The following is a 278,947-nucleotide window of genomic DNA, read 5'->3' on the forward strand; positions in this document are numbered from 1 at the left end:
TATAATATTAGTACATATCATCAATAAGGTGTGTAAAACCAAGATGTTCAAGATGTCGGCTAAATACAAGAATAGATTTGTGTAAGACAGCTTTATGTCCATACTTTTTATAGGTATCCACTTATCACTAATCAAGCCTTTCCTTTGCGTATTGCTTTATCATGATACAGTCAACATAAGAGGTTAATGAAAATGCAGTAATCATTTCTTTAATATTTTATTAAGGCGTCAATAAAACACTTCATAAACATACAGTGCTAAAATAAAATCTAACTAAAATAACATACTCATAAAATACATAAATGATAGACAAAAAAAAATTAAAATAAAAGGTCTTTATACATGAGCGAACGCCCTTGCGAAAACATTTTTAGGCCATAAACAACCACCGAGAAAAAAACTTAAAGCTTACCATTCAAGGTCATATTACCCTGCTGTACGCAATTTCGTTCGGTCCCTCACGCAGTCGTGTCGCCGTGCCGTTGCAAATTTAAAATTTCGTTTACCAAATTTACACTTTTCCTAACATATAAAGCTTTAGCATAGACGAATGGCGTTGTATCGAAAGTGTAAACGTGGCGCAAAAGGTTGACCATAGACACGCGTCACTCCCGTCATCTGTCAGATTTTCCCGCGTTGTGCAAATGGTTCGGAGCATCCGCGAACGCGAACTTTAGCCTGTAAGCTTCGGCGACGAGCATGCTGATGTTGGAGTCGGTCCAGTTTTGAGTGGGCACGTTCTGTAGAAGGATCATGAGACCTTGAAAGTCCCTTTCTTGCATGAGTCTTTCGCGCCAATGTAGGAGGAATGCCGCGCAAACGTATAGTTGGAAAGTTGCAAAGCCGTCAGATTCGGCAAGATACGTGTCCCATAGCCTTATAGTGCAAGGGAGGGGTATTTCTCTAGTGAGGAGGTTGTTCATCCAGCGAAATGAGAATTGCAGGTAGTCGACGCCGTGGGTCTGGAGGTGCTCGTGGAGGGGCAGATCGATGCGACGGATTAGTTCTTTTAGTTGATTCACCTGCAAAAAATTAGAACATGTTAAGTTTGAACAGATTACTGCAACAGTACATATTTTATGAATAAGATTTTAAAAACTTTTCAGTTGATAGTCTATAAATCTATATATAAGACATTTAGATGATTTAGATGCAAATTCTTAGGTATCTGGAGACAGGTTATAATGAATATGTTCTCAACAGCAAAAATAATATATTTGCTAAAAATAAAATATATTTGAACTTGCAGATTTCCCTCAATTTGAAATTTACATATTCTGATAATCTTATATATAAAAATGAATCGCAAAATGTGTTGGTAAGCGCATAACTCGAGAACGGCTGAACCGATTTCGATAATTCTTTTTTTATTATATTCCTTGAAGTACGAGGATGGTTCTTATGTAGAGAAAACGTAAACATGTACCACGGGCGAAGCCGGGGCGGACCGCTAGTTAAATTATATAAATCAGAGTTTATTTAAAAAAAAAGCATGTGTGTGACGAGCACACGTATCAGAAGTGAAACTTAATTGGCAAGATTCAAAGATACCAAAATTGTTTGCCTTACTAAATAGCGTGACGGTATTGCCATTTTACTCTCAACGCGTCTAAAAAAGTTTCACTTTAAAAATAAAAATTGATAATCACAATAATAACTGACAAGTTACCCTATTTTCGATCTCTTACATAATAATTATATTCTTAAACATTAAAGCGAATTTCCTTATCATTTATCAATAAGACTACTTCACAGAAGTAGTGACAATAAACCTTATCAAATCACAACATAATGTTCATTATAATGTGATATAATACTGTAAGCTACTTAAGTGCTTGATAAGAAAATTAGAATTAAATATTGTATGAAGAATCTATCTTTTGTAAGTAATATGATAAATATGTAAGTTTGTGAAGATCGATGTATGTTTGTTCCTCTTTCACGCGAAAACCACTGAAACGATTTTCATGGTAGTTGGCAGTGATGTAGCACAGTATTACCATCCTACAGTATGGCGACGAATGTACTTGTGCAGAGAAACGGAGGGGAATTGGCGGGGGGTCGGGCGACGCGGGCCGCTTAATGCAATCACGCTGAGTTTGCATTAACTATCGCGAAAGGACGACGCAGTCGTATTTTTTGTGTAATAATTTTATTATACATAGGTACTTACATATTCTAATATGACGCGCAAAAACTGTTCCGTTTACGGATGTAAATCTACATTGAAATCCCAGAAGGAAACAATATTTCAGAAAGATTGTATTAATTGTATCTGTTGAATTAAAATCAAAGCTATGTATATGTTGTCCTCATTATTTTCTAATCAGATTGTACATCCCAATGCGAATACATTACTTAGTTAAATGGTATAATATACAATTAAGAACATCCAAAAATAAAGTGTCCACGTAAATAATATTTAGCAGTGCAATATCTGTAATTATATATTTATGAACAAATAATTACATCAGATTTAATAATCGCAATTATTTTGAATGTACATATGAATAAATGATTTCATCATAATATTAATAATCAAAATTGTTTTATTTCCCATTTGTTGCAACCCTAGCGTATTTTCGTGTGGCAGCGTAAGTACCTACGCTGGCGGCGGCATCGCGCGACATCAAAGGCGATTCCTTACTGTAGGAAATAATATTGTAATACTGTGGATGTAGTTTTTAGATCAGAATAAAACATAAGCTAATATTCGCTTATGCTGCGGATTCGTCCCCGGGTGAAACTGCACTGCTCAGCTAGTGTTTTATAATTTATATAAAAAGTATACCATTGCAGTGTTTTAATTAGCACAAAATTATAATTGAATTTATTATTTTATTTGGCTTTATGGCATTCAAATGCTTTATAAATGACTACATATTATTATATTTTCATAATTGAAATTGGTTGATGAGAAATAAACATCTATTTACATGTAAAATGAAAATATTATTTAACCCATTGAGCCCGGAACGGCCCGATCGGTCCACGACACAATAGATTTTCTATTGTGTCTGTGATTCCGGGGCCTGAGTTATTAAAATGTGTACATGTATAAAGTCCTTTTTCCACATGTCATCTTTAATTTAAGTCTCACCTTATACTGTATACCAAGCTGCGCAAAGATATAATTATCCTGGATACTATCCAGGAACTTCGAAAGGCACCAAAACGAATCTGCTTCTATGATATCCCGCTGCTCTTCCGTAAGCGAGTCTAAAGGGAAATTATCTAGCTCCTTATTCGGTGCTGCCTCTTGGAGGAACACCATGAAGAAGGGAGTCACGAGGTCGTTTATGCCTTGCACGTAACCCGATGCCGGGTGCCGGATTGCCCAGATGTATAGGATTCGCTCGAACATCACCTGAAATTGTTTTTTGTCGTAAATTGTTAGAATGTGTAGCAAAAAGCATTTGTCTTGCTGAAGATTATGGTTATATCAATTAACGGTACTTGTAAAGTCGGAAGAACTAATGTTTATAACGACAGTGTTTCATACTCGAATTTCGGCTCCGTAACAAACTATTGATGGTAACTAATAATTATTATGAAAAATAATTGATGATCCAAAAGATCTTTGGGAGACGATTTATGTTTGAATCAATAAAATATTACTTAGGGCTGATTTTTCAATCCTTGGTTAACTTATTCATCAAATAACGTATTGAACTACCATTACAAAAATGTATTCTAATTGTCCGTGTTTGGCAGTTTACAGGTGACATTTTAAAATGTTCATGTAATATGTACTTTATTGGACGGATAAATTTTAACCAAGGATTGAAAAATTGACCCTAAGGAAATAAATCAGACAAATTAACTTTTGACATATTGATATTTGATATGTATTTTATGTTATTTCTCTTTATCAGGACAAGATAAAACTGAAGCATTCATCCCAAGGCCATATAATCCTGTCTAATATAAGAATCTCAGGTCAGGTCTAAACAACAAGAGAAATGTGATACTATTCTTAACCCTTAATTACTCGCGTGGGGTATATTTAACCCCACGGCGTATTTGAAGCGTCGTATCTCCGCCATTTTTAAAGCTACCTGCGTGCCTTTCTTAGTAGCTGCCTAAATACCTTCCCCTGCCGTGAATCACTTGCGAACGCCGCTCCATGTAGTGTGGTTGTGCCAGGAGATCGCGTCTGGGGTATATATTGCCCCACGCGAGTATTCGTGCAACTTTTTTGGACGAGTGAGTATGGGAATTTTATTTTATAATGTGCAGTACACATACTAAATGGTTTGTTTTTTTACTTATCTTTGTTTTAGGTTAGAACGCCTAAAATGGCAAGTAAGCGTCTTTCTAACTACCAGATTGTTGAGCGTTTGGAAGACGACGAAGAAAGCATCATAGATAGTTCCGATGAAGTTCCGATGAAGATGAGGTAGACGAGGACGTGATCCAGAGTGACCACAACTCAACCAAATGTGTGCTAACTATAACGTCGGCAGACGAACAAAAAGATGGCCTATGGTTATATTTACCACACTGCCAAGGGCCATACAAAAACGGCTAAAAAAATGCTCAAGTTCAGGATCCTAGCCCCACTTCCAGAGGTGGTCCATCGACAACTTATAAAAGGTGTCATATCTGTCCAAGGTCAAAGGATAAAAAAATAAGATTTATGTGTGCCAAATTCCACCAGCAACGACCAGCACGACCATTCTACTATGATATGTGATAAATGTATTGAATAAAAAGGTCCTAAATTTAAAGCTTCATCTTTAAAAGTTTATTATATTTATATTGATTAAAGATAGTATTATAATTTAGAACAATGTTGTCTCTTTCTAATTTTTATAATAAAAATAAAAGTATGTCATTAAAAACATGTTTTATTGTACCTGTAACATTGGGGTTAAATATACCCCACGCGAGCGTAAGTGTAACTAAATTGACGCGAGTAATTAAGGGTTAAGATAAACATCGTAAAGGAATACGATACAAGGTCATTATTGCATTCTCAAACTGGTTTACATTCAATCATAGACTTTGTGACATTGATATGTTTATCGCAAACTAACGTGACTATAAAATAATGTATTATCAACAATGTTTGTCTCTTTGTTTTCTACAGGATATATTAGTAGTCATACTTATTCTAATTAAGAGAGAAAGATTATGGATTTCAGCTTCTTCTTATTATTATACTTATACAAATAATAAGTAATCATGTAGTATGTGTATATATTTACATCTCTAGATTTCATGTATTTTTACTTTATATAAAACTAGCTTTCCGCCCCCGGCTTCGCCTGCGCAGTCAAAGAAAAACCCGCATAGTTCCTTCGGGATTTCCGGGATAAAACCTATCCTATGTCCCAGGGTAAAAAGTAGCCTATGTCCTTTCTCGGGTATCAAAATACATATCTCCATACCAAATTTCAAGCAAATTGGTTGAGTAGTTTAGGCGTGATTGAGTAACAGACAGACAGACAGTTACTTTCGCATTTATAATATTAGTATAGATTGTTATTTGTGTCATAACAAAACTGCTGAACTGATTTGAAATACTCTGTTCAGATAACTTATATACACAGACATAAGATGCAGATACTATGCATACAACGTAAGATAGAAGCAGTATTAGCATGCTGCTAGTTTTTCATATAAATAAACCTTTTCTGTCTATATGTAACAGTCTTATAATGTTAAAATGCTACACACAAGCTACACACATGACAAAACTCCATCTATACTTAATAGTATAAAGCTGAAGAATTTGTTTGTTTGAACGCGCTAATCTCAGGAACTACTGGTCCGATTTGAAAAATTCTTTCGGTGTTAGATAGCCCATTTATCGAGGAAGGCTCATCGCGCTAATACCAACAGGAGCGGAGCAACGCGGGTAAAACCGCGGAGCGCAGCTAGTATTTCATACATGAAAGAACATACCAAATACTAACTACCACAAAACATCTTATTCCCATGACTATACTAGCAAAAAGCTAGTAAAATAATACACAACTCACTTGTACTGTAATCTGCTGAAACAGCGCAACCAGCGGGCTCATCCTCGGTATATCAATATGTATTTGCCGATACGTATCCTCCTCCCTCTCAGAGTCATAGTATTGCCGCACCAAGTGTTTGTAGTCCGCGCGTTTACGGTCCAGTGTTTCTGTACGCCGTTCCGTGTTCGCTGGTAAATAGCCAGCTAGCAGCCGCCATGCTACCGCTCTCGCCTGAAAGGGTTAGGTTTGGGTTAAATAAATTTTGTACTGCTGATCACACTTGCCTGGTAGGAATAGGTTTAAGATAAATAAATAAATTTTTTGTGATAAGAGGTGTCATGCTATCACTCTAGCGTGGATCAATAATCAATTGCATTTCTTGTTTTTTTTTTACTTAAGATAGGCAAGCGCTTGACCATAATCTCGCCTGATGGAAAGCTAAGATGCGGTCTAAGATGGTACGCTCTTCCCTAGTAGGTACCGGTTCACTCTTCGCTTGAAGACCCCCATTTCTATAAAGATTTTAACTATACAGTATGGAAATTTTGATGGATACATCTGATGAATCAAAAATCATTATTTTCCATTCAGCAGCTCTTGCATTATTAATAGTGTAACACGATTTTCTAATATACAGTGTGGAAATTTTCGATGGGCCCTGGAGGGAAAGTATGTACCATGAGTTTGAAGAAGTATTTTTGGTTCTTATGTACACAATTTGGTTGGTATTCAGAGAAATTGGAATTATAGTTTGATCTTATTTACAAGCCTAAATAGGATAGATTCCTATTACATGTTTCTCAACACCATACAGCTCTTGAGTTTCAAATGAAATCATGTTTGATGTTTCTCTTATTCCTGTTTTTGTCTGTATGGGTAGATGCTTATTTTTTCTTTCATACTTTAATTAGATAATACTTTAATATATTATTCCATTTCATTATTGAACTCTTTTATTCAATAATAACACAGAATAATGTAATCTCTCTGTAATCAGCACTAAGTACATACTATATGAGGCTTAAAACCTTAATTAAATATAAAAACTTCATGAGTCATTGGCATAATAATCAATGAATAAATTAACCATAAATAACTGACCTTAATTGGTATTCCAGACCAGCTTAGTTGTTTCAACTCATCTAGATCTAAAACTGAACTATCTAGGAGCTGTTGGAATCGTTCTAATTTAGATTCGCTACTTTCTTCGCGAGGTATCAAGGCGGATGGCCGCACGGGCCGCGGCCGCCCAGGGTAGTGACGTAGAGGCCCAGAACTACCACCAGTTCCCACGCTTGGTCTTTTTATCTCATTTTTCTTCACCGCAACCGCTTCTTCCTGCGGTTTAACACTCTCACTGACAATTTTGACGTCATTCTTGTTTACGTTTTTAGTACTATTACGGTGAGAATTAATTACATTTAAAGCTACAGTCTGCGATATGGCTTTTGATATCTTAGTCTCCGCGATGCCGGAGATAATGTCGTCATCGCCCAGATCCCAGGCATCGTTCACTGACGCCTGGAACTGTTGATATGATGACCCCGACATAACCTCGTTATTTTCAATCTTTTGGAAGGGCCTGCCTGGCACTGCTCGCTGTGGAGTCTTCCAAAACGTATCAGGCAACAATCCGTTCTTGTCATATTCGGCTTGGTAACTTTCCATAATAAAATACAGCAAGAGACATTCTAATTAACTTTCCAGGACAACAAAATAACACGAAAACTTTTGTATGACAATAATGACAAATGACAATATGACATATCACTTGAACGGTGCACTATCGTTTGCAGGCAACACAGAGACAGGAAACCGCATACATGGTTCATAAAAAGTTCATAAATAATCTTACAAACACTATTAATTTTAATTAATTTAAGTAGGACATTCCAATATAAAATATTTATTTTAAATTGAAGTGCTAATGCATGCACTGCACAATGCACTGTATTTACAACATTTTTATGAAAAAGTTTTTTGACATAATACCGGTTTTCAACAGGCTTTCAATATTATTGTTTACATGTTATTTTATTTTGTTAATATTGCGGAATTGTTAAAACTAAAATAAATTACATATTTTACCTGAACTAATATGTTCCTGAAATAAAAATCAATTGGTTATAACATTTACAAAGTAATTCAGTTTCCATGAAACTCGTTTGATCGATAAATCAGATATTTTAGATGGTTTAGAAAACCGAGAAGGGATTTATAAATGTGAAATGGCAAGTCCTAATCCAGATAATGATCCATCATCAATGTTTATGGATAAAGGAGATGGAAAAAGACGAAGTCCTACTAGATCAGAAACGTCTTCAAGACGAAATTCAGTAGTAAAAGCAATTAATGCTGAAGTTATAACTGTAAAGGATTTTTTCGATTTTATGAAAACAGCATATCAAGTTTATGAACATTTGGAAGGTGATGAGGATGAAGGATCGAAAATAAATTGGGAAGAACTTTCGAAATTGACTGTGCTGAATCATGTTATTGAACAGCAAGAGAGGGATCTTTTGTATCAGACTGCATTTAGCATGCAAAAACCGATTGTTAGCAAAAGCGACACACAAATTGAGAGAAAGATTAATGTGATTGATAGAGTTGAAAAACGGTATAGTTGCAGTGAAATTGAAGGTAGGTAGATTTTAAAAACGACCATAGACAACGATCGTTTGATTTGAATAAAATTTCAACAGGATTTTATAACTTTAGATTATTGCTTTTAGGTAAGAACCGAAGACGCTGTCCTGAACCAAGAGTTGAAATGTTAGGTGTTTGGACGGAAGTGAACTTGAATTGTAAATTAAACGACGTGAGTTTTATTTTAATTAGTTACATTAATTTTGCATGCAGTTTATAGATGGCGCTAATACAAATCAAATTTCAGGTCATAAACGAAGGAATTTTAGATTCCATTCTACCATATTTAGTGGGGTACAAGAAACCATTCAAAACAACGAGCGTTTATGCTCCAATCATAAAGAAGACATCTTCAAATATATCGACGACGGAAGTAAAAAAACCGGCAAGCTTTGAAGGTGCGTCACTATTGTGAAAATTAAAAAAAAAATAGCACAAAAACATTTTTTTATTCTATGGTAATTAGTGAATAATATTCTTATAAACTGAAATATATAATAATATTTCCAGGATTTGTAAGTGAAAAAGAATCCCGCGATCGTTTAGGGCGAAGGAAATCTTCTGTTATCGCAGCGCATGAACGAGCAAATCAGAAACAAGAGTAAGTTGAATAGATGGCGCTACAATCAATTTCCTAGAGTCGATTCCATCTTCGACGTTTTTGTAAAAATGCGTTTTACTTTTAAACTTTCTTCGGAAAGTCTATTTCTTTATATAAACTGAAATACAGTGCGACACAAAAGAGATGAAAATAAATGAGGGCGCCACCGTCGCTCATATAGCAACACTGATACTGCGACGCAAGCGATCTTGATACTATAGAATAAAAATCCAAAAATCTATATAATATAATCTAAAATAAATACCGCGATTTAAACCGTTATAATTGTTTCATTGTAGCAATAGTGTAATTTAAGACAAAAATACATTCGTATTTTAATTGACCTACCTAGGTCAAATTTTACTTAAATGTATTTAGGAATTAGTTATTTTATAAAAATCGGTCAAGTGTTTAGACTGCAGAGGCGCACATAGAATCAAACATACAAACAAACAAGCATACATGCAGCTCAAACACATTACCCTCTTTCTGGGTCCGTCGGGTAGAAAAAAACAAGGCGATTTGAAAACCACATATTTTTATTTTTTTTGTAGATAAATACATTAATATAATTCATCAAAATCTAAATATTCTCCTCCTTCAAAGGACTGATCATCACTCTGTTTCGAAGTACTGGCAAGAGGGTACGGGGCATCTTCAGTATCTGTAAATATGATACAGTAAATATGATTTTTTTTCTTATGGTTTGATTGATTAATAGATAGATAGCTGTATGAAAACAGTTATCACTATACTATGTAGTAAAATCTAAACTAGGTACTTTATTTGAGGCTGGTTGGATTGGATATAACTTCTTGACTCAAATTGTGCTGGTCGCACTATAAAAACTAGTTTTTGTTTACATACAAATAACCTCAAATTAAATTGCGAAAACGTAATAATCGCCATACATACATACATTAAACACTCGTTACTAATGGAATATTCTATTTTACGTAGTACTGAGCAAAAATAAATGGAATCTCACCGGTATATTCTGCTGTACGTTTGTAAACGTTTTCCAAATCAGTCAATAAATTTCCAGCTTGAAATTCGGACAAACACCGAATAAAAACTTTATACACCACATCACGGACACCGCTACGTTTAACCTTTTTCATGATGTCTCCTTTTTTATTTAAATTTCTTGTTCTAAATAACAATTTTATCTCAATAATTCTCCACTTCACGAAAAAAACAACAAATTTTTATTCAACTTGACAGCTACATTGCCAATTCAGGGTTGCCAGGTAATGAAAAACGAATTAGTTCCAAAATAATTAATTTCATCTCTTTTATGTCGTACTATAGTCGTTTAAATATAATGTGCAATGGTGAATGTTGACATATTTTTTTGTATTTAAAGTCGGATAATCTGAGCCATATTTTATCACAGTTATTATCGAAATTTGGTAGCATAAAATTTTTTTTTGCCATGTTTGTAATCTTTATTTTTTCTTATTATTCATTTCAATGCTACAATGAATGTTTTACAAATATTATTATTATTTCAAACAACTTGTAACATCCGATATGGTCTAGTGGCTAGGATACCTGGCTCTCACCCAGGAGGCTCGGGTTCGATTCCCGGTATCGGAAATCCCATTTTGTTAATTTTTTTTTTCAGTGGCGATGTTGAAATTCACGTTTGTGACGAAGTGAAAGGATTGAAAAAGGACTTTAGGTGTCCGCAGAAACTTTTAGTTTCTAAAATGGGTTACTTTGCTGACGTCACCGCGGGTCAGCGCTTGGAAGATATGGATATATCTGTGCATTGTGATATACAGGTTTATTTTATTTTATTAAATACGATAAAAAATATTATTAGGGAACCTAGCTAGTTGCTACATGCGGCTTCGTTCATTTCTACCTCATGACCATAACTAATTAAAAAAAAACAAGTATTGAAATCGATCTAGCTACTCACGCATAATGCCATAACTGAAGTCTGAAGGAAATAGGGATTCTTTTTTATGTATCTAGATTATTTATTTTACAAACATACCAAGAATATTATCCAATTAATATTAAAAAAAGAAAAACAAATACAGATATTCGATTGGCTGATGCGCTGGGTAAAGCGGGATTCCATCCTCGTCGCTGATTGGCCGCTGCTCGACCCGCACAACGTTGTTCCCATACTGGTGTCCGCGTCTTTTTTGCAGGTGCGTTTTATTTGTACTTGGTGTACTGTAATGTTAGCTACTCTGTGGCGTTTATGTTGATATTATAATACGTGGAGGATGTATGTTTTTAATTTGTTTTACTCAAAGAGGATATGAATGAAAAATTAACTACAATTTATTATTTAACAATTAAACGAACATGTTGAAATGAACATTATTAAATAAATAAATAAATAAGATCGCTTGCTTTATTTAAATTTTCAAGTTATTTGGCCGAATAAAACTTATTATCTATATTCTTTATCGTTTACCTTTACAGAAAAAAAAAAATGAAAAAGTCAAATCTATTATTATTATTTTAACAGCTATTTATTTTGGCTCTGTATGAAGTTATGAACGGGCCATTATAACAAAATAATACAAAAATGTAATATTTTCAGATGGAACCACTGCTACACGACTGTCTCATCTACTGTCACGCACACATGAACGATATCGTGAAAACAACAACTAACTTAGCATGCCTCAGTGACGCTTTGCTTACCAGGTAGGTATTTATTGATATTAAAATATTTTCAAATACATATAAGTATTAATTATTAAATAGGCAGGAATAAATTGCATATTACAATACGATGCAATTCGTTGCAGTTTTAAGTTTATCGAGAACAGACAGACAGACACATTCTGATGGAGTTTGTTATAATACAATATTCTATGATTAAATTTCTAAATTACCGGCTTACTTATCAACAGCAATAGTGATGTGCTACGTTCGGAATTCGGATATCTGTTATCGATGATTTTAAAATTACATCAAGAATTAATTAAAAGTAAGGTTTTTAATCAAAAGGAGGGGTATTATGTTATTTTTGACCTGTTATATATACACCATAGTACGTACCACTAACTGGGGAGTCGATTCGAGTGTAATTTTTTTTAAACAAACTTCTTTGTAATTATTCTTAGCTATATTTAGTCAGTATTTTAACCAATATCATAGCTAAGTTTTCGGGTCATTCGTCTAGACTCTAGTAAATATAAATGATCCTACTCAAAATTTATTTATTCTACTACAATGCATTCGTATTTTGCACAGTGTTTTGCATTCAAAAGCACTTGTATTCACATGCTTTGATGCTTTTGAATCGTCAAAATACATAAATAATTTATCATCGGTCTTTACTATAGATGGTCTTCTAAATTTGTTTTAAAATCATATAGATTAGCAGCAATGTACACAAACGCGGAACTAGAGAGCATCCGCGACCGCAAGGACAAGGTTCAATCCCGGTTGTACTGCAAGATGATACTGTCCCTCGCTGAACCGGTGCCGGAGACGCTTCGCGGGCACTACGCTTCGCTAGCGACGCTTTTTAAGTGTAGCAAGTATGAATTGTGCTTGATATTTCATTTGTGCAAAAAAACATTACGAACTCCAGAAAGGTGTAGGATATACGCAAACGATGACCTTATTGTTAAAAAGCCATCTCTTCCAGGCAACATAAATTATACATAATATTATGTTTATTTTATGTCTTAATTTATCTCGAAATGCCACCAACGTAAAAATAATTTGTGCACATAACTTGGCTTATATATCAGTTTATCAAATATGAAGCTACTAATTTAATATAAATTAACTCCTAAAGTGAAATTTTTATTTCTCGCAAGGTGTAACAAGCTCCTAGGAAGGCACATAGCAGAGCAAGTGCCGTGCCAGCCTGCCTCCATGAGGATTGACCGACGAGGAAATGTTGTTTCGTCACATTCTAAGTATATTTCTTGGTTTTTAATCAAAAATTGCTCTCAATTTTACCTATAGGAATAGACACAGATAAAAAATGGAAGGGGTTTATTAATCTAAATGCACCGGGATATTATTGCATTTAGTTGTTAGTTTAGTCGATGAAATTTCAAATACCCGATTCAATAACAAACACTGTGACAAACATTGTGACACGAGATTTATATATATTAATATTACCATAAAATACCAGAAAATATGACTAGAAATGTTACAGAGATCCATCATGGAGTCTAAACGAGTATATAACCTGGTTGTTCGGCGAGCTTCGTTCTTGGCGCCGCGTGTACTGGCGGCTCTGGGCTGATTGTCACTTCTTGAGATGTCAACTGTGCGATAGCTACTTTCCAGCTTATCAGGTAAACGTTTATTTAAAGCTGTAAGTTAGATATTTTACATTTTTATAAAATTATCTATTTTTATGAACGTTGAAGTCATTTTTTATAACTAGCTGTTCCACGCGGTTTCACCCGCATTGCTCCGGTCCTGTTGGTCTTAGCCTGATGTTATATAGCTTATAGCCATCCTCGATAAATAGGCTATCTAACACCGAAAGAATTTTCAAATCGAACCTGTGATTAGCGCGTTCAAACAAACAAACTCTTCGGTGTTAGATAGTCCATTCATTGAATGTTTTATGAACAGATTGCATTTACACATACATAAAAAAAAGATAGGCCATTTATGGAGGATGGCTATAGGCTAGGTAAGTATATATCATCACACTAAGACCAACAGGAGCAAAGTAACGGGGGGCACAGCTAATAAATAAATAAACAATGGTGGTACAGATGGAGTGGTGTTCCCACCACTCGCAGAGCGCACACGCGCTGGGCGCGCTGGCGGCCGGCAGATACCCGTGCTGCGGGGAACGGGCGTATCGATTCGAGACTGTTACACGGAATACGGTATTTATTGTTTACGTGTTGAAGCTTAAGTACTGAAGTATTCTGAAATACTTGTCACATACCCGACCTACTTTTAGATTAAATACTGAAGTTCCATGCATGTCCTCTAGTGACAGGACCCCTCGGTTCTACGCTCACGCGTCAACCACTGTACCAAGGAGGCGGTCATGGTGGTCACTTTAAGTTTAGGTACATACAAATAGCTGACGGGCTGAAAAATGTCACTTTTATTTGAGACTAGCTTACCGCCCGCGGCTTCGCCCGCTTTGTCTAAAACCTAATAAATGATATACTAAAACCTTACTCTTGAATCACACTATCTATTAAATAAAATATGTTTTCTTGATATATTATACTTAACTGAAGAGAAACCTAACTTTATGGCTACCTGATATGTTTTTTATCTATTTGCCTATCAAATGCCTAATTTTAAACATACAAAATGATAAAAAGCTTTTAAATAAACAAAATAGGGTTGTCAATTCCGTGAGCACGTGCCCGACGAGAGTTTAGCAACAGACGCGGCAGTGATGGAGATATACAACAAATTCAGAGACATTATCGCGATGCGTCCGCCGCAGCTGATGTTCCCTGAGCGACTGACCAGATTGGTGACGAGGGGTGAGTTTTGAAATGCAAATGAAGGGTAGAAATTAGAAACTGTTTATTATTAAATGGGTCATCCACTTGTATCTACATGTTTTTAAGAGCGAGCGCCCACGAGCAACTTTGTCTCCGCAACAATTTTGTCTCCGCAACTATTTTGTCTCTCCAGCCATGGGCTAGTATGAAAGTGCGCGTACGTAGCGACGCAACTCCCGGGAGACTTTTTTGTCCGCGGGTTCGGAGACAAGCCCGCGACGCAACTGTCGCCCTATCTATTGGTTTCAATGCAAGTGCGCGCACGGCGACAAAAATGTTGCCAGGCGACGGCCGCCGGCCAGTTGCCGCGTAACCGGCGTAGCGATAATACCTATTTATGTCAACGTATTTATTCTCGTACACAGTAGTTTTAACCGACTTAAAAAAAGGAGGAGGTTATCAATTCGGCCGGTATATTTTTTTATGTATGGACACCGATTACTCCGAGGTTTCTGAACCGGTTTACGTGATTCTTTTTTTTTTTGATGCGGAATGGTGTGGAATTGGTCCCATAAATTTTATTCGGATAAGCCCAGTAGTTTTTATTTTATGAGCATTTTTGTCTGGTCTCGATGACTTAATTGAAATGTAGCAAGTAACTTTGATTTATTTCCAGGTAACCGATTGAGCTGAAATTTTGTATACGCATGTAAATTGGATAGCGATGAAACATTATTATGAGATAGAGCTGATTTGATGATGGAATCGGAAGGTGGCCATATGAACTTAGTAATATATTGACTCAACTTTATAGAGTTTGAGCTCGTTTGATTCGTGTTGAAAAATACACTAAAAAGTATCTATTAAATAAAAACTACTTTACTTTTTACAATTACGATTACATATCTATACTAATATTATAAAGAGGAAAGGTTTGTAGGTACCTACATATGTATGGTTTTCAGTTTTCACGCATAAACTACTGAACCGATTACAATGAAATTTAGCACACATATAGAGGGTAACTTGGATTAACACATAGGATAGGTTTTATCCCGGAAATCCCACGGGAATGGGAACTATGCGGGACAAGAGCACAGACCACAACCGTCTCTTCGAAAACCATGTTGATAAATGAAGAAAATTTTAAAGAAAAAGTTGCGTTGCTGTCGCTTTCGTGAGCGCATCGTTCAAAACTTTGCGAGGAGACAGCGACAGAGACAAAATAGTTGCCGGGCAACTAAGTTGCTCGTGGGCGCTCGCTCTGAGAGTATTGCTTCTGAGTCATGGAAATACATACAGAAGCTGTTGCAGATTACAATATATATTAGAGATGAACAATTTAGCTCTTCCATGACCCATATAAAATTTTCTTAAATATTTTGATTATACTACAGTTAATACGTCATATAATCCACATACCAAAAACGTGTTTAAAATAACATCATTACCAACTATCAATATCGAACAACAACCTTGTTATGTTGTAGTCGATTAAAAATATCGACATATATTTTATCGATATTTACCAGAACCGGGCGAAGAAGCAGCCGGTCGTCTCCAATGCAAGGAAGTGTTCTGGTGGGAGGGGATACAGTTGGTCCCGCCGCGGCAACCGCTCGGACTCCTGGGGAAACTGTACACGAGCAATAATAAGTTTATCCGTGAGAATGTTTTACTATTATGTTAAGTTTGAAATATAATGACGTACGATGTTTCAGTCATTTATACTTATACTTTCTTATGCCATCCTGTTTAAATTTTATTTATTTTCGTGAAGAAACTCACACGAATACAGCCAATACTTATTTAGGTCAGTGAAATAGCGTAACTAAGTGTAGGTACTTACAGATAATATGAAAAAAAAAACATGCATTATATCGATAAGATAAGGTACAACACTATACTTACTTTGATATTCAGGTTAAACTTTGGCGCTTTTTTTTAAAGTGTTACCTGGTGTTCCCTATTATTATTAAGTTGTACGTCATTATATTTTATTGTAAAAAATATATATAAAATAATAGCCAATATAAAAATGCTGTAAATACGCTCTCCACATTGGCAAAAGTAGATAAAATTGCGCTTAAATTGAATTGATGTATATATTTTAATTCGAATTTGTGATGTCATCAAAATTATCCCCTAATTGGCTTTCAAAAATTTACGACTATGGAGAGACTATTGTAAGTATTTTAGTGAAGTACGTGCAAGTTATCGATAAAAATATTTTTTATGCTTGTGTATTTCTTATAGTGTAGGTAATTTCACCAGTGTTTAAATGGCAGTTAAGACGTAAATTTTCTTAAAAGGAATGTTTAACGTTAGCTATGTTATTAGTCAATAGTCTATCAAGGAATCGTATCTATGACTTTTGGAACATCACAGCGAATGTACGCCCCGGTTCACCAGTATTGGCCACAATACAACCGCCAGCGCCCTCTATATCGGGCACTTGTTCCAACGCTTCGCCAGAACGGACGGAAATTAAATCGAAACTTTTAAGTCCGAGGAATAAGGTAAGCTAGATATACTACACGGTAAGTCGTTGTTTGTGTGTATATTTGTTGATTTCAAGCAGTTTAAGTTTGGGTTTTGGATTATTGAAAAATATTTTCGTACGTATGATATTGAAGTATTGAGAGGAGTTCGAAGTTATTTTTTAATAATTATAAATAGCTAGATTTTGTTGTAGAAATGTGTTGTTGTGTAACAGCTTTTTGTATATTGTTTTTATTTTCTGCTAATAAATGTTAGTATATTGCTTGTAACTTGTGTATTTTGCCTTATAAAATTTGTAATAAAACTGTATTACGATATTGAGAAATGTGTTGTTCTTTTGATTTATAAAGGCCTTTATGACGAGCCTCCTTTTTATCCTGTGTACGTCTTGCGTAGTTGTGAGTGTCTGTTATATTGATTTTTGTATGTTTAACATAACTTTTAAACGATGTGTATAAATTTATTTAATCTTTTCGTTGCGATAGAAATCCCAATTATAATACCTAACAGTCATGCGATTTCCCTATTTCCGTCACCTCAATAAAAATGTCTTTCCATTAATGAGAACTAGTTTCGATTCAGAGATAAAACTGTATATAAAAAAATATCACTTATTAAAATACCGCCTCCTTATAGTCTAGATAAAAATGTTTAAATACTTCCTCCATTTAGGGCCGATTTTTCAATGCTTGGATAAAACTTATCAGTCCAATAAAGTATTACACGATAATATTAAAATGTTACGTAAACTGTCAAATACGGGCAGTTAGAATACGTTTTTAAATTGGTAGTTTTATACATTATTCGACGAATAAGTTTTATCCAAGCGTTGAAAAATCGGCCCTTAATAAATTAGAACAGTTTTTAATAAACATATATTTCCGAAGCAAGGCACCAGTGGTACTGGAGACGCGCTAGAAGTGGCTGATGAAGCGACAGACTCTGATGAGAGTGAACAGAGTTCTGACAGTGGAAGGAGCGATGAAGATACTCCTCCACGAAGACCACGCGCTCGTACACGCATGCCTCCACCACCGTGTAATAGGAATAAGTGAGTTTATTTTTGATATAAGGATATTAAAATTAAATATTTTGTGTAAAACTTATAAAATTGCTTTAAAACCTACATTTTTTTTTTTAAAGTTGATCAAGATTTCTTATAAGCACCGAATAATACATAATTCCTTATAATACGACATGTTACATAACCCGTATGTAAATTAAGCTTTATCAACTTTTATGTAACATAATAATTATGAGGACCTTTATTTTACACACATACTTATGGTCCGGGAGCCAGCAGCAGATTTTATGACCAAGTTCCTCTCAAGCGGTAATTAGTAAAATGCATCAAAGTATAGTATTATGAAGCCTCGTGAACGTCAGCTGGAGCTCGGTTGGGGGGAAGAGCGGTTGTAGCCTCCCGTATCAGCTGACGGTTTTTCCACCAAGATACAGCCAGCTGACATATATATTTATCCACAGTTACATATAAGCTATCATCAGGTAAATTTTTGTTTGAGAGGAAATAACGGAAAATAAATTTTTCTTTAAATTTAACTTTCATGTTCGAGACACCAGCTGACGTATAATACACCATGTTGTAACCAGCTGACTATTTTTTTTCGTTGAGATATTGGGTTAGCTACAATTTGACAAATTTTTAGCTGAGAGGAAATGAATGAATGAATGTATTTTTTTTCCTATGTGCGTGGGAGGCACCCCCCCAACCGAGCGCCAGCTGACGTTCACGAGGCTTTATAATACTATACTCTCATGCGTCTGACGAATTATCTCTTGAGAGGAAATAGTTAACCAAATTTGCACCTGGCTCCCTAACCATTACAATTTCTAAATATGCAATGCGAAAGGGTGTACATTCAAACGCACATTCATAGTCATACTGTATTCTTATAAATGAAAATGAAAAGTATATTTATTTCACACATACTTTTTCAATACGCTCTTCCGTAACGAAAATTTACAAATATGTATAATACGTGTGTAATGTGTATGTAAAATCTTATAAACTTTTACTTTTATAATATTTTAGTAGGATCCAGGATATTTAATAAGTAATATTTAAAATTCGTCAAGATCTCGCCGCTGGGGTACAACAGGCGGCGGTCGTATATGGGCCCCCACACTCTCCGCCCGCAGTAACCAAGACGGCCAGCGGCGGTATGAAGAACGAGCGGCCGCTCACATGCGCGCTACACTCGCTAAGAGACACCACTATCCGGTCAAACCGAAGCCGCATGCGGGTATCGATGTCGATAAATTTTGTTACAGCACTATTTTGTTGAATATATTTTTTTTCGTTTTAGTTACATAATATGTGATAATATGAGGAACATTTTGAAATTTTGTTATAATTAAAAGCTTCAGTCCACAAAATACGATTTGTATACGTAGTATATTATTATTAGTCTGTGATACGATGTTGATAGTTACTTGATAATCGATATTTTTGTCACATAACTTTTGTTGAATATATCTAAGACAGTGCGCGCACGAGCAAATTTGTCTCCGCAACTATTATGTCTCCGCAACTATTTTGTCTCTCCACCCATGGGCTAGTATAGTATGAAAGTGCGCGCACGTAGCGACGCAACTCCCCATACAATTGATGGGAGAGACAAAATAGTTGCGGAGACAAAGTTGCTCGTGCGCGCTAGCTCTAATGCTATTTCCTTCATTGAGAAATGAAATTGAAGTTGCATTTATTGTTAATTAAGTTCTATGGGGCTGTACAGTGTACACGCTGTTATTCAACTACGTAAATTTACAAAAATTTATGAATCAAAGACGTTATAGTTAGTTTTAAGTTTAAAATCTTGTTAAAAAGTCATAAAAATGATTGTACACGATCATGTATTTAGCCTATTGAATATAATATTATAATTTATAATTTAATATAAAGTCCAACCTCTAAACCTAAATGAAGAGTATTGAAGATTAAAAAATATAAATAACTAGCGGTCCGCCCCGGCTTCGCCCGTGGTACATATTTACGTTTTCTCTACATAAAAACCATCCTCGTACTTCAAGGAATATAATAAAAAAAGAAATATCGAAATCGGTTCAGCCGTTCTCGAGTTATGCGCTTACCAACACATTTTGCGATTCATTTTTATATATAAGAAGATGTTATAGGTGGCGTGTATGCAAAATTGGAAGCGGATTGGCGCGAAAAACATGGACAGAAACCGCGCAGTTTGCCGTCTGCGAGAAATCGCTCACAGCCTACAAAATATAAATAAATGCTTTATTAGAAATTTGTGTTTTATTTTACCTTTATGTTCCATGATCTCTAGACATATAATAAAATCATAGGAAAGTCCTGTACATACATTAAATATTTATTTGAAAGACTACTTGGGGCTAGTAGGTATCTAATCTGTGCTTGGGGCATGATCTGCAATAGATACCGAAGCCAATAATATAGTTTTTAGAATTTTTGTCTGTATGCATGTCCAGGCTAAACTCAAAGCACTGCACGGATTTATTCCATATTTGGTAGAGAGATAGAGACTTGAGGAAAGCAAAGGATAGGTTTTATCCCGGAAATCCGACGGGAACGGGAACTATGCGGGTTTTTCCTTGATTACGCAGACGAAGCTGCTGGCGGAAAGCTAGTAATTGATAAAACAATAATTTCCGATTGAGCTGTGTTAATTAGAGCATCGTATAAGCAAGACGTATTTTCTTTATAAGCAATTTAAATTGAACCTTATGCGTCCGTACAAATATCTAAGAATATCTTATAGCGGCAGTACACATGGGGCCAAGGCGTTGGGCCAACGTGTTGGGAAAAAATGAAGGATATCAAGATTCCTGTTCACACATTGGCGTACTGATCATTCTGCATTGGCGCTTCAAAGATGGACGTAGTCCGTAGAAGTTCTTGCAGCCGCGGCAATTTATTTATATACAGTGCGTTTAATTATTACGTACATGTGCATCAATAACAATGAGTGTACTCTGCCGTCTGCGATGATACCATTTTCCAATCTCTATTGTCCTTTTTTTATATCTGTATAAATAAAACATTATTATGTTTAGATTTTTTCAAATGTTTAAAATGTGTACATTTTAGGTACATTTAATTTAATTTTAACTACCTATAAAACGAAACTTTAAAGATTAGATTTTAGATATTATTATATTAAATGATAATATTATTTATGTAGGTAATAAAGCACAATTTGATCAAAATCATGCTCATTGTATATTGTTATTTAATTTTTAAGAACAAGTAACTTTTTAATACTATTTTACTCATTTTATAAATATGTATATTCATTTTTTTATCGCATTGTATGAAAGTGAGATAAGAAAAACATCTAGAATAATATAATAAATAGAAAATAGAACATCTAATTTTTTGAGTCATATGGTTTTATTTTTGTGTAGTTCATGCCGTGGATTCCAAATTATTCCTTCATGTCGATACAATTCTACGAATTGTAAAACCTCATTGCTTGTCCACATCGGCGCCTCGGGCCTCCATCGCTATCGGAACATGGTTAAACGTAAATTTCATTGACGCGCAACGATACTGTCTCCGCTGACGCGTAACAACAAACTGAACAAGACACCAACGTGTGAACGCTGTTTGCGGAGCGCACCAAGATCCTTTGATGTGTGCACAAAAAACCGACAACATTCGGTTGGCCTGCCAATATTGGCGCCAACTAGGCTAATGAAGCCAACATACCGCCAAGTAGCTCTCTACACGTTGGCCCAACCCGTTGGCCCAACACGTTGGGCCCATGTGTACTGCCACCATTAGATATTGTGTGGTTTGCATACCTATCGATTTTGTTTCACGGGACTGTGCAGATGAGAAACACATGTGAAATTAGCGTATTTCTTTGTGTAAAATTATAAATCAATGTTGTTTTCAATTCAAAAAGGCTAACAAATGCAAAAGCTTCTTTTTACACACGAATAATTATCACGTACCTATTCATAATTATTACTAAAAACTTGTTTCTATCAGCTGTTTCGTGCACATGTAAATTGTCAGTAGCGCCATCTAGCGGGTTATGTAAGCTTCGTTTCTTGAACATCCACAAGTAGAACTATGTTAGATAGGAAATAGGTAGGTTAGATAGGTGTAGGTAGATCACGATTTGTATAATATATAATATTTAACATATCATTTTTTCCCCAATTTACTTGTGACTATTGCAACGAACGCTTGGGCGTGAATTACAATGTCCTAGTGCTCGCTATTACAAGATGATGCCTATACATTGCAAGTTATGAACAATTTGTAACATTTTTGCCATTCGGTCGTTTTTGGCAACATACAATTTTACAAATTACCAGTACATATGAAATTATTTCATTATGAACGTTTTCAAACTTGAGCTGCATGTCTACCTTTCTAACCTTTTTTAACTTGTACATGCCATATCTAGCTGGTCAATATACACCAAAAAAATTCAACCTAGTTCCTATGCTTATGATCCGCATTTTCAAGAGTACATATATTATGTAAGACATGTTTTGTCATTGTGCATTTAGTCGTTATTTCAGGCGGGTCATGTATTAAATCAATATTATTTCCAGCGTGGAAGTATCCAAGAGTCTATGCTACCTTAATTACCTACCTACATTGCTACGTAGCGCCATCACTTTCCCATACTAGAAATAATACTTATAATCACAGCTTATAATTAATTAAAAAAAAAAGACGTGTGGCACTCGGGGACTGCCGAGGTAAAGCTATTGCATGCTATGCCTACAAGCCACACCTCCGCGCCCGTCGGAGTGGGGAGCGTGAGGTTTTTTCGTTACGGAATTTCTGGATTCGCTCAAGCCCCGCGATAGAAGCTATACAATAGCTTAATTACTTAAAATTATAGTTCCCTGATCGAAGCAGGTAATAGTTATGAATAAAACAAATTCTAGTCATAAACATTTATTCCCAACTAAAACCGCAGTCTGTGCGGGAACTGGCTGGACCGGAGCCCGAAGGCCGCCTTGAGGTAGCCCCGGAGCGCCTTCTTGTCTTCGCGTTTGCCGATCGCCTTGATCACAGCTTCGTCCACCGTCTTCTGGTCCGTCTTGCGTTGTTCCGATGGAACGTATTTCTGTGGGTGGAATTAATAGTTTATTAAAATATGTTAATTCTTTTAGTTTAGTTTTGTTAACACTTTTAAACATATCATAAATAAAGTGAAATAATCCCATCTATGTACAATTTTATGAATTCTTACAATTATTGATTGTTGAATGAGGAAAGTATTTAGAGGATTTGTTCAACAACCCTTCTGCATGAATTTTAGCTTTAGAGCAGTTTTAATGAAAAAGAAGACAACCCTGAAAGTTTCATCAAAAATTGGTTGTTTGTAAAGTAGGTTTACGATCGAGATGTTTACGTGATAACGTCTTTTAACGATTTTAAAAACGTTATCACGTCAAAACTATATGATATCTCACCTCTTTCTTAGTAGCGAAGATGTCTTCCCCGTCCTTTCGCTTGACACTACGCTTGGCGCTCTTCTTGTTCTTCTTGAAGTAGGCATCGTTGAGGTGTGCCGGCAGCTTGAAGTCGCTGAGGTCCACTCTAGTGCTCGTGCCGATCACGTAGCGTTGCGGGATTCGACGCAGCGGGCACGAGTTGAACTAGAGTACAATTTGTGTGTAAAGTTATGTCGATGAAATAGTAGAGGGGTATAACTGTTTGCGCTCATCTCAGAAGCTATGGGATCCATTAGAAAAATAATTTTGGTATTCATTTGAGTGTTCATTTATCCTATATATAGGCTTTATCTAATAAAAAATGTGTGCGTGTAGTAGTGACACACGTAAGAAGTGAAACTTCTTTATGACCTTATTTTAAAAAAAATAATTTACTATATGCAACTTTACAGAAATACGTCGAATCACGCGTGGTAGGGATAAGAAAAAGATGGCGCGTAACGGAAAAATGTCACGCGTAACGAAAAAATGTTAGATATAGATAATATAGAAGCAGAGCAATGCAGACTGTGGAGCACAGGGGCTAGTTTATATTTTATAATAGTGGTACACATTCATGTCTAGGGATCAGAGTAGATTGTTAATTAACTCTATAAAAAAAATTATATGTGAAAGTTAACTGTGAAAATTTTTTGAATTTTTTTAAAGTGAAACTTCGTCTCAAACTTTTTGGTCTGTGTAGCGCATGTCGCGTGACGGTCGGCTGCAGAGTAGGTATAAAGCAGTGTTCGGAAAGTTTCACTTTTACCGTGGTTTCATAAAACCACACAACTTTTTATATTAATATAACAATACTTAAATTAACTGAATAATAATAACATTTTAATAACTCAGGCCCCGGAATCACAGACACAATAGAAAATCTATTGTGTCGTGGACCGTTCGGGGCTCAATGGGTTAATGAGGATAACAATCTTTTGGCAAGATTATTAGCTAGGTAAAATAACTTCAAATATTAATTTGAAAGTAGCAATTTCAAATTTCAACATCCAAATCATGGAATGAAAACAAAAAATAACTACAATCCTCTCGTCTTTGAAATAAAACATCAACTCACAGCAAAAGGTCCAGTAACCAAGAGCAGGCCGCTCGGCAGCACCCCAACGAGCACCACTCGCTTGCCCGCATGTCGGCCAGCGAGGAGTATGCACACGGTACCCACTGTGAGGTTCGGCCTGATGTTGCGCTCGTGCTTCCTGAAGCACTTGTGGTGGCGGTGCGTTTTGATCCTGCAATTAGTGGTTTAATGTTTTATTTATATTCAATCCTCAATTTAACAATAGAACAATTCCATTTATACTTTAAAATACAGTAGGCCCGCGTTAACCAGGCCCCTGGCTTAACCATCATGTCTATAATTATTGAATGCCTATTTTTTTACAATTTTCGCGTTGATCGTGCATGATTGAATAGACCAAAAATTTACCAGCGCTATTTTGCCCTACTCAAAGATATTTAATAATTTGATTTACTATAATTTGACATACATAATGAAGCATGGTTTGTACTGACTTCTAAAACAGATCTTCCTATAACATACTATCTTATCATAGGTCTGCAATTTGAGAAATTATAGGGTACTCTTTCATAAAAACATCCAGACTAGGGATGTAACGATACATGATTTTGCCGATACGATACCGATACCGATATTTGTAGTAATGTATCGGCGATACCGATACCGATACCGATATCGATGGCTTGGTAGAAAAATAAATAGTGAATTATGCATAAAAAGTTACCAACATTTAACAGAGACAACTGTTAATCGTATTCTTTTAAATAGAAATGCCAAATCAAAAAACAACAAAACCATTTATTTTAGTATTATTATTTTACGAAGTCAGTTAAACTTTAAGTAATACACATACAATCAGTACCTAATAAAAGTTTACTATAATTGGTAGAGTTTTTTCAGAAAACAAAGTGCGCACGCGTGGGCGACCTCCCGCATCGTTCATTGGGCGCGGATTTTCGAATTATTTGATATCAAAAAAATTGGTTGTTTGTAAAGTAGGTTTACGATCGAGATGTTTACGTGATAACATAATGCAGTGGCAGCGCTCGAGATGAAACGGGAGATCGGTCCGTCTCTCTCTCGTTATACCTGCGATCGCGCTCGTGAGGTTTTGGTGTGACACAAGTTTATGAACATGTCACCCGACTAAAACGATTTTAAAAACGTTATCACGTTAAAAATTAAATAAATTCAAAATTATTTATTTCTTTCCTTTACATAAACAAATTTGTGATTGGAACACTCCTAGTAAGCAAATAAAATGCTTGTGTCAGGAGGTTCCGCTCTTCCTTAACACTATTACAGAAACAGAAATAAAACAATATGAATGAATACAATGCAAAAACATAAAAGAAAAGAAAGAATTTAATAAAAAAATATCGGTATCGGTTGATTTATTATCGGCGATACCGATATATCGGCTTGCCGATATATCGGCCGATATATCGGTATCGGTATCGGTATCGTTACATCCCTAATCCAGACTATACAGGGCGTCCCACTGTTGGTATACTAAGATCAAAGGAGGTTATAGTTTTGCATACGCTAAGTACGTAAAAAATACTTATAAAATTTCAGACGCATTTTTTTTTTCAAATAGATGAATTTGTAAAACTCTATGTGTACACCCATAACAAGCAACCCACCTAGCTTTGCTACCAGCTCGTGACCTATCGTTTAAGATTATGTTTTCATAGAAAAAATGCTCACATTAGCAAAGCAGTATATGCCGGAAGTTAGAGAAGAAAACAAGGATTTTCAGGAAAAATTTAGCAACAATTTTTTGATGTAATTTTGTTGTTTAAGTATTTTTTACGTGATCAGTGTATGCAAAACTACAAGTCCCTTCGCGCTTAGTATACCAATAGTGGGACACCCTGTATACATATAATCCAGACTATCTCTAAGCTGCACCATATAATCCGACAAATTTGATTCTTAGACAATGCCCTATAAAACAATTGTCAGAATACCGGGGGTCTACTGTAGTAGTTTACAACTATAAATACAGCAGGACAAATAAACTAGAACTGGAAAAACAAATAGAAATTGATAAATATCATTATATTACAGTGCACATGGTTATTGTTTATTAATAGGTGCTTTGCTTTTTTGGTATGTAATGTTAAGAGACAATATTATATTGAAATTTACATCTGTTTCATTTATCTACCTTTTTTTATGTTTATGAGTTTTCTGGTGTATGAACTGGGCTAGACTCATATTTTATTTATTACTAAAAAGCATTAAAAATCAGTTTTCTTGGTTGTATCACTCACATAACTTTCTTGACATACCAATTAAGAACTACTTTACATTTTGGAATCATGTCTTCAAACTAATAACAGCTACAATTCTAGCGTTATACATACTTGTCCTGAGTGGGGTAGAAAGCCTTCCTGCGGCGAAGCAACACTGTACGGGTTCCTCCGTTCTTCTCACCACCGATGGGCTTTACAGCAATTGTCGCCTTCTTGGTCTTGGGCGCTTTGGGGTTCTTCTTGCCGACAAACTTGTATTTGGCCTGAAATTTAATGTTAAAAGTTTAGTTTACTTAGTTTAACTTTTTAACAAAATGTAAACATTTGATATAGTTTGAATGGTTGTAGCATGTATGTACCACAAAGAAGTATTTTTCCGTTTATGTATTTGTAAATTGAAATTGGTCGGCTAGGAGTCACACTATCAATGCAACATTGACAATTTTTAATTTTATTATAAATTTAATCTCAATATAGTTTTATTTATGGATAAGAATACAAATACAACTTCATTACTGTTTATCAGACGAAAAAAATATATCATTTTATCTTCATAGATAGTTACAACAACTTCCACAACTTTTAGGAAATATAGAAATTAGTAACTTTTAAAAACTAGGTACTGTGAACCATTGAACACATATTCTATAGTAATTAAATAGTAATATATATACTCACAGTTTTGTGAAACATTTTCGACTTCGAGAAACGAACGATTCCATTGCCCAAATCATAGTTCCTTGCTTTGCCAAGTTTGGCCTTCTTGACTCGGCTCTTAGGGGCTGCGGGGGCCTTAGCCGCCGCTTTGGGCTGTGGTGGAGCCATTTATGATCTATAAACAGAAATTACAACCTCAAAACAAACATGCCACCTGAACAAAACTTTCTAACAAAGTTCACTTCTCTGTTAACTTTACACCATTTCCGGCAAGCAATCTCGCGATATACCCATGTTTTAATTCAGATATTATCCGCCACATTTCATTATATCAATAAGAATCACTTCACAATCACAATCATATTGTAAACCTAAGTTTTCGAATGGATATTTTCTGTTACCACGGAATCCTCACTGAAATATCTCACAAGATCACTTGCCTGAAGAATTTAAACGAATACTTTTAAATAAAATATAATGAAAATGATGGTATTACACGTATTTTCTCGGATTTTATTTGAAAGAAAACAACATCGACTCACATTAGAACCGGGATCAAGGAAAAGAATTTGACATTGATTGTCACAGATAACATTAATTTTGACGCACTAGTGACGCACTCAAATATCGGTTAAATTAAAAATCGGTTTTAAAAAAATATTGAGTAATTATTTAGAGTTCTAAAATACTTCTTTCTATATATAAAACTATATATACTTAGTTCTATCTATATATAAAATTAAATAAATCAATAAAATGTGTATTTCGCAACCCTGTGTCGGAACCACGCACTTATTTTGAATTTAAAAATATAACGGGTAAATTTTCGGACTTAAAAAATATAATCATGAAATAAATTATAAATAACAAAAGCAATTCTAATAAAATCATTTTATAAAAAAAAATAATATAAAGTCCTGAATATATCTACTCAATCGTTAAGTTCATTAATTTCATTTTTTATTTTTAACTTTTAAAACGATTGTGTCAATGTCAAACTCAGCCGGTGACATTGACTTGTCACACTCAATCTGCAAATTTTATTTTTCAATCAGTTTTTGAAATGGCTTCTTTGAGGAGCCCGTCTTCGCCGACCGACGGATATAAAAGGTTTAGTGATGATTTCGCAAACAGCAGCATCAACAATTACGGCTCAAACGTCACAAGTAAACAAGAAGCTATGATTATTCAATGCACAGTAGCCGCATCTTAAGTGTACGCTTTTGTTGTTAACAATACATTTTAATTCATTTAATATTTTGTTTTAATTTCCACCTATGCATTGTCTAAGCCTATCAAATCATTTTGCAGTGAGATCAATAGACGATGGCAAAAAAGGATTATGACGTAGTGTGTGAGTCATATGCAAGTTTATACTAACATAAAACACATCTTAATAAAATGTACAGTTAGGCTATCGACCTAATTCAGCGGCTTGACGCATAGAATCCGCAAAAATCTGCATGTTACTGCTTGTACTGCTGCTTAGCTAGAAGCACAATTTAGTAGTGTGATAGTAATATAGGAATCAATTGATACACTGTCCCCCACAGTTAACAACTTCCAGTGAGATGCAGTTTATTCTTGTACAGTTCACCCTCTTGCTCTATCTAATGCACACAAACCTATTTTATTTCAATAACTTGATAAGATTTTATGTAATGTAGTTTATTTCATAGAAATGTTTTTACATGTTTAAAATATAGGTATATAATGATTATTAATTTTCTTACATGAAATCCAGCTCTATTTTTAATCAATAAATATAATTTGTATTAATTTTTTATATTTTATACATTGTAGGATTTATATTTTTTACTTTTGAATATATAAAAAATACATAAAAATTCATCTAAAATATTCTCAAAAGCAAAACCAAGTTTCTTCAAAGCTTTTTTGTAAAATAAGCTGATAAATCTAATAGATTTTATTCCAATTCCCACCCACATATTATACTTTTTTTAATATATTCATTACCCTATAGAGAATGTTCAAACACAAACTGAATTTTGAGATCAAAATGTTTTAGATGCACAGATAAAAAATAAATCTTCAATCTTTCTATTGTCTTTGGAAAGTGAGTCAAAGCAAATATATATTGAACAATAGATATTATCTCAACTGTTTGAATGAACCCAATATAAATCTTATCTAGCTGATAAACAGATCTTCAGACTCGCACAATTCACAGGTGTGTGGAAATGTCTAAATTACCTGTAAAAGTGCTTGATGCATTTAAAGATCATTGGTATAAGTTGAAATCATGTAAGTGAATTTATTTCTCATTTATAAATATACTAGCTTACCGCCCGCGGCTCCGCCCGCGGCTCCGCCCGCTTTGTCTAAAACCTAATAAATTATATACTAAAACCTTCCTCTTGAATCACTCGTTCTATTAAAAAAACCGCATCAAAATCCGTTGCGTAGTTTTAAAGATTTAAGCATACAAAGGGACATAGGGACAGAAAAAGCGACTTTGTTTTATACTATGTAGTGATAAATTCTATAAATATACTAGCGGTCCGCCCCGGCTTCGCCCGTGGTACATATGAAAAATAGATGTTGGCCGATTCTCAGACTTACCCGATATGCACAGAAAATTTCATGAGAATCGGTCCACCCGTTTCGGAGGAGTATGCAGAGTAACATGCAGACTAACACACGAGAATTTTATATATAAGAGATAAGTCTCAGTGTTTGTAAAGAGTAGTAAAAATATTTTTTCCTGTGAGTATGGCTGAGATTACATTGTTAATAATTTTTTACAAGTTCTCTGGATCAATTTGTTTTTGTTTTTCAATTTAATGTCTATGTTATCCTAATCTTACAAAGCCAGAATTATTAAAATCCGTTCAGCCATTCTCAAGTTGTAAATAAATAAACTTAGACTACTTTCTTTGATTTTTCTTAAATGCCTTAGTGATAAAGGTGTCTTTGAATAATGTGTCAGGTCAGCTTGTAATTATGTTTTAACATTGATATGTTTGTTACTTAATAATTTTATCATGCAAGCAATTAATTATCAGTGCGTGCAAGATGTTTATAAATGCAAATTATAAATCAACTAACTACATTCAATGTGACTCTACATAGCATTGCATTGGATAGGTCTTCCTAGTGATGAAAGCAATTTTTTAAATTAAAATGTGTTACAGAGATGCGTCCCTGCAAATAAATACTTCCGCACTAGTCACTTTCAATATTTTTATTTTAAACAAGCTGTGCTTCACCCGCATTGCTCCGCTCCTGTTGGTCTTAGCGTGATGATATACAGCCTATAGCCTTCCTTGATGAATGGGCTATCTAACACTGAAAGAATTTTTCAAATCGGACCAGTAGTTCCTGAGATTAGCACGTTCAAACAAACAAACAAACTCTTCAGCTTTATATTATTAGTATAGATTTCTTATTGGAAATAGTCTATCAATTTTGTAGCTAAATATCTCAATTTCGATTTAATTTTTTTTGATAGCCTGTGTTTTTTCTATACAACTCAATGTTTCCCTACAATGGCAATACTAAGGGTGTTCGGGATTAACCTTCTATAGACAAATTACCCCCAAATACAGACGTGATTTTTATGACCAAATGAGATTGAATGCCATTACTAGGTCATAAAGCGACTGATTGTGTAATGCTGTTACTCATTTCACTGAATAATGCAACCCGCATTTTGAGAAACTCGTGAAGGTCATTGTTATAATTGTAATGCTTGATAGATAAATGCTTAGAGTGATGTTTTAAGGTCGTAAAGGTAAAAGAAAGGATCGTGATCGTTTTATTTAGCACTAGATGTGCCCGCGGCTGTACCCGCATTGTTCCGCTCCTATCGGTCTTAGCGTGATGATATTTAAAGCCAATATTTTTCCTCGATAAATGGACAATCTAACAGTGTATAATTTTTTCATCGGACCCATGATTCCTCTGAGATTTGACCGACTTTCAACCGATTTCAAAATATAATGAGAAGTTAGGTCTATGAGTTATTTACCTAAATGTGAATTCGTAATTATTTTTCCGCTTTACTAAATTAAGTAGGTACAAATGTTGTCTTTTAAAAGTAATAGCTGTGCCAAAACTTACATCCACTATTTCAACAAAATAGGGGTGACTTGAAAACATTTGACCCTGAAATTTAACCATTTTCATTCCACATTTTCGTCTACAGAGTGTGTAGTTGAGATTTAATCATCATCATCATCATCATCATCAGCCCATGTATACGTTCCCACTGCTGGGACACGGGCCTCCTATGAGGATACAGGCTGTAACCATGCTGGCTGGCCAAGTGCGGGTTGGCGGAGGTCACATGTTGTCGAATTTTTGATTCTAAGACAAGTCGATTTCCTCACGAATTCACGATGTTTTCCTTCACCGATTTAATCTGTCTAAATCAATGCTGTGGTGTCGTGAAATCGCAACAGACAGAAATTCACATGTAAAATATTAGTATTGATTATTGTAATATATATATGTATAGATTGTCTAATCTAAAAATGAACGCCCCTCCACTAAACTTAATTGTTTCAATGTGTGAGGACAAATAATTATTGAACCACTTTATATGTGTGCGCGCGTCGATTCTACTGCAAACTTTGACACTCGCGCACTGATTTGTCAACTAATCGGGCGATCAGTTCAGGTGCCTAGCATTGTATGGCGGGGAGAGCGCGCTATGTACGGAATGACACGTCCGTTCTGTCGTGCATCGCGTCATTTATGCACTAGTTGGCCAACTGGTCCTGTCGTTCGGGCATGGACGGGACTGGAGGACTGAACGACCAATGAGGCAGACCAATTTGTGTGTATTGCGTCTATACACGTACTTTGAATGTGAGCGTAAACACAGTGGAGGGGCGTTCATTTTTAGATTAGACAATCTATACAAGTATATGTATGTAAGTACCTAAGTACTTTATTGTATTGTTTATATCTGTTATTGTAAACATGAAAACAATATAGTCGTGAAACTAAACTGTATGAAGCAAATGCGCAGTGACATGGATACATTAATGAGATGGCTAGTTATGTAATGATTTAATAATTTTAAATGGATTTTAATATTATAGTCCGGGATCCATTATAGCCCATTTTTGCAAGTGATTACTATCAAGCTAATTTTTCGTGAGTAGCTTTATTTTGATGAGATGCCCAATAATTTCATGTACGAAACTCTCGATTGTGGTAGCTACCAGAGGAAACAAGGATAAAATATTTTGATTTGATGGTTCTCAAATATTAATTACTAACTGAATGTTTTTTTTTGTTCAATCTCAAGATAATTATCTAAATTATTCGAAAAAAATATTTGTCCTACAAAATCTATGGTTTGATCAAAGAGTCCCCCTTTCCAATGTGTATCGATAACGAAGTCATCATAAATGATTACTAACCAGCTGATTTTTTTATTTTCACTTATTTAATACTTATATAATTCAACAGACATATTGTCCTACAAATTGCGTAATAAATATTTGAGAACCGTCAAATCAAAAATTTTTATCCTTGTTACCTCTGTAAGCTACCACAATCGAGAGTTTCGTACATGAAATTATTGGGCATCTCATCAAAATAAAGCTACTCACGAAAAATTAGCTTGATAGTAATCACTTGCAAAAATGGGCGATGGATCCCGGACTATTAATGATACTGACCATTGTAAGTACTTGTCAAGGCAAAAATAAAATATAATTTGAAATTTTCTCATTAAAAATCGTACTTCATTGTCTTTCCATCGTTCTTCGTGATTACTTTTGTGTGATCTTTGAATAAATTTATTTTTTACTTATTGGTAAAAATTCATTTATAAACTAAAGTAAATAAAATAAGAAGATACACCCTAAATAATATAAGCAGTGGGAATGTATATGGGCTGATGATGATGATGATGGTGATGATTAAATCTTAACTACACACTCTGTAGACGAAAATGTATGCTTTTATTTTCAGTCATCCCTATTGCTATCATTAAACATTTTTGTAAGCTAGCAGCAAATAAATTTTAAACTAAACAGTCAGAATACACAAATAATGTTTTAAATATTCCGGAGTATTAGGTAAGATATATTGGTATAATACATTTAAGCTACAAATTATTATTTTAAGGCTGATAATTTGTTAATTATTTTTCTTTAAAATATGAGTATAAAATCACAATAGTGCGCGTGCCTTAGTTCAATGACCCACTGAAATAATTGACACAGATAATGAGTTCACAATGCGTGGGAAACTCAGATACAAACATAATTAGGTACCCAATTATTTAGTTTCCAGCATTATTGTTGGCTAGCTTTTCGCGCGCGGTTTCGCCCGCTTTGTAGAAAAAATTAAGACCTTTCTCAAGAACCACCAACGGATTTTGATGGGGTTTTTTATAATAGATAGAGTGATTCAAGGAAGGTTTGTTAGGCGAAACCGCGGGCGGAAAGCTAGTTAATCATTTAAGTATGTAATAATAGGACCACAAAGACTGGTAGGTAGTTAGTTACCGTTAATCTTATTAAAACAAAGGGATGTGAAGTCTAGACTCAGTAAATACCAATAAATGGAATTGAATGTGGTCAATACATTCACTACCTACCTATACAATATTGAAGAGAAATGGAATTACAGGCAAATACTTCCACTGTAGATAATGAGCTTTTGCTTATTATAATATAGTTTAAAGCACAGATAATATAATACTATTAGTAGTTAAAACTAAAAAAAAACACGCTTATAAAATGATTGTCTTTTCACCGATCCTTTACCTGTTTGTTATGTGGGTCGAAATCTAGTCGAAATCGAAAGAAGGCGGTACAGAGCAAGTAATATGAAGGCGGTTACATATACAAACCATTACAAACGTATGTTTACTACCTGTATACTGTATAGTGAAGCTAAAATAGTGTGTTAAATAATAAAAATAGTTTAAAAAAAGCTAAAAAACACGCTTTTTATAGAAAACCGAACTAAAAAATAGAAATTTTTTATCAAATTAGTGTATTGTCATCGGTCCTCAATAAATCCACAAAGTTTGAACGAAATCTGGCCGTTTAAAGTGGGTCAAAATCGCGCCCAAAGAAGTCGGTTACAAACATACAGGTGAAGCTAATATAAAGCGTGTAAAAACAAACTATACAAACGTAACTTTCCATTTCATCATTTCTGTTTGGACATCTTCATTTAGTTACTTTGAAAAAAAAAAGTTGTTCGTATGACAATTTATCAAAAACCTTGACTCGATTTATTCGGAAGTAAGTACAGTAAATTACTCTCGGCTACTGTTTGTACGAGATAACAGTAACAGTAAGTACCGTCAGCAAAACCTTTAATTATTGTTTAGTTAGGTATTTTTATAATAATAGTATTAACTATGTATATGGTAAATAGTTAATACTATTATTATGTACCTCGAATATACGATGATTTATATTCAAATATACCAACTATAAAATAGTCTACTTGCCCATGTCATTGAAAAGGATTAATTTCTTACGATGAAGTTAATTTTCGTTAATTTAATGAAACTGTTCATTTTGAAAACTGCTTTATTTCTCACATTCAACGCAACACACTAACTATTATTTACATCGTTGCACTAGGTACATAATATTATTAATAACTATCACATGATGTTACGTTAAAAATAGAATAATAGTACTGTTTTGCCAACCATACTCATTACTTATCACTGATAAACGATAGTGTTTAAAATCAGTTTTGCGATGATTTGGCGGGTAACGCCTGTGTTTTTATAATTAAAATGAGGTTAGATAAGTTTTTATATGTTATCAAGGATCAAGTGACTGCTAGAGTTTATTCAGCATTCCCTAATAATTTTGGTATGTTAACCTTGTTAACTAATTCTTATTGTACTTAATAAACTTCAATTATTTATTAAATAAATATTATTATACCTTATTAGTTAGACGCTCATCCGTTCTATGCGTAGGAATGGGATTAGTGTTAATTCATGTTTATTTTTACTGCACTCAGTTGTTTTGTTCGTATATAACATGTTTAAAAGGTGAAGTAAGTTTTAATTATAATAATTAATATCTACTAACAAAGATAACATACATAGATAATGTATAAATTGCAACTATGTCAAAATAACCGTAAATTTTATCTTAATAAATCATGAGCTTGCTACATAAACAATTTTCAAAAAACAAACTGATTTCATTTGTTATTTGATATTATTTGAAATGCTTTGATTAAGTAGTAGATAGATAATAAATTAAATGAAATAAAATAATTAGGTAGGTAAAGAAACTTATTTTTAATTCTAAACACCCGCTATTCTGAATTCTTTCATTAATTAAAAGATTCCATTCATTTGAGAGATCATCATGAGAAAGTTATATTTACTGCATGTTGTTGTAGTTACTTACTTTTAAAATATTTCAATTATCTGAGATAATAGAATATTAAATTGTTTGTGCGGGTTTCAAACCCGCGATTTTCCCTCGACTGCTAAGAACCTTATTTTCTATAAGGATTTTTTTAATTATACGACAAAAACATCGACAAAATTATTCATCTATCGTTCGATAAATTTGTCAATAGGTACCTACTTATTTATATGAGGTAGCAGTAGCTGCTGCTTCACTCGTTGATTCTTTTGTATGGTCAACGATAGGAATATGTTCTACACTAGTCAAAAGTGGCCTATATAATAACATTTTCTAGGCTCCCAACTTTCCCCAGATACAAAATACATCAAATCGATTTGTTGCGACGTAACAGAGAGACAAATACTCGCACTAGCAATGTTCATGTACCAGCAGGAAGAAAAGATGATATTTAAGACATATATAATACTAATTACATATATAATGTTTCCAGACTCTCGCACGGGCTCAGATGGCGGCGGAGACACGAACACCCTGGACATGGGCAGCCGGTCCTCCCTCCACACCGGTCTGCAGATGTCGGAGGACGAGCATTGGGAGATGAACTACCATGAAGCTGCTATTTATTTAGAGGTAAGTAGGGTTTAGTACAAGTATTACTGTAGTAACAAGTTATATTTATTTATTTCTATTTATTTATTCATTTATTTCAGGCAACAAATGATCTACAGTTTACACTAATAGCATAAAGAGGAATGATTTTATTGTTTGTTTGTTTGAATTGAATAGGCTCCAAAACAACTGGGCAGATTTTTTTTAACAATTAGAATAATACATTATCCCTAACGAATAAAGGCTATATTTTTTTATCACATTTGTGTGATTTAGAGAAAATATAAATATCTTAAGCTGAATTTTACACTGATTTTTGTTATGGGAGCTGTCAAAGTGACATTTCACGCATATAACACCGTTATGTACTATGATTGTTCGTGAAAGTATAGCTGTGTGTAACTAGCTTCATTGAAAAGATTAGCACATCTTTATAATCTATTTAAGTCAATTTGAGTATGTTATGCTACTAAGAATAGTGACGTAATATTTAAGTAATTAGTTCAAACTAATAATATCAGTTAGGTAACTAAGGTTCTGTATATAAGAGTCGGGCAAAATAAAATTGTTGATGGAAATAGGTTTTAGTAAGTCATATTTTTCAAAGTGGTTTCGCTCGTGTAGTTAATTAAATTCACATAGGGATAACTACATATATTAAATTGTCATATAAAAATATGTACTAACTGAATAGAATAGAATAGAATTAGAATTTTTCGCAGTAAAAATCAAACACATAACTACATAATATACTCTCTCTCTCTCTCTCTCACTACTCTCTAGCTTCCAAAGTCCTAACCTACTCTATTGTCACGTGAAAGACTAATAAACAAACATACTATCCCATTTATATCAATAGCAAGGATAGCAGAACCATATCAAATACTAATAAACGTAAAGATATGATCCTATCAATCAAAACCGTTTCCAGGAAGGCCTAAACAATGAGAAGTTCGATTCACACCCCTCCAGTCCTGAAGAACTGCCAGCGTACCTCCGAGTCCACAACCCATGGTACCATGGCTTGGATCTCTTGGCATCTTTGGTGTTGATCCTACTGGCGTTCACTGAAGACCCCGCTGTTCCGGCTTTTGAAGTGAGGTTTACAGAATTTGAAGATAAAATATGTTGTACTTAGACTAACATTATAATGTATAAAAAATAAATCATGTTAGTATTGATTTGGAAATACATATATGTATAGATGGCTTTCTACAAGTATGGTTGTAGTAAAGTTGTTATGAGCAAGAAAAAGTTTTCAGCGATTCACAGAAAATGTAGATTTTCTGTCACTCTATGACTTATGTTATCGGACCTGTCAAAGTGACATTTCACGCATATAACACCGTTACGTAATTACTATTACGTAGTGTATTATTGTTTCAGTTTATACCTAGTATTAGAGAAAACTCTATAAACTACCTACTTGTATTTATCTTATAAAATATTTGAATTAAGTATTTCATTTTATACAAAACTATAAACTTGTTGTCTATGGCCAACATTAAATTCAATAACATATCCATATCTTTCTAATTATATAAATAAAATGTATAATTTTCAGTTACCAGTATGGGCCCATGGTACGATAGAATTATTGGCGCTGTCGGTAATAGGAATCGAATTGCATCTCAAGTTGAAGTGGATCGGATGGGGGACCATATTTAAACATAAGCGCACTATGATTAAGGTAGATTTATATTATTCATAGATATAATATTATTTGTCTTTTTAAAACAGTTTGTTTTAACTGTAATATAAATTTTATTGAACGATAGTCAAAAAATGTCCGAGCGGCATTGCTTAAAATATTCATTGAAATTTTAACCTTATTACGGGGCAGTAATGTTCAGTCTATATTTTATCGCTATAAGCTATAGAAATATGTATATTCTTTTGCCACTGCTACTTGTTGAAGTGAAACTTCTTTATCGGGGTTGGAAAAAAATTTAGTGTAACATTTTTTCGTTACGCGTGACATTTTTCCGTTACGCGCCATCTTTTTCTTATCCCTACCACGCGTGATTCGACGTATTTCTGTAAAGTTGCATATAGTAAATTTTTTTTTGAAAAATAAGGTCATAAAGAAGTTTCACTTCTTACGTGTGTACACTAGTACACGCACACATTTTTTTATATAAAACTGAATGTCAAAGTCCACGTTTTACATATAGATAAAAATTTGCAGGGTATTACACTTTTAATAATGGTGCTTGAAGCGGTAGTGGTACTCTGCAGACAGTCCTCTCACTTCCGAGTGACGCGGGCGCTTCGCCCCATATTTTTAGTGGACACAAGGCACTGTGGGGGCGTGAGACGGTTTATAAGACAGATATTACAGAGTCTACCGCCCATTTTGGATATGTTGGGTGAGTTTTGGTTTTGAGGGTAGTTGTAAATTTAAAATCATCTTCTATTATAAATGCGAAAGTTGGTTGTTTATGTGTTACTCCTTTACGCAACAAAGTTTTTTTATGTGTATGGGCGTGTTCTCAGTCAGGGGTGTATACCAATAGAGTTTTGAGAATTTAACAAATAAAAAATATTTCGCGATCTTATGATCCGTGTATGAACAACTTGATTTTCCTTTGCTATTATTACACTTAAATAGTGACAGCTTGTATAAAACACATATATGAACCTTTCTTTTTACTTTTTTTCAGGATTACTGATGTTCTTCGTAGCGACGTATTCCCTATTGGGATATTATCTATTCTCTGAACATATAGACAATGGACATTTTAAAACATTAAGTGACTCGTTTGTCAGTATGTTCGTACTTTTGACTACAGCCAAGTAAGTATTTACTTTTTTTTATTTGACCAATGATTCTGAGGTATTTTGGCAGCAAAAAATTAGTTACAGATAAAAAATTAAGTTGAAGTGTTGATTTTTATTGGCTAAATGTTTTTAAAAATCACTTTGATTACTTTTTGACGAGGCTTGCAGTGTTTCCTAATTCCTAGGTATATGATAAAAATATATTTTTCCGTCTCGAAAGTTAAGCATAAAAAAATATTTTTCAGTTTTCCAGATGTAATGATGCCGTCATACGCTAAGTCCAAGTGGTACGCCGTGTTCTTCATTTTATATATTATTACAGTACTTTATGTACTCATGAATTTGGTAAGTAATATTTTACTAGCTTACCACCCGCGGCTTCACCCGCTTTGTCTAAATCCTAATAAATTATATACTAAAACCTTCCTCTTGGATCACTCCTTGTTTTATACTATGTATTGATTAATTAATAAAAAAAATTTTTTCAAATGTACCGCAAAATAATATCAGATTCTAACTTAAAACTTTTTGACAATTAATGGTTTAATTTAGATATTTTTGGTTTTATGGCATTCAAATACTTTACAAATTTATAATTAATGGTTTTATTATTTGGCTTATTCAATTTTTGATCAACATGATAATTTTGTTTGTGACTAGGAACACAAAACTTCAATAGTAATAAGCCGTGTGTGAATATTGTCCTGAAATATTTATTTATTTTCTGTTTTTGAAGTGAAAACTTCTTTAGCGGCGTTGGGTATAAAATCTTAAACTCGCGTTAGGACACGTGGCCTGATCGAAAAAGCGTAAGACGGTTTTTTTTAGCCCTTATATTCCATGCGTAAGACGGATACCATTCCAAAATATCAAACATGCTGAACGTTAATAATCAAGTTTTCACTTCTGCCGGCACTCCCGGAGTGCAACCCGTCTTTTTTTTAAATAATTTATTCATAACCATGTATACATTTATTTTCTTTCTAACAGATGCTTGCCGTAGTATACGAGACATTCACACGCATAGAGCGTGAAAAATGTCGAGCATTATTGTTACATCGGCGTGGGGCAGCGAGACGAGCGTTTCGCTTGTTAGTGTCGCGTCGCGCACCGCATGCGGTCAAACTGAGACACTTTGCGGGGCTGTTGAGACACTACGCACCAAACTATAGTATGTACATTGCTTCATTGTTTGATATAACTTATAGGTCATTTATTTAGTTCCCTAGATTAAAAATAACAATAATTATTCAGCTAACATTCGGAGAGGCAAATGCTGAGTAGTCCACCTTATCACAAATACTGACCAAATACTAGAATATATCCGATGTAATATTTATTTTTATTTTTTATTGTTCTTAAAATGTATTAGTTGTAAGCTAAAATGTTGTATTTGTGATTTAATGTATTTTCTGTCTTTCTTTCTTTCAACATACCTGCACTTGAAGCCAAGCTACAAAAATCACCAAAAAATCCCAAAAAAAACTTTTTTTTAAGCTTTCTCTCATTTTTTTCGTCCCCCCAGGTGGTCTAGACGTCTACCTCATGTTCAAACAACTAAACACCTCGAACACGGGTGGTTTATCACGTAGCGAATTCGCGAACGTGTACGAAGTGTTCGCGCTCCGCTGGGCGGCACAAGCGGCAAGAGCGCCGTGGTATTCACGGTCTGTGTTCGAGCCGGTGGGACGATTGGCACATGTTGTTGTAAGATGGCCGTACTTTGAGTACTTGATTTGTGAGTATTTTACTTAAAGTGGGAGTGTTTTTGTGGGACATGTTGTTTTTGAAGTGAAAACTTCTTTAGCGGCGTTGAGAACTTTTTATGTAATGGGTATAAAATCTTAAACTCGCGTCAGGACACGTGACCTGATCGAAAAAGCGTAAGACGGATACGATTCCAAAATATCAAACATGCTCAACGTTAGTAATCAAGTTTTCACTTCTGCCGGCACTCCCCCAGTGCAACCCGTCTTTTTTTTACTTTGTAGCACTTCCGGTATGTGTGAGTTGTCACTTAGCAAGTTTGCGAACGTGTGGGGAGAGTGACGCGTGTGGTGGTGCTGAATGATTATAACTTTGTATCCCTTTTAATGAGTTTTGCACAAAGTATAAAGTCTGGCTTAGTTTATATTTATTAAAGAAGGGAAACCATTATGCTTTTATTAAAAAAAAACCTAAAAAAAAAACTAAACACATTAAACATTACCATGCATTTAGCACACATATACTTGTTTGACACTTGGCGACCACTAGTGATATTAAATATCGAATTAATTTCCTTCCACAGACGCACTAATCGTAGGAAATGGAGTGTCAATGGTACTACGCGTGTTAGAAGCGGCGGGCGATCTGCAGGACAGCGCGAGATTACTCTGCGCTTCGTGGGATACTTGGCTCTTCCTTACTCGTAAGTGTGGGAGGTTTTAAGCATGGGGATGTTTAAGGATTTTCTATTTCTATTTTTTCTTTATTGCACTTATAAAATATACAAAAAGATTACTTATTGATAGATCTTTATAATATAGGTATAACTAGCATTCATTGGGATATAGATTTTCATGATGTCTGACGAATGGTGATTCAAGTTGCTCGTGTGTCGTTCGTTGTCTTGTTCACACTCGAGTAACTCACACTCGAGTAATTCAAAGGTTTCATTCGCATCGTAAAATTTTCCCCTCTATATTTTATGTGGACTTTTAATTATCATGTTGTTGTTTAAAAAGAATCGTTGAACCTGCTCTCACCTTGTTAATTGAACTGCCTTACTTCAGCTTGTATTTTATTAGTACCTCTACCATTCTAAAATTGTTTCCCAGAAATGCTTGTCCTATTGTTTTTATTACCATCCATTCTATAATAGCTTGCCAGAATCCCCATATCTCAGAAACAGCTTATCAATTATTAATTTTATATTTTCCAGTGTTTTTACTAGAAGCGGGTCTACGCATTATGGCCAGTGGTCTCTCTGTATACTTGGAGAGTGGTTGGAATGTGTTCGACTTGAGTGTGACATTACTAGCTTTGATGGGAGCCGTTTTACTTACGATTGCGCCGAAGTTGTTTATTGTTGTTATGTTCCGGCCGTTGAGGTATGTTGATTTTGATTATATGTTAAGTTTGAACTAATTTTTGAAGTAAAACTTCTTTATCGGGGAAGGAAAAAAATTGAGTGTAACATTTTTTCGTTACGCGTGACATTTTTCCGTTACGCGTCATCATTTTCTTATCCCTACCACGCGTGATTCGACGTATTTCTGTAAAGTTGCATAAAGTAAATTATTTTTTGAAAAATGAGGTCATAAAGAAGTTTCACTTCTTACGTGTGTACACTAGTACCTAAGTACGCGCACACATTTATTTTTTTATTTTTTGAGATACGGAGTTTTAAAGTCATTTGGAATATTATTTTGCTAATAAATGGTAATAAATATTAAAACTTGATTTAACAGGTTTGACACAATAATGACGATACATTATTGTTATTGGTAATTTAATGTGACACAATATGAATGAAGCTAAACACAAAAACAATAATTTAATATGTCTTAAATCTTGTGTATTTGTACTGCTCCATATAACTTTGTGTGAATTAATAATTAATGTTTGATGTTTGAAGTGAAACTTCTTTAGTCGCGTTAAGAGTAAAATTTAAAGGTCGCGTCATGGCAATACCGTCACGTCATGGAGTAAGGCGATGATTTTGGTATCTTTGAAACTTGCTAAAGAAGTTTCACTTCTGACAAGTGTGTTCGGCACACACGCTCTTTTTATGTTTGATTTTTTTATAATGTGTGTGCAATAAATTGCTTATTATTATAGACATGACACTTATTTATTTATTTTTTAATTTTTACAGGTTAATGCGTCTCTACAAGTTAAAAAAACGTTACCGTGACGTATTTGGTACATTAGTACTACTTTCTCCACTAATGTCGTCCGCGGGCTGTGTTATGTTGGTCATGTATTATTTCTTCGCGATTGTCGGTATGGAACTGTTCGCGGGATATAACTTGAGGAACTGCTGTGTGTGAGTTTTTTGTTTTAGTATGAAGTTCCGTATTTTTTACTAATGTAAAGTTAAAAATATTTTTTTCAAAAATCAAGCTTACAATCTCGTCGATTATGGCAAATATATGATGACAAAAAGTATAGGGATTTTTTTTAGCATTTTTAAATATTAATATCAAAATAATTATGGCAATTTTATCTTAATAAAGATGTAATTGCTTTTCAATTAATATTTCAAATTAATATTATTTAAATTAATTAAGTAGACACATTGCTTGTACGCGTTTATCATGGACAGTGCAAGAACTATTCTAAGAGTCAAAGTTATCTTTTCTTTATACATACTTACCTACTAACTTATTTACTGTTTTCCTGGGACTTTTAAAACAAAACCAGCTCAATTTTAAAATGTATCCTATCCTAAATTTTATTAATTTCTACCTATTTAAGATTGAATCTATATTAAAATAATAAAAACAATATTTTTTATTATATTTTAACTAAAATTCCAGAAACACAACCGTCGAAGACTTCTACAAGTATTCAGAAAACAGTTCGACCCCCCTCGGCTATTACTACCTAAATAACTTCGAGAACATTCTAACGAGTGGAGTGACGTTGTTTGAATTAACTGTTGTCAATAATTGGTTTATTTTGATGAACGCTTTCGCTACTGTTGCTGGACAGTTTAGCAGGATCTATTTTATGGTAATATTTTAAATTATTATTGATTTTTGAATAAATGTAGAAATGTTAGTGAAGGGTAGGATTTTACTGGAAATCTAATTATTGTGTAATGGTAAATTATTGGGCAGCGATAATTGCATCCAATCTAGAAATTACTACATAATATAAAAAAATCCTCTGAGACGTCTGTATGTATGTCTGTTCGCTCAAATATGAATCGCAAAATGTGTTGGTAAGCGCATAACTCGAGAATCGGCTGAACCGATTTCGATAATTCTTTTTTTATTATATTCCTTGAGGTACGAGGATGGTTCTTATGTAGGGAAAACGTAAACATGTACCACGGGCGAAGTCGGGGCGGACCGCTAGTATGTTATAAATAATAATAAAAAATAATATTATTATATGCGGACTTTAAATGTCGTTTTATAAGATATATTATTGAGGATTTTCAATGAAAACCAATTTGTTTCTCTGAAAATACAAAGTTTTTATTTTAATAGTTTCACAATTTTAAAATACAAGCAGTTTGTTACTACAACAACTATTCTCACCTGAAAATACAAAGAAACGACATTTAAAGTCCACATATAATAATAAATCCCCAATTATATCCCTTGCACATTGTTGCACACCAACACACAATACTTTAATCCTTTCTCGCCATTTTTTCTTACCGCTACGTCAATCCGTGTCAAGCGCGGCAAATTTGAATATTGATGAAATGTTATTTCATTACATCTCCCCCCCCAAAAGTGAAAATTCTAAATAATATATCTATATCCTAAACGTAATCTTCATATTATTCTGCTGTTACTGGTTGTAATTTAGTTATGTGAAATAGTGTTGATTCTGTTTTTCTATTTCCGGTGTCAATCCTATAGATGGAGTTTGATATTTTCTCCAAAATCTTGAAAGGGCCTAATAATAGTTCGTCTAATTTTTTTCTATTTAATCTGTTTCCATTCTCCACATATACATCGCTCCCTATTTGTAATTCTAGCGGTTTTCTATTTCTGTCAAATATTTTCTTGTTGTAATTGTGGGATTTTATTGTATTCTCTAATGCTAATCTTCTATCTGCAATCCACTTGTCTTCCTTTATCTATAATATGTTTATAATAATATGTAATATAGTATGCATTATTGGGACTAATCATTCTGAACTATGGAACTATTAAAAATGAACCTTTAACAAAATATTATTTTAATCGCAGGTATTCTATCTATTCACAATGGTGGTGTTAACGATAGTGGTGGCCAGCGTGTTAGAGGCGTTCAGATTCAGGATACAGTACAAGAGGAGCACTACTAAGAGAGATGGTAATTTTTTCCGATATTTATAAAAAAAATAATATGTTATTTATTTTTTTTATAATGAGATTTTTTATGTTTATTTATTTTATTTATATTTATAAACATTTGAATGCTTTAAGACTAAATAAAATTCAACAAAAAGGCCGAGTTCCATCGTTACAATTTTGTAATCATTAAAATAATTCAATTATTAACTTGAAGCGCGGGTTCTCTTTAATCTGGTTTTGTCGTATTTCACATAGACAACTATTAAAGTGACAGATCCCTGGTTTAAAGTTAGACTGGGTTTAAATTGTTTTGTGGTAATACCATAATAATTTAACGTTGCCATGGTAACCATTTCAGAGGAAAAACTCCTCCACGAGGAAGTACACACGAGTTGGGAAGAAGCCCAAAGACTTGGAGCGAGTGGAGATCTTGCAGACCAGCTGAGAACACACTTGACTCCTGGGGTAAGTTTATGGTAGGATAAGTTTGTTTGTTTGGTCGTGGGTATCTTGGGAAAATGGTTTGAATGGAAAATATTTTATTCTTGAATAGCGCATGTTTAAAAACCTATTTTAAATAGTACTTTCGTTTATGAAATAAAACATATTAAGCAAGGCTATAAGTTGTAGAACATAATACTATATGTTGTGTGACTGTCAATAAAAATCAGTGAAATATGTTGCCAATTTTGAATGAAAAATTTAGTCTGGTTGACTCCGAAGTCCGACCTCGAGGAAGTCGAGAGCACAGCTAGGTTTCTGTGTATTTAAATGGGCATGGTTTTTTTAATAATTTCGTAAATAAAATAAAAATTAAAGTTAAAAAGAAAGTAAATAAAACAACATAAAATTTATTATTTTCAAACTAGCTGTGGTCCGCGGTTTTACCCGCAGTGCTTCGCTCCTGTTGGTCTTAGTGTGATGATATATAGCCTATAGCCTTCCTCGATAAATGGGATATCTAACACCGAAAGAATTTCTCAAATCGGACCAGAAGTTCCCGAGATTCAAATAAACATACAATCTCTTCAGCTTTATAATATTAGTATAGATATAAATATACCACAGATAATATAATAAACTAGTAGCTATACCACAGAATACATAATAGTAGCTAAACGCTACAGAACGGACACTCTCCGCCTCCCGCCAAAATTAAAAACTTACCTCACCCCGCACGATCAGGCTAAAAATGGTCCATATTTGTCTACAGGGACGATACGCAACGAAGATTGACAACATTAATCAAATTGACTTAAAGTAATTTTATTATTTTGGATTTGTGATTATCGTTTTTCGTAGAAAATGGTTAGATATTGTGCTGTTTACGGATGTATTTCATCAGAAATTTTTTTACGCTAGTCAAAAATGTGCCAACCATAAAGCGTTAACACACACATTTGCAGTCTCTACAGTGTGACTGTCAAAACGATAATTTTGTATGGAGTGTCCGGGGTGTGGCTATACTATACAGTAAATACTTATTCGAATTAATTTTCCAGATGCAAGTAACATTTATAGGCACACGGCCGCGAACAAAAGAAGTTTTACAGAGGAGAATGTACCAGTCCGACATTCAGAAATGGCTCAGCGAGGAAGATGAAAATGAAGGTAAAGTAATATAATTATTCTTTGACAATATTCTGATTTTAAATAAACGAAGAAAGTTATAATGTACAGTAATAAAGAGTAATAAATATGAACATTTTGTAGAAAAGGTTGCAATCTTTTTCTACTGCCATAGAATTAAAATATGAACACTAACATAGGTGAAATGCCTGATCACTTAAAACTATCAGAAGGCTTAGAACATTTCATTTTGTAGTCCAATATGTACCAACAACGCAGTATATAATAAAGGAAAATACTTTAGAACTTTACAATTACAAACTTTTCCATATCCAACATCATACAAAAAAAAGAGCGTGTGTGCCGAGCACACGTGTCAGAAGTGAAACTTCTTTGACAAGATTCAAATATACCAAAATCGTCGCTTTACTCCATGACGTGACGGTATGGCCATGACGTGATTTAGAAATTTTACTTTCAACGAGCCTAACAAAGTTTCACTTCTAAAATAGCTTGCAAAAAAGTAATTTTCAATTCAAATAAATTTTTTCGACTTACTTACAATTAATAAATTGTGATTGCTGACGTTATTTATTAATTAAAAACATTTTTCCAGACTTACAACCATCAACAACAGTGACATCTTCCGAGGACCCCCTCTCCCCGCCCCTCATACAACAACCCGACGGCGACAACCACATAAGAGGCGGATACCAATTGTAGAATTTAATTCTAACAGCACTCCACGATCGCGTATCTGTGATTTGGAGCGCTGTCAAAAACTTAACAGACTCTGTGGTGTGATATTGGCGCGAAAAAATTGTTTATCTGTGGAATGCCGCTAAATTCATATACGATATGATGGACTCTGTGGTATGATTTTGGCGCCGAAAAAAGATTATGTGGATAGGCGCCAAATACATCTGTAATCATACATGTGTAATCAAACTTGGTGGTATAATAGCGCTAAAAAAAATGTTTATCTGTGGAAAGGCGCCAAACCGAATCGGACTTTATTCGTAATTTATGATGTGGTAATACTAAATGTCAAAATTTGACAAGCTGTCACTGATGGCGCCAAAATTATGACGTTTAATTCTATGTCAGAAAAAAGTTGTAAAAAAATGCGAAAGGAAATGGTAAAATAAAAATGTGAAACAATAATATTTAACAGTGGCTTGTTGACGTTTAAAAAATATGTAGTTATAATGTTTAGATTTACGATTCAAATCTATATCAAACCTCGTCAAATTATTTTCTCTTCCGTTTTTTCCTTCATACAATTATGACCAGTCCACACACCACTGCCTTATCCTCTAGCCAAAGAGAGAAATGTAATGTTAAATTAAAAAGTAAATCGATCAAAATAACTTATTTGTAAGTATACTAAGTGCTGTAACGGACATGTAGGAATAAATTGGCAAACGCAATAAATTTTTAATCAAATATTATTAAATTTGATGAAAATATTGGCTTTTTAAAATGTATAAAATTGCAAGTGACCTTAGATATTGCTTAAGTGCTCTTGCGATCTTGTTAGATTATTCAAAAATACCAATATCATTAAATTAGAACTATTAATAATATTAATTATTATTAGTACTGATGTACGCTTTGGCATTATTTTAAAAGGATAAAGCTACCCTTATTTAGTTGATTTAACAAGAATTATTCTGACCCGAATTAAAAATTAATACATACTTAAAAAGAAAAAAAAAGTTGTTTTCAGAATTTTAGGTCTATAAGAGCATTGTATTTCTATCAATGTTTTAGTCAGATTTTAGTCAGCTTTTTGTTTTTTCACTTATTTTATACACCTACGGATCTCGTTTACTCGTTTACAGGCAATTTTTTTTAATTAGGTGGTTTACACTAGTCCACCCTAGATTATCATAGTAACAATACTAAGTATACTAAATAACATTTTCCTGGTAAACTTAGATATTCAATCAATTCGTAATGAAAATTCTTATTTAAAAAGATAATTTGTTGTTAAATTTACGATACGCAAATTACATTTAGATGTATTTGTAGCGACACTTGTATTAAAAAAAGCTATAAGTTCGCTTATGAATAAAAAGATGCAAATAGTATTGTAGATTATAATAATTGAATAAAGTGATTGTGATATAAAATTGTAGGCAAAACACATAAGGCATATTGAATTTAGACCACAATATACAGATACAACCAGTAGGGTAACTTCATACAACACGTTCGATATGGATCACGCACATAAGCAAGTTCTCGAGTGGCTCGAGCAGTTAACGGCTGAGCGACGTACACGGACTCGAGCGGTCGGTCGTTAACTGATCGAGCTGTCGCTACAAACCACGCAGTTGACGGCTTGAAGCGGTCGCGACGGCTCGAGCAGTTCGTGTACAGCAGGGAATGAATGTCTCTAGTTCACCGCTCGGTCGCGGCTTCAGCGTCGGTATAGACTGCTTGAAGCGGTCCGTGTACGGCCGCCCTAAGGGTATTATGACAATTAACAGATATAAGAATACCCTTATGATTCTCATAAACACGCTTGTTTGTGTGCGTGAGCGGTGAGCCATTTCGAACGTGCTGTATGAAGTTTCCCTACTGGTTGTATCTATATACTGTGTTTAGACGGTAGATTATGGAATTTGCCTTTACTAGAAGTAAGTAAAAGTATCATTGGCAACTTATTTAAATTTAGAAATAGCTAGTTGCTTTATTTAACAATTTTATTTGGTATGGATCTTGTGTGTTCTGATTAATATTCTATGTAAACAAAATAAAATAAGTAGCTTTGGTAAATAACCGGCAGTTAAGAAGCGATTTAAAAAGATTAATTTTACGTCCATAAAGTCCAAATTAGCATATATTGGAAAATACGATTAAAAACAGTCTATATTTTGTTTCATCTCTTAAACATACCTTTTTTAACACATATATTACTGTACAACAATTAATGTATTTTGAAGTGTGTATGCAAGTGTTATATTTAAGGCATAGGTAGTTGTTGTTAACTTTCGAAATTATTTACGTTATTTTAAAAGATAATTTGATTATTTTATTGAGATTTTTAATTACGAATAATTTCGTATGGTATTATTTTATGGTTTCCATGATGTGATTTATAGAACAAATACGTTTTCATTAATAGTACAAAGTTGATTTGTAGTCATTGATTTTATGTTTTAGATCACATATAGGGTTGCCAATAGAAACATATTATAGGTACTTTCGAATTTACTACACAAAAAATAGTTTTAAGTTGGCAACACATACACACAGTATATGTGACACATTGTATTTTGATTATCCTATTTTTCCATATTATTCACCCATGTTTTAATTATGTATCTTCCTAGTACATGGCAACCCTACTTGAAGCACCTTGTATTGAGTTTATAATCGCAGCTTAATTATGTAGTATGCTTTTAGTTACATAGATCTAGTATTTAAGTGATATTGTTGAACCAAGAGGCAGGAATTAGCTAGTAAATAAAATTAGTAATTTTATCATTGATATTCACGTTAATTTTCCTAATGAGTATTAGAAAGAACGATCTTAAAATATATTTAAATTCAAATTAGAGATTTTTTGTTTTAACATGAGGGTATTTTTAGCGATTACTCAGTTTTTAACTCATTCGTATAATATTTTTAGTAACTCATTATTTCATTCCAATTAAATTCCATTTTAACGCCAAATAATTTTATTTTTACTTAAAACATTCTTCTCGTTTTTTTAAAACAAAAGCTTAATTAACATACTTTCTAAATATTATAAAATATTCTTTATAAAACTGAATGAAATTACATACTTCTTTCACATTCTCAAAGTAAATATGTATCATGTATGTAAGTAAATTATTAATCGGTTGTATTTTCTAGCAAAATGAAATATTTATTTATGAACATAAAAAATATTATTTTTGTGTCCGTAACCAGTTTGTATTCAATTTTATATTATCTGGGAAAGATTCATATATTGAGTTTCGCGCTAAAAACGTTCAATGTTTTGAATGAATAAAAGTAAAATTGCAAGATTTTGGCGCGAATTAAAATATTTTGTATTTTTTTATTTATTTTGCGTTGTGATCATTTCGACATCCAGTATTAATTTTGTGTAAGAAGTTTTATTTACAATAATTTATTTTTATTTTAAGAATAATAAACTAATTGAAATTGAAATGTGTTTGATTTTACTTAACTACCTATCACTAGAGAGTATAAAACAGAATGGAAACAGATCGCTTTCTCTGTCCCTATATGTATATATACCTATGCATAAATCTTTAAAATTACGCAACGGATTTTGATGCGTTTTTTTAAATAGATAGAGTGATTGAAGAGGAAGGCTTATATGTATGATAGCATCCATAAAATAGTGGAGAAATACTGTTTACTTTTGAGGTTTCTCATGTCGTAATGTGACGTAAACATTTTTTCAGCTTACATTGCAAACGCACCCTACGAGATTTATCAAAATAATATACTAAGTATTGTAAGTGTACAGAATACTCCATGTCTATCCCACAATATCGTTTTTTGTCATTTACTTTTTACGACAAAAAATAACAGACATTTTATAAAATTTGAAAAAAAAAATGCCGGATGTTGTTTCAGAATTGAATGTTTAGTATGGAACTGTCCCTTCAGTAATCTTTCCGAAAGTATAGGATGTACCCAAAATTCTTTATTTCTTCTTTTTCTGTACTTCATGTACAAAATAATACTTCGCGATCTCTGGACGATTTCCATAGCGTCTACATCCCTACAGATCTGCCGACAAAATGATTGAAGATGTGCGTCGTGTGCGTTGAGTCTGTGAAAAATCCGCGACCGACTTTTTGCGCGCCATGCAGATTTTTTGTACGCCGCAGACTCGATCGCACAAAAAGTGTGTCGTCTGCGCAGGGCCTTTAGATTCGTTTCTTTATTGATGCGGCTTATATCAGCATTCCACCCGTGCGAAAACAGGGCGGATCGCTAGTAGTAGTAGGGTATAATATTAAATGGAAAACATTTTAAATAAATGAAACAAAACATTCCAATCCAATAATTTATTACATATTGATTACAAGTTGATTACATTATTGTTTTATAGCGGGAATGTGCGTAGTTATGTAATACTAAGTAAAACATAATAAAATTATCCAATGTTTTATTTATTTTACATAAAATTAAATAACTACAGAGATATAATACTCGTTGGAACCCGTTCACTACTTATTTTAACTAATTTTCAATAATTTAATTGAAGCCACTCCTGTCATGATATGCCCTGAAACAAAAAAATTACATTAGTCCATTTAATAAGAAATAACATAACAGGCTAAAAAATATTCTCGATTATATTTATATAGATATTAGACCGTTCTCAAAACAGTTAAGTAGTTCCTAGACGGCAAGAATGTTTTGAATTGCCATGTTGCATAAGTGTCAAGATATGAAATCATGCATTTTTATACAGTTCACGTCGACAAGGGGCGACTTTAGGTATTAAAAAGCACCCATAAATTCAACCTTTTTTCGTAATGATAATATTTCTTTTTATAAGAACTTTCTATGCAATGCTGTCTATGCAAAATAAAACGTTAAAATTTGATGATTATTTTTTTTAAAGAATTTAAATTAATATAAAAAAGTTAAAATGAAAAAGGGGACGGCAAATTTGTACCGTCTCAAGCAAAATAGATCCTTTCATTTTTATTATTATAAATTCAAAATATAACTATGAGAACTATACCTATGAGGTTCCACTAATCAGGAGTCCAAAGTGACTCCAGGCCCTCCAAGCTTAGTGTCTGTGACCACAAATCCTTTGGAAGACAATTCTTGGCTTAATTCCTCCACTACACTCTGCTTTGTCGATGGCGGTATTAAAACTATTACATATCTGTAACAAAATATACATATAATAAAATGGTTACTTGGGGCGTGATATTCAATCGATATCAAAGCAAAGAATATAGTTTTTAAAATTTTATCTGTATGTCTGGGCTACAGTTTTTTACTTTTTGTAAACTAATTAATTATTGTATTTCTTATTAGAGTATTTTTAAAGTGAAACTTTTATTACATCGTCTCAAACTTTTTGGTCTGTGTAGCGCATGTCGCGTGACGGTCGAACCGTACGATAATTATCGTACAAATACGATAATTTTGTGCCTAAGTTTCACTTTTACCGTGGTTTCATAAAACCACACAACATTTTTTTTGTGTTTAATTCTTTTGTACTGTGGTACTGACTAAACTTTAATTCTTTCTAATAAATAAACGCTATTATAGCTAGTAACATATCAGAAAGCTAGTAATAACTAAACACATACCCCCCACCACCCGCGCCAGTCAGCTTGCAGGCCAGTCCGCGCGCCAGTGCACTCGCGCGAATACTCTCCAGTGCGGGGTGCGACACGCCGAGCGAAGCGAGCAGACAGTGGTTCATGTTCCATAGCTCCTGGAAATTAGTTAGTATATTTTTTCATGTACATATTACATAATATTAAGCTATTGCATAGCTTCTATCGCGGGCCTTGAGCGCGGGGACCGAATCGAGAAATTCCGTAACGAAAAAACCTCACGCTCCCCACGGGGACGGGCGCGGAGGTGTGGCTTGAAGGCATAGCATGCAATCGCTTTACCGCGGCAGTCCCCGAGTCCCACACGTCTTTTTACATACAACATATAAATGAATCGCCAACAACCGTTAGACAAATTCAATTTTTAATTCATATGTTAAAGACGTGTGTATTAACTCATAGCAAGTGCCAAACCTTCCTTCTATGCAGTGGTAACAATATTAGTATGATGGTGATGGAATATTATTATATTTTATTAAACAAAAGTTATAAAAAAATAGTAATTTCCATTTGGTTGAATAACATTTGGGAATTAATAAAGACAAATATCAAAATACCCGCATACAGTATAACATAAATATTATGGTGTTAAACTTACCGCCAAATGTTGGTATTGTTCATCAATGTCACCATTGTGATCACTAGACGAGAGGTTTTGTAGAATCTGTAAAAAAAAACCATTTTAAGTAAATTTAACAAATAATGACTAAGGTGAATTTCCTCCACCTTTGTTCATTGCATTTATGACAACATTGAATTTTGTTTTGTCAAAAATTATACTCTCGTTTCATATTAAATTTTAAATGCAATTGATTTACAATTATGCACGAAATATTTCTGCTTCCATACAAAAATTATTTAAATTTTCCTATCAAAAATAATAGGCGAAATTAGATTGGTGGGATCCTCCGTCTACACTCTATGGCATCGCTTTATTGAGCTGGCGCCTTAACGTTATTTTAATTTTAAAAATAAAAAAATCAAATACATATGTGAATGCTTTACCTCCAAAGCACGTTTCGCGATATGATCAATAGCGTCCATAACACAATCCACCGCTTGCTGGTTCCTCTGCATCAGCGACCTTACATTGGCCGCTAATGCCTTGGTTTCTCTACTGACGCATGAATAGACAAGTAATATGCGTAAATCTAATTTTATATCTAGAAGATCCGGCTCGTGGCCTTTGCGGAACGACACTAGGGAGCCGAAGGTAGCTGTCGTGTTGTCTATGCCTGGAAAATTTGATTAGAATAAGAATAAAAGAAGAAAATTTAACTTGTGAAATGTCATTATCATCTCTTATAGGTCCCCACTGCTCGGGAACCTCCTATGAGGTATTGGCCTATACGGCTATAATCCACCACGCTGGCCAAGTGCGGGTTGGTGGATGTCACATATCGTCGAACTTTTGATTTTTCGACATGTCGGTTTCCTCACGATTCCTTCACCATTTGGTATTGGTTTGGTATTTTGTTGTGAAATGCGGGTATAATTAAATTACAGATACAGAAACAAGTGAACAGCGTAAATGAGGATTTTTTAAATAAAGTTTAAGTATTTTTCCAGAATTTTGACTATGTGCAAAAGGTCAATCAGATGTGGTAAGTAGACAGTTACTTGTTCAATTCTGTTCATATAATAAATTCTATTTTCTATATCGCAGGTTTGTAAGATGACTAATGAATTAGTTTAAATACCTTCAAAAACCTACCTGAAGGAGTTCCATGCGTAATCCTTTCACAATTAAACGCCCATTTAGATATCAGTTTCCTATCATCCAAACTCAATTGGTCAACCTTTATCCCCTTCTTCAGTTTAGCCAATTGCAATAAAGCGCCAGACAAGCATACTGCATAAGACGCCGAACTACCGGTCCCAGCGCCTATCGTTAAATCAGAGACAATATTTATCTCCATTCCATTTTCAAACTCGTTCCCGCCAAAAATACCAAAGACAACATAGAACAAGCCGCGTAACGCGTTCTGTTTGACGTTTGTCAACTGTTCGAAATTTGAAATGTGTGCGACGAATTTTTCAGTTTTGGCTAGATGCTCTTCGTGTGCGAGCGTCTCTGGGGCTTCGATGTGGAATGTTGTTTGTTTTAATAATTCTTTGTTAATCAGGTCTAGTGGAATGGTACTGTTTAATCCAACGGCTGGTAGATTAACTTTAAGTACTGGTTCTGATATTTCCTGAAATATTTTTTTTACTTATATTGAAAAATATTATTTATAAATGTTGAAGCATGTCGTAAAATGTAATCGTAAATCTATTGATATTATTACTGTTCAAACATGTTTTACATTTGTAAGGAATTTTTTACATATTATACATCTTGTACAGCTCAACATATTAATTTAACTTATGTTTTTAGAAATTAATTACGCTTCAACTCTGACCTAACAAGTACTTCAATTGATGACGCTTAGATAAAAAAATGTGTGCGTGTATTAGTGTACACACGTAAGAAGATAAACTTCTTTACGACCTTAATTTTCAAAAAAATAATTTACTATAATATGCAACTTTACAGAAATACGTCGAAACACGCGTGGTAGGGATAAGAAAAAGATGGCGCGTAACGGGAAAATGTCACGCGTAACGAAAAAATGTTACACTAAATTTTTTTCCAACCCCGATAAATTATTATAGAACATAGTATTGTGGGTGTGTTCTACTCTCGATAGACCGCGTTGTGTCAAGTACACAGCATAAAATTGTTGAAATTCTCGAAATAAGAGCAATTAGTTTCGGTAATACACTGAAACGTGATAAGATAAACTAAAAAAAGATAATATTTAATTGATATATCAACTTCATAGCTACAAATTATAAAAAAGATACGCACACTGCAATTTTCTACATGTTTTGTGAAGTGAAACTTCTTTCTTTCGTTGAGAATAAAATTACAAAGTCATGGCAATACCGTCACGTCATGGAATAAGGCGACGACCAAAGAAGTTCTACTTCTAACACGTGTGCTCGGCACATACGGTCTTTTTTTGATTCTTTTGATTTAACAAATAAAACAATAACAAATAAATAATGTTAATGTTTTATGTTATTCTTAATTATGCATTTAAATTCTGCAATAATTTGCTATTTATAAAATGCAATGATTTTGAATCGTTTAGGTACAGTTTTTTTCTTGGGTTTAACCTTCACCATTTACCTCCCATTAAATTAAAACATTACCTGCACACGAATCGACGTACGCAGCCCCAAACTTACAGCGATAGCCGTTTTCCCAAACACCACAGAATGTTCCCCGTGCAATATAACCTTTCCGGGCGCAGATAATCTAACACAATACCGATCCATATCTAACTACGGGACAATAAAACAGCAGATCGTTACAATTTACATATATTAAATCACTTCTTCCATTGTTCCACTGTGAGCGTTTTCTGACTGAACGCGTGTATTGTCTTCAACTCCTCTTCTAAAACTGAATTGACGAGCCTGAAATTTGAATTTTAAATTTTTATACTACATTCCATTTTTAAATTCTGCAATGTTGTTCTATTTATAGAATGAAATGATTTTGTAAAAGCGGCTACTCACATACCTGCAGCAGGGGCAATATTGGAATTGGACTTAATTGGTTCCTTAATTGTTATGTGTATAGGCAAGCAATTTAGAGAACAGCTGAAATTGCTCCGACCGCCGTGCAACCGAGATTTTCAAATATTGCCCCTGCGGCGGGTACGTGAGTAGCCGGTTTAACAATAACAGTTTTTGCACGACTATGCTAACGGGTTTGAACAAAAACATTAAAAAATTTGCGTTTTGCATGATTTTATAGCTCTATAACGTTTTTTATATTGTATTTACGTTGTCACGCAATTTTATTCTTGTGACTAGGTACTACAGCACCATTGTATGTGTTAATTTATACGACTTATTCGATTTATACTAGCTGTGCCCTGTATTTTTACATACAAAAGGAGTGAGTTACATAAAAACATACAGATAAAGCTAATAAAAGTGTGTTAGAAATATAGCAAGGTTGCCTGGAAGAAATCGCTTTGAAGCGATAAGGCCGCCAAAATGTACATTTAAGTTACCTATCTGTAAATGTTATTTTTTTGTTCATTGTACAATAAAGTGATTTCTATTCTAAATTTAAGCGTGATAAAAATAGATAAGACTAGATTTTCGCTCGTGGCTTCGCCCACGTTTTAAAAAAAAGTAGCCTATGTCTTATTTTGGGTCTTCAGCTTCCTACACACCAAATTCCATTGTAATCAGTTCTGTAGTTCTTGCGTGAAAGAGTAACAAACATCCATCCTCACAAACTTTCGCATTTATAATATTAGTAGGAAGTAGGATTCACCTATGCCGCGCCAACAGCGGTTTACCCTGGAACTTATCAGACACGATCACGACGGAGAACTTTGCCCCGCAGCCGTCACTTTCATCGACGACTTCCTGCAAGCAAACAGATATCATATTATTAATTAGTAGTTTTCATTCATTCATATTTAATAAACATAAAACACTTTCTTTCCCCACAGTTTATAATAAAAATAGCTAAGATATACATACCTCAATATGTTAAAGAGCAACAAACTAAAGTATGTTATTAATTTAAAGGTATAATGAGAATAAAATAACCATGTCTACTCCACAAACGTTTATTTCGGAATGTTTGACACTACGCTAAATAACTAATTATTTTTCTTTGGCTTCAATTTGATTGGCAGATCAGTTGGCAACGAGATTTGCTGATGCATGAAGTATACAAAGAAAAATATAAAGTGGAAACACGAAAACATCGATATTAGCAACGGAAATAAATCTGGATATCGTTCCGGTGGTTTAACGAATAATGCACCCAATAACAGCCAAAACATGCCTTGTAACGATAAGAATAAAAAAGTCGTAAATAATTTTAGTAAAACGGAGTTATACTTGGTGTTCGGATTGGCAATTTTATACACACAACTCGCATTTACAAATGATAGGAACCATGAGTTTGGTTTGGCCAACTTCAATGCTATACTGTAAAACGAAATGTATATTAGGGCTGTTGCAATGAACGGTATTAATAGTTGATCCTTCAGTAACAAAGGCAGCATACTAAAAGTTGACACTAATAGGAACCAAAAGCACATAAACGGATCATTTGGTAGGTGCAAAGCAACAGGGATCGCCGCAAGCAGAATTGTCTTTTCATGTACTTGAAAGGAAAATAGAAAGAAAGCTAACGACACATTGATAAGTGATAAAACAAACTTCTTACGGTTTATCCTAAAAAATAGATCCAAACATGATGGCATTGATGCCATTAAAGTAGTTAAGAAACACATTTTAACCATTTCATCGTTGGTATAAACATTCTTTAGTTTTATGAACACATTAACTGTACACCAGAAATTAGATACTTTGTCCTCAAATACTCCCCTTTTGAATGGAAACAGTCTTTGGATGACCGGAAGCATGTTATCCCAGGATGTTATGAACGGACACCATATAATTATGAAGCATGATATAACAGCTATAGCCAGTTTATTAAATCTACTTAGAATATGCAGCTTCCAACTCCTGTTTGGCACGCCCATAAAACATTTTCTTAATAAATAAAAGAAAAACGGAAAAGCATGGTACAATTCCATTTGCTTGTAGTTGAGAGCTAACACAAAGAATATTGTTGCTAAAGTATCATTTTCTATAGCTATAATGAAGAATGTTGCCCACAAAAATAAACCTAAAGAAATACAATTGTATTGAAAATGTCCGTGATCAATAAGTATTATGCCGGGGTACAATAGAAATAGTATAGTAGATATATCAGCTCTTTTAAACACATTCTTGTCTTCCTTTGGCTTGATTCTCTCCGCATCTATGCAGAGACATAACACTGCTGTGACATAAAAATATAAATCACTCAAGAATACAGTCCATCTCATGAAGGTTTTATGGCCGTCGCTTTCGTAGCCTCTCGATGCGAATAGTCGTACAGACTCTGGATCAATCCAGTCAGCAATCAATCCCATTATAAAACTGTGATACGCCGTCAACGGGGGATAGTCTAACCCCCAATACTGAAGATCATTGTGCGTCGTATTTCTATACCAATTTATCACGGCTGTTTGCACTGTTATTTCTTGCCAGTGACGCTGCGCCTCGTAATCACCGTACATCGGAGGCTTTTTGTTACCGGAATACGGATATGCCGCAACGCACCATCGTATCAAAAGTGCGAAAAATAAACCGGGAAGCAACGCGTCTTTCGTTACTGTAAACTTATCCGGATCTGCGCGTTTACTCATGGCGATTTCTCTATTGTTCTAACTTAATATTCAATGGTTTTAACATTATTTAAAGCGACAAAACAACCTAAATGCAGACGTGTATATGATATTTTGACAGTTCGTACTTACAACATGAACCGCGTCCAGCTCCTTTGTTAACTTTTCTTTAATATATTCTACCGTGTACACCATATTCAAACGAGAAACTGGTAGGTTGAGAATAATTCATAAATTATAACGGTATATCTAACCTAGTTTTACTTGAAAACAAGATGTGGCCAAGATTTAGGTTATGTAATTTTTTTTTTGTTTTGCATTTTGCAACTGTCACTGTCAATGGCAAGCGTCAAACGCGATTATTTCCGTCGCTTAGGGGTGCGATCGCGATATGGTAAAGCTGCAAATATGTATTAAATAATTTTTATTTTGATAATTACATACTAAGTATATTATTGTTTTTATATAAATAAATGGTTAATTAAGCATAATATTTTGTTTCAGCGTAATTTATTTTCTATATACATATAAAAACTATGATGTACATACTTATGTAAATTATTAAACAATGCAATTCATTCATCTCTGAACATCTCATCAACACATCATCATCATAAGTCATTATTTTTAGATAGAATACGTCATTAGTTTTAATTTATTATAATAATTTTAATTTTTAATACCACAAATCCATCGTGGATCTAAATAATCACAATGAAAATGGAGGGTGAATCTACGAAACTTTTAAAAAATTTAACCGACTGGAGGTTTAGTCAGTACCCAAAATACATTTTATTGCCTATCGATGAGAACCATGATCAAGTTGTAGCTAATATCAAAAACGTAGTTTATTCCGAGGTAGTTATAAATAATTATTACCTACTACACAAACGTGCAATAAAACTTGTTTAATAAACTTCCTATACAATAACTTGTAATAAGCTTGTACCTAACATAATATTATAGCAAGCCAGAAATAGACCGTAAAATTTCTGTAAAACATTTATCTGTATTTAAAAGCTCTCCATAATAAATTACAGGTGACCCCACGCCCATTGGAACGAAACGTGCGCCTCGTTTGTGTATCTGAGGATGCATTGAACAATATTCTAGATATGGACATTGAAATAACGACTCGTGAGGAATTCGTTGAATTTGTCGCCGGCAAGAAATTGCCTTATGGTGCTTTACCAGTCGCTCATAGGTAACCTATGGCTGTATTTTCAAAAGTTTACGAATATTCTATTTGTCTTTTTTTCCTTCCTGGTTTAAGTATATATTTTTAAGAGATTATTATTACTTCTCGCACGAACCTTTTTGATCCTGTACCCATAACTTCTGACATCATCAGCATCATCAAAATTCATCTAAAAACCTTTAGATATACAAAATGTTGAATATTGTTTGACATAAAAAAACCTATATAAATAACATAATTTTAGATACGGTGGCCATCAGTATGGATTGTGGGTTGGCCAGTTAGGTGACGGAAGAGCTAATATCTTGGGTGAATATGTCAATAGGTAATATGAAACTTTCACATCTGTCCATAATTAATCTATTTTATCCCACTCGTAAATCGCCATACTTTAGTTTAAAATTGCGTGCCACCTTACTTGACTTATTTTATAAAGTCTTACCAAAAAATTACGTTTTAAAAATACCCTATCCCTTCATTTTATGATTTACGTTAATACAAAATCTATGGATAATATTTTATTCAATTTTTCTCACTGTACAGAGCGGGACAACGTTGGCAGGTACAATTAAAGGGATCTGGTCCAACTCCATATTCCCGTGTTTATGACGGTCGAGCTGTGTTACGGTCGTGTATACGAGAAATGATCGCATCAGAAGCGTGTCACCATCTTGGTATACCCACTGTACGATCAGCTGCTTTAGTTGGTAATACATCCTTTTAACTAGGTCTTATTGTTTCTAATTCTATACTACTAGTGTAGCTTGAGTGGTGGTTACCATATTTTATCACATGTGATGATGATTGATTTGTTATAAATAAGGATCACACACTGGTCAAAATTTAGCTAGCCTTCTGTGACCTGCCAGACAGAGACATTTTTTTCTTCGTCTCCACACGTTAACCACTGTACCAAAGAGGCGGTCAAAAGTCGAAAGATAAATGATAAAAAAATAATTATTTTTAGTGAGTGACGAGACAATTATTCGAGACGTGTTCTACACGAATACGCCTCGCCGCGAAAAAGCGGCGGTGTTGTTACGTTTGTCACCCAGTTGGTTCCGTTTTGGTTCTTTCGAAATTCTGTCTAGGAATGGAGAATTGCCCACCTTGAAACAGCTGGCTGATTTTGTGATCAAGGTAAGAGTCATAACGTAAGTAAGTAAGTAAGTACTATTGTCGTACGTATAGTCAACTATTGACTGGGCGCAATATACTGTTCTTTTTAATTTTAATCTATTTAATTTAACATTAAAAAATCTATCTTAGGCTATAGGCTTAGGCTACGAGCTAGAGTTCCTCCTTGTTATTACAAGAAGGAACTCTAGCTCGTAGCGTATTGTTTGCTCGATTTAAATGGTATCTATTTTGTAATGTTTCTTTCAGGAATATTACCCCGACATACAGCTAACGGATGAAAATAGATTCATAAGATTGTTCTCTGAAATTGCACACAAGACACTTGATTTGGTTGCGAAATGGCAAGGTAAGATGAGAAGTACTTTTTTATTGGTCGGAGAAGGTGACGTACATGGCTGTCTATGAATACTCTTGTGTAGCATTTTGCTATATTTGAATCTTGCCAGAGAAGTTTCGCTTCTGACACGTGTGTGTGGTACACACGGTCTTTTTTACACGTTTTATTTTATTTCAACTATGTTTGAATTGTATGGTTGATTTTGAACTTCCACTAGTGGTTTTTAGGGGCTTTTGGAATCATATCGAACCCTACATTTACTTTAGATTACGATTACAATTAATTAAATTGTAATTTCTTCATATACCTTTCATTTGAATACATTATAGGTTTAGGATTCACACACGGACTGCTGAACACAGATAACATGAGTCTCCTAGGGTTGACGATGGACTACGGACCGTTTGGCTTCGTGGACTCGTACGACGGTGGTTTTGTTGCCAATTCCTCTGATGGGGAAGCAAGATACTCGCTGTCCAAGCAACCGGATGTATGTTTTATTTTTAATTCATAACCCTGTGCATAACCCAAGAGGTGTGTCTATTGTCTTTGAATTTGTCTGTGGTATTTTTAGCTCCGAAATAATTCGAAATATAAACCGACCGTGTTGGTATTAAAACTGTTTTGCTGGTTTAATGGTAAAATTGGTAAAATTTAAGACCTTACCTATTTTTTCTGAATAACGTTACGAGATGCAAACCTACGTTTGAAAAAAAAAACGGATAATTATTATAATTTATAATAGTGACTTTACGTCATAAATGAATAATATTTTGTTTAGGTAGGTAGTTGTTTTATGGTTGTTTGAAACTACATACTAGGTACAGCTATACAAGACTTTAACGATTAACATTAATAATTATCCTCTTGACGATTGTTTTATGTTAGTTGAAAAACTAAACAAATGATATCGCGTGCTAAACAACTATCCTTAGATCAGTATAATTTTATCATTATCGGAATCGTAAAAAAACAATCTACAGTTCAAGAAAAATATGCACAATTAAATATTTAATTATGTATTCAACACATAAAATTGTCTTTTACGTAGTAATGTCACGTTCCTTGACGTAAAACAATAATTTTATGTTCGATAGAAAATACAAACGATCAAACCTACGAAACGGCTTGGGCGATTCTCACGAAATTTTTTGTGCATATCGAGTAGATCACAGAGCAATTATTAGCAATATGGAGTAGATCTGAGAATCGGACAAAATATAATATTTTTCATCCCCTCCAAGTGATAAGAGTAAGGTAGATCAACGTTTTCCGGTAATAGAAGATTAAAATTATATACCTATAGAAGGTATTATATTATTATCTGTGATTATAATTATTATTATGAGACTTTAGTCATAGTACACTGTCCATGAAAAATGCCTGTTGATCGGAGAAAGTAGCACAAATAAATTTAAAACTTTCACTTGTATTTGAATAATAGTGATTCAAAATTCAATTCAATTTTTCAAAATTCAATATCTGTATAATATTATTATAAGATTTACTCACACTAGGTAGATAGTAAAATCCGTTGTTTCGTGAAGATATTTCCGTTGACAGTCTAACGTGCTATCACGTTCGTAAGCGAAACTTGACTGCAGAGAACATAATATTATTTCTTATGATTTGAAGTAACTTTGAAATGTTATATTGCGTTACCTATGTAACGAATGTTTCTTCCTCTTTTAAAGGAAGCTTTCTTTATATGACTAAACATTGCAAGGATTACTAAATCGAAACAAGACCGAGTTGTCAAACGTTAAAATTGGCGGGAAAATAATACTTGCAAGTTGCAGGTTGTGGTGTGGAATGTCGGTCAACTCGCAAACGCCATCAAACCTCTCTTGTCTCCATCCCAGCAAGTTCACATGACGCATATATTGAAGACTTTGGATACGTATTGCAAGAACAAAATACTGTGGGTATTCTTTAAAGTCTTAGTAGAGGTTATTTTAAATCTGTATAGAAAATAAACTGGGCTTAACCGCGGATTATAGCCGGAAGCGGCTGCACTGACCGTTTTTTCCCCCGACTCTTTATAAAACTGGGAAAAGTTTTATTTTTTATGAAAGAATTGGACATAATGAAAGAACAGTCAGTTACCTACATAATCATATTTTCTTTCTAGCTGCTTCTTGCACATACTATTAGCACATATAGTTTATTACAGATTATATACAGATTATATTATAGTTTATTACAGTTATTACAGTATCACGTAATATTTTTTGACTGTAGTGTGTGCGTCTCGGGCGGTTTTGCAATTCAGTACCTAATATACCTCTTACGGGAAAAAATCGTAATACAGTCTAATTCTGTAATTATTTATAGAGAAACGTTTCTCATGAAAGTTGGTCTGCGCGAAGAGAGGTGGGGAGACGAGCAACTGATTGAGAAACTGTTGGATATGATGCAGCAGACTGGAGCTGACTTCACAGCAACCTTCCGACAATTGGCTGAAGTTAGTTGAATACTTTACAGTAGTTTTCGGATAGGGTCATAAAATTGAAGAGTGTTTGACTGCAGAATTAGCTTTTATGATAGCAGATAGATGTTGTTTGAATGATGCACCTGTAATCCATACTAATATTATAAATGCGAAAGTTATTCTGTCCGTCTGTGTGTCTGTTAGTCAATCACGCCTTAACTACTGAACCAATTTGCATGAAATTTGGTATACCTAGAGATGTTTTGATACCCGAGAAAGGACATAGGCTACTTTTTACCCCGGGACATAGGCTAGGTTTTATCCCAGAAATCCCACGGGAACGGGAACTATGCGGGTTTTTCTTTGAGTGCGCGGGCGATGCCGCGGGTGGAAAGCTAGTAATCAATAAAATTAAAATCTTATTTATAATAACATTACGTCGTTACGTTCGTCGACATGTGACATCTACCAGACCGCACTTGGCTAGCGTGGTGGATTGTGGCCAGTACCCTCATAGAAGGCCCGTGTCTCAGTGGGAACGTATGTGGACTGATGATGATGATATATGAACCAGCAATACCTTTGGTTTGACATAGATAGATAATTTCCATGTAAATGTTTAGCTGGAGCCCAATGAGATGGTAAACGAAGTAAAATTGGAAGAGAAATGGTCGCTCAAGCGCTTGTCTATGCACTCTTATTGGGGATGCTGGCTGGATCAGTATCGAGAACGATTGGAGAAAGAAGCAGGTTATTAGAATGTGCTAAATAATATCTTCAGATTTAACTGTACTACATAGTATAAAGCAAAGTCGCTTTCTGCGTCTGTCCTAATGTCTGTAACATGTATACAGTATGCTTATTGCTTAGGTCTTTAAAATACACAACGGATTTACATGCGGGTTTTTTTTTAATTAAATAGAGTTATTCAAGAAGAAGGTTTAAGTACATAATTTATAAGGTTTTATACATTGTGGGCGAAAAGCTAGTTAATTACAAAATAAAACAGTCCTAGTCTCAATAATTATTCATGATTAGTTACTCTCACATATTTTTACAGTGGACGCAAGTTCAGTAGGTATGTTCGAAGATGAGCGCCGTCGACGCATGCTTAGCGTGAACCCTGTGTACGTACCAAGAAATTGGATGTTGCACGAAGCTATTTTTGACGCAGAGAGGGATGATTTTGGGAAGGTATAACATAATTATTTTTTTAATAGGTAATGTTCTCGTAATATTATTTTAAACAATATTCGAAGAAACGTCCTGTATGTAGGGAATTGTTCATTTTTTAAATCGTTAGATAGAAATTTTATTGAAGTGAAACTTCTTTATCGGGGTTGAACAAAAATTTAGTGTAACATTTTTGCGTTACGTTACGCCGTACGCGTGACATATTTGCGTTACGCCATACTCGTGACATTTTTAAGGTCATAAAGAAGTTTCACTTCTTACGTGTGTACTCTAGTACACGCATACATTTTTTTTTTAAAGGTCCGATTTCTCATGGAAGTTTTGAAAAACCCTTACGAAGTTCAGTCAGAGGCAGAGGCGCACGGGTTTTCAGCGCAACCACCACAATGGGCTTATGCTTTGAAAATAAGTTGCTCCAGTTAATTTTATAATTAAAAACCTTTAAATTATTCTTATTGGTTTTATTATCCAATTTTTTATTTAATTTTTTGAACGCAACCTTTATTAACTTATTTCTTTAATGGCAATTTCAAATAGTCAATGTCAGTTGTCACTTGTCACTGTCATACTAAACTGTGCAGAATTCAGAAAATTTCTACCTGCAGGCTGCTATTATTAATTTAAAATTATTCAGTGTTCAGGACATTTAAAAAAGTTTTATCATATCAAGTTTATTCAAATATATGAAGCGCGGCTTTAGTACTTTCCATGCCTTACTACATAACCCAAGGGAAATGATGTTAGGCACTAAATTAATAAACGATTTTAAGGACTTTAAATTTAAAAGTCCTCCAAGCTACGCTGAACTTCCAATTAATGAGAATCCTGAGTATAATGTACCAGTGGCCGTAAATCATGCCATTTTCTCAAAGGTAAGATTTTCTTGTGTTTTATACGATTAAAATTAAAAACCAATATTGTGGCGCAATTCAAATTCATGCGATAATATGCTATGCAAATATTTTGTTTTGAAATTTCGTGCACGGTGACTAATGATTATTTGAACGATAACGATGATATAAATTGTCTTGTGTAATTCATCTTTCTTATAACGTAAATAAGTGACAAAAAAAAATGCAACTAAGAAAGCGTCTGAGTTCTATATAGTATTATAAAGTTCTATTTACTTTATTTTGCTCTCTGATAAACAGAAAGTATAGCTGTATTTGGTAGTTTTTAAATTCCCATTTATTACTATTATTAATATCTTGTACCAAAGCAGGCATATACATCCTTATATAGACAGTAATTTTATTAACATCTGATTCCTTTTTTCATCATTGTTATTATTATCTACTCTAGGTACCTACAGAACCATTAACAGGCAAGCTACATTTAGTGTGTGTGTCTGAAGACGCACTTACAGATGTCCTAGATTTAGACCCTAAAGTGTCTGAAAGTGAGGAGTTTGTACATTTTGTGAGCGGCAAATATCTGCCTGAATGTGGACTGAGCGTGTCTCATAGGTGAGTACGTATACTTAAGGATAGTTTACTCTATACCGTGTTGCGACCAGGCCGTGCCTCGTCGGTGGAGCAATCAAACGTTATTGTATACTTTTTGTATGAAGTGATTCCTGCCCGTCTATAGCTCTGACAGGGCATGGCGTTGAAAATTATATATATTAAATTCTACACTTTATTATGTAATTCATTGATATATCTAAAATATATATAAGTATATAAGTAATAGTTCATAAAAAAATACTGTTGTGAGGATACAATTTTCTTCTCGATTATAATTATTGTGATTTTCATCATTGACTTCATTTATTTTGTAAATACGTATATTAATTATATTGATTCATTTCTGAATTTAAGGTATGGGGGTTATCAATTTGGATATTGGGCAGATCAACTTGGTGATGGAAGAGCACATATTTTGGGAGAATATGTGAACAGGTTTGTATAATTGATAAATACTAAATAAATAGCTAACAGTTTATATGCATCAATTATTAAACACAATTTTGATGATAATATGTTATTTACTGTCAGTAACAGATCAATTGAATTTCATTTTTAAATAAACAGATTTAAATGTTGTAAGTATCATCATCATTATCATTACATAATATAAAACAAAGTCGCATTTCTGTCCCTATGTCCCTTTGTATGCTTAAATCTTTAACTACGCAATGGATTTTGATGCGGTTTTTTTTAGTAGATAAAGCGATTCAAGAGGAAGGTTTTAGTATATATTTTATTAGGTTTTAGACAAAGCGGGCGAAGCCGCGGGCAGTAAGCTAGTATAATATTATATATTATCTATGTGAATTATTTAATTTTTTTTTAATTCTGTTAAAATGAAAAATATTCGATTTTCACTGTTTATATTACCTTTCACTTCATAAAAACCACACGCATTTTAATTTCCACTTTTCTACATGGCAACCTTTTTAACAGCAAGGGTGAAACCTGGCAACCCCAGCTCAAAGGTTCCGGCGAGACGCCATACTCCCGCTTCGGCGATGGACGAGCGGTATTACGCTCGTCGATTCGCGAAATGATCGCGAGCGAAGCGTGTTACTACTTGGGGATACCGACCACGAGGGCTGGTGCGCTGGTAGGTAAGGTTTTTGGAATTTGAACTTTTTGCTGTCGTAATAATGTGTAATTTAGCGTGATTTGTAAATGTTATTAATTGAGTTACGTTTTGTAATTTGAATGTTGAATACTACCGCTAATATTAATGTTTATATGATTCAGATAAGAATATTGTGTAATTGTAATAAGGTCTAGTTTAGTATTTTCTTATTTTGTTTTGGGTTTTAGTTGTATATAGACCATTAAGTCATTACAATAAGGCTTAATTTAGAAAAATGTTTAACGTTCCTTAAGTTATACTTTAATATTGACAACTAGCGGTCCGCCCCGGCTTCGCCCGTGGTACATATTTACGTTTTCTCTACATAAAAACCATCCTCGTACTTCAAGGAATATAATAAAAAAAGAATTATCGAAATCGGTTCAGCCGTTCTCGAGTTATGCGCTTACCAACACATTTTGCGATTCATTTTTATATTATAGAAGATATACCGTTAGAGAAGAATGTTTGTAAAATGAATTTAATTATTTTCAGTGAGCGACGACCACAAAGTGTGGCGCGACAAAACGTACAGTGGTATGGCTAGACAAGAAAGAGCTGCGATAGTCGTGCGACTGTCGCCCGCGTGGTACAGGATCGGCTCCTTCGAGATACTGTATAAGAGACGCGAGCCTGAATTGGCGGCAAAATTGGCTGATTTTATTATTAAAGTAAGTATTGCGTAGGAAGGATGTAAAGGTAGGCTGTGTTGTCTATGGTAGGATGTGCTGTCTATGGTAGGATGTGCTGTCTATGGAAGGGTGTGCTGTAGGTATATGGTAGGGTATGTTGTCTATGGTGTAAGGTGTTAGCGTGTATTCTATAGTGATAGGTTGTGTTTACTGTTTTGCACATAAATTCTACTTGGTATTTCTTTAATACTTTGTGATTATGATATTAATATGTTGTAACCTAATTTTTTATGTATTAAAGTTTTACTAGAACCTTTCTAATATTTTTTTTTATTTCAGCATCATTTCCCAGAAATAAGCCTTGATGATGAGGATAGATACGTCAAATTATATTCAGAAGTTGCTCATCGGAATTTGGACATGGTAGCGACATGGCAAGGTATGAATTACTTGTTTATAATTAATTTTAAATATTGCAAATAATACATAATGAATGTTATATGCTGATTGGTAAATACGAACACTGTAATAAATGATTTATTAGTAGCAAAGAATGACTTTTTGCATTTTATTAAAAGAGAGTTCAGCTCTGTTATCTATCCACTAAGAAAGCACTTTGATAAATTCAACCGCCAAGGGGATAAAAATATAGAGGATGACAGTTTGTACAAAGAAAATTTATTTTGAAAACGCGGTTGAATAAAATAAATAATCTGTTCTTAACTTTTATACTAAAAATATCTACTCTTGAAACTATTAAAAATGGTTTAATAATTTAATTATTTTTAATTACAGGTATAGGATTTACGCACGGTGTATTGAATACAGATAACATAAGCCTTCTTGGCTTGACCATAGACTACGGACCGTATGGTTTCATAGACCACTATTATGATCATTATGTGCCAAATTCATCTGATGATATGGGACGATATGCTTATAAGATGCAGCCTGAGGTAAGGAATAACTTTTTAACACACATATTAGCTTCAATTGTATGTTTGTAGGCAATAAATTCATGTACAGTCGATTTACCCACTTTAAACGGACAGATTTATTAAAAAACTAGCTGTTGCCCGCAGCTTCGCCTGCGTGGAAAAGATAAATTTACATGATACAAATTTTCATCCCTTATTTTACCCCTTTAGGGGATGAATTTTCTAAAATCCTTTCTTAGGGGACGCCTGCGTTATGACATCTACCTGCTTGCCAAATTTCAGCCCGATACCACAGATTAGAGAATAGTTACTTCGTAACAGATACATCACTCCCATACAAAAGCTAAAATACCTACGCTATATTTACCTACAAATTGCGCCGCAACTCGGCTGCAGTAAGAAATGTACTCTACGAACACGCACCGAGAAGCGAGTTTCCCGCGCACGCCGCGTGATTGCGTCATCAAACGAAAACTTTAGGGTTGTACCGAGCGCGTAAATTAAACACAGAGTTGCTGAAACACTTAATTTTTTATTGTTAATTATATTTGTTACATTATACAATAAAAAAAATGAAATCTTATTGATAGTAGTTGTTTCCTTCGGTTTCACCCGCGTGGACCCGCTATATGTGTCTCCTGGATAAAAAGTAGCCTGGTAGGTGAAAAAAAGACGATTCCTTGTTATTCACTCTTGAACTCCGACACCCGTCCACATCGCAATAACCGGGCATCTTGGTAGCGAGCGCGGGAAACGTGACGCGGGTGCGCAGTCTCGCGTGTGCCAACCAACTGCCGCTTGGGTCGGTACCGACCTACTGTGCGGTAGGCACTTATAGCGCGACCTTGAGCGAGTGACGGAGGCCTGCCGATACGTCCAGTGGTTTGGGCTGTGCGTTGATAGATCACTATATCAGTCACCTTTGAGTTTTATATATATAGATTTATACACTTATCAAGGATTGGTGATAATACATTTAATTTCATTTGTTTGTCTCATTTAAGCGTGTTTTTTTTTTAACTTTTTTTATTTATCAATTCGTTTTTTGTCTGTTTGCATGTTTGAAATGCATATTTCTTAACCATAATAGATAAGTTGATATTTTTTAAGTCAAATAATACTAAGCTGTTCAATAGATGGATATTCATATTTTATTTATCTGTTTATGTATTTATATTTTATTGTATTTTTTTGGAAATTACTGATTTTGTTGTTCTTTTACAGATTTTGCTATGGAATTTAGATAAGTTCGCCGAAGCGTTGGTGCTTATACTAAAAGTGGAGCAGATAGCAAAAATACGGGCAATACAGGCGACGTTGGATGAATATGTAGAAGATAAAATTAGGTAAATAATAATATGTACACTTACTTATAAATTATATTTTAACAAATTTCTTACAAAATTTTGTGTGACTTACATGTCAGTGAATTTGTCTGAAGTATTTTTTTTGGAAACTAAATCTCATAAAATGCCTTAGTTGCTCTATTTATTTTTAACTAAATATTAAAAAAAAAATTGATTTTACCCTAAAACATTTCTTATCATTAAAATAGGACTAAGAATAGTTTTAATAATACAGTCATTGTGTCAAAACTATTATTTAATCCATTGAGTTACGATGTACTACGTACTAGAGAGGGCATCTCTACTAAACTATTTGTAACACGAGTTAGAGTCAATAGTCTCAAACCATTTTTTTTGTTACATTGATTGGTTTTAATTGAAAATTTTATTCATATTTTTTTATAAGATAAACAATATTTATTTGTTACATTGATTGGTTTTAATTTATAAGTAATAAGAGAATATCTACAAAGTGTATGACTCACTAGCCGGCCCGATTCGCTGCGCTTGTTGCACAGATTTTGTTCGTGGTGTTCTCTCTATAATAATACCTCAATGATTTAATCATCAATAATTATTGTGTATAATTATCAATTTAATAATTCCAGAAATACATTCAACCTAAAACTTGGTCTTGAAACTTTCAAAGATGGCGACGAAAAACTAGTAAAAGATTTATTAAGTATGATGCAAAGCACTATGGCGGATTTTACAGCTACCTTCCGACAATTGGCTGAAGTAAGTAATTTAGAACTGGTTTTTGACCGTGGGTCTGTCTGCGTGGAATAATTTAATTAATAATGTTGAAGTCTGTACTGTCTGCTTCTTACAAAGATTTGTATTGCTAAGGGCTGATTTTTCAATCCTTGGTTAAAATTTATCCGTCCAATAAAGTATTATAGATCTAGAGCCCACGATGGCCAGACATTCCTTTCTTTAATAAAGTTGAAAGTTTCTCTGTATATGTCTCCGATACAGATAAGAACGACTAGCGATTATCAAGTCTGGGTTGTGGTTACTTTGGCAGGAAACAGGTAGTAAGGGTGTATAAAATTGTACCTAACTTTCATTATAGTTTAAAAGCTAAATTTTATATATATGTTACTTGGGGACCTATAAAAAGATGTTACCTTAAGAGCCAGACAGTTTTCATGGTTCTTACATCTATAGAGCAGGCTCCAAGGAGATGTTCGTTTGCAAAAATCGCGGACCTAAATCTGACTTCTGATATATATTGTATAGATCCCAGACATCCTATAGACAGATGTTGCCAACCAGTTTTGTGGTCCCCTTCCCCGCACACCGGTAATTAAATATGGCATACAAAGAAAATAATAAAAATTTCCAAAACATGCCGTGTGGGGTATCAAATGAAAGAACTTATTGAGTAGATCACGATTATATAGCATACTATATACATTTCTTACACTTTCTCTAAGATTTTTTAGAAAATTTACGAAAATGGTCCATTTTTGAGTTAACTTTAAACCACTATAGATTGAAAACTCATGAATATATTTTTTAAATTATTATTTTAAATAATTAACAATAGTCCATTGTTTATGATTCAATAGTTCGTAATATAATATAAGTGAGCTATGTGGTGGATTTGATGAAAATAACTATATACTATATGAACTTGAAAATATACTCGCCATCTTTGAATGCTCCCCCCACTCCCCCATGCAACTATTTCACTGTACGAAATATTGAATCGTAAACAATGGACTATTGTTAATTATTTAAAATAATAATTTAAAAAATATATTCATGAGTTTTCAATCTATAGTGGTTTAAAGTTAACTCAAAAATGGACCATTTTCGTAAATTTTCTAAAAAATCTTAGAAAAAGTGTAAGAAATGTATATAGTATGCTATATATTCGTGATCTACTCAATAAGCTCTTTCATTTGATACCCCACACGGCATGTTTTGGAAATTTTTATTATTTTCTTTGTATGCCATATTTAATTACCGGGGTGCGGGCAGGGGGACCACAAAACTGGTTGGCAACATCTGTCTATAGGATGTCTGGGATCTATACAATATATATCAGAAGTCAGATTTAGGTCCGCGATTTTTGCAAACGAAACTCCACTGAGAGTCCGGTCTACCTAAAAGCGTAACAAATATGAAATAACCCACTAAAGCATTAGTTAACTATAATTATTAAAAAAATAATAGTATAATATATAAGTAATAAAGTTAAGTATATCTTTTACGGGGACTTATGTTGATGGAATTTCACGTATCTCGATGACACAATAAAAAAGTCATCGGGATACGTGAAATTCCATCAACATAAGTCCTCGTAAAAGATATACTTAACTTTATTACTTATATATTATACTCCCCAAGTAACATATATAAAATTTAGCTTTTAAACTATAATGAAAGTTAGGTACAATTTTATACACCCTTACTACCTGTTTCCTGCCAAAGTAACCACAACCCAGACTTGATAATCGCTAGTCGTTCTTATCTGTATCGGAGACATATACAGAGAAACTTTCAACTTTATTAAAGAAAGGAATGTCTGGCCATCGTGGGCTCTTGATCTATTACATGAACATTTTAAAATGTCACCTGTAAACTGTCAAATACGGACAATTAGAATACATTTTTGAAATGGAAGTTTAATACGTTATTCGATGAATAAGTTTTAATTTAACCAAGGAATGAAAAATATTATATTTTCTCCAGATAAATTTAGATCGGCTGTGTGATGAAGAAATATTAAAAAATCACTGGTCGTTGATTAAATTGTGCAAAGGGAAGGGATGGGACGAATGGGTGAAAAGGTATAAAGAACGGATTGACGCTGAAAATGGTAATTATACTGTAAAACGTTTTTTCAAAGAATAAATACATAATCATTCCAGAACATTACTTAAAACCATATTATATTCCCAAAGAGCGTAGATGAGATTGATTTCCAAAGAAAAAAGCAGACGAAAAGTAATTTTTTTGTGTTAAACAAAAAATTATTTGAGGACATATTATTATGTATGTGCTACGTAAATAAATGAATTATGAAATAAAGATAAAAATAAGGTCGCACTAATTTTCTAGTTTTCCAAAAAACACACTTGAAAATCTAATTAAAATTGCTAAAAATTTAAAATTAATATTAATTCCTTATACTTTTAGTAAGTGACGAGATACGTAAAGAGCGAATGCTTAAAGTGAACCCCCTGTATGTGCCGAGGAATTGGATACTACAAGACGCCATTGCTGACGCTGAGAAAAATGATTTTAAAAAGGTATAAATACATATACAAAATAATATTTACATTTTACATATTTAACAAAAAAAAAATGCCTGTAGAAAGTTATTAGTTGGGTTTAAGATATTTCCTATTTCCTTCTTGTAAATATATTTTTCCCTTTTTATTGCCATACCAGCTGTTTCTTTCGTGGCCAAAACCGAGGGCAAAAGAAAGTATTTCTTTAGGTTGTGTTCATTGATTTTACGTTAAAGAGATACTAGCATACAAACTCACAAATTTTTACGTTTAAAACATTAGTATAGATTGCTTATCCCTAGTCCCTACTAATATTATAAATGCGAAAGTAACTCTGTCTGTCTGTTACGCTTTCCCGCTTAAACCTCTCAACCGATTTTGATGAAATTTGGCACAGACAATCTTTAGACCCTGAGAAAGAACATAGGCTATCTTTTATCAAAACACCACGCGGACGAAGCCGCGGGCGGAAGCTAGTATTTGATATTGCTTATGGCAGATATTTTAATAAATTTTCTCATCGCAGGTGCGCCATCTATTGGAAGTGTTCAAAAAACCCTTTGAAGCGAACGAAGAAGCAGAAAAACTTGGCTATTCCTCTCAACCGCCGAGCTGGTCTTATGGATTGAAATTAAGTTGTTCTAGTTAAACTTATTATATTTATTGTTTATGTAACTACGAACAAATATATTCATAATAATTATTAATTACTTAAGTACTTTGTTCCTCTCATGTCTTAAAAGAACTTAGCTTTTTATGTTCTCAAGGATATTGTTTCGTTTCATAATAAATAAGTCAATAGTTTTTTTGTATAGTCTGTATTACGATAGAAGAATAAAAAAAAGTAAGAGAAGTCTAATATTTTTGAATCTTCAATCTATATTGAAGATTCCAAATTACCATAATATTGGTAATGTTTTTTAATAGTCTTTTGTTAACTTTTTGGTGCATTATTTTTGTGTTTGTTGTATATAAGATAATATATAAGATTGACATAAAAAGTGTATTCTCTATTTTAGGTTTTATCAATTAAAAAGATTTATTTTTAAGCAATTGCATAGCTTTTATCTCAGACTGAGCGCGGCGACCGAATGTAAAAATTCCGTAACGAAAAAACCCCCCACTCCACCCCGCACAGCGATGCTATGCAATAGCTTTACCGCGGCAGTCCTCGAGTGCCACACGTATATTTTTAATATAGGTATTATGACGGAAATAAACAAGAATCTGGTTAATATTATAGTCCACTATTATAGTTTTAAGTACATGAAATTTATCTTTTTAAACAGATATGTAATAAAGGAATTTACAAGAAGCCAGTGTTATAACTTCTGGATATGATCTGATTAGTTTATCTATCAGTTAGAATGACAAGAAAACAATAATGCATTAAAATAGAACAAGTGTCAAATAGGTCAGTTACTTTACCAGCAAGTCGTAAAAAAAGATATGTAAAGAGTTTGAAACATTCCTACACTTTGCTCTTTAGTTTCAACACGTAAATTAATATATTATTGACTAAATTATAACATATGAATAAAAACTAGGTAGCCACTAAATATGACTTTATTTAGAATTAGTTATTAATTAGTTTCTTATGTTATTTAGATTTATGTATATAATTAAAATTAAATTTACGTTGTGTTAAAGTTATTATTTTGAGTTGAACATGAGTGAACTGACATTTTTGTTACTTCTATTTTGTTTTTGTAAATTTTTTCGGAAATATATGCTTGTTATGAATATTCAATTGTTGTTTTATTTTAACACTTTTTTGACATTAAGTGCAGGTCCACACTGCGAGCCTAGCGCGGTTGCGACGGCGGGCGCGAAATATCAAACGTATGAAACGCGCCTTTGCGTCCACATTGAAATGACTATGGCGGAAGCCTAGTGCGACGGTAATGAGCGAGCCAGCGCGCGTAGTTTTCAAACTCTCCTATCCGCGCGTTCTGGCCACACTACGGGCCTAGTCAGCAAGCGACCCAATGCGCGGACGGCGGGGGTAACAAACCAGTTCGGTCTTGTCGCTCGACTTCTTATATTATATCCTTTATTGTTTTTCGTAAAATAGCGGTAAATACTTAATTGTTGTAGTGAAACTTCTTTATTTATAAGTGTGATTCAATCTAAAACACTTATATACACCACAGTAATTTTGCAGGGTATAATCTCAATTCTTCATATAAGATTCACCCGTTATTCCTCTGTTTTATTTATTTCGTGTACAACTTCTATAATGATCTCATCTCAAAATCGGACTGTCCAGTAAAAATAGCAAATCGTCCAAAGTTTGCAACACCCGAAAAACGTCGAACCGCTACTTGAGCTCGCGCGTCGGTGTGGCCACCGCGAGCGCCCGCTCGTCGCGCCCGCCTAGGCCGCCGCCACCGCGCATTCAGTGTGGACGCACACATAGATTACTAATACTTTATTTAATACCTATAGATACATTATATCTAACCCCTGACTTGCCTCTGACCAACACTGAAAACGTAACTACTTTTTTGATAAAATTTATACGATAGAATAATACCATAGTATAAAGAGATTATGTAGGCCGTCTCCCGGCGTTTACCCCGGCATGTTACCTAAACTAGCGAGGCGCAGGGTTATCACTTGTCACGTTGATATTTTTAATAATTGTATAAACAAACACCGACCGCTCACAGCAACGGCGCGCCCTTAACGACAACGGTCCATGAGAAGGAACCGAGCGGCGTTGTGTGCGTGCGTCAAGTTTGCGTAAATTACCTACAGGGGGCGTGGCCAAGTGCTCCGCATACATACAGACGGTGCGATGTACCATTGTTCGAAGATAACTTACTTGCTCTCTTTTTATAATACGGTACTTTGAACTTTCTAGTTTCATTTTAAGAAATGAACTACAGCTAGTAGTCTACTATACAAATTGATACGCTGGGAGCTGGTAGCTTCGTGCACCGGCTAGAATCTTTTTCGTTAATTTATTTACACTTATTCTAATCCAAGCTGAGACAAAAACCAACAAAGCAAAAATAAACAACCATTCTGTCGTTCTTGAGTTAGGTATCTATACTAATATTATAATTCTGAAGAGTGTTCGTTACTTTGTTTGGTTGAATACGCTAATCTCAGGAACAACGTATCCGATTTTAAGAATAATTTATTGTGTTGGAATCTCATTCAACGAGGAAAGTTATAGGCTATATGTATAATATCATCACGCTAAAACACGTAGTATATTATTATTAGTCTGTGCTAAAACTACTATATTACTTGCTCTGTGGCTAAAACCGCTAGGAGCGGAGCATCCCGGTATATTAAGATGCTCTGTGAGCGGAGCAATGCGGGTGAGCCCGCAGGTACACCAAGTTACCTAAGTAGTTGTTGTAAGATTGTAAAAAACCGTCAGGATAGGTACTCCAGGTAAACTGGCGAGATTGCAAACTTACTATAAATTGTGATCCGTAACATAAGCTTGCATTTTAATGCATTATTTTTCGCTAAATTGTAGGTAATGCGAGTATATTGCAATTATAAGAATTTATTTTTCCCAAACATCCGTGGGATGCGAGTACCTATAGCTGTTAAGGATGTATTGTGGTTGAAATGAAACAAGTAAAATAAATAGAACATTATTATAATTCGTAACATAAATCTCCACTTAATTTAACAAACACTGTAAAATAAATCTATTCATAATCTTCATCAGCACTGTCATCAGGCTCGGAATAATCTTCATCGATTTCAATTTTTCTTTTCTTCTTGGCTTGAACATTTTCTTTGTCTTCTTCCATGTTTTTCTGTGCTTCTGTTTGAGCTGATCGGTGGTGAAAGACGAACGAAATGCTCTTTGCAAGATCCCAACACTGTTTTAATACTAAATCCGCGAGGTTCTTTTTATCCGCGCAATGGTACCAATTCGATAAATCAGACGTACAGTCAGAATTTTCTGGGGGCAATGTTACTTGTATGTTATTGACACAACGCTTGCATTTGAACTTGCTGTGCGTATCCGATAGCGTGTTTTCTTCGAGACGGAACAAGTCTTTCAGATCGTCGGACGTAAAGTGTCGTAAAGAGTCCTCATTCTGGGTTACGACTGTGTCGCTCAACGCTTTTTTGTGAGCTTGGCGCTGGAAGATTTTCTCCTCGATTGTCCCCGTGGCAAGAAGGCGGTAGATATAGCAGACTTTCTTTTGCCCATCACGCCAAACCCTGGCCATGGCTTGGTCGTCATTTGCAGGATTCCAATCAGGATCAAACATGATGAGTCGATTAGCTCCAATAAGATTGAGACCACAACCTCCAGCTTTAGAACTTAACATAAATATCCATTCTTTGGAATTCTTATCATTAAAACTTTCGACTACTTTGGCTCTTTTCTTTATTGTCATAGAGCCATCTAGCCTCACATACAAATACTGTCTTTTACGACACAGTTTCTCAAATAAATCGAGTGTTTGCGTATAATTTGATACAAGAACGATTTTATCGTCTGTATTCATTTTCAAATTGGCTAAAATACAGTCAAGAATCATTAATTTTCCTGAGTATTCGGGTCTCACGTCTTTTATATCGTAATTACTTGGTAAAAGATCTCTGGCTTTCTCAAAGCCTTCTGATCGTTCCATAATTTTGTCGTACACTAAATCTGGATGATTACATAATTTTTTCAACATAGTAATACTGGACAAAGCACTGAGAGTGTTCTTATCCCCTGTGCCTGCAAATTTGTTCCTAATCGTATCGGAATTGATGAAGTTTTTGTAAATTTGAGTTTGTAGTGGTGTCATTTTAACACAGATTACTTGTTCAAACTTGACCGGCAAGTATTTTGTGAGTAAGCTGCTGGTTCGACGAATCATACATTTATTAACAATAGATGTAAGAGTCTGTAAGCACTCTTGTGCTCTCTCCCTCTCCTGTGTACTTGCTAATGCATCTTGTCCTTTTAGTATTGGATTTTCATATCTCTTTTTAAACTCTTGAGCTGTGCCAAGTATACCTTCGTTAACAAAGTGCACTAAACTGAAATATTCTGTCAAATCGTTCTGTATTGGTGTGCCAGATATGAGAATGCGCCTCTTTGCTTTTAACCCCATTAATGCTTGATATGTTTGATTTTCACTGTTCTTTAGCCTGTGTCCTTCATCGCACAATACTAACCCTACTTCAGATGAATGTAAAATGTTTGAATAAATCCTAAACGTCTCATATGATATAATTAACACAGGTGTTGCAACTCTCATAGAGTTGTATGTGTTCATGAATTGTTGCAATTTTAATGTTATATCAGCTTTTGAACCTCCGTCCATTGGAAGGGAATTGATTCTTTGTCCGAGCCACTTTGTTATCTCGTTATACCAATTCTTTACTAAACTACTTGGACATACTATGATTGCTTTGCTTATTGTGGGCTTGCATTCAGGGCCTTGCCGTAGTAGCGTCCAGAGTAATGTAATGCATTGCAGGGTTTTACCCAGACCCATCTCATCAGCCATGATACAGCCATAGGCATTTTCTATCTGATGTCCTGTGACACAATCATACATGAATTTAACACCTTCCCTTTGATGCGGTCTAAGTATATTTCCAAGAACTGGATCCACAACCACAGCCACTCTAATATCATTTGGGTTCATTTTCATCCTCTCATGTTCTGGGATATACGGCGGTCGGTATAATACAAGTGCATTGGGTTCATCAGGATCATGCAAAGCTCGTCTTACTTGCGTGCGTTTTAATCCCAAACTCTTGCCACAAAAAGACGATACATAGTTCGGAATCGGCACTTTGAAGGGCTTGCTCAATATCTGCTTGATTAAGTTCTCATGATCGGAAGAAGACATTGATTGTGAAAGAGATTTTTGAGCGAGAGGAATCTTTGTACATTCCCGCTTCTTACGTTTCGTAGCATTTAGTAGGGGACTTTTAAAAACATTGTCGCCGGAGCCAATTTGGCTCGGCGCTAAGCTGCGCCTCATTTCTATTTCTTCTTTTCACTAAAATAAATAATAATTAATAACTCATGATTAAAAAAATACTTTCAACCTTTACACTATTTTTGAATTCAAACTTGTCAAAACAAGTGTGAGATAGGGATGGCGATCTGAGATCGATTAATCGAAGAATCGATTTTTCGAGCAGAAAATATCGATTTGCATTTAGTTGAATGTGCCTGAATTATAAGAGTGCTGCCGGTTAAAGAGTTAACTACTCATAAACTCGCGAGATGGCTGTATGTTTAGTATCCTTTACTCGCCTCTCTTTAATAAAAAAGTTACGTTAGTAGTCTTTGACTTTATGTATCTATAATCTGTGACGATTGATATTGCAATTTGCAATAGTCATTTGTTGTTGTCGTTTATTGAATACTGTTATTAGCATAATATAAGTATTTTCATGATTGATAATTGATTTTCATCAGATTTTCATGTAGTGTTTGTTGCGAAATAATAACTAATTGAGAGTAGGTAAGGTAAGTAAATAAGTAAAGCGCTTCTTATTTTTCACTTTGACGCTATTATTTTCAGTTTGTTCTGTTATTGTTTGATATCCTTATAGTTTGATACGGTAATAAAAATAATTGTTATTTTTGAATTCCCTGATTTTATTGATAAGATTTCGTTAATTGCAATATTAATCTTGTTTTTAGTAAAATTGATACAAATTTACATTGTAAATGCAAACTTGAAAAAAAGATCGATTTTTTAAGAATCGATTTTGTAGGCCTCGATTTTTTCGTGAATCGATTCATTAGACTACGATTCGAATCGATTTAAAAATCGATCTTTTTCGTAAAGAATCGCCATCCCTAGTGTGAGAACTGAGAAGTTTTGTTTTGGATCTGTCATATATCTGTCACTTAACAAATGTCATTGCTGTTTATGAAACCACAGATTAAATTTTAATGTTTTCATTTTTGTCTACGATTTTTGTAGTTAAAATATTTTGGTGTTGATCTACTTACACACTAGCCGTAGACAGAGAATACACAAGCAAATGGCAAATACAAAATCTAATGAATGACGGCGATTACCAAAGAGGATATAATCACTACGTGGCGATTACGCTAAAAGCTCTTGATTTCGATGTTTGTGTATTTTGGCGATGAAGGAATTTCTATACAATTAATTAATGTATTTGTGTATTCCTTAATATGCTATGGAAGGGAATAAGGGATAGGTATTCCTTTAACATTAAATAAAAATACATTTATTTGTAAAGAAACTTTATTTGCCAAAAACAAATACATTTCGTGTCGAGATGAACACTGAACATTAAATCACAGATTATACAACAGAAACTTAAGCAACGAAACTTAACCTTAGTGTGTAAATACATATAGAAAATTATTAATAAATCGCCAACATGAACTACGTATAATTTGCGCATATTTGTGTCTTATTAATCTCGTAAACAATAAAAACGCGCTATTTAAATGATTTGTTAGATATGCGAAGATTCCGTGGTGTGGAAGTTTAAACTTAATTTAAAAATCGGAAAATTTAATGACTACATATCAGCTGCGAATCGAGTTGCCAATTTTGAAGAAAAATATCGAGTCGGTAATTTTTTTTATAACATAATATGGACAATTGTATTGGCATTTTTTGTTCATTACCAGACCACAGAATTACATTTTCTAAAGCAAGATTAGTAAGCTTTTGTGTTACATTCATTATTAATTAATTATTGGTACATTTCTCCATAGTTGTAATAATTATTCTATGTTTTTTAATCTTACCTAGATATGACGGAAACACAACTAACAGCTTTTTTATAACAGTGATGAAGGAATAAATAGTTTTCATTATCTTTTTCAAGTTTTTAGTCTAAATAGCACAAGTCTAACATCGATATAAGATAATTTTATAGACATATTAATATTAAAAAAAAATTGGTTGTCTGACGATAGTTGAACGTGACAACGTCCGATTGTGCTTCTTTGTCACTCGTTCCGCGCTCTCGCTTGCACTTCAAGCCTTACATGGAACGCCTCAGAGCGAGGTAACGCCGCATGAGTCATGTTTTTTCGTGCGTGCAGCCGGCTCTATCGAATTATAAGACGTTGTCACGTCAAAATCACACCGATTTTTTTTAACACTTTTAAAAAAGTTGGGCATATCTTCCACTGTCCGTAGCAAGACATAGTTATAAACCTACCATTTAGAAAAATACCCTTTTTTCACACTCCTTGTTCTTATAAAAATACTTTTTATACCAGCATCATTTTACTATCATATATTACATTGGTCACTGTCACATGCATTGTAGAACGTATAACGAAAGAGACAAAAAAATAACTGAAAAAATGTATTTTTTATCATATATCCGAATAAAGTTTAAAATAAATGGGTTTCTGAACTGATTTTTTCTGCAATTTGCTCTTTAGATTATTTGTACGAAACCCTGTCGGGATTCCGACTCACGCTTGACCAATTTTTTACCGATTCTAGAATTAAAAAAACACAATTAAACGTCAAAAAAGATAACTACGTACAGCCAAGATGAAATATATTTTTTTTAATAAATAAACATTTTTTTTTCGTCTTTTTCGTTGATACAATACAATATAAGTGTAGAATTATATAACTACAACAATAAAAAAGATATTTGTTTTATTTTTAAAAACAACAACCACTCAAACTTGAACAAACTTAAGAAAGCAATCTCATTATATAATAAAAAAAGAAAAGCAAAAACACAGTGAAAGTCGGGTCAACCGACTAGTGCACAAACACGAAATTATTTTCCTTAAAAATATAATTTAATCATTTTAATCGTATTTTATACGAAAGATTATTCACTTAAAAACAAGTTAAATTGTAACGCTAATAAAAAAGACAATTTTTCTTTCTTAGATTATTTTAGGCAGATATTTATGAACTAAATTATATAGCACATGTTTTGATTAAAAATACAAGCAGTGAATTTTTTTCATACAATTTCAAATGCAATAGTACTCTCTATCCTTTACATTTTAATAGTTAGAGTGAGATGAACTCGTAAGGGTGATTACACATTAGTTTCTATGACTATATCTTTTTTTTCACATTTTTTTGGTATTTTTCAAGTGTCAGTTAATCTAATTAAGATTTTAAGTATCTATTTCAATGTTTTAACGTAGATTATGTGGAATAACATTTAATATAACTTTTAATTGAATAAAAGTTTTTTTTTTTTCATTTTTAATATTATGCAATTAGTATAAATAGGTACTGATAGCCACGTAAAACTACATAATGTGTAAATAGCCTTAATTTTATTAAAAAGATGTTGGAACAAAATTCGTTAATGACATAAGAGACACAAAAAAATGTTATACCGTTTAAATTTAAAACCGGTTAACACGTATTTAATAATTATGAACCAAAAGAAAATACATCAAAAAATATTTTATAATTTTATATGTTAAACTTGAAACCGTTCCCAATATTCAAACTACGGTTATAGATAGACAGCTATCTCCGATAGCTAGTAAGGTTCTATCTATCGTAAGATAATAATGGGATCGGCCATTAGTGGCTGACAGCTGTCATAACGTTATTGGGATGCGCAAATAGACAAATTCAAAGAGAAAAATATACCTCTAGAAAGCAGTTGGTCCTCCGGACGATAGATAGCGATCAGAGATAGGTTAGCTTATCGCCAGACGCCAAAACAAAAGATAGATAGCATTTTCTATCTATAGTAGGGTCAAACAAATAAATGAGGTAATAATATATAATTACAAAAAAAGTTAATTTTATAAGGAATTTTGTTCCACACATTTTGTATATTATGAACATTGAATGTATTTTTATCTATGAATATGATATTTTTCATTTTTTATCTGTGAATTTTTTACTTTTTATTTCTTTGGCAATCTGTACACTTTGACCGGAGCTCCTTCGAACACGCAGTCGGTTCTTGATGGATACACGCTCTTTAAGTTACCCTCCATGTCAACTACTTTAACCTGAAAAAAAAAAAGGAATCCTATTCTTTAAAAAAATTCAAGTATATATAAATTTCACTTGCTAAACAGATAAAATATCAAATAAAGAAAAAAAATATTGTTTAAAATTTTCAAGTAAATGTTACATGCTAAATAGATTAAATATTAAATAAAGATGATATTTCAATGTAGGGTTTTGGGCACATAAATCTCTGAAATTGATTAGGATTCACTTATCTGGAAATATGTGTGTTATTTACAAAATAGTGTCCATTAGGGCTGATTTTTCAATCCTTGGTTAAAACGTATTCATCGAATAACGTATTAAACTACCATTTCAAAAATTTATTCTAATTGTCCGTATTTGACAGTTCACAGGGGACATTTTAAAGTGTTCGTGTAATACTTTATTGAACGGATAAATTTTAACCAAGGATTGAAAAATCAGCCCTTAGTGAAATTATTTTCACATTGACAATACATGTCTAGAACAGTAAATTTATAGGTCTACCAGAATCTGATGGCATATTTATATTTACGAAATAAAAGATTTTCATATGGCCATTTTATTTGACAACTATCAAATTGGTTGTCAAATTATTTGTCTTCTTTGCAATTGATGAATAATTTTTAGGATTTTGTCTAAAAAATCTTCGAAAATGTCGAAAAAGCCGCTGCGATCACAAGCAAGAGGTGTTGTTTATAATGTGTATAGAAAAACATTCGATGAAGAAGGGTCAAACACATCACAATTTTCAATTTTGAATATTTTATTGGTAAGTTGGACTTACCCGTTTTGATACTTAAAATAAAAAATATTATAAGAAGGTAACTATAATATTGTTTGTTGATTACTTACAATATAATTTTATGAAAACTTATTACAGGAGTTTCCAATACGGCTATTCGTCAAGTCCAAGCTGTCCAAGTCAATTTTATAATGTGTGTATCTTTAATACTTACGAAAATAAACATAGTTTTATTTTATTTTATAAAAAATTATTAGCAATCTAGTTTTGATCTACATTATCATTATCATATCCATATTTTTACATGGCATAATGATAATGAATACATAGATAAAAGTAATATGTATATTATACATGTAAGTATGTACCTACATAATATTAAGTGGATATCTCATTATTAAGTACAGTATTGTTCACTTATGTAATATGACTAATGATGTTGAGGACAAAATAAAAAATAAGCAGTATCAAGATCGTTCAGTCCATTTTCCCTAGGGTTGCACACTCAAAATTTTGATTTCCCAATTTGCCATCAGATTCTGGTTTACCTATAAAAAACATCGTCCAACCATGTAGTAAACCAAACACTCTGTATATCACTTATATATATATACTAGAGGTCCGCCCCGGCTTCGCCCGTGGTACATATTTCGCAATAAAAGGTAGCCTATGTCCTTTCTCGGGTATCAAAATATCTCCATACCAAATTTTATGCAAATTGGTTCAGTAGTTTAGGCGTGATTGAGTAACAGACAGACAGACAGTTACTTTCGCATTTATAATATTAGTATGGATATATTATGTTGGACAAAAAACCCTGTATATTTCCTACTAACTATATCTCACCTGTTGAACAGTAAGCGTATGATATGGACCCTCCTCCTCATCAGCCACACCGAGCAGCAGGCACTCGTGCAGCAGCTTGTCCATCACAGTCTTGCAGGAACCGAGCGAGGAGTGGGACGTCACTTCCACGAGCATTGTTTTGCTCTCGTGGGACATCTGCAATTGGAAGAAGATGTTTATATGACTAATTGGTTTCAGAGATGTTTGTCAGAAATAATTTTTTATTATAACTTCTTAAGATTAAGTAATTCTTCAAGATATTTTTATATAAATTGTTACTATCAATCGTAAATTTTCTATACATAGACTATATTATATTCAAATTGACTTTCGAAGTACAAAAACACATGTTTTATTGCCACTGGTCATTTATTTTTCTAGGAAACTACGATGACTTTAAATTTAAATTCCCTAGTGAGGCTGTGATTTTATTAATTACCAGCTATGCTCCGCTCCTGTTGGTCTTAACATGATAATATAGCCTATAGCCTTCCTCGATAAATGGGCTATCTAACACCGAAAAAATTATTCTTATTGGACCAGTAGTTCCTGAGATTAGCGCATTCAAACAAAGAAAAATTATTATTTGGTCAGACAAAATGAAAAGAAATTAAACACATACCTTTGTATCATCAGAATTGGTGATTGGTGGAAAGCTGATGACCCTTCCTTGGGAGTCTTGTAGACATGGGTATTTTGGTTTGCCTTCCAGTAAATATAGATATCTGAAATAGAAAGACAAAAAGATATGATAAAAAATACATTCAGTCGCCGCGCTCAAAGTCTGAGATAAAAGCTATGCAATAGCTTAATAAATAATAGATATGATAGATAAAAAAAAAATTGAGAAATTATTGAATAGATATTTCAAGATTTGAGAATTAAAACAATTTATACTATACATATACTAGCTGCCCAAACAGACATTAAATGCCCTACTGCCCCTTTTGCACGCCTCATAAGCGAAGCGTTGAGGTGGGTACTACTGTCACTTCGCGCAAAACATCTGATTTTTCAAACTTAAAATGTCTTTATGTATCATACATTGCACTTGTAAGATAATACATACACACACATATTAAGAAAAAACACTATTTTTAACGTTCATGATATTTTTGATGTCATTTTTGTTATTTAAACTAGTTAAAAAACAGTTTAAAAAAGTTCTGTCTTGGACGTCCGTGTGTCTGTATGTGCGGATCCTTTTTCTTGTTAACACGATAGCGACCGAAATACTTTACTAATCGAGTCTTTTTTTTTCTCTTACGCTTTAGTATGCTCAGGAATAGAACCCTTTCATTTTTCAGGGTCTGATTCGATGTGGTTTAATTGTTATTAAATAAACAAAAATAATAATTAATAAATAATTTTTAAAAAAAATTATGAGGCGTGCACTTTTGGATTTTCCAAACTATTTCATTCTCTCTCCAGAAGAACTACCTTTGTGCCTTAATAAAAAAGAAATTGTCAAATTGGTTGACCTGTTCTCAAGTTCTAGGCTTAGCAAAATATTTGACGATTCATTTTTATGATAATAATTCAGTTAAAAAGGTAAATAATCTGTTACATTTTCTTCTCAAGATAATTTTACATCATAGAAATACTTACTTATGTATCCCCGAGTACACATTCCGTTTCTTTTCCTTCCGCAATGATTCTGCCTCAGCCTGCAGCTGCTGGAAGAGCTGTTCACCGGTGAAGGCCTTTGTCCTTGACAGCGGAATTAGTTTCAATTGCTTTGGAGGCTTTGCTGTGTATACTATGTCACCTGGAGAATGGAGATATTTAGTGTAAAGTTTTATTTTATCCATACTAATATTATAAATGCGAAAGTAACTCTGTCTGTCTGTCTGTTACCCAATCACGCCTTAACTACAGAACCAATTTGCATGAAATTTTGTATAGAGATATTTTGATACCCGAGAAAGGACATAGGCTACTTTTTACCCCGGGACATAGGATAGGTTTTATCCCGGAAAACCCACGGGAACGGGAACTATGCGAGTTTTTCTTTGACTGCGCGTACGAAACCGAGGGCGGAAAGCTAGTAAATATGTAAATTTTTTATACATATAAGGGCGTTTGTCCACTACAAGGAATTTTACGGTCCGGCATTCCGATTTTTTACGGTCCGGTATGGCAAGCAATTAATCTAAATACTAGCTTGTGCACTATACGTAATTTTACTGTCCGACATTTTACTTTTCCCTATTCCGGATGGTTTTTTGAGTTTACGAGTCGCTGTAGGTATAATTGTTTTCGAGTGCCCACTTGCTTGGATTTTACTCTTTTTATTGCATATGCCAATTGAAATCAAGCTCTTGTTTTACTTTCTTTTAGCTGGCAATGAGATTTGAGAAGTCGGTATTGTTATTTAATATACATTGACCAAGCATTGACCTATAATTATTATCTAAGTAAGTGTTGGTAAGTTAAAGTTCAAGTGGGAATAGATTTAGCTCCTCGTCACCGATTAAAATAAATAAGTGAAACACGCATTTTAAATCTCTTACGGAACTTTACTTTTTATTATAACGAAGTAATATAATATTTCACCTTCTATATTTTTACTCGTTTCTTGTAAAATGCGAAAACAATCATTTATGATAGCATTATACCGCCATACTTCCTTGAACTGTACCGCACTGATCCGAGTAAAGACGGACAGGTGCACAAGCAATTCACCGGTTTTTTCATGCCACACCGGACCGTAAAAAATCGGAATGCCGGACAGTAAAATTCCTTGTAGTGCACAAGCGCCCTAAGACTGTCAATTTATCTGTGGTCATTGTATAAGAACTAAATAAAATAATGCATAATAAGTTATTAAATATATGTCTATAAATTGTGAAAAAAATTAGATGAGTTTTTTGAAATTAGTCCCGCCGTTTCATAAAATATTGAATACTAGCGGTCCGCCCCGGCTTCGCCCGTGGTACATATTTACGTATTCTCTACATAAGAACCATCCTCGTACTTCAAAGAATATAATAAAAAAAGAAATATTGAAATCGGTTCAGCCGTTCACACGTGATGCCGTGACAACGCGAAATGGGTTTCATTTTTATCTATACAAATATTATAAAGAGGAAAGGTTTGATTTTTTGTTTGTTTGTTTGTTTGTATGAATTGAATAGGCTCCGAAACTACTTATTTGTTATACAAACCTGGTGGTATCTTCGCCATATCATGAGTAGCAATAGTAGCAATGTTGCGCTTATCACAGACCGTGTCATGCAACTTAGTTTGCATCTGAATAAACTTCTTGAATTTCACCTCGTCAAACTTCAAATCACTAATAACGCAGCATAATATAAACGGCCGAATGTTCCACACTTCATTTTCTTCAATTTTCACTTTAATCGTGTCATCTTCGACATGTAAGATTTTCAAGGAGTGACATAGTTCGTTGATATTTTCATCTGGCACTTGTTCTTCTTGTTTCTTGCCTTTTTTGCCCTTTGCCTTGCCCGTGGGTGGTGCGCTGTCTGATTTGGGGCAGTGCTCTCTGATGTAATCGATAACTTGTTTGGTGCGGCATTGGTCAACTAACTTCATTAGACGTTTGTCTGATAGCTTGTTGCCTTTGAGGTTTAGTTCTGCAATGGGGAATGTTTTGAATGTTCAAGTTTAATACAAAAATAACAAACGCATGATATCTACTACTACTAATATATTAATCCGTCAGTCCTCGGATCACAGACACAATAGAAAATCTATTGTGTCTCGGCCCGATCGGGCCGCTCGGTGGTCAATGGGTTAAAAGATATCTGACTACACAAGATTCAAATAGGATTATAAAAGGTATAAATGAATAAAAATCCAATTATGTTGTTAAAATGTACTGCGTGTATATAGTTTATCTTACCTTTTAATTTAGCCATAGATGCTAGCTCTCCTGGAACTGTCTTCAACTGATTGTCGCCAATATCAAAGTTTTTGAGAGACTGCAAGCTTTTTGCAACATATCCTGGTAATGTTTCAATTAAGTTACACTTAATCTTGATATCTGTTAAATGCGGGAAATTTGCTTCTTCCATATCCGGGAAACTTGTCAGTTTATTATTCGAAAGATCCAATGTTATAAGATTCAACATATCACCGATTTTTGGCATTTCGGCGATTTGATTTGAACTCAAATTGATGTTTGTTAGTTCTTTCATCTTATTCAAGCTTTCAGGTATACGAGTCAGCTGATTTCGGGACAAATCCAACACTTTCAACTTCGGCAGAGAGGTTATGTGTTCGTTGAATTCAGATATTTTATTTCCGAATAAAAGAAGGGATTGTAAATTAACCAAATGCTTGATATCATCAGGAATAATAGTGAGACACGTATCGCTTATATTTAACAGGTTTATATTAGTTAATTGGAACAAACTTTTGTCTAAACCATCTTCAGAAATACGTTTGGAGATAGCGGCGCCCGACAACTTGATTTCGTGCCTATTCTCAGATTTAGCAGTGGTTACTTCTGGCCAAGAAGCCATTATGTATTTTTAAAAGGAAAATTAAACCTTACTGCGAATAAATATAATTTTACTCCGTATTTTCTTTACACCACGTCTTTTTTCACCGTTGACATTTATTTGCAAAACGGAAAACAAATAAACTACAGATCAATCATGTCTGTCAAAAATGACTGAACTTTACAGATAACAAATTGTTCTTTTAGTAAGTTAAAGAAAAAAAGAAAAAAGTATAAATTTCCCTGTTAAGAGCTAGCGCGCACGAGCAACTTTGTCCCCGCAACTATTTTGTCTCTCCCATCAATTTGTATGGGGAGTTGCGTCGCTACGTGCGCGCACTTTCATACTAGCCCATGTGTGGAGAGACAAAATAGTTGCGGAGACAAAATAGTTGCGGAGACAAAGTTGCTCGTGCGCGCTGGCTCTAATTGGAACCTTTATTGGAACATTTAACTACACTTATTTTATTTACAACATCTACCTCTACCATTGACCTCTACACAGAATATAGCTCTATCGCTGTATGTTTGTATTACACTAATTCAAAACTACTCAATTGATTTTGATAACTGCTATAATATGATTTTTAGCGGAGCTGGGCATTGTATTTATGAAATATTTTATACATATGGAGGTAATATTATATTATCGAAAATTTATCTATTTAGCAGTAGCGTATTTTTTTATACAATAATATTACACTTGTCTAATTTCAAGAAAATAACTTAAGATTAGCTCGGGATTACATTTACTTGCGTATATTGTCCAAGCATAATATAGGCATTATTACTAATTATTCTAAATTAATATAACTCTCAATATGTAGGCAACAAACATTACAAATTAACAATTCATGTACTTAAAAGCTAGGTAGGTACTTAACTAAGAACCTACGTGCTAAAATTATTGCTGCTCAGCACAGTAAAATTAGTACTGGTTTTTATTTCAGAGCAGATTTACAGCGACAAAAAAAAAACATATTTATAGTAACTAGGTAATCACTACATAGTATAAAACAAAGTCGCTTTCTCTGTCCCTATGTCCCTTTGTATGCTTAAATCTTTAAAACTACGCAACGGATTTTGATGCGGTTTATTTTAATAGATAGAGTGATTCAAGAGGAAGGTTTTAGTATATAGGTAATTTATTAGGTTTTAGACAAAGCGGGCGAAGCCGCGGGCGGTAAGCTAGTAATTAATAATTCACAAAATCGGAAATAGCAACTCATGCCATAAAATGAAATAAAAGGGAAAAATAATTAATGAATACATTGGGTACGGATTAAATTGATTAACATAATTATCAATTAATCCTTTATTTTTATCATTTAATTCTTGATAGATTTAAACAGAAAAAAACAGTTTTTACGTAGATTGGTGTAGTAGGTCCAAGGATGTACAAGACCGTTGTTATTTTTTTGGTTTTGTGTGGGGTTTCGGTAAGGTGTTTCATGATTTTTTTTTAATTCTAGAATCATAACTAAATATTTTAATTTTTATTTATTATTTATCTTCAAAATCATGGTTGTCTGTTAGTATTTATCTTGCTATAAAAATCATGGTTGTCCGTTTCTCCTGGCCAAGCTCTGAATTGGACTGATTTTGATGGAATTTTTACTGTCAGATAGAGAAACAATGACGATTAAATAATGGATCAAACGTATTTTTATGAATCACGGGATTTATTTAATTAGGCGATTAATTAAACTATTACAAGTTTTCTCTTAAAAATTTACATTGCGATATTTTTTTCAGGCTTTTGCCGACTCCCGACTGGCTTATCCTGAAGATGTTCGTGGTAAGCAATTATTGATGACAGTTTATTTAGACTATTATAGTTAACTATTACAAAAACAAAAAAATCTTATAATAATATGTCATATCTTAAAGTCTATATAATTATCATGTTTTGTTTTTTGGATTAAATTTGAAACTTATTAACTGAATCACGCAATTGAAGTGAACAGTATTGAAAATGGTCTAAAATAACGAACCATTATAACACCAATTTCTCAATAAAAGGTGGTCGTTTAGTAGAAATTAGGACCTATATTAATTAGGATAGATAGAAATAAGTTTGTCATTAAAATAAAAGACACAATGAAGTAAGTAGAAGATCTCTATCCGGTAGTGCTCAAAGATTGCACATTTAATTGCCCGTAAGGAAAATTGATGTGATTGAGAACTGATTGTGAGTATGTAAAATTAATCGTAATGTAGTATTTATGGATTCAACTACTTTCTACAAATACTACCTGCTAGTGATACAACTTCTACTTCTACTAATACAAGATCAATCACATTTTACGTGATCGATATTTTGTAGAAGTAAAAATGAGCAACATCCAATTTCTTCGTCTCATTCAAGAACGACTGTTTACCTCATTCAGAATAAATTACATACATATTTAAATAAACGGTTCCTATAGTTTATTATGAATTGGTTTGCTCTAGTGATGTAACGATACATGATTTTGCCGATGCGATACCGATACCGATATTTGTAGTAAAAAATCGGCGATACCGATACCGATATCGATGGCTTGGTAGAAAAATAAATAGTGAATTATTTATAAAAGTTACCAACATTTAACAGAGACTCAACTGTAAATCGTATTCTTTTAAATAAAAATGCCAAATCAAAAAAACAAGAAAAACATTTATTTTAGTATTATTATTTTACAAAGTCAGTTAAACTTTAAGTAATACACATATACAATCAGTAATCAAAGTTTACTATTGGTAGAGTTTTTTCAGAAAACAAAATACCCTCGCGCGTGGGCGTCCTCCCGCGTCGTTCATTGGGCGCGGTTTTTTGAATTGTTTGATTTCGATATTGGTTGTTTTATAATCGGCGATACCGCGATATATCGGCTTGCCTGTCGGCCGATATATCGGTATCGGTATCGTTACATCCCTAGTTTGCTCAAGGATAGAGATTTTAGTAAAATATATTGATAGCCTTGAAATTAACGAGAAGCTAATCATAATCTAATTCATTAATTCGATGAAAAGATTTGTACTAACGCATTATCTTATTATCGATAAATTATCAATATGTTATAATAACTAATTAATTTTGATTACAATTTAATTTATCTAGGAAACCCGCATTTTTGTTTGATAATACATATTATCTTATCGTGGACATGGAAATGGGTTTTGTGGTTTTGCCCCGCGATAACGAATATTTACCCCTAGGCCCTAGATAATATGTATATTGTATAGGGTGAATTATTATTGTTATAATGATGAAATAAAATAGCTAAAAAGGTTTTTTTTTCCTAAGGCCTCTTATCAAAAATAGTATTGTATCTTCAAAATAGAAGTGTTCTGAGATTGTAGGCTTTTTGGCGCCAAGTAATTGCTAATTTCTACATTATTTTTTTACAAATATTTGAAATAATTCTGCATTCGAAGTATATTTTTTGTAACTTGCCTACTTTTATTAAATAAATTCCCATGAACACTATCTATCTTATAGTCTTGGCATATTGCTAACCAAAAAATCTCGGGACACCAGCGAATATAGGCAGGATCGTCTCTATAACTCGACGATATTATGCCAGTTAAATGGGCTATTTTAATTTTTAATACTATTTAACATTATTTATTAATTTTACAATAATCTAACCTAAAAATCTCATCACCAGCGAACACAGGCAGGATCGTCTCCGGCTGGGAGGCGGAAGAAGGCCAGTTCCCCTACCAGCTCTCTCTCCGTATGGTGAACAACGAGGCTGCAGTGTTCGCGTGTGGAGCTACCCTTATTCATAATGAGTGGGCACTCACTGCTGCTCATTGTACTGCTATGTGAGTTGCTTCTTATTAGCTATAGGATCTTCCTTCTCAGTTGTTTTGAAGTGAAACTTCTTTAGGTGCGTTGAGAGTAAGATTTCAAGATCACGAATACCGTCACTTCATGGAGTAAGGCGATGATTTTGGTATCTTTGCATCTTGCCAAAGTGGTTTCACTTCTGTAACGTGTGCTCGGCACACACGCGCTTCTTTATGATAATGGCAAACCACGGCTTGCGGTGTTTGTTTGAAAGAAGTAGGTATAAATACAGTTGAAATTTTTTTTGCTATGTCTCTTTAAAATAAATTAAATTATAGTAGAAGAGCCCGTGGGAGATCGTCCTTCACCGATCTGATAACTCTGGTTACGTACGGTTACGGACGTATTTTTTATTAAATATTTTTTATAAACAAGTATGCCTATAATTGCTTGCCTATCGAAAAGTGGTCGTGGCTATTTTTAATTAAATTAACTTTTATCGATTTTTTTTCATCACCTTCATAAGTACTTTTGATAACCAAATGAAATTTATTTGACTGATAGTTTTTGATACACAGAATATGCCTAGGTAGTCTCTTAGACCATTAGGTATATTTTATTGTTAACACTTACTTATATGCTAGAGGAATTTGCATTCCTTTTTGTTATGGTTATTAATGGATGCTTTTAAAGAAAGCGTCATTCAGAAGCTTTTTTGAACCGATTTATATAGAAAGGAACTACAAATATATCTACAGCACCATCTATTTTTTAGTAATGCTATTATTGCCTATATTAACATATCCATAATAGATTTGAGGATAATATATCGTAATGCAGTTTTGGTGTACCCATAGAATAATATTAACATTATTGAGCGGGGTTTATAATATCCCTACATATAACTGGAGAAAAAACAGGGGTAGCTTTACATTGAGCCTTTAAAAAATAAATAACCACTAGATACCCTAATTGATGACTTATAATTTAAAAAAGTAAGATGGTACGTCGTCTTCTCTGAATAGTTTGTTTGTTTGTTTGTTTGAACACACTAATCTCAGGAACTACTGGTCGGATTAGAAAAATTATTTCAATGTTAGATAGCCCATTTATTGAGGAAAGCTATATACATATGTATGTATTATGTACCACGAGCGAAGCCGGGGCGGACCGCTGGTAACTAATAAAAGATAGTGAAAAACATAAATTCAACTACATCCTTAGCTGTATTAATCAGAGTCATTTACAAACTATTATTTGTTCAATTTATTCTCCTCACAAACCAAACCCTATCAGAGAATCCATACAATAATGGCTAAATTACTCCACCAGGCGCATTACCATCGTAGTCCGCGTCGGTGTGACCCACACCACAAGGCCAGCTCTGATCTTCGAAACCACGGAGTACTATAACCATCCCTTGTACATCGAGGAGTTGCCGTTTGTGCAGCAAAATGATATTGGTGTAATTAAGTTCCCAAGACCTGTTGAATACAGTGGTATGTACTATTATCGATAACAGGAATGGCCTTTTTGCGTTTTACATTCAATCGATATTTGCAAGTTTTTAAAAATCGCGGTAGTCGCTAATCGATGCACGACCTTATCATTGAATTTCTTCTGCTATTTCATCATAATCTATACTAATATTATAAAGCTGAAGTTTGTTTGTTTGAACGCGCTAATCTCAAGAACTACTTGTCCAATTTGAAAAATTCTTTCGGTGTTAGAAAGCCCATTTATCGAGGAAGGCTATAGGATTTTGGTATCACCTACATTATCACGCTAAGACCAACAAGAGCGGAGCAATGCGGGTGAAACCGCGGAGCACAGCAAGTAGAAAATAATTAAGTGGTAGACCAAAAAGATTAAAAATTAAAGAATGCGAAGATTCTGAGTTACATGGTTACTAATTAAGTATCATTTCAGATGTGATCAAACCAATTAGGTTGCAATCTTCTGCCGACAAGGACAAGAACTACGATGGTCTAACCTTACTCGCCACCGGTTGGGGCAGAAACTGGACTAATGGTAAACTATAACATTATTAATATTACTTTAACACGTGTTTCCGCCTATTTTATAGTTAATCAATCTTGCAAGAAAAATTTCTATAAATTGCTAGCTGCAGCAAACATTGTTCTGCCCTATTGCCCCTTTTATTATTTCTCTCTAAATATGTATTAACTATTAAGGGAGGTCCCCTAAATATGTGCCTTAAAAAATTGGTCGAATTGGTCGAGATTTTCGCTCAGCAACTCATTTGGCAATTCATCTTTATTTATAAAGATTATTATTACCAGGTGTATCCCCCGAGAACATGAACTGGGTGTACCTTACCGGAGTATCGAACCAGGACTGCCGCGCCGCGTTTGGAGGCTCTTCCACCATCGTTGCGTCTACTATCTGCGCTGGGTTCTACAATGTGACCAGTCAGTCTACTTGCCAGGTGAATATAAGATAATAGAGAAAATATAAAAAATATCCAATGCTTGGAAAAATGAAAAAAAAAATCATAGAGAAAACATGAAAAAAATGTGAACAGAAATGAATTTTTCATTTCTAAAGGCCGATTTAATATATTATATTATAAATGAAACCTAAAAAAACAAACGACATTAATGCAGTATAATGTACATATAATACATAATTATATATTTTTTCGGCTTACGACATTTATTAATTATATTCATGAATAAATCGCGTTTAAAATCCGTTAAAATCTTTAATTTCTAAATGTTTTTATATTATCCAGGGTGACAGCGGCGGCGGTCTCACCGTGGTGGACGAAGATGGCATCGTCTCTCAAGTTGGTGTATCCTCTTTCGTGTCTTCTTCCGGTTGCCACACACCCATTCCTGCTGGTGAGGGTTTATTTAGTTTATTTATTAATATTCTGAAATAAATTTGTTTAATTATAATTATAAATGGATATTGTACACGATAGAGGTAGAGAGCAGTGGTGGCTCAGTGGTGAGACCTCGGACTTCGAATCGATAGGTCCGGGGTTCGAGACCAGGCGAGCGCGCAGGAAATAAATTGATTTTTCAATTTATCTGCGCATGTTGTAACATCACCACTGCTCGAACGGTGAAGGAAAACATCGTGAGGAAGAATCAAAAGTTCGACGACATGTGTCATCCGCCAACCCGCACTTGGCCAGCGTGGTGGATTATGGCCTGTACCCTCATAGGAGGCCCGTGTCCCAGCAGTGGGAACATATATGGGCTGATGATGATGATGATGATGATGATTGTACACGAGCAATTGATTGTTTGTAAGGAATAAAAAGATGAGGCGGATGTTCAACAAAAAAAAAGAAAGAGTTACTAACTTAAACTTAATGGGTCTTAACGAAATATGTGTACATCATGGTTTTAATATCGTTTAACTAGTTTTAATTTTTAAATCGACTACATTATTTCATTAATAATAATTTTGGTATCACCTACATATCTTTATTTTTACAGTATTTCTCTGTGTTTAAATACTATTCTTGTTTATAGGTTTTATTCGTCCCGGACACTACCACGACTGGTTCTACGAAGTGACTGGAATCAACTTCGACTGGGTCCCGGGACAAGAAGAAGACAGTGAATCCAGTGAAAGCGAGTCCAGTGAAAGTGAATCAAGTGAAAGTGAGTCCGATGAGGATGAGGATGAGTCAAATGAGGATGAGGATGACGAAGATGGTGATAATGAGGATGGAGATAATGAAGATGGAGACAATGAAGATGGGGATAATGAGGATGGAGACAATGAGGATGGAGACAATGAAGATGGGGATAATGAGGATGGAGATAATGAAGATGGGGATAATGGAAACGGAGAAGAAGAAGAAGCTGTTGGTTTGAGAATGTAAATGAATAGAATTAATCACAAGATTAATTATTTGCATATGTTTTTAAAATAAATGAATAATAAATAGCACCTTGTTTTATTTGTACCTGATACCTAAACCAACGTTGGTTAATAAACGAATGATTTGACGTACTATACCGACTGCTTACACCAATAAAATTATGTATTTCATGAGATTTACTCATTCGCACAAACAATTTCTTCAGATTTATAATATTAATTGGTTTATTCGAAAGAGGAGGCTGTTTAGTGTTTATGAATGTCATGTCGGTTCAAAACATATCTACTGGCCTAGTTCTATTTTTCCATTAGGATTCACTTTTATCGATTACTAGCGGTCCGCCCCGGCTTCGCCCGTGGTACATATTTACATTTTCTCTACATAAAAACCATCCACGTACTTCAAGGAATATAATAAAAAAAGAATTACCGAAATCGGTTCGGCCGTTCTCGAGTTATGCGCTTACCAACACATTTTGCGATTCATTTTTATATATAAGAAGAAGATATTCGGGCTTACTAAGTAATACATAATTGGATTAAATTATTTATAAACATTATATTATATTTAGTTATTAAAAAAGATACGAATTTATTAAATTTTGGGTTTAAATTTCCCAGAAAATTCGTATTTTGTTGATGATCATAACAAGTATTGTACAACACAATGGTACAACATTCGTTAAATCATCTTCATGCCTTATTTCTTATTGGAATTATTTTCGCATTTTAATTAAAATTTTCTTCAATTCATGTCGATTTTCTTCAAACAACTGAATTGATAGAAATTACGTTTCTAAGCAAAACTTTGTTCTAAGTCTGGAAATTCCTGGAAATCGGATAAGTGAGGGGGGAAGTGGGAAGGGGGAAGGGAAACTCGATTGATAAATAGTTTTTCTTTCTAAAAAAGTAAAGTAACAATTTTCCTATTAGTATGCTCATTTATATATTCCTTAACGTGTGATAAATATATTAAATCTTATGATTTGTCTGAGTTATTCAGTATTTTAAAGCTATGTATGACAAAGGAAACCTAAAAACAGATCCAAATTGGACTAAAACTATCGTCTGACGTCGTATTGCAGTGGTTGTAGTGCGCATGCGTGAAAATGCTGCCATAGTATAAATGTAAATTTTAACATTAAAAGAATTAGAATATAATTTATTAAGAGATAATAATTACTTCATATTATAATACCGTTTGATATTAAATTCTATTGTGGGGAAAATCAATGAACGTGTACGCACGACAGTTTTATTTATAATTTCTACTTTCAATAGCATTTTTTCGTTCTTTGTCACTTATAAAACAGCGTTGTATAACTACAATAATATCCCTCTATAATTTAAAATGCATTCTACTTGCATAAGTCAAGGTAACAAATCCTTAATTCCCGAGAAAATGGTAAAAAAATGTATCTAGCAACACCGCGCTACGTTTGGCGCGCGCGCGAAATGCCCCCACAAATCATCATGGCGGTCGTCCGGAGTGCGCTGCTCGCGTACGTTTAACGCAATTATACACGCACCGTTCACATACCCGTCGTATTAAATGTGTTTTTCGCGTAAAGAAAATGTTACAGTTGCAGTGTTAAGGGTTGTTTGATATTTATACAGTCGGTGTCTTATATAGTGTTGCATGAGTGACCATAATGGGGTGCTGGGTACGCGGGACGGACGCCATTCACCGGCCAGTACTGAACAGCTAACGTTAGTAATTTTATTAAATTAAGTACACACAATTCCCTATATTTTATCTGTATTTTTTGCGTTGTAGCAATGTTCAATTCTCTTTGTAGTGTTCGATTAAAAAAAATTGCAAGAAAAGGTCTTACGTTCTTTTTTCAAATTTATTAAAAACATTTGAATTTCTAAACAATTAAACGACTTATTAAAAAGCATCCCTATGGATTTTTTACTAAAAGAAGTGCATATTTTTATAAGAAAAATATTATAGCGTCTTCTTGCAATGGATTTTCCTCATATGAGACTATAGCATGGAAAACTGGGCTTGGTTAAGGTTTTGCGGAGTTTCCGCACCCCTAAGAAAAACTACATACATTGGATATGACATTTTAACAAAGGCTCTTGTAGACCTTGCAACTGACTTATCCATTGTCTTCGTCGCTCTATGTAGTATCTATTGAGCTAAAGAATAAATATTTATAAAAATAAATTATTAAAACTTCCTATAGTTGTTAGACTGAAAGTCTATTTGAGTAATTAAATAAGTAAATTGAAAGTTTCTTTAGACTATAAAATGCCGGTTTCATGCGGAAATTTTTCAAAATGGAGGAAAAATATAGAAGCCGTGCCAAACGATACGACTAAAACAATAGAGATTTAAATCTACAATTTTCATAAGCGTTTAGGTACGTATAAGAAAGACGTCTAGAAAAAATTTGTCTTTCAAAATTACGCAAAGGACGTGTTACAAAAAATAATATTATTTGTACAAATAAATAACAATAGATGACGCTTGTTATTTTTTGTTGATAATTTAAATTATTAGAAGAAATAAAAGCTCAATTTTACGTAGGTACCTTTTAGATAGTAAGTGATTCCCTGGCGAATATATTTAACCAAGATTTTTCCTACAATTGCATCGTTGCACATTACGTCTTTTATTTATATTTAAACGATTAGATGCCAAGTGTTTAGAGTACAGCAAAACGTTATGACATAGTACTAATTATCGAATTTTGCCGGCTGGATACTGGCCAAGTACCGACGCGACGCGCTACGTCACAGTGTTATGTAGAGATTTGTTAAACTTTATACGTAATACATATACATATATCTATCTATATGTAAATGTATCATCACTACATAGTATAAAACAAAGTCCCTTTCTATGTCCCTATTTCCCTATGTCCCTTTGTATGCTTAAATCTTTTAAACTACGCAACGGATTTTGATGCGGTTTTTATAAATAGAGTGATTAAAGAGGAAGGTTTTAGTATCTATAATTTATTATGTTTTAGACAAAGCGAACGAAGCCGCGGGCGGAAAGCTAGTATCTCTAAAAAATTCTCTTATCACAATGTTAGTTACTGCTTTACCGATTCTCTTTAAATTTTGCGCTGTTGCCTGTTCTCCATACCTACTAAAAGGTCAAAAATCCTTGCTCATAATCTACTGCTTTTGTGGTACATTTTACCGAGAAACTATCTACTACATATTTTCAATTCATGTCCAGATGTGTTATCAATAGTTTTTAACCACACTAAAAAATATAATAGGCATGACGAAAGATTTTCAAAACCTCTTCCATAATGTGTGTATACGTTTATTAAACAAGAAAAACCCTATATTTCGCTTATATACTTAAATTTAACGAAGATAAAAGCTATTTTTCAAAAAATATTTATTAACTGTGCCAAAACAGCTCACAGGTGTCATGGCGTAGGCGTGACGTCACTATTACGTAAATACGTAATTATCTGTATGCATAGCGAAGCAAAATTAAACAAATATTTAATTATTAAGTATTATAGAATCTAATTTCAAAGTTCATAAGTGGTGTGCAGTATTGCAATGTGAATCTACATAAAAATAATACCCAAAAAAAGTGTTAAAGAGAAAATAATATGAAATGATTGTATAAATTGGACGGAGAGAAACCCGAACCACATATTCGTGAATTCGCAATTATATTTCTGTTCTGAGTCGATAAAGCATACGTTAAAAAATAGAAAATAAATAAAAATGCGTATTCTCAACATATTCATAACAACAAAATATACCTGACGCGAAGCTGTTTACATAGACGTGACGTCACGCGTGTTTCAGTCAAGATGGCCGACTGCAGAATTTCAATGTTTTATTTTATTGATAATCTCATTAATCTTAATGTTTTTACTGTTTCTAAGTGAATATTTTTAATTTATTTATTATAAATTTTCCCTTAAAAACACTAATTCGATCATTTATGGATACTGTCGTCATGCCTAATAGAAAAACCGGCCAAGTGCGAGTAAGACTTCTGTTTTTTATACGTCACGTTGTAACTATAATTTTATACTTTTCACAATTTTTCTCTTATCTGTGCTAAAAGACGTTGCCTTTTACCAAATTTCAAGTTTCTCTATTCACGGGAAGAACCCCAAAGGTTTTGAATTTTGATTCCCTTGCGAATGTCGAAATATGCGAGCAGCATAAATGGTCCTAAGGTTCCGTTTTTCCTTTTGAGGTTTGGAGCCATAATAAGTACAAAAAACTAGAAAAAAAAATGTTGTGTGGTTTTATGAAACCACGGTAAAAGTGAAACTTAGGCACAAAATTATCGTATTTTTACGATAATTATTATCGTACGGTTCGACCGTCACGCGACATGCGCTACACAGACCAAAAAGTTTGAGACGATGTAATAAAAGTTTCACTTTAATAATAGCAAGCCCTCCTAAAGCACAGCTTTTTGATAATTTTATATTTAATGCGAAAGTATTGGTTCATTCTTTATATCATAACAAGAAACTTGGATACATTTTTACTTTATTATTCTCAATGTAGACGAAGATTGGATGCTAATAACAGACTATCAAGTATTTAATCACTTTTATAACGCCAATTTTGTGAAAACGGATACATTTTTAAAGGTCAAGGGTTTGCAATATAATTTATAACGATGTTTTAGTATTAAAAAGATATTCGGCGTTGTTTTTACTATACATACTTATGAAATTGGTCCTCACAAATCTTTTCCACAAATTAGTTAAACTGATGGTAATGAAGTCGGTTAAAAACCTGAATCAATAAATAAAGTTTCAACTTCAGGATTACAAGCATTTATACGATTAGTTCTTCAAGCTATACAGCTTTTGTACAAGATAATACTGATTTAGACATTACTACGCAATCTCTGGACATAATAGATAGTGCAATTCTGTGTCTCTAAATAGCATTTAAAGAATGTGTCCCAAATTTAGATTAGATCTCGAAAGCGCTACAATTCTAATCCTTTAAAATTACAATAGTCTTTATTTGTTGTCTACTTTTACTCCCATTGTTTATCAGCCATCTGGCTTCCATGACACAAGCGAAAGCGTATGGGATCAGATCGTGCCGTGTGTGAAAATTGTCTTGAAATATTTATTTATTTATTATTTACTGTGAAAAAGTGCGGTAAGGAAACATCGTATTACTACTACTATAGTATTATATTATCTGTGGCATTACTGTTAGTAGTATTACATCATTGAACATTATTACTAGTGCAAGTACATGCGGAGGATTGAGATCTGCGAATTACGATACAAAAGACTATAAGACTCGCATTTCGAGAATTTAATCCGATCGCCATCACTTTGTGGGAACTTACAATATCACCACAGTATTACCATCCTACAGTATGGCGACGAATGTACTTGTGCAGAGAAACGGAGGGGAACTGGCGGGGGGTCGGGCGACGCGGGCCGCTTAATGCAATCACGCTGAGTTTGCATTAACAATCGCGAAAGGACGACGCAGTCGTATTTTTTGTGTAATAATTTTATTATACATAGCTGTACTTACATATTCTATTATGGCGCGCAAAAACTGTTCCGTTTACGGATGTAAATCTACATTGAAATCCCAGAAGGAAACAATATTTCAGAAAGATTGTATTAATTGTATCTGTTGAATTAAAATCAAAGCTATGTATATGTTGTCCTCATTATTTTCTAATCAGATTGTACATCCCAATGCGAATGCATTACTTAGTTAAATGTTATTTTATTATAATATACAATTAAGAACATCCAAAAATAAAGTGTCCACGTAAATAATATTTAGCAGTGCAATATCTGTAATTATATATTTATGAACAAATAATTACATCAGATTTAATAATCGCAATTATTTTGAATGTACATATGAATAAATGATTTCATCATAATATTAATAATCACAATTGTTTTATTTCCCATTTGTTGCAACCCTAGCGTATTTTCGTGTGGCAGCGTAAGTACCTACGCTGGCGGCGGCATCGCGCGACATCAAAGGCGATTCCTTACTCTAGGAAATAATATTGTAATACTGTGATATCACCATTGAGATAGAGGTTTGTTGCGATACAAATTGAAGAATGTTTAAGGATTTATGTGAGTTGTTGGAAATGTTAGATAAAAAAATAATGAAGAAAATAACTAATCCTGCCGAGTAAAATTGAACAGGCGAAGTATATACATGTCCAATAAAACAACTTTTAAGCAGTTCATATTTTATATAGCTCTTCTACGAAAAATGGTTTGCCCAGTTTAGGCAAATTTACGGAATGTTTTTCCGATTTCTGCTACATTTTCCGTTGATGCTCCATCTGTATTTGTCTTAAAATGACTATTGACCTTCTAAGGAGTTCAGGGGCATAAAACAGAAGTTTCTTTCTGATTTAGATATTATGCATTAAAATGTTAAAATAAACTGGTCAAGGGAATACGTACTTACAGCATTTGTGAAGGAAATCAGAAAAATTGAAATACAGGAAATCGGAAATACCCTTCCTTCAGTACAATCAAATCATCTATACTTATAATATTTCATGAATTATATCAAACTCAGTCATACGTATGGGTATAGGTGTATTTGGTAGACACCACTGTACAGTACCTATACATCAATGATATTATAATATATACAAACAAGGTACATACATGTAACATTTTATAAAGTAGAAACTTTGAAGGTTTCCGCATTATGATTAACGTTATTATTATAGGATTTAAATCAATGTCTATTTTTGTTCTGAAACAAATATCTGGCAACATAATAATCACAGGCATTTGACATAATATCATAGCCTTAGGCGCGGGTCAAACACAAGCGGCGCGGGTGCGGGCGTGCCATAAGCGCACCTCTTGAATCTGTTTTGCACCACGTCCTTCTTATACATTTTTGTATGAAAGAATTTTGGACAGGCGTCGAGACGGCAAGCCACGGTTGTGCCACGGTTGCGCCGCCTTTCCAAAATTATTTCATACAAAATGCCAATAGCGCACCCGATGCACGCCGGCATGCAGCGCGGCCGATGCGCGCCTGCAGTGCGCCCGATGCGCGCCGCGCCGGTTGTATATGTCCCGCGCCTTATGTTCCTATAATAAAACGGCATTTTATTTGATTCAGCCCTAAATCATCTGCATACCATATAATTTCAACTGAATAAATTCAACGATATAGGTATGCATAATGTATTAGAAATAAACACACGCATAAAAACGATCTGAATTCAATATTAATTATGATCTGCTAACGTTGTGTCATTAAGAAACAATTTCATATGCGACATATCTTAGATTGTTGACCATATTTATTACTAGATTTCCGCCTGCGACTTCGCCTGCGTTTTGAAAGAAAAACCTGCATAGTGATGGGATTTCCGGGATAAAAAGTAGCCTATGTCTTATTCTGTGTCTCCAGCTACCTCCTAACCAAATTGCATTGTAATCGGTTTAGCAGAAACCCGCATAGTTCCTGATGGGATTTCCGGGATAAAAAGTAGCCTATGTCTTATTCTGTATCTCCAGCTACCTCTTAACCAAATTGCATTGTAATCGGTTTAGTAGAAACCCGCATAGTTCCTGATAGGATTTCCGGGATAAAAAGTAGCCTTTGTCTTATTCTGTGTCTCCAGCTACTTCCTTACCAAATTGCATTGTAATCGGTTTAGTAGTATTTGCGTGAAAGAGTAACAAACATCGATACTCACAAACTTTTGCATTTATAATATTAGTAGGATGAATTTGATATTTTTGGTTTTATGGCATTCAAATGCTTTATAAATATAAATTTTATAAAGCATCCGCCCCGGATTGGCGTGAAAGGATGCGGGTTCGAGTCCCGCCTCGTGATCGAATTTTTTCTATCCATACTAATATTATAAATGCGAAAGTAACTCTGTCTGTCTGTCTGTTACTCAATCACGTCTAAACTACTGAACCAATTTTCATGAAATTTGGTATGGAGATATTTTGATACCCGACAAAGGACATAGGCTACTTTTTATCCCGGGAAAATGACGCAATCCCAGAAATCCCACGGGAACGGGAACTGTGCGGGTTTTTCTTTGACTGCGCGGGCGAAGCTGCGGGCGGAAACCTAGTTCTTTATAAAATTTATATATTAGTAGAATAACAAACGTGTGTAGACTGCCTAGTTTTGATACTTGAGTCTTTATACTAGTTACAGCTTGTGGGTTGTGACTTCGTATAGAGTTACGCTCGTTATCGATTCCCTTTGTCACACTTTTCTCTGAATCGCGTAAGTGATATGTTTTACCTACAAAGAATAATGTGTATCATGATATACTTTAACGGATAGTCCTATAGAGCGTAGGTGTGGTAAAGATTCCTTCAGGCTTCATGTTTTAATAGTTACGTATAGTGGCTTTTGGTAGATCGGGTGCGAACTTAAGGTACTACGCAAAATTTAGATACTATGGTTGATAATTTTTCATATTATAATGGTCCTACTCTTGACAAGACTGATTGAACAATATTTTTATTTTCCAAAATATTACAACACAGATATTAAGAACTGTTGTTCATCAGGTGAACAATTTAATCAAACTTCTATACTTCATTTATCTGGAATTCTTTCAAAAGCCCTTGAATCCTGAAACCACAATTACGAGTCGTAGTTTTTTTCACAAATGGAAAACCAATCACTTAGCGGACGTAAGCGGGCAAGCGGTGAGTTTGAGTAAGGTTTTATATAACTGAATCTTTTAAAATATATTTCTTGGTATCGTTTATAAAATAACTTGTGAAATAAAAATAACAAAAAATAATATTTAGTCATCGCTAGTCGTCAAATTATAGATGTTTTTTTCAAGAACCGAAAAAAATATATTTCTTTAAGGCCAAGCGCGCACCACGATTTTAATTTTTGCGACACGATTTCAATATCGCGCTGTAGAAAATCGCAAAGAGTACGGTGCGCGCACAGCGATAATTTAATAGTGATCATTACTCACTTTCATCATGGATTTCGTACAAGTTGCTTGTCTTTATTTACTACTTCGGAGGATAAGAAGAAAAAAAAAAGAAAATTCGTCAATATTAGACTCATCCTTTTACAGCAGATAAAATTGTCAAAGGTTTCTTTTATCAGAAATACAATGAACTTCCATGTATGGTATATATTTCTGATATGGATGTATCCCAAAAAATTCTTTGGCTATTATAGAATGAAAATTCCGCCAAAAGGCCACCCTTTGAGCTTTTTTATTTTTTTTTATTATTGTAACCTTTATGTATATTTTGTTTCTTGCACAATAAAGTGTTAAATAAATAAATAAATAAATTCAAACTTTTGACAGATTACTGAGTTTATGTTTACCAATCAATACCTATAACACTATGATGTTTACTGTTGGACAGACGAAACACAAGTGAAGTGCCGGCCGGGCCCGAGTGTGCGATTTTATGATCGCAGTGCGCGCGGTACCATACAATTTCATATTCTGCATTTCATTTTCGCGACAATCGCGTCGCGAGCAGTCGCAGCAAAATGTGACAAATCACAATTTTAAAATCGCTGCGATTATTTATTCGCATGTGCGCGCATTGTCATAGTAACTCATACGCTGTATTTCTGCGATAAAATAATCACGCTGCATAAAGTCGTGGTGCGCGCTAGCTCTTAGACAGCAACAGCTTAAAAAATTTTTTTTACGCTAAAATTTTTAAACGAAATTCGAATCTTCTGAACAGATTCAAGATGGCGGTCAGTAATAGCATTTTAAACAAGCCGGAAGGGTTTTAATAATTAATGAACTGTAATGGAAAAACCGCAAACTATATGCACGTGTTTGCCCTCCGTCTTATAAATAGGGTGATATATTTTTAGCCAAGCACTTTGTACCGCTAATAATAATTGTCCAGAAATACGTTGCTCCAATGTTGATAATGTTTTCTTAGTGTTAATGTGTTATGTTGATGATATTTACGGAAAGTGAAAAGAAGGGACTGCACTTATGTGTATTTTAGCACTATTATTATATCTCTTGTGTCGTTGGCTATTTACAATCGAATAGTCAATGTGACTGAAATTCAGCCAGGACACGTGGTGTAAGGTGTTGTTATTAATGATCGAATAATTGAAAGTAATCTTTGAACTGTCATTTACTCTTTATGTAGGTACGTTTCGATCTAAGCATGTGGATACTACAGCTTTTTAAAAATCATTTTCATCAATGTGCAAAAAATAACTTTTAAAAACTTAAATGATAAGTATCTTTTTTCCATTTTTCTACGGATAAGTAAAATGTTTATTAAGGATGGTCGAAATTCTTGCTACTACCTGCGTTCCACTCTATATAATTCGATAAAACACTCGAGAACTCTAAAATACGTAAACGTAGTTATATATTTATATTATCTGTGACGTAAACACACTCTGATATAGAAAAAAAAAGACGGGTTGCACTCCGGGAGTGCCGGCAGAAGTGAAAACTTGATTATTAACGTTGAGCATGTTTGATATCCACGCTTTTTCGATCAGGTCACGTGTCCTGACGCGAGTTTAAGATTTTATACCCATTACAGAAAAAGTGCTCAACGCCGCTAAAGAAGTTTTCACTTCCAAAACATAAACATTAAAAAGTTGTATGGAGATTTTTTGATTTATCGTATTTATTTTTCATATCCGAATTTTTGTATGTAAAGAAAATGATAAAGACATAATCCATTATAAAGATCTCATTGTGCATTTCATTGAACAAGGTCTATAAGGTACAATCAATAACGTAACCTGAACCCTATTGCCATGGCTTAGAGTTCAAAGTTACATGTAATCAATCATTACATTAAATTAAGCTCTATTACCATGGTGTAGAGTTGAAAATCGAATGTCATGTAACGATTGCAAGCCTCAAGAGATGCAGTCAGTGGGTCAGAGAATCGGGACAGATGCCAAGTGATGGAAGTCTGGAAGCTTCTTCCGACGCCACCGTGTCTGTATGGGAAGGTCGGAGCCTTATACTATAGTCAATAATAGTTTGGTTTTAACCGAGTTAGAAAGTTATGAATACGCAACGGTTGTTTAGAGAGTGCTAAATGGTCAGTTATGGTAATATTGTAATACTGTGGTTATGGTTAACTAATAAGACCTAAAAGTAAAAGATACCTATAGCTATAATAATTGCAAAAATATGTAAGTAGCCGAATGTATATAAATGATAAATAAACAGAACGACGTACATATAAATAAAGAATAGAAAAAATTCGATCACGAGGCTGGACTCGAACCCGCATCCTTTCGCGTCATTCCATTCATTTTATAAAGCATTTGAATGCCATAAAACGACGTACCTCAAAAATGCAGCCAAATTATGAAATTCCCTTTTTGTCCTTTAAAAAGCCACGTAAAGTTATTATATGAAAGAATCCTTACTGCCATTCAAGTATAGTATCTAATTGGGTCAGCTGTCATTTACCTTGCTGGCATTAACGCCTGAAGGATAATATCATTATTGAATAAAGAAAGGAATTAAAATGACGCGTAATTACTCGAATGTAAAGAACAGTTGAAATGCTAGATCATTCTGGATGTTTCGAGAAATATTTTTGAAGTGAAACTTCTTTATCGGGGTTGGAAAAAAATTTAGTATAACATTTTTTCGTTACGCGCCATCTTTTTCTTATCCCTACCACGCGTGATTCGACGTATTTCTGTAAAGTCGCTTTAAGTAAATTATTTTTTTTTAAATAAGGTCACAAAGAAGTTTCACTTCGTACGTGTGTACACTAGTACACGCACACATTTTTTTTTGTTTACACATGATACAATGTTGAAGTTCCATAACATTGCCTTTCATAAGGTTTCCATAGAATTCATACAACTGGTGATTGTGTTGGTTTGCATATAATATATTTTTATTGTATTTCTTTGCTGATATATTTCCATACTAGCTTTCCACCCGCGGCATCGCCCGCGCATTCAAAGAAAATCCTGCATAGTTCCCGTTCCCGTGGGATTTCCGGAATAAAACCTATCCTATGTCCCGGGGTAAAAAGTAGCCTATGTCCTTTCTCGGGTATCAAAATATCTCTATACCAAATTTCATGCAATTTGGTTCAGTAGTTAAGGCGTGATTGAGTAACAGACAGACAGACAGAGTTACTTTCGCATTTATAATATTAGTATGGATATCGACTGTAGGTGCATGAAATGTCGAATTTTTAAATTTCAATATGCATCTAAAGGAATAAATAGGAAAGGAAAAATCCCTAATTTATTATTGCACTTTTGTTTCTTTTTCCGAAGAATACTTTTATTTCCAAAATAGTTCTACTTAATAACTTCTCTGGTATATTATATGGTAATTCAATATCTTCATTATACATTGCCCAAGAGCGCTCCTTCCACAACGGTCAGGTTTCCTCGTTTTATTAAGGTCAGTTCTTCCCACAGAACTAAGCCCAGATTGACATCTAAACACCTTTACTAAATTATACGCAGTCTTCCACGAATCGTGTTAATCAAACAGAATGCAAACTCCTTTGAGTAATGAAAGCAAGCCACAAATCATTCGGGCCACACCTAAAAGCTCTCTGTAATCAGTATCTAATTTTATCGGTCATTACGTCACCTGTCTTTCATTGCGTTGGGGTAACGACCCTATAGACTTGGGGTAACTGCATATACTTTGAAGGGATATAAACACATAAATGTTGAAATTGTGTTAGGCGCGGGTCAAACACAAGCGGCGCGGGCGCGGGCGTGCCATAAGCGCACCTCTTGAATCTGTTTTGCACCACGTCCTTCTTATACATTTTGTATGAAAGAATTTTGGACAGGCGTCGAGACGGCACGCCACGGTTGTGCCAAGGTTGCGCCAAGGTTGCGCCTTTCCAAAATTATTTCATACAAAATGCCAATAGCGCACCCGATGCACGCCGGCAGCGCGCCCGCGGCGCGCTCCCGGCGCGCCCGCGGCGCGCCGCGCCCCTTGTATATGTCCCGCGCCTTAGGGACGAGGTGGTATTGATTGGTTTTGCACTTTTAGCTGTTATCCTGTTTGCTGTATAGCATAATATGTGATGGTACATCGAAGGAGTATTATGTTGGTGTACTAGGTTAGCGAGAATTTAGAAGCATAAATGAATTACGCTATAGTAATCTGATTTTAAAGCTCCCAGAAAATACTACATTTCAGAATGATTATTAACGATTTCGATGAAAAATGTATCAGGATAACTCCTTGCAAAAATATTTTATTGACTGATCTGAGTAGTGGGTCTTCTTTTTGTAGTCGTCCCGAGTATTACTTCCACGTATCGCATCGCAGTGATTCTCAGAAAATAAGCAATTTACCACGGCTTATCAATGAAATCCTCAAAAAGCTACAAACCATCTTGCAAAACATGCACCTTTGACGATTGTACCAGAACTGTAATTCTTGCTGTTAACAGTTACAATTTGCCATACTGCATTTCATGGCAAGCTAATGGTCAGTTGTGACGTCAGCAGCATTTGTCAATGCCACTGCAAGGTTGGTCTATCACCCGTATTGCAAATTAGAAGTTCGCATTATAAACTCATTTATGTAATGGTGAAAGTTTATGGAAAGCATTGAATTAATAAAACCCTGGGGGTATAAGACGTAACGGTAAGCTAGGACATTCAAACAAATTAAAATAAGGTTAGATAATCCTGAAATAAGGTTACTTTATTGTAAACTAAGATAGGTGATAAAAATACATACTGTGGCACTAAAAACACAACAAAACAATCACATTTTGTTGAAGGAATTCTCAAAAATGAAATGGTTAGGAACATCAACCTCTTAGTGTCAAGTTATAATAACACAAAAGGACTTATAATACAAGGAAAAACTGATTTAGGTTGCTGAAAAGTGATGCATTATGTTGTAGTTAGTAGTAGGTTTTCAGAAACATTGGAATTATTATCAAATCGCATGAATAACTTAAAATGATGATTTTTCGCATCATGATTTATGACTTCTCAATTTAATAGATAATTAGAATCGGCATATTTACCCTGTTTTCCCAAAGTCGGGCTAAGTCAAAAGGTAAATAGAAATGCGTTCTGTTATTTATGTGAATTACTATCATTGTTCGGGAAAACAACTGTCAGAATAAAAAAATATCATCCCATATTTACAATCATACAATATATTAAACAAAAAGGTCAAATTGATAAAAAGTTTAAACTAGATCTTCCATAGTCCGGTCAACCGGACTATGGAAAAAAATATTTATTCCGTTATAGTCCGGCCAACTGTACTACGGAAAATATTTTTTTCCCGTGGTCCGGTTGACCGGACAACGGAACCGTACGACGGGCAAAGAGGGGAATTATCAATCACAGAGTGCCAAAATTAATATTATCGTAAAACATAATCCTTCTTTTGGCACAGTCGGGTATATAGATCTTCTTAACTCCATGTATAACGCAACAAGGTTATAGTATACGCAGAGAGAAGAGCCATCGGCGGCGCAGAAGTGTCGAACAAAGGTTCGGTTAGCTAACGAGGCTTATTTAACCGACTTTAAAGAATGAGGTTAAGACGATACACAAAAAAAATCCACTGCTTGGCGGGCGGAGTCTAATAGCTCGCTATCGCGAACGCGGGTGTGCGCGAAGTCATTCTTGCAAACTCGCCGCGCTGCCGCTGGCCGACTCGGGACAAACATGTATGGAGTCGTCATACAGTTATAATATTGTTATACATATATTTAATTGTTGATTTATTGGTTTTATTTTCTTGCTTATAAACACAAAATTATCTTCTTTTTAACAACTACTTAGACATTATTAATAATTATTAATTATTATTATTTCGTAATGTTTACTTTATTACAAAATAATACAGGTTATAAATAATCTTTAAAATAACAAAAAATATTGTTACTCTGAAAAAATGAAATGGTACCTAATTACGCAGACTACTGAATTGATTTAGATAGAATTTGATGCTGACGTAGATATTACATCATGCCCAGAAATGAAAGGTACTATTTCTGAAAGAAGTTATAAACCCTAATTCTTCTCAGTCAAAGTCAAGAGTGGAAGATATCGCTAATACAGTAAAACTGATGCGAAACTTTGGATGTTAATTTGTATATTTTTTTGTTAGTTGTTACTTAATCACGTCAAGACTACATTACCAATTTTGATAAAATATAGCTAATTGCCTGGATTTACACATAGGATACTTTTTATCCGAACTGAACACTTCTGTGGGATAAAACAGGATTCACGATATAACCTAATTCCACGCGGGCAAAGCCGCGGTCGGAATGATATTTTTTTAAATAAAAAAATTGTTTAAAAAAAACACAAAATATATGGACGCATGTATTTATTTTTTGCACTCTATTATAATTGTAATAATTCATTACAAATAATCAAAATAAAATAGCCAGAGCAAAGTTAGGCCCTGGTAGGATAGGTAGGCAGGTACAGCAATGTGAGACGAACACTGGCTTATTTATACCAATAATAATGTATTATAAACATTAAATTAAGTTTACTTTCTAACATAATTTTTGTTGTTAGAAAGTAAACTTAATTACACACATTACACACATTAGCTAATATTATTAGCTAATGTGAAAACGAATCAACCAATCATCCCACAACAATGAAATGTGCACACAAATATTCATCCAAATCGGTTCATGTGATTAGGAGGAGTGACTGCAGCGCCATCCTCCGGGCCCAATTGTGTTTCCAGATCACCCAGGAACTCAATTTTACTTACACAAAATTTTTCGAAATGAAAACTCACATTACTATGTAAATATGAATATAAACCGGTTTTAGTACTAAGCAATTTCCCGCACAGGTGTAGTAAGTATAAATGAAATAAATATCAACATCAAATTATTTATACAACATACTTATCTACCACCTACTAAGAAATTCTTGAAATTTTTTCGTATTTTTTTAAATATAATACTACTCCAACGAGCTCCTGTTCCATAATTCCATATTACGTCCACCATACTTCCACTAAGTTCACCATGATTTTTTATTTCTTTGCACTTTGTTGCTTTTTGCTAAAAATGGAATCATGCGATAAAACCAGTAGAGCGTTGATAACATACATTTTTGACTGAATAAAGGTACTTACGAAGGAGTGGGTTCACATTGTGAACAATCAGTGGGTTTATTTTCCTTCTGGATTCCGGATTTCTGAAAAGATTATTTATGCTATAAATGAAAAAATCTTACACATTCGTTATGTACTTAAAACAGGGGTACATATCAAACATCGTCTATAATACAATTATCATCAAATTTAAAATAAAACCAACTTACTTCATTAATTTGTTCCAATTGTAAGCATTCTTTTTCCTCCAACCTTTATGTTTCTTCTTCTTATTTTCTTTATTGTCCCCATTTGTCTCATTTTGTCTTATCGTGTTGTCACCCTTTTTTACGATTGCGCGAGCGACACAAGTTCCCCGTGTGACGGCCGTAGCGGGAATGACTCGTGCAGCGATCGGGGTAGGAAGGTACAGGGCGGCTCTCGCTATATTGGCTGGTCAGGCGCTAATTTCAAGTATTTCTTGTTTATTTCAAAACCATCGCATATTTCAAAATTCTAACACGGTAGACGTATAGGTTGTATATTTTATAGTTAATATCCAAAAAGTCGTAACTTTACGTTTGTTATTTTGAAGATGCCAGAGATTAAAAAAAAATAACAATGAGAACTTTGTATTTTTTTTCTATCGAGAAAATATCATGGAATCATGTTTCTAAAACGGTAGACGTATTGTGTTACTATTGAACTTTCTTGTCAAGAATTTTCATCACGACAACTTTAATAATATAAAAATTACGAAGGTTTAAAAAGGGCTGTAAATGTTAGAAAAATTAATTCATCACCTTAAGATTCGTTAGGGTTTTTCTTCAGATTGTAGCAATAATGATTTTTCGTTGGTAGTTCACAGGTTGATCCAAATTAATTTGATCTGATGATGCTTATATTTTAGCTGCATCATATTATAGTATAGAGTCCCGATTTACTTTTGATACGGAACCCATAAAACACACTCAACTATAAATTAAACAACACTAAATTATAAATTAAACATCGTAGGTACTGTTACTAATGATATTTTGTTTGTATATATACATACATATATTGACTGTTACGGTAAAGTAAACCAAAAGAATGTGTTGAAAAATCGGCTTATTTTAACTGAACATTGTTTCTTTTTCTTAAGATATAAGTGATGATATCCGCATCGAAAATAGCACACGTTATTTTCCTGCCATTCAAAAGCTCATTAAAATCGACACTTCGATTCGATATCGATAGAAAGATCGATTAGAATTGTCTCCTAAACTAGCCGATAGGGAAAGTCGATTACAGCAAGAAAAATACATAAGTAGAAGACAGAAATATCTTTATGTAGGTACGTATAGTTTAAACACGTTTTATATTAAAAATTGGTCCTGAAAATAATTAAATAATATCTATAATATACTGGTGCAGTTATATCCGAAGGCTTTTAAAGTAATTAAACCCTGTTAGTTAGGAACTAATGGCTTCTGCCTTCTGTTATGTATGTCTATACGATAATATCTAGGTTTCGATAATATCGGAAAAAGGAAAGATATACGATAATATCGGATATCTTTCCTTTCAGTTTTCGGGATAAAAAGTACTCTACAGATTCTAGAAAATCTATATATTTATCCAAATCGATCGAATACCTAACCTAACTGACATTTTTTTGCATTTTCCACATGAGAATTGATAAAAAGTAAAAACTTCGAAAGACATTAGACATTATCGCTTCTTTCTGCATATTCATTTACTAGATCCAGCTACCCGCTTTACCCGCGAGTCGCGACGTCACTCACACTGTACCCAGATAAAAAGTACCTAGCCTTAATGACTAGACATAATATCTGTACCAAATTTCACACAGGACCGATCTTTTTCTGCAAAAAAGTAACAAACATACATTTTTATAAACATCTGCCTTTATATGAGTACGCTTTGATTGTTACGAATCAATCTAAACCTTGCAAAGTGTAAATTGTCGTTAATCTAAAAGTTGAGATGACGTCACAAGCTGGTAAGGTCATACAAAGGTCACGGGGCGGGTTTCAGTCCCAAGGGTTTAGGGTGTGAACTTCAAGGTACTACGGTATGCAGAATCTATGGCATTTTTTGAAGCTTGCTAATTTATCAAATGTTTCCTCGGTTATTCGCTAATACATGTTATTAAATAGCTGTATCGCCGTAGATAAAAGCAAATTTCTAAAACTTTCTGTAGCTTTTGACCACAAACCAAATATCGAGCTAGATCTATGTCTGTGCTTTTGACCTTATGTGTTATTCTGTCACATAAGCTATATCACTGCCAAGTATCTTCAAATTATGTTCAGTAGTTTTTAGGTGAAAGAGGAACAAACATAGGTATGTTTATAATATTCGAAAGAAAGATATAATATACGAATAAATAATGGTACCAATCAAAGGAAGAAATTATAATTATTGAAATAATTAAGCTCTCATAATTACAGTTATAACTTCTTCAATAAATAAAACACGTATTCATTTATAGTTTGAACTTAATAAAAAAAATATAATTAAAATGAAATGATTCGATTAAGTTTCATGTTGATTCAATAGTCAGCGAAAAATTTATTAATTGAAACAGATTTTGGACAGCTTTAAAATTAATCGGAAAAAGAGCATTTAAAATAATATCTCATTTCACGAGAATATAGAGTTGCAGGAATCAACTAGTTGTGTACATTTAATAATTCGATTGAATTTTCGGAAATGAACACAGATTTTAATTTATCTTTACCTACGATAAGCTGTATTTAACAATATTGTACACTGTGATTGTACACTATTTTACATATTCAATAACATTGCAATTATTGCTTCAATAAAAAAGCAAATACAGACAAAACTTCAAACTTATAATGGAAATGGAGACCAAACTAACGAACTTCGGTTAATGACATTTTGATTTTATCGTCTTAGGAATTTGTCCCCATCGTCATAATATTATACTATTTAAAAAAAAGAGCGTGTGTGCCGAGCACACGTATCAGAAGTAAAACTTCTGACATGTGTGTTCTTCTTTGGTAAGAGACACCAAAATCGTCGCCTTACTCCATGACGTAGGTATTGCCATGACGCGACCTTGAAATTTTACTCTCAAAGAAGTTTCACTTCAATAACGTATTCTTAAAATAAGATGTAAACAATGAGTGAAGTCCCGTGTCCCCTGACTAGGGGACCCTTCTGTGTCCTACTAGACCAAGACATTTTTTTTTCTTCGTCTCCACCGGGAATCGAACCCAGGACCACTCGGTGTTACGCTCTGTACGCACTGTACCGAGGAGGCGGTCATGATGAATCAAGATGTAAACAATGCAAGTGTGATATTAATAGTTAAATATGGCTAATCGAGAACAACGGATGAGATATTGCTTAAGAGCAAATGACGTCCTTTTTGGTCGCAATGAGGAAATGGCAAATCTTCGAGTGGCTAGAAGTACAACGTTCAATTCGTTTTATATTCCGAGAGTTGGCAAAAATAACTGAATAGTTTTGAGAGCTCTGTGGTTTACGGGTGTCAATTTTTGAAGTGAAAACTTCTTTAGCGGCGTTGAGCACTTTTTCTGTAATGGGTATAAAATCCGCGTCAGGACACGTGACCTGATCGAAAAAGCGTAAGACGGATACCATTCCAAAATATCAAACATGCTCAACGTTAATAATCAAGTTTTCACTTCTGCCGGCACTCCCCCAGTGCAACCCGTCTTTTTTTTGTACTTGCTTATGTATTTACATAATTATCTGGGGTGTTCTTCAAGAAAAGATCTTATGATAAAAACAACTTGCATTTGACTTGCATATCATCCTTTTTAAACATTTGATTTTTCTCTTCATCAAAATTCATTCAACTTTCGTTGTTATGCATTTTTTATTGTAAAATGGATTTATTATACCATTTATAAGTGAATTAATGCAAAATACAATTACATTTTTACACTTGAATAACGATAGCTTATTCTAATTTCAAAAGATTTATTTGGAAACCGCTTACTGTTTTAATAATTTTGCTTATACCTAACTCACATACGCACAATCATACAAATACACATGCACATACGCAATATATCTATAATATCTATACAATCTATACTATAGAATATAGATTGTATAGATAATATAGAATCTATACTATAATATTATAAAGCTGAAGAGTTTGTTTGTTTGATTGTTTGAACGCGCTAATCTCAGGTACTACTGCTCCGATTTGAAAAATTCTTTCAGTGTTAAATAGCCCATTTATCGAGGAAGGCTATAAGGCTATAAATCATCACGCTAAGACCACCAGGAGCGGAGCCACGCGGGTGAAACCGCGAAGCACAGCTAGTTTAATATATTTATTAAATAAACAGACCATGTAGCTCCTATATCTAGACCTACTTATAATTAGAATAGCTATTAAGGTCTCGTTACGTGTGTTTATTTCATTAATATTCACGTTTCTCACTTTAATTACGATTCCGGAATGAGTGTCGCATATTGAATTTTAATAAGCCCTTTGATAAACTTGGCACGTATACGTTGATTCAGCAATCTGTGCTAGAAATATTATTAAAATGACTGAACGTTTTATTCATAATACTTATAGGTGTTGCCCGCGGCTTCAAGTCTTCATTTCAATTGAAAGTAATAGACCGGGAGATACTGACACAAAATTTCGAGTCATTTGTAACAGGATGGCGGTTCTACAGGGTTTTTTGATAAAATGTTACCATTATTATATTTGCCATACTTCTAGTAGGAGGAAAAAGTGCTGTCATACTTGAAAAATTAATTTATTATTAATTTATATAAGTGAAGATTTCCAACACCTAGATCTTTGAAATTTTGTATTTATATTCTTTGATCCTCACACTTCCAGGAAAAATAAGTGCCATACTGTTACAAATCGTTTGACTTTCGCTATTTTTCCGACGAGTTCGGCTAACGCCCACGCGACTTAGCCACCGATACCAGCGATCACACCATCATATTTCTTTTTATCATTGCGTACTAAGACCCCTGTAGAACCGCCATCCTGTTACAAATGACTCGAAATTTTGTGTCAATATCTCCCGGTCTATAAAGCAACAATTATTTTTAACAAAAAACTAAACAGTCTTCAAGTTTGCAGAACTAGATGAAATTTCAATGGGATCAACCAACAGGAACCAGAATACAAATAAAGAAAAAACATCAAAATCGGTTCACCACGTCTTAAAAGATCTGAGATAAAAACGAGACTCTTAGATCCTCCTCCATTTTTGAAGTCGGTTCAAAAGCAATCACATTAAGCAACATGTTTATGGCATTAATCATAAAAAAGAAACAGTAGTCAGTAGTCACACAGCTACAGTCGTTGTCCTGTCGTATGAAAAAGTTATTGTGGACGTTAAATTTTAATTCCAATTTTCCGCGGTGTTTTGTGTCCTAATCAATGAAAGTACGAACTAATGTTTATTTACATAGATTATTAGATACCTTAGTTCAAAACTTTATTCTTTATCTTTCGGTTTTATGAATCTAAGGAACGCCTCGTGATTGATTTTTAAGCTATTGCATAGCTTCTATCGCGGGCCTTGAGCGCGGGGACCGAATCGAGAAATTCCGTAACGAAAAAACCTCACGCTCCCCACTTCGACGGGCTCGGAGGTTTGGCTTGAAGGCATGCTATGCAATAGCTTTACCGCGGCAGTCCCCGAGTGCCACACGTCTTTTTTCTATTCTTTTATAAAGCATTTGGATGCTATAGTTAAACACTAAAATGTGAAATTCAACTTTACTCTTTACTTTTTTTCGATGAATTTTTAATACTCTTTTTCAAGATGTTTAGATGGTTCCCAAAATCAAAAAATGTTACCTAAACTGACAAAAATAAACCAAATAAACTAAATTCACACGTAATCACATTAAATGCGATCCACCCCATTCAGAGGGTACAATTTAATGAACCCCAGTACAGACCCCTCGGCGCCAACGTAAGGCTTCACTTGAGAACTTGTCAGTTTGTAGGGTAAACTAATCGATACAGTTATATAAAGAAGAATGGGTTAAATACAAATAAGTATATTAAATAAGTTTTATGTATTTAGCAAGGAATAATTTCATTTGTAGAATTCTAAATTAGTCAGGTTCATAAATCTGGACATGAATGGCCGATTTCTGTATTGAGTATTTGACGTTATGAACGTCTCAAAGCTTACTTAAATACTACTTAAATATTTTCTTGTATGTGACATAAGCTTTTTTAAACCTTAATGAGATTTCCGAACCGATGGTTAATGTTAAGTTCTGTTTTGATGATTCAAAAGTGGCTCTCAAATCAATCTGTTTGAATAAGAATATCATTGATTTTGTTTGAGTTTGAGTTAAACATGCAATTAAGGTATCAAAAATAAGTAGTAAGTCGATAAGGGTAACAATAATTATGCTATCAGTGAGTCACTAAAATGTCAGTGACTTTATCAGCAATTCGTGAAACTGGCCCTTGAAATGATTAATTTACATGAATGTTGCATTGTTTTGTCATTTGAGGTTTAAACGGGTAATTTCGATAATAATTAACAATTTCGACTTCAAATTGTCCTCGATCTATCATGGGATAATACAAATGTATCATGGAAATGTAGAGCTTACAAATTATTCGTTATTTTTTTCTGCAACTATCATTTCAGTAGTTATTTTGTGTTATGTTTGTGTGATGTAATGGGCTGACCTTAAATAAATATTCGTATTGGCCTTAAGTGATTTAAGGCGAAGGACGTGAATAATATGCTATGGTAGATTCTTTATAATTCTAACTAGCTGTGCCCCGCGGTTTCACCCGCATTGCTCCGCTCTTGTTGGTCTTAGCGTTATGATATATAGCCTATAACCTTCCTCGATAAGTATGCTATCTAACACCGAAAGAATTTTAAATCGGACCAGTAGTGTCTGAGATTAGCGCGTTCAAACAAACAAATAGATAGATTGTGGGAGTCAGACTGCGTAGCGATATGTAGCCGACTGAATACGCTACGCTACGTAATAAGCTACGCGGAATTTCTACGAAATTGTTTTTTGACACGAAACCTTGAGGCGCGTTTAGAGTAAAATTTCAAGGTCACGTCATGTTAATACCGTCACGTCATGGAGTAAGGCGACGATTTTGATATCTTTAAATCTTGCCAAAGAAGTTTCACTTCTGACGCAACGTGTGCTCGTACGCTCTTTTTTACACAAAATGCTAAACGGAGCCGTTCTGTGTAGCGATTCTATAGCCTATACATATATTAATTTCTATATAATAACTGAGTTCATAATTCTTTACAGAAAATGCCAAACGGAGCCAGACTGCATAGCAGTAGGTAGCAGACTGCGCGGCGCGATGGGCACGCGCCCGCCGGCCGCGTTCTGGCCGCAGCTATGGGCCACTGTGGTCAGGAACCTGCTGCTCAAGAAGCGAGATACCAGAAAGACGCTCGCCGTAAGTTGTACATACACTCATCTACTGCGTAGCGATAGGCAGCTATGTAGCAATAGGTGGCTGTGTAGCGATAGGTAGCTGCGTAGCGATAGGTAGCTGCAAAACGATAGGTATCTTCGTAGCGATAGGTATCTTTGTAGCGATAGGTGACTGCATAGCGATAGGTTGCTACGTAGCGATAGGTGGCTGCGTAGCGATAGGTGGCTACATAGCGATAGATTGCTACGTAGCGATAGGAGGCTACGTAGCGATAGGTGGCTGCGTAGCGATAGGTGACTCCGTAGCGATACGTAGCTGCTTAGCGATAGGTGGCTACCTAGCGATAGATTGCTACGTAGCCATAGGTATCTGCATGGCGCGATTGGCACGCGTATAGTACATGTAGAACAACGTTTTGTTTGTTAGTAAGTAACATACCCATAATTTTTATGGTGTCACCGACTTTTGTGACGATCGCGACCGCGCGCAACGACCGACCGCGGTACGATCTATATTTTGAACGAAATGCCAAAGTTAATTTATTTAATAGTAGATAGACTTCCACACATATTAATGTAATAAAGATAACTGACCGACGTTACTTATTTAATTAGTTTCATGTTGATAATAATATATGGTGTCACTGACTCCAATTCCAATAATTATGTTTTGTACATTATTATAATATGACAGGCCAATCTAATCATGCTAGTATGTAACAATTCCTTCGTCGAGAAATGTTAGAAGTAATTACTTGACTTGTCAAGATCAAGCGAATTTCCTGCTCCAAAGCTCTGTATTTAATTATGTTTAATCGACTCGAAAGGGTCGTCCGTTACAATTTATATGTTTATTTCAGTTCTGAAATATTCGTACTTATACATTGATTTGGGAAATTATCGGAAAGTTAAGGAAAATATTTTATCCTTTATTTATTATTTAAGTATACCACTTATTGGAGTTATTGGAAATTCATAAGTGCTTTTCATATTCAGAAATCCTGATATAGCTTTCGCACAAATTAATAACATAATATTACGAATATGAAAATAGTATTTGGCTTTTCTTATAAAAATTAACGATATTATCGTCGAATGTGTGAAATGCATGTGAATTTCGCTATTTATTTGAGTAAAATATCAGAATAATATTGCAAGAAAACATCAAAACAAGTGAACAAAAAACTTGACTTTCGCTATTTTCCGACGAGTTCGAGTTTTACGCCCACGCGTAAGCCGCCGGTACCAACGTTCACACCATCATTTTTCTTTTTGTCATTGCGTACTTAGAACCCTGTAGAACCGCCATCCTGTTACAAATGACTCGAAATTTTGTGTCAATATCTCCCGGTCTAAAACGCGTATACACAGACATGTAACATGTCTGTGCGCGTATATATAAGTTCTCATCTATTCACAGCATTGTATCTCAAGCTCAAGAGATTTCCAGTTGGAAACTACTTATAAAGTTAAATTCAAAGTAAAACTACGGATGTCCTCCTTCCTTGTAGTAAATAGAAATATATGGGATGACTTCTTGCAATAAAGTCTTGAATTTTCCATCAGAGTCTGTTAAATCGAAATCAGTTTTTATGATATTGGTTTCTCAAAAATTTTATATTATTTTATAGGATCTTTTGGTTTTAATAAGCGACTTCAAAAAAAAATACATTCGAATTAAGAATCTCCTGTTAATTCGACTGTATTTTTTTTAAAGTGAAACTTTTATTACATCGTCTCAAACTTTTTGGTCTAGGTATACCTACTCAGGCAGCCGACCGTCACGCGACATGCGCTACACAAAGCAGTGTTTGGAACCGTTCGAACAGTTTCACTTTTACCGTGGTGTCATAAAACCACACAACATTTTTTGTACCTACTTCAGAACTTTCGACTGGATGCAGCAATTTTGATTATTCTTTTTTATTTGAAAGCTGCTGCCTGTCGTGTGGTCCGATTTAATTTTCTCTAGTTCTGACACTTTGATAGCAGTTTTAGCAGTAGTTTTTTGTTAATAAATATTTTTGAATTACGTTACAGGACCTTTATTAAAAAAGTTATATATTTTGGATCGAAGTTCCTTATCGCACGGTACACTGGGCTGAGGACGAGTTTCACGAAACGACACTTTTGCTGTAACAAAAGATATTTTTTTAACTATACAAGGTGTCCCACTATTGGTATACTAAGTGCGAAGGGACTTGTAGTTTTGCATACACTGATCACGTAAAAAATACTTAAACAACAAAATTACATCAAAAAAGTTTTGCTAAATTTTTCCTGAAAATCCATGTTTTCTCTCTAACTTCGCAGCCGGCATATACCGCTTCGCTAATGTAAGCTAAGTAATTTTGACTATGAAAACATAATCTTAAACGATAGTTCACGAGCTGGTAGCAAAGCTGGGCGGGTTGCTTGTTAACATAGAGTTTTAAGAATTCATCTATTTGAAAAAAAATGCGTCTGAAATTTTATGTATAAGTATTTTTACGTACTTAGCGTATGCAAAACTATAACCTCGTTTGAGCTTAGTATATCAACAGTGGGACACCCGGTTTATACGTAGGCTTTAACGTAGGTATGATCTGAATATTTATCATATATCCTAGGACCTAGACGAGCCGTGTAGGGAGGATGTACGAAAGAACTTCAACCGTTTTTACCCTGCACTTAAGTTGATTAAATTCTGCTCTGCTACTAATACTCTATTTACTCTCGTACAGATGAGATAAAATCTGATATTTATCTTTTCGTGCTAGCAAAAATTTGTTACTTCTTTTCTTTATGTCATTAAAGAAATTAGTTATTGTTAACGAATATGAACTATTCTTTAACTAAGATAACATTTAACTATTCGTACTAATCTTTTCTTCGACGAACTATATGATATGTCCATAAATATTTATTTGACTACTTGATGTGGCTTTTGGCCCGCAGTTTTTCTCGCATTGCTTCTTTCCTATTTGAATTAGCGTAGTTAATGATACCTATATGTATTTCTTCGATAAATGGGCTATTTACCAATTACCACTGAAATAAAATTTCAATAGTTTCGTAGTTCCTAAGATTAACGCTTTCAACCAAACAAACAAACTCTTGAATATATTAAATATTTTGGATAGATCATTTAATTTAATTAAGCTTTTATTCGTGCTAACATAATAGTTCTTTCGAGTTAGTTGAAACATGAATGAATGATTGAAAATTGATCTATTATAATATTATAAACATTTATTTAACTACTTTTCTAACTGAGCTACTTATTTTTATTCAGGAAGTACTGGTTCCTCTTTATTCCCTGGGGGTGCTGATCTTCCTCAAGATGCTGGTGCCGAACCCCAACTTTCCTGAAGTGAAGAAGCCGGGCCGCCTCCTTCGGATCCATCATGATGCAGTGTCTGACAACCACGTGGTGGCAGTAGTGGCAGACTGGTATAACAGTAATGGGACATTGGTGAGTTGATCTTAAAAGTCAAACTCAAAAGTTTTTGATTCATGTAAACTTTAAACTTAACTTAAAAGAAGGTAGTTTTGAAAAATGACTATTTTCTCCCTTCATGCCCAACTACCAGATTCAGAATATCGCTTCTTCTGAGAAGAATCGGCAGAATAGTTAAACATACATTATTACTTAAATATATTTCAACATAATTTTTAGAAAAGACGTATTATTTACGTTCCGAACATATCATCCCCATAGAAACATCTAAATCTAATATAAACCATCTAATAATCTTACAAACTAAAGAAGAACTATAATAATCTACGACGAACTAACACATTATAGTAGGGGAGCCCAGGATGCTAAATGTGGATTTACTCGAGCGTCACGGGAACCTATTAGAATTGGTAGATTAGACCATAGCGAGAAAAAAAGGTCCTATAATGTTTTCACTTTAAGCGGTGGGGAAGGGTTTTTTGATTTTTTTTAATTTAAAAAAGAAAAAAATTGGCTTGGAAATACTCAAGCGCGTTAGATATTGATATTTTGCATGCTCCAGGACGTCACTGAAAAAAATTATACGTTAATCTGACGATTTAAGTGGCGATTTAATCGCTATGAAGAAAGGGTAAAAAATTAAAGTAATATTATTCGAGCGCGTCAGATTAATATATGGGGGGGTTAATTACAATATAAGAAGTCCCCATTTCGCTAATCTGACGATTCGAGCTCAACCTTAGGGAATTATGGATTATTCAAATTTTCCAGCGGGGCCCCTGAGCGCACCCACCAACCATAACTGCTCATATTGACTAGAGGTACTAATGAATAGCTAAGGTACCGTCCCTTATAGTAATCTGACGCGCTCGAGTAAATCCCAAAATCCCCTCTTGGGCTCCCCTACTATTATTACTAGACTTCGATTATAAGTATGATTGAATCGTCTAAATACAGAATGTTTAATGTTTTCCACGTTTGAACTTATCCTTGAGTGAAGAAACTGTATTTGTTACAGATTATAATTGAACAAAAACAAACTCATTCTTGTCATAATGATCTCATTATTCATCAACATATTTTTTTCAAGCGACTTCCTACTGATGAAATATGCATAAATTTTTGATAGCCTTCCATATAAGAAAAAGTTTGAGCATAGGCATAGAGATTCGATCACCTATGGAGACAAAGAAAAAAATTTTCTTAACCCAACACTAATTTTTCGTAAAATAAAAATAGATCGCCATTCCTATTTTTTTGTATAAAACATATTCAACTTTTTGAAGTGAAAACTTCTTTAGCGGCGTTGGGTATAAAATCTTAAACTCGCGTCAGGACACGTGGCCTGATCGAAAAAGCGTAAGACGGATGTTTTTTTTTTTTAGCCCTTATATTCCATGCGTAAGACGGATACCATTCCAAAATATCAAACATGCTGAACGTTAATAATCAAGTTTTCACTTCTGCCGGCACTCCCGGAGTGCAACCCGTCTTTTTTTATTTGTTGCATAATTCCAAGTCTAACCTAACACACAATTTCCAGGCTTTTCTAGACGAAGTGAACGTAATGCTAACTGACTCTGGACAGCATCCAATTACTTGGATCAGGTACAACGATACAACAGAGCTGGATGATGCCTACCACGGGGATGCTAAGAGGTTCCCGCTGGCTGTCATCTTTCATACTGATCCTAGTCTTTATGGCGAACCATTAAGGTAAACATGTTCATTTCGTTTAAATCTTGTAAGATCCTACTAATATTATAAATGCGAAAGTTTGTGAGGATGGATGTGTGTTTGTTACTCTTTTACGCAAATACTACTGAACCGATTACAATCAAATTTAGCACACGTATAGAGGGTAACTTGGATTAACACTTAAAATAGGTTTTATCCCGGAACCACGGGAACGGGAACTATGCGGATTTTTCTTTAAAACGCAGGCGAAGCCGCAAGCGGAAAAACAGAAAAGTAACGAATACATTTTACCATCTACGTCATCTTTACAGTACGTTGTACACGATTTTCAAATTGTCCTTTAAAATATTTCTGTCTATAAGTAGCAAGTATAGGCATAGGATAATTTTCAAATTAATATCTGCTACAGCTTTTTCAAACAAATATTTGAAGTCACTGGTTGTTAGAGTTCTTTATTTTGTTTTGTAATTCACTGAAGATTGAAGTAATAAGTTCTCATTCCAACTTTATCTTACCAGAGAAAAGAATGCCTAACCTTTTACATTTACTCCTTAGTTCAAATACTTTGTTATCATTTTTGCTTTTGTTTCGTTTTTGTATAAAAAATTTTTTCTTGTTCTTGTATATTCTTCTGAGATGTTGCAGTTTAATGATGTTTTTTTTTCTTATAATAGTCAAATTCACCCAAAAAAATGGTTCTCATCCTTATGACTTCAAAAAATTGGTATAATATAATTTATGCTTGGTATTGTTACCTCTTGATGGAATTGCATTTTATGGTTAAGATTTATTCAAAAAACACACAATTCACTAGTTCCACATTTATTTCGATTTTTATTGAAAAAAAACTACATTATAGTTATATTATTGGCCACTAGCGGTCCGCCCTGGCTTCGCCCGTGGTACATATTTCGCAATAAAATGTAGCCTATGTTCTTTCTCAGGGTCTATAGATTATCTGTGCCAAATTTCATCAAAATCGGTCCAGTAGTTTATGCGTGAAAACCATACATACATACATACAAACCTTTCCTCTTTATAATATTAGATAAAGATAAAGCTTACATCGTCACCAATATTGTCAATTTCCAGATACACAATACGAACCAATCCATCCAAAGACGGTGGCACACCATCTACACGAACATTGACAACTTCTCCAGCAAAATGTCGAGATCGAACCAACACAGATTGGTCCACAGACTGGTCCCGTGGGGGGCAATTGATACCATTATCAGAGATGCATAGAGAGGACACCTGTCCTGTGTTACAGTATTACTATACTGGGTTCCTGGCGTTGCAGACGCTAATAGACTATGTCAAAATAAAGGTAAGACTTCAGGTAGAAAGTACCGTATAGGTAGATCCGGCTCGAAGGACCACTAAATTTACGAGCCCTTGCTGGAAGTGTACATTTAAATTGTTTATTTTGGACAGGGACAGACGATAAGTGAAAAACTTGTAACGTTTTTGTACATTATTATCTGTTGTAACAAGTCGAATGATAAGAATGCAATGGCAAGCAAGTTTTGTCATGCACACAACAACGCATCGTATTTGTTACGGTTAAATCGATTTATAATTGTACAGAACATGCAAAATTAAATATCTTATTTAACAAACTTGCATCGAATATACTTTTTCAATCAAGCAACCAAAATCAAAAAAGTCGTTTCATAATCACATTCATAGAATTCGTAATATAGACGTGGAGTAGATGTATAAGCTTAACAATCTCTTTTTCCTAAACATTTACTTTTACCTTAGACTTTTACATTATATTTAGGTATAACGGCAAGTTACAAAATGTATTATGAAACTTTTATAAAATCAACTATAATTTTCAGCTGGACACTGGCCAAGAATTCCTGCCCCCAAGAGTAGATCTACTCCAATTCCCCAAACGCCAGCACACCGGTGATTGGCTGGTGATCTTCCGGGTGATCATGCCGATGTACATGGTGATGACGCTGTCGCAGTTCATCACCTATCTCCTGATGCTGGTGGTGGGGGAGAAGGAGAAGAAGATCAGGGAAGGCATGCGGATTATGGGCTTGAAGGATTCGGTGTACTGGTAAGTTCTGAAGGAAGGGAAGATTTTTAGCTGAGTTAAAATGACATTTATTAATTTCAATATAATTTACTAGCGGTCCGCCCCGGCTTCGCCCGTGGTACCTACATGTTTAAACTATCCTATCTCTCAAGTTGGATCGAACTGCACATGGTGTGCGAATTTTATTATAATCGGTTAAGTGGTTTAGGAGTCCATTGAGGACAAACATTGTGACACGAGATTTATATATATTAAAAGAAGAAGACTATTATAATATTTTGAAACACAGTAGTGAGAATAAAGATCAATATACGTATATTGATTGTTAAGTTTTTTTCATTACTTTCTAGGTTCTTTCATTCGTAAATATTGAAATATACGAAAGTATTAAAGGCAATGTATTGTCTTTCTCTTATTTTTCGATGATAATAGTTCGTAAAATAAATTTTTATTTTTTCAGGGGTTCCTGGTTTTTAATCTACGCGGTTTTTGTTACAATATTGTCTATTGTGAGCACAGTTCTCTTGTTCACTTTAAAGGTAAGTTATTTTGTCATTAAATCTCTTGTTATATTAATTTAAGGTGCTTATTTAATAGTAATAATTAATGAATCAATAACCTAATCATTATTATGTTTTTTTTGTTTTGCAGGTATTTCAACACTCGTCTTATATCCTGATATTCCTTCTGATGCTGCTGTTTGGATTCACTATTATTACCTTCGCGTTTATGTTGACTCCTTTCTTCGATAAAGCCAGAGTAAGTACCTATAAAATGAAACAGAGCTTATGCGATTGCTTGTAATTTTAAAATAACGTCCTTTTCAATGTGAAGGCTGACAGTTGTATTTTCATATTTTTAAGCTATTGCATAGCTTCTATCGCGGGCCTTGAGCGCGGGGACCGAATTCAGAAATTCCGTAACGAAAAAACCTCACGCTCCCCACTCCGACGGGCGCGGAGGTGTGGCTTGAAGGCATAGCATGCAATAGCTTTACCGCGGCAGTCCCCGAGTGACACACGTCTTTTTTTACTTGTGTTTGATGATGAAAATTTTATTTCAACTGAAATTTAAAAAAAGACATAGGGTAGGATTGTCACCAGGTTGTACAATTAATGGAAGAAAAGGAAAGACGATAAATAAGGGCATTTCTAATAGACAATACTTATCTATCTTTAATTCCAAATTTACTTTCAAATTATACACCTAACAAATAATTCACAATTCTAATAGATCACACTTTTTCCAGACCGCAGGTATCCTAGGCAGTTTTGCCGTCAACCTGATGTCGGGGCTGTACTTCATCCAAGTGTTTGTGTCCAACGCGGATTCCCTCGCCTTCTGGTTCCTGTCCCTCATCAGCTCGAGTTGTTATGCTTTGGCTATGGATAAGGTAATTGATTGCTTACATCTTCATTCTTTATAGCTTATATTAAGTTTGAAAGCATGGTTTATAAATGAGAAAATTTCAAAGAATGTAAAAATTTCGATCGGGATTCGAAACCGCATCTTTTTGACACGCCATGCCGGGGCATCACTTTAAAAATAAATATTTTATTGGCATAAACATTATTTCTTTCTTTCTTCTTTCAACATACATATTCGTCCCCTTAAAGTTAAAAGTTATTTGAAGTGAAAACTTCTTTAGCGGCGTTGAGCACTTTTTCTGTAATGGGTATAAAATCTTAAACTCGCGTCAGGACACGTGACCTGATCGAAAAAGCGTTAAGACGGATACCATTCCAAAATATCAAACATGCTCAACGTTAATAATCAAGCCATGGACGTATAAAAAAAGACGGACGGTATATCGCCTAAACATTGAGTGAAGCCTAGTAATGGCGGCAAAACATCCATGTGTGTGTGCCATGTTGCCATGGCAACAGCTGTCCTGTTGACAATGGCGGCTGTATTTTTTTCTATAAATTTTGCCGTAATAATTTTGTAATTAAAACATAAAAGAAATAACTTGCTTCCCTGTGGAATGTAATCCCTCGTGTTTTGTTATTTAAAATTGTACTGTTGCGACACCATTTAACCACGCAAGACGGCATTTTAAATATTTTTTGTGAAACAGTGACGCAGTTAATCAGTCGGTAGTTCACGACGTAATGGCGGCCGACTAGCTTACTATGGTGAGAGTGTGTGCGTGTTTATTGTCTTTACACGATCGCTAGCTTACTATGGTGGCTTCACGTTGTTTATTCGTAATACGGCGTCCGTCTTTTTTTATACGTCCATGAATCAAGCTTTCACTTTTGCCGGCACTCCCGGAGTGAAACCCGTCTTTTTTTTATTTTTATTTTATTGTTATGATTATTAAAACATACAATCTTTCAGGCTTTAGTACTAGACATGGCGGGAGTGGGAGTGACCTGGGAGAACTTGTGGAGTGGGCCCGGAGTGCCCTTCGGAGGGAGCCTCATCATGATGGCCATAGATACTGTTATCTATGCCTTCACAGCGTATTGGTTGGACGCTGTTATACCTAGTAAGTAAATTAAAATGACGATGAAGTGGATAAGATGAAAAAAGTATTATTGTCGTGCCTATTTGTTTTAATTAATTAATTTAATTTAAATAAAAAAATATTGATTGTTTATGATTCATCGCTTTATTCCCGCAGTTGTGCTTGTATATTACTTACTTTTTAGCCGTGGAATTAAAAATGAGCAATATTCTGACGTCATATCACCGTTAAAAGTAGTTCCTCATAATATCATTTTCCAATGCCTTTATTAGATACTAGCTTTCCGCCTGCGGCTTCGCCCGCGTTTTCAAAGAAAAACCCGCATAGTTCCCGTTCCCGTGGGATTTCCGGGATAAAACCTAGCCTATGTTACTCGTGGATAATGTAGCTTTCGAATGGTGAAAGAATTTTTAAAATCGGTTCAGTAGTTTATGAGCCTATTCATTACAATCAAACAAACAAAGTTTTCCTCTTTATAATATTAGTGTAGATAAGCGATGATGCCAATTTCCAATTGCCAATAATCGTTTTCAGATATTTAACACATGGCAAGTTACTTCTAAACCGTTTTAGCGATAACGCAGCCAAAATATACACGAATAGAATTCATAAAGTAGTTAAGTTACCATAATATGTGTATAATATACTATTTAATTTGCATTGCTCCTAATAAGATGATATTCTTATCTTATTCTTATTCTTCTTTCGTAGTATCTAGAGTCTAGCCAATCATCCTAATGTATTTATTGTTAAAAATATTAATATCCTTTTTACTCCAGGTGAATACGGCATTAAGCAGAAGCCCTGGTTCTGTCTGCTCCCTTCCTTCTGGCTCGGCAGCCGGCGAGGAAGGGTTTCTGCTGTTCACTTCCATTCTAATGGTGATGCGCATAATAAGGATATTGAACCAGTGCCTAAGTGAGTTATTTGTTCATGTATTTAAGTTTTAAAATGATTAACGACTTCCCGTTCATCGTAACGATTTTGTGTTATAGAGAAACTGTTATGTGGATCATGTAGACTGTAGAACATTTCATTTATTATGTGACGGATACTTTGATATTTAATATACTTTGTTGATCAGATAATAATATGTATAATCAATTCACAATATTTCTTCGCGCTAAGGAAATTCCTGCTAAATAAAATACACAGTTTGCACGATAATTTGTTTTATAAGCTTTTCTTGCAAGAAAAAGATTCCAAAAAATGCTGAAGAGTAGAGCTACAAAGCTAGTAATATTTATAGGTGTTAAATGAAATTAAAACATTTCACTTGAAATATGAGTATAAGAATTGCAATATCAAATTGAACACAACTTACTTTTCATGGAATTATGTTTTATTTTTAACTTTCATAACATTTTAGAGAACTACAAGACAAAGAAGCGATCAGGATCGTTGGTCTCCAGAAATCCTTCCGGCATTGCCGCAAACCAGAGATCAAAGCCATCGACGGAATAGACCTCAGCATCTACGAGGGGCAGATCACAGCTGTTCTGGGGCACAATGGTGCAGGGAAATCTACACTGTTCAATATATTGACTGGATTAACTGCCCCTACTGCTGGCACCGCTTATGTGTATGGATTGGATGTTAGGTGAGGAAATATTTAAAAAAAGACGGGTTGCACTCCGGGAGTGCCGGCAGAAGTGAAAACTTGATTATTAACATTGAGCATGTTTGATATTTTGGAATTGTATCCGTCTTACGCTTTTTCGATCAGGTCACGTGTCCTGACGCGAGTTTAAGATTTTATACCCATTACAGAAAAAGTGCTCAACGCCGCTAAAGAAGTTTTCACTTCAAAAAAATAGCTAGTGTAATGTGAAATTGATTTTAAGGGGAAGATGGGTTTTCTTTACATTTTTAAGTTTAAATAACACTACATGCTTCTGCTTCAGTTTTAAGAAGCAACAATATCATCAATGTTAAAAAAATGGGCGATGATAATAATATTATGTACTTTAAATTTTAACTTTTGTCTTTATTTTAAGATTAAGTGAATTTTATTGAACATTATAATTATTATCTGTTACAGTTTTATTTTCAAAATAACTTTTGGTAAATGTTTGTCATTTAAAACTATCTGATAATACGACATGGGACGGTCTAATAACTATTTTCGGGTTATTTGGTCTAGTGTATCACACATATATTTATTGAAATTAATTCTAAATATGATGGTAGTATAATAAATAATTTTGATAATTTATTAAAATTAAAAAAAAATTGCAGAGATCCGAACGACATGCATGAAATCCGCCAAATGACAGGAGTTTGTCCTCAACAAGATGTTCTGTTCGATTTATTATCTGTGAAGGAACATTTGAAATTCTTCGCAGCTATAAAGGTATGTATGTATTATAAATTATCATGATGAAATAATATAAATTATTTTAAAAGGGTATACCAGAATACCCTTTTGTAGAAGTAGAAGTTTTTCACATTTCTGTATGAAAGAATTGAAGTACATAATATTGATGTTTTGCATTAAAACAAAACATGTATTATGTGTCGAATAAAACACACAGCGTTGGTGAAGAAAGCTGTCTATGAATCCTATATATCTCTATGAAAAAGGGTCACCTTACCGAATATCGATGGACTCACTAGCAAGAGCGCGTCCCTAGTATGTCATCTGTCATCGCCAATTTGATATCACCTTTGAAGCGCTGTCATCTGCCTCTGCCGGCATAGCATCTTCATCAGCAAGCAGTAAACTGCAACGCTGTGTGTTTTATTCGACACATAATACATGTTTTGTTTTAATGCAAAACATCAATATTATGTGTCTTTCTAAAACACACAGCGTTGGTGAAGATGTGTTTGATATCTGCTGGTGAAGAAAGACATACAAACGCTATGTTGAAAATAAATTATCTTGTTAATATTGTAATACCTAAGAGTATTAACAACTTAAATTTCATTCCTTTCAGAATGTTAAATGAACCTCTTGTATTGTAAAATAAAGTTATATTTTAAATTCTAAAAACAATACAAGGGGGTTATGTAGCAACAACAAAAATTGTTTTTCTTTCATGTAAGAACTAACCATATATCCTCTAAATTTTAAATTATTCTCCTCAGATAATCATAAGCCAATACTAATGAACTAAGTCTTAGAACCTAAGAACTGATTTATTATTTCTCTGTATCTTTGAAACAAATCAAAGTTCAAATAATAAGATAAAAATAACATTTTAAAAATTATAACTCAAAGGAAGATCAATGTCATCAAGGATAAACAATGGAGCCTCTAAGGCTAAATACTACAGTAAATAACATCTGTATATAAAATAACTATAATACCAATGTTAACACAACTGTACCTTAAGCTTTAACCCTTATTAAAACGCTGGGAGCTATACTTCCCACGTCTCAGATTGAAGTAAATCGTGTTTTATTTTTATATGCTTAAACCTAATGCAGTGTAATATTTATCTACGCAATCTTAACATTTCAGAAAACTTTTTTTCATGGAAACACTTTTCAGAGAATTATTACATGTCATGGTAAACACACGTCAAAGTCAGGTGACGTGATTTTGCAGCCGAAAACGACCGTTATTTTTTAGTTTTTGGTGTAGTGCTCAAAAAAAATTAGATAAGTAGATTTGAGTTCTAGCTATGTAAACTAGACTATATTACGGTTGCGTGAAACGTAAAAATATGCCCAGAATCTTTCGTTTATACCTTGGTAGAGTCGATTGAAATTAAGTCTTTAAGTGGGAAGATATCATCCCAGTGTTCGTCACTGCACACGACATTCGGAAATTCTATATATAAAATCTGTGTGTCTAAAAAATCTTTTTTAGTTGGTATAAGCAACTTATTTATTGTTATTCGTTATTTCCTGATCAGATAATTAGAAATCTTAATTCAATACATTAGTATTTACCTATTGTTTTTATTTTGTTTTAGAAAAATGCCATTTTTATGTTGAACTCATTCATTTTTCAATTCCCGAATTCTTCCCTCAGTAAAATAAACTTGCATTGATGAGTACTTTCACCTCCTTTATTAAAAAACTTGATCTTTATAATTTTTTACGATAACATTAAATTCACAAGTGGAGTCAGGGCAACTAACTAGTGTTTTAAAATATTGATGTCTGGAGTGGACACTGGGAGCTATAGTTCCCACCTATCCAAACTTTTTACAAGAGAGAACAGATGACGGGATATATACTTCCCACCGAAAAAAGGGTACTTCCCCCCCACTAACCCCTTTTTTGTGTGTATTTTTGAAATCTACGACCCAAAATTACCCAGGAACGTATCTTACTTTTTTGTTAGCTCCTCCACAGCCTCGCGTTTGAATAAGGGTTAAGCATGTTTGTTACACATTGATCATTACTTGGATCTTAAATCAATTACAATTAATTAAATAATTAATTAAACAGTTTAAGGTTACCTTAAAGTAAACCAGACTCACTGGCACTGGCTAAATTGACTGATTGACAGTAAAACTTTATAAAGGACTGTATGGTCCTTCCATTGCCTCAACAGGTTGGTGCCCTTACCACCTTCTTGAAGCCACTGCTGGACAGGGTTGCTACTGTCTTTAAGATCTGGAAGGACCTATCTAGCCAGACATAAAGGTTTGTGTTGCAAGCTTAAAGGGTCCGCCCCTCTATAGATAAGAATCAATTATCTACTTTTAAGACTGAAAATCAGTCCTTTGTTACTTGAACCAACCTTTCCACATGGGTCACTGGGCATATTTATGTGTCTGGTTGTCCTCACAACCGACCCCTGATGGATAATACATATGTTGTTGTATCCATTTTATATCCAAATTCAGGTCAGGTTATAATCTTATTTTGCTGCGATAAAAAAACTCTATTTTGAGATCTTCAGAAGTCATGTTCATGTCATGAGCTTCTCGGCCTGACCCCAGTAATAGCATAAGAGCTCCTGAGAGAATAGGGTCAGCTTGCTTATTATAGACCTAGGCTAATTAAAATTAATTAATTTAATTTAATTAGCTAAATAGAATCTCTGTGTACTAGATTACATGCATTCTTCTTTTTTTTTTTCTTTTTTTTTGCATTATGAAAGTCACCTCCTGCTTGGAGGATCATATGTTGGCACTGTGGAGGGGCACCACTACCTAACTGCTCTTTCTCCTTTGCTCTACAATGGGCTTTTTTCTCCCCCCCCCCCCTTTTCTGACTGAGCAGTTGGGGGGTAAGGCCATTCACCAATGGTCTGAGTGCTCCTGACTTCCGGGTCAATAACCATATATAACCATAATAGTCAATAACCATAAGCCATCTTTAGGCGCTTGACATCGAGTTGCGGAGAAATGCCCGTATATTATTATTATTTCTTATATTAACCATAAGCCACCCTTGGGTGCTATGTATCTGCCCGGGTCCCGGGGTGCGAGGTGCGCTAGTACACTTGGAGGATTATCCTTGGAAGGGAATATTCAGCCTAGGCGTCAGCTCCATCGACGACTGCAGATGTCGCATAATTCGAAGCAGGCTTTGGCAAATATGCCCTGGCACTAAAGCACCTCTTTGGATAGCGGAATGGACCATATCAGGAGCCTCCGAAATATATTTCCTGTTGTACAAGGTAGGAGAAGCCACTCCGGTACAGGTAGATTTCTTGAGAGGCAATCTAAATCAAAAGCCATTTAGGCGTCCTGGAAGCGTGCCAAGAGTTATTCTCAACTTCTCATCTAGGTACAGTTACTCAGTTGTGAGGGCTAAGAGAGTTAGCAACCTTTGTATGTGGGCGACCAAAGTCTGATTGGTTGCTTGGGCTACAGGATGTGCGCCCCTTTCAATCTACTCAGAAGCATTTTTATTGCATACCTATGGTACACTACATATAAGTCAGAAATTCTAAGGCCAAGTCCCCTGCTTCCCTCTCCATTTCTCTGACAGGTAAGTACTGTTCAGATGTCCTACTCAGCCCGCATCCGCGGTATCTGTAGTTAGGAAGTGACAAACTTGTTCTTTTACAAAGACTATGACATTTCTGTGTATGTTGTCTTTTCCACAGCTCGTAAGTCTTGTGTAGCATGTAGAGGGAAAGCCTTTCTCTCTTGGTCTGCTGTGCGCGAAACTCTAGAGAAATACCTGGAGGCGACAACTGTACAGTCCTCTCAGTGTTAGATGTCTAGAACTGTCTGCAACTCTTATTTAGTGCAAGACATGGTCCTCTTAATGACTACCACAGTATGCTCTATCTTTGAAGCTTTTGGGACTAGCAATAACACAGACATTTCTATACTATCACACATGAGGCACAAGTATCCAGGTTTACAATGTACATTTTGTAATTGATGTGCCAAACCTGCTTTCCCAAAATCTCTATGGTCTCCGGGACCTGTAAAGTTAATTGGAACAATCCTTGTAGACAAAAAGATAATTGTCTAACTAGAAGGCTGTGGCTCATTCTGTGGCTTTACTAAAATCTCCATGGTCTCCGAGACCTGTGAAGTTAAATTATTAGAATAATCCTGATAGTCTAACTAAATCAGAGGGCTGTGGCCCTTTTTGTGATTGGAGTGCCAATCAAGCTTTACCAATATCTCCATGGTCTTCGCGACCTGTGAAGTTGAATTGGAATAGTTCTGCCCATCAGGCTTTACCAAAACCTCCATGGTCTCCGCGACCTGTGAAGTTAAATTGGATTAGTCATGGTAGACCCAAAAGATAATTGTCCAACTAAACCAGAAGGCAATGGACTTTATGTGGCTGTAGTGCCAATCAAGCTTTTCCAAAATCCTCACAGTCTACAAGACCTGTGAAGTTAATTTTGTAACGGTCTCAATAGACCAAACTTAATAGCTTAAATAAAACAGAAAGAGGGCACCTCTAGCTTGTAGGGTCTCCGCGACCATTTGAAATGGCTGCAATATGCAGGCAGAAAATAGGCCAATGATGCCTGATTGTACAAGTCAATCCTGGCCTTGGAAGAATCTCATTACTGTTACCAATGATGTCTAATTTTACAAGCCAATCCTGGCTTTGTAAAAATTTAATTACCGTTATAACCTGTGATATGTATCAAAATAGGCTATTTGACAGTATAAAAAATAAATTACTTTTTTGTGTAATCCATATATATATAAGGTTTTTGAAGCGATTTAAATTAATAAATGATATAAATAATAACTTATTTATTTATAAATCGTCGAGAAAAAACATCATATTTTTTAAAATGACCACGTGACCGAAAACATCCATGATTGGCTGCATCTGCTATGACGTCACAGCGGCGTAAATAACAAGTGATCCCAACGTTTACTCACGTCGTTGCTGAATTTCGCTTTTGGTTTTGTTTCTTATATAACTTATTTCTTGTGATTCAAGGTGTCTGTAATCAGTTTTGTTCGTTATGTGTTATTTTTGTTTGTCATGGAACCTAATTTCGAAAAAGCAGACAGTAGAAATCTACCTAAAGTGGACGCTATAATTAGGAAATAATATTGTAATACTGTGCTATAATGGTTGGCATGTTCTTTAAAAACAACCAAGATTTTTATGCTCCTCAATTGAGAAATGTGAAAACAGCTACGTAAGTTAATATTTCAATCGTCATTCATTACCTTTTTAGTTAATTGTACCTACAAACATGAATCACAATAGCACAATAATTATGAAGTATACATTTTTTAGATTAAGTCCTTTATTTTTCATTTCAGCCATCCAGTTTATAGGATTGACGTGTTTGTATTGATTATTTTCAATATCAATACAAACACGTCATCATCAATTTATATATATCATTATCTTACCTCAAGCAGGTAAGTAATGAGACGATTTATACTATGTATTGCAAATAAAATAAACTGCCTACTAGGTATTCAACACCATACTTACATCGAAGTGGTCTTCACAAAAAAATATAACTGTTTTAATTGATATTGTAATATCTAATATCACTTGGATTTCTGCGAGCTAACTGCAACCACTTTCTATGCATTTTTATATCTTTTGGAGCACATATAAATAGTTTGTCAGGGGTTTTAATAGTTGTATTTCTGCATCCAGGAACTACACACCACCTATAAGAACTCATTTTCTGGTTTTTAAACATATTAACTTAATTATACTATAATTAAAACAAAAACGAACAATAAGTACTAGGAGCAAGTTGATGTTTACGCCGCTGTGACGTCACCATAGTCGCGAGACGCCATATTCTTCAAAATTGTGTTTTGGCGGCGTATTTGAATATCATGTTTTTATTTTCCATTTTCTCAATGAATAACTACAAAAAATTAAGAAACATGTGTTTTGTGTGCTCTATAAACGTATCTTAATAATTTGAGACAGTTATCAAAACCTTGTCAAATAGCCTATTACCTGGTTAATACCTAGGTGTTTAGGTGTCTCAGATTGAATATCAACCTGGCGGAGCCATCAGCTCTTATTGCCAGAAGCATATCTGAATGTAAGTATGGCATATATTTTTCTGTGTCTTTCTGGACACTCAGTTCTTTCAGCATAACCATACTAAGCTAATCATGGCTAAGGACGCCTTGTACATATTTTCAGTACATATTTTTGTAGAAGATACAAATAAAAAATACAAAGATTTTGGTTACTTTACTGTTGATATTATAAAAATTTTATCACGCCTGAGAATTTTAAGGCAAGCTCTTTCACTTAAGTAAGAAAGGAACTAGATAAACATCATTATCATCGGTAACATTATAAGCAAGAATGATATCATTCAACTGTTCGGGGATATGGTAAATATGGGTCCTTGATGATGATAACGTATATAAACATATCTACATCTCCTATTATGCAATGTCTATTTCTTATGATTTTTCAATACTTATTCAAATAAGTACCCATAGAATCAAAGCTTATTCTGGTATCAATTGACTATGAAAACACGCTCTTTATGTTAAGAATTATTTACCATAAACTAGGTAATCTCAACTTGTAGTAATCAGTACCTCATACTGAAAATTGTGTGAGACCGTTGTTCACATTATACATTCTATATCATATCTTAAGTAATGTAAAATCTATATGTGACATGTTTGATACATGATAGATATGTAAATTATATTATAATAGTTAATTAACAATTTCTTCTCTTTAGAATATTGTGATAGACAGGTTTTGTACCTATCTAAAATATAAGTACCTCTTAATTGTTTTGAACTAATTGTGTAGTAGTGGGCACTAAGTAGTAGGTACTCACTTTTGTTGAGGTAGTTACAATTGAACGGTCAAAGTGATTGAGATACCTCACTACCTGCTGCTGGGGCTCGTTAGTCCTAGGGGATCACGGTCGATTCCATAAACCTAAGTACCTTCTACCTAGGTAGCCTAACGATATCTCACAATTCTGGTTAAAAGCAATACTTGACACAGTAACCAATGTGCCTGTGTATGATAAATAAACCCGATGATAATATAGCGATCTCACTATAGGCATGCATTGTGTTTTATTACTAATTACCTACATCTAAATATTGATGTATTTGTGTCAAATACTGTGAAAATATGTATGCCACGTGTTGCATGGAATTCTATGCACGAGTCCGGACATGTTATGACAAGTCTGATTGTACTTACGGAATTTCTCGTCTCCCGGTCTCTTGGGCAGTGACGAACCATTGCTTCTCTCGTCCTCCGAGGACGAAAAAGAGTTCCCGCCACTATTATACATACCAAAGCACCGTTTTTCGAATTTTCTTCCGACAACGTGGTCTTTTGTGTTTCATATTGGAACTAATTCCGTTCCTAAACCAATTACTACTAAAATTTAACGCTTTATGTGTTTTATTCAGGTAAAAGTAACTTAATCTGATCACTTTTACTAGAGATAAATACTAATTATATTCTGCGCGATGTTATTGCGCACGAATTCATAAACGCTATGCCGGGCGCCGGCAGAGGCAGATGACAGCGCTTCAAAGGTGATGTCAAATTGGCGATGACAGATGACATACTAGGGACGCGCTCTTGCTAGTGAGGTGAAAGATCCATCGATATTCGGTAAGGTGACCCTTTTTCATAGAGATATATAGGATTCATAGACAGCTTTCTTCACCAACGCTGTGTGTTTTAGAAAGACACATAATAAATATAAGCGAACAATTAACTGAGTTGGTCGGGCATCCGCCCCGGAATGGCGCGAAGGATGCGGGTTCGAGTCCCGCCTCGTGATCGAATTTTTTCTATTCTTTATAAATTTATATTTATAAGCGAACAATTAACTATTCATTATTATTGTTTGTTTTCGAAGATACTGTAAGTGCTGTGCTAAAATACTAAGAAAAAAAAAGTTGTGTGGTTTTATGAAACCACGGTAAAAGTGAAACTTAGGCACATTAATTATCGGACGGTTCCGAACACTGCTTTATACCTACTCGGCAGCCGACCGTCACGCGACATGCGCTACACAGACCAAAAAGTTTGAGACGATGTAATAAAAGTTTCACTTTAAATACTATTTTTACAGTTATATTTAAAAGAAAATATTCCTGAAAACCAATATAACAATTTATTTATTACCTAATTACTTTTAATCAGGGTATACCAAGCAAGCGAATACCAGATGAGGTCCACAAAGCAGTATCCGAAGTGGGTCTTCTGGACCAAATGGACGTGTTCTCGAAGCATCTCTCTGGCGGGCAGAGACGGAGATTGAGTATAGCCATCGCTTTTATTGGTGATCCTAAGGTCAGTGAGGTTATTTATATTTAGTTAATGAAAAAACGTTGTTTGAAAAGAAATACCTGTAATTTTAATCGCAACATCAAAAAAAGGGAGATGTTGTTTTTTTTTTTTCAGGCAAAAAATTCCAATTACAATTATACATGCCAAAATAAAAACTTTGTATTATATTATCATTTCATTCAAGTTTCTATTAATATATCCAGTTTGGACTTGTCTGTCAGTTTCTGTGATATCTCATATTAGTAATAGTCATATCGTTAATACATATTCGTAATATGTGCAAAAATACTATTTTAAAATAGATAAAAGTTTAATATTTCAGAGATAACCATATCTAACATCATAATATATTGCAATGTTTTTTTCTTTCTTTTCAGATAATTATCCTCGACGAACCAACCGCGGGTGTAGATCCGGTATCAAGACGGAAAACATGGCGCATCTTACAGCGAGCGAAGCGTGGACGAGTTCTCTTACTGACCACGCATTTTATGGACGAAGCCGATATACTTGGGGATAGGAAAGCTGTTATTAGCAAGGGCAGGGTAAGGAAAATTGGTATTTATACATATTAGGGTTAAGAACTGTTTTGGCGTGAATTAGAGTATGCTTGAGCCTCTTACTGATCACGCACTTTATGGACGAAGCTGAAATACTTGGGGATAGGAAAGCTGTTATTAGCAAGGGCAGGGTAAGGAAAATTGGTCTTTATACATAGTAGGGTTAAGAACTATGTATATTGCAGTGGCTTATTGATAGGGGAAAACAATTGATTTGAATATTCGTTCTTGTTTGTTCTTATCTGTCCATTCAAAACAAACAAGTACAAATTAAAACTTAAATCTTTCCTCAGCAATATTTATTTTTAGGTTATGTAGAATTATATTTTTATTTTCTTTACAGGTTCGCTGTGCTGGCACTTCGTTGTTTTTAAAAAATAAATTTGGTATCGGATACCACTTAACACTGGTATTGGATGGTAAGTTTGATCTTCACTAATTTTAACTTTTATAACATTACTCGCATTAAAAACCACTCTTACAATATATTACAACTGTTATATTACTTAGATCTATTGATGTATGCACAACTTCCCCGCTACAAAACTTCTGTGCTAAAAAATTGCGGCGAGACGGCAGGGAACTATCCTAAATCCTACCACACTATCTCATAAATGTATCGACTTACAGTCTCTACCACAAAACTCTATCGACTACAAATTCCATCGAATTGCAAACTATTGACTCTACAACTATTGGTCGTCTCTAGCACAGATTTATACCTAGTTGAGGCGATCGTCGAGTTTGTATAATTTATGTCAATGTATTGTTAGGTACTCAATAAATGATTTTTATTTATTGAAGTGAAAACTTGTTTAGCGGCGTTGAGCACTTTTTCTGTAATGGGTATAAAATCTTAAACTCGCGTCAGGACACGTGACCTGATCGAAAAAGCGTAAGACGGATACCATTCCAAAATATCAAGCATGCTCAACGTTAATAATCAAGTTTTCACTTCTGCCGGCACTCCCCCAGTGCAACCCGTCTTTTTTTTATTTATTTACAACTCTACCACAGGCGCATGTCGTGAGAACCAAATCACTCGCCTGGTCCGCGGTCACGTGGGACGCGCAGAAAAAGCGCGGCGACACGGGCGGGAACTGTCCTATATTCTACCACATTACGCGGTTCATCTGTTCCCGCCGTTATTCCATGCGATAGAAACGGAGATACGGGAGAAGACTAATCGGTTGGGTGAGTATAATTTATATTTATTTATTCATTTATTTCAGGCAACAAATGTAATTACAGTTAAAGATCTTCTATCATCTGTGTTAATAAACAATTAAAATTGTGTGTGTGCCAAATTAAATGAAAATTGGTTCAGCAGTTTTTGCGTGAAGGAATAACAAACAAATAAACATACAAACTTCCTAATAATAGTAGGATTGTGTAGTGACTTGTTTAAAATGATCATTGAGTACATCATTTTTGTACCTTTTAAGCTATTGCATAGATTCTTTCGCGGGCCTTGAGCGCGGGGACCGAATCCAGAAATTCCGTAACGAAAAAAAACCTCACGCTCCCCACTCCGACGGGCGCGGAGGTGTGGCTTGAAGGCATAGCATGCAATAGCTTTACCGCGGCAGTCCCCGAGTGCCACACGTCTTTAATTTTTTTATAACATTATTTTATTATTTATTAGGTTTTGTCATAATGCGAATCTGCTCGACGTATTTTCTGATGTGATTATGTTTTCAATTTTAAGCACTAATAAACGCCTCGTTTAATATCTTTTGGACATAAAGAACAGAAATACTGTATATTATTTATCAAATGTGAATTTCATTGAATACAAATCAAATGCCCTTTTATCTCTAGGCATCACAAGTTACGGCGTATCAATGACAACATTAGAAGAAGTGTTCCTAAGTTTGGAAGGTGAAAATATCGAAGAAATGGAGTCCGTAGAAGGTGTATCTTCTGTGAAGTTGGTGCGAGCTCGAGCGTTATCCAGAAGTCTGTCGTTGCAAAGCAAAACTCTTAGCTACCAGGTGAGCTATTTATTAATAAATAATAAGTCAACATAATTATAAAAAAAAAACAACAAGGTATTTTTCTGGATGGACATGAAAAATATTCTATAATTGTTTATATGACTATAATTGTTTTATTTTCTAAACGACTCTATATCTCACGTTTTAGTTTTAGCCTAGTCTTGACCTCAACTTTATCGAAGCATTATATGTATTTAGTAAATATTTCCATATTTATTATTTCTTATAGGGGTTGGAAAAAAATTTAGTGTAACATTTTTTCGTTACGCGTGACATTTTTCCGTTACGCGCTTTCTTGTTTTTATCCCTACCACGCGTGATTGACGTATTTCTGTAAAGTTGCATATAGTAAATTATTTTTCGAAAAATAAGGTCATAAAGAAGTTTCACTTCTTACGTGTGTACATTAGTACACGCACACATTTTTTTTAATATAATTTTACAGGAACTAAATGATAAAGAGCAACAAAAAACGACGTCTCTAACTCCTCCCGCGTCCCACGCTCTTCACTCCACCACACATGGAGTCGAACATGTTAAGGTAAGATTAGTAAGTATTTGTATTGCCTATTGTAACTTTTATTAATAACTCAGGCCCCGGAATCACAGACACAATAGAAAATCTATTGTGTCGTGTACCGATCGGGCCGTTCTTATTTATTTATTTATTTATTTATTTATGCTTTATTGCTCAAGATAAATTACAAATTGAGACTTAACCTAGGATACATTGTAACAAACGGCGGCCTTATCGCTAAATAGCGATTTCTTCCAGACAACCGGTTGTGCAGAGAGATATTAAGTAAAGGATAGGAGTAGGGCAGAGCACAAATAAATATATACATACAAAAATAAAGTAAATAGGTAATAGTTAAAAAAAAAAAAAAGCAATAGATAAAATAATAACAGCATAATATACAAGCCACAAGAATGAGATAAATAATATACATATGTACACAAATAGATACATACATACATATGAGAAGAAGAATAATATATAATATTTCTATAAATATAAATGAGATATATATAAATGAACATAACTACTAGGGACATTGAGAAAGATAAAAATCACGAACCATATTTTTGAAAGTATTTACAGATTGAGCCTTCTTGATTGGATCCGGCAATGCATTCCATAGTTTGATTGCACGAACAGTGAAAGAGTTATCCAGAAAGTTTGTATGGTGCGCTGGCATTATTAATCGGAGCTTTTCCGATGAGCGGACAGAATCTCCGTTTTCTCCTCTGAACACGAAATTGTCCTTGAGATATTTCGGTGTTTTGGGGTTAAACAAAACTTGATATAAAAGTTGCAGCACGTGAGCATCCCGGCGAAATCGAATGGGTAGCCACTTGAGCTGAGAACGAAACTCAGAGACGTGGTCATATTTCCGTAGACCAAATATGAAGCGGATACAAAGGTTTTGGAGACGTTCGAGCTTATTTAATTGGTCTACGGTAATATTGACATAACTTACATCGGCGTAGTCAAGTATGGGTAAAAGGAGGGATTGTGCTAGCAGAATTTTGGTTGGGATGGGAAGAAAATTTTGAAGACGACGGAGTGAACCAGCAGTTGCATATACTTTCCTACATACCTCCTTTATATGAAAGCGCCACGAGAGAGTGTTGTCAAAGTAAACTCCAAGGTTCCTTACAGCCTCACTATAAGGAATAGGTGTGCCGTCGACTAAAATAGGAGGGAGATTCACCCAGATAACCCTCGCAATCAAAGAAGGACTGCCAACAATGATAACTTGAGTTTTTAAGGGATTCACTTGAAGACCATAATCCGAACTCCAAGTTACAATGCTGCTTAAGTCCTTGTTGACCGAAACGATTGCCTGGGGTAAATCATCAAGGGCAGATTGTGTATAGATTTGGAGATCGTCGGCATACATGTGGTAGTGGCACGTTAACCTGTTTGAGATAGTGTTGATAAATATTGAAAATAACAATGGAGACAGGACTCCGCCTTGCGGGACACCAGCACCAACATCACACCATGACGACTCAATCTCGTCTATACGTATACGCTGACGACGCCCATGTAAGTAACTGTAAAACCAGTCATTTACTGAAGCCGATATATTTAAAGAACTTAATATGCTCAGCAGTATATCAAAGTCGACAGTGTTAAATGCATTGCTGAAGTCCAATAATGTTAGAACCGTGAGCTTTTTATTATCCATTCCATGACGAATATCGTCGGTTATTTTAACAAGTGCAGTGGCCGTACTATGACCGGATCGGAAACCGGATTGGAAGGGATTAAGAAGATCGTGTAGGTTTAAGAATCTATGTAGCTGTTCATACACTAACTTTTCAAGGATTTTAGATAGGAAAGGCAGGATAGAAATGGGACGATAATCGGAAAAGGAAGATGGATTTATTTTCTTAGGTAAAGGGATAAGGTGGGAGTCTTTCCAGGACTTAGGAAAAGTACTAGTGGATAGGGAATGGTTAAGGATGTGAGTTATAACCGGGATTATGAGATCAAGGATGGGTAGAATCATTTTACGGCCAATACAATCGCTGCCAACAGCATTCGATGTAATGGATAATACACCCCGCCTAACATCATTCTCGCTAAAACATTTAAACACAAAAGATGGATAGTTTGGTGCTGGTGTTTCTGAAACCGATTTTAATGTAAATTGCTTATTTAAGTTATTAAGAACGGATGGGGTATTTGAAAAATGCTGATTCAGTAGTTCAAGATTTAAAGAAGCATTATTGGATATATTACGCTGTTTACCAATCCCCAACGTTTTCAGAAATTTCCATATTATGGGAGGATCACCACTCTCTACAGAAGTATGGAAGTATCGTCTTTGTGCGTCTCTACAACATGTATTACAACGATTCCTTATCTTGTGGTACTTATCACGACTCTCGTCAGACTTTGTCCGCTTATACTTGCTCTTGGCTCTAGCTTTAGCTTTGAGTAAACATTTTAAATCTTCAGAAAGCCATGGAGCAGGTAAATGTTTTACTTTAATCCGCCGAAGTGGAGCGTGAACATCGTAGAGATTCGATAAACAGTTGTTAAAAAAAGGCCACTTTTTCATTTACACAAGCGGAAGATAAGAGCGGAGACCAATCAATGTTACGGACATCGCGTTGGAGTGCATCTATATCAACTGCGTTAAAATTTCGACGAAGGATATATTTAGGTTTTTCTTTAGGAGGACGGATATTACAGGACAGGTACAGGAGATCGTGATGTTCTTCTTCATTTATCTCTCTCATAAGGGTTAAAAACTTTACAATGAATGAATAACTAATTATAAATTAGATAATTAACTGACATCTATTTTGTTTTGGTGTCTTCTTGAATATTCTTTTGTTTTCGTAACCTTAAGGATAACTCGTGCAACACTGAGCATTTAAGCATTTTAATTCATTTTCTTCATTTTATAATCATAATATCTACTTGAACCATTAACATCATTACCTCTAATTATATCCACAGATTATATCTTTTGTTTTTGCATTGATCATATCCTCATTATTTCAAAACTGAATATTACGAATATCGTAGTACTCTATAGTTAATTCCTGTAGAAAAACAGTTAATTTTTTACCATATACAAATGTAGTAACATATAAATACGCTTAGCTAGAAACATCGAACCAAAAAAAAGTGAATATGTATTTCATACTAGCTGCGCTCCGCGGTTTCACCCGCGTGGCTCCGCTTCTTTTGCTCTTGCATGATGATATATACATAGCCTTCTTCGATGAATGGGCTATCCAACACCGAAAGAATTTTTCAAATCGCACTAGTAGTTTTTGAGATTAAATAAAAATAAAGCTTTATTTGATCCATAAGATACAGGTATAGTTTCAATTACAATTTAGGTACAATATTGGAACAGTTTAGATACTAATCAAGATAATATAATTTAATAAAGTTAATTTAAGTACTAGGTAGGTTACTATATGGACCCCGTACGGGTAAAAGCCTCCCCCAAAGAATGCCACTTGGCCCTGTCTTGTTTTTGAGATTAGCGCGTTCAAATAAACAAACTCTTCAGCTTTATAATATTAGTATAGATAATAACCACTAAAATCCAACCACATTTATAACTATTAAACAGGTGACACCAGATGTACCCGTCTCCGTAGAAGCATTAGGCGAGATAGTGAAAACGAATCCATCTTGTTGGAGGACGTTCTGTGCGCTCGTGTACATACGGACGGTCAGGATGATCAGAGACCCGTATAAACTATATGTTATGATCTTCATGCCTATCAGTAAGTATCGATTACTTTTAATATTGTACATGATGTAGGTTTCGATTTGAAAAAGACATAGAATCTCTTGGAAAATGTTAGTTATAATGGTAAAAATAAGTGGTATTCGATATTTTTCTTGATATACCTAAATTGGAACAAAATTATACTTATTAATGGAAATCGTATTTTGGTGTAAAAGGAAGTTAAATTTTAATACGATAAATTTTAAGAATATCTTTTGTATTTCCGATCGAATATTTTGTGCTTTCATAATATTAAAAAGTTTATAGTTTTAGTCACTTCCTGCCTCTATACCTAATAAATTCTTTCTTCACAGTATCCTGCGCCCTTGGACTCTACATAAAATCACGTCAGATCGTATTTTTTCGAATGCAACCTCTTAAATTGGACCCCAATGCGTACGCCAACAAGACCCCAACCGCTTTACATACAGAACTAAACGACTTTCAAGTTGTGGACGATTTCAAAACATCATTAGAAACATTAGGAGCGTATCCGATAGGATTGTTCGATGGAAACTTCTCGAGTCTTCTAGATATGGAGAATTTTGGCGCGTTCAGCTTGAAAGAAAGTCAGATTCCATACGGGAATATATTGGCCTACTATAATAGTACTTATACGCACAGTTTGCCTATTATTGTTAATCTTTTGGACAATAGTATTTACAGGTAAGGATTTTGGACTATTATTGTCGTCATTAAGAAATTTAAAATGAAAAATGGAATCGTGATTTTACAGTACTAGACTTTTTCAAGATAAACGTAGAAAGATTGTCTATTTAAATATTTAAAAATATAAAAAGAGCGTGTGTGCCGAGCATACGTGTCAGAAGTGAAACTTCTTTGATTCAAAATAAATCGTCGCCTTACTCCATGACGTGACGGTATTGCCATGACGTGACCTTGAAATTTTACTCTCAACGCGCCTAAAGAAGTTTTACTTCAAAAATTATTTCAATCGTCAAATCAAAAATGAATGCTCAAATTGAGTTGTAGATGAATTACCATTTTACTTTTTACGTATTAAAACTTTATACATGTGTATTGATAATTTGATAATTCCAGGGTTTTAATGTCAGCGTCAGGGCAATTAGAAAACTTCAGGCCTATAGAAGTCTTGACGCATCCGTTCCAACAAACAGAACAGCCGGAGGAGTTTAATCTCGGCAGTGTTGTGTGCGCCATCTTTATGGGGATGATATTCGCGTTGGTTCCTGTAACATTGGCTGTTGATATCGTTTATGATAGAGAGGTTAGTTGGAATTTTGGTTGGTTTTGTATGGGGGTTTCCAAGGTTCTACTCTTGGTCCGCTGTTGTTTATGTTATATTATGTAAATGATAAAAGTGAAAAATCATCTTTTGGTGGTGATGAAATTGCAATGTTATTAAATTAAAGTAACACCTAAAAGTATGCCGATATAATTATTAAATATAATCTGGATTAAATGGTCCATCCATTTATTTATTTTTTTTGTAATGAAAAAAAATTTGTTCATTTATTTTGAAACTATATTTATTCTAACTATACTTATTTCGTAGATTAAGGCGAAGAATCAGTTGCGAGTGAATGGTCTGTCCATGAGTATGTATTTCCTTACGTACTTCACCATTCTTATCTTCATCATGATTCTAACAAGCGTTGGTGTTTTGATACTTGTAAGTATATTCACTTATTTTTTTTTGAAGTGAAACTTCTTTATCGGGGTTGGAAAAAAATTTAGTGTAACATTTTTTCGTTACGCGTGACATTTTTCCGTTACGCGCCATCTTTTTCTTATCCCTACCAGGCGTGATTCGACGTATTTCTGTAAAGTTGCATATATGTAGTAAATTATTTTTTGAAAAATAAGGTCATAAAGAAGTTTCACTTCTTACGTGTGTACACTAGTACACGCACACATTTTTTTATGAAAGTTTTTTCTTCTATTGGATTAAATTTTTATCAATATGATATTGGTGATATTTTTATGATATTGGATAACCGTATTTTCTTGTTTTGCCAAAACTTTCTTCGTATAACTTTAAGAGTTTTTTTCATCTCTTTTCTCTCTTTACTACTTTTTTTAATTTATTTATCGTTTTCCAGGTAATCATTAACGACATTCCAAGCTTAACAAACGGATCTGCGATTACCATGCTCACCGGGCTCCTCATGTTGTACAGTCCTTCCGCCATTTTGTTTAACACCTGTCTCTCTTACATCTTCGACAAGATGGACTCCGCGCAGAGTATCATGCCTAATATTACTACTTGGGTTGGGGTTATACCGTTTGTTATGGTCGCCTGTTTGGATACTTTTAAGTGGGGTAAGATTTACAGCTATTTTCTTATATCTATAGATAATTGTATGTTTGTCTTTTGCTTACGAAGAACTTGTTGTTTTGACGTGACAACGTCTTATAATTCGATAAAGCCGGCTGCACGCACGAAGAAACATGACTCATGCGGCGTTACCTCGCTCTGAGGCGTTCCATGTAAGGCTTGAAGTGCGAGCGAGAGCGCGGAACGAGCGACAAAGAAGCACAATCGGACGTTGTCACGTTCAGCTATCGTCAGTAAACCGACTTTACAGACAACCAACTTTTTTCGGGTTTTTGAAGATGTAGTAATATGGTCGGAAAACTAAAATCCAACTTATTGAACTATGCTAGACGAAATGAAAAATATTCTTAACCACTTCATATTTTTCGGTTATTGAAACATTAAACACTTCAAATATTTAAGCGTTTACCTTCATTTCTCTTTCACATAATGTGGAATGGAAATTTAACTGATTGTATTATTTTCAGGTAATGAAATAGCGTTCTACCTCCACACGCTCTTCAGTTTCTTAGACGTTATGTACATACCGTACGCCATTATTTATTATGTGGATAGGTAAGAATTATTTCATTTTAATTAGATAATGAATTATAAACCTACCAACTCAATACATGGTTGTATTACTTAAGATAGTCCTATTTACTTAAATCTAAAAATATATAAAGAACAATAAAATTTACGTATCTAATAAAATTTTACAACAGTATAAATAAGCTAACTGTAATCATTTATTCATTAATGAAAACGAATTTCCTGGGAAAAAATAATGGTGATTATTATGTTTGTGACTTTAACTACGAAAAAATAACATACGACTACGATTAACTTTGAATTCGATTACCAATTCAATTACGACCACGACTAAACTTATAATCACGACTATACACCCCCCAGGGTATGCCTAACCTGCAACCTCAGTTTCAATTTCAATTATGACCACGACTATACTTATTATCACGACTATACTATTCTCCAGGCAATCTATTTATCTATCTATCTGAGGCTCTACAGTCGCGAGTGGGCCCTGGCCTGGTCCAGTACTTTCTTCCAGACCCCTCGATCCCTTGCCCGGGCTCAATACCTAGATTATTATCACAACTATACTATTATCCAGGGTATACCTAGATTATTATCACGACCATACTATTATCCAGGGTATACCTAACCTGCAACCTGAGCGGGCCGTGCACAGTGCCCGCGCTGTCCAGCTACTTCACCGCGGAGGTGTGGGTGCTGATCGGCGCCATGGTGCTGCACGTGCCGCTCTGTGGTGCTGCACTGTTGGCGGCCGACAGGCTCAAGTCGGGCGCTAGGATATGTCCGGTTAGTGGGATACGGAATTGAATTGTCATATACACTAATTTTTGCTGGAAAAAAGACATAATAATTATAATAGACATAATAATTATGGCCTGTACCCTCATAGGAGGCCAGTGTCCCAACTGTGGGAACATAATATTATACGGGCTGATGATGATGATTGATGATGAATTATAATAGTTCCGTTTTGATAAAAATTCTTATATAGGTACTTATTTTTTGCGGTTAATAAAAATAGTTGGGAATTGAAATGACATATGAAAATAGATACAAAATAGTTCAAATTCCATATTCATAAAAATTCTTGATGATTCTAAAAACATTTTTTTCTTTTATTACCTACTATCATACGACAACACCATTACTACGTAACACATAAGGATTCTAATGCGGTTATTTAATTTGTAAGTGACAAAAAAACGATTAGTACCTTTGATCAAAAATAACGATGAACACGGACAATTTCGTGAACTGAAAATAAGTATTTCACTTTAATTATTAGCATCAATAAAAAATACAAACTAATTATGAAGATACTAGTAATTTAAAATGATTCTCTTATACATATTATCTTGTCTACAAAACCATTGATTATTTTACAACCCACATATAACCTAAGCAATATTCAATCAACAGCGCAAGAAAATCGAGCCAGACAAGCCAGACTCAGAATCAGAAGCAGGCGGCGAAGTGGGAGAGGACGAAGATGTGCGACGCGAGCGGCGCCGGGTCGCGAACATATTGCAGCAGATACAGAGCAAGCAGGCGCAGCAATTACCTGCTTTGCTTGTACATGTGAGTGTGATGACGTCATTGTTTAAATGCGACGTCATGATGACGTCATCTATACTGATATTGTAGGAAAGAGATGTTTGGATTGTTTGTTTTCTAGGAGTTAACTTTAAAATTGTATGACTGTTCTGAAAATTATTTTAAGATTAATCCTTCTATTTTTGCTCGTTTTACAAACAACTATTAGATAATAGGCGTGATCTGGGATGTAATTTTATATGAGCACATTTTGGTGGAAAATTTATGAAAATTTGAGTTGTTACAAATAAATTGGAAAAGTTTTCCTTTTTTATAAAATAAGGAACACAATATTATGATTTATGGCTAGGCTAGGATAAACAGACATTTATTCTAAAACATATATTTCGAGCTCATAAATACAAAAAATCCTGCTATATCAAAATTTCGATTCCAGAATCTTCGTAAAGAATACAAAATAAGGAATTCCGAAGTGACATGGTGCGGTGACAAAGATAGCGGGAAGCGTGCTGCTGTAGCGCGTTTGTCGTTGGCCGTGCATGGCGGTGAAGTGTTTGGTCTATTGGGCCATAATGGCGCTGGGAAGACTACCACTATGAAGATTGTTACTGCTGAAGAGCGGTTGACTAACGGCACAGTAAGTATTGCAGTGGAAATTAAAAAATTCGTTAGAATGATAAAGTCGAATTTGAAACGTCAATTTCTAGAATAAAATACCCAATTACCTGTGTCGACAATTTGCTTTACGATACTTATAGAATCAGATTTGAATGATGATATTAACTTTTGAACATAAATAAATTTTGTCAAATAGATAGTTAAGTTAGTCAAAATAATAAAATTAACATAAAAACGTTGCATTGATTTAGTTGGTACTATGCTTCTAGTATTTGAAGAATGAATTAGAAGCATAGTACCAACTTGAATTTGAATTTGAATTGATAATAAACGAATTGTCCTTATAAATATTTCTAGATTTGCGTTTGCCAGATTTTTATGTATGTCGGTTTGGCTAAAAAATAACTTAACTTCCAGGTAATGCTCGGTGGCAAGAGCATAGAAGAAGTACAGTCTAGTGCGTTCCAATTACTCGGTTACTGCCCGCAACATGACGCGTTGTGGAAGAACGTCACTATCCGAGAGCATATTGAGTGTTACGCCGCTATACGTGGGATTAGCAAGGCGGATACACCAAGGTTAGTTATGTATTAGTCAATATCCTACTAATATTATAAATGCGAAAGTTTGTGAGGATGGGTGGATGTTTGTTACTCTTTCACGCAAATATTACTGAACCGAATATATGTATAGGTAGCTGAAGACCCAGAATAACACAAAGGCTACTTTTTATCTCGGAAACCCAAGGGAACGGGAACTATTCGGGTTTTTCTTTCTCTACGCGGGCGAAGCCGCTGGCGGAAAGCTAGTTTATAAGATTTAAATCTTACAAGTCACTACGATCATAATCATCAAACATAAATACCTTATTTGACTGTTATTGATGTGTTTATCTACCAATACTTTTCAGGATAGTAGACGCGTACCTAAACGGTCTCCAAATAATGGAGCACGCGAACAAGAACGCAGACGAATGTTCTGGAGGCACTCGACGGAAGCTGTCCTTTGCCCTGGCGATGGTGGGCAGCCCCCGGGTGGTGTTGCTGGATGAACCCTCCACCGGGATGGACCCCAGGAGTAAACGGTTCCTGTGGGACACTATTTTGGCTAGCTTCCAGGTAAATAGATTGATAAGAATACAAAAATGTTAAATTGGAAGACATTTCAGGGTCGTATCAAAGGTTCTTAGATAATTAAGAAGTTTATTGCGAAGTTTTTGAGGCGATTCTGGTGATATGACTCCGCTCACTAAATTGGCTAAATAGCTTTATAGTATATTTGTTATCCTCATTCTAAACATATACAAGTATTTCACATACAACATTTGCACTCTGCGGCAAAGATTAACTCTAGGCTTTTAGTGTGTGATATTAATTGTTTAAATATGATGGCTGAATTAGAAAATATGGTATTTCATCTCCGGCATTTTAGCATATTTTTTTTACCTGTTTAATATTTTCTTTACTGTATTTTTATTTTGGTCCCAAATAAATGAACGTCTATGTCAATGACATTTCAGGGTAGGAAAGGTGCTATACTCACAACACATTCCATGGAGGAGGCCGATGCTTTGTGTTCCCGAGTTGGGATCATGGTCAAGGGAGGTCTGCGGTGAGGCAAACATTTTATCTAAATAAACCAAAGATAAAGCAAAAAGTAAAATTATAATAGAATCGATTAGCATTCATTCTTAGGGTGGATTTCACCAAGCAAGAATAAATCTTACTCCAGAGTATAACAGCAATTATTCTATGATTAAACTATTTTTATGTTTCCATTCATTGTTTGTGCATGATGAAAACAAGAGATAGTTATAGCCGAAGTTATAGTTTCATAAGTCTTTAAAAAAATCGAAAGTATTGTAAAATCAAATATTTGGTGTTTTGTGTGAATACCAAAACTGCTGGAACAAATTCGATAAAATTCTCCATAGAAATAAATGAGAACTCAGCAATTTTTCTCGCAAACAAAACATACCTTATACTTAATATGATTTCCTATAGGTGTGTTGGATCAACACAGCACCTCAAGAATTTGTATGGCGCGGGCTACACGCTAGAAATGAAGATTGGACAGAATAACCACAAGCAAACGGTACCTATCAAAGTATTTACATATAATAATAATACATTTACTCGCTTGACTATAGAGATCAGTACATAGTATAAAATAAAGGAGCTTCCCGCTGTTGGTCTGTCTGTCTATGCTTAGATCTTCAAAACCACACAACGGATTTTGATGCGTTTTTTTTTGATAGATAGAGTGGCTTAAGAAGTTAGTTTTTGTTTATAATTTGTTAAGTTGTAGGTAACGTAGGCGAAGCCGCGCGTTTAAAACTAGTTATGAATAAAAATATATTATATATTATACCAGTATTTTTATATAATGGATATAATTTTTCAAACCTTTTGCTTTACTCAAACATTATGTATCATCTTCAAAAAAAGTAAAACTGCCTTTTGCATATATGTAGATTGTGTTAGTTTTACTTTTTAAAGAAGAAATAAAAAGAAGTTGAATTATTATCATTTTTCAGATGATGGAGTCTGACATGTCGATGTCGCCTTCTCCTTTGCGGTCTGGTAACAACTCGCCTTCGTTAGGTGAAGCGGATGAAGGTAAACAAAAATTGTTAATTGTAAAAAATAAAACCTATTAAACTAGACTTGAAATAAAATGGAAATAAGTATAAAATCTTTAGGTATTTAAAATGAAAGGTGTTTAATATGAAGTAAATAATGAATGAAGAAATTATTATTAATCCTGATGTTTGGAACATTACTCACGATTACAGAGAGATTAAATTGTATTTTTTTTGTTTAATTTATAATTAGGAAGAATTTCTAAAGAAAAGCTTAAAAATGTATAACTCAAAAAAACTATTTTGACACACTATCTTCTCAAGTATTCAAACAATAATGTCTGTAAAACGTTTTTATCGTTTTCTGTCTAACCATATAATAAAAAAACAGGTGGTTCAGGCGGTGGTTCTGTAACAGCTGAAGTTGAAGTAGAAGGAGAAGCAGATGCAGTAGACGTCAGTATTCACACACCACTCGTGGGCAGCGCACCTCCATTGCGGCATCATCACCAACGGTAAATAATAATTATTAAAAAACTAGTGGTCCGCCCCGGCTTCGCCCGTGGTACATATTTATTATCCTATATCCTTCTCCTGGCTCTAAACTACCTCCCTGCCAATTTTCAGCTAAATCGGTTCAGCCGTTCTTGAGTTATAAGTGGAGTAACTAACACGACTTTCTTTTATATATGTACTAGCGGTCCGCCCCGGCTTCGCCCGTGCATATTTACGTTTTCTCTACATAAAAACCATCCTCGTACTTCAAGGAATATACTAAAAAAAGAATTATCGAAATCGGTTCAGCCGTTCTCGAGTTATGCGCTTACCAACACATTTTGCGATTCATTTTTATATATAAGAAGAAGATATAGATAATAGCGTTTGTGCCGAGCACACGTGTCATAACCGAAACTTCTTTGACAAGATTCAAAAATACCAAAATCGTCGCCTTACTCCATTACGTGACGGTATTGGGATGATTAGACCATGAAATTTTAGTCTCAACGCGCCTAAAGAAGTTTCACTTCAATAAAGAAACCGCCTTGAAACAGCAGAAATGGAACTAATTATTATAATGGAAGAATTAGAGAAATAGAACAAAAATGATTCATTAGTACATAATATGAAACAATACTATAATAAAAAGTATAGAATATAATTTTAATAAGTCATCAATGTATACAATTAACTTTTTATTTGTATTTGAGAGTATTCCCTATAAAAATCATGAACATTTCATTAAACCGCGTATTGATATCCATCTTATAAATAATACCTTTATCGCAATCCTTTTATAATTATTGTGATAGCAATGGGGACCTTAGCAATCAAACACGTTCTTAAAACTTGTGTGTGTTATGATTTGTAAAGAGGATATTCTCAAATGCAAGTAAAAGAGTCATTCGATATATAGATGACTTGTTTATATTATACAGGGTGTCCCGTAAGTAGTGGACCAACGGGTTATGGGGAGTAGAGGGACTTATTATCTAACAAAAATACTAAAATTTATTGTCCTAAACCATAAAGTTTTTGATTTATGCTTTAATTTTAAAATTTGATAAAAATATCATCCACGTAAGCTTAATATGAACTTTTACCATTTCTGTTTTTATTTTATTCTTATTTTTTTGTTCAAGGATGTTAAGAATACATAAGTCTTCCTAATTAAAATGATACTCAAGCATAATTAACAACAACAACAAAATTAGACCAAAAAATAGGTAACATTTTACGTTTTAAAAATTTACGGACTGAAGTTTGAACAAAGCTGGTGTAAAAAAAATGTATGGTGACCCTGTGAAACTTTACTTTAAAAACTTCTACATCTCATACAAATTACAAAAAGGTATAATTGTGTGGTATAAAGTATTTAAAAAAATGTTAAATTGGCGTACAACATTCAAATTAGAAATTATCAAGTAGTCAACTCATTAAGTTATTCCGAGAATTATTGCCTTTATGGGCGCGCGCTGGAATTCTTTTGTATTGTTTGTGGCCAATCATAGACGATACTTGAACCCACTATTATTTTCTTTGACTTTCAACTATTTCAGTGACTTGCTTATATCTCGGAACTACACGCGTGTTTAACTTGATCCCGTCATTAGGATATTATTCTTTGTTGAAGTACGCTTGAATTGGACACGGATTTTGCTTGTGATTTGGATATTGTTCGACTTTAGTTTTTTGAAGGAAATTGCCTAATACATACACTCCACGTGAATATGCAGAAATGTTAAAAAAATTATTGAGTTAAAAAAAATTTGATCCAAGCATCAAGCATCTCTCGACAAAAATTAATTCGTCGTTGATAATCACCTGGTATTAATGCTTGCTCACTCGTACATGATACGGGTGCAAATCACTTCTCTTCAATATGCGATGCACTGTACTTCTTGGTACACCAGTGCGTCTAGCAATACGGCGAGTACTAGTTGAAGGATCTTCTTCTACTTCTGTCAATATTAGACGATCATCGACTGATCTAGGTCTTCCTATTCGATTTCCAATTCCAGGAATACGACCTTCATGATATGCGTTATTTACTCTGAGAAAAAATCGGTTATCAGGATAGCAATCCCGATTGGGATAACGCTCACGATAAACACGTGCTGCTTGTCGAGCATTTCCATCACTGAGTCCATAAATAAAAAACATTTTTCTGCATATTCACGTGGAGTGTATGTATTAGGAATTTTCCTCCAAAAAACCAAAGTCGAACAATATCCAAATCACAAGCAAAATCAGTGTCCAATTCAAGCGCACTTCAACAAAGAATAATATCGTAATGACGGATTCAAGCTAAACACGCGTGTAGTTCCGAGCTATAAGCAAGTCACTGAAATAGTTGAAAGTCAAAGAAAATAATAGTGGGTGCAAGTATCGTCTATGATTGGCCAGAAACAATACAAAAGAATTCCAGCGCGCGCCCATAAAGGCAATAATTCTCGGAATAACTTATTGAGTTGACTACCTGATAATTTCTAATTTGAATGTTGTACGCCAATTTAACATTTTTTTTAATACTTTATACCACACAATTATACCTTTTTGTAATTTGTATGAGATGTAGAAGTTTTTAAAGTAAAGTTTCACAGGGTCACCATACATTTTTTTTACACCAGCTTTGTTCAAACTTCAGTCCGTAAATTTTTAAAACGTAAAATGTTACCTATTTTTGGTCTAATTTTGTTGTTGTTGTTAATTATGCTTGAGTATCATTTTAATTAGGAAGACTTATGTATTCTTAACAACCTTGAACAAAAAAATAAGAATAAAATAAAAACAGAAATGATAAAAGTTCATATTAAGCTTACGTGGATGATATTTTTATCAAATTTTGAAAATAAAGCATAAATCAAAAACTTTATGGTTTAGGACAATAAATTTTAGTATTTTTGTTAGATAATAAGTCCCTCTACTCCCCATAACCCGTTGGTCCACTACTTACGGGACACCCTGTATTCTATGCAGTATATTAAATTGTTTAGTTCTTGTTGATTTGTTTGTTTCTCGGTACTTATTTCGATATAATTATTAATTTACATTATTTGTAGTGGTTCATTATTATCGCTTTTTTATTAATTTACGATACTTGTCCTTAGCACGGAGTCAAGCGGTGGTGCAAGCGCAGAAGCAGCAGTAGCGCTGGTCGCTCGGCTGTTCCCAGCAGCGGAACTGGAGGAGAGCTTCGCTGAACGGCTGGTGTTCAGTGTCCCACAGCGGTCTGTGTCTAGCTTGGCGGACTGTTTCCAGCAGATTGAGGCTGGTTAGTATTTAATCTATACTAATATTATAAAGCTGAAGAGTTTGTTTGTTTGAACGCGCTAATCTCGGGAACTACTGGTCCGATTTGAAAAATTCTTTTGGTGTTAGATATCGAGGAAGGTTATAGGCTATATATCATCACGCTACGACCAACAGGAATGGGGCCACGGGGGTGAAACCGCGTGGAGCAGCTAGTGATGAAATATGATGTTCACCGAGATTTCCCCTTTTAATGGCATCATGCTTCATAGACTACACACTACAATGTGTATTTTTAATACCATATAAGTATTGTATAAATTGTTTTCATTATGAGGCTATGTGCCATTAAGTAAACGTTTTCTTTCTTTCTTTCTTTCTTTCAAATATAGCTTACTATTTTGTGTTGAGTGATACTTATATAATTATACTTATACTAGGTTTTCGCCCGCGCAGTCAAAGAAAACCCCCATAGTTCCCGTTCCCGTGGGATTTCCGGGATTGCGTCATTTTCCCGGGATAAAAAGTAGCCTATGTCCTTTCTCGGGTATCAAAATATCTCCATGCCAAATTTCATGAAAATTGGTTCAGTAGTTTAGGCGTGATTGAGTAACAGACAGACAGACAGAGTTACTTTCGCATTTATAATATTAGTATGGATTTGGAGTGTAGTTTAGCATTGTAATTGGTATTTTGTGGTGAATTTTACATAAAAAAATTGTCGATGCTATTATCTATATCTCAAGATGGGCAAAGTGAAGAGACTCGTGTGCGAAGGAAATAAGATTATTTTAATGTAAATAGGGGAATGTAATAGAAATAACGGAATGAACAACACCAGCACAAGGCAGTCATTGCTTGACGCTTTCCGCTGGTGAAATTGGAAATAAAAATGCAAGCTGTTATATTTTTTAATGGTTTATTTGTCAATCAATAATATATTACATTGGATTCGCAAATTATTATTAAGAATTTATTGCATAAGATGAAAATTCATAAACCCAAAACAGAAAGTGTCTAGAATTTGCCAATCACACAAAAAAAAGACGTGTGGCACTCGGGGACTGCCAAAGCTATTACAAAGTATGCCTTCAAGCTATTATATGCAGTAAAGCTATTACGCGGTAAAGCTATTGCATGCTATGCCTTCAAGCCACACCTCCGCGCCCGTCCCCGTGGGGAGCGTGAGGTTTTTCCCCGCGCTCAAGGCCCGCGATAGAAGTTATGCAATAGCTTAAAATACTTTTCCTAGCACAGTGACATAAATGTTTTTTTATTTCCAGCGAAGGAAAGACTGAACATAGTCGAATACAGCTTCAGCCAGACAACTCTAGAGCAGGTGTTCCTCAAGTTTGCGCAAACCGAGAACGTCGAGTCTTCGGACCAAGAGCATTAGTTATATAACACGGTCGATTTACTTGACGTCATTTTGTTTTTCAATAAATTTATCAATTTGACATTTTGTATTTCATGGGTTACTATGAAGTCTTGAAGTAGTATTAATTCTAGTGTGAAAAATTAATGACGCTACTTGACCTATAAAAAAATAATAATTAATTCTGCTTTAAGACGTCATGGTAACTTAGGGCGTATTCAGAAAGAAAGCTTGAAACTTATAAGCGCTTATAAGCGCTTATCGGCGCTTATAAGCGCTGGTAACCCGCGCAGGAAAATATATGAACATGCGCTTATAAGCGCTGATCGGCGCCGACAAGTTCCAACAAGTTTCAACAAACTTGTCGGCGCCGATCAGCGCTTATAAGCGCATGTTCATATATTTTCCTGCGCGGGTTACCAGCGCTTATAAGCGCCGATAAGCGCTTATAAGCGCTTATAAGTTTCAAGCTTTCTTTCTGAATACGCCCTTACCTATGTTTGATACAGCGCCATCTTGTGACGAAATAGGGAAAGTTTGTATGGAAATTTGACAGTTGATAAAAAAAGTTTGTTCAAAAGATGTGGGTAGTGTTTTGTCTCTTTCAGTTTCAAGTCATTTGGCGTATGTAAGAGAGAAACATAGTGATAAATGATAAGAATATAGGTATTAATAACGACGGGAATGGCTCACGTAAAAGTTAGTCGATGACTTTATGTACCTAAATCTTTCTGAGCAAAAACATAAAATTTTATGCTTTGGTATTCATACAACCTTTCCTATTTTGTGAATGGACGGACTATTATGAAATGACTAAGTCGAGCAGTTAACGGCTGAGCGACGTACATGGACTGCTAAGTTGACGGCTTGAAGCGGTCACGACGCGACGGCTCGAGCAGTCCGTGTACGGCAGTATATGAATGTCCATAGTTCACCGCCCGGTCGCGGCTTCAAGCGGTCGGTCTCAACTGCTTGAAGCGGTCCGTGTACGGCCGCCCTAAGAGTAATGTTTTAGTAGTTTTTAGTTTATGTCCATAAACTGATAAATACATTTGATTATAATATAAAAATCAACGTCAAGTAAATTAACCGTCGAAGTGCTTCTAACTGTAACATAACCGCTTTAAAATAAGTAGATTTGTTTGATTTTAAGCTTTTGTATGTTTCCAATGAGAGAATAGGTAGTATTTGACATAATGTTCATGTAACGATACAATATTTTATAACCTTACCCATGCATTGAGGTAATTAAGAATGGCGTAATTTCAAAAATTGTGATTTTTCGATATAAAATAAAATAAAAAAATGTTGTGTGGTTTTATGAAACCACGGTAAAAGTGAAACTGTTCGAACGGTTCCGAACACTGCTTTGTGTAGCGCATGTCGCGTGACGGTCGGCTGCCGAGTAGGTATACCTACTCGGCAGCCGCGATACACGCGACATGCGCTACACAGACCAAACAGTTTGAGACGATGTAATAAAAGTTTCACTTTAAAAAAAATTGGCCAATACTGCAATATATTCAAAATGATGAATACCAGTATAGAATATTAACATAACGGTACATTTACATCAAACGAACATAGAACTAGAGCAAGAGCATTCTTTCGTGATATTTTAGTTTACACGAAAACTCGTATTCCGTGTTGTATTCGAACATTGGTTATAATAGTTTCGAACTAGTGTTCGAACAACGAAAGAATGCTCGACGCCTGTTTGCACTAAAATAATTTGAGATATTGGGGTTAGAATGAATTCGCTCGTTTGATGTAAGCGCACCGTTAGATGTCAGCCAAATAATACCTAAATTGATATAAAATATAATAAAAGAATATTTTGAGGTTTATCCAATTTTTGAAACTACCCACCGTCCGAAATTATCCCAATGCGACTTCATTCTTAATAAGTATTAATTATATTTGGAAATCTAACTCAGAGTTAGTAAGAACACCAAATTTCGATTAGTCTATGTAATTAGTCAAAATGGGATGGGCCCTTATTGACAGATTTCAAACTGCTGATAGATTGAATTCGCTGTTATCGTCAGTACAAATAACACGCAAATAAATTAGGTATTAAAAGGATGGCGATATGCGTATTTAGGAATATTAATTTAAAATCGTTAAAACAACAAAGACGTTTTATTATTTTCTCAAAAGATAATTTATGAAAATTGATTTCAATGAAATCGATTTAAAAAATAATTGTCCGTAAATATAAACCAAATTGAAATGCTTTGAAAGCATTAAAGAGTTTTAATATTTTTTTCAAATTACGCCAGAATTATTTTTTTCTTTGTTAAACTACCCATACGATTTTTATATTCAAAAAATTGGGTTGGGTAATGTAAGTTTTATAAAAAAACATGTGCACACAACCCGTAGACTAAAAATTAAAAATGTTATTCTGAAAAGTCAAATTTAGTTAAGTAACCTTAGCAAATAGTAAAAGACACTTTTGTATGTATGTAGCTTGTTTTGGATTGGGTAATTTGTGTTTTTTCCTTATAAATACAGTGTCGTTAGTAAATTGTTAATTTAGAATTGGCGAGTAAGTGAATGTTGCTAGCTGTAAAAAAAATAAGACGCAATTTAAAAATAACAACGTACTTGAATAAACGCAATTTCTTATAGGAACTTTATACGACAAAATTTCTTTCTGAACTGGAAGTGAGATTTTAAAAAGGAGAAAATTAACTTTCAGTAATTGCGTTTATTCATGTCACGTTGGACAAAGTTGACAGCAACTCAAACATGACAGCTTAAAATTGCGCACAAATGGCGCTTAATTTAAAACACTAGCGTAATGTTAATAGAGTCGTTGACTTGTGATAACTAAACTCTTCATTAAAATATTCATGTAATAATAATAATTATATTGAACGATCGTGTTTTGACTTTTTTATCTGTGCATTAGGGCGTATTCAGAAAGAAAGCTTGAAACTTATAAGCGCTTATCGGCGCTTGTCAGCGCTGGTAACCCGCGCAGGAAAATATTATATGAACATGACAAGCGCCGATAAGCGCTTATAAGTTTCAAGCTTTCTTTCTGAATACGCCCTTAGATCTAATAAATCCGAACACCAATCTACTGATTTTTCATTGACTAATCGAAGGAGTGTAGTTTGACAGGTTTTGTTACTGTCAAAATTTGACAATTACAAGATAATGTCAATGTCAAAATGACAGCTACAACAACTGTCAAAAGTTGGTAATACCTCGAATTATGTTGGGATGAATGAAAAATCGGTCTTAAATTGAATAATTATACTCCATTCATAAATATTACGTCACGAGACATGGGATCATGGACCCCTATGACTAATCAAGCCTAAAATAATTGCTATAATAATAATAATTAGACATCTGCTAGTCGATCATAAGTCGAGAGTTCATTTTGATTTAATCAACCGCTAGTTATTAAGTAAGCAGTATGAACAAGAGCAGCGAATGTTTGTCGAAATTTATTCGAAATAAATAAATATTTAAGGAGTTCCAACTTTTAGTCCTATAACAAGGTAAATGCAGGCAAATATCCAGTTAATAAAAAGTTCGAGTTCGAATTAAAAGTTCGTTCACCTACAGTGTACAAAGTATGTAAAAAATCTGTATTTAGGTATATAATCTAGGGATGAATTAAATGACTCTTGATGAAAAAAGGTCAATAAAAAATATGCCATTTTCTGAACGATAAATTTTGACAAAACTTCGCATTCATTGTACAGAAAGGTTTTAGCGTAATATTGCAATTTTTTATTTGAATTGTGATTATTTCTAGTCATTTGCCACCACGAGGCAATAGATAGTACATAGATAGATTGTGTAATATTGGACATATACAAATATATAACAGTTTTGACAAAAGTTTGCTAATAATTTAACATTTTTATAATGGCAATTTTAAATACTCGTGGATGCTTCGTGCTTGTTTCATGTTCAAGTAGAATTTTTATTGTTCATTTAAAAATGTTTCATTTTGGGGCTGGCCTTTGTACACTGCATTAAAATATTATCTGTCATGTTTATCTAGAAAATCATGTTCATTTTCTTTTGTCATTAATGTGTGTAAGGCGGTGTGAGGTATATCAGAAAAAATATCTATCAAAGTGACATTTGAAAAGGAAGGGTTGCCATGTTTTATTCTGTTTTCTGTGACTGATGTTACACTACACAGCTTCATCGTGTAAGTTTGCTGGCATTCAAAATTAAACGCCAATGTAAACTATTATTGTTGCATAACGCGTTAGAGAAACGGCATTAACGAATAAAGAATTTTATTACCTAAGGTCCTTTTCAATGTAGGAAACTTACATGATGAAAAATGCTATTAAAGATTCATGTACACTGTTGAATTTTGAAGTGATGAAAAGCTGTGTCTACAGTTCACATTTCTTTGGACTAAAAACGTTACGTGACATTAAGAATTGTAGACATGAACATCAGCCAAGTTATTATAAAGAAGGAAGAAATGCAAGTGTAGACAACAGTTTTTTACTGCTTTTAAAGAATATGTACGTCTCGGACTAATATTAGTACGTTGGATTTGACTTGGCACGAATAATTATTATATTTTTCCGGAAATAACAAATCCAGCGTAGGTACTAATAACTAATTTGAGAAGGTGTAATTTAATATGTACATTACACCATGTCCATTTTAAATGTTTCAATGCATAATTATGCGACTGGATGTTTTTACAACTACAAAAAAAAGACGTGTGGCACTCGGGGGCTGCTGCGATAAAGCTATTGCATGCTATGCCTTCAAGCCACACCTCCGTGCCCGTCGGAGTGGGGAGCGTGAGGTTTTATCGTTACGGAATTTCTGGATTCGGTCCCCGCGCTCAAGGCCCGCGATAGAAGCTATGCAATAGCTTAAAAATCACAATAATAGAAACACGACAGAAATTAAGCAGATGATTTTGACGAAAATTACTTAAAAAATATTAGCTTTGCCCGCATGTAATATTTAATTTGGGGGTTTTTAGAAAATGGAGTCAGTGTTTTTTCAATAATAATTGACAGCCAATGTAAGACGGAAATAAGACATGGTACCTTAGGTATACAGAAACGTTCATATAATTTATTTTCAAATTTATAAGATCAACACAAAAGCATCCAGCCGCATATTTGTTTTTCTTTTTTTGCATACAATTATGTTTTTAGATTTCGTTTAGTAATCGTCGATAGTATGTTTTGCAGTTTAACAAACATTGCGAAAAATTGTTGAACGCATCTGAATAGTAGAATTGTTATAAGAAAACAAGAATTATGATATAAACGTGTGTTTTATTTTTACCCTGAACTAAATCTATATCCATACTTACATATACATACTATAGACTCTATAGGTAAGTACAATAAAACTGATGCAGAGTGCCATTTTGTACATCGAATAAATAACTAAAGAATACATACTTCTTTTCATACAATACATACAAGTAGGTAGGTAATACAAGCAAAAAGAACATTTAGAAGTGTCTGTCTGTTGTCCAGCTTTATCGCAAAAACTACTGCACCGATTTTGATAGAACTTCATTGTTATATAGTTACTTAATTATAGTCCTCGGTAACACAAAGGCTTATATCACATTGGCCGATTAATTCAGAATCGAATTTGAAAATACATTTTTAATAATACCGCACGCTAATATTTTAAAGCTGAAGAGTTTGTTTGTTTGGTTACTTGATTCCGCTAATCTCAGGAAACGCATCCGATTAGAAAAAATATTTCATTGTTAGATAGTCCATTTATCGAGGAAGAATATAGGACATCCATACTAATATTATAAATGCGAAAGTAACTCTGTCTGTCTGTCTGTTACTCAATCACGCCTAAACTACTGAACCAATTTTCATGAAATTTGGTATGGAGATATTTTGATACCCGAGAAAGGACATAGGCTACTTTTTATCCCGGGAAAATGACGCAATCCCGGAAATCCCACGGGAACGGGAACTATGCGGGTTTTTCTTTGACTGCGCGGGCGAAGCCGCGGGCGGAAACCTAGTAGGCTATATAATATTATCATCACACTTAGGCAAATAGGAGCGGAGCAATGCAGGGCACAGCTAGCAACAAAAAAATGGAATAAGTATTTTTCATAATGCCTTATAGACAAGTTGCAATTCTTAGAATAATTTTCTATTATTATTTTAATACTTGATCCGTAACATAATATACTTACATTGCATTATATTGAAGAATTATCCATGGTATTAGACGCATATATTGCACTTTGTATAACAAAAACCAACAATGCTATTGAAACGGTTCTTAGACATGTTTTTCAAAGAAAAATACATATTTAAATAGTTTAGTTATATAAGAATAAATTGCCGTAAACTCATGTCTGAGTGAAGTTTGGAAAAGGCTTAATCTTATTTGGTCACTAGCTTTCCGTCCTCGGCTTCGCCCACTTTGTCTAAAACCTAATAAATTGTATAGGTACTAAAACCTTCCTCTTGTATCACTCTACCTATTAAAACAAACTACATAAAAATCGGTTACATATTTTTAAGGATTTAAGACAAAGGGTTATAGGGACAGAGAAAGCGACTTTGTTTTATACTATGGAGTGATTATGGACCGCATCCTTGAACTTGAAATAAGGAAACTCACCAAAACATTTTCATGTACAATGTTGCCAAGACTCTCTTGCACTCTAAAAAAGTTCTGAGGTCTTTCAACTCTCATCCATCTCATCTCGTCATTTGATTTTGTACGGCATCTGTGTCATACTATTTCAATACTGCTTTTAATCCATTATTCCGCAACGCCGTACAAAAATCATGGAGACAAGGGGAAAAAATCTCTACATGTACCTACTTTCGAATTCTCATCTGCACTCAGGTGGACTGGATCAGGACAAGTGACAGCATAGTGCTGAATCTTATTATTTTATGCTCTTATATCGTTCTAGATAGGTCACCTGGTGGCCATATTGTGACCCATAAAAGACCCATAAATTTTTCAACATGGGCCTGTAGTCTATTAGTAGGATAGGAATTTTCAATAAAACCATGTTATTCGTTGTAATTAGTTTATTTACAATGTGATACTGCTATGACAGGCTCATTAAATCTTAAAGCCTATTACAAACTGCGTCTTGAGCTGTCCAAAACAATTTGATTTGTTTATTTATTAAATCACATAAATACTTTTAACAAAAAATTAAGTAACTACGATGCCTTGGTAACTCTAAACAAATATTTATTTATTCAATATGATAAAGACAAAGAAAACAATCAAAAAAAGACGTGTGGCACTCGGGGACTGCCGCGGTAAAGCTATTGCAAGCTATGCCTTCAAGCCACACCTCCATGCCGGTTGGAGTGAACGAACGTGAGGTTTTTCGTTACTAAATTTCCCCGCGCTCAAAGCCCGCGATAGAAGCTATGCAATAGCTTAATAAAATCGAATATTACTAGAGCAGTATTTTATTGAAAAAGTACCTATTTATAAGGTGCTTCTTCTCGAAAGATATTGATTCGATTGGTCTGATTTTGAGGTTTCTAAAAATATTTTACACAACTAGATACTTAAGGGCTTGGTCTAGTAGTGCAAACAAATGCATCCTGTCATCCTATATGTAAATAATACAAATGTACTAAGGGAAAGTTGCTCCACTTAATTTTTAAAAATTAAATCATTCGTATGCATAATTTAATATTCGTAATAAGTACCAAAAATGACAATTTGAAACAATTTTCGTGAAAATTACACCGGGTGATTTTTTTTTATCAGTACACAAAATTTGCGAATACTTTCTATTGATATCTTCAACTTCATGTTTATATAACTGATCAGCTTTTACAAAGAAATTTGGACGAAATATAAAAAAAAATAAGCTTTCCATACAAAATGCATAACTCTATACATTTTTTTCGACCTAAGTTTCTTAGTGAAAGTTGTACAGTTTAACTAATAAAACGGATAAACAAATTTTGTATATAAAAAAAATGTAATGTTTGTGTTAAAAAATTATAAAATAGAAAAATACGCAAATGAAAACAAAAGATATTTATTTCTGACTAGCTTCCGCCCGCGACTCCGTCCGCGCGGATGTCGGTCTTCGCGTCTTCTACAGATTTATTATATAATGTATAATATATAGATTTATATTGATAAACCTAATAAATCTTTTGCTAGCATTCTGATGCTTTATCGGTTGCACTGGATTTATCTCTTTTTTTTTTCAATCGCTTGAATGATATAGGATGGGTCCTTGATGGGCATCGAATGCTGAAGTCTCGAATCAATCAATTCTGACAGTAGGCAATTTATGTAAAATCTTGATAATCCATCATTTTATTTTGCCTAAACGTTACATAATTTTTTATATATTCTATTTTTAACGAATGATTCACTCCAGTCCAAACAGCAAATAAGCAGAAGTCTGCTTATTTGTATTTCAAAAGTGTTATTTTTTGCATTGTATTTCAAATATTAATTTTTTTTTTAACCGCATCTTCCGCATTCATGTCTTTTGCCGGAATTAGACATTTAACTTCTACTAGTCCCATTTTCCCTTTTTGATATGGGAGTGTATAAAGTAAATTTTTTAGATATTTCTCGTTATACTTTTAAAAAGTTATTATTGTCATTTTGCTCATTAGGTAAAGTAATTTCGATATCAGTTTTAAGTTTTTTGATACCTGCAATAATAACGTCATAATCGCCTGCACATACTTATCGATTACACCCTGTATACAATCCACCATCAACATTCATAATGTTTTCCTGTCCTCCTCTCCTTTACGCTGTTCACCGATACATTTTAAATGAGTAAATCTGCTACCACTGAAGGATGTTTCATTGTGATCAGCAAATTTTCACCACTGTTGTCGATTATTTGTTTTTCATTTTTAATCAGCAATTGGGAATCATCAGTTTTGTTTTTTGCAGATTGGTGATGTACCCTAACAATACGTCGAAAAGGGAAAGCATCAACGAATTATCGTTTTCGTCCTCTTTTTTTATTCTTCGCGTCTCTGTTACTTCTGTTTGTTTAGTTCTCAACACCCACTGAATTTTCTATGTTATTGTGATCTTCCATTACATCTGAGTTTTGATGATGTGATGATAATCCATTCGTTTTAATATTGGTACTTAGAGTTGGTAGACTAAACTAGAAATGGCGGACTAAATTTGTCAGCGCGTCTGTAAGATCAGAATATAAAACCAACATCCTGTATTTAAGTTACAAAATTAATAATCAAACAACATGCCGCTACGTTGAAAATGACTAGAAGAAAAAATTAAAAAACCTCGGATCAATTTTGGAGTAAACAAATCATTTTCCCCGTATGGGGATTTCCTCGCATGAACTTGGGAAGTTCAAGTTCTCAATACAAGTTTATATTATATTTCGTATTTCTCAAACGAAAAATAAACATTTTTGGAACTTCAAAAAAATTATATTATAAGAAAATTTATGAGCTTACTTTAGTTTTAAAGAAATATACATCCCTTTACTGACACCCCGTAAAATAAAGAAATTGTTGCCAATCACCTTTGCAATCTATTTGGTTTCATTAACTTTATGTTCGAAGATAATTTTTTTTCTAGTAGTTACACGCGTATTTTTTTCGTTTATTTTCCATATCGAAATCAAATGTTTAAAAATACGAATATTTGCACAAAACTAAGATAAAAATAATCAATTAACAAAAATATAAAATTTAATGAAGTAGAGCAACTTTCACTTCGGTATGAAGGAAAATCGAGCGTGGAGCACACGTCAGAACGCTCCGGCCCAAGGAGCGCGACTAAAGAAATTCGCTAGGATTTTTCCTTATTATTTTAAATATTTTTTTAATATTTAAAGAATTATCAAAATTCAAAAAAAAATTTTTTTAAAGGATTAATACTCATTGGTCTTCAACCAACTCGAATAAATTAATGGAAAAAATAACTTTTAGCAGTATTTATCAATCGATTTTGTAAGGCAAAAAATGGGAAATTTAATGAATTTATAACGCTCTAATTAAGAAAATCATAAGTTTTTCGGCAATTGTATTCAGCAGTTTTTAATAACGACTATATAAGGATAATAATGCGCTGATCAGATTATGTAAATTGTAATCGGTTGCAACGTAGTGAGTGCACAAACTTAGCTCGAAATGATTTTGGGGGAAAGAGACTTATCTTGAAGGCCTGATTAAGGTAACATAAAGCAACTTTATAAATGTGAAAAAATTCACGCGCATTGCGTATATAACACTAATTGATAAACAAGAAAAAAAAATTCAGTTTATCATTTTATTAGCCGGGAAAAAATTGTCAAATAACTTGTTGAAAACGCAATTTTGCTAGACTGCAGCCTTAACTAATTCTGAAATTATACAATGTAAATGCGCCTTGACGAAAAAAAAACAAATAATACGGGCGAGTGGAAATTTCTTTACATGTTTACAATAATAGCATTTTTATCTTGACACTGGCAAAAAAGTCTTTGCTCATTGTCATCGTAGAAAAAAATAATGCCATCTTAAGGCCATCGGGATATTTGCTTTTTTCAGTATGTTTACGATCGCTTAGATGTGAACGGCTGAACCGATTTCGATAATTATTTTTTTAAATGTTTGTGGAAGTCCAAGGATGGTTCTTATGTAGAGTAAACGTAAATATGTAGGTACCACGGGCGAAGCCGGGGCGGACCGCTAGTAATTTATATACCTAAAGAAACTAAATGTAACTAAGTATGAATGTTTTAAGTAAAATTATATAAATAATCTGTATTTTTCATGAATTGTTAATGATAAATCTAAGTGAAAAACTGAATATCTATCACATCGAAGTCGGTCTAGCTTTGTTCGTAAATATATTTCTCAAATAAAAATATCACCTCTTAATCTTAGAATAGATCTATCTGCAGCAACAAAAACGATTGAAGCAGCATCAAACATAATACATAATACTTACTTAGTAACTATTTAATAATAGGTGATAATACATATCTAAGTTATACATCCACCCCAACCCTCTGTATTGGGTTGAGCAATAGTCCTCCGCTGGCCTCAGCAAGACCACCGGAGAGTTCTTGCAATTTCATACAAGCATTCCAGATAATTATTGGAAAACATTTGTTTCGCAATATTATATCGATTGTATCATGTATGTAATTCTGGGCATTAACATTTGTGACTCCAAATCGTCCACTTGTTATAGTTAATTAAATAAGTTTAATTTTAATTTATTTTTAAAAAAGTAAGTTTTTTGACGACGCGGTTGGCGCAGTGGTAAAGTAAATGCCTACTGAGCCGACGGTCCCGGGTTCGATCCCCGGTCAGGGCAAATATTTGTGTGATGAACTCAATTATTTGTTCTTGGGTCTGGGTGTTATTATCTATATATGTATTTATTAAATATTATATTTATCGTCGCCTAGTACCCACAACACAAGCCTTAATTGAGCTTACTGTGGGACTAGGTCGATTTGTGTAATAATGTCCTATAATATTTATTTATTATTTATTTAGTAAAATCGCTCCCCCAAAGTTTAACTATCTACTATTAATAATAAACAATGCTTTGTATACTCATATAATGTATGAAATATGAATGAAACCGCTTCAATATACATATTATACAGAATAAATAGCTTACAACTCATGTATCACGTTATTCCTTGTAATATAAATAGAGATAGAGTTCTGCTATAGTCTATATTCTATAGAAATTAAATATATACAGAAAATACACTGTAAAGATACAGTACAATAACTAAAATATAAAGCTGAAGAGTTTGTTTGTTTGAACGCCCTAACCTTAGGAAAGAATTTTTCAAATCAGGTCCGATTTGAAAAAATCTTTCGGTGTTAGATTGCCCATTTATCGAGGAAGGTGGTAGGCTATAATTGTCTTCACGCTAAGACCAATAGAACGGAGCACTGCGAGTAAAACCGCAGGGCACAGCTAGTAAATAATATAATTATTACAAAATATATTTACCGAGCAGGCAACTTTATATTATTAAGGTTGTTATTTGCTTTACCTACTCTTGATTTTCAAGATGATTAATACATAGTTAATTAATAACGTTTCTTATTTGGGAATTCACTAATTTTGAACTAATTTGAATTATGATTTTTCCTGATTAATCCCGACGAAGCAGACAAATAATGTAGATTGGAATCCCGCCTGCGAGACCACTGTTATAGGCTGCAGCTGACCGTTATTCTGATGTACATACTTAGGGGAGAGCGGGGATGAAAGTCACATTTTTAACTTTTTTTATGTAACTTCCAAAATACGTTGTTTAGGAATGATATTTGTATACCAAAAGATAGTGTAATTGAATAATTCACGACAGATCGGAGCGGTCTGACGCGAAGTTGGGACAGCGTTGTCACTGTATCGCTCTTGCCACGCTGTTCAACAGACTTATACGATAGTTCAGTTTTGTGTTAAGGGGGCGCATAAAGCAAAATAACCAATCTTCTATTAGATGATACGTGTAATATGCAAGACCAAATCTAAAAAATAAAATATATATCAAACTAGATGATATGTTCAACGATTCTGTTTAATCAAAAACATAAAATATTAAAATTTACTCGATAAAAAAAAATCACCAAGTTAGCTCTAATTTTCACACTTTTACGTTTTCTACTTGACATGGTAATACTTATTATGATTTTTTTTTCATAAACAATTATATTAAAACATTTGCAAGATATTTGTCAGAGCATTTTGTGTAATTACTTTTAGTTTTGGTTTTATCTGCGATAAACCACTTTTATCGTGACAAAATCAAACGTTTATCTCGAGAAAAAAAGAGCGCCAAAAGTGGTTTATCGCAGATAAAACCAAAACTAAAAGTAATTACACAAAATGCTCTGACAAATATCTTGCAAATGTTTTAATATAATTGTTTATGAAAAAAAAATCATAATAAGTATTACCATGTCAAGTAGAAAACGTAAAAGTGTGAAAATTAGAGCTAACTTGGTGATTTTTTTTTATCGAGTAAATTTTAATATTTTATGTTTTTGATTAAACAGAATCGTTGAACATATCATCTAGTTTGATATATATTTTATTTTTTAGATTTGGTCTTGCATATTACACGTATCATCTAATAGAAGATTGGTTATTTTGCTTTATGCGCCCCCTTAAGACCGCTGTGACAACCAACACTTGAGACAACCAAACTCGGTCTCCCCTAGATACCTATAGTATTATTATATTACCTGTGATGATTTTTTATGCCTGAAATGACGATGAAGCCGCTGCAAAGTGATATAAAATAAAAGATCGATATTATTTATTAACAATGATTTTTTGCTATGCCGAAGCTGAAGAGTTTGTTTGTTTGAACGCCCTAATCTAAGGAACTACGTCCGATTTGAAAAATTCTTTCGGTATTAGATAACCGGTAGCCCATTTATCGAGGAAAGATATAGGCTATATAAAATGAGCACTGCGGGTAAAACCGCGAGGCACAGCTAGTTTTTTTTTATAAAATATGTACTTTTATTTGACATCATCATTACACAAAGGTTCTGCAAACAATTCTCTCACTAATTTATAACGATTACCTAGATAGATACCACTCTAGAGATTATAGTATAAGGTCAGCTCACACTAACAGTGCCATGGGCAATCATAATCATTGATAGATGAGCATTTTCAGTTTGAGAAGCATTATTTGATAAAGTGATTGATACTACTGTTATAAGACTGAGTTGATTAGAATTTATCGAACCCAACTCTTAAGCCTGATTTACGCTACACCATCCATGTCGCGACCGGGCCGTGCCCCGTCCGGGGCTCAATCAAACATTATTGAGTACTTGTTATTCATGTCTGAATGTGGCTTGGTCAGAGCCCGGACGGGACAGGACACGGATTTGAAATGTGTATACGGCTCGGCCCCGGCAATCATGCTTTAGATTTTGAAGAACTAGCATATTAAGTGTGTGTCCTTTTCTAGGTGATAATTCTAAAGCTTTAAATAGTCTGAGGAACAAAGTTGAAGACAATTTTATTTTCTGCAAATAATGCCTTACTGAATTTTCTGTACGACTTACGACTAGTTTATTAGATATAGCGAGAAACCCTTTTTTCAAGATGGCGGCTGCAGATCAAAGATGGCAACACAGTTTCTCCTGACGCTCTTTACACATCCACGAAGTAAAATTGCATCCTTTGAAAAAAGCAATTCTTCATGTAACTTTTACTACTACAAAAAGCAGTAAAAAATATAGATACTACAACAGCCACTGCAGTTGTTTTTATTTGTCTCCATAAAATGTTACTACATTTCATTATTTACCCTAACCTCGGAACCTTATCACTGCACACAATTATAACGTAGTTTTATGATATTAAATAACTTATCTGTCTTTGTGAAATAGACATTTTAATTACTTACGACACTGATAATAAGGGACGTCGTTACAGAGACGGATTTTCGCCGTTAAATTTTTATATAAATAGAAAAAAATCTTTGACTAAAAAACCGATATACATGTAGGAATTAGGATATGAATTGTGACGACACAGTAACTATGGCGTTGGAGGTTCGATTCCCGCTGCTATCATGTAAAGAACGTTAGTAATTACTTATGTATATGTACATTCAAAATTCAAATAATTATTTTTTATGTGAAACAAGAAATAATAGCTCCGATTTTAGATGAAGTTAGATAGAAGACTTCGTCCCTTGAAATATCAAGATTTCTTAAAAATTACATATGTACATTAAAGGGCCCTAAACGACCGCCCTTTGGCGCCCTACGTTTACGCCGCTCCTGAACATTATTTAAATAGGATTAATTCTAATAAATTAATCTTTTCTTTAATCCCTTTATGATCAATGAAGAACATATTTGTATTTCGTAAAGATTTGTTTAATTTTAATTAGTTTTTGGCTGTAAATAATCATGGTCCAAAAACGAGTAAAAATAACTATTATTTAAGCATACAGTGCGGACTTAACTTGAAGAATAGATTGAACACACACCCCTTGTTCCAGAGGTCTGTGGGTAAGTTTGTAAAATTATTCAGGTAAAAATAATTATAAATTATAATTATATTCCATTTTTTTAGGTTCCATAAAGCGATCGATTGATTCAAATATTGCCTATAAACCCAGAAAAATAAAAACTACCTAAGTAAATAAATATTACAAATGAATGAAAATTTATTTGTACACCGCTTATTTTATAGACAACACTTGCTTTATTATCGACTAGCTGTCCGCCCCGGCTTCGCCCGTGGTACATATTTCGCAATAAAAGGTAGCCTATGTTCTTTCTCAGGGTCTAAAGATTGTCTGTGCCAAATTTCATCAAAATCGATTGAGAGGTTTATGCGTGAAAACCATACATACATACATAATTACAAACTTTTCCTCTTTATAATATTAGTATAGAGTATAGATTTATAAAAGAATTATCCGATATATTCGAACATATTTTAAAAAATCTAATGAATGAATGAATTCTAAAATAGGTTAACGTTGCTTTTGTCCGAAGGAAAAATGTATAATAATCGAAATTATTAATTCATTCAATAAATAATTATTTTTCTAACGTCATTCTTTTCTACAGAGAATTGAAATGCATTTTCTGCTAAGTCCGTTTACAACTAAATAAATAAATCGATTGTTCTAAATTTCAATGAAAACTATCAGTATTGTTAAATAATTAGCACCACGCTATACTCTGTCCATTATATTATTTGCGTTTTGACAGCTCCACGCCTATGAAGGATTGTATTGTCTATGTTAAAATGTCATACAAATAATTATTGTACTTCATGGACCGGCCCCGCCCACTTAGTGATGTCTACACAGAATTATTCAATGATGGGTCGATAGATTATAATAATCGATAGAAATACTCTGTAAAATATATCCGATACAGAAAAACTCTTCTTATAAGTTATATCATTTAAACATAAAGACAACCAAATTGTAAGATAGAAACCAATAAATAATAAAATATTAGTTTAGTTTAGTTTTAACACAAAATGCATAGATATGTGGTCTTATTATCACATATCTTATTAGTACGTTTACGTTGTAATTATTATTTACGTACCTAATTCGATTTTTGATAATATTTTGAATTTATAATTGAAATGGTATCACAATCGATAATCTTTTAGACATCACTTCTGGTATCACCCGTCGAGCTGTCAAAAAGCAATTCTTATAGTGGACAGACTATAGTAAGCCGTAATAATAATCAAAGACAGTTTCATTTTTAATCAACATAATAATATATAATTACTAGCGGTCCACCCCGGCTTCGCCCGTAGTACATATTTACGTTTTCTTTACATAAAAACCATCCTAGTACTTCAGGGTATATAATAAAAAAAGAATTATCGAAATCGGTCCACCCGTTCGCGCGTGATGCCGTGACCAAGGAAAACGGGTTTCATTGTTATATATTATATACTAGCGGTCCGCCCCGGCTTCGCCCGTGGTACATGTTTACGTTTTCTCTACATAAGAACCATCCTCGTACTTCAAGGAATATAATAAAAAAGAATGATCGAAATCGGTTCAGCCGTTCTCAAGTTATGCGCTTACACATTTTGGGATTCATTTTTATATTATAGATTATATTTCCATTTTAGAAAAAAGCTCTTACAAAACTTCACTACATTGTGGTACTTCACTTTTTTATTCAATTTTAAAATAAAATTAATCTTCGCCGATGAGAGTAGTGGTGGAATAATGTGCAGATAAATTTAGTACATATATTTTTTGTTCTCACAAGAACTAGTTATCTAGTTACTTAATAATATGTAATTTTGGGAAAAAGAAGAGAATAAAATATAGACGTTTTCAATTACAAGGCTTACAAAAGCTAGCATTCTATATAATTACTAGTGGTCCCCTCGGCTTCGCCCGTGGTACCTACATGTTTAAACTATCCTATCTCTCAAGTTGGATCGAACTGCACATGGTGTACGAATTTTATTATTTAATCGGTTAAGTGGTTTAGGAGTCCATTGAGGACAAACATTGTGACACGAGATTTATATTAAGATATGTATATTAAGATTGTTATTTAAAATTAAATCTTAGTTAAATTCCAAATTGAATTTATGGCTATTTCGCCACGTTTTGCTATTTGGTATCTAAACAATAATGCGAAAATTATTGTGTTGAGAGGCTTCATATCATAAGCAGTCATACCACACCCCGGACACTCCATACAAAATTATCGTTTTGACAGTCACACTGTAGAGACTGCAAATGTGTGTGTTAACGCTTTATGGTTGGCACATTTGTGACTAGCGTAAAAAAAAATTCGCGTTTTTCTGATGAAATACATCCGTAAACAGCACAATATCTAACCATTTTCTACGAAAAACGATAATCACAAATCCAAAATAATAAAATTACTTTAAGTCAATTTGATTAATGTTGTTAATCTTCGTTGCGTATCGTCCCTGTAGAAAAATATGGACCATTTTTAGACTGATCGTGCGGGGGTGAGGTAAGTTTAATTTTGGCGGGAGGCGGAGAGTGTCCGTTCTGTAGCGTTTAGCTGCTATTATATGTATTCTGTGGTCATACCATAAACTTAACTTATCTTTGCAGTTTAAAACTGATCATGTATTTACTACTGACATTATTGAAATTTGAAACAAACATTTTATATACATATACATAGATTGCAGATGAATTAAATGGTTTAACTTATATGTTAAAGCAGATTTTTATGTGAGAACGTTTTTGTTAGTAATAATAATTAATCAAAACAATATGCAAATCGAATTTTTAATCTCAGATACACAAAACCACGTCCTCCGCTTGTAATGCCATAACCACTGAAATTTGAATAAATTATAGCAATAGCGATCTATTAGACTTCATCCTTAGCCTTTCCCAAACACCTAGAGACTCAAGGATAAACAAAATTGCTTGCGATGGGATCGAATCGCGAATATTTCGCAAGCTCAGTCACGATTCTGTGCAATGGTTATATAAATGTAATAATTGATAGGTATTTGAAGGGTATTCGATTATTTGTGATACATGTTAATTTAACTGTTAATTTAACCGCCCGCGCCATCCTGTTACAAATGACCCACAAAATTTCGCGTCATTTGTAACAGGATGGCGGTTCTACAGGGGTCTTAGTACGCAATGACAAAAAGAAAAATGATGGTCCAAACGCTGATACCGGATGCGTTAAGATACTGTGATATAAAATATAACAGTATCTTAAGATAAAATATTATAGTATCTTCACCGTGTGTGACGCGCTTTATGAAGGGCAAATATGTTAATTTGGCGATTTACTTACTTCGTCTCATTTAAGTCGGTCACTTTTTTAATGCTGCTGCTGCGTTGCTGCAATCTATTTTTTCATGAAAAACTAAACATTGCATAAACATTATTTTGGCAGATGAGAGTATTCTAAATTTCATAGATACGTAATTACTCTAAGTAATTACTTTTCATTGCTCAGTTAATTAAAAAATAGTATACAAAAGTCGTACCTATGCGTTCTAGAGTTATCAGGTTAAGGATAATAATTACGCCTATACGTACCATATGTTCATTTGTACCTATATAAAATAAAAAATTAGAATTTTTTTATGTTATAATATTATGTTAAATTCTGTAAAAAACACGCATCTTTTGGTGAAAACAAAATGAAAATCGGTGTAACAGTTTTTTAGTTTATTGCAAAAAGAGACATTTTTATTAAAAATTAAAATCCTGAGTATTCTTACGAGTATGGCAACTAACACTGTAGAAAAATAGGGAGTTTAAAAAAAACATTTCAATTTCTTACACACATGAGAATAATATAATTTTTTTTACAAGCACGAATAAATTTATATTCATAGATAGGTACAAGGATTATGTACTTATAAATGATAGAGTGCTACTTAAACTACTTCAGTTGTTTACAAAAATACCTACTATATTATAACAATGGTAGTAAATTAGATTAGATATTAATTTCTTACTTGCGTAAATATGAACGTAAAATTATGGCTTTGTATTTTTTTATTTGAATTTTTAATCAATGTTTATTATAATATGTGCGTTTGTGTATATTTTTGGTTAATTATGGCGCATTCAAATGCTTTATAAATATGAATTGATAAAAATTGACCAGGATCATAGATCGCTGAATTGGTCTTTGCCCCGGATTGGCGTGAACGACGCAGGTTCGAATCCCGCATAATGGCCGAATTTTTTTTATTCTTTTCTTGAATTTTAAATTTATATCTGTAAACAGCTGTATCGATTTGGTCAATGTTTTGAACTAAGTAATTATCTGCCGTCATATTAATTAAAATATTTACTTGAACGACAGGAAGGTCATACCTAAATCACCACCAATATTCTGTATCTGTAGTTCTTTAAAAAAATGTCGGCCAACAGAACAATAAGGCATATATGGAGATTGTTTTTAATTTCTAACTTATAATACAGTAAAGCTTTGAATTCTTCATAACATAACAAGAAACATATGATTTATTAATAACATAATATGTTAACACCAATGCTTTCTTATTCAGTGTATTTAATATTTTTATTTATTCCCAGTTCCGACTTCCGAACAAAAAAAAACATTGTTTATAAATTATAATAAGTATACTACCTTTCCGCCCGCAACTTCCACTCTACCTATTTAAAAAAAAAAGCCACATCTCCGTATCGACTTACTAGTTTTTGAATACTGGCAACAAACATCAGAGATCCATTTCTTTTTTTCAAACCAAATACAATAATTAATATTTATAAAAAGTTAGACCACGTAAATTCTATTATTGTGGATCAAACCACGTAATCATAAAATAATATTTGTCTATGTCATAATAATTACTTAATTCAAATTAATAATAGGTCTATTGAAATATTTTAGTCTGCAGATAGTAATACATATAAGGAAAATACGTTTCAAAAACACGAACGCCGAAATTAATGCAAAATCTTTTCCTGTATATTTAAAATAATATATAGATATATAAGGTAATTCTAGATCTACAATAAATTTATTAATACATAATTTAAATATCTTATTTAATGATAAAGTTTACAATAATTTGATAAAGTTTATAATATTAGTTTCCGCAAGATGCTTCGTCTGCAACAAAATTGTTCTTTAGCAATTCTTTTGTACTACGTACGTACATATTATTATCTCTATGTACTTGTAATTATATCTGTTTAAACTATGATATATAATTAAAATATAATTAAGTTTTGTTTAATTTGCCCTTATTATTATAGATATTATTAATGCGAACGAAATTGGAAATTGGATTTTAGTTTCGTGAAGAATACCTACTTACAAGATTTCATTCTAAAAACATGGATATGTTTTCGAATATAGGTATATATATTTTTAGTAGCTTATAATCATAATAAATAATAATACATGTATTTTATTAAATTATCATCTTCTTTATACAGTTTTTTATTCACTTGAATAAAATAATAATTACGTAGTAGAATATTTCAAAAAAACAATTATTCTTTACTGTTTACCTTAAATGTTATGTCTTGTCTAATTAGTACTTAACACTATTTTAAGGCCTTGCCCTTGAACTGTCACGGAAGAGGCTGTTTCATAACGCATTGTAACTTTTTTCATGATTTTTTACTATTTTTAATAATATGAAAAGAATATCAACGTCAAAATTAGGACCATGTTATGCTGGTTGATTATAGTAGGGGAGCCCAGGATGCTAAATGTGGATTTACTCGAGCGTCACGGGAACCTATTAGAATTGGTAGATTAGACCATAGCGAGAAAAAAAGGTCCTATAATGTTTTCACTTTTAGCGGTGGGGAAGGGTTTTTTGATTTTTTTTAATTTAAAAAAGAAAAAAATTGGCTTGGAAATACTCAAGCGCGTTAGATATTGATATTTTGCATGCTCCAGGACGTCACTGAAAAAAAGTATACGTTAATCTGACGATTTAAGTGGCGATTTAATCGCTATGAAGAAAGGGTAAAAAATTTAAGTAATATTATTCGAGCGCGTCAGATTAATATATGGGGGGGTTAATTACAATATAAGAAGTCCCCATTTCGCTAATCTGACGATTCGAGCTCAACCTTAGGAAATTATGGATTATTCAAATTTTCCAGCGGGGCCCCTGAGCGCACCCACCAACCATAACTGCTCATATTGACTAGAGGTACTAATGAATAGCTAAGGTACCGTCACAGTATTACAATCCTACAGTAGTGCGACGAATGTACTTGTGCAGAGAAACGGAGGGGAACTGGCGGGGGTCGGGCGACGCGGGCCGCGTAAAGCAAACACGCTTAGTTTGCTTTACCTAGCGCGCAAGGACGACGCAGTCGTATTTTTTGTGTAATAATTTTATTATACATAGGTACTTACATATTCTATTAAGGCGCGCACAAACTGTTCCGTTTACGGATGTAAATCCACATTGAAATCCCAGAAGGAAACAATATTTCAGAAAGATTGTATTACCTAATTGTATCTGTTGAATTAAAATCAAAGCTATGTATATGTTGTCCTCATTATTTTCTAATCAGATTGCACATCCCAATGCGAATGCATTACTTAGTTAAATGTTATAATATACAATTAAGAACATCCAAAAATAAAGTGTCCACGTAAATAATATTTAGCAGTACAATATCTGTAATTATATATTTATGAACAAATAACGACATCAGATTTAATAATCGCAATTATTTTGAATGTACATATGAATAAAGATTTCATCATAATATTAATAATCACAATTGTTTTATTTCCCATTTGTTGCAACCCTAGCGTATTTTCGTGTGGCAGCGTAAGTACCTACTCTGGCGGCGGCATCGCGCGACATCAAAGGCGATTCCTTACTGTAGGAAATAATATTGTAATACTGTGGTACCGTCCCTTATAGTAATCTGACGCGCTCGAGTAAATCCCAAAATCCCCTCTTGGGCTCCCCTACTATTATAATAAAACTTTTTTTTGAAATTCATTCCAAATTTAAAAATTCGTGGCAAATATTTCTTTTTTTATTACTTTTTAAAATGCATTAGGTAAGGGGCAAGGTAAGGGCGCGTTCCCACCGGGTCGTGACGACAGATAATCGTGTAGTTTTAAGTGTCGTGGCTTATATGTTTAAATGGAGGTGTTCACATTTAGAACGACACAATTTACTGTCGTCTACGACAGTTTTTGCAGTGACGACACTTGGTCGTGACAGTGGGAACGGCAAGCACGACAGTCGTAAAACGATAAAAAAATCGTGGACGGCAACTCTATGTAGACGAACACGTGTTTTCCCTTCCCTCTCACACCCGCGCGCCCCTCGCGTCTGTACTCGGTTTGCTTTTCCCAACCCAAGCGAACGCAGAGGCGACTAGATTTGTAGCTTGCTGATGATGCGAGCGATCTGAGCGATCCAATGGGAACAGCTAGATACGACAGTCGCTAAACGATAAAAAATGTTGACGACAAACAATCGTTATAACGGGAACAGGTAGAGACTACAGTCGTCGAACGATAAATTAGTCGTTACGACATAGTGGGAACGCGCCCTAAGGGGTTTATGATTTGAGTTGTAGAATTAAAAAAATATCTAAAGAAGAAGAATAAGTCTAGAATTTAAAATTTATCTATATTTAGGTAGTCTGCTTTTAAAATATTTACAAAAAATGAAGTAGATTATTTTATTTAAATCAATAACCGTCAGGACGGCGACTCGAAAAAAAATTGTTTAAAATACTTATAGCTATAATTTATGGTCATAATATTCATCATGTGATACACATTCCTAGGCAAATAAAAAAATCCAACAGCCTTCATTTAAATTTAAATTTAATGTCGGTGAGATAATACTTATGCAGTTTAAAAACGAAACCAGTTTGATTGTAAAAATATAGAATCTGCTAAGGGTAACTGAACTGCTGTGGTACATGTCATAAGCTTTAGCGATAAAAAAATAACCATAATTTAAACAGATAAGGAACTTTATCTATTCTTTTGCTTTATTTTTTGTTGAATTAAGGATAAACCTTTTATAGTAGGAATAAAATAAAAATAAAGTTTGTTTGTTTAGAAATAAATATAGCCTCGAGAAATGCAATGCATGCATATATGTGCATTTCTCGAGGCTATATTTATTAACTAAATGACACTTATATAATATATTATATAAGTGTCATTTAGGAACATTTATTTCAATATTATTTTTTATTTTTATTTTAGAAAGGCGAACTAGTTACCTTACAGCGAAAATAGAATTTCCCGTCTGCTCCATACTCCAGAGTGTCCACACGTTTTTTTTGGACAAATGTCAATTAGTGATACTTATATTATCAATAATTAATTAGTCACTGACCGTATTAACCATTCGACCGGCCACTTTTTTCTCGACGGTCAAGTACGTTACGTGAATGAAACCGGTTTCAATAATATTTCATTCGATTTATTTAACTATTGTTACGTGAATAGACAAATCTATCTGTAATATACGAAAGAATATTGAAATTGATACAAATACTATAATAATAATTATTAGATACTTGCTGTGCCCTGCTGTTTTACCCGTATTGCTCCGCTCCTGTTAGTCTTAGCGTGAATTTACATAGCCTATAATATATATAGCTTTCCTCCTCCTCGAAAAATGGGCTATTTACCGAAATAATTTTTCAAATCGGACCAGTAGTTCCTGAGATTAGCGCGTTCAAACAAGAAAACTCTTCAGCTTTATAATATTTGTATAGATTTAATACACTTGATGATTTTCCAGGGTAAAGTCAATTTTATAATTCTGCCCGATTTCACACGCAAATCTAGTTCATGCAATTATGAAAAATAACATTCTTAATTACCAATGCTCTTCTTATTATAATATGATACTTTACATCGTTACCATCAATTGAGTTTGAGTTTGAGTTAATTAGCAATCAAAATTTCACTTAAAAATGTTTTAAACCAGTCAGGTCCAAGGTTGATGATTTGATATCCTTTTACTTAACATTTAAAGATACCTATTGTTTCTCTTACCTTGTTAAATTATGTACAATAAATTATTATTTATTTCATTTCATTCAGATCTCCTTGATTCTGGTTAATTGTAGACTAACGCCCCAATGAACATCTAATAAATAACTGTAACCGATAGATATCTATATATTTTATGTAAGTATATTATATAGTAGGTAATTTACGTAGGCAGATTGTTGGCGGCGAACCTCAGCTCATAAGGCCAGACTGAAAATCAGCGCTGTAGTACTCTCGAGTCAAACAGCATAGCTGAGTCCGGACCTTTTGCCACAAATACACTTCTTTTTCTTTTCTTATTTTTTATTCTTTTCAATTTTGTTATTAGGTTAAATAGTTTTTAAGATTTTTTGTATCCAAATTATTGTGGCAATAAATACATTCATTTCATTTCATTTCATATATATATATATATATATATATATATACACGCATGTCTAAAGTAAAATAAAAATCCGCTTACGCTCATCACTTGAAGCCGAGTAGCATCCTTTGAATTGTTTGCCCCAAGACGTCGGGTTGCAGTCCGCGCTCCATCTTCCAGTGCAAAACACGTGTGAGATCTGTGTGTGTGTGCTTATAGTGTGATAGAGAGAAGGTATTTTCTTATCTATATTTCTTTTTTTATCTGTACTTTAGAAAATTAGGCATAGATTATGATAGTATACAGTTATTTCCTAGGAGCGTAACCATTTACGAAAGTGTAAAAAAGTTATTCAAAGCATAGACGTAGATTTCTTAATTAAAAAGTTATTAGGGGAATTCCAAGTACATTTTTTTTACAAAAGCTATGATAGATGTAGGTATAGCAGGCAAATAAAATTCTCTGAAATGTTTTATTTTATTAGTTTCCAAAGAGCTTATACAACAATATAACAAACAAATTATTCAAGTACAATTAATAACGATCTATCACTTCTATGTATATGGATACACACATGTTAAGACTGTGAAAGATTTTAAAACAATTAAAAATACTGTTACCACAACAAAAAAAAATACTAAAAATACTTAAAAAAAGTACAGTTTCCTACCGTTATGACTGAGCTATTTTAATCTCTTCTGATATTAGATTATAATTTATAACAGAATATTTTTTTTTTTATTATACGAATCATAACTCAAGTACCGTGTTACGAATACAATGTTAAAAAAATAATATTACCTAACCACTTATAAAAACTTACATGAATAACTAAACTGCATGAATTGTTTTTGAAAATAACAATTACATAATTATTAATTTCCCGTACTTAAAAATTTTCCTTCGTTCATTATTTTCTTAGAGCAGTGGCTCAGTTTTATGATTTCAATAAAATGTCACAAATTCGAAACTAGAGGATCGTGCAAAATAAATATGCATCACCATACAGATACTTGAAAAAACTTTCATATCATCATAATCATAATATCACCACTGGTGATGGAAAACATCGTCAAGAACTTGTCAAGAAAATAAGCGCAGGCTTTTGAATCACAGTTAGCATCTGCTCTATGTGTAATCATTTAATAATGTCCTTGCAGTGGACTCAAATATGGGTTGATGATGATTCCAAAATTAATCTGAACATGTTTGCGTTTTATCTCTATAAGAACCATCTGCGTACTAGAAATATTATAAATAAAGAATTATCGAAATCGGTTCACTTGTTCACGCGTGATGCTGTGGCGTGGCCAAGGGAAATAGGGATTCATTTTTATATACTTACTAGCAGTCCGCCTCGGCTTCGCCCGTGGTACATGTTTACGTTTTCTCTCCATAAAAACCATCTTCTTACTTCAAGGAATTAAAAAAAAATTAACGAAATCGGTTTAGCCGTTCTTACCAATACATTTTGCGATTCATTTTCAAGATAGAGATGGATAATACTAATATTATGAATCATATACCCAAAATTTTGTTCTACAGAAAAACGTCAAGTCACATATAGACCGGGAGATACTGACACAAAATTTCGAGTCATTTGTAACAGGATGGCGGTTCTACAGGGTTCTTAGTACGCAATGACAAAAAGAAAAATGATGGTGTGAACGCTGGTACCGGCGGCTTAGTCGCGTGGGCGTTAGTCGAACTCGTCGGAAAATAGCGAAAGTCAAACGATTTGTAACAGTATGGCACTTATTTTTCCTGTAAGTTTGAGGATCAACGAATATAAATACAAAATTTCAAAGATCTAGGTGTTGGAAATCTTCACTTATATAAATTAATAATAAATTTATTTTTCAAGTATGACAGCACTTTTTCCCGATACTAGAAGTATGGCAAATATAATAATGGTCACATTTTATCAAATACTCTCCGAAAATCCAAATGCAATACTGGTACAAAAAGTTTGGCGAAATAAAAAAAATTTGCAGATTTTCGGCGGTATGGCGACCATTTGGAATCGTCCGAAAAGTATGGCATGGCGATTTTCGTAAATGGCTGCACGACGATGGTTACCTGTGCAAAAGTTAGCTTGGTACAAATGGTTGAATAATTGTTTTTTTTAAATCAACACATTCGCGTCGGTATGGCGGGCTGTAAGTCATACCGGAAAAGTATGGCATGACACTACCGCCTACTTCTTTTTTATGGGCTATCGGTAAATTCTAAAATTTTTGTGTTACAAATCGTTTGACTTTCGCTATTTTTCCGACGAGTTCGACTAACGCCCACGCGACTAACCCACCGGTACCAGCGTTCACACCATCATTTTTCTTTTTATCATTGCGTACTAAGACCCCTGTAGAACCGCCATCCTGTTACAAATGACTCGAAATTTTGTGTCAGTATCTCCCGGTCTAATATTATTCATATTTTAATTATAATTATTTGTTTACACAGTTTATTTAAAATTAAAACCTTTATGTGGATAACAAATGTTTATTCTATCTGTAATCAAACGTACAAAATTAATTTCTATTGATCGTAGTTACATGGATGTTTTGTTTTCGTTCAAAATAAAGGACTTATTTTTGTCATTAATAAGTAAACATAATTTAAAACGATGTTTTAAAAGTAACGCCATTTTTTGCCATTTATTAGTAGGTAAGTATACAAAATTTCATTTAATTTATTGAAGTGAAACTTCTATATCGGGGTTGAAAATAATTTAGTGTAACATTTTTTCGTTACATACGCGTGACATTTTTCCGTTACGCGCCATCTTTGATTCGACGTACTTCTGTAAAGTTGCATATGGTAAATTATTTTTTGAAAAATAAGGTCATAAAGAAGTTTCACTTCTTACGTGTGTGCACTAGTACACGCACACATTTTTTATTTTCTGTAATAGTTACATATACCGTTTATATTTTTTACTACTACGTTTTACATTCCTTAGATAATCCTTAAGTAACTAACATAAACCCCTGCATATGATAAACTAATTACGAAATACGATAACTTAAGTGGATGTCAAATAAATATATTTATAGATATATAAGACAGTTAAATTTAGATATATGTAATAATAAACGTAATGTAAATGTGTAATTGCACTTAATCTATGAACGATCTACTCATCTACAGGTTAAGCAACGTAAGGCGTGGTCAGTTAATTGATGGGTACTCGCTCGTTCTATCATCTCTTTCTTATATGGCAATTCCCGATCCCAGTGAGGACGGATTCTGCCTTCCCCTTCTAAGCGTTCTAACAGACGAACGGCAAGTTGTGAACGGCAGAGGCTACTTCAGCCGTCGCCACATTTCGACGGCAGTCGGCAGCACGTCGCGTCGGCAGCAGCAGTTAATATATCGACGGCTGCCGTCGACAGGCAAAAACAGATGCCGTCAAACGTCAAACGCTTGCAGTTTGCCGTCAAAACAAAACTGCAAGCGTCGCACACTTGCAGTTTTGTGTTGTTTTGCGTCGACGGTAGCCGTCGACATTTTAACTGCTGCCGCCGACGTGCCGCCGACTGCCGTACGGCGTACTGCGAACGGCAGCGGCTACCTCTGCCGTTAACAACATGCCGTTCGTGTGTTAGAACTCTAAAAGTCATTTGTTCCTACCTAAAAGTGCTTAGTAAATTTTGATTACTATTTTCTGCCGGACAGTTAAATACGTATTCTTAAAATATTATATTTAGCCACTATTTAACTTTGTATTTCATTGAACTTATGTTTCTAAAACGGTTAAGGTACGATGTTTCCCTTCACTAGTCGTAGCAAATTGTATATCTTAATACTATTATAAAGGCGAAAGTTTGTTTGGATGTATGGATGTATGGATGTATGGATGTATGGATGTTTGTTACTCTTTCACGTAAAAACTACTGAACCGATTACAATGAAATTTAGCACACATATAAAGGGTAACTTGGATTAACACATAGGATAGTTTTTATCCCGGAAATCCCACGGGAACGGGAACTATGCGGGTTTTCCTTTGCAAACGCGGGCGAAGCCGCGGGCGGAAATCTAGTTTACAAATAAAGCTGTGTACTTAGAGCATTAAAGTTGGTTTAATGCTGTTTAAGTTAGATTTAAATAAATATAAATCATTGTTATGAGTTAGGGCCTAGGGGGTCCCAAATTTCCCTCTTACTATCTACACTACACTGCCAATAAACACTAGCAACACTGGTGGTATTGTAGGTGCATTTCCAGCCTTTTGTGGACACAGAAGCTTTTCTAAGCCCTTCTTAATTCAATTTCTACATTTTTTTCACTACAGGCTACAGGGCAGGCAGGCTTTTTGGCTAGAGCAGCAAGGATCAATCATCAAATACTGACCCATTGTCGCTAATATTCATAGAGAATTCCGGGTGCATACCTCGCCTTTGAACGCAAAATATTATAATATTATTCATGTTACGTAAGATTAATAGTATAATATTCAAGGTCAATGTTTGGCTAGATGCATATGTTTTAGAAGGACAAACCGTGCATCCAAACATTCTCATAGTAAAATATTATTATCTTAAAAACACTTGAAATATTCGGTCAAGGTCAACAACATTGTTATTAATATTGACCGTAATATCAATAATAATAAATGAATCTAGGAATTTTCATGTAATATTTTTTTGCAAAACTAGTTCTCACGAAAACCATAATTCAATAACAATTATACTTACAATTATAAAATCGATTTGCATTTAAAACTAGAGTGAATTAGAGTGAAGTTTTTGCTATCGTGACAGTATTTTCATTCAACGTATTTTTATACGACATATTTTTCATTCAAGAAATTTTTTCCCACATTAAAACAGATCACAGCGTAATTACTTAGTTATTGTCGGATAATTCTCTTCAATTTATTAGATAATACTTATTTAATTATCTCCATAGATGGTCTCGGGCAGCAGTTGTAACCCTGAAATATAGTAAAAACCCTGTAATAGTTTTCATAGTCGATGTTATAAATTGCTTGTCTTTGACAGGACTGCTGTCAGACAGTGAAGCCCTAAGGTGAAGCCGTATGAAATCAGTGCATTGATTTCGCAAAATAATTGAAACAAATTGGACAAATAAAAATTTGAATACACACTCTTTACACTGCAAGTAATTATAAGACGATAAGAATAACTAAGAATTAAACATTAACCCTCAAAACTTTACCCTATTTAATGCAGTCGATAAACAGGTCCTTTCAAAGGATTTATCCATAACTGCTCCGCGTAGTTTCATCCCCGAGGCTCCACTCCTGTTGGTCGTAGCGTGATGATATAATATAGCCTATAATTTCCTCGATAAATGGGCTATCTAACACCGAAAGAATTTTTCAAATCGGACCAGTAGCGAGATTAGCGTGTTCAAACAAACAAACTCTTCAGCTTTATAATATTAGTATAGACTAGCGGTCCGCCCCGGCTTCGCCCGTGGTACATATTTCGCAATAAAAGGTAGCCTATGTTCTTTCTCAGGGTCTAAAGATTATCTGTGCCAAATTTCATCAAAATCGGTTCAGTAGTTTATGCGTGAAAAGCATACATACATACATACATACAAACCTTTCCTCTTTATAATATTAGTATAGATAGATATAATAGAATGTTATCGATAACGCCACCCATGCTTATGCTTGAGCAATGGTTTGCGCAATCGGCTTGAAGGTATGATGAAATTGAATGCACTGCAGGTAACAATCACTGCCCTTTTATATGAAAGTTTTATAAACAGACGTACAAAGCACGTAATAGTTTGCTTAGAAACCAAGTCCGCACGCCCATTTTGAAGCACCTTAATTGGAGCCATAAATGGCTCCAAACCAGCGTTCCCAACCGTACGATAATTATCGTACAAACACGATAATTTGGTGCCTACGTACGATGTACGATAGCATGTTATTATCGTACGCTGATTTTACGATAATTTCTATCAGGCAAAATTCGAGAATTTATTTTATTTCACCCATACAAATATGAAATTTTGACGTGTTTCATATCGAACTTTCATGGGAACAGTGAAATTTTGTCAGATTGAATTTTAAACTTGGCGCGTTTATTGAACATAAAGTGGAAATGGAATCGGTAGTCTGTACCACGCGTAAAACCAAAGAGTATAATGAATATTAAGGCAAGATTAAGGCACGTAAAACGTTTGGGTTTCAGTGTCCCGTTGATTTGACAGCGGTAGTTAAACAAAGATTAACTATAGAGAACTTGCATACTTATCAATATTACAATTTATATGATTTATTTATTTATAATTGACTTTATTCTAAAAAGTACGATAATTTCGAACCAAAAACGCCTAATGTACGATAATTTTACGCCCCTGGTACGATAATCAGCTCACTTCAGGTTGCTAACACTGCTCCAAACGCCGGGCCGCTACGTAGTGTTATACGTCAATGCAAGCCGAACGTGTCTCGCGAAAAAAAAAATATTATGACGGTTTGTGCAGTCAAATTGTGTCACAACACATCTGAAAAGCAAAAGAAATGTGATAACATCACTTTTCACAGATAAGCTTTCAGAATTTCATAGTATTTTGTAGTTAAATAAGTCAAAATAAATACGTTCCAATTCTATGCTCAGTGTTGCCCGATTGTGAAAATATTTTCCCATTTTAACTGACTAGTTAATTTTAAAACAGTTGTTATTGCTGTTTTTTAATATAGGTGTTTGTGTTGGAGATATCATATGGGTACCTGAAAATGTGTTACTTGAAAGTTGAAAAATTGTATACAATTATTAAAATAAAAATTAATTTTCTAATAAGTGTTGTTGTTTTCTTTTATTCGTTATAAAAAATAAACATTCCCGTATAATAAAAACTTTAAATTACCATATCCACACTTTATCAAACACCTATTTATAATAATTGCCAAAAACAAATGGTTATCAGCGACCGAATGATTACCCCACTTTCGGGCAAAATGGACCGTCACTGACAACATTACACAAGTGTATGTGTGCGTGTCGCCGAGCGTAAGCACGTAATCGTCATCTCTGTGTGAACCGATTTAGTGCGTCACTTTTGAGATGGCGCCATATTATTATAGTACTCTTTGGATGGCGCTTGTATGAAGACTATCTTTCTATGTGTAATTATTCTAAGAATAGTTTGATTAGCTTCCATATTTTTACTTGAAATAATAACAGGTAAATTCCGAAACTTTTAATTATTTATTTTGTTCTTTTAACCCCGCCCGCAACTTCGCCCGCGCTTTCAAAGAAAAACCCGCATAGTTCCCGTTCCCGTGGGATTTCCGGGATAAAACCTATCCTATGTGTTAATCCAAGGTACCTTCTATATATGTGTTAAATTTCATTGTAATCGGTTCAGTAGTATTTGCGTGAAAGAGTAACAAACACACACACACACATCCTCACAAACTTTCGCATTTATAATATTAGTAAGATTGCAACTACATCAAAATGAGTGTCCAAAGGTTATGCCACCTATAAAATAGAACCTATAAAATTATCTGGCTTTGCATATTTTAGAAAACAAAATACTTACCTTCGTCGTTATAACTATACGAAAAAAACTTCAGACATCTCCTTTATTTCCACAGTATACTCAAAACGTTTAAAACATCTTTCGTGTGAAATAAATGTATATAGGTATGTAATATAGGTTAGTACTTGGTAATGCACATGTCTTTTAACGGTAACATAAGAACCGGTCAATCTCGATACCACAGATAACTATATATTAGTCAGACTCGATACAGCAGTTATATATAGGTTACTGTATATACTGTCATTTTTCAAATGATTTAGGAGGGTAGCATAATAATTCAAAATTGCCATTTAATTGTGTGTATCTATTAATTATGATCTAGTGTTGCCACTTAAAAAAACGAAGGTATTTTTATAATATTTAAATTTTAAACCAAGGAATTAACTTAAAATAACATAAGCCAAACAAAATTACAATATCGTAAAAACAAACAGTATTTAATATGCATAACCAGATTTGAATTTTGCAAACTATAAGCTAAAATATATAGACAGGATTAAATAACTTGAATTTCTTGTTAGACTATCTGCTCCGCGCGGTTTCACCCCCGTAGCTCCACTCCTGTTGGCCGTAGCGTGATGATGTTATATAGCCTATAACCTTCCTCGATAAATAAGCTATCTAACACCGAAAGAATTTTTCAAATCGGACCAGTAGTTCCCGAGATTAGCGCGTTCAAACAAACAAACAAACTCTTCAGCTTTATAATATTAGTATAGATTTCGTGCGATATTAAAATGATAATCTATACAAATCCCAATTCATGTTATTAAAATCAAAACAAATAGGTTAAATAGATTTCCTATGCTGCCTGAACAAAATCATGCAAAATTGTAATTATACCGATTTCCCTTAAAATTGCACCTACCTACATAGGTACTTTAAAAAATATCACAATTTATAGCACTAGATGTGCGCCTGTGCCCCGCGGTTTTACTCGCATTGCTCTGCTCCTGTGGTCTGATATTTTAACATAAAAAAAGGGAAAAGTGAAGTCCCGTGGCCCCAAGTGTGGTAAGGGGCAGATGCATTATGCATACATCTGTTTCACTGATCGATTATCTTTGGGGACAAGTAGGTGATCAGCCTTCTGTGTCCTGCCAGACCGAGACATTTTTTTTTTCTTCGTCTCAACCGGGAATCGAACCAGGACCCTCGATTCTAGATTGCAATAGTTTTCCCGCATCCCGTCTAAAGCAGCGCGTTGGTACACGGTGGGGTTTTTGTCGGTAGGAATCCGAAATAACACACAGCTCCTTCCCCGGGAGCCGTGGGTATCTTAGGCAAGATTTCCCCACTTGACAAAAAAAAGGACCCCTCGGTTCTACGCTCACGCGTCAACCACTGTACCAAATAGGCGGTCATTTTAACATAGCATAGCAACAACCTAAATAGGAGGAAAAAGTTTAAAAATTATTCCACATGACCACATTTTATGTAATCATGCAAATAATTTTATTATAATTAAGTAGCATGCACTACGTTCATATTTTTCAATGGGAAGAGTCGAGTAAATATTTGTTTTATAAGATAAAATGATAACATTATCATAGTAAACAATATAACAATATGATGACGATATTACACGCACTTCTGACTGAAAAGTAATACGTAGTACAACCTCTTCACTACATAGTATAAAACAAAGTCGCTTTCCCTGTCCCTATGTCCCTATGTCCCTTTGTACGCTTAAATCTTTGAAACTACGCAACGGATTTTGATGCGGTTTTTTTTAATAGATAGAGTGATTCAAGAGGAAGGTTTATATCATCACTACATAGTATAAAACAAAGTCGCTTTCCCTGTCCCTATGTCCCTTTGTACGCTTAAATCTTTGAAACTACGCAACGGATTTTGATGCGGTTTTTTTTAATAGATAGAGTGATTCAAGAGGAAGGTTTATATGTATAATAAGATCCATTAAGTAGTGGAGAAGTACTGTTATTTTTGAGGTTTCTAATGTGATGTCGTAAAAAATTACATTTATTCCGCTTACATTGCAAACGCAGGCTGAACCCTACGAGTTTTATCAAAATAATGTACTAAGTATTATACACATTGAAAAGGTCTACAGAAAAGTCCGCGATGGTATATGTCTATCTCTTATGGATAACCCACAATAACTTCTTTTTGTCATTTACTTTTTACGACAAATAATGGCTAATTTTCGAAGCGATTTTAACCAATACAGCATTAATCCTTAACCAATTAAATACCATGGATACATTGTTCATTTAATATAGATCTATATGGCCCTTTACACCGTATGATTTAAGTGAATATTTTCGAAGATATTACAGATTTAAAAATTGCAGGACGTAGCGTTTGCGGCCGCCCGGCTATGTATTTTATACCCGTGCGATGCCGGAGGCCGGAGCGGGCCGCTATATTTTTATACCTATACAACGTTCACAATTTTTATGTATTGTATTTAGTATCAGCATTGCACCCGTGCGAAGCCGGGGCGGGTCGCTAGTTTATAATAAACCAGCTTTCCGAACACGGCTTCGCCCGCTTTGTCTAAAACTTAACAAATTATAGGTATACTAAAACCTTCCTGGAGATTCACTGTAACTAGGTAATAAAAAAACCGCATTCAAATCCGTTGCGTAGTTTTAGATTTAAGCCTGCGACTTTTTTTTCCGCGCCGTTTTAATGCCGTGAAAATTAGACAAGCGAAATGAACATAGTCCATACATTATACATATTTATATGAATGCAGATTTTTTTCCGGATTGAATCCTCTTCGTCTGATGCAATAGAAATAGAAATAGAAATAGAAATAGAAAGTGTTTTATTTGCCACCAATTACAAAAATATAAATCTTAATAATCTAACACAAAACAGGAAAAAAAAAATATACATATATAGCAATGGTGGCAAAAAGGACTCCCCGTCAGCAAAGCAGCAACCATTAAGTAATTAAAATGTATCGCTGCACTGATTTTCAGAGGAGACCACGTGACTGTACAGATGCAATGATTCAGTACTAAATGATACATATAATTATGACAGTGTGTTTATGTAGCATAGGTAGACAATATAATATAATATGTGCACCTTAATTTTATTTTGCGACCAGTGAGAGAGTGATAGATATTACATATATAAATAGATACTATATAATTTGATAATATAAATAGATAACACATTATAATTAAATACACGATAAAATACGTTGAAATGATCAATGGGTCAAATATGTGGCGACAGGCCGAACTCCTATCGGCAATTGCTTCTGATGCTGGAGTAACAAAAACCTCAGACGTTTTTTAAAACATGGCACTGAAGAAAGATTTCGTAAAGGGGGAGGTAAATTATTCCAGCACTTTGAAGCAGCATAACGGAAGCTACCACGAAACGACGATGAAAAATGTTGCGACAGCTTAATACTTCTGGAATTAGCGAACCTAGTATTATAATCATTTTTTGCCCAGTCAAGTTTACTATGCAAGTACGCAGGTTTACCGTTCTTAACAACACCGAACAAAAGTACGCTAAAATGTAGTTCTCTCCTGAAAGTCATAAATAGCGAGTTGGATTTGCTAAGAAATGGAGAGATATGCGCTCTTCGAGGGATACAATAGCAGAAACGCGCACAAGCATTATGGACTCTCCTAATTACGCGCTCGGTTCTTGCCAATAATCTTGTCCCATAGAGTGCATCTGCATAATTAAATTTTGACACGATCAAAGCTTCACAAAGCCTCACACGTAAATCTTCACTTAGATAATCACGTACTTGATACAGAACTTTAAGCCTGTAAAAACAGTTCCTAGCTATTTCGTGAATGTGGTCCTCAAAACGCATACCATCATCCAGTATGACTCCTAAGTTACGCGTCGTCACAACTCTCTCAATCGGTTCAGATTTAATGTGCAAAACTGGGTTATACGATAAAACTTTCTGGATCATCGTTTTCGTTCCCAACACCATAAATTTGGACTTCATTGGATTGAGAACTAGAGAGTTAGAGTCGGCCCAACTAGATATTCTATTTAAGTCATCGTTGATCTTTGCAATTACTAAATCAGTCTGGCTGGGATGAAATGAGATGTATAGCTGTAAGTCATCCGCGTAAATATGATATTTACAGTATTTAATTGAATTAATGATATCTGCGGTGTAGAGTACAAATAAAATTGGTCCCAGGATCGATCCTTGTGGTACGCCTCTAACTATTTCAAGTGGACATGATAATTTTTTCTCACCAGAGGATGCAGTAAGCTCCACAGATTGCGATCGATTAGATAAATAACTTTTAAACCAACTTACGGTCGCGGGACTGAAGCCATAGAAGGATAACTTGGATAAGAGCATGTTTATATTAATAGTTTCAAACACACGAGAGAAATCAAGTAAAACCAAAATTGAGCTTTGACCTCTATCCTGTTCCGAAATAATGTTATCTACAACGTCAATTAGCGCAGTGGTAGTGCTGTGGGATCTTCTAAAACCAGATTGATATATCGGTAGAATGTCATTCAGTTCCAAATAAGATTGGATCTGCTGGCACACCACCCTTTCCAAAACTTTTGAAAGACTGGGTAAGATGCTGATTGGCCTCAAGTCTTTAACGCTTTCTGGGTTCGTTTTTTTAGGAAGTGGGCGGATTATGGCGTATTTCCAACACTCCGGGAAAGTACAAGTTTCAATAGATTTATTAATTAAATGTGTTATTATTGGTAATGTATTACGAAAGGTGAGTTTTAACATTTTAAGTGAAATTCCGTCGGAGCCTATTGCATTAGAGTGTAGAGAATTTATTATTTTACGAACACACGATTCATCGACTGCAGTTAATTCAAATATTGACGAGGAGAAACAGTTACTTCGGAAATAAGTTACTTTTGAAATATCTACTACGCCGTTGCCTGGAATATCTAAAAAACATTTATTTATAGCATCTGGGTCGGTAAAAATTTTAAGATTTGGCAGATTTAATTCTTTTCTTTCTTTATAAGCTATGGTTTTCTTAACATTTTTCCACAAGGAGCGCGAGTCGTTAAGTTTAGAATTTATATTAAAGTTAAAATAAGCACGCTTTTCATTGTAAATTGATTCATTAGTAAATGCTTTTAATTCTTTATATTTAATTTTATCATCAATCGAACCAGATGTTTTATATTTGTGAAATGCATCATTCCGAAGTTCCATCATTTTTTTTATTGGAAATGTCACCCACGGCAGGCACTTATCCTTCCTCTTGAAAACTCTCCTGACCGGAGCAATCGAGTTAAATATATGAAGAACTGTCTCGTTAAAAATATTCACAGCATCATTGATGTTATCACATGACCTAATATTATCCCACTCTGTTAAATCCAATATTTCTTCCAACTCCAAAGGTACAATATCATTCAAGGGTCGAAACTCATACCATGACGGTTTATTCTTCAAGGGCTTATTTATTTTAAAATTAAATGTTATAAATGCGTGACTGCTCAAATCGGGAATATGATCAACATTTAGGTTGAGGATGTTAATATTAGTGCACACCAAGTCAATTAAAGACTGACTATGACTCGTGAAATGTGTCGGAGTATTCACGATTTGAGTAAGATTTGAATATTTAAAGAAATTATTGATTTTTTGAGATTGCAAATTGTTTTCAATTAAATTGACATTAAAATCTCCAACCAAGATTATGTTTTCGAACGCAGTAAAACACAGTAATGAGTCTGCCAAACCGTCCAAAAAAAGTATCAATTTCCAGCCACGGTGGCCTATACGCAGTACCGATCACCAATTTAATGCCTAAACCCTTGATGCTTATCCACATCTGCTCTACAGATGGGGTCTCCGGGTGAACAAGCTTGCTAACATTTATATTTTTACCCACATAGAATCCTACTCCGCCACCCCTCGAACGGATACTGGACGGGCGAGGTATATGCATTAATCGGTAATTCGACAAAACGGGAGCTCGATTATCCTCACCTTTGTGCAGCCATGTCTCGTTTATTGCCATTATGTCCACTCGGTGATGATCCATAGCTAATAAAAACTCATCGTGCTTATTACATAATGAGCCTGGATTAAGGAAGCCAATTTTAAGTAGTTGGTTAATCATTGGTTAATAATAATGAATTTAATACTATAAAAAATAAGTAAATAATATTAAATAATAATAATGATGTGAGAGACATAATATACTTAAAGGATATATAAAAACCATATAGATGTAAATTAATCGAGTGTGAAAAAGTGCCACAATAATGCGTCAATACTGCGACAAAATATATTCTAGATAGATAAGTTATTATGCTTATTACAGATATAGCAATAGATAATAGCAAAACCTAATTTTGAATTCTCTCACTCGTTTTGTTGGCTCTTAAGTATTAAAATACATTATCTGAGTGAATAGTTTTTTAAGCTGCGAAGAATTACTTTCTCATTATCACAATAAAGAAGAAATATTTTTGGCGCCAATAAATGTGGCAATAAGGAATATTTTAAGAATATTGTCTTTATTTAGTAAGTATTTACTTTTACTTTTTGGTGTTAATTGTTAACCTTGGACTCCTCGGATGTAATTGGTACTGAACGATAAGAGCCATTGTGCAGAATGCATTTTAATTTTTAATGTCCTTTATTATGTATTTCTCCAATTCTTTTTTAAAGTAATCCATAATGAATGTGAATAAATAAAGTCGTGCAGAGTCAGAGAGCAAAGCTAGTATTTAGCCATTATACAGGGTGTCCCACTGTTGGTATACTAAGCCCAAAGGAGGTTATAGATTTGCATACGCTAAGTACGTAAAAAATACTAAAAAAATTCCAGACGCATTTTTTTTTCAAGTAGATGAATTCTTAAAACTCTATGTGTACACCCATAACAAGCAACCCGCCCAACTTTGTCACCAGCACATGAGCTATCGTTTAATATTATGTTTCCATAGACAAAATGCTCACATTAGAGAAGCGGTATATGCCGGCTGCGCGAAGCTAGAGAAGAAAACATGGATTTTCAGGAAAAATTTAGCAAAAAATTTTTGACGTAATTTTGTTGTTTAAGTATTTTTTACGTGATCAGTGTATGCAAAACTACAAGTCTCTTCGCGCTTAGTATACCAATAGCGGGACACCCTGTAGAATCACGTAGAATATAGGAAAAGTTTAAATCTTTTGTCTTTGATATATTATGTAGTTACAAATTACAATCATTTAGGTAGAGATAATTATTAGATTTTGAATTTGATTTTAACAATGTGTAATACCTTATACAAAAAAAACCTTCTCCTGAAGCGTGGCTGATCTTCATGATGGATAACTAAATTGTCATTTTTATGGACAGTAGCAACAGTAGTCAAAATAAGTAGAAAATTAATTTCCTTGTACTTTTTATAGAGCAATATTTTAACGTGCATCTTTGCTATTTTTATTTCATAGGCTTATAATATTCCAAACCTCTTTATCACCATATGTTGCCGCAACAAAATCGTGCGGAACGGAACGGTGGTACGCGTCATCGCGGCGTCACGTCGCCGCGCCGTGCGATTGGCCGCGGATTGACCCCACTGTCCTCTACTACTTCAATTTGCCACGCAACCGCCGAGCAGGACACTCCCTCGCTAAAATCAATTGTACCAAACGCATTTTGTAATTTTAATTATTAAATTTTATACGCGCAAATTTATTTTAGTCTTCTTTCACCACCCTAAATCCAGAGACCAGTCTTCTTCTTTAACACCATACACTCACTTAATGAATGTTTGATAAGATTACAAAACTTTTTATCGAATTAATGTGACATCAACACAAGTTGTTTACTGGCTCTGAAATAAAGATTTTTTTTATTTATATTAATATAAATAAAACAAGGAATAATATTGCATTTTTATTAACAGATCAACAATTGAGTATTGTACATTATTTCGTTTATATTGTTATACATGAGATTTCACTAATGTATTAAATCAAATAGTCATAATTAATATTTAATTTTAGGGTTCCGTACCTCAAAAGGAAAAAACGGAACCCTTATAGGATCACTTTGTTGTCCGTCTGTCCGTCCGTCCGTCCGTCCGTCTGTCAAGACCCTTTTTCTCAGGAACGCGTGGAGGTATGAAGCTGAAATTTATATCAATTACTCAGGTCTACTGTCCCTTGAAGCTGTGAAAAAATCAAACTTCTAAGCCAACGCAATCAAAAGATACAGCCGTTTATGCCGCAAATTTTCGACACTTGCAAGGGAATCAAAACCTACAGGGTGCTTCCCGTGAACTCAGAATCTTGAAATTTGGTACGAAGCAACGTCTTATAGCATAGATAAAGGAAAAATTACGAAAACCATAAATTTTTTGTTACATCACATACGGAACCCTCGGTGCGCGAGTCCGACTCGCACTTGGCCGGTTTTTTTTTTAATATTATTTGGCAGTAATTATTATTTGGTCTACGTTACAGAACTATTAGAATTTTATCCTTTTTTATGAATATATGGAGAGATTTATAAAATTTAAATAAAACTCAATAATTTGAGATTACATATCAATGGAAAACTAATAACTAAACAACATAATAAGATTATAGGACCTATATAAAGGGCATATTTTCACAGCCTAATAAATACTACAAGCGTCTAAATCTACAAATAATAATTATTATATCTCTATAATAATTAATAATTGATGTAATCAATAGCAAATTATTTTTAACCGACTTCAAAAAAAAGGAGGAGGTTATCAATTCGGCCGGTATGTTTTTTTTTTTTTTTATGTATGTACACCGATTACTCCGTGGTTTCTGAACCGATTTACGTGATTCTTTTTTTGTTCGATGCGGGATGGTGTCGAATTGGTCCCATAAAAATTTTATTCGGATAGGCCCAGTAGTTTTTATTTTATGAGCATTTTTGTCTGTATTTGTAAATGTTGCAAGTGCAAGTTTGAAGTCGGTTGTTTTTAACGCAGTTATTGACTTGTGTTACACTAGAATTGTTTTTAAATTGGGATATTTTACTAAATTGAGTTGAGAAATAAAATAAATGAAAACTGAATAACATATTGTATAAAATAAATACTAGAACTAGAGTATCTGAAATATAAAAAATAATAAAAAAGTGTGGCACTCGGGGACTGCCGCGGTAAAGCTATTGCATAGCATGCCTGCAAGCCGCACCTCCGCCTGTCGGAGTGGGGAGCGTGAGGTTTTTTCGTTACGCAATTTCTAGATTCGGTCCCCGCGCTCAAGGCCTGTGATAGAAGCTATGCAATACTTAGCTTAAAAAATGCTTTTTGATTACAAAAATAGAACAATCTATTATTTTTAATAATATCTTTGTGGATAATAATATTATATAAGTAATCACCATCAAACTGATGAAAGGTATCTATGAGCATAAAAAATAATATAAAAAAATCTTAAGATCCTATAACTGGGTTTCCGCGACTGTTTTTAGTACAAGAGTTTAAATTAAATATGGCTGGTCTTTAAATAGTATAATATAATCTACTTGGATTGCCAAGCTGAATTTGATGTATTATATCCACAATAATTTGCACAATGCAAAATAAGTGTAGAGTGCACTCAATAAATTTACTTGTATATAATACAATTTTATTTCATGGAAATACATATGTGTATTGCACGCCTCATAAGCGAAGCGTTGAGGTGGGTACTACTGTCACTTCGCGCAAAACATCTGATTTTTAGGGTTCCGTAGCCAAAATGGCAAAAACGGAACCCTTATAGTTTCGTCATGTCCGTCTGTCCGTCTGTCCGTCTGTCCGTCTGTCACAGCCGATTTACTCGGAAACTATAAGTACTACAGTGATGAAATTTGATGGGAATATGTGTTGTATGAACCGCTACAAAAATATGACACTAAATAGTAAAAAAAAGAATTGGGGGTGGGGCCCCCCATACATGTAACTGAGGGATGAAATTTTTTTTTTCGATGTACATACCCGTGTGGGGTATCAATGGAAAGGTCTTTTAAAATGATATAAAGTTTTCTAAAAAACATTTTTCTTAAAGTGAACGGTTTTTGAGATATCAGCTCTCAAAGTCGTAAAAAGTATGTCCCCCCCCCTCTATTTTTATAACTACGGGGTATAAAATTCTAAAAAAAATAGAGGTGATGCATGCTAATTAACTCTTTCAACGATTTTTGGTTTGATCAAAGTATCTCTTATAGTTTTTGAGATAGGTTGATTTAACTGTAATTTATTATATTTGCTGCTACGGAACCCTTTGTGCGCGAGCCCGACTCGCACTTGGCCGGTTTTTCAAACTTAAAATGTCTTTATGTATCATACATTGCACTTGTAAGATAATACATACACACACATATTAAGAAAAAACACTATTTTTAACGTTCATGATATTTTTGATGTCATTTTTGTTATTTAAACTAGTTAAAAAACAGTTTAAAAAAGTTCTGTCTTGGACGTCCGTGTGTCTGTATGTGCGGATCCTTTTTCTTGTTAACACGATAGCGACCGAAATACTTTACTAATCGAGTCTTTTTTCTTCTCTTACGCTTGAGTATGCTCAGGAATAGAACCCTTTCATTTTTCAGGGTCTGATTCGATGTGGTTTAATTGTTATTAAATAAACAAAAATAATAATGAATAAATATTTATTAAAAAAAAATTATGAGGCGTGCACTTTTGGATTTTCCAAATTATTTAAAAATACTGCGAGTTAATTAGGAACGATCGAAAAAATTACCAAACTTTACTATAAAAGCACTCGAATTGACGTTTCACGCATATACACCCATACACAGTTCTATTCTAGACATCTTTTATACATATTTATGTAAATCAATTACATTGTGTTTCAAAATAGATGTCCAAAATAAATATATTAGATATATTTTTGTTCACATGTATTTTATTAGTTTTAAATTTATCTAGTGCACGAGTCGTGTCATAGTATTGCCATGTTACAAAACAAATCTGACACCTTTTATATCAAAACTTTAGAGATTTTTTTAAATCGAAACTTGCAATACCATCAATATTATGTATTAAATTTAAGAGCACTTATACAATTCCTAATAGCATTCCCGATTTAAGCTTTTTAATGCCCTTTATTCTCGACCAACATTCGACGCTACAACTACCATACCACTACTTTTTCATGACTACACTAAGTCCATATTTGGAAACATGCTTTTCTAAGAATTATTATATTTCTATATGCATGTTAGGTATCTATTTGATAGCTACTTTATTAAAGGCGCATATTATTAAAAGCCGAGACTTTTTAACATAAAGCCCTACATTTTGTAGCATTTAGAAATGACAGATTATATTTCTACAAGTCATATTGCGTTTTATTATTTACTAGTTCATAGACTCCTTTGGGCTATTAAGCTAAGTTGGAAAATTAGGATAATATTATAATGAAATATAATTATTTATTAATAATTTGTATACTAAAATGTAATAATATTATATTATAATCATATTTTATACAAATAATCGAAGTATATAAAAATGGTCATGTTTAGGCAGTACCACACCAACACAGTGGGTTGAAGCCAACTTTATTTATATACAAATTATATAATACTAGCTTTCCGCCCGCGGCTTCGTCCGCGTTTTCAAAGGAAAACCCGCATAGTTCCCATTCCCGTGGGATTTCCGGGATTGCGTCATTTTCCCGGGATTAAAAGTAGCCTATGTCCTTTCTCGGGTATCAAAATACGTCCATAACAAATTTCATGAATATTGGTTCAGTAGTTTAGGCGTGATTGAGTAACAGACAGACAGACAGACAGAGTTACTTTCGCATTTATAATATTAGTATGGATACGGTACTATAGTATATAATAGTACAGAACTTAAATTATAAAGTAAAATATATTTATTAAATTCTCTTTAAAAATATACGATAATAATTTGATCTGGAATGTTTAATATTTCATACATAATTTATACAATCTGAATTAATAAAGCTACTAATAAATAATAATTGAATAAAATCTGTCTCATACAATTCCATTTAGTGTTCTAACAGACGAACGGCAAGTTGTGAACGGCATAGGCTACTTCAGCCGTAGCTACATGTCGACGGCAGTCGTCGGCACGTGGACGGCTGCCGTCGACACGCAAAAACGGATGCCGTCAAACATCAAACGCTTGCAGTTTGCCGTCAACGTCCAACTGCAAGCGTCGCCACTTGTCGACGACATGTGGCGACGGCTTAAGTAGCCTCTGCCGTTCGCAACTTGCCGTTCGTGTGTTAGAACGCTTAGAATCAATCTAAATAAAACTATAAGCCTATTGGCACATACTTTTAAAAATATAGCAAAGCAATGATTGATTTTTTAACAGATTTTAGGCTCATTTGACACTTTAATTAATGTTGCCACCATCAGATAAATATTTCCGAAAACTTTTCAAATGATAATTTGCATCCAATATAACTAATATCACAAAATGAATATTTTTTTTGCCTGATCATTAATTCGAATTTCGAACAAAATATTTTAAATTAATAAAAACTACGTTGTGCGTTTAAGGAAAATATTTACCAGTTTCCAAAACTTAATTTGCCCATTGAATTAAACCAGTTTAAAAACCGAAAGTAGAAGAAATTCGATTCCTCTGGTGGGATAACGAGTGGCTGAGAGGTCAGGCAAAAAGACGCAAGTTCGAATCCCACCACATCGAATTTTTTCTACTCTTTATAAATTTCTCATTTATAAAGCATTTGATTGCTATAAAACAAAGTATTAAATTCAGACCGAATTTTTACCATTTATCAAAAAAAGTCATTTAATAAAACCTTTGAATGCTATAAAACTAAATATTATTCCAGTTTAAAAACCTTTTTTCATACCCATCGCCGATACGTGGCATCCATGAACAGTGTAACCCCATGGTCTATGGGAAATATAATAAATGGGATAGATGCCAATCCCACCGCCACCGCGATAATACTGCGTGGTGTGGGTGGGATTCGTTGCGCTTTGTTCTTTAGCGTTTTCTGTGTGAAGGCACTTATTCTGAAATAAATATATTAATTTTGTGGATTTAATACAGCGCCATCTAGTTTCATACTATGTGAACTATGTAATTTGATCTGCATACTTTCTGTTAATAGTGTAAAAACAGACAATATGGTTGATTGTGTTCTGTAATAAAGTGTATGTCTATAAACTTAGAAGATTCAGACATGCGACAAACACATTTTGTTTACTAATCAATCACTCATGTCTATTTTGTTGAACATTATACAACGGTATGCTATAACTTTACTACATTACATAATTATTATTTTAAGAATGTTTTTATAAACCATAAAGTTAGAAATAGCTCTACATAATTAATTATAATTAAGTAGATATGTGAAATAATATTAAATAATGACTCAGTGCGCACACCTTGCGCGGTCGATGGTAGTACCGAGACTATATCATCGAGCTACTGACTCAAGGAATATAAACCATAGCATGGCCCGTAACCCCATGCAATTCATATCAATTCAATATTGACATTATGTTGTACACCATAGAGTATATTGTAATAGGAAGGCATAGCCACATAACAATTACTCTGTTTTAATTCTCTCATAGGACAAAATCAAAAGGAATATAGTTGTGAACAACATTTAAAGTTTAAACCCTGTGTACATAAAAAATTCATAGAAAACAGTTTACTATGTTAATGTTTACATGAATACCTGTTAATTGTAATCCCTGGAATAATAACAGATGCTAAAGTCTGCCAAATGAGAGCATCTCCAGCTTCCACTAGTACTTGCTTTGGTCGGCCATCTTTCTGTAATTAAAATTTAGAACACTTGAAAATTTTAAACTACTACAGCAAAACTATTATTCAAAAAAAAAGTGTTCAAATACAAATTATTACTTTACTGAAGAGTTTGTTTGTTTTGTTTGTATAATCTCGGGAACTACTGGTCCATTTTGAAAAATTATTTTAGTGTTAGATAGCCCATTTATCGAAGAAGGCAATAGGCTATATATCATTTCACTAAGACCAACAAAGGGGAGCACTGCGGATGAAACCGCGTAGTTCAGTTAGCCATAGATACATCTTAACTTTATCAACACCAAAAACAAAACCTTAAACATCCTCCAACTTTTGTCCGCAGTATCGGCGAGCGCGTACGCAAATGCGACCGCATAGCTCGCGCGGACCACCCTGACTGGAATCACGGGACGGAACGACTCGCCCACCTCGTTGGCATAACCTGGGGACATGGATCTGTTCAGCGACCAGTATATTATTAAGGATGAGGGGTGAGTGATAAAACTTTATGTATCATTAGATAATATCCACTTGTGGCTTCGCCAAATTATATACAACCTTCCTCAAGGAAAACTCTTCAAGCGTAGAGGTACCTTCTAGAGAAGCGCGTACCATCTTAGACCACATCTCAGCTTAACATCAGGCGAGATTGTGGTTAAGCGCTTCCCTATTCTCAATAAAAAAATATAAAAAACACTCTACCTAAAAGAAGTAACCCCATCAAAATATGTTGCACAGTTTTAAAGATTTAAGCATATACGGACAAACAGAAAGCGACTTTGTTTTATGGTGATATGATAGATTAACAATCCGCCTCGGCTTTGCTTTGATGTAATTATGTTACATATACCTTCCTCTTAAATTACTCTGTTTAATAACCTGTCTGTCGAAATCCGTTGGATATATGTGAGGATAAAAAGGTCATAGGTATTAACTAATTCAAAAAATTTCATTTTTTTTCAATGTTAATAACTATTATTTTTTAGATATTGGAGGGAGCATAATTTGTGTCATACATTGAAAGAATATTTAATACTAGATATCCGCCCGCGGCTTCGCCCGCGTTTTCAAAGGAAAACCCGCATAGTTCCCGTTCCCGTGGGACTTCCGGGATAAAACCTATCCTATGTGTTAATCCAAGTTACCCTCTATATGTGTGCTAAATTTCATTGTAATCTGTTCAGTAGTTTTTACGTGAAAGAGTAACAAACATCCATACATCCATACATCCATAAATCCTTACAAACTTTCGCCTTTATAATAGTATTAAGATAATACATGTATGTATATTAAAACAACGGTAAAAATTTAGAACGTGGACCGTCAATGGGGGGGCGGGGAGGGGGAGGGGAGGGGAGGGGGGGTCGGGGGGAACTCCTAGGTACCACCCCCCACCGGCGCAGACCAGTAGTTCCTGAGATATTCAAGGTCAAAGTTTGAAGTTATAATTGGGCCTAAAGTTACAAATAATGGATGGTAGGATAAACCTTTCCCTTCCCTCCACTCCCAAACTCCCTCCAGTTTCACTATATTGCTTCTGCTTCTGCTCCAGCGCTGCGGGAAGTGCAGCCCTATCACCCTTGCGTAGCTAAGTACAGGCACCTAACTCGCCTACGCAGCTTCGGCTGTTTGGTCGCCTTCGGCGACCAGCCTCAGCCGCTTCGGCTCGTACGGTGCCTGCACTTAGCTACAGCGGGCGAGGGCTGCTCTCCCTCCGCGCTTCCGTTTTTTTAAATACACTCTAGGGGTAACAGCGGAAGGACCACGTGGAGTCGGGGTTGACAGATTTGGTTATGTGACTGTTCATCTTTTGTGTAATGGATTTATGTGTGTTACATTACCCATAATTGTATTATTATTATAAGAATTACTAACTTAAATTGAATTATAATTAAATGTAATTGAAATGAATTATTAATTAAAAGCCGAGCAGCTACATTGCTGATGTGGCTATATGTAAACTAGTGTTTTGTGTAATGTCTTTATCTTTCCTAAAATACTTAATTTAACTTTGTGCGTTGTTACTATTATCCAATATGTTTATATTTTAGAGGAAATATAATAAAACACAAATATTTTAATGAATTTTAAATTTTAACAACCAATTTAACATATTTTAACTTCTTTTATATACAATAATACTAAAATAACTATCAATTTATGTATTTTATAAAGTACTAGCGGTCCGCCCCGGCTTCGCCCGTGGTACATATTTATGTTTTCTCTACATTAGAACCATCCTGATACTTCAAGGAATATAATAAAAAAAGAATTATCGAAATCGGTCCACCCGTTCTCGAGTTATGCGCTTACCAACACATTTTGCGATTCATTTTTATATTATAGATTATTGTGAGAAAAATATCACTAAAGCTGTATGAGTGAATCCTTTGCTAGTGACAAGCATCTGTCAACGTCAAAATTACGAAAAGTAGTACAAAATTAAACAAATTTGTTTATTTTATTATAAAAAAAATACGCGGCTTCACAAGTTGAAACTTCGTAAAATTACTTCTCAGAGTCTTATCTTATCGCTATAAAATCGCCGATATCCAACTCGACGGTCCATATTCTAAATTTTATCCAAAACAACATCTAAAAAATCCAAAGCTTCTTACATAATTTACATAAGTTAGGAAAATAAAGTTATATAACCTTACCTAAATAACGAACCCATGTATCACGGAAAAGGTCAACCTCGTTTTGTGGCATTTTAATCTAGTTTTGTTAATTCTTTTATTTCCTATCTCATTTTAAAACATCTTTAAATTTAATAAAAAAGAAAATACAAAACACAAAACACCGCACATGAACTTCGCACCGCTGATGAAATAATTCCGTAATAAGTCGTATGTTTAATGACCACTATAAAATTCTACGTAAATATTATTGATTTTTAATGCAAGCATATATTTTTTTATTTTATTTTAACCAAAACAAACTCCAAGTATTTATTAAAAAGTAAAAGTTATTTTGCATTTCGAATTGACTTCATGTTGACAGTTCGCAATTTCAATTTGACAATTGACATTTTGCATGTGACACTGAGTTGCCATTGACAATTTTTATTTTACTTTATCAAGCAGTTCTAAATTGGATTGATTCATTCATAAATAATTCTAAGATTTTAGGTGATATCATGAAAACATTATGTTTAAATTATTGATTACTTTAAAGAGTGTAAAAAGTGTGTAGTGTTGTAGTGTGTGTTTATTACGTTGCCGTTGCGTTATAATTAAAAATTTTAGCAAATGGGGAAAAATTTGTCATACAACGGGCAACTCAGGATCAGCTGTTTATTTGACCTTCATGTCAATGATGACAGTCATAACATGGCAAAAGTTCTTTGGGCAAAAGTCATATCCACAGTGATCAGTCTTCGCGTAAATTATGTCGCGAATAGTAATCTTGAACTAGGTAGTGATGTTTATTTTTACTGATCTTTCTTAAAATAGCACGTGTATTGTAAAACGTATTAAAAGAGAGCGGCCTACAAAAATAAACAATATAGAGGCAGTTTTTTACCTTTTACCTTGTAAATTCAGTGTCGGTTTGAGATAAAGAGTAAGTTGTGTGGATAATGTCTATATCTTTTTTAATGAAAAGGCTCTAATTAACCCGTCTGTCGGTACCTACAAAGCTTAATAAGCTTTAAATTACAACAATACGAAAATGAAATAATAATAGATAGGTCGGAACTAATATGATATAGTGATGGGGTAAACTTGTCGATATTTCCAAGAAACTATGATGTATTTAGTAAAATTACATGTATTCATAATACAATTGATTTATTACGAACACTCAACAATATACTGATATTTCGTACGATAAATACCTAGTACTTAGGCATAAAATTGTTTTTTGTGCCATGAAATGCAGACTAGTTATATTTTCTTGGCCTTCAGCCAATTAAAGAAAGGGTTTGACGCACTTGGTGCACTTCTCAACTTGTACACCATGCTCAAATGGTGAACTTAGCAACTTGTACACTTCTCAAATGGTACACTTCGCGACTGGTACACGTCTCAAATGGTGCACTTCGCAAATGGTGCACTTTTTAAGATTAGTTGAGATTTGGAAAAATTGTGTAAAAATGAAAGAATTTTTAGTTTTGGATGTTTAATTTTTATAATTATGTCAACACAATAATAATAATTAAACTATACAGAATCACCTTAAACACTATAACATTTTGGGTCATTTTTATTTTTTCAAAAATAAAAATGTGACTCGGATATAATAAAAATAATATAATTATGTCAAAAAAAAGTAGATTTACAGTAAAAAAAATATCATAATAAAGATATGATATAATATCATATTATATCAATAACCTTTGTAATATTATTATTTAACTTTTAACTATTACTAATTAAATAAAAGCTTTAAAATGAACTTAATCTTTTATTTCTTTACATAACCTGTTTCTTAAAAACAAATTAGTAGAAGTAATAATAAGTAAGTACTTAATTATTAAATAGTAACAATTACAAAGTTTTACTTATTATTACTTTTACTAATTTGTTTTTAAGAAACAGGTTATGATTTAATTTAAAGCTTTTATTTAATTAGTAATAGTTAAAAGTTAAATAATAATATTACAAAGGTTATTGATATAATATGATATTATATCATATCTTTATTATGATATTTTTTTACTGTAAATCTACTTTTTTTTTGACATAATTATATTATTTTTATTATATCCGAGTCACATTTTTATTTTTGAAAAAATAAAAATGACCCAAAATGTTATAGTGTTTAGGCCATGCGCAGACGACAGACTATCCGTGACGCACTTTTTAGTCTGTGAAAATAGAACCTATGAAATTATATGCAGTAACGCACACGACGCGCAAAAAGTCCGGCGCACAAAAAATCCGTGTAATTCGGGCAGACCGCACCGCGCCGCTCCGCACAAAAGTGTGTGAAAAGAATTGAACGTTTGCTTCAACGCGCGCTAACGCAGACGGCGCACACTTTACACGATTTCCATAGCGTCTACGTCCCTACAGCTCTGCCGACAAAATGATCGAAGATGTGCGTCGTGTGCGTTGAGTCTGTGAAAAATCCGCGACCGACTTTTTGCGCGCCATGCAGACTTTTTGTGCGCCGCAGACTCGATCGCACAAAAAGTGTGCCGTCTGCGCAGGGCCTTAAGGTGATTCTGTATAGTTTAATTATTATTATTGTGTTGACATAATTATAAAAATTAAACATCCAAAACTAAAAATTCTTTCATTTTTACACAATTTTTCCAAATCTCAACTAATCTTAAAAAGTGCACCATTTGCGAAGTGCACCATTTGAGACGTGTACCAGTCGCGAAGTGTACCATTTGAGAAGTGTACAAGTTGCTAAGTTCACCATTTGAGCATGGTGTACAAGTTGAGAAGTGCACCAAGTGCGTCAAACCCTAAAGAAATATAGCGAAAGAAATAGGTGAAAATTTTAATAAAATGAAAAGGTCATAATTATACCTATCTACCTACATATTATGTAGGTATGTTTCACTGCAGGCGTGTATATATGTAAGTGATTCTAAGAAGTAATCCTTTGGATTTTCCTCTGACCAATGCAAAAATGTATTTTTGTTATGAATAGGTACATCTCTCACGGACGAAAATCACTTTGATTAGTATCTTACCTGTTCATAATAAAAATAGAGGTGATTATTATATGAATAAAGATCTGCTTTATTATTCTTTAATAACATAAATTGAAACTCGTTTCCTGACTAGAATTATTTACCTACTGACTAGAAGTATTCACCTGTAAGCCATCTTTATAAATATAATGGTACATTAAATATAAATAAAAACAGGTAGTTAGCATGATATAAACATTTATATTTCATATGAAATATTTTATTGTAATGATATCCATAAGTAGTTAATTAGCATTTTCATGATATGTTCTAAAATGGTAACACGGCTACGTGACGTTAAATAAAGTAGATGTATCATTTTATCACGTATTCGCAAATTAGTCGCGTCAACGAAAAAGTCAGGTCTAGCATTAAAATAAAATAGAATTTATTTGTTCACAGTAAAAAAAAATAATTTGGAAAATCCAAAAGTGCACGCCTCATAATTTTTTTTTAATAAATATTTATTAATTATTATTTTTGTTTATTTAATAACAATTAAACCACATCGAATCAGACCCTGAAAAATGAAAGGGTTCTATTCCTGAGCATACTCAAGAGTAAGAAAAAAAAAAAGACTCGATTAGTAAAGTATTTCGGTCGCTATCGTGTTAACAAGAAAAAGGATCCGCACATACAGACACACGGACGTCCAAGACAGAACTTTTTTAAACTGTTTTTTAACTAGTTTAAATAACAAAAATGACATCAAAAATATCATGAACGTTAAAAATAGTGTTTTTTCTTAATATGTGTGTGTATGTATTATCTTACAAGTGCAATGTATGATACATAAAGACATTTTAAGTTTGAAAAATCAGATGTTTTGCGCGAAGTGACAGTAGTACCCACCTCAACGCTTCGCTTATGAGGCGTGCAATACATTAAAATACACGTGAAAAATAACAGTTTATCACGAAAAGGCGTGAAATGAACTCAGCATATGGTATAAACAATGACCATTAGGCCAGTGCTTTCGTTGATGTTTTTCAGCCATAGCCTGTTTTAGCCACAAATGTCATACGAGTACAACTAAAATTAAAATGAAATCGTTCTTTAAATCAGTAGAACCACAAATGACAAAATATGTAGTAACTATACGAAACTTAAACGTTCAGCAAAATGTAGTAAATCAAAACCGCTCATAATATATGTATAAAAAAATAATTTAAAAGTACCTCAATCAGATAATAATAACATTTTGTACAAAGGTTTCGACAATCCCTTTGATCTGTGACTATGACCTCAAAAAACTACGAATTTAGAACATCCGTCGTTTTTAAAATTCATAATACGTTTCTAGAATGCCACAGATTGGTATTTTTTATTGTATTGTTATCAGTTAATCTATTCTATCTATTATTTTATGACAAATTTTATAACATTATATCGTTCTATATTAAAACCGAATTATTGTCGCCACGAAATCGATTCAATTCAATTTTATTATTTTGATAATGATTAAACAGAAAACTGGGTCATCGCTAAATTATTGGCAATACAATGAATGAACACGGTCGAAACAATACCTACTAAATAAATACTTTTTCTTTCTTTTACTTTCTACTTGAATATTTGCAATATTAATAAAATATTTGAACTAATCAAAGCCTTTGTTAATGTTCATGATAAGTAACTTGCATTAACTCAGTATTTCAGCCAGTTGTTTATATTGTATTTGAAAAACTAGTTTTTTTTTACACTCATTTAAATGTATTAATTACACGATAAATTATTCGTGAATCGTGATATGCAGTTCAGGCCGATGCGATGTGAATGTAACAATTTTCCGACTAGGTACTGAGTAAACCAAGGTCCATTAAAAATAGACATGACCAAATTTTTAGATTAAGTTTTTCCTTTTAGGAGTGCAATGATCATTAGAATACCTTCGAAACCGCACCTGAAAATAACATCCTATTATTAATGTTTCTCAGAAAATTTGCGTTTATTTTTCTTTATTAGATAACTTGTTTGCTGTATGTATTATGAAATGTCAAAGAAACGCAATGAAATCATGCATAGCTCTCGTGTTGACCGTTTATGTCAATCACTATATTATTTATCTCACAAATCAAGATGTCTTAGATATTTAGATTATAACTTGAAGAAATTGATTGAAATAACTCAAAATTTATCGTATGTATCAATCATGCTGCTTGACCAATGTACCAATAACCGTATTGAATATCAAATCATTTATTTATTTCTCCTCATAATTCCCAATCAGATAAATTAATCTACATGCATACAAAATGAATAGAACTCACCATACCGTTCTCATAGATATTATATCTCTATATCTGTAGGTAACGCTGATTATAATTATTTATTTGAACAAAAAACAGGACATAGTTAATTAATTATAGGAACTGTAGGAACTTGAATATTTTTTGACGTAAAAACTTCATCTGCTAAAGGCGACTAAAATCGGTCTTTATCTAAGCATTCATGTAGATTTCAACAAATTATTATCTAACTTTCGTCACTAGATCCAGCTCATGTCAAGTGTATCAAAATCTACGCTTACGCAACTAGATGGTCAAGGTGACCGCCATCAGTACACTTAATAATTGTTAGTTAATATTGACAAGTTTATACCCATCCACATCATAATTTATTTGTTATACAAACGTTTTACTGTTTGCATATTATACAATAATGTGTGTTATTATATACCTACTCAGAGTAAATTATAAAGAAGTAGCATCATAAAGAAGTAATGATTTTTAGATTGCGCGGAAGTTAATCATTTTATTTCTGTACAGGAAAATTGTGTTAATTTCTTCACTTGTTTATTTTCCTCTTACAGTAAAAGGACACAATCCGGCAAAGCCCTGATATTAAAGTACTGATTTCAAAACAATTAAGTACTCGTAATACAGAGAACAAGAGGGTCTTATCAGAATCCTTGCTTTGTCTCTTTCATGGTCGACAATATTGAAAAGCCTTTGTACGTCATTAGAGACGATAAGTGCCACTTGACGACACTGTAAGGACTAACATCAGTTATCGATAGATTGTCGATAAGAGTTCACGATTGTGTACAACACTAGTTACACGCGTCATGGTGTTATGTAGATTATTTTCGCGCGCTTTTTAATAATTGTTTATTTTAATTTTTATATAGTAAAATATTTTTAATCCTTATCAATTCAAATATTTAAGCCTTACTCTAAAACTGTAAAAAAATTGGAAAACTTTTCAGTCATAAACTTCAATTATAAATAATACAGATTACACTGAAACCATGACTGAAACATTAAAATAAAAAGAGATGTCACAAATTATAGTAGGGGAGCCCAGGATGCTAAATGTGGATTTACTCGAGCGTCACGGGAACCTATTAGAATTGGTAGATTAGACCATAGCGAGAAAAAAAGGTCCTATAATGTTTTCACTTTTAGCGGTGGGGAAGGGTTTTTTGATTTTTTTTAATTAAAAAAAGAAAAAAATTGGCTTGGAAATACTCAAGCGCGTTAGATATTGATATTTTGCATGCTCCAGGACGTCACTGAAAAAAAGTATACGTTAATCTGACGATTTAAGTGGCGATTTAATCGCTATGAAGAAAGGGTAAAAAATTAAAGTAATATTATTCGAGCGCGTCAGATTAATATATGGGGGGGTTAATTACAATACAAGAAGTCCCCATTTCGCTAATCTGACGATTCGAGCTCAACCTTAGGGAATTATGGATTATTCAAATTTTCCAGCGGGGCCCCTGAGCGCACCCACCAACCATAACTGCTCATATTGACTAGAGGTACTAATGAATAGCTAAGGTATCGTCCCTTATAGTAATCTGACGCGCTCGAGTAAATCCCAAAATCCCCTCTTGGGCCCAAAATCCAAAATTAGGGTCCTCAATCGTTTAAAAAAAATACAAAATTCACAAACCAATTGAAATTAAGAATTGCGTGCAATTCTTATTTTAAAATTTAGAATCACGTTTTTTAATCCCGCAATCAACTCATTATCTCAAGCCAGATTTTAACAGTGTAACAACAAATCGTTTTAACTCAGTGATCAGTTTATCTCAGATAAGTGAGTTTAGTTTAAGTGTGAAGCCGTGAACGATTACATGTGGATATGGACGATTCGGAAAAGGAAAAGCTTAATCCGAATGGATGGTGAGTTTTTAAACGATTTTTTTGAAATGAAACTTCTTTAGGCGCGTCGAGAGTAAAATTCAAGGTCGCGTCATGGAGTAAGGCGACGATTGTGTCAATCATGCTAAAGAAGTTTCAGTTCTGACACGTGTGCCGAACACGATCTTTTTTTACATCGTATGGTCTATGTTATTTAATCCTTTATGGCTTGCGTAACAGCTAAATTGAATCTTTTGAACATGGTAGAAGGGGTTAAAATAAAGACTAAAATTATAATAAATGAAATAAAAATTAAAAAATCAGGGCGAAAATATTTTATTTACTTAACACGGTGAGTGTTGCCGCTTTTTTCTTAATTAAAGAGGATTATCAAAATAACATTAGCATGCATATTATGTGAAAAAAATAAACACCATTATTAAGATAAATAATACATAATTGGTGGAAAAGCACCCTTATCGTCTAAAGATGACTTTAGTGCTGCCAGCAACATGTTGCCAGAATTTGTACAGTGTGTTGATTCAATGTTGCTTTACAAATGTTTACCATGAACAATTGTCACTTTATTGTTGTTCTTTTGCAACTGTTTTATGTGTAAATGACCTTAACTCGTGCTCAAGGGTATATGTTTACCAAACACAATAATATTATGAGTAATACTGGATTTATTATACAAGCTGTACCTGGACGAAAAACTAGACCTATCACGAAGTTGTATTTCATACATATTTGATTTCGTATCAAGTGTTTTATTTTTGCGGAGTAGTTTTTACTTTATTAGGTACGTACTTTCACAACAGATTACTAAATAGTGCTATCACATTTGTCTACCTAGAGTCGACGTCTTGTATGTATTTATTTAAACGGTAAAAATACCTAGGATAGCTAATGATCAGTAACCTCAACACATTTTTATAGCTGTGCGTCCAAGGATACGTACCTACGTAGAAACAGATCGACTAAACATTGACCTCAGGAGATAGCGATTAGAAACCATTCTAGCTAAATAAGAATTGTTACATATTATATTATTCTGCGGTTTTCTTTACTAACAAGGCCTTTCTTACCAAGGTATTAATATTCTATTGATAAATTATTATAGCTCCTGTTGAAATGACGATGCTATAAACTGCTCATACATTTTGTAAGGCGCAACTATTTTGTAATTATAATAAGTATCTTGTGCGCCAGAATATTTGTCACTGAATCACAGAATACATAATAGTAGCTAAACGCTACAGAACGGACACTCTCCGCCTCCCGCCAAAATTAAACTTACCTCACCCCCGCGCGATCAGACATAAAATGGGCCATATTTTTCTGCAAGGACGATACGCAACGAAGATTGACAACATTAATCAAATTGACTTGAAGTAATTTTATTATTTTGGATTTGTGATTATCGTTTTTCGTAGAAAATGGTTAGATATTGTGCTGTTTACGGATGTATTTCATCAGAAAAACGCGAATTTTTTTTTACGCTAATCACAAATGTGCCAACCATAAAGCGTTAACACACACATTTGCAGTCTCTACAGTGTGACTGTCAAAACTCTGAGGTCAAAACGATCATTTTGTATGGAGTGTCCGGGGTGTGACTGAATTTAGACATTGATAGCTATATTTGTCCTGGAAAATATGAAAATTTTGAATCCGATTATATAAAAAAATAATGAATATAGGTAGACAATTTATGACAATTTATTTTTTTATTTGGCTGACAGGTAGAAATTATTATTATAAAATGTTTCAAGTTTCAACTAAGTTTCATTTTTCTACAACATTCTTACGATATTAATTATAAACAGACTTTGAATACTACAAAGCTTTTCGAACAGAATTGATAACAATATTTTTTAAGATATAGTGAAAAATAACAAAGTGTTTCATCTACGTGATTGCTTAAATAGAATGTTAATTTAATCGGAGAAAGTACAAGTAACAATTATTACATTACTAGATAATAATAATTATTAGTATCAGTATTACACTCTCCTTTGACCTAACTTGTGAACTACTAGATTCTCCGGGAATTTAGGTCACATGCAAATTCCCTTTCCATTGTAATTTGTAGGTAACATAACAAAGACGAAAGTCTACTATTTTCATGCTATTTCTTACTACAATCAGTATACTAGTGTACTGATTTGAATGAATATGTATTTTAATATATGTAACAAATAACAATATTTAACCTTTATGAAAAAGGATACATCATTAAAAAAATGTGTGCGTGTACTAGTGTACACACGTAAGAAGTGAAACTTCTTTATGACCTTATTTTTCAAAAAATAATTTACTATATGCAACTTTACAGAAATACGTCGAATCACGCGTGGTAGGGATATGAAAAAGATGGCGCGTAACGGAAAAATGTCACGCGTAACGAAAAAATTTTACACTAAATTTTTTTCCAACCCCGATAAAGAAGTTTCACTTCAAAAACTATAGGTATGGGTTTAGGTTTGTAACCATGACCCATGTCTACGTTGAAAGTAATTTTGTAGAACATTTTACACGAACTCAGTATTTATGTCATTTCATATACATTTATTACATTCCTCCTTGGTACAGTGGTTGACGCGTGAGCGTAGAACCGATGTTCGATTCCCGGTGGAGACGAAGAAAAAAAAATGTCTCGGTCTGGCAGGACACAGAAGGCTGATCACCTACTTGTCCCTAAAGAAAATCGATCAGTGAAACAGATGTATGAATAATGCATCTGCCCCTTACCCCACAAGGGGACACGGGACTTCACTTATATAATTCATCAAAATTCGATAAAGATCTACCTGTTCCGTAGATTAGCTCCTACTTACAAACACGTCGTTACAATGTAAACTAATAGAGATAAAAATTTACAAGCGTTGCTACATCGTTTGTTTTAGATAACGTTTCCTCATAACATCGAAGCCTAAATTGTTTTTCTTTTGATTAGCAGTTAGAAATTAAAGATTTTAACGGATTTTAAACGCGATTTATTCATTACCTACTAGCTGTGCCCTGCGGTTTTACCCGCTGCTCGTGTGTGCGTGCCCGTGATCCACTCCACGTGATGATATAAGCCTATAGCCTCGGTAAATGGGCTATCTAACACCGAAATAATTTTTCAAATCGGACCAGTAGTTCTAGCGCGTTCAAACAATCAAACAAACTCATCAGCTTTGTAATATCATGGACTAATAGAATCTAAAGTAAATCTTGAGTATATTAGTCTATGGTAATATGTATTAGTTTAAATGCGCCGCTAACTGTACTTCATGTAAAAATATAGCCTATTGTTTTACACCAAATCGTACTAACTAAATAAATTTATTTAATTGATAGCATTTATAATTTATATATATGTTTGTATATATTTATTTGTGTGAAGGTGGGAACCTTCACCCACATAAAAAATGCCTCTTAAAAAGTGCTAAAAATTTACTTATTGTACCTAATGAATGTATTAAAATTAATAATATAAAACTTTAAGAAATAAAAAATAACATATTATTTCCTCTTAAAAATATGGGATACTTATCCTCTTTTATCTAATGCTACCAATTAGTCTAAATATCCAAAGAAAACTGTAACGACATTCCCCATTATCGTAATCAAATAGATAACAACCTGTAAGTACATTGACCTGTCTGAAGACACACCTGTAAACTAGTAACGCCCGCAGATTTGTCTGCATTTTACAGACAGTAATTGCCACGTGATTGTCTCGAACAAATCGGTCGACAAACAGACAAACATTTTACATTGAATGAATGAATTAATAAATATACATTTATAGAAAGAAGAATCATATAAGTAAAAGAAATGACAAAAGCTTACTCCATATAGAAGCAAAAAGCTTCCGAAAACTTTAATATTAAGATTTTTTTATCACAGCTTTGTCCCATTAAAATACGATTTATTCAATACCTAAATTTTTACTTTTTTAACTCTCGTTTTACGAAAGTTTATTTCAAAAAAATCTAAAGTAAACTTTGATGTTTCGTATTCTAAAATCCCCCAAGGGAACATTATTTTTTATAACCTAATCTTTATTGACAGATTTGTTCTTATCAATGTTTACATTAAATGATAACTCACTAATTTTACAATTATTTACATTGATTAAATAATGTATTACATGAAGTTGTATAAGCACATGATGTAGGTACACGTGTTTTTTATGTATTTTATTTTCGTCTGGAAATTTTTAAGTATGAATGTACTTACCTATGACTGAAAGTGAACTCTGAGAAGCTCTCTTACCTTATTTATTAAGGCTGTGGCATAATTAATGGATAACTGGAGATAGAGGACGTTGTGGCAGTTCAGAAAAATCCAAGTTTTTCAAGTTAAAAGTTCCTCGGTTTTCGAGATTCGACATTTTTGCGAAAATTCTATAAAATTACACCCTTTGTAACTCTTTCTGGTGCTGTATTGCTGGATAAATGCTTCAATTTCAAAAGGCGCGTTCGTATTTGTTTTTAAACAAAGATGTATCTCAAATTTCATGCTATTATTTTTGTTCCTAAGTTTAATCTAACGTGGTGTATAAAAAAGATAATATTATGGTGACTGGTTCACCGGGCTGCTTGCTTCACTACATAGTATAAAACAAAGTCGCTTTCTCTGTCCCTATGTCCCTATGTTCCTTTGTATGCTTAAATCTTTAAAACTACGCAACGGATTTTGATGCGGTTTTTTTTAATAGATAAAGTGATTCAAGAGGAAGGTTTTAGTATATAATTTATTAGGTTTTAGACAAAGCGGGCGAAGCCGCGGGCGGTAAGCTAGTGTCTTAATAAAGTAATCTTTTGGTCTTCATAGAAATCGACACAATTTTTACTGGGGATGTCTTCCCACTAGATAAATGCACCAGCTATGTAAGCGTGTGTAAACTGCTGCTTTATGACAATGGTATGTTTGTGTCCATATCAGTTACATTAAAAAAAAGATTCAAAGGAAAATGCCCATACAATTAAGACCAGTAGGAAATAATACTTAATAAAAATTGATTGTAATTTTTATCTTAACTGCCGGTACAACGCATAACGGCCGAGCGTAAAATGATAATAATTGGAGGAAATGATAACCTTTGGTGCTGTGCTATAAAAATCTATTCTTATATATGTATATAAATATGACTATCTAGTATCTGTCTGTCCGTCACGCTAAATGCTTAGGCATTTTGGATGCAATTTGCAATGAAAATAGATACATAGGATCAAACAGGCATATTTTTACAAAATATAACTTTGGTATATATTTTCTTTCTTATCTATACTTTATATAATAATATTATAAAGCTGACGAGTTTTTTCTTTGTTTGTTTGAACAAGCTAATCTCGGGAACTACTGGTCCGATTTGAAAAATTCTTGGTTACGAGGTGATATAAAGGTTTTTTATGAGAATAAATGGTTGATAACTGTTTAACATCACTGTAACACCACTGGGCACAGCTAGTATAATATATTTTAATAGAGGTGTAATGTAATGAAACTGATAAATGGATGAAGTAGGTTAGTGATCCCGAAGATATCGTCAGGGTAGTTCGTATAAAATTAAGATTTTGGGGTGTTATTAAGTTTTCTGGTCAATATTTAATTGCATCTAACTATTGTTTTTGCACCCAGAATTGGTAAATTAATGCATAGTCTTCTCCCGTTTTCTCAAGATCGTTAAAAATACACGAGCACCTTACGAGCATGTGGTCGCAAAATAATGACGCAAAATTAACAAAAATTTACAGCTATATGAACGAAGTGAATTTACAATTACTTAGTATATAAAAACAAGCTTAGAAACCATTTGACCTTGCTCCAACTGTAACATGACTAGAAAATTTCACAAGTTATCTAGATAGAAATAAAATCTCCAATTGTTTGCAACTCGCGCTACAAAATGATAACTAACGTCCAGTTTGTGTTAAACTATTTATTTACGCGGTCGGTTATCGATTTTTAATGTGTGTAATTTATTTACCGATTGTCAATCGATTAGCGTATCGATTCGAGTTAATTTTTAACGGGGACGAGAATCGGACGGTTATGTTTTAATTTTTTAATTGTTTGCGCGAATTTTGTGATAAAGTGAAGTGATTTTAGCGCGTTTTTTAATTATAATTTTTTGTGAATTATTAACGTACCTACGTAACAGCGAAATCGTCATTTGATTAGTATTGTAACAACTTGATTAAATATGTTATTTAAAATTTGATTTTATAATTAAAACATTATTATCAAACTGGAACATTTTAATAATAAATAAGATTAAAAAATGCGTATGAAAAAAACGTTTGTTTTCCATAAGAGTTTCGCGAAGAAACGGATTGTTGATGATGATGAAGATATTCCTTTATTGCAAGATGATGAATCCGATGATGATTGGTAATTTTTATTAATCTATATATGTACAAGTATGTACTAGGTGCCCGCCCCGACTCCTCTCAAATTAACTGGGAGTAAAAATAGAATTAACTTTGGAATAACGGAACTTTGCAGTTTACACTAAAAAACATAACTTATTATTTTAGGATTTTATTTTATTTAAATTCATATTAACACTTAAACGATATATCGACACGTTTCTACATACATACTTTAAAGTTTAATTAATGAATTATTAAAAATAGGACGACTTTAGATGTATTGTAACTGTTGATGTTGTGATTTATGATTGAAAAAAAATGTTTGTCTGGAAAATTATAGATGCGTGATTCTTGTATCGGCTATAGAAAAAATTGTAATATAAATTAATTAAATAATTAATTAAGAATGATCTTTCATTCAAAGGAAATATTCGATTAACCTGCGTTCTGCAGACTGCTCGTATCGCGATGAAACTAAACACCTACAGCATCAAATCTCCATGATTGAGATACCGAAAAAAAAACACTTAAATACGTATAAGAAGACCCACTACTAAAAATATATAATAGAGGTTAATGAATAAGTTTACAGTTACACATCTAAGTAACAAGGAAACTGATTATTTGAACATTAACTAAATTTTAATATTACAAATGAACGATGTGGTTGGCGAATAAATTTAATTGGTTTAATGATTCTTCTAAATGTGTTTGTTATCCATCTAATTTGGAAATCTTCCGTTCGTTGAGGCAAGCTTGGTGTTTTTTGCTCATGTATTTTACTCGACTTCGCGGCCAGAAAGATGATGATGCCGATGTTTATGTTTATCAAAAATGCGTTTGTTTTTGTATGTGCTATGTACATTGTGAGTATATTTAAATTTCATTGTCTCGTTCTGTAGCGTAAACGAATTTATACGTAACTAGCTTTCCGCCCGCGGCTTCGCCCGCTTTGTCTTTGTCTAAACCTTCTTATTCAATCACTCTATCCATTAAAAAAAAAACGGATCAAAATCCGTTGCGTAGTTATAAAGATTTAAGCATACAAAGGGACATAGGGACAGAGAAAGCGACTGTTTTATACTATGTAGTGATGAAGAGTATCCATAAATCCGGACTATTAAAGAGACATTCTTTCGGCACAAAAATCATTTCAATTAACATCCACGAATTCGGTTTGTAATTTTTGAAAATATTCATGTTGGATATAGTATCAAGGCGAAGAAAGAAGAACTATTTGTTTTTAAAATATGAAAAACTGAACTACAAGAATTGCTACCCCCATATTTTCCTCCAAACACCTACCTCAATCTATTGGCCACACATTCTAAGCATGTAAAAATACATGATGTAATATGTACTTAATATAATGTAATCTTGTTGCAGGTTACAAGCTCGCTCCAGCCAGCAGTTCAACGTGATAAGAAGGGTGTACCAGCAAGATGCATTGAACAAGGATGCTGATTACCAAGTGCCTGAGAAACCTTGTAAGTATACGAAATATAATTGTTTTGGGATTATTAGACATTGCGGCTGGCAATAACATCACCACTGCTCGAACGGTGAAGGAAAACATCGTGAGGGAAACCATCATGTCTTAGAATCAAAAGTTCGATGACATGTGACATCCGCCAACCAACGCCAGCGTGGTGGATTATGGCCTGTACCCTCATAAGAGGCCCGTGTCCCAGCAGTGGGAACGTATATGGGCTGATGATGATGAGACATTACATTGCCATGTTAAGTGGTTTTCCGTCTGCATAGTTAGAGGAAATTTCCATGGAAATGAGATGTTTCACTGCGGTTAAAAGCAGCCTATGTGTCTCTCTCCAAACACAAATCATGACATAAGATCGCCCCGATGCGACTTAGATACATAGAAAAAGACAAACATACTTCCGCATTTATAATATAAGAAGGATGATAATAACTAACAGAATTTTAATTCTTTTCCAGTGAGCTACAGAGCGAAAAAGGTAGTCCAGAGCTGCGGGTTCGCGCATTGTCTTCTTAATTCGTTACCGATAGTAAAATGGCTGCCAGCATACAGTCCCAAACGGGATCTGATTGGAGACCTGGTCGCTGGGGCCACCACGGCGGTTATGCATATACCACAAGGTAAGATTATGAAACTTAAGGAGATCAGATTTTCAGGGGCTTTTAACGGTTAGGTGGTCTTTCACCATAAAATCTTTTTAGGTTAAGATTTCACAAGTAATCTTTATCAGAACTTGTATTTAGCAGTTTTTATTGTGAACGATTTTAGTTGACAGATACGATTTTTGTAGTACATATTTTTACAAATCTACAAAATATTTTTAAATAGAGATTAGCTCAATTGAGACAGGGTCAGTTGTGGTGTGGCTTAAAATAACTCTGGAGGGTAATCATTTATTCCTACATGTTTATTCCTACTTTTACATATTTCGATGAAAAATTTATAAAGCTTTTGCTATCCATCGTATCGCTAGCATATGAAACAGGTGAAACATTATAAATAATATGAACAATTACAAGTTTATGGTATCATAATTCTAAAGAATCTCCAATTTTCCAGGAATGGCCTATGCGCTCCTAGCAGAAGTACCACCGATCGTCGGTCTATACATGGCATTTTTCCCAGTCCTAATTTATGTGATATTCGGGACTTCCCCACATGTGTCTATGGGGACATTCGCTGTAGCCTGCTTGATGGCGGGAAAGGTGAGGTTTTTTCTTTTTACCTTCATTTGTTACTAGCTGTGCTCCGCGGTTTTACCCGCAGTGCTCCGCTCGTTTGTTTTGGCCTTCCTCAATGAATGGGCTATCTAACACCGAAATAATTTTTCAAATCGGACCAGTAGTTCCTGAGATTAGCGCGTTTAAACAAACAAACTCTTCAGCTTTATAATATTAGTATAGATTATGACATCTATGTTTCCTAGATCTTACCTAAATGGTTTTTTTGACGTGACAACGTCTTATAATTCGATAGAGCCGGCTGCACGCACGAAAAAACATGACTCATGCGGCGTTACCTCGCTCTGAGGCGTTCCATGTAAGGCTTGAAGTGCAAGCGAGAGCGCGGAACGAGCGACAAAGAAGCACAATCGGACGTTGTCACGTTCAACTATCGTCAGTAAACCGACTTTACAGACAACCAATTTTTTTTTATTCCAGGTAGTAACTCAATATGCAGCACACCCGGCTGTACCTGTTATTGCAAATGCAACCGATTTAACTGATGGTAAATATTATTATTTTTCTATAATTACATGTTTTTTGGCAAACAGATAATTAATAACATTGGTATTCTTATTTTAATGCAAAATTGTGTGTGTGTGTGTTTTTTAAATAATTCAAACTCAAACATTTATTTATTCAAATAGACTTCTTCTAGAAGCACTTTTGAATCGTCATTACATATTTTTTACATTTACCACCGATTCGGTAAGCAGAATCTATGGAGAAGAACTTAATTAAAATTTAATTGATAGAATATATATTCCTATAATGTTTGCATTGGGGGTCAAACCCAAGGTTGTTTATATGACACCTAAAACCCTACAGTTTTTACCGATACATATTCTACTTTTTTAATTAATTTATTATTATTTATAACTAGCTTTCCGCCCGCGGCTTCGCCCGCGTTTTCAATAAAAATCCGTTCCCGTAGGATTTCCGGGATAAAACCTATCCTATGTCCTTTCTCGGGTTTCAAAATATCTCTATACCAAATTTCATGCAAATTGGTTCAGTAGTTAAGGCGTGATTGAGTAACAGACAGACAGACAGAGTTACTTTCGCATTTATAATATGAGTATGGATTGATATAATAACATTAATAATGTTTTTGTTTAAAATTGTTTTTTTAAATAATAAAATATATTTTTCTTCGCATACAGCTGCAATGCAAGTGACGCCGCTGTATACGCCACTGCAAGTTCTCAGCATAGTAACTTTGGCAGTGGGTTTAATACAGGTTGGTGATAAATTAATTTATTTTCAATTTTAACTAATTAATATTAAATTATACTATTATAGAAGGTAATATTTTTTGTTACAAACAGAGGTAAAAAAATAAGGATTTTATTTTTGAAAATGTGAGCATTTTGTCTATGAAAACATAATCTTAAGGGGCTGACAACACAAAATTGAAGTTATTTGAGCAGTTTTTTATGAAAAGGTATTTATTCTAGCCCATCAAAAAAAAAATATATGTTAATATTTCGAAGACCGTAGACGGACTCGATACATAATTGGACGAAATCGGCTCGATAGAAAATAATTGCAAAGATTGGTCTATAATTCATCATTAAACGATTCTATGTCTTTATTTTTTTGACGTACGGGTCTGCAATTTAAAACACGAAGTCATCATATTCATACCTGAAACTCTAACGAGTCATATTTTGCATATGACCCACACTTTTCCTTAAATCACATATTTTCTTATTATTTTCTTCTACGACCTGGCCCCGCCAAGTAACAGTGATATTGCGCTCTCGTTTGCGCGCACTGTCCAATTGCATGGGAGTAAAGGAGAGCGCAATCACTGTTAAATTTGATCTTGTCACCCCCTTAAAAGCTCACGTTTTGTTATGGGTGTACACATAGAGTTTCAAGAATTCATCTATTTGAAAAAAAAATGCATCTGAATTGTTATAAGTATTTTTTACATACTCAGCGTATGCAAAACTATAACCTCCATTGAGCTTAGAATACCGACGGTGGGACACCCTGTATATGTATGTTTATCAGCCATCGGGTTTCCATAACACAAGCGAAAGCTTAGTATTGGATCAAATCGTGCCGCGTGTGAAAATTTCCTGATATATTTATTTATTTATCTATATCACTTTCCAATCTTTAATATTTCGCAGGTAGCAATGTGGGTACTCCGTCTCGGGGCTGTATCTACCCTCCTTTCCGAACCTTTAGTATCGGGATTCACAACAGCCGCCTCATTCCACGTGCTCGCGTCGCAGCTGAAAGACCTGTTTGGGATAAAGTTGCCGAAACTGGGAAATAACTATAAAGTTGTTTTTGTAAGTTTTATTTTTTTTTGGCGGGTAGTTGTGTTTTGTTTTATTTTTTGAAGTAAAACATCTTTTAGGCGCATTGAGAGTAAAATTTCAAGGTCATGCCAATACCGTTTTAATTGGGTGCAGTTTAATTTATTACACTTTTTAATTCAATTTATTAAAGAAGTTTATGTGTAATTTTTGGAATATTTATTATTCTGTTCTGTTCTGTTATTTATTTATTTTTATTCATGATATTGCTTATAATGGCCGTACTTAATAATTTTTTTGATTGTATACGTAATACAAGGAATTAAATAACAATTATATAATAAAAGCAATAGATATAAAGAGTTTTAATTTTCCAGACAGTCATAGAGATGTTCAAGAACCTGCCAAACACGAACTGGGCGGCGTTCACTATATCAGCCATCGCTTGTACTATCATAGCTTTGAATAATGAAGTGCTTAAGGTAAGTAAAATTATTAGATTCTCAAGGAAAATGGTTAGTTACAAATTACTTATACAGGATGTCCCACTGTTGGTATACTAAGCTCAAAGGAGGTTATAGTTTTGCATACGCTGAGTACGTAAAAACTACTTATAAAATTCCAGACGCAGTTTTTTTTAAATAGATGAATTCTTAAAACTCTATGTGTACATTCCTAACAAGCAACCCGCCCAGCTTTGCCACCAGCACGTGAGCTATCGTTTAAGATTATGTTTTCATAGACAAAATGCTCACATTAGCGAAGCGGTATATGCTAGCTGCGCGAAGCTAGAGAAGAAAACATGGGTTTTGAGGAAAAATTTAGCGAAAATTTTTAACGTCATTTTGTTGTTTTAAGTATTTTTTACGTGATCAGTGTATGCAAAAGTAAAAGGCCTTTCGCGCTTAGTATACCGATAGTGGGACACCCTGTATATAGGTTCAGTCACAGATTGCAGAACAATACCAGCTCTTAAGCTCTTACTACATTTAAATTCCACAGCCCAATTAACACCGTACACAGCTTTGGACTAAAAGTTATAAGAAAAACTGTTTACATCAAAAAAATTTTTTAAAACATGCCAAGAATAAATAAAAATTAATTATGTAATGATTTGTGCATACATTGTTGAAAAAAAGCTATTTAAAGAAATAAATATATTATACAGTTTTAAATTTGAATGAGTGTTTTACAATGCACCAAAAAAAAATGAACATTTGTGTAAAATTAACAAGTCTATAACAAAAAAATATAAAATTATTTAGTATTTTTTAAGTCAGTATCAACTAATTTAATAATTAATTTTGTTAAAAAAATTGTCTTATTTATTAACATAATAAAAATTGTAAATTGCTTTCAATAAATTTTTATTATTTTCAGCCATGGGTAAGCAAGCGAAGCCGGGTGCCGGTGCCAATAGAGTTACTAGCTATAGTGGCGGGGACTGTGGCATCCAAATTGTGTGATTTGAAAGCATTGTATGGGATTTCTTTGGTCGGAAATATACCTACTGGGTGAGTTTTTCATACTTATTACTAATGATAACTAAATAAATTTTGTATTTTTTGGACATGAAAAAGAAATTGTATATTCTTATATTTATCGTCCATTGGATTAGATTACAAACTTTATTAAAATTTGAAATTTTTACAAAAAACGGTTGACGACTAGGTGGAGGCGAGGAGCAGCAAGTAGTTTCATATTCTTAAAAAAAAAATCACAAGCTTATATTTATCTCTCATTGCAAACTATCCTATACATTTTCATCAATCTTATTTTACTTCTAAAAATCTTCTATATTCCATTGAATAGAAAAGTATGATAAGAATTTTCTGGAATTTTCTATGTAGTGTGTATATTTATTATCTGTACTATTGTACGTATAAAAAAATGTATTATTATACATGATGTATTTTTCTCTCAGTGCAATATTTAGGTAAACAGCGTATTATTTTTTCCAATCAATGCAATCATACAGGGTGTACATTGTTTTTCATGATTTTTTTTAATATTTTTTCGTGATGTTTTATTATATTTTTCCAGTTTACCAGTCCCAGAAGTGCCGCCAATCGAACTTCTATCGGACATAGCTCTAGATGCGTTCACTATCACCATGGTAACGTATACCATCTCTATGTCTATGGCGCTGATCTTCGCTTCGAAAGAGAAATATGAGATTGATGCTAACCAGGAGCTTTTGGCTTTGGTGAGTTTTTAATTTATCTAGTTAAATGTCTTTTTTTAATAAAAAAAAATGTGTCATCAGTTTTATAAGTGTTTTCTACGTAATAAGTGTACGCAACGCTAAGTCCTTTTCAGCTTAGTACATTGAATAACCCTGTATATTGGTGTGTAGTTTGTGTGGGATTAAAAATTAGTTAACAAAAAAATGACAAAAAAATATGAGATTTGAAACCAATTTACATAATTGTTTCACCCCCGTGGCTCCACTCCTGTTGGTCGTAGCGTGATGATATATAGCCTATAGCCTTCCTCGATAAATGAGCTATCTAACACCGAAAGAATTTTTCAAATCGGACCAGTAGTTCCCGAGATTAGCGCGTTGAAACAAACAAACAAACTCTTCAGCTTTATAATATTAGTATAGATAAATATAATATTTTTTGTTATTTTCAGGGAGCGAGTAACGTGTTTGGCTCATTCTTCTGCTGTGCTCCGCTCTGTGCTAGTTTGTCCAGGTCCTACATACAATATCAAGTGAGTAATAATAATATTAACTATTTATTTATACACTAGCGGTCCGCCCCGGCTTCGCCCGTGGTACATATTTACGTTTTCTCTACATAAGAACCATCCTCGTACTTCAATGAATATAATAGAAAGGAATTATCGAAATCGGTTCAGCCGTTCACACGTGATGCCGTGACAACGCGAAACGGGTGCAGACCCGCCGCCTTTTTATAGCTCCCGCCGCGAAGCGCGTCGAACGCGGCAACTGATACACAAAAATAATCCTTATGGCATGATTCTGTATTCACACGCGATGACTTATAGCGTATTTCATGTATAACTTTGGTGTTTCTACACCGATTTACATGATTCTTTTACTATAACCTGCCCAGGAGTATGAAGAATAATTGTGCCAAATTTGGTTAAAATCCGTCGTATAGTTTTTGTTTCTATAACGAATATACAGACAGACAGACAGACAAAAATTTTACTGATTGCATTTTTGGCATCAGTAGCGATCCCTTATCACCCCTTCATAGTTTTTTTTTTAATATATTTCATGTACAGAATTGGCCTCTCTACAGATTTATTATAAGTATAGATGTATTATGAAAATGTTGTACGGCATCTGTGTCATACTGTTTCAATACTGCTTTTAATCCATTATTCCGCAACGCCGTACAAAAATCATGGAGATAAAGGGGAAAATCTCAACCTGTACTTTCGAATTCTCATCTGCACTCAGGTGGACAGCTTACAAATGGCGGCATAGTGCTGAATCTTATTATTTTATGCTGATAAATCGTTCTAGATAGGTCACCTGGTGGTTCAAATGACCCATATTTTTTTCGAATCGAAAATCAATAATACCGCGTAGATAAATATAAAAAGTTAAAAACGCAAGCTGTCTTTAACATTATTAATTGTTTCCTTTGTTTACCCTAAACTAATTATTTATTATTTTATAACAAAGAGCCAACAACACTATTAACTATTTTTGTTAATTCCAGGCGGGCAGTAAAACGGGTATAACCTCAGTAGTTAGTGCAATACTAATACTATGTGTATTGCTCTGGGTTGGCCCGTTTTTTGAGCTCTTACCCCGATGTGTTCTGGCTTCCATCATTGTGGTGTCTCTGAAGGGAATGTTCATGCAGATTAAGGAGCTGGCCAAGTTAGTGTTTTTTATTTTATTAATTTATAATTAAATTTAAAAAATATTATTCCAATTTGCTTAAAAAAAAAAATTTATTCCAATTTTTTTAATGTCAAATCTAATTTTGTTTTCTATTCTGGCAACTTCTATTGCAATTCTAATTCTAAATTCAATTGAGTTTATTTATAATTATTGCAAAATATGTAAATATATTGCAAATTTAATTCTTATCTAACTCTTATTCCAAATACTGATTGCTTAGACTGATTGTAAATGTTTTCTTATTTTTTGCGTAAATTATAGTATTTTCGATCCTAATATTGGTATTCATACATACTTATATTATTTTTTTAAACTATTATTACCTATTTTAATTTTAATTGAAAACTCTGCTTTCAGATTTTGGAAGTTGAGTAAATTAGATGCTATAGTGTGGCTGGTTACATTCTTAACTACCATGTTAGTTAATATTGATATTGGGTAAGTGTTTAACTATTTTATATTATTTTTATTATAAAAATCTGTGCCCCGCGGTTTTACCCGCATTGCTCTGCTCCTGTTGGTATTAGCGTGATGATATATAATAGCCTATAGCCTTCCTAAATGGGCTATCTAACACCGAAAGAATTTTTCAAATCGTACCAGTAGCTCCTGAGATTAGCGCGTTCAAACAAACAAACTCTTCAGCTTAATAATATTAGTATAGATTGTGATAATTCAAACTTGATGTAAGATACAATGCTACCTAGTGAATATATAGTTGTTTTATAAATGATTGTATAGATGGCATAATCTAATTTCATTGGAATCTTTTCAGCAATTTTCACACTATTGTAAGTTTGTAACATCGCAAAACAAACTCGCATTTATAAATTTTAACAATACTTTTTTTCTTTCATCTAGTTTCATCAAGTTTATAAACTACACATAATGCTTTTGCATTGAAATGTTTAAATTTTCATAAAATTATTTTTATAGAATTTTAGCTTTAGATGTAGCTTTATTTTATACTACAAACTACAAAATATTTGGTTGGAATAATTTTAACTGTATTTTAATACATCTTTTTATTTCAGTCTAGGGGCAGGTCTCTTAGCAAGCGTGGGGGCACTTTTCTGCAGGTCACAGAAACCGTACACCTGCCTCTTGGGCAGAGTTCTAGATACAGATCTGTATCTAGACATTAAGAGGTATCGAGCTGTGAGTATTTAATATTTATTTATTATATTATTACATAAAAGATACTCGAGCGATTTGCACGATGAAAATTAAAGTGAACAGAGTGATTAATAATCATATTTACAAACTAAGCTGATTATCCTTTTTATGGTGTTTGAGTTATTAAATATAAATCTCTTTTGAAAAGCGAATATACAGTAACCAATGCGTGGGGTAATCGCCCTTAACCTTTATCAATAAAAATGACATTTTTGAACGTACACATTATAGCTGGGATAAAATACAAGTAGAAAATAAAAATTAAATCTTATTATATATAAATCTCGTGTCACAATGTTTGTCCTCAATGGAGGTCCTCCTCTCATATCCGATTATAATAAAATTCGCACACCATGTGCAGTTCGATCCAACTTGAGAGATAGGATAGTTTACATGTAGGTACCACGGGCGAAGCCGGGGTGGACCGCTAGTACGTCTATAGAAATAAACACTCGATTCTATATTTCTTTTATTTTTGACAATAATGTGTAATTTCTAGTTAGTTAATTTTAATTCATATGGTACTCAATAGATGGCGGTAGTGCATCAATCTTCAAACTAGATCGCGCTATTGAAAAACTTTTACAGAAAATACTAAACACATTTGAATGTAGTTTACGGCTTCTGTGTTCTACCAAATTAAGATAATTTTTGAGAGTCTCTGAACAGGTAATAACTGTGATCAGAGACTTCTATAACCTTAATAAACTATTCTAAAGTAGCTAGGTATTTATATTTATTACTAGTGGTCCGCCCCGGCGTCGCCCGTGGTACATATTTCGCAATAAAAGGTAGCCTATGTCCTTTATCGGGTATCAAAATATCTCAATACAAAATTTCATGCAAATTGGTTCAGTAGTTTAGGCGTGATTGAGTAACAGACAGACAGAGTTACTTTCGCATTTATAATTATAGTATGGATTTATCTACATAATATTTATTAAGATGTTAGATAAGATAATATTAACTTGTAAATTATCAAAAGTATATTATTTTTTCACAAAGTTAATGAGGCGACTAAGCTGGCTTTGAGTTAAAAATTCAAGGAAATTTATTAAATTATTATTATTAACTAGCGGTCCGCCCCGGCTTCGCCCGGGGTACATATTTACGTTTTCTCTACATAAAAACCATCCTCGTACTATAATAAAAAAAGAATTATCGAAATCGGTTCAGCCATTCTCGAGTTATGCGCTTACCAACACATTTTGCGATTCATTTTTATATATAAGAAGATTTATCTACATAATATTTATTACGATATTAGATAAGATAATATTAACTTGTAAATTATCAAAAGTATATTATTTTTTCACAAAGTTAATGAGGCGACTAAGCTGGCTTTGAGTTAAAAATTCAATGAAATTTAATAAATTATTATTATTCATTGATAATATCTTACATATTTATGTATATAGTACCTACTAGTATTGTAAAGTTAGAAGTAAAATATATAAGTCCTTGTTGAAATTCTTGAATTATTATTGAATTTTCACACATTTTCATTCAATGAAAAGAAACTTACAGTTTAAACTTTATTTAATAAACTTCATTGGGCAGAACAATAACTTCGACCATATTTTCTATTTCTCTTTCATTCTTTAGTGATAATATAAAGAATTGTATGCAGCACATGAGCAGAATATTCAAAAATAAAATTATCCACCATCTTGCTATATCGAATACACCAATTTCATTATTAATGCGATATGGGTATTTTTTATCTGTGAATAAACGCATTTTGTTCAGTTTTGGTTTAGTTTTTTTATTATTTTAGGTGAAAACGGTGTTTTATTGGTTGTGACATGTTTTCGTTTGACAGGATAAAATGACATATTTATATGACATTTTTTTTGATGGTAGTCTGTTGTTTGTGAAAATGGGAATAGGTTTTATTTTATTTTTTCATCAATAAGTTATTGATGAAAGATATGGATATTACATTTTGAAAATTGCCCATATCCGGATTATTATAAATTTTACTCGGAAAATAATATTTTATAGAACCTTTTTATCATATTTATGTACATAAATATATAAATCAAACTGTAGTTTCATAAAAATTATGTCCCTTGAGATTATTTTTTAGTTAAGGTCCTTTTAGAAAAGTTGATTATACATATTTTTAGTTCTAATAGCATTTTTCTTTCACAAATGTGAAATTTAATTTGTTTTTCTAGGCTGAAGAAATCCCCGGCATCAAGATATTCCATTACTGCGGCGGTCTCAACTTCGCGACCAAGAATCTGTTCAAGGATACTCTTTTTAGGAAAGTCGGTTATATGAAGGAGGTAGAGGAGGAAAATCTTACCAAGAGCGACTCGTACGAGTGGGACTCCAATATTGGGAGGAGGGTGAGTTAATTTTTAACTTTTTTTTTCGTATTTTAAAGGAATTGTGTTTTTTATAGCTACTCTTTTATGTATATTGTATAATATGTCTTCTAAATAACATTTTTTTATTACTTATATTCCTACGCATTCAATTTTTTTTTTGTTTTTTTTGAAGTGAAACTGCTTTTGTCACGTTGACACTTGAGAGTAAAATTTAAAGGTCACGTCATGGCAATAACGTCACGTCATGCAGTAAGGCGACGATTTTGGTATCTTGCCATAGAAGTTTCACTTTTTTTGTTTTTTTTAACGAAAAATATTTATTGTTTTAGATACAATGCGTAATAATAGACGCAACAGCACTATCATATGTAGACGCGCCCGGTATCAAGAGTCTGGTCAGCGCACATCGGGAGTTAGTAGCCAATAATATAGCAGTGCTTCTGGCAGGGGCTAATGGTGAGTTGTGACTGGATTTGTGACCGTTAAATTGGGTTTAAACTGATTTTGTGACAGTTAAATATGTTTTTATTCAAATATAATATTATGTACATGTTCTTGCAATTAAAAAAAACTTAAGTAAAAATATCTCCCCTTTTTTAAAGCAAGCGGTACATTTAAAAAATAAAAAATAAAATACAAAAACTATGTTTCCGCCCGGGATCGAACCGGGGGCCTTCTGCGTGTTAGGCAGATGTGATAACCGCTACACCACGGAAACTTATTTGTTGTGGTCGAATTTATTAATACATTGCCTTGTAGATTATCTTAGAAAAAGATAAGACCTCTACATAATATTATTATTTATTACATAATTTATACTAAAAATATCTTCTTATCCTCCTAAGGACCAAGCTAAAAAAATCCTATTCTGCATTACCACCCATTGTTCTCACCTGAGTACATAAAAATACAACAGACCTGCCACCCAATGGTATTTTTTTGTTTTTTTTATTGTTAGAGTTAAAATTTACTTGTGGGATTTTTTATCTGTGTAAAATATAGCTTATAGAATATATTTCTGAAAAAAAAACTCGTTTTATTTTGTTCCCATGTGATCACATCAGACCTAAGTGAATCCAAAATTTTTTTTATTAAAATTAGGTTTTACTTGTAGATTTTTTTATTTACTTATGTTATAACATATGAGATCATACAATAACCTCTAAAAAGTATACAAAAGAATTAAAAACAGTTTTTCTTAAATTCTAAATGTGTAAGTTTACTACATATTAGGTAATAAAATATCTAAACTATCTGAACATATGTTAAAAAAAGAAATAAAAACATTGGAAGTACAATATTAGGAACTTGAAATATCAATGAGCTAACTAAAAATCGATTTGGAAACAAATGGTGGGTCTCCTAAGTCTTCATCACTAGGAATAAAATCTCCGTCAGTCGGCTAGGAAATCGATGATATTATAATCGTCACGAATAACTGAAAAAATAAGGAAGATAACTGTTTATTTTGATTGCAATAGTAATTCCTGTTGACAGTTTAAATAAATTATAATCATAAAACAGGACAATTATACTCAAAATTACTGTAAAACAACAAAATAAATTATTAACTAATTAAATGTTTTATAGTCATTGACTACCAATGTCTTCAACTGAGTACAAAAAAAATGAAAATAATGTTGTAAGTAGCAACCAATGTTCTCACATGATCACATAAAAATTATCCGTGAATTTAAAAAATATAATATGAATTGTTTCGTTAAATTTAATTAAAATACGTTCCATGGGCCTTAGACAAAGTAACAATTGAAAAACGATAACGAAGTTAGAAAAGGCAAAAATGTATGGGATTGACATTAGATAGACCACGTGATCTAACGCGGCGTATGTCAATCCCATACATTTTTGCCTTTTCTAACTTCGTTATCGTTTTTCAATTGTTACTTTGCCTAAGGCCCCTGTACTGTTTTTACTATTTATTTTTCAATACCAAATGAAAATCAAGTGAGAGATTAATATGATAATTAACGATTTAACTTACCTCTGTTACGTTGACCAGCCATTTTAAAAACTTGAACTAAAGTATTTTAAAATTTTGTGATTGGATAACCCATTTACCTACCAAACCTAATAGTTCAATTCAGCCAATCGCGTTACACAGTGATCATAGGCAGAAAAGCGCGGTATTTTTTAAGATATTTCGAATTTTCGATTTTGTCATCGGATGAGGACGGTGGTTGGTAATTTAGTTAAAACTTTTTGGTGCTTTGGGTGGTAATGGTGATGGTGTTTATGTACTTATATGAGGCCATTGGTCCTTAGGAGGATATATATAAAAATGAATTGCAAAATGTGTTGGTAAGCGCATAACTCGAGAACGGCTGAACCGATTTCGATAATTCTTTTTTTATTATATTCCTTGAAGTACGAGGATGGTTCTTATGTAGAGAAAACGTAAATATGTACCACGGGCGAAGCCGGGGTGGACTGCTAGTTTATTATAAAATAAATATCTTATATATAAAAATGAATTGCAAAATGTGTTGGTAAGCGCATAACTCGAGAACGGCTGAACCGATTTCGATAATTCTTTTTTTATTATATTCCTTGAAGTACGAGGATGGTTCTTATGTAGAGAAAACGTAAATATGTACCACGGGCGAAGCCGGGGCGGACTGCTAGTTTATTATAAAATAAATATTTTATTATAAAATAAATATTTTTATTCCTAAAAAAAATATTACTAAATTGCTACGCTGCACGGTTTCACCCGCATGGCTCCGCTTCTATTGGTCTTAGCGTGATGATATATAGCCTTCCTGAATAAATGGGCTATCTAACACTGAAATAATTTTTCAAATCGGACCAGTAGTTGCTGAGATTAGCGCGTTCAAACAAACAAACTCTTCAGCTTTATAAAATTAGTGTCTCATATAAAAGTAGTCTCTCCATGAATATTAATGATACATATTGTAGTTTTGTCTCATAACAATTCAGATTATTTATCGTATGTATGTTTCATCGCGATACGTGTATAGGAAGGCGGGTGAAAGGTTTAAATGAGGTCAAATTTCGACCAAAGTAATTCACGTGTTATATGTTTTATATATTTATTATTAATTTTCTATTATTTATATTTGGGACATAATATAATATTAGATACTTATTGCCGGTCAAAACCACTTTTGATTGCAAAAATCACTCAACGTTTTGACCGACTCCCTTACTCAAAAACGTTTTTGACCAATTTCATTTTTATCGTCAATATAAGTTTTTGACTGTAACATATTCAACTTCTCAAATACAGTTTACTTAAAAACTAGTCTATCTTTTTAAATCTAGATTATTTTTTCCAGGTCCCGTCCTGGAGATGATAGAGAGATACAATTCTCTCGAATCAGAACAGCTGCAACTGGACACCTTCCCCACGGTCCATGATGCTGTGGTCTACTTCAAGGTGCTGGAAGCGAAGAAGGAACCCACCATCATGATCAGCTCATGATGAACAGCTTTTAGAACTTGGTGTGGAGTATGTTCAGCTCATGATGTACAGGTTCCAAAGAACTTGGTGTGAGGGTATATCATGATGATGATGAAAATTCCAAGAAGTATATTGAACATTTAATATTCAGAAGGCTGATCACCTACTTGTCCCTAAATAAAATCGATCAGTGAAACAGATGTATAATGCATCTGCCCCTTACCCCACTAGGGGACAAGGGACTTTATATATTGAAATCATAGAGATCTAGAGAGATGCCAATCGCTTGCGCTGAGTACGAAACCATGTCTCATAAAAAAATTACGCACACAACTGCAGTAAACAAAATCAAAACACTACTTCGCGTTGTGTGCGTGTCATCACACAAAAATATGAGAGCGACTATTCGTTCGCACACTAGATTGTAAGTGACGTACGTATACAGCACCGCTACAGCTTGTTCCTTTTTTTGGACATATTGCTGCGACACCGGCCCCGCCCCCTAACCATATCTCCCTTTAGTTTCTGTGATCTGTGATTGAAATATATTGATTGTTTTGAAGTGACCAAAATTAAATTTAAATATTTTTTTGTTTTTGTATCATTCAAATGCTTTATACTTGTAGTGCCCAATTTAGTCACAGTTTGGTAATACATGTTGGGGTTAAAGATACCGCTTGAATATACTCTTGAATATATTTAATGTTTAGTTTTATAGCATTTAAATTCTTTATAAATGAGCTATTTTTGAGAATAGAAAAAATTTTATCGGCGAAAGATGCGAGTTCGAATGCAGTGATCGAATTTTTTAGATTCTTTAAAATTTCTCATTTACTAAATATATTCCATAAATTTGGCCTCACGTAAGTTTTAGAGTTTCAATATGTATAAAGTGCCTCTAATCTATTTTTTAATAATTGAAGTTTTTAATTAGTGATTTATTTATACTAAACAAAAAGGCATGAAAGATATTAGTGAAAAAAAGTGTATCCTAGACTTTGCATAAACCAGTAGTACTTATAATTTATTAAGGGCTGATTTTCAATCCTTGGTTAAAACTTATTCGTCGAATAATGTATAAAACTACCATTTTAAAAACATATTCTAATTGCCCGTATTTGACAGTTTACGTGACATTTTAATATTATCGTGTAATACTTTATTGGACGGATAAGTTTTAGCAATATTAGTACTTAATAGATTTTTTCCAAATTGAACAAAAAAATACTTAATTTTTCTACTTATTAAAAATTACTAAGTAATTATTTTAATTCTTAGTAAAAATTTTATAAAAACCCAATTATTTATCAATATTGCAATCATTGGATAAAGTGGATTAAGATAAAGGTCCACGTAACTATAATACAATTTTTACGGACTTTTTTTATGAAATTAAAATCGATTTATTTTTAGTGTTAATATTTTGTTGTTCTAAGATGTATTTAAAATATGTTTATCTTTAAATACAAATCTTTTGATATATTGATTATGATTTTAGAAGTCACAGGTTCGATTCCTAGAAATACTTCTGTACTGAAGTTTAATGAAAGACAGAAAAGAGAACAAATCTACTAAGAACAAGGCTAGTGCCTTACATTTTTTGTAATAGACTTCCAAGTCTGAAAGTTTCTTGAAAGATACGAAAGCGTTATCGTTTTTGGTGAAACTTTTATTACTGATAGTTCAATTACTTTATTAAACGATCCTATTTTTATATCGAATCTAAATAAGGTAACATTATTTTTATAATGCAATGTCTAAAAACTAGACTGTATTTCGAAACGTATCGCCACGCTTTCGCTTCGCTTTTAATTTATTCTACTTAAAATGGAATTTATTACTTAATTAGTTATAATTTAGTTGAAGTAGCTCAATTGTAAATAGTTTTTGTTGTGATATAGTTAGTTATTTTGATTATTTGCCTAATTGTTAGTTTTTACTTTTTTATTATGTTACAAATAAAATCAGTTATTTATTTTTTACAAAAGATAAGGATTAGCGCACACTACGCGAAGATAAACTGCCATTCCATACTTTTTTATTTTTAGTACATTTTTGAAGTAAATTTTATCAATTTGTGTTAGTGTGCGCCAACCTTTATTTGTTCAATCGAATTTTTATAATAGTACATGAAAACAAGTGTAACTTAAGCGTGCTTAAGTGAAATGTAATATTGTGATATTTGTACCTAAGATGCGTATTTGTAACTTATATTAATAAAATGTTATTTTGTGTACATGTTGAGTTTCATTTAAATTGTTTCAAACCTACTGCTGTATGCCTATATAACTAGACTAGCGGTCTGCCCCGGCTTCGCCCGTGGTACCTACATGTTTAAACTATCCTATCTCTCAAGTTGGATCGAACTGCACATGGTGTGCGAATTTTATTATAATCGGTTAAGTGGTTTAGGAGTCCATTGAGGACAAAGTACATTGTGACACGAGATTTATATATATTAAGAATAGATTCTTTGAAGATGTAGAAAATAGAAATTGAATCTATTTTTGAATAAAAAATATCACACATATAAAATGTGTATTGGTATGACAGTTGTTCATTTCATTTCATTTCAGTTGTCTCAGGTTTAATTATTATATCTGTTAATATAAATATGTATTTAAAAAAGGTCTACAAATCAGTACTCCATGCCCTGTAAAACACAAACATAATAAGTAGTTACTGTTAATTTAACTGTCATTTTAAGGAACACACATCCATGTAAAATATGATTCCTCTCATATATCGAAATCTACTTGACCTATTCGCATAATAATTTCATCGTTCGATTATAAATAATTTAAATCATATAATTATTATAACAAGGTTTTATCACACTCAGATAAAGTAATTTAAATGATACATGATACCTACAACAAACGTGAAGATTATACGCATGAAATATTTTTTTCCACCTAATTTGGTTTTAACCACGATCGCGATTAAAATATAAAAACACATAAGTACTTATCTAATTTACTTAAATAAAACAATACCTACACTTTAATTATGATAAATGTGATAATTTTTCGTTAATTTTTCATCATCTATAGATTATAAGATAACAATTATCCGATAGAAATATAATTTGGGCTTTTTTGAAACGAAAATTTGTTAGTCTTCGAAATGGCAGCATACTTGTTGTTTGGATTTTTAGTCGCCCTTGGGCTGGGACAGGTGAATATTAGATATAATTATAGTTATTTACAACTAATATATAATAACGATAAATAATAAGATGATACAGTTGATTTAAAACGCAAGAACCCACAGTAGGATCCCATCAGTAGAAATTAGAAGCTGTCTTTCCAGACTATAGAGGTAGAGATTTTTTCCCCTTGTCTCCATGATTTTTGTACGGCGTTGCTACGGCTTTCTCAGTTTTCCATTTGTTAAGTGGTTACTGGATATATAGGAATTATAGGACTTCAACAAACTTGCAAAATAAGGGAAGGTTCATCAAAATCGTTTCTATTGTAAATGATGCACACCGAGACAAGAATGATCTAGAGTCTTGTTATATAAATTATGTAATTTTTCTCACATACATCTAATTAACTAATGAAATTTCATCATAATTAACTAATGAAATTTCAGGGAGATTCTCTGAACACTCCACTACAACCGGCGTACATTGAACACCTTCGTAGTAAGTATATCTAAACAGGATACCATTTTTTAAGATCTTAACTGCTTTTCAAAAATATAATTCCTTTGAAAAAGATTAATTTTTTGTTCAGAAATGATTAAAGAATCAAAGAAAGAAAAAAAAATTATTTACCTATGACGATTAAAAAATTACATTATTGAGAAGGTATTCCTTCTGTTTGTTCTATTTTTTACCTAATCGTCTCATACTTACTTTTTGAAGTCGAACTTTTTACATAATGACCAAACATTGAAAAATAAAAATAAAAACTCGAAAAATGTTTAAATTAAGTCGAACTTTATGCAACTTTTATTCCAAATATTTTTCTGCGCTACGACAACACTTTTTCCTTCTCATTACAAAGGCTATGGATCAAAACTAGCTGCAGAATCTTCCATTAAACTTTGTTATAATCTCTAGGTGCTTCGTCCCGTATCGTAGCCGGGTGGGAAGCTGAAGATGGTCAGATCCCCTACCAGATCAGCTTGCGTATGGTGAACGTAAATGCTGGAGTATCATCATGTGGTGGCTCCATCATCCATCACAACTGGGTGATCACCGCTGCTCACTGTTTGGCTAAGTATGGACTTATATGATTTATAATTTTATTTATTTTTTAAGCTATTGCATAGCTTCTATCGCGGGCCTTGAGCGCGGGGACCGAATCCAGAAATTCCGTAACGAAAAACCTCACGCTCCCCACTCCAACGGGCACGGAGGTGTGGCTTGAAGGCATAGCATGCAATAGGTTTACCGCGGTAGTCCCCGAGTGCCACACGTCTTTTTTTTATTTATTTATTTAACATATTTCTTACATAATATAATTTACATTATTGAGTAGGTATCTGTATTTATTGAGTAAAATGTAGATATATGTCCACTTGTTTCTATTATGCTCGTAGTTTTTGAATGTAATTAATCTATTATTAGATTAATAAATAGATCAAGAAAAATACAATATGGCATAATATTTGGCCAAATTATAATTAATGAAACACAGAGTGTTCAATATTCGAAATAGCCTGTATTGCTTTTCTATGTGAATTTTATCAGTTTTTTTTTACATTAAATTATTTTTCTTCGGGTGAAATTGGTGAAAAAGCACAAACATGTACAAATAAGTAGCCAATGGGTTTTTCTAATCGAAGCAAAAAAGCATAGTTTCTCAATTCTAAGCGTATTATGTCTTATCTTTATAATTATGTTTTAATTGTACTCATCCATCATTTATTTAATCGCTAAGCGTATGACAGAGTAATTAACTTTTTGAGTCATGCAATGAAAGTGTGCTTCAGACTTAAGATAATTAAAAAAAATCTAGAAATAATAATATTCGTATAATAATTGAATCCGTTTATCCGTTTTCTGTCATTCTACCTACTCACAGAATTTGGGATCTTATTATCAGTGTTATACTCGAGCATTTAAAATATTACGACAAGCTTTTTTCAATATTTGTTAGTGTTTAGTTTTATGTTTGCCTATAAGACAAAACACGAACGGCTCGATATCTATCAAGCAGTTAACAGCGCTGTTTAATGAAAAATCTAGGCTTTCAATAAAACGGCTGATAAAGCTAGTTGGCTGCAACATTTGAACCACGTAAAATGGAAACTCCATTACTATACGTAAAATCTATTAAAATTGTATACATTATTTTCAAAATATTCCAGTCGCTTCACATTCGTGGTCCGCTTTGGGCTCACGAACCTCACGCGTCCGGAGTACATCGTGGAGGCGACGAGGAAGTACATCCACCCTCAGTACCAAGAGAACGTGAACCGGGTGCAGACTGATGATATTGCTTTATTGGGCATTGATCAGCATATTCCTTATGGCCGTGAGTTTATATAGTAGTTAAAAAAATTGATTATATTGGAAGATGAACCTTTAAGCATTTCGGAGACAAAACATTCCATAATTTATCTACAGTAAAATATTTTGGTATACCTATGTATTATGTATCTTAAAAAAAAGATTATTCTCCCAAAGCTGAATGATTATGATTCATTAAACTCGATTTACAAGGATTCCTTTAAATTCAAGTGTGCTGATTTGAAAAAAGACGAAGCGATAACCGTTCTTAGTCTATTTACCATTTAATCTCGTAAATTAGTGTTGAATAGTAAATGCGGCCAGTATATGTAGATGTGTTTCCACTTTCCGTATACAGTCTGTAGGCTATTATAAAACTCTAATATATATAAACAATTTACAAATTATTTAGATTAAATATAAATTCCAATTTCCAGCATACATCCAGCCCTGCAGGCTGGAGAGCAGCGAGCAGACAGCGCTGAAGCACATCGGAGAGAGAGTGACTGTCAGTGGTTATGGACTCACAGACGACAGATGGAATGGTAATTTTATTATATAAAAATACCTTTTGAATAGGAAATATAGGTACTGTAGTATGTCTATCTTGCTATTGCAAATATTACGAAAATAAACAGTGAAATAACTACAATTTCATGCTATGCGGATTTTCAGTAAAGGTAGGATAGGTAGTATTTGAAATCTCTCCACGTGAGAAATTGTTTAAGATTAGAAAAAAATAATGAGTTGGGATTTGATCGCTTTTTTATTTTTTGAAATTATCTTCTTAAAATTATAAAATTTGAATGTTTTAAAGCTAGATATCAAAATTATCCACTTTTTACTAATGGATTGCCGATTCTCAATGTGAAATACACGAAATCCATCTCCGAACATGAATAGTATTATTCAAGTCTACTCCTGTTTTTTATCTAAAAGGCACATAAAATAGTTAACAATATGCATTGTTGAAATTGATAATTAATGCAGTTGTTTTTGCCACAGATAATATAATACTAAATTCTTTTACAGGTGGAGATTCATCTGAGGTCCTGAGATGGGTGTACCTCCGCGCCATCTCCAACGAGCAGTGTCTTATGTTCTACCCGGGTAGTACCGTCATCCAAAAGCAGACCATTTGCGCAGAATCCTACAACGACACAGCTCAATCTTCCTGCCAGGTATAACAGAATTTTGTAATAAAAATAGAGAAATAAACAAAACCACTTCCCGGAGCCTTTTCGGCCCTTACGTCTTCTGTATTTTCCAAAACCTATCGTGTATTATGTGGAGTTAATATTTAAAAGTTAGGACATGACTTTCAACTTCCAAGGTATATCAAAATTACTAGTACATATTATAAGTATATTAGAATCCTAAGAACATTTTAACATTAACATTAACTTTGACATTAACGTTAACATTAACATTTACGTTAACATCACAGAGTACATTATTATAACTGAGTTAACATTCAGCAATAAAGGCCAAATGATGCCTTTTTGTAATCATGTTCTTTTTTTTAATCATTCCATTCATATTATTGTACAATAAAATTACATATAAATTTTAAAGAAATTATTAATAACCGAAAACAAGTTTAATTTAGATTTTTAAATAATTAATAAGATTTATCATATATATTTCATTGTAGGGTGACAGTGGCGGCCCTCTCACCATCGTCGACGCTGATGGAAAACCCACCATGATTGGTATCGTCAGTTTTGGATCGTCTGCTGGGTGCAATGGACCTCATCCTTCAGGTAAACTTAGATTTATTAGATAATTAAAAATGTCGATAAATAACTTTTATTAATCCATCTATTCCTATATGACAATAATTAGTATTTGTATACTGCAAGTCTGTCAAAAAAATGTTTAAAAAACATCGAATTTTATGAAATTAGTTTATTCATAAATTTTAGTTAATTCGTTTCTTTTAATCAGAAAAAAACTTATATTCACATAGATATCAAGGAACAATTTAAAACTACCTACTACAAAAGTTGAGCAGCCATTTTTCAGTGCTGATTTTCAATATGTTCTTATTTATTTATTACAGACAACTTAGGGTCCATATAAAAATACCTTACACCTAACATACATATACATTATTTTTTAATTTTTTTTTAGCATACGTCCGCCCCGGTTTCTACCAAAAATGGTTCACTGAAGTAACCGGTCTTAACTTTGACTGGAGCAGCGAGGACAATGAGCCAGAAAACGAACCAGACGTGGAGCCAGAACCAGTATTGATTATTGATCAAATGCAATAATATTAAGCTTTTTAACTTCAGTAACATGAGACAATAAAAGTTAAATTTTACCAACGTTAAGTTTTTTATTTATTTTTATATGTGTATCTCAGCTTCGCCTGTAGCGTCGATGATTGGCCGTATCAACTATCAACTCGGAAATCTTCCTGAGCTCATGCAAAACACTCTGCCAAAAATTATCATGCAATCAAATACATACTTTACGATTTTATGAAGGACATACAGACAAACATTCATTTTTATATTTAAAAATTTGAAAAATGTGATATTTTCAGATGATTACCTATGCAATACATTGATTAGGTACATAAGATGCGATGTGAAGAAAATTGTATTGATGAGTATTCGGTGTCACAATGATAAATAGAAACGCTTGCATTGTTATAGAAAACATAACAATATATTATGTAGTCGTGATATTAAGCAAACTAGAATACTAGAGACGACACACTGTACTAGCTGCTCCGCGCGGTTTCACCCTCGTGGCTTCACTTCTGTTGGTCATAGCATAGAGTGATGGTCTATAGCCTATAGCCTTCCTCGATAAATGAGCTATCTAACACCGAAAGAATTTTTCAAATCGGACCAGTAGTTCCCGAGATTAGCGCGTTCAAACAAACAAACAAACTCATCAGCTTTATAATATTATAGTATAGATTATTATATGTATAGAAATTTGAAAATACTATTGACTATTAACATACTTATCTACTCAAATGTACTTTAAACCGATTAAAAAATACGGTAATTACTAATTAGATATGCATGAATGAGTTATCGAATTAATTAGCTTCTTATCGTTTTAAATGATAATATTCACACGAAATCACAATAAACTTAATTGAGCGTAAAACAGGTGATATTTTGAGATATTTAATACTTGTTTCGCAATATACGATTATTAAAATAATAATCAATGAAAGGATTACAGTTTATCATAAAGGAGAATTAAAATTATACCTACAAGAGACCAACACTATGATTCGAAAGTTATATGGTCTGTTATCACGACAAAATGCCTGACCCGATTGGTTTAACACAAAATTAGAAACAAATCATAGCTGAAGGAAGGCTTAGTAAAAACTAAACTAGAAAGAGGTGAAATAGAGACTGAACTACTCAATATGTGAGAGATTGTTAAATTGTATGATAGTTACGTTGCAACTGAAGAATTAAATAGTAATTACTAACTTTCCGCCCGCTTTGTCTAAAACATAATAAATTATATACTAAAACCTTCCTCTTGAATCACTCTATCTATTAAAAAAACCGCATCAAAATCCGTTGCGACTTTGTTTTATACTATGTAGTGATAGTGATATTTTACTTAACGGGCAAATAAAACACAAAGATCAATATTAATCATGTTTATTTATAAATACTTAAAATAACATTTTTTAAGATTCTTTAGTACATTCATAACTCACAATTTTATTGTAAATGCATTGTTATCATTGTTATAGATTGCCTAATAAATGTTTAACGTTAAACATTCATTCTGATACATAAATAAGTCAATAATTGTGCTCAGACAATCCTAATAAAAAGAGAATCACAGTTTAAGTAAAAAAATAATTTGGAAAATCCAAAAGTGCACGCCTCATAATTTTTTTTAATAAATATTTATTAATTATTATTTTTGTTTATTTAATAACAATTAAACCACATCGAATCAGACCCTGAAAAATGAAAGGGTTCTATTCCTGAGCATACTCAAGCGTAAGAGAAAAAAAAAGACTCGATTAGTAAAGTATTTCGGTCGCTATCGTGTTAACAAGAAAAAGGATCCGCACATACAGACACACGGACGTCCAAGACAGAACTTTTTTAAACTGTTTTTTAACCCTTAATCGGCCATGACTTCAAACAAGTTTATTTTAATACATCAGTACGGGGTTATATCAAGATTAAACAGTAAAATATTAAAAAGTAAAATATTGGGTAGCTTATAGGTTTTTTTGGCGGTGGGATATTATTTCCCTATAACCATTAAAAGTTATGTTTTGTGGGAAATTATTTCCCTATATCCATGAACATACATGTGGGAAATAATCTCCCACTTTTGCCGCTTTTGCCTGCGCCTTTACTCGTCGATTTTAACACAGGGACAAAAAATAAAAATGCATCATTAAAGGAGAATGGGCAAATTGGGCTTGAAACTTGGGCTAAGACCAATACACACGAAATATTGTTTTTGTGATAGATCATTACACATACCTTACGAAAAAAATAAAATAAAAAAAGAAATCAACCGGGTTCTTGTACAGTCAAGGCAAAAAGTTTTATTTAGTTGGCTATTATTTTGCGCACAATAACGGTGTTTTTAATTCGAGTGAAGTAAGTATAAATCTAAATGTCACTGGAGTGACTGAGTTTAACCACAAAAAACGTCTAACTACGTTAAATTATAATAAACACGGTATAGGTACCTGTTACAAAACATAATATTAGTGTATTTCGCTTATTAGAAGGCTTAAGATTAGTACGTATTTGTAAGTGAAAGTGAATTGGAGTAAAATAAAGATATTTTCATTGTCTTATAACAGTTATTTATTGCAAAAAATATTATACACAAAGAAATAAAACTTGATGTGACTGTACAAAAACCCGGTTGATTATTTTTTTATATATATTTTTCCCGTTATGTATGTGTTATGATCTATTATAAAAACAATATCTCATGTGTATTGGTCCAACTCAAGGGTTCAGGCCCAACTTCCATAGTAAAATGCCCATTCTCCTTTATTATTTATTGAATGTGTATGAATTTTTAAATTACTTTTTACTTTACTCAACTTTTTACTTTTTATACCTACTTGGTATCCTTACAGGATAAAGGGAAATATATTCCCACTTGAAGATTTCATGCACGGCTACAGGGTATTAATTTCCCACCATTTTTTAAATTAGAAAAAATAACCCAAAGTAACAGCTTTCGTACGTTATTTTGTTTATATTTGATAAATAACACGTTCTTCTTTACGAATTATAAACAATTGCATATTTACAGGAATTTTTCTGGGCGTAGATCCAAAAACTATCTTGAATTTCGGGAAAAAACGGTCGTTTTAATTAACTTTTTACTTCGATTGTCTACTGACATTCACAGTTGACGTTTAGAAAGAAGTGTTGCTAGAAAAAAATTAAAAGAACTATCTATCTTAAGGTGCGTTCCTTAATTTTTATCGTATCTTTAAAAATACAAAAAATAATAATTAATTTGTGGGCAATGCCGAGGTGGGAAAATAATATCCCCATGGCTTATTAAGGGTTAACTAGTTTAAATAACAAAAATGACATCAAAAATATCATGAACGTTAAAAATAGTGTTTTTTATTAATATGTGTGTGTATGTATTATCTTACAAGTGCAATGTATGATACATAAAGACATTTTAAGTTTGAAAAATCAGATGTTTTGCGCGAAGTGACAGTAGTACCCACCTCAACGCTTCGCTTATGAGACGTGCAAAAAACATTAGATTGACAAAGCTATTAAAATTACTCATATCACCAGCCTCGAAACCGCTCAATTTCGCACTTATGACGTTTCCGTACTTTAAAATTAAAATCGCCATTTCTAGCTCCATACAAAATTATCTATCAATCTCATTATTAACGAGTTCAACTTGTGGCAGACCATCCAAAATCTTCAATATATTCTTGCAGTATTGCTTCTCTTCTATGTATTCTTCTTCCAACTCTGGTCGTTTTAAATGTTCTTCTAGAACATTCTTCAGATCTAAGCTTGGATCTTGACACTGCTGTTTCACTCTGGAATCTTCTAGAAGGGAATGTAGAATGCTCAAAAGATGTTCTGTCGTATTGTCTCGCCCGGTTTTGATTTGTTCCGCTATTGTTCGCGCCAAGTTGAGTTCTATGAATTTTTCTGGAAATAAAAATAATAATTTTGAATTGTGTTATTTAAAAATTTAATTCTTGCGGTAGTTTGTGAGGATTGGTGTATGTGTGTTTGTTACTCTTTCAGGAAAAAAACAAAAATTGAACGGATTTTTTTTTAATTTTCCCGCGGTTTAGTTCACGAGTGAAACCGCGCGGCTCAGTTAGTTAATAATAAAATAATCCTTAAAATTTGGCCATATAGTTGATTCTCTTTAATATGTATCATATTATATGTTTTTCCAGGTTATCAAAATCAGACAGATTGTGAAATTTGTCATCAGTTTACATATTTTTATTATATTTGCTTTACTTTTTCCCCAGGGCCTATACAAAATTTTTCTGTTTATACATATGCTTTGGCGGGAAAATATTTTAACGTGTCCCTAATCTCTACTGACCTCTAACATCAAGGCAGTTGGCATTGAACCTTGAATATATTTTTTTTTATATAAAATAGCCAGGCATTTGACTGCACCACTACATGATGGTAAGTAGTGATATAGTCTATGAAAGGGCCTGCCTAGATAGCCTATTCACTCTTGCCTTGAATAGATTTAAATTATATTTCTCTGGGAAGACAGAAGCGGGTAGGGTGTTCCATTCCCTTGCATATAAAACTACCCCCCCTCTATCACACTCTTCCCTATCAATTAATATAAATCAACCCCCCCTCTAGTGATAGAGGGGGGGTTGTTGGGAAAAGTGTGAACTTTTCCCTGTCAATTAATATAAAACTACCCCCCTCTATCACACTTTTCCCTGTCAATTAATATAAAAGTACCCACCTCTAGCGGCAGGGTAGTGTTGGCACAGGTACGTGACGAGGAAGGCTGCCCTGGTCTTAGCCGCTGAGGCGCAGTCCGAGCCCAGTAACTGAGCGAGTGTCTCGCACCCACCTTGCGCTGTTAGTTCCCGGCATGCGGGTTCGAATTCACGGGTAGCAGCTGTAATTGTGAAATAATATTGTGTTTATTAATTTGTATTAAAAAAATTGATATTGAACATTTTTGATGAGATTTGACATAAAAATTATTCAACCAACTTTATAAACTACTAGCGGTCCGCCCCGGCTTCGCCCGTGGTACCTACATGTTTATAATATCCTATCTCTCAAGTTGGATCGAACTGCACATGGTGTGCGAATTTTATTATAATCGGTTAAGTAGTTTAGGAGTCCATTGAGGACAAACATTGTGACACGAGATTTATATATATTAAGATTTTAATGCTACAATAACAAAATCTACTATTTTAATCCTGGGTGAAACTAGGACATAATACAATACACATCGTAAGTTCAGATTCCTATATCCTTACTGACATTATAAATGTGGAAGTGTTTTTGTTTGTACAATAAAAATGTAAACTATGACTGCATTGAGCATTTGAAAACACGAAAGTCTTTAATACACCCAGTATTATTTTCATTTCTAAAACACTATAATCTCAATCTTACCATAAAAAATCGTCAAATCTATATAAAATGACAGAACCCTCACCCGTTATAGCCGACACGCACTTGGCCAGCACTTGGCCGCGCTCCGTGGAGGCCAAGAGTAACACCACGTTCAGAAGACCACACTCCAATGCCTTCACTTGGCAGAATGGTCTCAAACTAGCCATATAAAATGACAGAACCCTCACCTGATATAGCCGACACGCACTTGGCCAGCACTTGGCCACGCTCCGTGGAAGCCAAGTGCAGCACCACGTTCAGCAGACCACATTCTAATGCTCTCGCTTGGCAGAACGGATTGTTCTGGCACAACTCTGTGAGGATTTGACTCGCTCGAGAGCGTACTTCTTCGTTTTCGCTACTATAGCAAATCGGGAACATAGCAAACCCGCCCATTTTGTAGAAGTCTGAAAAAGATACGAATCAATCATAAAATAATTGATTAATTGGTTATATCAAAAAAATAAAGGGTTTCGATACAGAATTACTGTCCCGTCTATAAATATATTTATTTAAAAAAGTTAAAATATAATACTTTTAAGCTTTACTCAACAAAAAAAAGCAATTACTGTTTATTATTTGCCAAAATTGATTTAAATCCAATTCAGATTGCTCTGCCTAGGAAGGTATGTTTCTATTAACACTTTCATTTTTTAATTATTCTATTTACGGAGACAAATCAAGCAAATCAAAAAATCTTTATTATCTATTCAGCTTTTCTTGAGTTCAATCAAGTACTTCAATTAATGTAATTTTGATGTAAAGTTTCATCCAAATCCATAAATAAGTTTTTTCGTGAAAAATTAACAAACATACATACGCCCATCCTCACAAACTTACGCATATATAATATTTATGCAGAAAGAGACAAATCCAGCCAACCAAAAAATCTAACATCCATTCAGCTTTTTCTTGACTTCAAAATTATGTAACTTAACTTTTTTCACTCACCGTTAGCCACATCAATATCATCAATATACTCGAGCACATTATTGAACGCCACATCCACCTCCTCAGGCAGGCTCTCACCGAGTTGGATGCTCTTCATCTTCTCCGAGTCTGTGAGCACCTTGATACCGTTCTGGAGCACCTCCGCTACATTCACTGTGATGCTTTTTAAGGCTTCTTCTAGGAATTTACGCCTCTGGATATTTATTATTTATCCGTTAATATTTAAAAGTTATTTGAGTTTATTTTCTGACAAAATTTGGATAAATATGAATTTTGTAGGAATGAGCTTATAATTTATACTTTGATGGTTACCTCTTGGTGGAACTGAATTTTATAGTTTTTGTCATGTCCTGATGATGATATCAAACCTTGTCAAAGTTTCCATGATAAAAATTGTATATTTTTATATTAAGTTAACAAAACATTGTCAAAGTTAAGAAAACTGGTGAATTGTGTGCTTCATTTAAAAAATCTTAACTATGAATATAATAACTAGATATTTAAATATAGATATATAGAGAATATATAAAATATTTAAACCTTTCAATAGTTTCAGTATCTTATATTTGTATAATTAATATAAAGCTGAAAAGTTTGTTTGTTTGAACACACTAATGTCAATAACTAATGTACCAATTTTAATATTAATAAGGAAAATAATTAATAATACTCACTTCTTCATCCATTGGTCCAAACTGTGAATTACCAGGTGCATCTTCAGCCTTGGTGGCTTCCATTGCAAACCGCAGCAGACCCTGGAATTGTAACAAAACAATATTTTTTATTTTTGTTTTACTTTTGACACATAGGTAACTACACATTTTTCTTCATTCTTGTATTTGAACCTGAGATATTTTGACAATTTTTGAATCTAAATTATAATAAAGTCATTAAATTTCTCGAAAAAAAGGACAATATTATGGTTAAATCGTTTTTGCCCAAATTATAAAGTTACAAACATGAAATTATTCAAAAAGCAATTACTATTCATATAACTTTATAAGTATGGTATTTGCAAAGGGACAATTAGAGATGTTTCTGGATATGAATATTAAGTACAAGAGACAAATCAATAGATGAAAAATTCACGACTTAGCTTTAGTATATACGAAAATCTTGTAAGACAAATTTTCGCATTAGACACTTGGAAAAACAAATTAGGTACCTGCAAGTTTCTGGGCTGCCGGGGTTGTGGGATTACGGACTGTTCATTTCGAGCAGGAAACGTTAGAGCACCAGCTATTGAAGCTCTATTCTCTTCATTATTTTGATCCATGTTTGATTTTACGTATATTTTAGGTTAAACACAGCACACACCACACGTAATTGATAAGATACTTGAGAAACTACGACAGACGCGGACTTTTATTCAATCAACTATGACGCATACAAATAGAATGAGCAATATTTATGTGTGTAGAAACTCGCATGGAACTCGCACTTCTAGAAAATTTAAGAAATCTCTAGAAAATTTGATTTGCACAAGTGCACAACAACGAATTTGGGACAATATGCTTATATGCCAAACATTGACTGACTTTTTATAATGACAGGTGACGTTTACGCACAGATAATATAAAGAAATTAAAGAATATAGCCTGTGAATATAGCATGTCTGTCTATAATTATCTATAATCTATTCTGAATATTATTTTCAAATACGTTTAGATGATACAATAATTTGTTTTATTTCTTAAATTAACAAGGAATTATTATTACAATAATAAATATTTAAAATTTAAAAAGTATTACCTAGTATCTAATCTGTGGTATTACGCCGCGTAACATACATAGTGCACTATGTACAAGCGTTATGATGGTCACTTGATGGCATCTTGATGGTCACGGAAATATAGACATATTATATTATATTTCCATAATGATGGTATATTAGTATAGGTATAACTGTAGCAATAATTTAATTGGATTGTCTGTTACTCGCATAGGTTACTCGTTTGTAATATTAAAATAAACGCTCTTCGCTAAAAGCTTATATGGATGTAGGTAGACGGAACATTATATACCAAAAAAGATATTATAATAGTATTTTTTTTTTTAATTTTTGTCCGTCTGTCTGTTTATTCTGATTAATCTCTAGAATAGATGGACTGATTTTGATGGCACTTTGTCGTAAGGATTAAATGGAAAAACTTATTGACGTGGGTGAATCTGCTGGACACAGCTCACAGACATGTATCAAGATAGACTAAGCGAGTGTATGTACTTCCCATGTCCAAACTAAGTTTATGAAACTTACTTGACGCTGGCCTACACTCAGTCCGCGCTTGCAGTTCGCCAAGGAAAGACGTGAAGCTAAATAAAGTAAAAGCCGAATTGCTCCGTTATAAACTGTAGAAACTCCACAGCTGTGAGTGGCCGAATTAGCAGAGATGTTTCCTTCCACCGGTAAGTAATTTTCTAATCAGAATATGCACTATTTATTTTAAAATCAAATAAAGAATATCTGTGGAAAACGATCGTGACAAACACGGATACCAAATCATACGAAATGATTCGGAATACATTGCGGCTTTTACTTGGCACGGTAAAGATCGCGTCGTATGATAACAAGCAATGAATAGCGTCTTCTCATTTTTCTGTCCAATTTTGTGGTTAGTGATGTTCATTTGATGCAACAGTTCTCGATTCTAATCGATTTTATAATCGAACAGAAAAATGATAATTTGAAGGAGCAATTTTTCAGAAAAAAAGGCATAGATTTTTTTTGTCATTTAATACGACTTGACCTAGAACTTTTAAGTATTTTAATACAAAGGTACTAAAAATAAATATTATGACATGGACGCCATTAGTTAAAGTGTCATCTTGGGAGTTTTTTAAGAAAACTCCTTATTGCTTAGACTATGTTTGTTTTTTCAGTTTTCCAAGTAACCCGAACATAAAAGGAAAATGGATCGATGCAACGGGACATAAAGATTGATTGATTGACAGTTTCATTACTTTCTTTCGATGGCCTCTCTAGTACGTAGTACATGGTAACTCAATGGGCATATGTAAGAAAAAGCTAAAACACATTAGTTTACTTGTTAGAATATTAAAAGGTTTATAACTTTATTTTATCATCCCTCTGTCTATGGTAATTATCATTTTTCTGTCTTGAATCGATTTAGTAATCGATTACGATTCATTTATTTGACTACCTCTTAGACATAGATCTAGTTTGATCTGATTTCTTTCGATTTACTTCGATGGGATAGGACGATACTAGAATCGCCGTGCGAGTGGCGGCCTAATCGATTTAGCGTAAAATGAAATTAACATCACTAAAAAGCGCTCGTGACGTCATAACGCGTCAAGGTCAGTACAAAAAATATGACACGCTTGGTTTTCATACAGATCGCGGTACTTGCGTTGTCTACTTAAATATACAACTCTGTGACACAGCTAGTAGTAGTTCCGGAGTTCAGCGCTTACAAACAAACAAACTCTTCAGTCTTCTATAAATATAATATTATTATACTATGGAGTATGGAAGAATCAAGTACAGCCGATAGTGGAGTTGAAATGTGTGTCGAATTATAAGCATAATTTCCCTATCAATTGTAATTTAAATACGTAAGTTAAAATGCGATCATTGAAAATTGGTGAGATATCGCAGTGACTGGCCTACGTATAACAAACAAGATTCAGCACCTGGATTTGCTGACTAAATAGATATAAATCTAAACTTTCACTGTTCCACAGCCGACAGAAACTTTTGCATTTATAAAATACCTACCTACCTGTATATGACTTTAATACTTTTTTCTATTACAATGTTGATATTTGGAAAATTGTCAATATAATATTATCAGAATTGAAAACCTCGACACTGATAAACAAGATACGTTATCTAACTCTCAAGATAAACTGGATGTAAAGTGAAAACATATCGACATCCCAACGCACGCGAACATTTGTTTTGGAAATATTTTGATTGACGTGGAATATTTGATCTGAAATAAGAAAATTCCTATTTAAGAAACATTGTGATAGATTTAAAATCGGTGAGTTGATTTTTTATTATGTTTAACGAAAGGTAATTCACGATCCTGGAGCGTATTACTCAAACAAATATCAAGTGTTAATAATATACTAGCTTTCCGCCCGCGGCTTCGCCCGCGGCTTCGCCCGCTTTGTCTAAAACATAATAAATTATATACTAAAACCTTCCTCTTGAATCACTCTATCTATTAAAAAAAACTGCATCAAAATCCGTTGCGTAGTTTTAAAGATTTAAGCATAGGTACATAGGGACGTTCAGGGTATTTAGTAGATAACTGGTAGAGCTAGATGTTGGTAATAGAACCTAGGCGATTACAATCTATCTTACACATTATTTCTTCGATATCAAATTAGAAAAAAAATAAAAAGACGTAGACCTACGTTACACGGTACACTCTCTTTTTCTGTTATAAGAAATATTCTATGAATACCTACCTAAGAAGTTTTTTTTTACTTTCATATAACTTCATATAACTACTTAACTATACTTAGCGAAAATCGCAAAAAAATCTTCGAACTTAATTTTGTCGAAAAATACATAGGTAATTAGATAATTTTTATTTAGATTATATTTTTCAAAAACAAAAGAAAATTGATCAAACAATAGAATAAAATTTATCAATACCTAATTAAAAGTATTTTCTTGAAAAAGAAATTGATAAAACTAAGACGTATATTGTGAAGGAACAAATAGAAAACAATCGATTAATCTGCATTTTGACCTTAACATCTCCTTCTGTTATTGATATAGTAGGTATCGAAGAAATTTGTATTAGGTACTATACAAAAAAAATCCTTTTTTAACATTTTTTTAATGTTATTTTTAGTAACAGGTAGCTTATTGCTAGCACAAATAAACATACGTTAATAACAATTCAATATATTGATAAAGATGGTATTTGTGTGTTTCCTTCCGTGTGTAATCTTTATGGAACTTCGTAAACAAATTACGTAAAAGATAATTGTTATTTATGCCTCAAATAATTAGTAATTACCTCTGAAGCGACCGTACTACCGTCTACTTGAGATGTTTTCAAGATACCACGGTTCTATTAATTAAGTACCTACTAATTACGATATCTGGAAGGAGGTCCTTCAAATTATTCGAACAATATTATCATCTACTAGCTGTGCCCCGCGGTTTACCCGCATTGTCAGCTCCTGTTGATCTGAGCGTGATGATTTATTATAGCCTTCCTCGATAAATGGGCTATCTTACACCAAAATAATTTTTAAAATCGGATCCTGAGATTCCTTTCAAACAAACAAACAAACAAACAAACTCTTCAGCTTTATAATATTAGTACATGTAGATTGGTTGTGTTACATTCTAGGGTTGTGATTAAATTAAACACTTTGTCATACACATTGTTGTTAGCATTTTAGTACGTGTGAACCTGTTATTGTAAAAGTACTTTCGTCCTTTCTACAATCTAATACAACAAGATCTCTTCAAATGATTTCAGATAAACTGCTCTTGTTGTATCTCCGTTATCGTGATCTGGAAAAATCTACGAGCGCTATCGGATTGTGTAGGATATAAAACTCAATAATAATTATTAGGTATACTTTCGAGATTAATGATCTAACTATCTAAGACTAGCTCACGTTAAAATCACGTATTATATTATTGTATAGGTAGATTATTTTTTAGCTTAATATCATATAAGAGGAACTGAAAAAGCAAAAAGCTCCCTATACAAACAAAATAGTGCTATTAAAAACATTTAATAGCACTATTTTGTTTGTATAGGGATCATAGTAGAGATAAACTACGATAAAACCGGCGCCAGACATATGTTCAAATACGCAAATACCTACAAAGTCGCGAAGTGTGGCACTGACATTTGTGTATTGTGCAAAGTTTGAACACATATTTGTAGTTTGCCATCATGTGTCGGTTTTTAGTGCGCACATCAAAGTAAACAAAGTTCAAAGTTTGTGCGGCCTTCCATACTCGTTCTCGTTGCAGTGTTTAGTCGCGTGTGAGCCGCTGAACGAAGCAGTTGTATGCAATATTTAATCTGTAAGTGTTATTTTGAGCGTCAATAATGGAGTGGGGTAATGACGCCGTAATAGAATTTATAGAGCTACTTCAAACAGAACCCTCAATATGGAATCCGAAAAACAGGGATCACAAAAATCGAAACCTGGTAAACGACGCATGGATTAGAATAAAAAATAGTTTCTCCGTGCCGTTTACAGTAGAAGAACTTAAAAAGAAGAGAAATATCCTACTAACACAGTACAGAGATAATTTGAAAAAGATTAAAGACTCAACGAAAACAGGCTCAGGAGCAGTTGAGATTTTTAAACCAACGTGGTTCGCGTTCGATGCGATGCACAATTATATGGGTTCCGTATACAATTATCATCCAACATTATGCACTAAGGTGAGTAAATAGACAGATAATTTATTTCATAATATTATTAAGAACCAATTATTTAATGTAAAAATCCTTTATTTAAAAATAATATATTTACAATTTTACTGATTCAAAATCATATCGATACCTGCATGCAACAACATCGTTACTCACTTTTGACGATTTTGAGTTACAATCATATTCTTACTCTACAAAAAATGGAGAATTTTTCGCACTCACTTCGGTCGCTCTAGTCCTTTAAAATAACAACAGAGGGCGTTAATTTTCAATAGATATAACTTTGAACCCATTTTGAACCTAACACCTCCTAACACATACAAATAAGGTTGCAATTTGTGTTAAACGTAATAAGAACGGTGACAGTGTCATTCATTGTTATTTAGATTTCTATGGTGATACTCATAATACTTGTAAATATTCTATAATTTTAAGGAAAAACGGCATTATTTATAACAAAAAATAATTTACGATGAAATGTTATGCTTTTATTAGTATAATTACAACTTGTGGAAGAATTTCCGCAATGGGAAATGCTGAAACACACCATGTACCTATATGTCGTGGCCATATCGTAAATTTGCTCATTTCATGAAATGATTGGCCATTTCACGAAATGGTTGCATTTTTTATCTGGTTGGAGAAGCATGGGCTTTTTGAAGACTCTGAACACTGACGTCATTATACCAAAAACGTGTTCTACCTTGACTCTTGCCTTAGATAATTTTCGGTTAAAACTTCTTTTCATACTTTGTTCAGGGTGGTGTCCTGGGTACGGTCTCATGATATTGTTACTTAATGCAAAGGCACTATCAGCCACAAACACAAATGACACATTTACATTTCTTCCTGGTAACGGACGGGGATTCGGTAGTTTTAGAGTATTGTCGTTCATTTTATCCCATAATATACTGTTTCTTAAAACACCACCGTCGCTCATTCTACCTTGGCAACCCACATCAGCAAACATAAATAAATAGTCACTGTCTACTAAACCCAATAGGACAATACTAAAATCTTTTTTGTAGTTTATGTACTCAGACGCACTATGAATAGGCGATTCCAATACAACATGCTTGCCATCTATAGCTCCCAGGGCATGTGGAAATAGCCTTTCAAAGCCAGCTGCTTTGATTAGCCACTCATTCGTAGATTTCGGCAACTGAAACAGAAATTAATAATTTCTGTCATATTTTACATTCACAATGCACAATTTATGCCTAATTTTAGTACTTATTATGATTGCAGGAGCGATCGGATTCTAGTATTGAACGGAGAAGCCGTTCACATGAATCGGAATCAAGTAACTTCATGGACTCAAATACACTAAGATCTGAATCACTTGTATCAAGCAATCGAAGTGAGACTCCTGAAAACCAGTCTGATTCTTCTGTGATTCCCAAAAGACGGTGTAGAATGCAGGATGTTGCAAAAAAACAGATGGATGAGGCATTTGCATTAATTAAAGAAAGATCCAAAAATACGAAAGCAGTCAGCGAATGTGATTTATACGGCCAACTACTCGCTGAAAAGCTAAAGTCACTACAAGAAGATCACCGACTGATATTAATGAACGAGATTGATAATTTAATATTTAGGTTCACTATGAAAATTAGGAAAGACTAAAGAGATATGTTCACCGAAAACATTTAATCAACATTCTATTTTTGTACCTAGATCGTTCGAGTCTGAACAATCTTCAGTTACACCACAAGAGTATGTTCAACCGGGGTCATCGACAAGGCAATACCCAGCAGCTTCAAACGATTTATGCTAAGATCTCAATCCATTAAAAAATAGGTACGATATTCAATCAACACCAATGCCATATGAAAGAGACATACGAATACAGACTGAAATTCATGAGATACCGGGGCGATCATTTGATTCTCAAACTGTGTCGCAGCCTAAGGTCGCAATCAAATTACATAACAAATACTTGCACCGCATGTGATTATGATAATAATATAGAATCATTTAGTATAAACTATAAACATTAAACAGTCTTAATCGGGAACCAGAAGTGCCAAAGAATAAGAAAATTAATATTATTTCGGAAACCTTAAAATTAATATAGAAAATAAAAAATAGAAAATTAATATTATTTTTAGGGCGTATAGTACGCCCTAAAAATAACAAAGATATAATTCAAGAAGCATAATATGACCGATGCCGTGGTACCGATATTAGTGATGATGATGACCATTACCACTTGGATGATTACTAAATTCGGATAACTTTTGATTACTATGACATATTTAATTGTGTAATTATGAAAACACACTAGGTAATTTGATTATTAATCTTTATATTCATTAATTCATTATTCTTTAGCTTCATGAACAATAAAGAAATGGTTGAATTTACTATGTAGTTTTCTTGTTATCACCTTCACTTCATCCCGAAGAACTCGAATCAGCGCATTACAAACTTCATATTATACAATAGTAGAAATAAGTTGATGAGAAATTTTAAATAGGTATTGCAGACTCATATAGCTTTCACCTGTTGCTAGAAACCTTAAAGTCAATGCTAATCGATTTTTTGTAGGAACAGCAGTTCTCCATTTAGTGTCTTTCTTTGAAATTAAAGGAGAAATTCTTTGCAATATTACTTCAAAATCAGCACAAGACATTCTGCAAAAATTATCGAAGTAGCCTACGGGTCTAGGCATCAAATCTTCTAGCATATTAGTCATGAAACCACTGAAAAAAAAATGAATTGGTTAATTAATAAATAATTCAGTAAATTAAATGTTTAAAATTGCAAACTATTTAACTTACCGTGTTCTCTTACGATACAGTATAGACATCCACTCACGCCTTCTTCTTGGAGTTTTCACAATATGAGAATGAAAAAAAAATTAAAGGCACTCAAATAAAACAGACTGACGGAGTCATCAAAATCGTCGTCTAATCTCTCAGCCATCTTTGCGGTAACTGTGGCCGTAAATCATTTGAAATACAAGTCTAGCCGGATACATTTGTGCATATAAAGTTTGATCAAAGTTTTGAAAATGTGTGCTCAAACTTTGATCGCAATGTCTGGCGCCGGCATAACATGGCGCGCCCCTCCAAATTACTGTTTCAATGTGTGTAGTGACATCCTTACGAAGGAGTTTGTATGTAGTTGTACGTATTCGTCTTTAGTACTTTACGTCCAGATTTGTTGGTCAACTAATCATAAGTTGCCGAGCGCCCAAGACAACGCACACGTGTCGTTTTCATAGAATACGTCAGTGGCTCAGTGCAGCGCCATTACTAATAATAATGAGCGATTAGAGCGTGACTAGTCGAGCAACAAATCCGTGGATTTGTTTTTGTTTGACGGCCGTCTCATTACGCACACATGCGTTGTGAATCTTGGTGGTGTATTGTAATTTGTAAATACTTTCACAAATACTTCAAACGTTTTGAATTTTGGAGGGGCGCGCCATGTTATTGTAGTTTATCTCTACGTAGGTACTTAAAATTTAGATTAAAAACTACCATGTATTAGTTTAAAACAATCGTGTGCCTATAGGTTATTGCTCCACTGGAGTACTGGACCAATTTTCATCGTTTGTATAATAATACTGTAAAATAATATAAATGCAAAATAAATACAATTTATGTCCTCAACATTGTTGAATGTATGTCGTGTAGCATATTTTTTTATAATTTCCAGGAATGCCGCCTCGTCAAGACTACATCCAGCCCAGTCGTATCCGGGTCGAGCAGACCCGTACACCCCCTCCCCCGCCCCCCGGCAGGCTCCAGCGCCCCCCGCACGACCACCCCGCTACGTACATTACTTCCCAAACTAGGCGTAATAATGCTCCTACCATACAGACCTCTTAGCTATGGATTTTCTATAAAATTCTGCCATCCACGCTGCCGACTTGTAAACTGTTGTCTATAGCTAAACTTTATCTAATCTGTGTTTTTATCCAGCCAGGAGCGATTTTATTTTCAAATGAAAAAAATACTGTACGGAAATTTGCATGTCTACTTTTCTATCTATGATATTCATTTTTAACTCGTTTCGGCATAATGACTTTCAATTCTTAAAATACCTATAAGTATTATTAGGAATAATATTTTAGTAGATTAAGATTATTTAACCCGCCATTGGTGACGTGAATTTGACTTACAGCGTTGGTGACCCCGGTCTCACGCACCGGGGTTTTTGACTACGAGTTTATCTGTAATTTACGGTTCATGCTACTTTTCATTGGGATAGATATAAAATTTGATCTTTTATTGTCAATAAAACATAGGTATTTAATAAATCAAATCTCTTTTATTAGCATAAGACAACATCTTTGAAATAACTAAAATTGTCAAGTATTTTAACAATGTTTTTTTAAAACTCAAAAATAAAGCATCAATCTTAATTATTTAACAGTAAAATTAGGCTTAGTCAGTCTTATGACACTGAAAACATAAAATGAAGTAACATAAATGGTAATACTTCGACCAAAAAAAAATATATACAATACTAAAATCACTCATCTTCTACAGCCAAACAACTAGAGCAAGTTATTGGTACTACGTGCGATCTGGTTCGAAATTATCTGGTTCGAAGTCACTTCCAGATTCACTTTCCGATGACGTTTGTAATCTGTCCTCATCAGATACTGCTTCTTGCAAAAGAGCCTCGAGACGACACTGATTACTTTCGTAAGACATGCTGAAACAGTGTTCACAATTTGAACAAAAAACACGGAATTTCTTGTAAAATATCGATCAAATCTAGCAAAACGCTTACTAATAATAGAATTATATGATTAAACTATAAATTACAACAATAGCTTTATCAAAATAAGTAAAATAAAAAAAATACACAATAACCATTTTACTTACTTAGTTGGTGACGCCGGTCTCACGCACCGGGTTTTGGCCAAAACTCAGTAACGTGCGCCCGCGTCGCTGTCATGGGGTAGGGGTAGGGTAGGGGGCGCGAAATTAGGCAGCTACTCGAAACCACAGTGCAATTCGATAAACGGTGACAAAAATATTTGGGTTTCTTTAACTGCCCGGTCTCACAGACATATGAGGTCACCAATGGCGGGTTAAGGATTATTAATTAAGGACCTACTTACCTATTTTCTAAATTAAAAGTATAATATAAATTATGAGCTATGATCAATGTTTATAAATATACTTAAGTATGTAGGTACTATATTTTTGAAAAATATTTAATAATAAGTACCGTATAATATTATTTAAGATTTATAGTCTGTCTGTCTGTATCATGAATGGTGACTGATAAATATTTAGGATTAGGTAATTTGGATAAAGATGAATTTGAAAATCGATATAGTTAAGTCCCTCATTTGAAATGGGACACGAAAATTTAGAAAGTGTAAATGAATATTGTATAAATAGTAGCGAGTATTTTAATTTAAGGTTCATTTTATTTGATTGATTTATAAATAAAGTATGAAAAACTACGTCTTGTTATTTGATTAGCTACAAATATCTAGATATTTAAAGAAAAAAAAAACAAACAATATCAAAACAGTAACAACCCTATTGCTTCAATGGTGGCTGGTGCGTAGGTTATTATTTCATCACAGGGGATTAGTCGCTTTACTGTTCCTTCTACCTACTGTGTATGTGGTACAAACGTTCGTCTGCCAAACCGCTCACACACAGTACACACTACACACATCACATCGCGTCGAGAGTCGCGACTCGCGTCAGTCGTAATTCATAACTCTCGTAAGCAGTTGTCGCGGTACCGTCAGCAGGGAGAGCCGCTTATTTACGCGATATTTTTAAAAATGACACGAACAAATTGCGCTGTGTACGGTTGTTTGAACTCGTCAATAGCGAATCCAGATCTATCGTTTTTTAAACTTCCTACTAACTGTGAAAGGTAAGAATAATGATACCTACATATAAAGTATATAATATATTATATTACTAGCGGTCCGCCCCGGCTTCGCCCACGTCGCACGTTTTCTCTACATAAAAACCATCCTCGTACTTCAAGGAATATAATAAAAAAAGAATTATCGAAATCGGTTCAGCCGTTCTCGAGTTATGCGCTTACCAACACATTTTGTGATTCATTTTTATATATAAGAAGATATATATGGGAAGGGCCGAATGTGGTTTGAATTCCGAACTTAGGCTGACCATTTGATTAAAAAAAATGTAGCCGAATTTCTGTTCAATTTCGCGCGCTTTCTGCAGAGCGACATGTCAAACGTCGTGTGACGTGTGACGTGTCATACCTTTTCGACGTTACTTAAAACATATTTGTAAAACGTGATTTTTTTATTCAGATTCAGATTACAATTTTAAAAAATAATATAATTTTTTATACATATTTTGTAATCAGCACTTGGAATTGTTGTAAACCTTCACACCTTTTTTAATGAAAATGACAAATAACAAAAAATATTTCGTTATCTTTTTCAGACGATCCGAATGGCTTCGTCTGATATGTCGAGAAGATTTGATGAACAAACCGCCTCACAGTTATACCGTATGTCAAATTCATTTTCATTCTATGGATATTCTATCGGGAAAGTATCGCAAAAAGCTCAACATCAATTCCTTACCATCTCTTCATCTACCAGAGTTTCTAAAAAAAGATGCTCAGACCTTGACAGAAACTCCAAAGATGGTTGAAATCTGTATACAGACGGACCAGGTAAAATTTTCATACAGTGACAGTAGTCAAACTACCAGATCTCTTTCAATGGATTCTCCCGGGAAAAGAAAGCAAAACTCCTATGTTTTGGAATGTGGAAAAAAAATTAAAACTGATAAATCGGAAAAATATCAAAGGGATCAATTCCATGAGTTTTGTGACAAATATCTGACGAAAGAGTTAGCTGTGTTGATAAAGGCACAAACTCACTTAAAACATCGTTCTACCGGAAATAGATATGACCAAAATTACATTATGTTTTGCTTAAATTTATATTATAACAGTCCACAAGCTTACAAGTTGCTGCAAAGTATGGTATGCCTCCCAAAGCCGGAAACATTAAATAAGCATAGAATACCAGTAACATCTAAAATAAACGACGGACTTATGTCAATTCTGAAAACTAAAGTTGATGCCATGAATAAAATGGAAAAGAACTGCTCAGTTGTCATTGACGCCATGGGTTTAAAGACTTATTTATTTTATAACTTAAAGCAAGATAAAATAATTGGTTTTCATGAAGTCGATGGAGTACAGTCACCGGCACCTGCTAGAAAAGCTTTAGTCGTGATGGTTCGTGGGATTTTTGTCAACTGGAAGCAACCCGTGGGATTTGCATTACTCTCTGATAGTAGGAATAGTTCCGACGAGATAGCTAAGTGGATTGATAGACTTTTTGAAAAATTATTTGAGATAGGTCTCAACATTAGAACATTTGTCTCCGACATGGGATCTGATCTATTCAACATTACAAAACATAGATTTGTTACCATTGAACGGCCTTATTTCTCCATTAATGAGAGAAAAATATATTATATTTTTGATGCACCACATCTCATAAGACTGATTCACAACTACTTCATTACCTACGACTTCCATTTCCGTGACCGTGTAGCTAAATACGAAAATATCGTTAAATTTTATGAGAATGATAAACAAAAGAGCATTAAACTTGCACATAAATTGACTAATAGCCACATATATCCAACAAATTTGGAAAAGAGGAAAATTCGCTATGCTACTGAACTTTTAAGTAATTCTGTTGCCGCTGGTATATCCACTTACGTAGATTTTAATCAGATTGAGGAGTCCGGCAGGAGCACTGCTGAACTCATTAGAAATATGAACAATTTGTTTGACGCATTAAACTCATTAAGTCATAACGATAGCAATGAATACAGAAAAGCTTTCTGTGGACAGGAATCGCAGATAACTTTCTTCAAGGAAATGTTGACTTTTTTTCAACATGTGAAATTGATCAATCCGAAAAACGGAAGAAATATTACTTCATCTGCTCAGTTTATAAACGGCTTTCAAATAACAATTACTTCTATTTTAATGCTTTTTGAAGATTTAAAGTCAGAAGGGCAAAAGTTTTTAAGTACAGGGAGGCTCAATAAGGGTGTACTAGAGAATTTTTTCGAACAAATTAGAAACAAGAATGGTTCAGTAACCGCACCCACAAGTAGACAGTTCATATGTGGTTTTCAAAAAATATATTTTTCCAGTATAAAAAGATATCCAAAAAAAGGTATTTATGATTTGGGAAAATTCCTTACTCGTGCGATCAGTCAACTGACTGACGAAATGTCACACAAAGAGTCCCAAGAAACGCTTGGTGAGTGCATCGAAGACTTAGATAACGTTCAAATTATGAGCTCAGAATATAATCAAATGAATATAACCCAAAACAACTCACTATTTTATGTATGCAGTTATCTTCTAAAAAAATGCAGCGAGCGTCACAAGATTTGTCAAATTCTGAAATCATATGTGAAACCAAATCAAGCTAGCCCCAAGTTTAATTCGGAAAGGCGATACTCAAGATACAGAAAATACAGCAAAGATGTCAACCAAAGCTTACTTATTGTCCCACCAGACGATTTTGTTGAATATGTCCAGAAATTAGATGACATTTTCTGTTCCTACTTTAGAAGAGAATACATCAACTGCGAACTGGTTGAATCTATTTACAAAGAATTCAACTCAATTAGATTTATTTTACCCTGTCCTTGTTTCCCAACAGGCTACTTAAAAAAGCTGTTTATAAGAATGAGAATTTTTTACACTATCAAATTTAATAATAAAGGAATGAGGCGTAACAGCCGAATTCATTTTACTGTAAATAATTTGTCATTTGAATAAAGTGTATAGTAATATGAAGATTTTTTTATTGTAATTTGTTTCATATTAATACAGACTTTATTTTAATATACCTTAGATAATTATGACGAAGAAGACTGTTTCTAGAAGACATTGACGTCGTCATGAATTTCGCTTTCATGGCTTAGGTTCACCAAAGTTTGTTCCAATAAAGCAATTGAGTAAATAATTTCTTTTTTTATTTCCAACTCGAGGAGGGTCCGATCGCTTTATTGCCTTGAACTCGATTAAACCGTGTCATAGAGCGGATACGCTTTTTATATAAACACGGAACATTCCATTTGTTCAATTGTTAAACATTTTTTACTTATTCAGAAGGCTTCAATAGAAAAATTTAAATCTAAATGTGGTAAGTGCAAAAATTGAATTAACATGATGATCATTAAAACCAATAAATAGGTGTTTATTTACCAGAAAATTTTAAAATAACCCCGCTGTTGCTCAATGCAAGTGCGACATCACCGTAAAAAGTTGTCTTTTAAATGTCTGAATGCCCTTTTATCATTTTTAATGGTTTCTAATCATTTGTTTTTAAATTTATCATAAGTAAACTTCAAATGAGGTTTCATTCCAGCCACGATTATTTTTTATTCTTGTAATCAGCAACTTCCCGCCGACATATTATTAATAATGTAACATCCTTGTAACATCATTTTAAAATTTTTCAAAATGAGAGGAGACAAAGTTGTGTTATACATATTACGTACCCGTTTAAACATGTTATCCATGAAAATGCCTACCACGTAACTTTGTCTCATAAAATTTTAATTAATGTTATTTTTAATTTGTTTCATTCGTGTAAAAAAGCAATTATACCATGTAATTTTAACAAAACAAGGGGTAAATGTGGGACAAAGGATAGTTATGTAGATAGTACCTCACGGGGCATACCTTTTATTATGTTTCATAATAATTATTTTAATAACGTTTACCCTGGTCCCTGATGTAGTGATAAGTGAGATACCACTTTTATTGGTTTTCCTTTTACGTTAATATTCTTTAATTCGTACGTAGTCTTTTTGTAGTCTTTATGTTATTTGTCACAGATAATGTTGTACGTAAACCTTAAAAACAGCATAACAGTCTTAAATCTCAATATGTACCTAGTAAAACCTCACTAATTCCTATTATTTGCCTAAGGCTGTTTCATTATAACGTAAAATCAAATCCAAAATACCAACATGGATTGTAATTGTTCATGATTACGATATTCTTTTTAAAAAACCCAAGGCGAAATTATTCTCTATAGAGCTTTAGCTCTATATAGGAATATAGGTAATCTATGTAACAATCATTACAAAATCTTTACTTACCCATTATATTAATTCACAAGCTTGCAGAGCGCGGGTTTGCGTGCAGACAGAATAAAAAGTAGATGTATTATAGTCATTATTTTGTTTATTTACTTTACTATTTTATTTATTTACGATACATAATATTATGTATCTCACAATTTACTAGATAAGGTTAAACTTAAAAGTAACGGAAAATAGTAAAGTTCACATTATAAGGCACATTACAATTTTGTTAATCCTGCATTGCTATGGAAATGCTCCTATCATCAATCTTAGATGTCTTATTTTAGGACGGGTAGACGGGTCTAAGGGAGCCCTTAAGCCCCTTAACTGCACATTCAACCGATCGCAGATATCACCGCCCTTTGAAAACGAGGTGTGCTAATCTCTCCTTATCGAGCCTAGCATACAATTTCAAGCACTACCTGCTTCTAATAATACAATACAAATACACGTAGGTAGCTTGATTTACAACATATCACATTCTAACTGCATCTGTATTGTCAATACTCTTTGTTATTTTTGGCGCGCTAACATTGATTTACGATATTCGATTTTTAAAAATGTTACGGGCCATCCCATTGTTTTGCCGTTTTTGCATTGAGGCCATTGACACTCATTAAATTCTTCGCGCACTTCGCCATCTGCACGCCAGAGGAACGAACAAATAGATTTCGATCTAATATATTAGATTACGGACATCGTGGATCGCAGGTGTCATTTTCCCTCATTTAATTGATTGGCAACAAACAGTAAAAATAAACATTGCCGCAAGTGGCAGGCGTGGCGGTGCGGCAACGTCGCAATATCGACCCGTCCTCCACTGCGCTGCGTGAAAGCTGAAAGGCATCATTTGAAAAGTTCGCTCGATGCTACTAAAACAAGCTTCGAGTGGAATGGAAACTCGTTATGATGTGTTTGTAATGAACGTGAAAGTTATAACGAATTTTATTAAAAGTATCGAAAAATAATTCAATTTTATTTTTGTTGCATGAAAAAAAAAACTTAATTAGATATTAGATATTACCTAACTACTATCATAGTTTATTATCTTTTATGCTAATAATTCATTTGAATTTTAATGGTCAAGCACTAGATTTAAGTAGTATAATATGAAATGTATTATCTCTAATAGTTTCTATAGAGCCTATTATATTATCTGAGTCGGTTTAATACAATTGAAACCAGTTAGGATTGTACCAAAATTACATTAAATTACCTCCTATAGGTCGGCATAGTAATTAGTTTTATATTTTATTACACTATAGAAAAAGTAGAACACTATAGTCAGGTAATTAAAAAGTATATTCTCACAACGAAGACCTTAAAATATACTAAGAAACCCGTTTTAATTAAATTATTAATATTTAAAAACTAGCTAGTTAAGCTTATATTATATTAATTATTTATAAGTAATGGTTTCAACGTTGAACCGTCTATAAAGAAACATAAATAGCATTATTGATATTTTTCTATGTATACCTAATTACACAGAACTTTGAAATTTGATTAGGGTGCTTTACCTCATTAAGTAGCTTTTCTAAAAGACCCTTCAACATAGACTAATCTGAAATACTAAACTATTGTCTTTGAAATACAATACTGAGAAATTCAAAGATACCTATCGCTAATAGACGACTTAAATAACATATTATATGAACCAGTTATTTTGTTTCGTGTTACATTCATTAATTCTTAAAAAGAATATAAACTGTCCAGTCCTGAAAACTAAAAGTTAATAAGCTAGCATTTTATTACAACCTGAAAGAGCAATGCTTTGAATTTAAGAGGAGTAAATAATTAAAGTATACCTAAATATTATAGAGGGATAACTAAAGACCAACCAACTTAAAATAAGGAAATAAAAATAGTTATATTTCATTTTCAAACTCAAAGGACAAAGGCTTCTTACGTCAACAACACAATCCCTAACTACCACCTAAGTAATGTAAATGTAAGTAAACAGTGTATTTATAACTTATCAAGCGTCAGTTCCACTCACTAAACATCTCGGTTCTTGTCAATTATAAATAAATATTCAAGTGGTTCATTGTTTCTACCTGAATGCTCTGGATAATAAATAAAAGCTATTATTCATGCTATGCAAAGTTTGCTATCAAAAGCCCGCAATTCGTTGATGCGGCACGGTAAATAAAATGATTGTTAGACGTAACTTTTGATTTAATATTTTTGTGGATGAGTAGTTGTCAATATAGTTGTCACTGTTTCCTGTCCGAACATGCTTAGCTGTCGCATACTATAAATTGCCGCGTTCCTTTGTCTCGTGGCGCATTCGTACGATCGTGCCTAGGGGCTCGGACGCTGTTTATACGACGTTCGACCCAACTACCCTCACTTTACCAATAGTCGTTGACTAGCTGCGTTTTGTTATCAACTACCTACATCAATTAGGTAGCTGTGTAGAATCGCAGTACATTCTTATTACATTCAAACTAATATTTAACTAGCTTCGCATCTTGTTATTTCTTATATCAGAAGTGGGATCGAATTCAAGCCTACACTTGTTAATTGTTTTGAGTTTACGTAGTTTTGTAACGGCATACTGGCGTTTGTGTTTTTTCGTTCGTTGTGTGAAGTAAAAGTTTGTTACGTGGATTATTGTAACGGGAATGTAGTTCATCGAAGGAATTGTGTGTAGTGATCCAAATCGCTAGTTGAACTCTGGCGTTGAGGTATTGTCTAGTCGCTGACGTATCGTAGTGATGCATTTCACTAGTAGTCGTACGAGCGTAGATATACCAAGATACGCGAACGGAGTGCCTATGTCATGTGGACGTGGTTATTGTTCTGTCAGGTCAGTCTGGCCGAGGCAGGATGGTTGTGTAATCCCGAGATGAACTACCGGTGTTTTAATACGAGAAAAGGCGTACGAGGACGTACGATTGTCAGTATGGCCGTGTTAGACGTAACTTTTGATTTAATATTTTTGTGGATGAGTAGTTGTCAATATAGTTGTCACTGTTTCCTGTCCGAACATGCTTAGCTGTCGCATACTATAAATTGCCGCGTTCCTTTGTCTCGTGGCGCATTCGTACGATCGTGCCTAGGGGCTCGGACGCTGTTTATACGACGTTCGACCCAACTACCCTCACTTTACCAATAGTCGTTGACTAGCTGCGTTTTGTTATCAACTACCTACATCAATTAGGTAGCTGTGTAGAATCGCAGTACATTCTTATTACATTCAAACTAATATTTAACTAGCTTCGCATCTTGTTATTTCTTATATTATATTCTCTATTGAAAAATGAAAATACAAATAAAATTCGTGATATATACGGAAATCTGATGTATTATTATCATCATTATCAGCCTATATTTTTCCACTGCTGGACATAGGCCCTCGCTTTTTACCAATGTCTTACATGTTCTTTATTTTTATGGTTGCCTGGAAGAGATTGCTTTTAAGCAATAAGGCCGCCTATTGTACACTTTCCAATTTAATGTATTCACTTATTTTAAATTCCTGTTATATGTACAATAAAGTGTCATAAATAAAATAAATAAATAAAATAGGCCTCAGTTTATCTGATGTATACTAGTTATACGATGATTCAGGAATTCAAACATATAAAAAATATCCCTATAATAAAAAATGCTTAATATTAACAACAGAATCTCAACACGTTCCCTTACGATACACTATAGTCCGGGATACATCGCCCATTTTTGCAAGTGATTACTATCAAGCTAATTTTTCGTGAGTAGCTTTATTTTGATGAGATGCCCAATAATTTCATGTACGAAACTCTCGATTGTGGTAGCTAACAGAGGTAACAAGGATAAAAATTTTTGATTTGACGGTTCTCAAATATTTATTACGCAATTTGTAGGACAATCTGTTGAATTATGTAAGTATTAAATAAGTGAAAATAAAAAAATCTGCTGGTTAGTAATCATTTATGATGACTTCGTTATCGATACACATTGGAAAGGGGGACTCTTTGATCAAACCATAGATTTTGTAGGACAAATATTTTTTCGAATAATTTAGATAATTATCTTGAGATTGAACAAAAAAAAAACATTCAGTTAGTAATTAATATTTGAGAACCATCAAATCAAAATATTTTATCCTTGTTTCCTCTGGTAGCTACCACAATCGAGAGTTTTGTACATGAAATTATTGGGCATCTCATCAAAATAAAGCTACTCACGAAAAATTAGCTTGATAGTAATCACTTGCAAAAATGGGCGATGTATCCCGGACCAGCGAATAGTGTCAGGACCATTAAACTTATTTGCAGCTTTGAGCAAGCACCAACCATTCTATTCAATATTCATTTAACTATAACATATGTAACGGACAGTAATATGTGTTCTGTGGTAACGGACGTGACGTCGCCTGTCACCTCCGTCAAGCCAAGCCGCCATGTTGACATCCCCTCCTGCCAGCCGCCATGCCACCGCCATGCCTACCAGCCAGCCACGCGGAGGGGATAAGCCTATATATTAGCTTGCCATTGCTAAACGTGGATTATTCTTGTTAGAACTTTCAAAATAAAGAAGTGTGTCGTTACGCTGCAATTTTATTTTCTCCATTGCTTCACAAATCAGAAGCGGGATGAAACGACGTCGACCACAAGTTTGTCGACCTCCTGACGAATCAATGTCGGAGGAAGATGAGGGTACTTCTTCACCGCCTGCACGGAAGTTGCTCAAGAATCTGCTGGAAAAAGAAGTAGTAAAGGCTTTACGCAACCTGGAAGATGACCCCCAAGCTCCAAATAAGTCAAAAGTCCATCGTGCTGCATCTTTAATCCCGGAATTTGACCCTGATAGTGAGGAATGCACGGTACAAGCATGGATTCGTAAAATTGACCAAATTGGGGAAATAAATGGATGGGACGATACAACTAAATCATTTTACCTACAAGATAAGCTGCGAGGTCAAGCAAAGAAGTGGTATAATCGTCTAGAGAACTACGATTACACGTGGGAACAATGGAAGGATATGCTATTGCGAGCATTTCCTCGATATCGCGATTATGGAAATATGCTTGAAGAATTACTACAAAGGAAGAAGCAACCTACAGAGACGATGACAAAATACTATCAAGATAAAATCGCCATGTGCTTCCGGTGCAAGTTATCCGATAGCGCCAGCGTTTCCTGTATCATTCGTGGTCTGCCACTATCGCTACAACCTAACGCTCGAGCCTTCCAATGCCACACGCCAGGAGAGCTTTACGAAGGATTTTTATGTGCACTTGACGACTACCGTACCTTACCTATCGACACAAGGTTTCATAAAAATTTGGTGAGTAGGCCATCTCACCTGGATAAAAAGTCAATGCCACCCAATGTCGAAACAGACCCGTGTCCGAGATGCAAGAAAACTGGTCATTTACTGCGTGATTGCTCCCTACCTGACACACGTTCATGTTATAAATGTGGAAATAAGGGACACATTGCTTCACGTTGTTCTACAATTGCCACGGAAAATAGAAGATCTATCTCAACCGACAACATAAAAGAAGTAAATGTACTACGCCCTTATAATGAAATATACAAAAAGGTCGTTAAAGTCGATGGCATCCACGTGAAAGCATACATTGATACCGGCAGTCAAGTTAACGTATCGAACGCATTGTCATTGGATGTCAAACCGACGAGTGTCATTTTAAAAGGATTCTCCGGTGGACTCTCAACGAGTCGTGGAGAAGTCGAATTTCAATTAGAAATTGACGGTATAACCATGAAATGCCACGCCTACTTGTCTAGCATCAAAATGGCCGATGTTAATCTTTTAATCGGTCAGCCTGTCATCAACAGCGAAGGTATGACATTGACAGTTAGCAAAGGCATAATCAAATTTAATCGTACTCAAGATCCCAATCCCATTTGCGATATTGAGGCTATCGAAGACCATGATCGCTTTAAAGTCGTCACAGTCAACGAAGAGAGACTTCCACCTGGCTCTTCCATCATTCAAGTGCGGGTTCTCGGAAATAAGGTCGGCAACGATGCGGTTACACCGCCTCGGCATCATGAGCTGCAGGGAGTGGCCTACTCTCTTCCATCCACCCTGCTCACTGGTGAAGACGGGTACATCAAAGTCATCAACATGGGCTGCGAGGTTATCGTGTGGCCGCCGGGAGAGGTCCTAACCAGGGCTGAAAGCTGCCAGGAGTCTCCACTACAGCCAAATAGCCAGGTACTTACCCTTGCTTGCCATAGATTTGCCAATTATAATGCTAATAATAAAGCTTACTAGTGATCAGCCTATTTACCGCCAGCCTTATCGATTATCGCATAGCGAACAAGCAGTAGTTCAGCCTAAAGTGATTTATTAGATGCCGAGATTATCAAAGAGTCTGAATCTAGTTATGCATCTCCGGTCATTATAGTCAAAAAGAAAAACGGTGACAGTAGGATGTGTGTTGATAACCGTGCCTTAAATGCTATTACCGTAAAAGATAGATTTCCATTGCCAAACATAGACGATCAGGTTTCGAAATTAGCGGGCCACAATTAATATTTTACGAGTTTAGATATGGTTCAAGGCCATCATCAATAATTACGTGTTGTATACGTAGTTTATTATTATTAGTCTGTGGTGTTAGTAATGAAGATACACACAAAACTGCATTCATAACACCTCAGGGTCATTTCGAGTACACTCGTATTCCATTCGGTTTAGCGAACGCGCCATCCGTTTTTATGCGGTTGATAAATAAAATAGTTGAATCTGTAGGTAGAACTAAAAATAATAATGTTAAAAACAAACATGGTACTACTCGACCAAGCCAACTAGACCCTTTTCAACTGTGACGTCACCCGCCCATGTCTCGGGTACAGATAGCAAAAAAAAAATATTAATAATATCACTGTTCGCTCTCCGCTATGAATAGTCTTATTTTTCCCCATTTCGAGGGCTGTCTATGAATAACAACACAGTAAAAACTTAAACAAATAACAACGAAAAACTTAACAGTCAACAACAAGCTTTAACGATTAATAATAAAAAGTACAGAAATAACTAGCGATGCGAAACGTACGAATGCGTCGATGCTGCGAACCGTACTAAGGCGAACGCGGTACCTGAGGCGGTAAGCGGGCGGGGAGGCCGCATTCCACCCGAGCGTCTAGTTGGCTTGGTCGAGTAGTAAACGTGAAATTTTGGCATTTCTGGACGATTTACTCTTACCCTCGAATGACGTTATGTCAGGCTTAGATATTTTGCAAGCGGTACTTGTCAAACTTGAAGTAGAAAATTGAAAATTAAACATGAGTAAGTGTTCGTTCTTGCAAAATGAAATAACGTATTTAGGTCATAAAATATCGGCTTGGTATTCAACCGGGCGATTCAAAGTTATTAGCGGTGTCTCGTTTTCCAACACCGACCAATGTTCATAGTGTGCGTCAATTTATCGAGTTGTGTAGTTATTTTCGTAAGTTTATTTACAATTTTGCTATCATTGCCCGCCCTTTAACCCAGTTGTTACTATCGTTCTTTTAAAAGGACACCATTTTCCGAGATTTCCACGATAGATAAAATTTTTATACTATTTTTCCAGTTAAACTTTTTGCAATATGGACACAATATGTAAATTTCACCTTAATATGATAACAAAAATTGTTTCAGTAACATCTGGGTTAACCGATTTAACTAAAAAGAAAGCTTCGTGGATATGGAGTAGTGATCAAAACAATAGTTTCGAACAATTAAAAAAGTGTTTGTGTTCCGAGCCTGTGTTAGCTTTGTACGATCCTGTGCTTTCTTACGGAAATACATACTGACGCGTGTAAATTAGGAATAGCAGATTGATGGTACGTTGCGACCCGTTTTATATTTTAGTAGGGTGACAAGTAAAGAGGAAAGCATGTATATTAGGTTCAGGTTATAAACTGGAAACTCTTGCCGTTGTAGAATCCTTGCGTCGTTTTCGCGTATATATAGTAGAAAAAAAAGGTTAAGATTGTTACTGATTGTACAACAGTCCGCGTTACGCTTACTAAACGTGACATTATACCACGTATCGCAAGGTGGTGGCTTTCTATACAAGATTACGATATAAGCGTAGAGTATAGGCCGGGGGAACGAATGAAACATGTAGAATGTAGATGCGTTAAGTAGACATCCAGTAGACACTATGAACGTGAATCGTCTCGAAGTAGCGGATTGGTTTTATATGGTGCAATGTCAGGATACTAAAAGCGAGCGCTAGAATGAAACGTAACTTCGATAGGAAACGAAAATCCGCTCACATATATAAGAAGGGTGATTTATTGCTAACGCGTCAAGCACCTACTTGTTCAGCATCCAAAGTTAACACTAAACTTGACGACTTGCATTCCGGTCTTTATGTCGTAACGGAAGTATTGGGCAATGATAGGTACCAAATTAGAAGTATATAGGGTTTACGTGGGTATAAGAGTTTTAGTGGGTTAGTAGCTGCAGATTCGTTGAGGCCCTATAAAAGTATTGTTACAGTTTCTGATAGTGCTAGCAGTTCGGATGAGCGAATGGAAACCGAAGATCTTATTGATTTATTAGAGAGCTAATTATTTTTGTTGTTCCTGTGGGAACAACTGTTTCAGGATGGCCGAGTGTAACGGACAGTAATATGTGTTCTGTGGTAACGGACGTGACGTCGCCTGTCACCTCCGTCAAGCCAAGCCGCCATGTTGACATCCCCTCCTGCCAGCCGCCTTGCCACCGCCATGCCTACCAGCCAGCCACGCGGAGGGGATAAGCCTATATATTAGCTTGCCATTGCTAAACGTGGATTATTCTTGTTAGAACTTTCAAAATAAAGAAGTGTGTCGTTACGCTGCAATTTTATTTTCTCCATTGCTTCACACATAGTTAAATAAAACGGAAACAAAATTAATACAAAACAATTTTCAATTCATGTATAGCCAGCTCTATTGGAATAGCCAGTTAGATAGTCGTAGGCAAATGAATTCATATTCGCAAAACAGGATCATAATTCAAACAAGTTCTGAACCACTGTTACAATTTAGTCCTTGCAAACGAAAGTAGCAAAACATAAATTTTTATTGAGTAAAACAGATAAATACAATAAGTATATAGGTTACCTTTAGGTGTTATGCAAATCGACCAGAATGACCGAATGTAGTTTGCGGATTTGAGAACGGTTTTTTCGTTCAATTGGAACAAAACAGACATCTGGGTAAGGTATTTCCACATTACTTTGAGCTGAGATTTTTCATTGTTATTTAATATATATCTTTGGAAATGGATAAATATTTAAATATTCAATGTATTTACTCTTTCACTGTATATGTAACTTCGATTTAATCGAAATACAAGTGGTCCCGTATGTTATGATATAGGTAATATTATATTAAAGACGTTGTTTAGTCA

The 278,947-nt window shown here is 33.8% G+C and overlaps 19 protein-coding genes, 1 long non-coding RNA gene and 2 other non-coding genes across 25 annotated transcripts; 12 read left to right on the top strand and 10 right to left on the bottom strand.

Moving 5' to 3' along the window:
• Positions 1-201: 201 nt before the first annotated feature.
• Positions 202-7,734, bottom strand: Tbc1d22 (TBC1 domain family member 22). Its single transcript, XM_090114531.1, has 4 exons — positions 7,071-7,734; positions 5,988-6,200; positions 3,101-3,367; positions 202-1,022 (listed from the first exon to the last, which is right to left on the bottom strand). The coding sequence occupies exons 1-4, from the start codon at positions 7,635-7,637 to the stop codon at positions 615-617; spliced, it is 1,455 nt and encodes a 484-aa protein (XP_089970657.1). The 5' UTR covers positions 7,638-7,734; the 3' UTR covers positions 202-614.
• A 431-nt stretch (positions 7,735-8,165) lies between these two features.
• On the top strand, positions 8,166-20,415 carry LOC149898884 (uncharacterized). Of its 2 annotated transcripts, XM_090114220.1 has the most exons (17): positions 8,166-8,609; positions 8,702-8,787; positions 8,863-9,013; positions 9,126-9,216; positions 10,844-11,003; positions 11,268-11,381; positions 11,783-11,889; positions 12,567-12,731; positions 13,017-13,118; positions 13,367-13,508; positions 13,941-14,057; positions 14,531-14,678; positions 16,172-16,303; positions 17,028-17,158; positions 18,029-18,192; positions 19,239-19,405; positions 20,298-20,415. In XM_090114220.1, the coding sequence occupies exons 1-17, from the start codon at positions 8,198-8,200 to the stop codon at positions 20,402-20,404; spliced, it is 2,496 nt and encodes an 831-aa protein (XP_089970346.1). In that variant the 5' UTR covers positions 8,166-8,197; the 3' UTR covers positions 20,405-20,415. The 2 variants fall into 2 exon arrangements, with proteins under 2 accessions (XP_089970346.1, XP_089970347.1); XM_090114221.1 differs by lacking the exon at positions 19,239-19,405 and having other exon boundaries at positions 20,298-20,400.
• On the top strand, positions 10,744-10,815 carry TRNAE-CUC (transfer RNA glutamic acid (anticodon CUC)). The gene has a single exon. It is a non-coding gene; the product is annotated as a tRNA-Glu (tRNA).
• Positions 20,416-23,057: 2,642 nt separating the features above from the next.
• On the bottom strand, positions 23,058-28,192 carry RpL6 (ribosomal protein L6). Of its 2 annotated transcripts, none has more exons than XM_090114219.1 (6): positions 28,115-28,192; positions 27,594-27,747; positions 27,027-27,178; positions 24,694-24,865; positions 23,595-23,780; positions 23,058-23,245 (listed from the first exon to the last, which is right to left on the bottom strand). In XM_090114219.1, the coding sequence occupies exons 2-6, from the start codon at positions 27,738-27,740 to the stop codon at positions 23,084-23,086; spliced, it is 819 nt and encodes a 272-aa protein (XP_089970345.1). In that variant the 5' UTR covers positions 27,741-27,747; positions 28,115-28,192; the 3' UTR covers positions 23,058-23,083. The 2 variants fall into 2 exon arrangements, with proteins under 2 accessions (XP_089970345.1, XP_089970344.1); XM_090114218.1 differs by having other exon boundaries at positions 28,069-28,160.
• Positions 28,193-28,604: 412 nt separating this feature from the next.
• Positions 28,605-48,022, top strand: LOC149898887 (two pore calcium channel protein 1-like). Its single transcript, XM_090114430.1, has 17 exons — positions 28,605-28,738; positions 36,402-36,541; positions 37,452-37,616; positions 38,085-38,210; positions 38,709-38,889; positions 39,184-39,316; positions 39,547-39,646; positions 40,292-40,472; positions 40,827-41,039; positions 41,592-41,711; positions 42,225-42,393; positions 43,161-43,331; positions 43,825-44,020; positions 45,217-45,322; positions 45,662-45,768; positions 46,806-46,914; positions 47,489-48,022. Exons 1-17 carry the CDS (start codon positions 28,636-28,638, stop codon positions 47,593-47,595), a joined length of 2,427 nt encoding a protein of 808 aa, XP_089970556.1. The 5' UTR covers positions 28,605-28,635; the 3' UTR covers positions 47,596-48,022.
• Positions 48,023-51,896: 3,874 nt separating this feature from the next.
• Mvk (Mevalonate kinase) lies at positions 51,897-56,548 on the bottom strand. Its single transcript, XM_090114225.1, has 7 exons — positions 56,409-56,548; positions 54,925-55,405; positions 54,216-54,445; positions 53,809-53,874; positions 53,181-53,308; positions 52,598-52,747; positions 51,897-52,132 (listed from the first exon to the last, which is right to left on the bottom strand). The coding sequence occupies exons 1-6, from the start codon at positions 56,532-56,534 to the stop codon at positions 52,615-52,617; spliced, it is 1,164 nt and encodes a 387-aa protein (XP_089970351.1). The 5' UTR covers positions 56,535-56,548; the 3' UTR covers positions 51,897-52,132; positions 52,598-52,614.
• Positions 56,549-56,563: 15 nt separating this feature from the next.
• LOC149898889 (bolA-like protein 2) lies at positions 56,564-59,780 on the bottom strand. The gene is made up of 3 exons (XM_090114226.1): positions 59,600-59,780; positions 57,550-57,644; positions 56,564-56,675 (listed from the first exon to the last, which is right to left on the bottom strand). The coding sequence occupies exons 1-3, from the start codon at positions 59,660-59,662 to the stop codon at positions 56,588-56,590; spliced, it is 246 nt and encodes an 81-aa protein (XP_089970352.1). The 5' UTR covers positions 59,663-59,780; the 3' UTR covers positions 56,564-56,587.
• On the bottom strand, positions 57,835-59,589 carry gny (ALG6 alpha-1,3-glucosyltransferase garnysstan). Its single transcript, XM_090114223.1, has one exon. The coding sequence runs from the start codon at positions 59,486-59,488 to the stop codon at positions 57,884-57,886; it is 1,605 nt and encodes a 534-aa protein (XP_089970349.1). The 5' UTR covers positions 59,489-59,589; the 3' UTR covers positions 57,835-57,883.
• A 401-nt stretch (positions 59,781-60,181) lies between the features above and the next one.
• On the top strand, positions 60,182-66,190 carry LOC149898891 (uncharacterized). Its single transcript, XM_090114224.1, has 12 exons — positions 60,182-60,325; positions 60,508-60,671; positions 60,910-60,990; positions 61,209-61,372; positions 61,633-61,805; positions 62,052-62,151; positions 62,472-62,632; positions 63,942-64,063; positions 64,477-64,606; positions 65,197-65,323; positions 65,634-65,767; positions 66,068-66,190. Exons 1-12 carry the CDS (start codon positions 60,182-60,184, stop codon positions 66,188-66,190), a joined length of 1,623 nt encoding a protein of 540 aa, XP_089970350.1.
• Positions 66,191-66,327: 137 nt separating this feature from the next.
• On the top strand, positions 66,328-75,456 carry LOC149898892 (uncharacterized). The gene is made up of 12 exons (XM_090114573.1): positions 66,328-66,639; positions 67,070-67,233; positions 67,588-67,668; positions 68,173-68,336; positions 68,849-69,024; positions 69,325-69,424; positions 69,781-69,941; positions 71,148-71,269; positions 71,878-72,007; positions 73,973-74,099; positions 74,420-74,532; positions 75,041-75,456. The coding sequence occupies exons 1-12, from the start codon at positions 66,451-66,453 to the stop codon at positions 75,161-75,163; spliced, it is 1,650 nt and encodes a 549-aa protein (XP_089970699.1). The 5' UTR covers positions 66,328-66,450; the 3' UTR covers positions 75,164-75,456.
• A 2,676-nt stretch (positions 75,457-78,132) lies between these two features.
• Positions 78,133-80,589, bottom strand: okr (DNA repair and recombination protein RAD54-like okr). The gene has a single exon (XM_090114342.1). It carries the CDS (start codon positions 80,481-80,483, stop codon positions 78,189-78,191), a length of 2,295 nt encoding a protein of 764 aa, XP_089970468.1. The 5' UTR covers positions 80,484-80,589; the 3' UTR covers positions 78,133-78,188.
• A 3,637-nt stretch (positions 80,590-84,226) lies between these two features.
• Positions 84,227-90,641, bottom strand: LOC149898894 (leucine-rich repeat-containing protein 47-like). The gene is made up of 6 exons (XM_090114138.1): positions 89,903-90,641; positions 89,202-89,633; positions 87,643-87,802; positions 86,657-86,759; positions 86,035-86,190; positions 84,227-84,460 (listed from the first exon to the last, which is right to left on the bottom strand). The coding sequence occupies exons 1-6, from the start codon at positions 90,522-90,524 to the stop codon at positions 84,353-84,355; spliced, it is 1,581 nt and encodes a 526-aa protein (XP_089970264.1). The 5' UTR covers positions 90,525-90,641; the 3' UTR covers positions 84,227-84,352.
• LOC149898895 (uncharacterized) lies at positions 85,009-85,455 on the top strand. Its single transcript, XR_016457948.1, has 2 exons — positions 85,009-85,215; positions 85,327-85,455. It is a non-coding gene; the product is annotated as an uncharacterized LOC149898895 (long non-coding RNA).
• Positions 90,642-91,751: 1,110 nt separating the features above from the next.
• On the top strand, positions 91,752-98,207 carry LOC149898896 (epithelial serine protease-like). Its single transcript, XM_090114280.1, has 8 exons — positions 91,752-91,941; positions 92,258-92,300; positions 94,156-94,315; positions 95,613-95,779; positions 96,210-96,311; positions 96,584-96,729; positions 97,036-97,144; positions 97,787-98,207. The coding sequence occupies exons 1-8, from the start codon at positions 91,897-91,899 to the stop codon at positions 98,140-98,142; spliced, it is 1,128 nt and encodes a 375-aa protein (XP_089970406.1). The 5' UTR covers positions 91,752-91,896; the 3' UTR covers positions 98,143-98,207.
• A 1,414-nt stretch (positions 98,208-99,621) lies between these two features.
• On the top strand, positions 99,622-161,680 carry LOC149898897 (cholesterol transporter ABCA5-like). 2 transcript variants are annotated; one of them, XM_090114184.1, is made up of 36 exons: positions 99,622-99,851; positions 121,474-121,627; positions 124,880-125,059; positions 126,588-126,760; positions 127,835-128,072; positions 128,590-128,816; positions 129,256-129,334; positions 129,447-129,554; positions 130,045-130,188; positions 131,136-131,286; positions 132,045-132,183; positions 132,635-132,865; positions 133,504-133,618; positions 141,784-141,933; positions 142,308-142,475; positions 142,834-142,909; positions 143,508-143,684; positions 144,312-144,484; positions 144,933-145,028; positions 148,594-148,750; positions 149,070-149,421; positions 149,818-150,004; positions 150,293-150,409; positions 150,840-151,059; positions 151,543-151,630; positions 152,230-152,398; positions 153,032-153,190; positions 153,603-153,803; positions 154,202-154,362; positions 154,695-154,902; positions 155,304-155,395; positions 155,788-155,890; positions 156,321-156,402; positions 156,757-156,880; positions 159,974-160,137; positions 161,399-161,680. In XM_090114184.1, the coding sequence occupies exons 1-36, from the start codon at positions 99,781-99,783 to the stop codon at positions 161,509-161,511; spliced, it is 5,547 nt and encodes a 1,848-aa protein (XP_089970310.1). In that variant the 5' UTR covers positions 99,622-99,780; the 3' UTR covers positions 161,512-161,680. The 2 variants fall into 2 exon arrangements, with proteins under 2 accessions (XP_089970310.1, XP_089970311.1); XM_090114185.1 differs by having other exon boundaries at positions 155,788-155,878.
• A 44,060-nt stretch (positions 161,681-205,740) lies between these two features.
• LOC149898898 (mitochondrial fission process protein 1) lies at positions 205,741-210,045 on the bottom strand. Its single transcript, XM_090114135.1, has 4 exons — positions 209,763-210,045; positions 207,417-207,544; positions 207,014-207,111; positions 205,741-206,336 (listed from the first exon to the last, which is right to left on the bottom strand). Exons 1-4 carry the CDS (start codon positions 209,812-209,814, stop codon positions 206,165-206,167), a joined length of 450 nt encoding a protein of 149 aa, XP_089970261.1. The 5' UTR covers positions 209,815-210,045; the 3' UTR covers positions 205,741-206,164.
• Positions 210,046-210,524: 479 nt separating this feature from the next.
• Positions 210,525-239,301, top strand: Prestin (solute carrier family 26 member prestin). Its single transcript, XM_090114136.1, has 18 exons — positions 210,525-210,666; positions 216,739-216,885; positions 224,601-224,701; positions 225,171-225,332; positions 225,772-225,917; positions 226,374-226,440; positions 227,099-227,175; positions 228,077-228,241; positions 228,586-228,690; positions 229,589-229,722; positions 230,252-230,414; positions 230,846-230,926; positions 231,910-232,073; positions 232,455-232,535; positions 233,132-233,255; positions 235,454-235,627; positions 235,939-236,065; positions 238,927-239,301. Exons 2-18 carry the CDS (start codon positions 216,845-216,847, stop codon positions 239,070-239,072), a joined length of 2,058 nt encoding a protein of 685 aa, XP_089970262.1. The 5' UTR covers positions 210,525-210,666; positions 216,739-216,844; the 3' UTR covers positions 239,073-239,301.
• Positions 236,255-236,327, bottom strand: TRNAV-AAC (transfer RNA valine (anticodon AAC)). The gene has a single exon. It is a non-coding gene; the product is annotated as a tRNA-Val (tRNA).
• Positions 239,302-242,161: 2,860 nt separating the features above from the next.
• LOC149898901 (epithelial serine protease-like) lies at positions 242,162-246,836 on the top strand. Its single transcript, XM_090114376.1, has 8 exons — positions 242,162-242,228; positions 242,649-242,700; positions 243,121-243,280; positions 244,374-244,540; positions 244,953-245,060; positions 245,548-245,696; positions 246,170-246,278; positions 246,649-246,836. Exons 1-8 carry the CDS (start codon positions 242,178-242,180, stop codon positions 246,789-246,791), a joined length of 939 nt encoding a protein of 312 aa, XP_089970502.1. The 5' UTR covers positions 242,162-242,177; the 3' UTR covers positions 246,792-246,836.
• Positions 246,837-250,266: 3,430 nt separating this feature from the next.
• On the bottom strand, positions 250,267-254,606 carry LOC149898902 (hsp70-binding protein 1). The gene is made up of 6 exons (XM_090114385.1): positions 254,266-254,606; positions 253,775-253,855; positions 253,101-253,293; positions 252,338-252,556; positions 251,479-251,637; positions 250,267-250,679 (listed from the first exon to the last, which is right to left on the bottom strand). Exons 1-6 carry the CDS (start codon positions 254,374-254,376, stop codon positions 250,387-250,389), a joined length of 1,056 nt encoding a protein of 351 aa, XP_089970511.1. The 5' UTR covers positions 254,377-254,606; the 3' UTR covers positions 250,267-250,386.
• A 4,182-nt stretch (positions 254,607-258,788) lies between these two features.
• On the top strand, positions 258,789-261,142 carry LOC149898903 (uncharacterized). The gene is made up of 2 exons (XM_090114487.1): positions 258,789-259,498; positions 260,738-261,142. The coding sequence occupies exons 1-2, from the start codon at positions 259,157-259,159 to the stop codon at positions 261,113-261,115; spliced, it is 720 nt and encodes a 239-aa protein (XP_089970613.1). The 5' UTR covers positions 258,789-259,156; the 3' UTR covers positions 261,116-261,142.
• Positions 261,143-275,197: 14,055 nt separating this feature from the next.
• Positions 275,198-278,388, top strand: LOC149898904 (uncharacterized). Its single transcript, XM_090114356.1, has 2 exons — positions 275,198-275,770; positions 278,158-278,388. Exons 1-2 carry the CDS (start codon positions 275,312-275,314, stop codon positions 278,170-278,172), a joined length of 474 nt encoding a protein of 157 aa, XP_089970482.1. The 5' UTR covers positions 275,198-275,311; the 3' UTR covers positions 278,173-278,388.
• Positions 278,389-278,947: the final 559 nt, after the last annotated feature.

Source organism: Colias eurytheme, chromosome 21 (assembly GCF_061535395.1).
Source record: "Colias eurytheme isolate Ceu_HAF_F1 chromosome 21, ilColEury1 Martin Lab GWU primary, whole genome shotgun sequence".
Taxonomy (NCBI): domain Eukaryota; kingdom Metazoa; phylum Arthropoda; class Insecta; order Lepidoptera; family Pieridae; genus Colias; species Colias eurytheme.

What these genes read in the sequence shown, in the direction of transcription:
- LOC149898898 (XM_090114135.1), bottom strand. Translation starts at nt 209,814, where the DNA reads ATGCCACAAAACGAGGTTGACCTTTTCCGTGATACATGGGTTCGTTAT. An exon ending in TACATGGGTTCGTTATTTAG is followed by an intron (nt 207,545 to 209,762) that starts GTAAGGTTATAT and finishes CCATGTCCCCAG; the next exon opens with GTTATGCCAACGAGGTGGGC. An exon ending in CCAGGGATTACAATTAACAG is followed by an intron (nt 206,337 to 207,013) that starts GTATTCATGTAA and finishes TATTTATTTCAG; the next exon opens with AATAAGTGCCTTCACACAGA.
- LOC149898892 (XM_090114573.1), top strand. Translation starts at nt 66,451, where the DNA reads ATGAAGCGCGGCTTTAGTACTTTCCATGCCTTACTACATAACCCAAGG. An exon ending in GGACTGAGCGTGTCTCATAG is followed by an intron (nt 67,234 to 67,587) that starts GTGAGTACGTAT and finishes TCTGAATTTAAG; the next exon opens with GTATGGGGGTTATCAATTTG. An exon ending in GAGGGCTGGTGCGCTGGTAG is followed by an intron (nt 68,337 to 68,848) that starts GTAAGGTTTTTG and finishes AATTATTTTCAG; the next exon opens with TGAGCGACGACCACAAAGTG.
- Tbc1d22 (XM_090114531.1), bottom strand. Translation starts at nt 7,637, where the DNA reads ATGGAAAGTTACCAAGCCGAATATGACAAGAACGGATTGTTGCCTGAT. An exon ending in TTCAGCAGATTACAGTACAA is followed by an intron (nt 3,368 to 5,987) that starts GTGAGTTGTGTA and finishes AAACAATTTCAG; the next exon opens with GTGATGTTCGAGCGAATCCT. An exon ending in AGCTTGGTATACAGTATAAG is followed by an intron (nt 1,023 to 3,100) that starts GTGAGACTTAAA and finishes AATTTTTTGCAG; the next exon opens with GTGAATCAACTAAAAGAACT.
- RpL6 (XM_090114219.1), bottom strand. Translation starts at nt 27,740, where the DNA reads ATGGCTCCACCACAGCCCAAAGCGGCGGCTAAGGCCCCCGCAGCCCCT. An exon ending in CGAAAATGTTTCACAAAACT is followed by an intron (nt 27,179 to 27,593) that starts GTGAGTATATAT and finishes ATTAAATTTCAG; the next exon opens with GCCAAATACAAGTTTGTCGG. An exon ending in TGGTTACTGGACCTTTTGCT is followed by an intron (nt 23,781 to 24,693) that starts GTGAGTTGATGT and finishes ATTGTACTCTAG; the next exon opens with TTCAACTCGTGCCCGCTGCG.
- LOC149898902 (XM_090114385.1), bottom strand. Translation starts at nt 254,376, where the DNA reads ATGGATCAAAATAATGAAGAGAATAGAGCTTCAATAGCTGGTGCTCTA. An exon ending in GGCAGCCCAGAAACTTGCAG is followed by an intron (nt 253,856 to 254,265) that starts GTACCTAATTTG and finishes TTACAATTCCAG; the next exon opens with GGTCTGCTGCGGTTTGCAAT. An exon ending in TTGGACCAATGGATGAAGAA is followed by an intron (nt 253,294 to 253,774) that starts GTGAGTATTATT and finishes ATAAATATCCAG; the next exon opens with AGGCGTAAATTCCTAGAAGA.
- Mvk (XM_090114225.1), bottom strand. Translation starts at nt 56,534, where the DNA reads ATGGATCGGTATTGTGTTAGATTATCTGCGCCCGGAAAGGTTATATTG. An exon ending in GTACGTCGATTCGTGTGCAG is followed by an intron (nt 55,406 to 56,408) that starts GTAATGTTTTAA and finishes AAAATATTTCAG; the next exon opens with GAAATATCAGAACCAGTACT. An exon ending in TACGCATGGAACTCCTTCAG is followed by an intron (nt 54,446 to 54,924) that starts GTAGGTTTTTGA and finishes CAAATTTTCCAG; the next exon opens with GCATAGACAACACGACAGCT.
- LOC149898904 (XM_090114356.1), top strand. Translation starts at nt 275,312, where the DNA reads ATGAAATGCCACGCCTACTTGTCTAGCATCAAAATGGCCGATGTTAAT.
- LOC149898891 (XM_090114224.1), top strand. Translation starts at nt 60,182, where the DNA reads ATGAAAATGGAGGGTGAATCTACGAAACTTTTAAAAAATTTAACCGAC. An exon ending in GCTTTACCAGTCGCTCATAG is followed by an intron (nt 60,672 to 60,909) that starts GTAACCTATGGC and finishes ACATAATTTTAG; the next exon opens with ATACGGTGGCCATCAGTATG. An exon ending in CGCTGTCCAAGCAACCGGAT is followed by an intron (nt 62,633 to 63,941) that starts GTATGTTTTATT and finishes TGCAAGTTGCAG; the next exon opens with GTTGTGGTGTGGAATGTCGG.
- LOC149898896 (XM_090114280.1), top strand. Translation starts at nt 91,897, where the DNA reads ATGTACAAGACCGTTGTTATTTTTTTGGTTTTGTGTGGGGTTTCG. An exon ending in TTATCCTGAAGATGTTCGTG is followed by an intron (nt 92,301 to 94,155) that starts GTAAGCAATTAT and finishes TCTCATCACCAG; the next exon opens with CGAACACAGGCAGGATCGTC. An exon ending in GGGCAGAAACTGGACTAATG is followed by an intron (nt 96,312 to 96,583) that starts GTAAACTATAAC and finishes TATTATTACCAG; the next exon opens with GTGTATCCCCCGAGAACATG.
- Prestin (XM_090114136.1), top strand. Translation starts at nt 216,845, where the DNA reads ATGGACGATTCGGAAAAGGAAAAGCTTAATCCGAATGGATG. An exon ending in TGGCAGTGGGTTTAATACAG is followed by an intron (nt 227,176 to 228,076) that starts GTTGGTGATAAA and finishes AATATTTCGCAG; the next exon opens with GTAGCAATGTGGGTACTCCG. An exon ending in TGAATAATGAAGTGCTTAAG is followed by an intron (nt 228,691 to 229,588) that starts GTAAGTAAAATT and finishes TATTATTTTCAG; the next exon opens with CCATGGGTAAGCAAGCGAAG.
- LOC149898887 (XM_090114430.1), top strand. Translation starts at nt 28,636, where the DNA reads ATGGCTTCTTTGAGGAGCCCGTCTTCGCCGACCGACGGATATAAAAGG. An exon ending in GTACTTTTGACTACAGCCAA is followed by an intron (nt 39,317 to 39,546) that starts GTAAGTATTTAC and finishes AATATTTTTCAG; the next exon opens with TTTTCCAGATGTAATGATGC. An exon ending in TACTTGGCTCTTCCTTACTC is followed by an intron (nt 41,712 to 42,224) that starts GTAAGTGTGGGA and finishes TATATTTTCCAG; the next exon opens with TGTTTTTACTAGAAGCGGGT.
- okr (XM_090114342.1), bottom strand. Translation starts at nt 80,483, where the DNA reads ATGAGGCGCAGCTTAGCGCCGAGCCAAATTGGCTCCGGCGACAATGTT.
- LOC149898903 (XM_090114487.1), top strand. Translation starts at nt 259,157, where the DNA reads ATGGAGTGGGGTAATGACGCCGTAATAGAATTTATAGAGCTACTTCAA. An exon ending in ATCCAACATTATGCACTAAG is followed by an intron (nt 259,499 to 260,737) that starts GTGAGTAAATAG and finishes TTATGATTGCAG; the next exon opens with GAGCGATCGGATTCTAGTAT.
- gny (XM_090114223.1), bottom strand. Translation starts at nt 59,488, where the DNA reads ATGAGTAAACGCGCAGATCCGGATAAGTTTACAGTAACGAAAGACGCG.
- LOC149898889 (XM_090114226.1), bottom strand. Translation starts at nt 59,662, where the DNA reads ATGGTGTACACGGTAGAATATATTAAAGAAAAGTTAACAAAGGAGCTG. An exon ending in AGCTGGACGCGGTTCATGTT is followed by an intron (nt 57,645 to 59,599) that starts GTAAGTACGAAC and finishes GTTTGCTTGCAG; the next exon opens with GAAGTCGTCGATGAAAGTGA. An exon ending in CCGCTGTTGGCGCGGCATAG is followed by an intron (nt 56,676 to 57,549) that starts GTGAATCCTACT and finishes TTCAAATTTCAG; the next exon opens with GCTCGTCAATTCAGTTTTAG.
- LOC149898884 (XM_090114220.1), top strand. Translation starts at nt 8,198, where the DNA reads ATGGCAAGTCCTAATCCAGATAATGATCCATCATCAATGTTTATGGAT. An exon ending in CTGTGCATTGTGATATACAG is followed by an intron (nt 11,004 to 11,267) that starts GTTTATTTTATT and finishes AAACAAATACAG; the next exon opens with ATATTCGATTGGCTGATGCG. An exon ending in AGACTGTTACACGGAATACG is followed by an intron (nt 14,058 to 14,530) that starts GTATTTATTGTT and finishes TAAACAAAATAG; the next exon opens with GGTTGTCAATTCCGTGAGCA.
- LOC149898897 (XM_090114184.1), top strand. Translation starts at nt 99,781, where the DNA reads ATGAGTGACCATAATGGGGTGCTGGGTACGCGGGACGGACGCCATTCA. An exon ending in AATTCTTCGCAGCTATAAAG is followed by an intron (nt 133,619 to 141,783) that starts GTATGTATGTAT and finishes ACTTTTAATCAG; the next exon opens with GGTATACCAAGCAAGCGAAT. An exon ending in TTGGACAATAGTATTTACAG is followed by an intron (nt 149,422 to 149,817) that starts GTAAGGATTTTG and finishes TGATAATTCCAG; the next exon opens with GGTTTTAATGTCAGCGTCAG.
- LOC149898894 (XM_090114138.1), bottom strand. Translation starts at nt 90,524, where the DNA reads ATGGCTTCTTGGCCAGAAGTAACCACTGCTAAATCTGAGAATAGGCAC. An exon ending in ATCTATGGCTAAATTAAAAG is followed by an intron (nt 89,634 to 89,902) that starts GTAAGATAAACT and finishes TCCCCATTGCAG; the next exon opens with AACTAAACCTCAAAGGCAAC. An exon ending in GTGTACTCGGGGATACATAA is followed by an intron (nt 86,760 to 87,642) that starts GTAAGTATTTCT and finishes TTTCTATTTCAG; the next exon opens with ATATCTATATTTACTGGAAG.
- LOC149898901 (XM_090114376.1), top strand. Translation starts at nt 242,178, where the DNA reads ATGGCAGCATACTTGTTGTTTGGATTTTTAGTCGCCCTTGGGCTGGGA. An exon ending in TCGCCCTTGGGCTGGGACAG is followed by an intron (nt 242,229 to 242,648) that starts GTGAATATTAGA and finishes ATGAAATTTCAG; the next exon opens with GGAGATTCTCTGAACACTCC. An exon ending in CAATGGACCTCATCCTTCAG is followed by an intron (nt 246,279 to 246,648) that starts GTAAACTTAGAT and finishes ATTTTTTTTTAG; the next exon opens with CATACGTCCGCCCCGGTTTC.